The sequence below is a fragment of the Polypterus senegalus genome, chromosome 11 (genome assembly GCF_016835505.1).
Source record: "Polypterus senegalus isolate Bchr_013 chromosome 11, ASM1683550v1, whole genome shotgun sequence".
In the NCBI taxonomy this organism is placed as follows: Eukaryota; Metazoa; Chordata; class Cladistia; order Polypteriformes; family Polypteridae; genus Polypterus; species Polypterus senegalus.
In genome coordinates, this window is record NC_053164.1 from 146,380,001 (window position 1) to 146,600,126 (window position 220,126).

A 220,126-nucleotide genomic window follows, 5' to 3' on the forward strand; every position below is an offset into this window, starting at 1 on the left:
GGTCGACAACGTCCGCCATGTTGAACTTTCTTATTTATGGCCCCATCTTCACGAAGTTTGGTAGGCGGCTTCCCTGTGCTAACCGAAACCAATGTATGTACATATTTCGATGGTATGACGCCACTGTCGGCCGCCATATTGAACTTTCCAACGTCACTAATTTTCCAACTTCCCATGTAGGTAGAAGGTTGACCCCCATCTTCACGAAATTTAGTAGGTGGCTTCCCTGCACTAACTAAAACCGATGTACGTACTTATTTCGGTGGTATGACACCACTGTCAGCCGCCATATTGAATTTTCCAAACGTCACTAATTCTCTAACTTCCCGTGTAGGTAGAAGGCTGAAATTTCGCAGGCTCATTCCCTACAGCTTACTTACAAAAGTTAAGCAGGTTTCATTTCGAAATTCTACGCATAACGGTCATAACAGTCAACAACGTCCGCCATGTTGAACTTTTTTATTTATGGCCCCATCTTCACGAAATTTGGTAGGCGGCTTCCCTGCGCTAACCGAAACCAATATACATACTTATTTCGGTGGTGTGACGCCACTGTCAGCCGCCATATTGAACTTTCCAACGTCACTAATTCTCCAACTTTCCGTGTAGGTAGAAGGCTGAAATTTGGAAGGCTCTTTCCTTACAGCTTACTTACAAAAGTTAAGCAGGTTTAATTTCGAAATTCTACACATAATGGTCAACAACGTCCGCCATGTTGAACTTTCTTGTTTATGGCTCCATCTTCATGAAATTTGGTAGGCGGCTTCCCTGCACTAACCGACACCGATACTTATTTCGGTGGTATGACACCACTGTCAGCCGCCATATTGAACTTTCCAACGTCACTAATTCTCCAAATTCACGTGTAGGTAGAAGGCTGAAATTTGGTACTTATTTCGGTGGTATGATGCCACTGTCGGCCGCCATATTGAACTTTTCAACAGTCTTTGTTACTTATGGGCCCATCTTCAAGAAATTTGGTACGCGGGTTCCCAACACTAACTGAATCCTACTTACGTACATATATACGTCCATAGCCTGCAGCTCAGTCACCGTGTGAGGCGGCATTGGGTCCCCCATCCCAATGCCTCCCACGTCGCTGGCTGCCTTCCTATATAAGGCCGTCCATCGCTCCAGTCTCTTCATTCCCCTTCCTTGTTTCGCCATAGGATTCACATCTCTCTTCTGATAACTACAGACATTTTATTTAAACCACGGCTTCTCCGCTGTTTTATTGTTCATTTATTACAATTATAGTTATTGTGTAGGTATTTTAGACTTACTTTACATTGTTCAGGTACCCATTTCCTTTATCATTCCAACCGTACCCACATTAACATGTCTATCAAGGTGATCACCATCGATCAAAGAACTGTCACTTACTGAGTGGTTTCCTTGCCCGGAGATGGCACCTATCTTTTCCATTCTCTGTGTTACATATTGCATGGCCATATCAGGCTCACTCTTGATATCTGGAGAAACATCGTGTCTTATGTATTGAATGACTGGATGATTGGGACAGGTTCAAGGTGTGGACTGATGACGGTACAGGAGATAATTATACTACACAGGAGCACTATAAGAGTGAAATGCTTAAGCCCTTCACCTATGGTTCTGCATGTGAGTTGATGGCTGCCGCTGAATTGTTCGGTTGTCGCTTTCAAGTGTACCGAAATGGGCAAATATTTTACACCTTTGGACAACCGCCAATGCTTCTTAAACATCTTAGATTCACAGGTGACGATTTCAGTAGTGGATGTTTATGAATGTTTAAACTCTCAAAAGCTGAATGTGAAGTTATCGATGAAACTGGTTGTATACTTACAACGCTTGACAGATGCCGAATGTCACTTCAACACAAGTCCTACAAATACTGTCGTAATTGAAACAAACCATGAAACTCAAACCGATTATGACAACAGCAATCCAAGCTGTGAGATTTGAAACAAGATTACTGTTCACATGGCCAACTGTACGTTGCATGCTTAAGAGTAAGCTCAGTGCACAGCTTGGTCATATTACAACCGGAGGGCCGAACTCACAATGTGGCATACAAAGAGATCCTTAACAAATAATTATTGGTATACTTTCTCTCAGTTAAAAAAGGTTTAATTTTCTTCTTAATAAAACTTTTAAGGCAGTACTTCACCAGCTCAGGTTGGTATTTTGATATATATATATATATATATATATATATATATATATATATATATATATATAGATATAGATATAATGTGTGTGTGTGTATGTATATATATATATATATAGATATATAGATATAATGTGTGTGTGTATATATGTGTATATATATATATATATATATATTTATATATATCTATACTAATAAAAGGCAAAGCCCTCACTCACTCACTCACTCACTCACTGACTCACTGACTCACTCACTCACTGACTCATCACTAATTCTCCAACTTCCCGTGTGGGTGGAAGGCTGAAATTTGGCAGGTTCATTCCTTACAGCTTCCTTACAAAAGTTGGGCAGGTTTTATATCGAAATTCTACGCGTAATGGTCATAACTGGAAGCAGTTTTCTCCATTTACTGTAATGGAGATGAGCTTCAACGCCATGGGGCGGAGTTTCGTGTGACATCATCACGCCTCCCACGTAATCACGCAGTACATAGAAAACCAGGAAGACCTCAAAAAAGCGCTCAAGAAAACATGCATTATATAATTGAGAAGGCAGCGAAACAATAAGAAGCGGCGAGTGACATATACAACCATATTCATGAGTTCTGCTACTGAAACAAAGCACGATGTAAACCTACACTTTAAATTAAGTTCATAGACAGGCTGCGCTGGCGTTTGTAATTTAGTGCCTGCCCATATAAGGCCGTCCGTCAGCGGCAATCCAATAGCAAACTGCCACGGGTAAATATTCACGGGTGAAGGACTGTGCTTATGGAGAGGAAGATGAGATGGTCAGGGTGGTGTTTGACACAAACTCAGCGAAACTGCGAGAGAAAGTTTTAAGTGCCAGGACTAAGGTAACATTAAATACAGCCATGGACATAGCAGGAGATGGCACCAGCACAGCTGGGAACCTTCGATGCATGTACACCGAGTGGCTCACGTGAACTGGCGCAGTGCACAGATAAAAGGCAACAGTTCCAAAGAGCTGAACAAAACCGAATTACACAATTGAAAAGGCAGCAAAAAATATGAAGCGTCTCATACATACAAGCATATTCATAAATCCAACTACTGCGGAAACAAAGCACACGTTGGAAAAAGTCAATGTCCCGCTAAAGGAAGACAGTGTAAAAAAAACCCGTGCATGCACTGTGTCAGGTCTCAGATAAAGAAGAAGACGAGCTGTTTATTGATGCAGTAAGAAACGATTCGATGAATGAAACCTGTCATCTTTACAACGATTGACAAACACGGAATGTAACTTGAACACAACACATCCTACAAATACGAACCTGATTGAAAGAAATAATGATAATCAAATCCTTGATGACAGCAACACTCAGTAACACTCACAAAACAAATACTGTATATTGACAGTCATGTTACGTTATTTTTAAAATGTTCCCTTTTCTTTTCTAGCTTTTTAACACACTACTTCTCACTGCGTACGCGGGTATATATATGTATATATATATAACCCGATCTACATACCCGAATAATGGATACTTTATTCGCCATCAATGATTGTTTTGGTAAAGCCATACTCAGTGTATTCATTAGATGAACGGTAAAAAAGTAAGGGCAATGGGAGGATGACTAAGTGAGGCATGCAGGCTGTAGTGCGCGTCAACTCTATCTGAATTGCGCGATCACATTTGAAAAATGTATCTTTTCAAGTTCTATTTAGTCCATATGTGTCAAACTCAAGGGCGCGGGCCACATCCGCCCGAGATCATTTTATATACTGTATTATTGTTATTAAAGCCCGGTATATGAAGCGCTGGTAACACAATAAACTACAGATCCCATAATGCAACGCTAGCTCACACGATGCTGAAGAGAAAAGTTGATTCTGAAAATAGAGCCTTTAAAACTGATGGGAGGCTGAGTATATGTTTACTGAACCCGTGTGTCTCATTTGTGGAGCTAATGTGGCTGTAATTACAGAATTTAATCTAAGACGGCACTATAAAACAAAACATCAGGGTAACCTGAAAGACCTGAATGCAATGCAGAAGATACAGAAAGCAGAAGAATTAAATAAGAATCTGACACTTCAGCGGACGTTTTACCCGTGCACAATCACAAAGTGATTTCAATTGAGGCTGCTTTTATGGGAGACACAACCACTTGCCCCACTTTCCCTGTTACCAAGTAATGTTAAACCAAGTCGTCACTACGGTGTTCCCAAATACGCACTTTGCTGATAAACTGAGCGCACTGAGTTTGCACGGCGCTTTAGTGACTTTGAAGAACAAAAAAAGTCCATCTACATGCGGCTCGAACCTTGTGCATGTTTGGTAGCACATATCTGTGTGAGAAGCTCTTCTCAGTGATAAAGACTAACAAAACAGCACACAGGAGTCGCCTCACTGATGAGCACCTGCAATCCATCCTGAGAATCTCCACAACACAGAACCTCACAGCAAACAGAAACGAACTTGTTGCCAAAAAGATGCCAGGCATCCAGCTCTAAAATGACATATGAGCAAAGACAACTGAATGATTTGATTTGTTATTGCTGAAAGGAACACATTTTATTTATATTTCCAGGTTTTGTTATGCAGCATGTTCATATTTGAATTTGTATAATTTTGACAGGATATATTTTTATGGAGAGCAAAATCTTTTGGGATATTTAAAATCTAAGTTTATTTTTTATAAAATATAAAATTACATAAGAGTAAAGAAATTTGAATGTTTGTTCTTTTAATGTTTACTTTATTTCTAACTTTTTATGGAGAGCAAAATATTATAAGTTGTTTAAGGTTTGAGTTGATTTATTCAGGAATAATATTCCTGTCTGTTTTTACCATTCCTACCAAAGATATTTCTGTCGACTAAATAAAAATTCCTTCTATTTAAAATTTAAATAGAACTTGAACAAATACGATAGTTCATAATATCCACGCAGACTTGCACGTAAGAGCGGGAGTTATCCGTTTTAACAAGCAGCGTATTGCACTGATACGAAATAGCTGTGTGTGTATATATGTAGATATGTATGTATATGTACAGTGGTGTGAAAAACTATTTGCCCCCTTCCTGATTTCTTATTCTTTTGCATGTTTGTCACACAAAATGTTTCTGATCATCAAACACATTTCACCATTAGTCAAATATAACACAAGTAAACACAAAATGCAGTTTTTAAATGATGGTTTTTATTATTTAGGGAGAAAAAATCCAAACCTTCATGGCCCTGTGTGAAAAAGTAATTGCCCCCTTGTTAAAAAATAACCTAACTGTGGTGTATCACACCTGAGTTCAATTTCCGTAGCCACTCCCAGGCCTGATTACTGCCACACCTGTTTCAATCAAGAAATCACTTAAATAGGAGCTGCCTGACACAGAGAAGTAGACCAAAAGCACCTCAAAAGCTAGACATCATGCCAAGATCCAAAGGAATTCAGGAACAAATGAGAACAGAAGTAATTGAGATCTTTCAGTCTGGTAAAGGTTATAAAGCCATTTCTAAAGCTTTGGGACACCAGCGAACCACAGTGAGAGCCATTATCCACAAATGGCAAAAACATGGAACAGTGGTGAATCTTCCCAGGAGTGGCGGCCGACCAAAATTACCCCAAGAGCACAGAGACGACGATCCGAGAGGTCACAAAAGACCCCAGGACAATGTCTAAAGAACTGCAGGCCTCACTTGCCTCGATTAAGGTCAGTGTTCACGACTCCACCATAAGAAAGAGACTGGGCAAAACGGCCTGCATGGCAGATTTCCAAGACGCAAACCACTGTTAAGCAAAAGAACATTAGGTTCGTCTCAATTTTGCTAAGAAACATCTCATGATTGCCAAGACTTTTGGGAAAATACCTTGTGGACTGATGAGACAAAAGTTGAACTTTTGGAAGGCAAATGTCCCGCTTACATCTGGCGAAAAGGAACACAGCATTTCAGAAAAGAACATCATACCAACAGTAAAATATGGTGGTGGTAGTGTGATGGTCTGGGGTTGTTTTGCTGCTTCAGGACCTGGAAGGCTTGCTGTGATAGATGGAACCATGAATTCTACTGTCTACCAAAAAATCCTGAAGGAGAATGTCCGCCATCTGTTCGTCAACTCAAGCTGAAGCGATCTTGGGTGCTGCAACAGGACAATGACCCAAAACACACCAGCAAATCCACCTCTGAATGGCTGAAGAAAAACAAAATGAAGACTTTGGAGTGGCCTAGTCAAAGTCCTGACCTGAATCCAATTGAGATGCTATGGCATGACCTGAAAAGGCGGTTCATGCTAGAAAACCCTCAAATAAAGCTGAATTACAACAATTCTGCAAAGATGAGTGTCCCAAAATTCCTCCAGAGCGCTGTAAAAGACTCATTGCAAGTTATCGCAAACGCTTTATTGCAGTTATTGCTGCTAAGGGTGGCCCAACCAGTTATTAGGTTCAGGGGGCAATTACTTTTTCACACAGGGCCATGTAGGTTTGGATTTTTTCTCCCTAAATAATAAAACCATCATTTAAAAACTGCATTTTGTGTTTACTTGTGTTATATTTGACTAATGGTTAAATGTGTTTGATGATCAGAAACATTTTGTGTGACAAACATGCAAAAGAATAAGAAATCAGGAAGGGGGCAAATAGTTTTTCACACCACTGTATATATATGTTTATATATGTGTGTGTGTATGTATATATATATATATATGTATTTCTGTGTATATATGTGTGTGTATATATATGTGTATATGTATAGATATGTATATATATGTTTGTGTGTGTGTGTAAATATATATATATTTTTATATATATATATATATATATATATATATATGACAGCAACACTCATCACTCACAACAGTGACAAAACAATTACATTGACAATCATGTTACGTTATTTTCAAAATGTTTCCTTTTCTTTTCATTGCTTCTTTAACACACTACTTCTCCACAAGGCTGGTATTTTGCTAGTATATATATATATATATATATATATATATATATATATATATATATATATATATATATATATATATATATATATATATATATATTGTGGCAGTAGAGGGCAGTAGTGCACCCTTGAACCCTCAGGTACAACTCCAGACACCAGGTTAAAGTCCACGACCATTTTATTTTCTTTTAACACAGTGCACCAAGCACCCTCCACACTACTCATTCAATAAATCAATAAACTAATACAATAGCCACTCCTCCTCGCCCAGACACTTTGCTCCTCTACCTCCCAGCACAGCTCAGCGTCTGGACTGAGGCACTGTCCTTTTATAGCCCCTGACCCGGAGGTGTTCCTGTCCCAACAGTCCACAGTTCCTTATTTCTTCCGGGTCAGGGCAACACAGTCCTTTTCTTCAACCCGAGCACGTCGTTCCTTCCTATCACGTGACCATGACGCACTCCCGGTCATAGGGCACAAAGAGCCCATAAGCCCCCACAGCGACTCCTGGTGGCCCCCAAGGTATCCAGCAGGGCTGTGTATAAACACTACAAGGTCCATAAGGCTCTGCTGGACCTCGGGGCATGATCCTGCTGTCGGGAGAGCTCCTCCTGGCGGCCTGGGGGTGTGGACCGGCATGGAAAGCCGGCAATCCTCCACAATATATATATATATAGATATACAGATAGATAGATACATATAGATATATATAATGTGTGTGTGTGTATGTATGTACAGTATGTATGTGTATATATATAGAGAGAGAGATATAGATATATATATATATATATAGATATAGATATACACTGTGTGCACAATTATTAGGCAAGTGAGTATTTTGACCATATCATCATTTTTAATGCGTATATTCCAACTCCAAGCTGTTTTAACTTGAATGCTTATTGGATTTAAGCACGTCAGGTGATGTGTATTTGTGTAATGAGGGAGGGTGTGGCCTAAGGAGATCAACACCCTATATCAAGGTGTGCAGAATTATTAGGCAGCTAGTTTTCCTCAGGCAAAATGGGCCAAAAAAGTGATTTAACTGACTCTGAAAAGTCAAAAATTGTAAAAGTCTTTCAGAGGGATGCAGCACTTTTGGAATTGCTAAGATATTGGTGTGTGATCACAGAACCATCAAACATTTTGTTGCAAATAGTCAACAGGGTCGCAAGAAGCGTGTTGAGAACAAAAGACGCAAATTAGCTGCCAAAGATTTGAGAAGAATCAAACGTGAAGCTACCAGGAACCCATTATCCTCCAGTACTTTCATATTCCAGAACCTACCTGGAGTGCCCAGAAGTACAAGGTGTTCAGTGCTCAAAGACATGGCCAAGGTAAGGAGGGCTGAAACCCAACCACCACTGAACAAGAAACATAAGTTGAAACGTCAAAACTGGGCCAAGAAATATCTGAAGACAGATTTTTTCAAAGGTTTTATGGACCGATGAGATGAGAGTGACTCTTGATGGACCAGATGGATGGACCTGTGGATCAGTAATGGGCACAGAGCTCCACTCCAACGTGGAGGTGGGGTACTGGTATGAGCTGGTATTTTTAAAGATGAGCTAGTTGGACCTTTTTGCATTGAAGATGAACTCAAAATCAACTCCCAAACCTACTGCCAGTTTTTCAAGACACTTTCTTCAAACAGTGATACAGGAAAAAGACCATGATTTTTATGCAGGCCAATGCTCCATCACTTGCATCGAAGTTCTCCACTGCGTGGCCAGCCAGTAAAGGCCTTAAAGATGAAGGAATAATGACATGGCCCCCTTCCTCATCTGACCTAAACCCTATCGAGAACTTGTGGGCACTTCTTAAACGCTAGATTTACGGGGGAGAAAAACAATACACCTCTCTGAAGAGTGTCTGGGAGGCTGTAGTCACTGCTCCACAAAAAGCTGATCGTCAACAGATCAAGAAACTGACAGACTCCATGAATGGAAAGGCTTATGACTGTTATTGGAAAGAAGGGTGGCTATATTGGTCATTGATTGATTGATTTATTTTTTTGAAATGTCAGAGATGTTTATTTGTAAATTTTGAGGTGTTTGTTTATTATTCTCACTATAACAGATGAAAATAAACAAGTGAGATGGGAAAATTTTCATTTTTCCTTTAGTTGCATAATAAATCTGCACACTAATAGTTGCCTAATAATTGTGCGCACATATGTATTCCCCTGATGATGTTCACACTCACATTTCCGTTGTGAAACATTCAGGTTTCAGGTTTATTAACATTTTGGATTGACTGATAGCACTGTGTTTGTTCCATATTAAAATTAATCCTCAAAAATACAACTTGCCTAATAATTCTGCACTCCCTGTATATACTGTATATATAATGTGTGTATGTATGTATGTGTATATATATATATATATATATATATGACAGCAACACTCATAACAGTGACAACACAATTACATTGACAATTATGTTACGTTATTTTCAAAATGTTTCCTTTAATTTTTCATTACTTCTTTAACACACTACTTCTCCGCGGGTATTTTGCTAGTATATATACTGTATATATATACAGTAATCCCTCGCTATATCGCGCTTCGACTTTCGCGGCTTCACTCTATTGCGGATTTTATATTAAAGCATAATTAAATATATAACGCAGATTTTTCACTGCTTCGCGGGTTCTACAGACAAAGTGTCTTTTTACTTCCTGTACATGCTTCCTCAGTTGGTTTGCCCATTTGATTTCATACAAAGGACGCTATTGGCGGATGACTGAGAAGCTAACCAATCAGAGCACGCAGTTAAGTTCCTGCGTGCTGAATGCAGTGTTAACCAGGAAGTCTCGTCTCGATCATTCAGCATCAACGTGTTTCGCTGTGTAAAGAGTTGTGCTCTTTTGTGTTTATCTTTGTGAATAGTCAAGCCCTTCATTATGGCTCCAAAACGATCTGCTACTGCTTCAGGGGCCGTGCCCAAGCACAAACAGAAGATGTTAATGATTGCCGAAAAGGTAAACGTTTTGGATTTGTTGAAGGCTACGATTCTTTTTATTTAAAAAGTAGGAAAGGAATATAAGATCTACAGCCTCAGTGTCCTTTTAACCAGGGTGCAAAACGAGTTGTAAGTGGATGTAATAAGGCAGTAGTCTGGATGGAATCTGCTTTAGGGATTTGGATTGAAGACTGCCAGAAAAGGAACAACGGCAGTGCTACACAATTGCCTGAAGTGGCTCCTTTGGAAGAGCTGTAACTCTCTCCTTTGTTGTGCAGTAAAATTAAACTCATTGTTATCGGACAAGTCATCGTGTCATTGTTGGTGAGTAACCATAATTAATTTTCTACTTACAGAACTTAGTACATGTACATACATTTAGTGTCACTGTACACACATTTACTGTATACTATTTTTCTTGCATTGTACGTATTTATTGCTGGTGGCCTGTCTATCGTAATGGCTGTAACATATGTGATATCGGAGACACTCAATATCTTTAAAATATTTGGGTTTTACTGTATATAAACAGTGTGGTTTTATACATAATTTCAATGAATCTTACCTAATATCTAAGAGAATACAAGGGGATTATGCTGTATAACTCTGCGGGGAATATTTATAAACAGTGTGGGAGAGTTTATAAGGGCTTAAAATATATAAAAATAACCATAGAAACATATGGTTTCTACTTCATGATTTTTCACCTATCGCGGGGGGGTCTGGAACGCAACCCCCGCGATCGAGGAGGGATTACTGTATACATACATACATACATACATGTCTACATATATATATACACACACACACACATATACATACACATATATCTATATCTATCTATATCTATCTATCTATCTATCTATCTATCTATCTATATATATATATATATCTCCTTTGGGGTGCGAGCAGCTGTTGCTGGGGATGCCAGAATCCATCGAGGAAGAAAAATTAAAAACATTATTTGTACAAATCTTAATTTATCTATCCATTCCTAAATAATTAAATGGGCAGGCTATTTTGTATCAGTGCAATACGCTGTTTGTTAAAACGTATGACTCCCGCTCTTAAGTGCAAGTCTGCGTGGATATTATGAACTATCGTATCTGTTCAAGTTCTATTTAAATTTTAAATAGAAGGAATTTTTATTTAGTCGACAGAAATATCTTTGGTAGGAATGTAAGTTAAATGTAGGCATCATTGCATAAATTTTTCTTCACCATACAAATGTAAAGAGTAAATTCGTCTTACATTCCAAACAAAGATATTTGTGTCAACTAAATCAGGGGTTTTAAACTCAATTGCACAGGGGGCCAAAATCCAAAACACACTTTAGGTCGCGGGCCGAACAGGATAAACATTTATTGAACACACTAAAACTAAACTTTTAAAACTTTAAAACTTTTAAAACTTAACATTTTTGAACATAAATATGAATAAAAACAGACAGGAATATTATTCCGGAATAAATCAACTCAAACCTTAAATAACTTATAATATTTTGCTCTCCATAAAAATATATCCTGTCTAAATTATACAAATTCAAATATGAACATGCTGCATAACAAAACCTGGAAATATAAATAAAATTTGTTCTTTTCAGCAATAACAAATCAAATCATTCAGTTGTCTTTGCTCTTATGTCATTTTATCAGATTTGGACGCCTGGCATCTTTTTTTGGCCACAGGTTCGTTTCTGTTTGCTGTGAGGTTCTGTGTTGTGGAGATTCTCAGGATGGACTGCAGGTGCTCATCAGTGAGGCGACTCCTGTGTGCTGTTTTGTTAGTCTTCATGACTGAGAAGAGCTTCTCACACAGATATGTGCTACCAAACATGCACAAGGTTCGAGCCGAATGTAGACGGAGCTGGAGCATTTCTGCGGGAATGAAGTGAATAAACTGTGCTGGCCCTGCAGTATCGTACTTTGGCTTCAGTGTGCCATTACACTGCAGCTCAATCACCTCCATCTGAATCTGCACAGGTGCAGTTTCCACATCGACGGCAAATGGGTTGTGAAACAACTCAAAATTCTTTTTTTGTTCTTCAAAGTCACCAAAGCGGCGTGCAAACTCAGTGCGCAGTGCACTCAGTTTATCAGCAAAGTGCATATTTGGGAACACCGTTGTGCCGACTTGGTTCAACATTACTTGGCAACAGGGAAAGTGGGGCAAGTTGCACTGGTGCATTTGCGTCTCCCATAAAAGCAGCTTCACTTGAAATCACTTTGTGATTTTGCACGGGTAAAAACGTCTGCTGAAGTTTCAGATTCTTCTTTAACTCTTCTGCTTTCTGTATCTTCTGCATTGCATTCAGGTCTTTCAGGTTATCCTGATGTTTTGTCTCATAGTGCCATCTTAGATTAAATTCTGTAATTACAGCCACATTAGCTCCACAAATGAGACACACGGGTTTACCGGCAATGTCAGTAAACATATACTCAGCCTCCCATCGGTTTTTAAAGGCTCTATTTTCAGAATCAACTTTTCTCTTCGGCATCGTGTGGGCTAGCTTCACAAAAACTTGCAGCATCATAAGCTAGACTTGATTAACACAGTAAGTGTTCGGCAAGGCAGCTGAAGTACTGCATTATGGGATCTGTAGTTTACTGTGTTACCAGCGCTTCATATCCCCGGGCCATTAATAACAATAATACAGTATATAAAATGATCTCGCGGATGTGGCCCGTGGGCCTTGAGTTTGACACATATGGACTAAATAGAACTTGAAAAGATATATTTTTTCGAATGTGATCAAGCTATTCAGATCGAGTTGACGCGCACTACAGTACAGTACATTTGTTACTATTGTGGTTTTGCCTGCGTGCCTCAATAAGTCACCCTTCCCTCGCTCTTACTTTTTTACCGTTCATCTAATGAGTACACTGAGTATGGCTTTACCAAAACAATCATTGATGGCGAATAAAGTATCCATCATTTATAAAGCTTCAATTGGTGATCTGTTTTTCTACGTTAACCGCATATTTTTTCATACGTCTCAAACCAAGAGGATGCGAAGGTAAAATGAATCAGGAAGTGCGTGTACATACTCAGTGCACCCCCTCTTGGGAATCAAACCTCAGTCGTCGGCGTTAGAGGCGAAGGCTCTACCATTGCGCCACAGCGTGTGGTTTATCTATTTGAGCGTATGTAGATCGGGGTATATATATACCCGCTTCGCAACGGAGAAGTAGTGTGTTAAAGAAGTTATGAAAAAGAAAAGGGAACATTTTAAAAACAACGTAACATGAGTGTCATGTGGACACTTTTTCTATAGTGTCGTTTCTTGTGACTAAAGACAGAGAGATATAATTAAAGTTAGTAAAAATCTTTTATTGATACACACCAGGCAAAGGTAAAATGACAGAGAAGCACAGTCCTAGGACACCTGTCCTTCGTCTGCCCTGAGGGGTCGGTGTCCCAAATTTTTATAGGGCTTTTGTCTTATGACTTTAGTTACACAAGTATTTCAAAATATTAGCCTGAATCAGCACTAACAGAAATCTACAGGTGGAATACATCTGTTAGTTTCCTTAGTTTGGGGCTCAATGAGTCCACACTTGTGGTTTTTTGTGTAGTAACCTTAAAACACGAAGTAGCAGTTAGGACGCATACTTTGGGCAAGGTCCACATGACCCTTTGTCACGTTTGCCATGGGCAAGCAGGGTCTGCATGGCTCTTGTCACATACACCAGATTGATCAAGCTGTTTTGTATTTTTCCACAGTCAATATACAGTAATTGTTTTGTGAGTTTTAGGAGTGTTGCTGTCATCAAGGATTTGATTATCATTATTTCTTTCAATCAGGTTCGTATTTGTAGGATGTGTTCAAGTTACATTCTGTGTTTGTCAATCGTTGTAAAGATAAACAGCTCGTCTTCCTCTTTATCTGAGATGTGACACACTGCATGCACGGGTTTTTTTTTACACTGTGTTCCTTTAGTGGGACATTGACTTTTTCCACCGTGTGCTTTGTTTCCGCAGTAGCTGCACTTAACGAATATGAATATGCTTGTATGTATCACACGCTTCATATTTTTTTGCTGCCTTTTCAATTGTGTAATTCGGGTTTTGTTCAGCACTCTTTGGAACTGTTGCTTTTTGTCTGTGCACTGCATCATTTCACGTGAGCCGCTCAGTGTACATGCATTGAAGGTTTCCAGCTGTGCTGGTGCCATCTCGTGCGATATCTACGGCTGTATTTAATGTTAGCTAAGACCCGGCACTTAAAACTTTCTCTCGCAGTTTCGCCGAGTTTGTGCCAAACACCACCCTGACCATCTCATCTTCCTCTGCATAAGCACAGCCCTTCACCCGTGAATATTTAGCGGCAGTGTTTCTATTGGATTGCCACTGACAGACGGCCTTATATGGGCAGGCACTAAATTATGTGGGAGGTGTAACTCCGCCTCCCACGGGCATCGAGCAGAAGTCTATTATAGTATATGGATGAAAAAATAGGTTCCAGTTATGACCATTACGTGTAGAATTTCGAAATGAAACCTTCCCAACTTTTAAGTAAGCGGTAAGGAATGAGCCTGCCAAATTTCAGCCTTTAGAATTAGTGATGAGTCAGTCAGTGAGTGAGTGAGTGAGTGAGTTAGTGAAGGCTTTGCCTTTTATTAGTATAGATATATTGTATTGAGGCCTGGACTTTTGGGGGAGTTTTGGGGTTGTGTGCACCTTGTAAATAGTATATAGTGTAAAAAAAAGTGTGTGTGGTGCTTAAAACCATGTCTGCCTGTCTGTGTCCCAGCCGTACTCCATAATGGCATCCCAGATGGGACTCTCTGCCTGCTACAAGGCGGGGACCTGTCAATATAAATAATTTTGTGGACAGCCCGGCACATCAGGGGCGCCCACACATGCGCTGCGGGAGCGGAACGCACACAACCCTGCAAGAGAAACTTGCCCCGTGGACCACCACAGGAACGCAGAAAGGCCGTTTTCCCCTAGTGCAGAAGGAAGGCAACGGGCGTTCCAGGAGTGCTGCGGGCTCCTACGGGCGTGCCATTGCTGTTGGCACACGGGATGGCATTGCGTCTAGCGAGGCCACGCTGAGGATGTATCTTCGGACAGATGGGACCTGGGAGGTAAGTTCCCTGCTCACCGGCAGCTGGCCCCGTAAATAATAAGGTAGACACCACCGAAAAGACCCATGATGTAAATGATCAGAATCAAGTAGAGGGGCTCCAATAGTGGACGCGAGCCGAGCGAGAGGACAGGCGGGACACAGGCTGATGAGTGCCGCAAGTCCTAGGCCCTATGCCCCAAGCCAGCTTCAGTCTCATGCCAATCCACAGGGATGCAGACGGGACAGGGTCTATACCTTTCCCATAGGGTGACCCAAACTGTCACGGCATCCCAGAGAAAGAGGAGGAATCGAGGGAAGAGAACCAGTTCCTCTGATAAGGGCGGACGTGAAGCAGGATGCTAACGTCCAGAGAAGGACCGCTCTCTGTGGAGGCAGAGGGAAACCCCAAAACCGGCTGAGGTGACGGGGGAGCGAGGGGTCCTGTCGGATGTCCCAACTAGGGGGACACAGAACCCTCAGAGGGGGTGCTGAACAGGCAAATCTCGGGGTGCCAGTCAAAGGGGGGAGCACTGCCTATGTGAGACACAAAAGGACGCCAGGTGGTGGTGTCCAGGCAGCATCTCTGCCCCTGTTTCTACTAGTTGTATTGCAGGACCGGACCCTGGATACATAGTGGGACCTGCTTCGTGGGAAATCTACCCTCACAGGATGGGCTGTTCCGCCCAATGGGACTTCGCTGGCGAAGGGGCACTGTGGCGAGTGTCTTGGGGTGGTACCCAGCTGGGACTCCCAGGAGGACCGGAGGAGGGCTTATGCCTCCTCCAGACCACAAGGAGGGGACCGCCCTGGTGGCTTTGGGGACCACAGGAACTGAGCTTGGAAGCTCAACCCTATAGGGGCCCGTGGTTAACGAAAGGGGGTGCCCCAATGCCTGAGGAGCCCTGGCCCTCAGCACTTCCGCCACACCTGGAAGTGCTGAGGGGAAGAAGACCAGGGACACCCAGATTCTGGGTTCACAGCCAGTATGTCAGCCACATCGGGGAGTGCCGGCAGTCACTAATTGGGAGGCACCTGGAGCACGTCCGGGTGGATATTAGTGGCTGCCTCCCTCCATTCGATGGCTGGAGTCGGGTGGAAGAGGACGGAGCTCGGGAGGAGAGGAGTGGAGGCAGACCTGAGGAAGGTAGTGTGAAGGGAGGCCTAGACTTTGGGGAAGTACTGGGGTATGTGTGTCATCTTTGTAAATAATAGAATGTATAATAAACGTATGTTGGGTGAACTATCGGTATCCACCTGTCTGTGTCTGAGTCATGCTCCACAATATATCTATACTAATAAAAAGCAAAGCCCTCACTGACTGACTGACTGACTGACTGTAGGTAGAAGGCTGAAATTTGGCAGGCTCATTCCTTACAGGTTACTTACAAAAGTTAAGCAGGTTTCATTTTGAAATTCTACATGTAACGGTCATAACTGAATCCTACTTATGTACATATATATTGTACATCCATAGCCTGCAGCTCAGTCGCCGTGTGAGGCAGAGTTGCGTCCCCCATTGCCACGCCTCACATGTAGTTGACTGCCTGCCTATATTGTGTCCCCCATCCCCAAGCCTCACATGTAATTGACTGCCTGCCCATTTCAGGCCGTCCGTCAGCAGCAATCCAAGCTGTGAGAAAACAGTAAAAAGGAGGCGTGTCAGACATCATGGTACATTTTCTGATGCAGCTAGATGGAAACAACTTTGTGATGCTGCCACCAAATACTTGCAGAAAAATCCACAACTTAATAGACATACTGTCACTAAATACTCGCAGGCAAATCCACAAGTTCATAGAGGCTCTGTCCCTAAATACTCGCAGGCAATTCCACAAATTCATAGACACACTGCCGCTAAATATTCGCAGGCAAATACACAAGTTAATACTGGGAATGCCTGTTAAACATCTTAGATTCACGAGAAGTGATTTGGGTGGTGAGATGTCTATCTAGGTGATCACCATCGATCAAAGAACTGTTACTTACCAAGTGATTTCCATGCCCGGAGATGCCGCCTGCCTTTTATATTCTCTGTGTTACATATTGCACGGCCATATCAGACTCAACCTTGATATCCGGAGGAACATTGTGTCTTATGCATTGAATGACTTCGACAGGTTCAAGTTGTGGGCTGATGACGGTACAGGACATAATTATACTACACAGGGGCACTATAAGAGTGAAATGCTTAAGCCCTTCACCCATGCTTCTGCATGTGAGTTGATGGCTGCTGCTAAATTGTTCGGTTGTCGCTTTCAAGTGTACAAAAATGGCCAAATATTTTATACCTTTGGACAGCCGCAAATGCCTCCTAAATATCTTAGATTCACAGGTGACGATTTCAGTAGTGGACACTTTCATGTTTATGAATGTTTAAACTCTCAAAAGCTGGATGCGAAGTTATCGATGAAGCCGGTTGTATGCTTACAACGCTTGACAGATGTCGAATGTCACTTCAACACAAGTCCTTCAAATACTAACGTAATTGAAACAAACCATGAAACTCAAACCGATTATGACAGCAGTAATCCAAGCTGTGAGAAAACAGTAAAAAGGAGGTGTGTCAGATGTCGTGGTACATTTTCTGATGCAGCTAGACGAAAACAACTTTGTGAAGCTGCCGCCAAATACTCGTGGAAAAATACACAAGTTAATAGACATGCTGTCGCTAAATACTCGCAGGCAATTCCACAACTTAATAGAGACGCTGTCGCTAAATACTCGCAGACAAATCCACAACTTAATACTGGAAATGCCTGGTAAACATCTTAGATTCACGAGTATCGATTTGGGTAGTGAAAACTTTGATGAATGAAACCTGTTATTTTTACAACAGTTGACAAACACGGAATGTAACTTGAACACAAGCACGTCCTCCAAATACAAACCTGATTGAAAGAAATAATGATAATCAAATCCTTGATGACAGCAACACTCATAACAGTGACAAAACAATTACATTGACAATCATGTTACATTATTTTTAAAATGTTTCCTTTTCTTTTTCATAACTTTAACACACTACTTCTTTGCTGCTAAGCGCGGGTATTTTGCTAGTATATATATATATGCCGCAGCCAAGTATTAAATGGGCACCCCTTGGCTTGGTCCAGCTGCATGGGTCCTCAACAATGAGGATCCTGGTTTTTTGGTCTCGTCCCTTGCGAGAGATGGACGTCTGAAGTGGAGCTCCGCTAGCAGCGGTGTTATTTTTCATATTATTTGCTTATTATCCTGAGATATCTTGTATTTATTCAACCTGAGAGGGACTGCTACAGTATATGTAAGCACATATAAACATGGCCAACAAGAAAGGGGTCCGAAAGAATCGAAGACTAAAGCTACAACCAAGCTATGATCAGCAAGCCCTAGCTCAAGATACGGTCTCTCAGAGACAGACTTGGATCAGATGGGCGAAAGTACAGACTCCTCGGGACCACGGTCCGCTACATCGTCGCCGGCTGAGAGCGAAAAGGGGAGCAAGGGTACAATCGTGAGTGCAGATCTGGATAGCTCGCCGATCGGAGAAGATCACCTGAAGCTGGAAAGGGCCTTGAAGTCCGCGGCTTCAATTACGCAACACGCAAGCCGGAGCAGCAGGGACACCGGCTTCAGCAGAGCCTGCTGCTTCATCTTCGGTACAAAAAAGCACAATTGAACTATCTGAACTGAAGGTGCTGCTCGCTGAGCTTACGCAAGATATAAAGAAAAGCGAGAAGGCTAATGAGAAAGCAACGGCAAAGGCACTTGAGAGACTGAAACAGGATTTTAAACAGGAGATGGAAAGGCTGAGTCATGATGTGCAACTTGAGCGACAGGTGCTGGGTAAAATTGAAGAGCGCATTCAGGTCAAACTGAGCACGCTTACTGATCAATTGGAGGATCTCAAGGAGACATTCACGTATCGGATTGAAATGGCCGAAAAGGCAGCTGCCAGTGCCGAGGAAAAAGCAGTTAATGTCAGCTCCGAATGCAAAAACTCGGAGACAGACTGGCTGCTTTGGAAGATGGGAGTAGAAGGTATAATGTCAGAATTGAAGGTCTGCCTGAGAATCGAGAAAGTTCAAACCCTGTGAAATTCGCAGCTGAACTTTTTTCCAAAATAATCGGGGAGGACTTTAAAGCAGAATCTGAGATAGCAGCGGCTTACCGCGTACGCGGATCAAACACCGTTAGACCCCGACCAAGATCTTTTATAGTTCGTTTTGAACGATTAGCATTTAAGCTAGAGGTGATGGCACTCCTCAGAAAAAAGGAAGATATTACATATGAAAATAACCACATTCGTATCTTCCCTGACTTCTCTCCAGCAACAGCTACTAAACGCGCAGCCTTCTATAACATTAAACAGCGGTTACGGCAAGCCAGCGTCAAATACAGCCTCTTGTATCCGGCAAAACTGAAAGTGGAATGGCAGGGTCAATTCTATGTCTTCGCTAGCAAGGAAGAAGCAGAGAAAGAATTAAGAAAGCTGATCCCTGGACTATTCTGATACATAATAGTGAGTCATGGCCGTTAATGATATAGCAATGATTAACAATCTACTGTCTGATCTGTTTGTTTTAAAATACGGGTTTTTATCAGAATATATTCTCATTATTACTTATAATTACTCATTATTACTAGTATTACTAGGGCACTATCTGTTTATGTTTTATTGTGCTTAATTAATCTTTTTTTTTTTTTTTTCTTTTCTAATTATTTTATCTTTACCCTAAACGAGACTGTTCAATATCATACCCTTGGTTTATTGTTATTGCTATTACTGCATTAAGACATGTTATGCTTATTCTGGACACATTTTTAACACCATCCCCCGGGTTTATTATCTGGGTGTATTATCTTAATGCACTAAAATTGCTGAAGACTATATATATATTTTAAGTGCAAAATTCTTTTTTTTTTTTTAAAGACTATATTGGTAACAGATATCTCTATCTTTTAACCCTAAAGCGCCGCTGCATTGGGGCTTGTTTTGCTTTGGACGTACTCTATCTCTGGGTATGTCAGAGGACTGGGACTATGTGAAGTGGGTTTTAGCCTCACTTGGGGAGGCAAAGAGGAGGGTGGGGGTTAAGGGGGGGAGAGAAAGAGAGCAGGCCTGATCTATACCTAATTTATCCTCTCAATCTTTATAATTATAACTGTCAACGTAATAATAAGCTGCATGGCAACAACTCTTGGGGAAATAGGAAATTAACAATGAGGATCCTGTGAGCCATCCCATCCTTGGGGAATCATGCCACATGGCCGTAGTGCCATAACTGATGCTTCCTCACAATGCAAGCAATGTGCCTCATTCAGGACTCAAACCAGCAGTACCCAAGAATTCTCCAAAGAGACACAGTACTGAAGGAGTCCAGACTTCATGTTAGGTCACTGGATAGTGTCTATGTCTCACAACCATATAGCAAAACAGGAAGCAACAGGATTCTAATGACTTGAACCTTTGTCCATTTGCAAAGATATCGGGAGCACCACACACCCCTTTCTAGTGACCTTATGACTCCTCATGCTTTCCCAATCCATCTACTGACTTCATAGGAAGAGTCACCAGAGACATGAATGTCACTGCCAAGACAAGTAAACCTCTCGACACGGTTGACACTCTCTCTGCAGACAGACACTGTTGATAGCTGTGCGAAGAGGTCATTAAAGGCCTAGATCTTGGCTTTTATCCGCTCACAAGCCCAGACACTCAGACTCCTTACTCAGTATCTCGAGAGCCCTGATCAGAGCCTCCATTGACTCAGCGAAGATCACAGTAGCATCTGCAAAGTCAAGATCAGTGAATCTTTTCTCACCAACAAATGCCCCACAGCTGCTGCACCCCATGACCCTACCCAACACCCATTCCATGCAAGCACTAAACAGAGGAGGAGCAAGAACACAACCCTGACAAACCCCAGAATCAAATGGGAAAACTCTGAGGCTCTGCTTCCACTATGCACAGCAGTCACAGTACCAGTGTACAGGTTGGCCATAATATCTAGCAACTATGGGGAGATCCCGCAAAGTCTCAGGATGTCACACAGGGAAGGTCGATGAACTGAGTCAAACACTTTACGAAAATCGCCAAAGGCTGCAAAGGAACTCTGCCAATATTTGCATTTGCACTCCATGAGAAACCTCAGTGCCAGGATGTGGTCGATGGTAGACTTCTTAAGCATGAAACCTGACTGCTCTGGTCGCTGGTAGGTTAGCAAGTGATCACAGATCCTACTGAGAATGACCCTAACAAGGACCTTACCTGGCACAGAGAGTAGTGTCATCCTCTTGTAGTTGCCTCAATTCAGGCGATCACCCTTCCCTTTCCAGATAGGGACGACATGTCCCGTTTTCCAGTCAATTGGGATGACACATATCTCCCAAATGGAGGCAAAGATTGCTTGCAATGCAAGGAGTAGAGCGTTGCTAACAGCTTGAAGAAGTTCACCTCGGATATCACAGATCTGCAGCCTTCCCTACCTTCAGCTGGTTCACCACCTGTGCAATCTCAGTGACACTGGGTGGTTCACAGCTAATTGGAGGATCAGCCTCAAGAACCATGGACCCAATGATGTCCCACTTACTATCTAGAGGATCAGCTTTAAACAGCTGCTCAAAGAAGGCAGCCCAGCAGGCCACAATTGCAGCATCATCCGTAAGGACCATCCCATCACCTGCCCTGACTGCGACTCTCCAAGGAACAGATTCTGATGTGCATAATGCTTTGTTTCCTCTGTAAGTAGGATGTGGGTCACTAGACCATGGATTATGTGTCACTTACTCATAGATTCCTAAAACAAATGCCTCATTACCTGCCCTCAGAGCCATAAAAACTGACCTAGTCAATTCCCGGTACAGACCAGAGTTTCCATCAAGCAAAGCACTGCAACTCCTCTCTATGATATCCATGGTGCTCTGTGAAATGAAACACCTCCTTCTGGGTGCAGTGGTAACACAAACACAACCCTCAGCAACCTTTAGTGTCTTGTCATGGAAGGTCTCCCACATTATCTTAAGATTGGCAGACACACCCAAGTCCATAAGTTCCTCACACAAACTGTGCGAGAAACAGCCTAATCTTGGAGTCTGGCAAGCTCCAGCCTCATTCCCCAAATAGGTGGTAGCCTACTGGACCTAAGCTGGATCTTCAGAGTAGCAACAACAAGTCTGTGGTTATAATTCAAAACTGGCCACTTTTGTAGATCCTGCAGTTTTGTAAGAGCCTCCTGTATCTGCCCACAAGGATGTGATTGATCTCCTTCACCACACCACCAACCAGTATTGGAGTACAAAGTCCAACGATGTGGCTCAGGGCACTGGAACCAGCATCCAGCAATCTGCAACCCCTGACCTTTTGCAATGTCAAACAACATGGAGCCACTTTCAGCACTGTTGTCAGACACATGGGGACAGACACAATCCTTAAAGTCAGCCCCGTCAGTGCCAGTAGTTGCACTGAAGTTATTAATGACCAGAGGAGTGTCACCTCATCGGCACCCATCAACCACAGAGTGTAGTTGTGAATAAAATGTCTCCCTCACTGAGACATCATTCACCACAATCAGAGCATACACTGAGACAACAGACAAGGACACAGAGAGTGCCTTAATGTGAATCTCATAATATGTTTTTTGAAATGAGTGATATCAGACACCATCAGAAGGAGCCAATCCACCACAGCAACAGCTACTCCCTGAGTATGACAGCCATCAGAGTGACCAGACCAATAAAAGGTGTACCCACTTACAGAGATCTGGCCAGTCCCGGCTCTGCGCACCCCAAAGAGTGCCATCACTGAAATGTGGAATTTATGAAGCTGCTCCAACAGCAGATGAAGAAGATCGTCATGCAGGAGAGACAAGATATTCTATGCACCTACCCAGATGGGCCACCTCAAATTAGAGACCGAGTGCTGCCGTGGAGTGGGCGACCCCTTTGTACCACACCAATTCCAATCTCCAGCAGGACTGACCCCATTAGTTCTCCGGCAGTTTTGTCTCTTCCAGGGGTGAGGCTCCCAAGGGCTATCCCTCTATTCAATTCATAATGCAAGCAGCTTTTCTATGTGTTGCTGCAGCAGAGCTATTCCCATGGACAGCAGAAAGGAGTTCTGTTTGTCATTTCGGAGCTGCGTGAAATTTTTACGGTGGATGGGGTGCCAATCCTGCCACCAACCTACAAGTTGTAGGACAGTTTGTAGGTTGGATGCAGTTTAACATCTTACCCAGGGCAAGTTAAAACACAATATAATTTAAAAAATATTTATCAATAATGACATGCAAAAGACGCTATTGGGCAATAAGTACACTTTTTTTTTGTCAATGCATTAATTTTTAACAGAACTGACATTCTTTTTTCATTTGACCAGAATGTGAGCATATGTTGAGGGATCATTTTAATGATTCTGATGTGAGTCAATAGAGAAAAATGTAGGTTTTTGGCAGTTTAAATACAAAGAAGTACAGAAGAAAGCAGTTCACTCGGTTCCCACAAATGCTTAATAAAGAGGTTTAGGTCATATGTGCATTGTTTCTGACTTCAAAGAAAAAGCACTCATAAATAAGAACAAAGTTAGCTGTGTGCCAATAACAACGACTTTGCATGGTATTAAAGCTAGAGGATCAATTCTTGCAGATAGTTAACATAATAAATAGCCATTTGATTGACTTAAAAATAACACTCAAATTTGGATTTCACTTATTCCAATATAAAGTACATCTTGTTATAATACTAACAACAACAGTTAAAGGTTACTGTAGATTTTTACTGACGGCTTTTGCTGTAATATTTTCTCTCTCAAATTACTTCTAGTCATCTAAATGGAGGCATCATATTGCATTTGAAATTATTAATATGACTGAGATACTGAACTCAGTGGCAATAATAAATTATTGAAAGAAATGAACAGACATCTCTTCACCCTTCCTCTAGTGTCTTGTTAAAGGTCACACCTTTACAAATATTTCATTTTGTTGCCCTCTTCCGTATATAACACAAAAACATGAATAATAATAATAAGAAATCCTTCAATCTGGCTAATTCAATGCTTTGAAGAACTATGCTCACCCGGTTTACTAAAATTCTTTTTTTTTCTCATTTACATCCACAGTATATTGTGAAATATATAGAAAAAAAATATATTTTTTTTTCTGTTGCCTTCCCCGACTGATTCCTTTACTTTATCACTCAAGAGAAACTCACCATTTATGCGCAAGCCCATCAGTGAACAAAAAGCAAACTTTGCTAAATTTGGGAAGACTAAAGCTTCTGACATCATTGTTAAAGGAAACTCCAGTACTTAGATACATCTCTGGATGCGCTGGGACACATCATCAGTGATGTTTCCTAAGATCATCGAGTGTTTCGGGTCTCACAACATCAGACACCCTCTCTCAGGTGACCCAGCTGGGGTTGATCACGCCCCAACTTGTGTCCCAGCAGCACTGGCCCATTTTGCGGACCTCTTGATCCAAATCCACCTCGAGGCTCTTTCTGCGGCTTCTGCGATGGACTTAATGGTTCTCCTCTTTGCCGCTCCTGTGATTCCAAGCCTGGCAAAGACCTTATACAGGGATCGAGCGGCAAAGCCTCTGCACCCTAAGTCTATAGTTTCACAGCAAGCCTTCCAGCCCTTCCTTCGGCAGTCCTCAATGAGCTCCTGGTACTTGAGCCGCTTATGCTCATTTGCCTCTTCCATGCGGTCCTCCCATGGGACTGACAGTTCCAACAAAAGGATTTGCTTGGACGATGCAGATGTTAAAACTATATCATTGTTAAAGGAAACTCCAGACTATAACCTAATAGAAATGTTCTTGGAAGACAAAAGGAAAATTGCAGGAGCTGAAGCAGATGTGAAAATGCATTTAATAAGCAGAGGAAAAAATAGGTTGCCCAAAAAGCTACTAAAGGATATGGTCTGACCTATTTAATTTAAAAAGGTTTACTTATTCAATTACATCTTTTCTTACACAGAATACATGTAATTTGTGCATTCAAATTCTTTACTTTTGAAAAGTATAGATTAGTTTTGATCAGGCTAGGATTTCATAAAAAAATTTAACATTTAAAGAACTGCAGTAAGGCTTCTGAAGCGCACCCTTAGACATACCATTTCTATGCAATTATGCTGGTACTGAAAGCCTGAAAGTGAGTGTCTCGCAGCCAACAAGCTAAACCCCAGAACGAGAAGGGCATTTTTGGAGTTGTTTGCAGGATAAACTGATAATGATGAACTCAACATTAAATGGGCCCTTGACAGGTAGAGAAAAGATCAAACTTACGTTTATATGTTTTGCTTGTATGTATGTATGTACTCCTTAGGTTTTTTTGCTGAGAGTACAGATATCTTCCCCTGACAATTATGTATAGTTAATTTAGAGTGAGTGGGAAAAATATGCACTTTGAAGGACATTGTTAGGAACTTAATAGCCATTCGGCAAACTGAAAATTTAATTTACTTGATTTGTTTACACAATTTGGACATTTATGATTCATCTTCATTCTCTTTCAGCAGCATCAATTTGGCCATGGGTTGAATGGGCAACAGTGAGACTAAGAAATCAAAATTGAATCCATTGGAAACAAAGTCACCAATTCAGATCCAGAAACAATGCTCAGTTCTCAGCAGCATGTCTGTTAGGGCTGAGAACATTACAGAAAGGACTCATATTTGGCATTTCCATAGTTAGCAAATCTAACATTCTGCATTATAGCAACCCAATAGTTAAAGTAAAATGCCGCCCACAAGCAAAGCTATCCAACATTAAAGTTAAACTGAACTTGGTTGACAAAGTATTCACCTTAAACTGAATTTGGTTGACAAAGTATTCACCTTATGTTGGCAGTAAGCAAAGTCTCTTTGCAGAAATCTGCGGCACTAGAAAAGAACTTCTCTTTGTGCAGCAAAACGAAACACCTTAATGGTGACTGGCCCTTTACCAAGATTCTATAGAGAGGATGTGGTCTATAGCAAATTATGTTCCCTTCACTGCTGGTTTGACATAAAACCATACCATCTGTTAATAACTAGGGTGGATTTTCAGAAATTTCTTTATTTTTCAAGAGAGATGGGTTTCAATCTTACTTGAGGAAATCTATTATTTTATTTCAAAATATGTCAGCAAAATTATTGCAGTCTTGTGATCTTAAATCACAAACTGTGTTTTTATCCCACTTCTACTGTTCTGTTGCTGCTACCCCAAATCCCTCTTGTGGGAATCTTATAAATTTAATCAGAAACAAAATCTAAATCAATTAATAACTATAATAACACTTAAAGTTAAAAATCAGATCCTCCCCTAGGGTTGCCTGTATTAGTAGGATAATTCAAATTAAAGTAAAATGTACAATACCAGCTTAACAGAATCTGCAGTTTAAATTGTTATTTGCATAACATTTATTTTCTCGGGGAAAAAAAAAACTGCTTTAGTAAATAATATTAAGTACAAAATGTGATTTGTGTCATTCTGCTGAAACTTGGTTTATAAGTCTGAAACATATCTTTAGCTGAGGCAGCACTAAATGGTTTTACATTTCTTCATAAATCGTCTTATATAATACGCTACCGTGCCCATCCAGGATTTTCAGTCACCTGTAGCTCGTAAACCGTTTGACCTATTGACCTGAAATTTGGTACACATATACTACGCTTTAAGGGTGATGAGTTTTATTACTCTTTTTATTTTTACTTTATTTTATTGTACAATCAACTCTCAGCAGCGAGCAGAAGGGCGGCCGTGTCTCACATGCGTACGGATGCCGTTCTCATCCCTACCACCTTTGCCGTCACTTCCTCTACCTTTTCATACCTTAAATCATTCTTGAGAAAGATTGAACACTTAAGTGCCAGCTTAGTTAAAAATTAAGAAAAAAACTGCCAAAAATCTAGCTGCCAGTGCTGAAGAAAAAGCAGCAACTGTCAGCTCCAAATGCAAAAAACTCGGAGACAGACTTGCTCCTTTGGAAGATGCAAGCAGAAGGAGTAATATAAGAACTGAAGGTCTGCCTGAGAATCGAGAAAAGTCCAAATCCAGTGAAATTGGCAGCCGAACTATTATCTAAAATAATTTGAGAGGACTTTAAAGCAGATTCTGAGATAGCAGCGGCTTATTGAGTACGCGGATCAAATACTGCTAGACCTAGATCTTTTATTATTCGCTTTGAGAGATTATTATTTAAACTAGAGGTGATGACACTCCTCAGACACAAGCAAGAGATTATATATAAAAATAACCACATTCGTGTCTTCCCTGATTTCTCTCCAGCAACAGCTACTAAACATGCAGCCTTTTACAATATTAAACAGTGGTTACGGCAAGCCAATATCAAATACAGCCTCTTGTATCCGGCCAAACTGAAAGTGGAATTTCATGGTCAATTCTATGTCTTCGCTAGCAAAGAAGAAGCAGAAAAGGAATTAAGAAAGCTGATCCTGGCACTATTCTGAAACATAATAGTGAGTCATAGCCGTTCTTAATATGGCAAGGATAAATAATCTACTGTCTGATCTATTTGTTAAGATACAGGTTTTTATCATTATATATCCTCATTATTACTCATTTGTACTTGGACACTATCTGTTTATGTTTAAATTATAGTTATAGACATTTGTGCTTAATTCCTTTTTCTTTTTTTTTTATCTAATTATTTTTTCTCTACCCTAAACAAGACTGTTCAACATCATACCCTTGGTTTATTGTTATTGCTATTATTGTATTAAGACTTATTATGCTTTTTCTGGACCACTTTCTAACACCATTCCCCGGGTTTATTATCCGGGTGTATTATCTTAATACATTAAGATTGTTAAAGATTATATACATTTTACATTCATAGCTTGTTAATGATTACATTTTAGGCATATATTATTTAAACTGTATTGGTAATCGATATATCTATTTTTTAATCCTAAAATGCTGCTGCTTGGGGGCTTGTTTTGCTTTCGACGTGCTCTGTCTCTGGGTATGTCAGAGGACCAGGACTGTGTGAAGTGGGGTCTAGCCTCACGTGGGGAGGCAAAATGGGAGGGTGGGGGGTTAAGGGGTGGAGAGAAAGAGAGCAGGCTATATTTATATCTAATCTATCCTTTTAATCTTTATAATTATAACTACCAACGTAATAATAGGCTGCATGGTAATAACTCATGGGGAAATAGGCAGTTAAGGCTGAAGCTGTCTCACTTCCAGTTAAGATTATAAAATTAAATCAAAAATTTAGAATCAATGTCTCCATGATGGGACAGTTAACTTCGTGAGCTGGAATGTTAAAGGCCTGAATCACGAATTAAAGAGAAAGAAAGTACTCTCTCACCTAACAGGTTTAAACGCTAAAATAATATTTTTACAGGAGACCCTCTTACTAAGCAAGGATCAGTTCCGGCTGCAAAAGGACTGGACTGGCCAAATGTTCCATTCTAGCTTTACAAAGAAAACTAGAGGTGTGGGAATTCTCATACATAGAACAGTCTCATTTGTAGCATCACATGTAGTATTAGATCTCGAAGGGAGATATGTGATGGTCATGGGAGACTTATCTAACTGTAAAATGATTATGATTAACTAGCCAACCCGCGGCATACCATACGCCGCATAATCAGGCCGGTTTTTTAATGATTTTTAAGCACAGGGAGAAAATTAACATTTGAAAATTCAGTAATGTAATAAATCAGCAAGAAAAGCAACATTGTAACAATGCACGGAACGAATCAACACACAATCGTCCGTGACTGAAAACTGGCGGACCGCCATCGAGCCTTCTCCTGCCAGACGGAGGGATGGGGGTGCACGGCACTCAGTCACGGAGTGTGGAACGGGAGGAGAGAAGGACGTCCATTCAGCTCCCTCCGTCATGCTAGTCTGCTGATTTTTCGTTCAGTATGCACTGCCTGCTCATGTGCCCACCTCCAACTCGTCACTTGAGTCATTGTCGTCTTTACACAGTCTAGATGTACTTGTGACTCACGTAGACTTTTCATTGCTCTGTGCGGTTTTGGCTGCTTTTCTATATATAATCCACCAAGGCACCTGACCACAGTAGTAGCGAGGTGGGAGGGGGTGTGTACAAAGGGTAGGGACGTAATCAGTGGGAGCGCATGAGTCGCACTTAGTGGGAATTCCATGGTTTGCAGCCTGAATGGGGTTCAACGGCTTACGTTGCGCCGGGTAGACACACACTCAATCTCATGGATAATTATTTATTGAATGCTAAACACTTCTGGAAAGACACGGTTGTCTAAAATGGGTTGGTGTGAGAATACAACAGTAAGTGAAGGAGAAGATGGAACTCTGGATAGAGCAACATATAATTGCCCGTGAGTGAAGAAGATGCATGTTTGTCACGGATGCGCATTACTGTATGTAGCATGTAAAACAGTTTGCTATGGTGCATGAGGTCGTGCGTCGTAACCGAAAATTCGTTTTTTAAAGACTGCTGACTTCTTTGTGTTTTAACCTCAGTTGTAAAAGATTGTTTTAAGGATCCCATGGGATACCCCTCGCAAACCATTTTACACGCAGCATATGGTGAGAAACATGCCTCTATGAACAGTCAAGGTGGCTCAGAGGTACATGAGGCCTCTACGACAGACGAATATAAATGACGCCGTTCTTTCTGTGTCGTCACGTCCGAAGTGGCTCTGCGAGTTGTCGTCGTATCCAATGGTCGTGGAGTTAGTGGGCGTGGCTCCTCCCTGCGCCATAGGTATCTTACTTGTCGGCGGCTTAGTGAATCCACACCCCTTCTGGTGTGTTTTCCATGGGTGTCTTGCCTTAGTGAATTATATATATATAGATGCTTATACACCTAATGTTGATGATAAGAAATTTATACAAAATTTATTTGCCTCCATTCCCAATTTGAACACTTATAAAATTATAATGGCTGGGAACTTTAATTGTGTTTTAAATCCACTCCTAAATAGGACTGCTACCACAGGGGGGACGACATCTAACACAGCAAAGATAATTACAAAGTTTATAACTGATCACAACTTATCAGTCTCCTGGAGGTTTTTAAACCCAAACGCAAGAACATATTCTTTCTACTCACCAGTACATCATTGCTACTCAAGGATTGATTATTTCTTTATAGATAATAATTTCTTGCCTATGATTAAATCTTGCAAATACGATGCTATTGTTATTTCTGACCATGCACCTCTGATCTTGGAGCTAAAGTTACTAAGCCCCACACACTCACCTCGCAGATGGCGTCTCAACCCACTTCTATTAGCAGACGAGAATTGTACAAAATTTATATCCAAACAAATCAGTTTCTTCCTAGAGACAAATACATCCTCAGAGATTTCTGCAGGAATACTCTGGGAAACTCTTAAGGCCTTCTTAAGAGGACAGATTATCTCATATCTTTCCCACAGAAATAAATTAGAAACCAAGAAAGTAGCAGAGCTAAAAAGCGAAATTACTAGAATAGATGAAGAACATGCCAGGCTTCCAAGCGAGGCTCTACATAGGAAAAGGCAGGCTCTGCATTCAGAACTAAACCTCTTGACAACTAAAGAAACTGAACAACTAATTTATAAATCCAGACATCATTACTATGAAAATGGAAAGCTAATAAGCTTTTAGCTCAACAAATTCACAAGCAAGAAGTCCAACGCAATCCCAGTAATCACCAACACGAACGGAGACAAAATCATCACACAAAAATATAATGCACACTTTCAGAGACTACTATAAATCCTTATATTCTACTGAGTTTAAAGAAGACAATACACAATCTAATGCATTTCTGGATACATTACAGATACCACAAATAGACACTTTTAGTGTGGAGGAACTTGATAAACCTCTGGCATTATCAGAATTACTAGATGCTATAAAGTCACTTCAAGGTGGGAAAGCAGCAGGCCCTGATAGCTACCCTGCAGAATTTTATAAGAAATTCTCCGCTCAGCTAGCTCCCCTCCTATTAGCAACATTTACAGAAGCCAGAGACAATCAAACTCTTCCTCAAACTTTTCACCAAGCATTAATCACTGTTTTCCAAAACAAAATAAGGACTTATTACAATGTGCATCATACAGACCAATTTCACTTTGAATAATGACGTTAAAATACTCTCAAAATCATAGCTAGAAGGATGGAGAAAGTGCTCCCTCGGTAATATCACAAGATCAAACTGGATTTATCAGGGGCGACACTTATCTTCAAATCTTCAGCCTGTTTAATGTAATATACTCACCAACTAAATCAAACACCCCAGAAATATTATTATCATTGGATGCAGAAAAAGCATTTGACATGATTGAATGGAAATACCTTTTTACTACATTGGAGAAATTTGGGTTTGTCCCAAAACATTTGTGCATGGATCAAATTACTGTATACCAATCCAGAAGCTTCAGTTTGTATCAACAACATTTTTGTTCAGACTACTTTAAACTAGAGCGTGGTACCAGACAAGGATGCCCTTGTCACCACTGCTGTTTGCAATTGCCATTGAACCACTGGCAATACATTGTCGAAATACTGATCAGATAAAGGGATTATCAGAGAAGGACTGGAACAGAAAATTTCTTATATGCAGATGATATGGTACTGTATATATCAGACCCACAAAATTCTGTGCCTGCAGTCTTAACAGCACTCACAGAATTTCAAAAGATCTCTGGTCTCAGAATTAATCTGAATAAAAGTGTACTCTTTCCAGTGAATTCTCAAGCATATAATATTAGATTAGACACCCTACCTTTTATCATTGCAGAACAGTTTAAATACCTAGGGGTAAACATCACAAGTAAACATAAAGCTCTTTATCAACAAAATTAATCTGTCTGCATGGAACAAATTAAGCAAGACTTGCATAGATGGTCAACCCTTCATCTCACTCTAGCTGGAAGAATTAACACTGTTAAGATGAATATTCTTCCTAAGCTCCTTTTTATTTCAAAACATCCAATATACATCAATAAATCATTTTTAAGCAATTAGATTCAACAATAACCTCATTTATTTGGAATTCAAAACATCCACATCAAAGAGCGACCCTACAAAGACAAAAGGCAGAAGGTGGCATGGCTCTACCTAGTTTTATTACTGGGCAGCAAATATATAAGCTATAAAAACCTGGACACAAATAGAAGAACATACACAGGCTTGGTCCGCAATAGAAGTAAAATCCTGTAGTACTTCTTTATATTCCTGCTCTGTGCCCAATAACTACAAGTTATCGGCAATATACTAATAACCCAATTGTGCTTCACTCACTTAGAATATGGAACCAATGTAGAAAGCATTTTAAGATGGAGAAGCTTTTATCTGTGGCACTTCTGCAAGAGAACCACCTCTTTCAACCTTCAAAACATATGCAGTTTTAATATCTGGAAAAAAATTTGGATTAACTTGCTTAGAGATCTTTATATAGACAACGTCTTTGCATCCTATGAACAATTACATTCCAAATTTAACATTCCAGCTACACATTTCTTTCACTATCTTCAAATTAGGAACTTTGTTAAACAGAACCTTCACGATTTTCCTCATCTTGCACCCTCATCCATGCTGGAAAAATATTGCTCAATTTCAAGGACTCAGACACCATCTCTGCAATATATAAAATCATTTTACAGTCCCTCCTTTCAAAGATCCAAGAGGACACTGGGAAAAGATCTCTCAATTAATATATCAGAAAAGGAGTGGAAAGTAGCAATGCAGAGAATTCACTCAGCTCCATATGCAAAGCATACAATTATTCAACTCAAAATTATATATCGAGCACATCTGTCTCACTAAAACTCTCCAAAATGTTTCCAGGGCATGATCCAACCTGCGAACGCTGCAATCAAGTCCCAGCCTCACTGGGTCACATGTTCTGGGCCTGCACCAAATTAACATCATTCTGGACCAAAATTTTTAATTACCTTTCAGACAGCCTTGGTCTCACAATCCCTCCTAACCCATTAACAGCTGTGTTTGGGGTTCTTCCAGAGGGTCTTAAAGTGGAGAAAGACAAACTAATTGTGATTGCATTCACTACACTTTTGGCACACAGACTTATTCTGCTAAACTGGAAGAATCCAAACTCTCCTCTTTTAAGTCAGTGGGAAACCATGTTTTATACTATTTGAAATTGGAAAAAATGAAATACTCAGTTAGGGGATCTGTACAGATTTTTTTCAAAACATGGCAGGATCTAATCAGTAATATTTTAAAATAAGCTTTTAAAGCACAGAGGAAGCAATTATTTCTGTATTTCTTTTTCTTCTCCATTCATCTCTGTTGGCTTATCAAACTTATCAATTTAGGTATGTTTACAAGCCTTAAGTTTCACTCTGTTGGCCTTGCTCTCTCTCTCAGGGGTGGGGGTCGACTTGTTCTCAATTCTACTTTTTGTAAAAAATGATTGATTTGTATGGAATGATTGCAATAAAATTAATAAAGTTTCAAAAAAAAAAAAAATTAAGAAAAATGTACTAAGTAATTGCAACACAAAGTTTTAACACGAAAAGATACCAATGGAAGAAGAGAAAAAGCGGGCTGCTAGAGTGGAGAAAACGAGCTGCTCACGAAGCAGCAAGCGCATCAACCTCTGAGCAAATGAATGCTAAACGTACAGAGAAAGAGGATGAAAACTATAAGTCAAATGTATTCACTGCACGTTATTGTGCAGTCCGCCATTAGTGGTCAAGAGATAATGCAGAGGAAGTGGAGTTAGGATAATTCTTTGTGATGTTTGAACTGTAAACTGCTTATATAAAATTTAGATGAATTTAAATCCTTTGTGATGCACCAAAAGTGAAAGTGGCATACCCAGAAGAACAGCAGTATAAAGGACTGGGACAAAAATGGGAGCCCAGAAACCATATATCATATCATATCATATCAAAAGTCAACAAAGCTTAGCATCAAAACCAAAACGAAATCCTCACTTGTAGTCAAATATCAAAAGTAGTAATCAAAGACTAAATAATACACACATAGATTTTGGTTTTTTTTTCTTATAACTTGGAGTTCTAAGGGAATGAATTTTATTACCACTAACCTGTGACATAATATGTAGCATGATCCTGAATGTCACTCCTTAGCAACTTTTTAGAAATCCACAAACAAAATAGCGATGCATATAGAATTTGAAGATGGCATTGCGGGAACACACAAATATTTTAACAACCTTAAAATGAAAAAATTCAAAACAATTAACAGCATAAATTAATTATGTTACCCCAACACCCTTAACAGAGTTAGAAAAAGGAGTTGACTTGCAAGATTAGTATAACACAAAGAAAAAGAAAGCAAATCAGAAAACCTGAGGCAGTTACACTTATTAAAACAAATTCAAGCTCATTTATAGTACTAGTCTGTAGATTATCAGGGCCATATTCATTGATCATGACTGAATTTTGCAGGCCTGTATCTGATTAACCTAAAAATAACAATCATGTAATGTTAATTGGGGATTTTGATATCCACATAGAGGACACATTTAGAAAATGCTTTACTCAATGTTAAATAAAGTTGACTTTTCCCAGATTGTAAATCTGTCATATTCAATCAACTTGTCATAATCACAAATTATATTTACTGTGCATATTACTTACAGATTGGAGATTCAAAATTTAAATACTACTCCATTAAAGAAGCTATCTCTCATTGATACTTAATTAGGTTTGATTTGTTTTTCCCCTTAAGAGTACAATCATAGATTTAAATAAGGACAGCACAGTATATGTATTGTAACTCTTCAACAAAATATGCAGATATTTTGAGGAACCCAAGCATAATTGTGGAAAGCAATTTTGATGAGCTGACATCTGATTACAATTTAACTTTGAAAGAAGCCTTGGATACAGAAACTATTCTTAAAACAAAAGTGATTAATGCACATAGTAACTCATCCTGGTTTAGTGAGAGCACAGAAAATTGCAATGTAGGTGGAGAGCAACAAAATTATAGTTCATCTGACAGGATGGATGGACAGTGCTAAAAAGTATAAAAAACCTTTCTTGATGGCCTGCTCTGGCTACTTTTCTAGAATAACAGATGACAACAGAAATAATCCTCATGTACTGTTTACGACAGTTGCTAATCTAACAAATGGAAATTTTGGTCTGCAATGCAAAGTACCTACACACATTAGGAATGTAGATGTTATTAACTTTTCAATGATAAAATGAACAATATAACATCCTGATATCAATGTTAACTCTAAAAATAATTATTGCAGTGTTAATCCCTATTTCTCCTTCTACATAATATTTCAGAAATTTGAACTTGATAACATGAAATCATAACTTTAATTTCTAAAATTAAGCCTATAGTACTGCATGTTCCTTAAACCCCCTCCAGACAAAGCTAGACAAAAGCTAAATGGCTGTTCCGGCAGTACACATTCTTAGCATTATCAGTTGTTCAATACTGACTGGCACAGTTCCTAATACACTGAAAGTGTCACTTATCAAACTATTACTGAAAAATTCAGAGTTGGATCCCCCGCTTAACAATTATACACCGGTTTCAAATGAATACTTGGAAAAAGTAGTCACAACACAACTTCAATCTCACCTGCAAAAATGTATATGCAACAACCAGACAAAAAAAATAAAATAAATGGGAGTTGATTTGCTTGCATTTAGCAAAAAATCTACCAAAAGGATAAGCAAAATTTACTTGACAAGATTTTTTTAAAGTAAGCTAAATAATTGTAAATACTAGTTTTTTGATAAGTGAATAATTCTTACAATATGAAAAACTAGACTTGATGTCATGATTTAGATACTTTTCACTTAGCTCAAAATTCATTTTTTACAGTGTACACATCACAATTTATCTGGGAGATTCCAGTCTGGCTTTTACACTGTTCACAATAAAGAAATGACATTAATCCATTTTGCAAACAACATTCTAATACTCTATGATGAACAGTTTTTCCCTGACTCAATTGGACATTTGAAAGTTTAAAACCTGAGCTCCATTTTTGGACCTGGGTAAGCCTGAAAGTATGCCTTTTGAGTTTGGGGCTAGGCAGCTTGGGCGTGAGGTCCTGTCTAGATTTTCGGGAATGTCTGGACCTTTTAGTATTGCTTTTTGAGACCCTCCCCCATATTTTTACTTTTCAGTTGTGGATATCATTATGATAACCTGGTAAATTACATTTGGCTCCCAGCTACCAGATTTATGCAGTTTAGTTCATATTTATCAAACTGGTTTCATTAAGTACAGAAGTCTGTTGAAAATACTTAAGTATACAGAGAAGTTAAAGGAATACAGTCATATGCCAATTTATGGCTGACTGATTTGAGGTCATTCAAACATAACACTGAGGGGAATAGGAAAAGAATAGGGTAATAATGTTTTAGAAATTGCTAAAACCAATACTATAGGCCACAAAGGTCATATGTCTTTTATTTACTACATACTTCCACCAGCTGTGCCAGCCATAGAATAATACACTCTGCATAGAAGCAATTAAAGAATCAGCGGTGCAGTGGTGGAGCTGCAGAGGTCTTGGCTGTCTACTCTTCTGTATTGATGCTGTAACTAATACAGTAAATGGTTACAAACTAGCACATATCTACCATCAAAACATTCTAAGTGTGCGTCCAGGAGCCCCTGATAACAAGTGACCTTTTTATCTTGTCACCCCCTCTCCTCTCAATCGTGTATGGAAACAACTGTTTGTCCATACACTGAAATATTCCCTCTCCCTTGTGAAAATGATCATGTGTCCACATGCCAAAATCACCTATCACCCAACATTGTGGACAAGATTGTTTGCCCAGGCACCAAAATCATCAAGTTCAACTTTCAGTTTAGGAACTTATTTGATTAAGTCATCCAGGGATCTGTGAGGTCTTAATCTAGCCTTGATGCCACACAGAATTTTTTAAAGTCACTCTTTAGGCAGCTATCTCAGCTGTGCAGATGGTTCACACTTTTTTCTTCCATCAAGAAGGTAGAAATGCCATGTAACTAGTGATAAATCTATTGTTTAAATGATTAATATTTTCTGACCTTTGGTGGGCCTTTCAAGGTTTATTTTGATCTGGGCTACTGCACGTAGCTAATTCTTATGCATTTGGCTAGCCCTGTCTCCCTTTATATGAACAAGGTGTGGGGCTGTCAAGACTTGAAGATTGATTGATTTGTATTACTCTGTATCAGCAGTTAACATATGTGTGCCAGTGACTCACAATAGATGGTGTCCAAACTTTTTTCACTGAGGGCCACATACAGAAAAATATACGAAGGGCTGGGCCACACACTAGAGGCGAGGTATATTGCCTCACTTCCAGTGTATTAAGCTAGCAAAATCAATCAAATATAGGTAAATTATGCTTCATAATTGAATATGTTTAAAGAAAAAAGAGCATCACAGCTCTCCATTAATGGGTTTTCGTTTATTGTATTGCGAAAAGGTAAGTTATGTGGTTGAAATGCGAAGGACATCACAGAGATGGCTGTCAGTCATTTTGGTTCTCAATCTGCTGTTATTCATATTTTAACAGAGAAAATGTTTGCTCATATACAGTATGTATTTTGAGCTGAGCAGACTAATCTTTCTTTTTGTATACAAATGATATACAAATTAACAATTAACACTGAAATGCTGGGTGGAATATAAAAATTGGCCTCTTAGGTAGAAAAATGTGTCTGCTGATAGAGCAGTCCAGGAGCTTGAAGTGGTGGAGTTCAGTGAAGAGTCATGTGGTGGTTGATTAAATAAGTTAACATATGCTTGAGCACAGTTTTTACTGCATTGTTTTCATTTTAGTATATATATAAAAAGATTTCCCTGAATTTTTATAATTTTGGGCACATATTTAGGCCACAGTGTACATTCTGTGAATTTCCTGTTAATTTGAGAGCTTAAATGTTCTCTGGGATGTAAAGGCAGCCTATTCAAAGTTAGCATCTGCCTTGCATACTATCCTGTTTGTTATGCTACTTGTGTAATTCTGTCCAAGGCTAATTACAGCTTCTCCATTTCTGTCTGTGGATGTGATTACCACAGCCACTCAATAGTTAGTCAGTCAGTCATTATCCAACCCGCTATATCCAAACACAGGGTCACGGGGGTCTGCTGGAGCCAATCCCAGCCAACACAGGGCACAAGGCAGGAAACAAATCTCCAGGCAGGGTGCCAGCCCACCACAACCACTCAGTAGTGTACATTGAAAATGAATAAATATGTAGGTCTTAAAGGAAGGGAAGACAGTTTTGTTCTGAATAGCTGATTATTGAAAACTAACACCATCCTTTTTATAACCTGCTTATGTAGCTGAGTGTCTGAAGGAAGAAGTGTCTGTCTCAGCACAATTGGATGCAAAGCAGGAACCAATCCTAGACAAGGCAAGAGCATTGAAAGGTACACACCAATACTCATTGGATATGTGAGGCAGCAGCACTAACTGCTGTGTCGCCTTGCTGTGTAGAACTAACCTTATCTTAAAAGGCATGGGTATTTGCCATGGTAGTCCATCTTACATCTCCTTAGAGACAAATGCAGAAAACACATGAACAAGATTCGCAATTGTTTATTAAATTGGATTTGAGACCTTAAAAAGTGGTGTAAATACTTATATATAACAGTGGAGACAAGTAATCTATACTGCTAGTCTTATAATAGGATGCATTCTTACTGTAAAACTGGCAAGGCCAGAGTTAAAAGAGAGAATGATTTTGCCTTAGAACAGTGTTGAGCTTGACTTTTAATTCTTATCAAACCTTATGACATAACTGAGCTGTAAGTGAAAAATCTTGGTATCCAACCATTATATATATAAAATCATATTGTATTGGTTTTAATATGAATAATTTACCAATTAATTTTTTAGCACATGATTATATACCTAACATACTATGTTTCCATTTGAATGTGGAAAAGATGGCCCTGGTCTTAAATCAACAAAATTAAATCTCTAGATGTCTAGTCTTTCCATTCATTCATTCATTCATTCATCTTCATTATGTTTTTATTTCTATAATGTATTTGACATTACTTCAATGTTGTTGCTTTTTTTGTGTTTTCCTTCATGATTATAGAGTAATGATTCTAGGGATTTCCCTCTTTTATATCCAGAAAAAGGTTATTCTTCTGAGCTCAGTGCAAATGTACCAATGCCACTTTCCATATGGAAATCTAATCTTGTTTACTTTAGACCGTAACCCTCTGTAGTTTACCACTTGATTAAGTTTAATAAGAATTCTAATTCCACTTTAGATTTGTACATTGTTACTGCATCTCTGTTAAAAAGGCCATGAGTAGTTTATCAAATGACCTCTATACCAAAGCTCAGGGTTGCCATAGGGACAGCATGACATAACATCCCTGTTTCCAGGGTTTTAATTTCTCATCAGCTAAATGACTATTTTACAGACCAATCTTACTAATGAATAGGTTTTGGCTGAGGAGGTGCATCTTTCTTTATCCAAAACAGAAGTAGCCAACCTCTCTCCTTAATATTTTTATTGGCTGCAGGTTTTCATTGCAATATGTTTCTTAATGTTTTTTTAAAGTGATTTAAAGGTTCATGCGGACAGAAACTGCCCCTGATTCTAATGGTAAGGTGCTGTTTGGCAGAATGGAAGAAGGAGAATTGACACAGTTCAGGGTGGCTGGGGTCTGAAATAGTGCTGTTTATTGCTTGTATCCTGAAGGCAGAAGTACTGATGGTACTTGGTGGTCTGACTGTCCGAGGTTCAGGTAGCAGGCAGTAAGCCTCTTTTACAAGAGTGTATCAGTGATCCAGACTGTTAGCACCCCGTGTAGAGCAGGTGACATCTGATGATATTTAGCTTAAATATTCCTAAAATGTGCATTCCTAAAGTTCCTAGCACCAATAAGCAATCCCTCATGATGTAAACATAATGTGTACAACATAATGATGATGTTGGGTTGCAGAGAGATGTTGACAGCAACCAAACACTGTAGAACTCTCTCATCGGGGTTTTCATAATAAATCTATTAATTTATTTCATGAAGAAGTACACAAATAAACAAGAATAGTTGTAACTATATGTAGGGCAAGGTACACAACAATTTTCTCTGAAAGTCCAAAGTCCTTACATTCGTCTGGCAACACTGCTGAAATACTACTCATAGGATCCTCTTTGCCAGTGTATACACAAAATCTATAAATGTAACCTGAATCTCATCTAAGCAAAACATCTTGATACCAAACCGCGCCCTTTTCAATGGTAGATACTGTCTAAACTGTAAGCGGCCCATCCACAACAATAAACTTTCATCAACTGCAACTGACGGGCCAGGTACATAGGGCAACTGAAATGTTTCAAATAAATGGTCAATCAAAGGACGTAGTTTGAACAAGCAGTCACAGTTTGAATCTTTTTTATCTGGCTCATTGTTGTCATTCAAATGAAAGAATTTCAGCAGCAAAGAGAATCGATTACGTTTCATGATAGCTACAAAAATAGGTGTTGCATACATAGGATCTGTAGACCAGTACATCTCAATATCTGGTTTTCTGATTATTCCCATTAACATTAAAATCCCAATGAATTTTTTCATTTCGTTTTCATCAGTGTCTACCCAAGCATGAACATAGGAATGTGGAGGTAAATTGGGATTTTTCTCAATAAACTGTGCTGCATTCAGATTTGTTTGATGAAGAAAATGTCTGATCAAGTCAGGTTACACAAACAGCTCATAAAACTGCTCAGCAGTGTAATTGTTTACTTGAACAGTAAATCGTTGCCTCAAACGGATGCAGAAATGGTAGTTCACCACGGGCAGCAGTCCAGTTGAGATGTTGGGGATACACCCACTCATCTCCATCATCCGATGCATCGTCATTCACAGAATCATGCAGCCCACGTTGCTGATCATCATTGTTGCTAAAATCTTCTTCAGAACTGCTAAAATCGTGATCAGAATTATTGTCCAAAATCGCCTGCAAAACCTCACTTGAAGTCAGTTTACGTTTCGCCATATTCACAACTTTCACTTCCAAATCACAAAGTAAACAATGGTTATCACGTGACCAGCAAAGAAAAATTTTCTGGCAAATACAACCACAGAGTTGTCGAAATACAATGTAGTAATAATACCCACGCCAAACCTTCAGTTATACTACGCGCCAGGCATTCACATAACCATAGGCAAATGTGCCGGATAATTCCGGCGGTATGGCGTCAGGAATAATGCTATGATGCCGGATATTTCCGGCACAGGGTGGTTAAGAGGTTAAAAAACACAAACAATGAAAAGATATACCGTATAAAGAAAGAAAAGATATGTATAAAAACATGTGTTATGATTTTGTTACACTTTTATTTTTTGGGCCATAGTGTGAAAACCATAATGTGGACTAAACACAGCTGCTTTCGCTGTGATCAACTGGGACATATGGCTTTGGAGTTTCACCTCCCACCTGCACAAACAATGGCTATCATTGAAGCCTGCCTCAGGTATGAGGCTCGCAAGTTTCCCCCATGATGTTAAAAGAGGACAATTTTAAGGTCTGTATTACATTGGCCGGACAGGAATTCTTGGCACTGTTGGACTCTGATAGCGACCTCCGTATAGTCCACCGTGACTTGTTCCAGTAGACCTGTTACAAGACCACAGACAACGTAAACATCTGCTGCGTCCATTGGGACATTAAACCATACAAAACTTTATTACTCCCTCTGAAATTTAAAGGGAAGAACTTTAAGGTTTGGACTGCCATATCAGACACCTTACCCTAGCCACTCCTAAAAAAGGCAAAAGGAATGCCCTCTTCCCATGGGTCTTGGCCACCTGCAGAGTGTCTACCCCCTTAGTGGATAGAGAGGGGCTCGCTGAAGACAATGTGAGTAAAGGAAACGGGTTTGAAATTGAACCAGAGTTGTCCTGCGAGCTGGGGAACGAATCAACAAGTGAAGACCTGGGACAACTTGCAAACTTTTTCGCACTATCCCACGCACCAACAGCCTCCACAAATCAAACACTCAATATGGACCCAGACGAAAATGAAATAACAGTGGGAGGTGAGTGCGATGCTGCATTGGACACGGTAGCAGCGGGAGGTGATTGCGATTCTGCATCAAACACAGAGGAAACAGAGACTGCCATCCTGACGGACTTTGCTAACCTACAACAAGCCGATAACAACTTGGATTTTGCATTCAGAAGAGCCCACTTCAGAAATTACTCTTACTATCTGGGGAGAGAATTTTAAAACACCACATTTTTTACATAAGGATGGTTTTCTGTATTGGGTTATTTCTGATTGCATGGGTGATAGATGTATCGAGCAGTTGGCAGTACCAAGTGAGCATAGGGAGAAGGTTTTAACAATGGCTCATAGTCACGTTTTGAGGGGTCACCTCAACGGGGAAAAGACACATTTCGAAATGCTTTTATTGGGTGAAAATGAGCCGCAATGTAGAGCAATTTTGTAAGGCCTGTCCCAGCTGTCAAATAGTTTCCGTTCACAGACCTGCCAGGGCACCCCTTGTACTGATGCCTATTTTAGACGTCCCCTTTGAGAGAGTGGGATTAGATATTGTTGGCCTGCTGCCCAGGAGTAAAAATGTCTTTCAGTATATGCTCGTTTTAATCAATTATGCCACAGGATACTCAGAAGAAGCAGTGCTGCAATGGGTGCACACCCAAACTATTGCAAAAGCACTCTCGGATATGTTCACACGTATTGGTATCCCTTGTGAGATTCTCACTGATACGGGCACACCCTTTATGACTTGTATCATGAAGCAGCTAAGCGAAAGTTTTGGAATTAAGCAGTTACACTCCAAAGTTTATCATCCGCAGAGGAATGGCCTGACTACACAATTTAATAAAGGAGTGGCACGACCATCACAAAGTCCTGGTCACGGCTGCAGCGGTTCCCCAGACTGAGGTCACTATTGGAGATGATATAATTGACACTGAGAAAGCGGAATTGCTATCACTGATCGAGGGGAACTTGGACATCTTTTAGGCAATGCCTTGCCAGGTGACAGTTGCAGAAAACAAGATTGCCGTTCCACATAGGAGACGAGAAGGTAACAGAGGAGACAATGAGGTAACAGAGGAGATGAGGAGGTGATGGGTATGGTGTCATGAAGAGGAATGAAGAAGGTCAGAGGATAGTGGATTTTGCCAAAAGGATGGACATGGCTGTGGTGAATAAGTATTTTAAGAAGAGGGAGGAACATAGGATTACGTACAAGTGTGGAGGACGATGCACACAGGTAGATTACATACTATGCAGAAGAGTCAATCTGAAGGAGATTGTAGACTGGAAAGTGCAGTTAAGCAGCATAGGATGGTGGTCTGTAGGATGACATCGGAGATCAAGAAGAGGAAGAGAGTGAGGGCAGAGCCAAGGATCAAATGATGGAAGTTGAAAAAGGAAGAATGCAAGGTTGAGTTTAGGGATAAGGTGAGACAGGCACTGGGTGGCAGTGAAGAGTTACCAGACAGTTGGGAAACTACAGCAGATGTAGTAAGGGTGACAGCAAGAAGGGTGCTTGGTGTAACATCTGGACAGAGGAAGGAGGAAAAGGAAACCTGGTGGTGGAATGGGGAAGTACAGGAGAGTATACAGAGGAAGAGGATGGAAAAGAAGAAGTGAGAAGTCAGAGAGATGCAGAAAATAGACAAGAGTACAAGGAGATAAGGCACAAGGTGAAAAGAGAGGTGGCGAATGCGTATGATGAGATGTATGAGAGGTTGGACACTAAGGAGGGAGAAAAGGACCTGTACCGATTGGCTAGACAGAGGGAGCGAGCTGAGAAAGATATGCAGCAGGTTAGGATGATAAAGGATAAAGATGGAAAGGTACTCACAAGCGAGGAGATGGAAAGAGTACTTTGAGTAAGAGGAGGTTGGATGATGTGGAGATAGTGAATCAGGAAGTGCAGCGGATTAGCAAGGAGGAAGTGAGGACAGTTATGAAGAGGATGAAGAATGGAAAAGTTGTTGGTCCAGATGACTTACCTGTGGAAGCATGGAGGTGTTTAGGAGAGATGGCAGTGGAGTTTTTAACCAGATTGTTTAATGGAATCTTAGAAAGTGAGTGGATGCCTGAAGAGTGGAGAAGAAGTGCACTGGTGCCGATATTTAAGAATAAGGGGGATGTGCAGGACTGTAGTAACTACAGGGGGATAAAAATGATGAGCCACAGCATGAAGTAATGGGAAAGAATAGTGGAAGCTAGGTTAGGAAGTGAGGTGATGATTAGTGAGCAGTAGTATGGTGTCAGGTCAAGAAAAATCCCCACAGATGCGATGTTTGCTCTGAGTGTGTTGATTGTGAAGTAAAGAGGAGGTCAGAAGGTGTTGCATTGCATCTTTGTGGACCTGGAGAAAGTATATGACAGGGTGCCTCGAGAGGAGTTGTGGTATTGTATGAGGTAGTCAGGAGTGGCAGAGAAGTATGTAAGAGTTGTACAGGATATGTACGAGGGAAGTGTGACCGTGATGAGGTCTGCGGTAGGAGTGATGGATGCATTCAAGGTGGAAGTGGGATTACATCAGGGATTGGCTCTGAGCCCTTTCTTATTTGAAATGGTGATAAACAGATTGACAGACGAGATTAGACAGGAGTCCCCTTGGCCTATGATGTTTGCTGATGACATTGTGATCTATAGCGATATTAGGGTACAGGTTGAGGAGACCCTGGAGAGGTGGAGATATGCTCTGGAGAAGAGAGGAATGAAGGTCAGTAGGAACAAGACAGAAAACGTGTGTAAATGAGAAGGAGGTCAATGGAATCGTAGGATGCAAGGAGTAGAGTTGGAGAAGAAGGATAAGTTTAAATAATTGTGATCAACAGTACAGAGTAATGGGGATTGTGGAAGAGAGGTGAAAAAGAGAGTGCAAGCAGGGTGGAATGGGCGGAGAAGAGTGTCAGGAGTGATTTATGACAGACGAATATCAGCAAGAGTGAAATGGAAAGTTTACAGGACGGTAGTGAAACCAGTTATGTTATATGAGTTGGAGACAGTGGCACTGACCAGAAAGCAGGAGACAGAGCTGGAGGTGGCAGAGTTAAAGATGCTAAGATTTGCACTGGGTGTGATGAGGATGGATAGGATTAGAAATGAGTACATTAGAGGGTCAGCTCAAGTTGGACGGTTGGGAGAAAGTCAGTATATATATATATATATATATATATATATATATATATATATATATATATATATATATATATATATATATATATATATATATATATATATATATATATACAGTGGTACCTCGGTATACGTCTGCTTTGGAATAAGTCCAACTTGGTATACGTCCTGTTTAGAGGCGAAATATTTTGCTTGGTATACAACCTTTGTTTGAAATACGACGTGTGGTATAGTGGGCTTGCGCCTTCAAAAAAAAAAAGTTTTAACCTGTACAGTAATCCCTCACTATATCGCGCTTCGACTTTCGCAGCTTCACTCTATCGTGGATTTTATATGAAAGCATAACTAAATATATAACGCGATTTTTCGCTGCTTCGCGGGTTCTGTGGACAATGTGTCTTTTTACTTCCTGTACATGCTTCCTCAGTTGGTTTGCCCAGTTGATTTCATACAAGGGACGCTGTTGGCGGATGACTGAGAAGCTAACCAATCAGAGCACGCAGTTAAGTTCTCCTGACTGAGAAGCTAACCAATCAGAGCACGCAGTTAAGTTCCTGCGTGCTGAATGCAGTGTTAACCAGAAAGTTAGCATCAACGTGTTTCGCTGTGTAAAGAGTTAACTTTTGTGCTCTTTTGTGTTTATCTTTGTGCATAGTCAAGCCCTTCATTATGGCTCCAAAACGATCTGCTACTGCTTCAGGGGCCATGCCCAAGTGCAAACGGAAGATGTTAATGATTGCTGAAAAGGTAAACGTTTTGGATTTGTTGAAGGCTACAATTCTTTTTATTTAAAAAGTAGGAAAGGAATATAAGATCTACGGCCGCAGTGTCCTTTTAACCAGGGTGCAAAACGAGTTGTAAGTGGATGTAATAAGGCAGTAGTCTGGATGGAATCTGCTTTAGGGATTTGGATTGAAGACTGCCAGAAGAAGAACAACGGCAGTGCTTCACATTTGACTGAAGAGGCTCCTTTGGAAGAGCTGTAACGCTCTCCTTTGTTGTGCAGTAAAATTAAACTCATTGTTATCGAACAAGTCATTTTCATTTATTTCATCTAATTGCTTTTGCATTTATGTATTTTAGTATTAAGCAGTGTTTAAATTATTTTATACAACAATGTATAATATGCCAATAACAATAGGATTTTTTTTTCATGGGAACGAATTAATCATTTTCCCATTATTTCTTATGGGAAAAATTCGTTTTAGTATAAGTCCTGTTTGGTATAAGTCCAAGGATCTGGAACGGATTAAGGACGTATACCAAGGTACCACTGTATATATATATTGTCACACACGTGCGCATGGGAGGCAGCTAAAGGGCTTGAGTAAGGGCAGTTCCGAAGCATGCCGGGATGTGGCAGAGTGCACTGACTCTTTTTCTCCCTTTTCAGTAGACCATTCACGGGAGATCCCACCTGGCTCTTTTGACGTCACTTCCGGGACAAAGCCTATGAAAGAAGACCTTGCCGGCCCTGGCCCCTGTGATTTCACGTCCGGACCTAAACCAATGGCTGAAGACCATGAGCCCGATCCATATGATCTCACTTCCTGTCTTCCCCTTTAAAAACCTGTTTTGTGCACATCAGTGCTGTATTTGTTAAAATATTACTTTTGCAGCCAGGATACCAGATTATACGGGTGGCTGACCCAAACCTTTAAATGACTCTGTCTCGTATTTATGACAATATATATGTATACATATATAGTGGAAAACCAACCCGAACACGAACAGGCAGACACCAACAGTTCCCAAAACACACATGTTTATTTACAATATTTACATTGTAAATAAATGTACAATAAATGTACAGTCCTGCACACAACCCAGTGTCCTTACACTACACACCCCCAATTTTGGGCCTCTCAATGGTCCTGCCTTCACTGCCTCCACTCCTCTCCTCTGAGTTTCGTCCTCTTCCTCCTGAAAATGGCTGACAACTGGAGGGAGGCAGCCTCTTTTATTCCCACCTGGACGTGCTCCTGGTGCCCTCTGATGAACTTTCTGCAGCACTTCCTGGTGTGGTGGAAGTACCGCATGAGCACGCGGAAGCACTCTGGTGCTGGCGTCCAGGGCTCCTTAATTGTACAGGCGCTGACGGGGGACCATGGGCCCCTATAGGGTTGAGCTTCCATGCTCAATTCCCATGGCCCCCATACTAACCAAGGCGGCTGCCTTGTCATGGTCCAGGGAAGGCAGAGTCCCTCCTCTGGTCCTTCCAGGCATTGTGGCTGGGCACAGCCTCCAGCCGACCACCACAATATACTGTATATACAGTTGTGCTTGAAAGTTTGAAAGTGAACCCTTTAGAATTTTCTATATTTCTGCATAAATATGACCTAAAACATCATCAGATTTTCACTCAAGTCCTAAAAGTAGATAAAGAAAAAACAGTTAAACAAATGAGATAAAAATATTATACTTGGTCATTTATTTATTGAGGAAAACGATTAATATTACATATTTGTGAATGGCAAAAGTATGTGAACCTCTAGGATTAGCAGTTAGTTTGAAGGTGAAATTAGAGTCAGGTGTTTTCAATCAATGGGATGATAATCAGGTGTGAGTGGGCACCCTGTGTTATTTAAAGAACAGGGATCTATCAAAGTCTGCTCTTCACAACACACATGTTTGTGGCAGTGCATCATGGCATGAACAAAGGAGATTTCTGAGGAGCTCAGAAAAACAGTTGTTGATGCTCATCAGGCTGGAAAAGGTTACAAAACCATCTCTAAAGAGTTTGGACTCCACAAATCCACAGTTAGACAGATTGTGTACAAATGGAGGAAATTCAAGACCATTGTTACCCTCCCCAGGAGTGGTCGACCAACAAAGATCACTCCAAGAGCAAGGCGTGTAATAGTTGGCGAGGTCACAAAAGACCCCAGGGTAACTTCTAAGTAACTGGAGGCCTCTCTCACATTGGCTAATGTTCATGTTCATGAGTCCACCATCAGGAGAACACTGAACAACAATGGTGTGCATGGAAGGGTTGCAAGGAGAAAGCCACTGCTCTCCAAAAAACAATGCTGTCTGTCTACAGTTTGCTAAAGATCACATGGACAAACCAGAAGGCTATTGGAAGAATGTTTTGTGGATGGATGAGATCAAAATAGAACTTTTTGGTTTAAATGAAAAGCGTTATGTTTGGAGAAAGGAAAACACTGCATTCCAGCATAAGAACCTTATCCCATCTGTGAAACATGGTGGTGGTAGTATCATGGTTTGGACCTATTTTGCTGCATCTGGGCCAGGGCGGCTTGCCTTCATTGATGGAACAATGAATTCTGAATTATATCAGAGAATTCTAAAGGAAAATGTCAGGACATCTGTCCATGAACTGAATCTCAAGAGAAGGTGGGTCATGCAGCAAGACAATGACCCTAAGCACTCAAGTCGTTCTACCAAAGAATGGTTAAAGAAGAATAAAGTTAATGTCAAAGTCCTGACCTTAATCCATTTAAAATGTTGTGGAAGGACCTGAAGCGAGCAGTTAATGTGAGGAAACCCACCAACATCCCAGAGTTGAAGCTGTTCTGTGCGGAGGAATGGGTACAATTCCTCCAAGCCATTGTGCAGGAATGATCAAAAGTTACCAGAAACGTTTAGTTGCAGTTATTGCTGCAAAGAGGGGTCACACCAGATACTGAAACCAAAGGTTCACATACTTTTGCCACTCATAAATATGTAATATTCGATCATTTTCTTTAATAAATAAATGACCAAGTATAATATTTTTGTCTCATTTGTTTAACTGGTTTCTCTTTATCTACTTTTAGGACTTGAGTGAAAATCCGATGATGTTTTAGGTAATATCTATGCAGAAATATAGAAAATTCTAAAGGGTTCACAAACTTTCAAGCACAACTGTAGTCTAACCTGCCAAATCCCCTTTTTATCTGACTTAATGTTTACAGAGGGGCACAATGAATATCCAAGATGGCATCATACTTCTTCTGGAATGGGAAAAATTCTGAAGTGCTGTGAATATGTGGTGTTTGTCAAGATAAGCTTATTTTCTCCAATTACTTGTTTTGATAACTGAATTTAGCAATTTTCTAAATGGACATTGGAGGTTTATGATGCACCAGTCCACACAAGAAACAAAAGACTGAACACTTAATGAACATGTTCACTTCCAAGAAGCACAGCTCCTAGTTTAACAAAACATATCTTTTGTGTTCAGAGGTAGTTTATAGCAACAAAATTAACTTAGAAGGAATTTGTTTTATTGCAGGTTTTTGGCACAGTGTTTTCTGAGGGAAGAATACTGCTTCTCTATTCACTATGAAGAACAAGGGTGGCATTTTAATGGGAATGATAAACTATGTGGTATAGTGGCTAAGGCAATGGACTTTAAACCATAAGGTTGTTAATTTAGTTCTTACCTCCTGCCGAATCTGTGACCCTGAGAAAGTCACACCCCTCTACTTCAATTGCAAAAACTGTATGTAAACAACTTTTCTGAATCTTTGTACTGTAGGTTGCTTTAAATAATAAAGTCTGTAGTAGCAAATCATGTACAGTATGATCCAAAAATAAAATATATGTCTGTTTGTATTTGCCACAAACTAGCTATAGAACTAACATGGTTTCTTAATATTCATTCCAATGGGTCTGAAAATAATAAAGAAATTGTTGAACAAAATAAAATATATTTAAGTATTTTAAAATATTTTAAATATTATCCTATGTTTGAAATATAATAAATATGACTTATGTCTCTCTATTATAAAAAAAAATCTTGGGGAGGTAGACTAGGGTGATGAGACATGATCTTCTTGGAAGACAATTTGAAGTCCAGCGAGAGACACTTTAACTTGTTCGCCAGCAGATGATTCGACCTCTTCTCCTTGCGTGCATTCAGCCACCCTAACACCCCTATTCACAACGCGAGCGGCAGAGACACAAAGTGGCAATAAGGACACCGGCTGTACAGGCTTTAAAATGATCAACGGGCAGTGCAACAGCAGCAGCAGCAACAGAAAGACAGCAGATGATCCGACGGCATCTCCTTAGCGTGCGATTAGCCGCACCCCCTTCACAACGCAACCAGCGTTATACATCCTGTGGAAATAAAGGACAAGTATTGTTTTTACAAAAGTTTTAAAGTAAAAGTGAAAATAATGCATGTGTAACAATTCCCATGAAAATAACAATCTCTTTAAATAATATATCTGGTAAACCAAACACAGGGGTGGGCGAAGCGAGTAGGGGGCAGACCCCCTAGTTTACAAAAAATACCTAATTTAAGATATTTGTTACAGATTAACGAAAAGATGTCTCTCAAGTCTCTCACTTCTTAGCACCCAAGCCAAACTTACCCAACACCAATTCCATAGTATGTCTGAGAGCATGTTAACATTGCTGATAATCTACCAGTTTCATTCATTTACAGTTGTTAAAATTGGGGAAATTGATAGCATGTGGCGATTTTTGTGTTGCTGTGGTTTTAAAAGTTGTTCTATCATAACCATTTTCACCTCAAAATATTGATAAAAACCCTTCTGCTTCAAGGCTCAGAAAAGAAAACCTCTGTGGGTAGTGGTGTAGACATCTTCAGTGAAGACTTATTCAACATGACTAGATCAATTTGGGTACTCTAATAATGAATCAAAATCATTGCATACTGAAATTCACATATCTTGATATTTGTTTAGCTTGGTGGTCACAGAAAAGCATTTTTAAAATAGGTAATGGAACTAATAAGTTGCATCAGCCAGGGATGAGTCACCCAGGTATGAGCTAGCATTATATCACCAGTGGCAGGGGTCCCTATATAAAGCTTTTTCAAACTAGTGCGACAAAAGGCAAGCAGTCTTTTAAGGATACCAAACCACCTCAAAGAGCCATGTAAAGAGCAGAGAAACCATCCACTGCAGTGCTCTGTGCCGTTTCTACCTCTGTGTCAAGAGCCAGAAGAAAAGACCTACAGTCCGACTTAGCAGAGTGCCTTGGAGACCTAAAATGGACCTGCTTTCCTCTTCAAAGGAGTTTCTGGAGAGTCTCAAGACTCAAATACATAATCTGGAGTGCATTTTGCCGCAGCAGTACAGGAGGGGTGACAGGTGAGAGACTGCCACCTCTGCAGCTCCACCGCTGCTTCCCCATTTGCTAAGATCCATTAGCCTGGGTGTGCGGATACTGACAAAGCTTCATGCTCATGGAGCCGGGGGAAAGTGTGACAGATTGATTTCCCACTGACCCTAAGTGAGCGGTGAAAAACAAGGTCAGTAGTAAAAATGTGCAGGCAAGCAGCGACTTCAGTGGAAGGGCTATATAATTTAATTTGTGAATTACCTTTGGGATTGATAAAGTATCTATCTATCTATCTATCTATCTATCTATCTATCTATCTATCTATCTATCTATCTATCTATCTATCTGAGCTGGCCTTTTAAGCATAGCAAGCCACTTCAACAGCCATGTTAAGAACAGAGATACCCTCCATTGCTGTGCTCGACACCAACACTACAATAGGAAGAATTTATGATATATTGATACTTAAGTAAAAAATCACCAAAATGTCTTAATTCCTCTACTATCTGCAATCAAACGCCTTTCTTTATAATGATCAATGCTGTTGATGCTGTACTGTCAGGGTGTACACACATAGGTGTGCATTTAAGTTATAATTGCCCACACATCCACTTTATAAGAAGAATTCTTGTCAGAATACAACTGAGAATGCCTGCAAGTCATTTCAATCCTAAGATGGCTTTATGTCAATTTATTATTGTACACTCACTGGCTGTTTTATTACATATAGTACAAGTAGCCAGTACAAAGTTGGTAATTATGTGCTCATCTTTTTTGCTGTTAACTAACAGGAGTGGAACCCAGCATGGTCTTGGTTTTATTGCTACTGCAGACCAAACACCTCATGATATGATGCATTATGCATTCAGGGATGACATTCTGCACAAGATGTTTTTTCAGTATTTCTCTTAGCATGAATAAGTCTGTCCATCTCCTCTGACTTCCCCCATTAACAAGGTGTTTTTGTCCACAGAACTGCTGCTAAGTGGACATTTTAGTTTATTCCACCTTTTGCTGAAAACCCTAGAGACTGTAGTTCACGACCTAGTCCAGAATAAAAGCAGTTTCTGAGAGGTTGGAACCAGCAAGTCTTGTGCCAGCAATCATACTACAGTCCAAGTAACAAAGATCATGCCTCATGCTTATTGTAGTGTTTGGTCAAATTGCTAAACTTATTGATCATGTTATAATGAGTTGCAGCCACATAATAGATTGTTTGGAGATATATAGAACTAATTAAAGAGAATCTAGAATGCCCAAGTACATGCATAACCAGCAAGAATGCTGCTTAAAGTTTTTTAATTATTATTTTGCATTATAAATCTGGGTTTATGTGCGTGGTTTAGCTAATTTTGGCTTTTCACTTTTTCTTCAGCAACAAACTCAGTCTGCTCACCAGCTTGTGCCCAAAATATTTTTTTTCATACCAATGTCTAAGTCCATCTGTCTGGCTGTGCGGTACTATAGTAAAAGGTTTTCCATTAGACATGATGCTTTACTCTCAAAACATAAGTAACAAGAAAACCTTCAGGAGTACATGAGAATATATAGTATATAGTTTTGAGGCTCCTACTGTTGAATAGGCTACTTGAATTTAAATCAGTCCCTCCACCTCTCCCTACACCTAATCCTTGGAGTTTACTGACAATGCCCAGTACAAAATGGGATCATCTTTAGAAAAACATTACACAACTTTGGAGTATGCACTCAAATGTTTACTTGCTATCTTGTTTCTCTGTCTGTTATTCCTGTAAAATTGCAAGAAAACCAAAGTGGCAAAGTATCAAATGTAACTGGCCAGTAATCAATCATCACAAATTACTTCCAAAAGTACTATAGTCTTTGGAAATTTTACAGTTCTGGGCCATGATTTCTGACTACTTCCTTTTTATATGACATATTATGGTTGAAATGATCTGCAGCATGGGTAGCATGCTGCAACCATACACTTAAAGGAGTAACAACAGAAGAGGTTCTGCTTTTCAGAATACTTTCATTTGATTCAGTTTTCTAATCTCTTGTTCATCATTTAATTTACATCACATAAACGCATACTTCCCACTCCATAGTCCTGTTTTCGGGTCTTGTTGTACTACTTTGTATCATGCACTACAATATTCCACTCACTTGAATTTTAGTATTTGATGTCAACAATGACTAATGTAACACCACAAACAAACATTTTTGACCACATCTGAGCATCAAGGACTGGTATGCTTCAGAAAATCTGGGAACATAATTTGTATTTTTTCAGTGTAAATATTTCTGGAATGATTATGCAGTATGAAAGATTTATAGGATTTGTGTGTGGCATTTGAAGCCTGTGACCAACATCACTTCATTCAACATCTTTTAACCCTATTGAAATTACCAGGTCAAGCTTGATTTTTACTTCTCTTCTTAAATGCAACATTCTACAATCACTCTTCTATTAGACTTACTGTTCTCATCTTGGTGATCCAAAAAATAATGTAAATATCTCACTGCAATGCCAATAAAAAGATCATCCACTGTTTTTGACAAAACTCCCACTCCATACCCGTTCTGCATTGAAAGTAGCCTGTTGTACCCACTCAATGATGAAATCTTTGGCTGCTGTGAATGTGGAAAGTTCTGCTATAGTCCCAGTGCACACAGCTGGAACATCACATTAAGTTTTCCTTAGCTCCATTCCCATAATTAGAACCCAACCAGGGCTTGTTAGTGTTAGTCATTTGTCAGGAGAAGGAAAGTCAACATCTGGAACCCTTTACTCTTGCCTCCTTTCGATAGGCAGTATGAAAAGACAAACATGCTGCCACAGAGTCTTAGCCTTAGCATACTACACTGGGCCTGTGCTTTAGGTGCTATACTGTATATTTTCATCTTTAGTTGCACTTGTGTTCCTGTAAATGACACTATGATCAAACTTCAACCACCTTGGTCCTCTGTGTGAGCCCACATTTAGAATCATTATTTGTCAACAACATGGCTTCTCCCTGCAACACTGAAACTAAGTGGGTTACCTGTTTCTCTGGGCCCATCCATGAGAAAGTGCAATAACTTTAAAGTAGGCATAAGTAACCTTCTTAGTATGTGGTGTTGTCAGACTGTCTCGCCTTTCACCAGACTTTTTTTCTACAAATATATCTGGTGATGCTACTCTTCTCAAAGATGACCACATATTATTGCAAAAGGTTCTCCACCCACTAACTATTGCCCACTATTGTGTCAGGTCTTGTTCTTCACACTGAGGGCCACCAATTAACCTATTTATGCACACCCTATAGTATATTTGTTGGCCTTATGCTCCCCACTTTACAACAAGCGCATTAAAAATTCAATAGTTGGCTTCATCTCTACACAATTAAAATTCCAAGAGTCCTTTTTTTACAAACTATAGATAGCAAGCAGGCCACACAGACAAACCATCATCCACCTTTGTCATACTGAAATCCAAAACTCTCCTGTACTCTCCTATACCTCTTACCACAGGATGTCTCACTTTCCTGTTGAGTGCCTATTTCCCACCAAATCTCATGTCCTGTCATCACGTTGACTAACACTAAAATAAAGAATAAAAAGTGAGGAATGTGACATGTTGTAAATAGTTGTAATCCAATTTTTGTTTTAACCCTATTGTTCTAACCTGTCTGTTTAAATTTCCTGCTATGTGGGCCACAAACTTCAAAACAAAAAACAGGTCACCCACTCAGTACTATTTTTCTAGTTCAATTTATATGTTCTTCTTCTCTTAGGTTTCCTTGAATCCCATACAAGACCAAGAGCACCTTCTGAAGTTGCCTGTGGACATCAGACATTCAGGAACCCTTAGTATAACTGCGTGTTGGAACTTCTTTAACATTCATTCACTCATGCATAATACATACATTATATACTATATAAAAATTATATATATATATATATATATATATATATATATATATATATATATATATATATATATATAGACACATTTGCTAATGTGAGTGTACATTTCTTGCAATTCTCAACTCAATTCATTTCTATTAGCTTCATTCCTGAACATACTTCTAGCCTTAGTAAACGTGCCTTGTCCACAGTGCTGTTTGGTAAAGACTGTGTTTCCAGCTTGATGCCATTGGATTAAACATGTTCTGAAAATTAATCAATGGATGGATGGGTTTTAAAATGTGGTATAGTGGTGCTATGTTAGCAATGCTGCTTGACGCCTTCAAATAGAAAGATTTGCTGCCCTTTGTGGAATTTGCTTGCATTGATAAATATGAGCATGACTGTGTGCATGACTAAGGCTTGTGACATACCCTCCATGTTACCTTGCTCCTGTGATGGCTTCCACATTTCAGCAACCCAATGACAGAGTAAACATATGAGGAAATCATGTTGATAGAAGGATGATGTTAAACTAGGCTAATCAGATAGCTACAGAGAAATGAAATGCTTTACTTTAGACAATTTCATTAACAAATTATTCACTAAACTGGATTCAGCTCACATAATTAAATGGTGAAACTGGAAATTGTTTTTTAGTGTGTTGGGTATGTTATAAGTAAATCAATTACTGTGCAAAATGACTATAAGTTGTGGTGAATTTTACCTTGCCTGATGAAGGGGCCTTAGCTGCCTCGAAAGCTTGCATTTGTAATCTATTTAGTTAGCCAATAAAAGGTGTAATTTCACCATACTTTCTCCTGTATCAGGCTGAATAAAACAAAGACAAATACAGAAATGAAAAAGCAGAAGAAGCTATGCAGCACCCTAGCACCTTTGCATTAAACATTCCTAGATTTGTCTTGAACCTGTAAGATAGAGGATGTTATATATTATAGAAGGATGGAAGTAGAAAAAATCCTTTTTTGACATGTTTAAAGTACAAATGATATCTAGGCTCTTAAGAAAAATGGCAGATGATGGTTTTAATCAACAGGGAAAAGTTACAATTTCTAAATTGTGTGAACAGATGGTTCAGTAAACGTGAGATGAGAGCTGTAGTAATAAAAAGACTTTAATTATAACCATGTAATCATATGCAGTATTTATTTTAATTCATTCAAAAAAGCAAGAAGAAATAAAGTCTTTAAACACACAAAAGTCAATAAAATGTAGAGATTAGAAGTACCCAAACTGCTTGTTGTTCTGGTGTGATTATTCCAATGAATTAAATGAAAAAGAAATTAAATGCGATCAACCACATTAGCAATTCATTATTATTTGCAAACTAGTATCAATCTCATAAGAGCAAAGTGAAAACACTGAGTAGGCAGCCTAATTGGAGTTAAAAAGCACAGTTTTGTTTTTGTACGATAAAATTTATTTGCATTAAACATGGCCTAGCTTACAGAATTCTGCTTGTCATCTAGACTTATGACAATATATTGGCTACACTTTTATGGTGAAACTGAGTTAACTGAGGAGTGTTTCTATAATCACAGAATGTAAGCCCAAATGACAAAGTGCTACTTTGAAAATATGTGCACTTATCTAATGAATATAAAATGTAGAAGCAAATCTGGGAGTTATATTCTTAATGGCTTGTAAGTAAGTATTATCAGTATCCTCTGCAAAGTAATACGCTTAGATATACTATTGTTACTTTTAACATAAAAAAGATTTCATTATGAGTTGAGGAATATTGTATTTATCCTTTACTACTTCAGTGTTTAGGACAAGAATACAGTATTATATTCTGTACTCTCTAAGCAGGAGCAGGGGTGACCTCCTGCAAAAAAGACCACACAAGTTGTCCACTGAGACAACAAATGAGTACTGTTTTAACTGCACAGGCTAACGTAAAGGAACATTTAAAAATTGTTTAGTAGGACTTCTTTGCTGTTTTGCCTGTTTTACATGGGACTTTTATTTTGTCAATAAAATGGTTGTTCATTTCAGTTGCATAGCTGACCTTGGTTAATATGATTAATTATTATATTAACTAATATTTCTCTATCTGCAATCAATGCTGTGGTGTGTAAAAGTTCCTTGTTTTAAATTTCTACAGATTTTATTTTTTCTCCAGCCGTCTGGAGTTTTTTTGTTTTTTCTGTCCCCCCTGGCCATTGAACCTTACTCTTATTCGATGTTAATTAATGTTGATTTATTTTGTTTTCTTATTGTGTCTTTTATTTTTCTATTCTTTATTATGTAAAGCACTTTGAGCTACTGTTTGTATGAAAATGTGCTATATAAATAAATGTTGTTGTTGTTGTTGTTGTTAAATCACATACAGTTTCATGTTGATTTCCCTACTGCTATAATGCAGGATACTCATTGATTACCCTTGACAAATATAGTAAGATGTCCTTCGTTTGCTTTTTACAAACTGCAGTAGTTTTGTTAGGGTCGAATATTTTGGGTTTTTAGTACCTCAAGCTGTTTACGTGTATGATCTTCTATTTTAAATGACAAAAAGATGCATTGGTGCATTCTCCACAGGTTCTGAAAGCAGCAATACAGGAGAACCTGGGAATAAAAATGTCCTGTCCATGATGAGCTAATTGAGATGATTTTGTAGGGAGATAAACAAAGTATTGCCCACAGGCTGGACCCTAGATGCAACTGAGAGGTAATATGTTTCAACTTGACCTGAAAGCACCTGGGAATTCCTGAGGAGGTGCTGGAAGAGGTTTCAGAGAAATGGGCCAGTCTGATTAGTCCAGTTACCCTTGCATCTGTCATTAGAATAAGCAGAGTGAAAATGAAGATTATGATGATGGTAAAGGTAGATGTTGGGATGGTACATTGGTTAGTGTTGATGCTTGGTTTCAAACCCCGTGATTGATCTATGTCTATGTGGGATTTTCTTATTCTATCCAAAATACTTTCACATTATGTTAACTGACTATTTTTAATTATTAATAATAATTATACATATTAATAATTAAGGCAGTTGATTCTAGCGTTATGTCTAATGCTGTATGGTTACATTTCAGCCCCTTATGATTATGTAGTCAGGATATTAAAGTTAAGAAAGCTGGATCTAAAATGGATGGAAGAATGTATCTGGAAATATAATTTGTGTTTTCTTTAATTATAATGACATATGTCCATATTTGAGACAGCACTGTGGTGTAATGATTAGCACTGCTGCCTCACAGCTTCAGAGTCCCGCATTCCAATCTCAGTCTGGGCACTTTCTGAGTGGTGAAGTTTATTTGCTCCTCCAGTGCTTAAATGGGTATTTTCTCTGAGTACTGTTCTCATGTTTGTTAATTGGAAATGTTGTATTGATTATGTTGTGTGAGTGTGTCCTGTGAGAGTTGGTTGCTGAAATAATGTTTGATGTTGCTTGAAAAGGCTTTCAATGTCCTCCTGAATTGGAATGGTGTGTTCATTAAAGGAAATCGATATTCATTTTTCTGTAATTCTTGAGATACCAGTTGCACTTCACTGTTCTAAACATTTAAACAGTGAAGTAAGACTTAAGTGCATGTTTCCACTCCGGAAACAAATGCTACTCTCTCCTGAGATGGAGGTGTTCTCAGAAAATCAGTTGTGCACAACAGATATTTTAGTAGACATTAGAGCCAAATGCTGATGGCTTCCTTTGAACTTTAGGTTTCCATTGTTACTTTTGAGATGAGGAAACTTGACATGTATGGTTTATACAGTGTGACAGATAGGGGGCAGTAGCACTCCCTTGAACCCTTGTCCAAGTCGCCAGACACCAGATAAAAGTCCAAATGTTGACTTTATTAACAATGCACAATGCACAAAGCACCCTCCTATCAACAATACTCATAAATTCACCAATACAATAACAATAATACAATCCTCCACTCTCAGACGCGTTACCACCCTTTCACCTAGATCAGCTCGCCGTCTGGGAGCTGCCATAGTCCTTTTATAGTCCGTGACCTGGAAGTGCTTCTGAACCCTCAGTCCATGTGACTTCTTAGCACTTCCGGGTCAGATCAAAGCTCTTCTTTTTCTTCACCCCAGAAGCACGTCATTCCCATTGTCCATGTGACTTGGACGTATTTCTGGGGTGTAGGGCAAATAATATCCTTTGCTCCTCCCTGCAGCTCCATCTAGTGGCCCCTGGGGTATCCAGCAGGGCTGTGGATGAAAACTCAATTGACCAGGATTCCCTACTTTTCTTCAGGGCACCTCCATGCTGCAGGGAGGGCTCCATCTGGCGGCCTGGGGGTATTGGCCGGGATGACAAGCTGGCCATAGACCACAACAGTTTACAACAAATTTAGACAAAAAGGTATAGATATATACACATAGATGCTGCACCAGATGCTCTTCTTGGTGGCAACATGCCATTTGGGAGAAGTCATGATCCATTTGTAAATATATACACATGTATTGAGGCAGACTGATTTCTTATATTAAAATCAACAGGTAAAATCTTGTTTCCTAATCAATTTCCACAAAATTAGTTTTGTTTTAATTGTTAATCATATCTGCATATTTATAGCCTATTTTCCAGTTGATGTGGTGTATTGATTTTTGAAAAAGTTTTATTGCTATAAACAAATTATGAATGTACAGTATACGGGGTGAAGCACATTAAGGGATCTGTGGCAGTGTGAGTTTTTAGTTAAAAACAGAGTGGCTCAGCTTGAGTTTGTTTTTATGGGAGTGCTCCGTTGTGAAGCTATGTGGCTGTGGGATGTTGAATGGAGAGGTAAACATATTGCTTGTTATGTGCATGTACGATCATCTAAGTTGTTCTTCACTGAGATTGGGTTATCAGGAGGAACATTTGTGTCCACAAAAGGAGAATGGGAGATGAAAGAGGGAAAAAAGAAAGAGTGAGAAGGCAAAAAAGATTGCCAGAGTTAAAATCAAAGCATGGAGAAAAAAAAATGAAATACAGAACCATGGCAGAGCTGGTGCAGCAGAAGGGAGGCAAGGCAGTTGGGAAAGAAGCCACATGTGGAGCAGTGGTGCTCCAGGGGTGGGGTTGTTCTTACTAAGCAAACAAGGAGCAGGAGCGGCCAACAGCTCAGACATCAAGAAATGGCAATGTGAGAAGGGAGCAGGGCTTGTGGTGTTCATGATTGTTTTATGGACTAATACTGACTGTGTTTTAACTCTTGATTTTAACCTATTTACTGGAGTATTTATTGATGACTGATTTTAACCTCCACAAACAAAGTTTTAATCATGATTTATTTATTTATTGAGGACTTTAATCATTGTTTGGAGACCATTTTATAAATAAAATGCACCAAGCACATTTTGTACCTGCTGTTGTTATGTATCATCATTTGCACTAGTCCATCTCAGTTCATGACTCTCAATGACCTGGGTTCAAGAATGTTATGCCAGCTGTGGGCAACCTGGGCATCTGTATATGACATTACCAAAATAATTCTCCCTTATTATGAAATTGTCAAAATACTAGTCCACAACAGCATACATCCATCCATCCATTATCCAACCTGCTATATCCTAACTACAGGGTCACGGGGGTCTGCTGGAGCCAATCCCAGCCAACACAGGGCGCAAGGCAGGAAACAAACCCCAGGCAGGGCGCCAGCCCACCACAGGGCACACACCCAGCACAATTTAGGATTGCCAATGCACCTAACCCACATGTCTTTGGACTATGGGAGGAAACAGGAGCACCCAGAGGGAACCCACACAGACACGGGGAGAACATGCAAACTCCACGCAGCGAGGACCGGGAAGTGAACCCGGGTCTCCTAACTGCGAGGCAGCAGCGCTACCCACTGTGCCAACGTGCCACCCACAACAGCATACAGCATAATACAGTCATGATTTTTGTGTTTTGTAGACTTCTGATTTGAAACAACTTTCATTTATTTATTTATTCTGTGGTTTCCTACTAACTTTGTATTATGTTTTTTTTTCTTTAAGGTTTAACTGATATTAGAGGTTATTTTACTATTCATGTTGTATCTTCCATTTGTTATGTAAAACTGGATATTCATTTAGAATGGTTAACTGACTGAATCTAACACATCTTAAATTTCATAAAACAGTGTCTAATGCATAACTTATAAATGTTCTATATCTAAAAAATAAATAAATACAAATTAAACATCCATCCATCCTACAGAGTCACGGGGGTTTGCTGGAGCCAATCCCAGCCAACAGAGGGCGCAAGGCAGGAAACAAGCAGGGTGCCAGCCCACCACAAAATGAAACACTAAAATATAAAAATAATATATTTTCAAAAATTGTGTCAATTTTATTTTATTGGAAACTCAGGTATTAAACTAGGTTCTCTTTTTGAAATAAAGTTAGGAGTAGTAGCCAGTTTTTTTTAGGGTGTGAATATTGTATCCATGATGACAGAGCCCCAAAGTGACAACTGGTACTAGGTCAAGGGACCCAGGTCAATATGAGGGATGTAGGCTTTTAGAAAGAAGGGCATCTTTATTGTTTAGCTTACACAGAAATTAGAAGACAGGAGATATGGAGCTGCAGCAAATCTTCACATGAGCACTAATGATAAATAATGCACTTGTCTTTGAAAGCTTGGACAATCATATAATAGAACTGATATCTAAAATGTATTTTCAAAGCAGTGATCAAAATGTGACGTTTTATGTTTAAATTAACATTGCGGCAGTAATTATTGAATTAAATAACAATAACTGATATGACAATTCATTCCAAACTTTTTTCAAAGAGAGTAAACACTTCTTGCAAGCTCATAAATATTCATATTCTTGAAACAATATTTTTATGCATAGTATTTTCCTTAAACTGCCAGATTGCACTTGTAGGAAATGTACTTTGGAAATGTTTTATTTCCTTAAACTGTCAAAGATGCCGAACACTAAGGTGATGAGGAAAAATATTGAGTTTCATTAATATGTTTACTAAGAATAAGGACATCCTTTTTTCCTGTTAGAATTCACTACTCAGCTGATGAAAGACATGCTACATTGATGTACAGCTGATAAAAAGTTGCTGGTCTGTGAAATACAATGTTTTGCAGACCAGTAAAGACATCATCAGGTCCATGGCCGTCTTAACAGCATCATAGGCCCCTGGGCAAAGTATATTTCATATTTCAGGATGAATCAAATTCAAGCATACATATCAGCTTATTTACCATTAACAATGTTTCTCAATATTAATATTAATTCAAAATGTTTCTAAAGATAAATGATCAAGTGGAAAGTAATGTAATGTAACATCAAATGACTGAATTCTCCTACACCACCAAAGATGTAGCACTTCTACCATTCATCCAAAATATACTTTTAGTCCTCTAAATCTGGAATTATGGATAAGGCTTGTCAACTTGGTCAAAATGTGTAAGGTTTCAGATCCAGCAGACAAGCAATAGAATAAATTGGAGATGTGGAAGAACAATAGAGTGAAATTAATAAACAGATAGTTAGAAGAAAGGCATGTCATCAGTGTTTAGCAATTAAATGTCACATGCATAAGAAGTTGCAATTCAAGAGAAAAACAAATATTAACCCTTTAAACTCAGCTACATTGTTTTGGACTCACTGGTGGCACTGAACAATAATACAAGATTTAATAAAATAACAAACAAACAAAAAAATGATATACTTACTGCTATAATTAAACTACAGTGTTTTGCTGTTATGCAGTACTGCATACCCTAATGCCACAGAGCAATATTTTTCTTTATTCCCTCCAAGATGGCTGAATTGCTGCACCATGGCACAGAAAACCCCTCTTGCATTCTTAAACATCCTGATTTAATTACATGCAACTCAACAGACACATTATTATCTACTAAATGAGAACAGTTTTTCAGCTTTCAAATTACATGACATCCCACTTTCTATGTTTCTTACTTTCTATATTTCAGATTTTTTTTTTTGGAAAGATGTTTTTGAATCTTGAAGTTATTAATGTTGTAATTTGCATGTACAGTATAATTTCTTTACAAACTATGTATATTCTGGCAGAGTAAAATCTTCCCTTCAAAATGATTCAAAATGGCCTTGGGTTTTCAATAATGGATAGGTATGCTATGGATATCTATTTGAAAACGTTAAAAGCAGAGAAAAAGAACAGTAAAATTAGACATTACTTATAGATATTTCATAACAATTTTTCTCTGACACATTCACTGACAGTTTTATTGTGTTTGTTCGCTTATTCCAATACCCGTGGAAATAGGAATGACATTCAAAGTGCAACTTTTACCAAAATGTGTTGGTAAAAATTTTACTAAATTTTAAAACATTTTCTGTGGTAACATATGTATACAACACAACTAATTATTCTGCTGTGAACATTCCTAAAGAACATGAATACTGTGTGATGGATGATGAGGTTATAACCAGTTGAATCAAATTAGCAGAATATGGCCAAAAGTGAGGCTGGATTTAAAGGGTTATGATACAGTAACTAAGAGAACAAGAAAAGACAGGTACTAAACAGTTGGCTGGTTATTTACTGATCCTGTTCATCCAGTTTAAAGGTCAGGAGCAGGTGCCCTCATGCACAAAGTAGGAACCAACTGTGGACACAGCACGAGTTTATCACAGAGCACACACTGACACACTCTACCACTTTAGATTTGGGAATTAACCTGACATGCTTGTCTTCGAGATGAGACAGAAATAATACTAATGTTGTGAGCAATTTTTGATGTTCCCTTTTTTTAAACGCAGTCAAATATAATATAGTGTGCAACGCATAGGCCTAGTAACACATAGAGATGCAGCAAGAAAATGGATTAAACCATAATGAAATGGGAACACACACAAAAAAGCAAAGTAGCAATAACACTATGTCTACTAAATTTTGACAAGGAAGATGTGTAGACTCTAAACAAACAATAAGCAGACTTCAATTTGACTAGTGTTCTGGAAATGTGAGGCACAAGAATTAACCACTGTGGCACAATATTTGAGCCCCATTTACACATTATGCTTAAGTAATGTAATATAAGTATAAGTGTATATACAGTATATAAGTATAGGAGCTAAGATTAAGGGGTTATGACAATTATGGAATTCAATCATATACAAAAAGAACACATTTTCCATTCATGAGAGCAGAGAAATTGACAGAGAGGTAGTGTTGATGGGACGTTAGCATTTCAGACATTAATGACAAGAGTATCAGCTCTTACAAAGCATATAAATATTTACTTCCTTACCTTAACCCATTATACAAATATATTTGGGCCTCACCTAGTACTTCAGTAAGTATACCATATTTTTTAGAGATGGGTTTGTATAACAGTATAAATATAATCAAACAATTTTCTTAGCTCATATCAATTCATTTCTTTTTTTTATGTGGTTCTCCTCAGTGGGTTGTTTCAGAGTACTACAGGATGCTTAAATACAAAAAAATAAATTAGAGAAGACTATATGTATATCAGTAAAGATACATTGAGTGTAAAATACCTGACAGTGACAGTCAAAGGTAAACAAAATCTAAGCTAAGAGACACTTGGAGAAAAAGATAAAAGTTTGATAATTTAAGGCCAGAAGGCCACAAAAATGCTTACTAGACATTCTAAAATTAAACAATAAGGAAAATGTACAGTAGTAATAAGTAAATTATAAATTCTGAGAGGGTGTATTGTGAAGAGATCCAGATGGAATAGTCCCACATCTTTAAACAAATTTTGAGCATTAGGAGAAAGTTTGAATGTAATTAATCCCATATTGCTTTAGCATACAGGAGCTTTAAGTGATGTTCTCTCAATTCCCATCTCTCTAGTTCAGATCTTGGTGGCAACACATAGAGTTGGCTTGTTTAGACCATCCTGTTCCACATAATAATTGGGTGATTTATCTCTTCAGTGTGATTCTGGGCTGCCTCAGGTCTTTTCTCCCTGGGAATTGCTTGAAACATCTCTTTGCTGTGACAGTGCCATCGACCTCTCTTTGTGTAAAGAACTTTACAGGAATTGCATATTTTAATTTATTTTTAATCACAAATCTTTTTTTTTTTGCTGCATTTAATTTATTTTCTTCTTTTGTTTTCTGAAATGTATGTTTTTTTGTTTATAGACTATTTTTATTGCATGTTCTACCGTTATCAGCACTTGGAAAGTTTCTTGATTGGGCTCTGCCATTTTGTTTATAGAGACTGTGATGTTGCCAATCATGTAAAACATTACCTATGATGTCATCATCCTTCCCCTACGAAAGATGGTGGCGCACTTAACCTGGCATCACAGTTTTGGATATTTCTTAAAAGAAGCAACCATTTCTAGAGATTAATTACAGTCCTTTACCTTTGAGGAAGAGTGTTTGCATGGAAGTTCTATTTCTAGGCAACAATTTCTGCCTGCTTCTTTAATTTTACATCTACTGTTCATCAACTTTGCTTTGGCCTTCTGATCTTGTATGCCATCTAGAACAACTTACTGCATTCTTAATTTTAGGTTGTTTAATGGTTAATGTTATTTTTGCTCTTTTGGCTTACTACTCCAGCTTTTGGGAATTTAGGATTTAGTGTTAATGAAGTATTTAGCTTAATGATTTCCTGGCAAGACCTTTATTTCTCTCTACAAGATTTCATTTTTGGGATTATGTTTTCAGCCTTGATAATTAACAGTTTTTCTTATATCCTTATTTTCTAAATGATTACTATCTCTTGTTTCTTCCTTACTTTATTAATAGAATTGTTATTATTTCATCAATTAATATAGTTTTAAACATTTATTGGAAATCTGTCTTTGGGAATGGATTTTATGGTTTTGGCCTTTTCATTAAGAAAAAAATCACACACACACACACAAGGTCAGACGTGCCCTCTTGACAGGTCTGGGCCCACTGTATAGGCCTATCTGAAACTCAAGTAACAGGCTTCCTGTCTGCACTGGCCCAAAAATGAAGAAAAGAATTTTAAATATCAAAATGATCACATAGGATGAGAGGGAAAATCTGGAGCCAAGACAACAAAAACAAAGTTTCTTTAAAATTAAAGATTTATTTATTCAAAAAGGAGAACAAAAGTTAAGGCAGAAAAAGGCAAAAACTAAGGAAAACAAATCCAGTAAACAGCAAGTCATAAACAGTGCCTTTAAACAGATGCAGGGATCAAAAGCCAAATCCAATTAGGCACAAAAAGTAAAAATCAAAAACAGGATTCAAAGAACACAAACATAATGTCAAAGCTGCTAATTCATTTTCAACTTTGGCTTAAGTACTGCTGGGGACAGTACCCCAGCACCCAATTAAGTGGCCCTGTCTCCATAGGCTCAAGAAACAGAAGGCAGAGCAGACAACAAAAAACACTAGATATATTCTTAACACACACACACACATTGTGTTTTAACACAAAAAAATTAATAAAAAAAAAACTATATAAATAAAAATGATAACATAGCATAAATACAACAAACCCAAAAACAGAAATAATAATGTGTAAAATAATCTGAAAAACAACAAAAAGAAAAAACAAATAAAGAACATCCTTGAGCCATGGAAAAGACCCTGGCTAAAATATAACATATATGTTGTGGCAGGCGACCGGGTCCCATGTCTGGCTGGGATGCCTCTTCTGCATATGTTCCGGGGGACCAGCCGTGGGCTCCCCAGTACCTCCCCTGGGACACTTGGTGGCAGCCTCCCTGGGTGACGTTGGTGCCTCAGTTTCTCTCAGGGCTCCATGGGAGATGGACTTCTCCACAACCCTGTGAGGATCTAGGATTACCGCCAGGGGGTGCTGCATGGATCCCGGAGCCTTTATGGACACCCCTACAGCCCCGCCCGAAAGTGCAATTAGCCACAGGTGATCAAGCACCTGGAACACTTCCGGGTGGGCTATAAAAAGGGCCAGCATCCACCACTCATTAGCCAGAATCGGGAGGAAGAAGGCGAGGTTGCCTGAGAGGAGTGGTGGTGGCAGAGGAAGGACTGCTGTAGTGGTATTTGGTGTTTTGGGACTGTGTTGGGCCTGTGGAACACGGGGAAGATGTGCCCCATGGCTGAAGAGAAAAATAAAAAACTTATTATTTCCACAAGTGCCTCAGTGTGAATATATGCTGGGTCGGGTGCCTATATAGCACCTTATGCACAACGTATATAGCAATTTTGTACATGAAAGTGTTTACAGCATTTGTGTAAAAGTTATTACATATAAATTTCCACTGTTCACTTTTCAATTCAATTTTGTAAAGTAACTACTAATATTATTTACTGCCTTTGTTTGATATTCTTAAATGAACTTGTTATTCTCCATTAGTCTTCTTATGTCCGCTGCTGTGCAGTTGTAGAAGAAAAACCGGTAAGTAGTTCATTTCAAGCCCTTTGGATAATTTTTGCAGCCTTTGTTTGTCTCACTTGCTTCTCCCTCTTTCTCCAGGTAATCCCTGACAGCCTTGATGATGCTGAAATCATTGCTTTGTGGAGGCTATTCTTTGTGTAGCAGAACTCCTTGTTCTTCTTTCTGCTGACAACAATTCTTTATAACCTTGGCTGTTTTTTTAGAGGTACTATCTGGCTATGACCAATCAGGGGCTAATCAGACACTTCCCTGATATTTCCTTCCAGTACGCCTTATTTTTGATGGTTACATTAATTCTAACCAGATCACCAACTCCATTTACAGAAATGCAGCCCCAAACCTACAGGGAATCTCAGCAGTGCTTTAGTGCTGGCTGCAAACATTCCTTCATGTAGTACTATCCAGCTCTTCTATAGCCTCCAATTTGAGCCAAAAATGTTCAGCTTTTGATAGACAGATAGACAGATAGTACTTTATTTATTTCCAAGAGGGAAATTAAATAAAATTAAATAAATAATATGTGCATACACACATGCACACCCACACACCCACCCACACACTGTGGTCTAAACACTGTAGCCAAATGTTTGAAGTGAGCCTCTGTGATCTGTGAAGTTTATTCCAAACCCATTATTATGTTAAAAATGGATAATTGAGGTCATAAATAAATACAGCCCGAAACCACACAAATCAGCTGACAGAGAGAACCTGATAGGGAGATGGGAAGAAACAAGTGGAAGATGACTTAGGCAGGCTGTTTAAAAGGGCTGATGTACCCTGTTTGGTGAGGATCAATATATGGCCAGGGGCCACTTTCTGCTATTTAGTGTTTTCCCTGTGAACAATTCCATTTTTTGCAAATGCATCTTCTTATTTAGACCCTGAAAAGTATAAAGCTTGGGCAACTGCACTGAACATTAGAGCTTACTTATGGAAGGATGGAAGACATCACTCCTGCCCGTACCTAGGATAATATTCCTTCAACTCTTAATCTCTCAAAGTGAACAGAGACGTCTGCAGGAACCTTCAACTGCATCACACTTTTGCCAGTAGTTCTCCTTTGAATATTGTATTATTGTGAGTGTTAAGCCAATACTAAACAGAAGCTAAGTATATTCTTCCTTTAACATTAATGTTTCTTCCTTTTAGAATCATCGCCACAGTCTGTCCTCAAGGTGGAAGGACAGGGGGAGACAGCTTACACAGTGCTTTTTCTCTCCCAGGGTGCTAAATGGCAGTGTACCCTGGCTCGGATTACCTCATGGGTGCCCACAAGGCTGCCAGGGGGAACTGTAGGATTTGGGAGTCCCTACTCCGTTGGGCTTCAACCTTACCCGGATGTGCTTCAGAGCTGCAGTGTTGTATCACTGGAAGAACTTCTGGGGATTTGATAAAAGGAGCTGCCTGCCTCACACCAGAGAGCCAGACTTGGGAGTAAAAAAGATAAAGCTTGCATGGAGGAGTAAAGGAGGCAAAGGAAGACAGAAAAAGACACAGAAAGACAAAGAATTATTGTGTGCTATACAGTGCTTGTTGTATTTGAAGCTGTTGTGGTGAGGAACGCTTAAAAAGAAGATTTTTCCCACAAGTAAAGACTCTTTGGGCTTTTAACTTTTGTCCATGCCTGGTTGTGATGGGAGTTTGGGGAGCTGGAACACCCCCCTGGTCTCCACTGTTTATTAATGTACTAGCAAAATACCCGCACTTCGCAGCGGCGAAGTACTGCTTTTAAATTTTTATTAAGAAGAAAAGTAAACCTTTTTAAACTGAGGGAAGATATACCAATAATTATTTGTTAAGGATATCTTTGTATACCACGTTGTCAGTTCAGCACTCCAATTGTAATATGACCAAGCTGTGCGAGCTTACTCTTGAGCATGCAACGTATAGTTGGCCATGTGAAAAGCAATCTTGCCTCAAATCAATGGCAACCTTTTGTAGGGTGTGTCCCTGAGACTTATTAATTGTCATCGCGAAGCAGAGCCTTACTGGAAATTGGAGGCATTTGAATTGAAATGGGAGATCAGAGGGTATAATGGGGATGCGAGGAATAAAAACTCTCTCCCCTGAGCAACTGCCAGTAAAAATAGTTGCCTCAATTAGGTTCTTTTGCAGACACATGACCTGAAGTCTTGTGCCGTTACAAAGTTTCAGTGGCTGTAAATTTTTCAGTAACATTATTGGTGTCCCAACCTTAAAAATTAGATTATGTTCAGGAGTGCGTGGAGGATTCAGAATGTGGAGAAACTCTAGCGACAGAGTGGCTAATAACTTGTGGACTTATCTGTGAGTATTTGGTGGCAGCGTCACGAAGTTGTTTCCACAAGACTGGGTTAGCTACGGAGCTCAGCTCGGAGCGAAATGAAGTGAATGAAATGAGGTGAATGGGAGGGGAGGGGAGATGATCACGTGACTCCCCCACCTGCCTTAACTCTCAATCCCTCCACAAACACACAAACACAGTCTCTTGGATCTCAACTCTCCTTTATATAAATCAGTAAAGGAGAGAGAACTAAACACTAAGGAAAAAGAATGGCAAGACCGCGTCAGCTGCGGAACTCAGCTCGGAGCGAAATGAAGTGAATGAAATGACGTAAATGGGAGGGAGATGATGACGTGACTCCCCCACCCGCCTTAACTCTTCATCCCTCCACAAACACAGTCTCTTGGCATGGCAAATGCCAGTGGCAGCGTGTCTATGAACTTAATTTAATTTTCCTATTGATATGTCCTCAAAGGCTTGTTCAGCGTCATAGGGTTGTTCCTCTCTTACTACATCAATAAATAGCTTGTCTTCCTCTTTATCTGAGACATCACACACTGCATGCACGGGTTTGCCTTTCCCAGTCCTGCAAACTATAGCAAATTGGTTCAATTTACCACATATTTTACACTGTCTTCTTTTAGCTGGACATTGACTTTTTCCACGGTGTGCTTTGTTTCCCCAGTTGCTGCACTTATAGATATGCTTGTATACATCACTCGCTTCATATTCTTTTGCTGTCTTCTCAATTGTGTAATGCTTTTTTTGTTCAGCACTCTTTGGAGCTCTTGCTTGTCCTCTGCGTACTGCGTTTACAGTCAGTTCACGTGAGCCGTTCGGAGTACATGCATTTAAGGTTCTCAACTGTGCTTGTGCTATCTTGTGCGATCTTGCGATGTCCACGGCTTTATTTAATGTTAGCTAAGACCCGGCACTTAAAAGTTTCTCTCGCACTTTCACTGAGTTTGTGCCAAACACTAGTCTATCCCTGACCATCTTTGTTTGCATAAGCACAGTCCTTCACCCGCGAATATTTAGCGGCAGCGTGTCTATTGGATTGCTACTGATGGTCAGCCTTATATGGGCAGGCACTCAATTACGTGGGAGGCGTGATGATGCGGGACGCAACTCCGCCTCACATGGCGACCGAGCTGCAGGCTATGGCCGTACATATGTACGTAAGAAGTTTCCAGTTATGACCGTTACATGTAGAATTTCGAAATGAAACCTGCCCAACCTTTGTAAGTAAGCTGTAAGGAATGAGCCTGCCAAATTTCAACCTACTACCTACACGGGAAGTTGGAGAATTAGTGATGAGTCAGTCAGTCAGTCAGTCAGTGAGGGCTTTGCCTTTTATTAGTATAGATCAAAGTGTGTCAGAGAGAGGAAGTGCAGCATTATTTGTAACGGTTTGTTTTATTTCTCTTTTTTGCCACTACCTTCAGGGTGTCCAGAGTATGTCCCATAACTGAGACTGCCCTTTTAATTAGTTTGTTGATTCAGTTAGACTCTGTTGAAGTAATGCTGCTGGCACAGCACACCACAATGTGTGAAAATCATGCTGGCCATCACAGAGTTGCAGACTATGTGATGGATATCAATACCCACATTAAAAGAACATAGTCTCATGTGTTAAGAGACTAGTTCAATATGTCAGGTCACTCCTGAGTACCTGTAGGCATAGACCATCTCTAAATACACTCTCTTAATAGTGACCAAGTTATGGGTTCTTTAGTGAGGTGAAAGTCAATAACCATCTCCTTGGTTTTGCTGATGTTATGTTGCAGACAATTTTATTTGCACCAAGAAACAAACTTCTCACTTGAATTTTATACTAGGTCTCATCTCCCTTATGATTACACCCCACAAATTTAGAATCATCTGAAAATTACAGTAAGCGGCATGACCTGGGACCTCATGTATAAACGGTGCGTACGCACAGAAATGTTGCGTAAGAACTTTTCCACGTTCAAATCACGATGTATAAAACCTACACTTGGCGTAAAGCCACGCACTTTTCAACAGTACTTCATACCTTGTCGTACGGAAGTTCTCCACTCGGTTTTGCAGACTGCCGGCACCCAGCGTCAAAGCAGTGCTACTGTTCCTTTGTGGTTACACCTTATTTTCCTGACGCGGCTTTATAAATACACTGAAACTTACCTTATATTGTTTATTATTGTAACGCATCTGATTGTAATTAACTTGTAACAATATAATGGTCCAGGGAACAGCCATAGTATTCCAAATACCATAACTGCTTTAGCGTTGTTACTCTCACTTCTCCTTCTTCTTCTTCTTCTTTCAGCTCCTCCCGTTAGGAGTTGCCACAGTGGATCATCTTTTTCCATATTACTCTCACTGCACCACTCGGAGTATTTATATCACTGTATCTGAGTGTGAATCCCAGCAGCAGCTGATCGGAAAGAGAATTATCGGTATACAGCTTCAAGGACACACTGTCTCAGCCACTGCAAAATGTTTTAAAGCCTATCCTGTACAAACCTCGCGGTTAAGAAACAGTTTTATCCCAAGAACTTTAAATGCACTCAATCAATTGCATCTTGTAGAACTGTTTGTACTTATAAGTACAATCACCCCACTGTAAACTTGCACTATAGTTATAATATCGCACAACCTGAGGCACTTTATAAAGCGCGTATTTACATATGATGACGATATAATTTTTAAGGTAAAATGCAGCAAAATATGTTTATTAAATTATACAGATAAAACTTTAACTTCATTTAAATAATCTATATTCTTCACTGGGAGTGTCGTGAAGGATAGAATAATTAAACATGTACTACGAAGATATTTCAATATTCCTTAAACGTTTTAAAGAATCAGCGCTAAGTTACAGATGGCTTAACTTCTATTACAGAGCTGATTGTGTGGCGATCGGTTACTTGGGGAAAGAAAAGCAAGGACTGCAGTGGCGGCTACGCCAATATATATTGAATATAAAACAGAAAAAGAAAATAACAACACAGCTAAAAACGCAGCGACAAATTTCGTCAAAAGTTATATGCTTGTGTCATGAGAACGAGGCGGCTATGCAGTGTCTGCAACGGACGTGGCCATCCACCGTGCATAAGCTACCTTACTGACATTGGCGGGCGAAGAGGCCACCGATTCTTCCTCTGCCCAGTGCCACCACAAGCCTAGAGCCACCCCTGAGTACTGCTGCAATAAATTATTTCATTGAAGTAAAACACATGTTTAATAACGTGCTTTAACTCCTATCATCATAAAAATGATATCACGTATACATCTCAGTATTTTAGTTATTCAGAGAGCTGTAATATCACGAATGTAATGGATTCTGTGTCCAGTTGGAGGAAGAGAACCGGTTTAAGAAGCAAGTAGTGATTCACACACATAGAGCACATAGAAGATCAAATACAAAACAAAGCATTTAACGTGCTACTTTAATTACGATGTGATTTGAGAAACTGGTTAATTAAACGATTTTAAGATGAAGTTTATGATGTTCTACTTTAATGACAAAATAAACTACGTGATTAAAGTGGAAATGTCGAGATTGAAGTTGACATTTCGTGCTTTTCCCCACTGTGTGCCTTTTTTTCTCTGTACCCTAATAAGCTTTCATATGACACTCAGACAGTGGGCTACAACTCACCTTTTCACAGCGACTTTGATATGTGACTTCTTTTTTATTTCCGGCACTATGCAATTTTGTGAACTTGGGCTTTCAAGTTTCTCCAACACGCTATGTCACTCGATCAACTTTCTTTTGTTGATTATACCACGGTTTATTTGAACAAATAGTATGTTTTTCCTTTGCCTCCACTTGGTATTCGCTGAAATTGTCCTTTTCATTCTTTTTAAATGCACATGTAGCTCAAGCACAAACATTATTCATGGGAAAATAAAAAACATATAATAAATTAACAAAACAAAGCTCCTCAAAATAAAATCTTGTGTAACATCCCTGTGCAGATACCTAAATTTCTTAAACGATCTTGAGGTGTATTTTGTTTTTGTTTTCCTCTTTCCCACACAAGTTTTACATCTCTTTCTTTATTTACATCCACAATACTCCTGCAATGACCAATGTTATGTTGTTCGTTGAATCTTTATTTGAGATTTGGTCTGGCAGAAATGGACTTTTTATTTCTTAATGGGATCATTAGATAAGCCCCTTATTTTAAAGTAGTTTAGAGACCCCACACATTTGCTAGTAAATTATAAAGGTATTCTAAGCTTAATGAGGCACACTTGTAGGAATCCTTCAAGCACTCTTTTGTAGGCTCTCTGGCCATTCTCAGAAGGAAAAAGCAGAGTGGCACTGCTTCAAACTGTGCCATATGCAGTATTAAGACAAGGCTATCTGTGATTTGCTTAGCCTTGTGTTAAAGACAATAGGCCTGAATCTTTCAGGTACTTTTTAAGTACATACCTAATGATGGTAGATACTGCCTTGTTGAAATCATTATGGATTTTATAGATTTTAGTGGGATACTGATTTTCAGTTGCTGCAAAACAATTTAAAAACTACTAATTTATTGAGTTCAGTCTACAATGTATTTTTATCTGTATTGATTTGTTTTGCATGGCAGCTAAACACATCTAACAAAAAACCTTTAATACCCACTATCAAAAAAAGTCTTTTTGCAGAAAAACAGTGAAACGTACACAATATTTAGCTATTCAATTTATACATTTTTTATAAGAACCAAGTTCCACTTTACATGCAAACAAGCATAGGAGATAAACATGTGAATTTGTTACCAAGGAATTTTTGTACTCTTCTCACTATTTAGGAAGAATGTGCAAACAAATTTTACAGAGGCCAGGTCATTGGTTTTTGTGTACCCAAATTGATGGTCCAACATACAATAAAATATGGTAGTTGTACAGTTGTGTAAGCAGAATAAAAGTTCCAAAAACACTCACACATTCTTTTAAGGATAGTAATATCACTGAGCGACCAATGGATCATGCATTTAACATCAATACTTTAGGATGCTTCTTTTAAAAATATCAAAGAACACATCTGTTTGAGAGTCTGTGACTGTAATTATCTTTGTCAATGTGTAGGAAACAAGCAGCACCCTTGTGGTTGATGCCCACTAGATTTCTACATTTGAATGACAGTGAAAATTATTCAACCCAAATAACATTCTGAAAACACACAACCAGAATAGACATGCAAAGATTTTTGTCCAAAATGTTGTTAATTTGGGGCAAGCCCAGAACATGTGGCCTAGTGAGGCTGGAGCTAGATGGCAACATTCACATGTTAAATCTTGCCCTGGAAACATTTTGGACAATTTTAAACAAGATAAATTTGCTCAATAATAAAATGTGAGAGATTCTAGAACTTATGGGGATTTAGGCAACACAGCACATATACAACAATAAACAAACCTCTTTGGGCCTATTTAAACTTGGTCTTGAACTTTGAGTATGTTGTGCGTTACCGCCTTTCTTGTCACTCACTTTTGTTATGCCAGGCAAAACTTCATGAAGCAACTCAGCTGGACTGCAGCACAGACGCTCTCTGTCTGCTTTTCAATTTCCAGCTATCAACTTCAAACAGCCTTCTCAAAAATATGAAAGAGCAACTGCTAGATGTTATTATCAACAGACCAGTATATGTGTACTAAAACAAATACATTACTTAAATATAATATAGATTAGAAGAAGACTAAAAATCAAATTGAGTTGGTGGAAAGCTATGAGTCACTAAAATCAGAACCTAAAATATTAACATTTTTTCACAGTTTAAATGCATAATCTCAGACAAAGGACTAGTGGTGCTATGCTGGAATTTACAGAATAAGCAACTATTCATGACATGAATCATTGCTCGTACAAGCGACAGACCCTAGCAACCACACAATGTTTCTCATCGACCCAATAAAATACTAAAATGGTGGTTTAATAAATATAAACCTAAAAAAACTTTTTCAATCAAAGATATTAATTAAAAATGTATATACGGAAATGAAGCTTGAACATACACATTTCAAAATTGTAAAGTTCCATAAGCAGAAACAAAATATGTCTAAGTTAAAAAAAAATTACTAATGAGATCATGGAGATTTTACATATTTCTTCTACATTTCTGCCTCATTTTTAAGGTTAATGCTGCATACTTGCACTGAACAACATTTCTTTTTTCAGTTTATATAGGTTCCCTTTTTAGTGAACTGGTCGACAGGTCAAGAATATCTCAACCAAGCTTCACTCTATCACGCCTGCTGGCCCGGAAGCCATTAACCGACCAGCGAAGTGCTACATACAGTTTTTGTATGGTGTGGGTATACTAAAAAATACATAACATGTTTTTCCCCAACATAAAAGGCAATCTGCAATGCCTTTCCCTAATACCCATAACACAGAGACAGGCAATGCAGAGATCAGACAAATACTCATGCATGGAAGTGGCGGGATTGCGATTAATCACAAGGGAGGCTGCACTACCTGTCAATGAAGTTCTGCACCATTGTGATTGCATACGTATGAGGTTGCTTATTGTCCATGTATGATTGATTCAATGCAGCAACCAGGTGGGGTTTATGCAAATGTACAAGATGACTGTAATTTATAAAGGTAAATTTCTTATAAATGTGTGTAGCCAGATTTTATAAATCTGTGCTTTTTTGGTGTACGCATTTTTCTGTTTTTTGGCATTTGCATATCTGCTTGCTCAAATCCACTCAAAGTTCAATAAATGGGACCCCTGTTGTATTTGCCTATACTTCCAGATACCACAGATCACTGAGTGCAAAAGATAGATAGATAGATAGATAGATAGATAGATAGATAGATAGATAGATAGATAGATAGATAGATAGATAGATATTCACAATCCCAAGGGGAAATTCACAAACGATGGCCTCCTTGATATTGAAAACCCTGCAACCAAACTTTTACCAACTGTTATTATCCTTGTGGCTTTTAAAATGTGGAACTTACTCCCTTCATTTAACATTGAGGCTCCATTAGTCATAATATTCAAACTGTGTCGAGACATATACTTTTTCACTCTGTCACTCTCAAATTTGAGTTCAGCTGTATGTATGATGGCACGATGGTACAATAGGTAGCACTTTTGATTCACAGCTCGGACACTGAAAGACTGGGCACTGTGCAGAATTTGCACATTCTTTCAATGTCTGTGTTAGGTTTTCTTTGAGTACTGCAATTTGCATCCCATAGAGGTTACATGTTAGGTATGTTAATTGGCAGCTCTAATTCAGCCCCATATGAGTGAGTGTGACTGGCTGCATGAGTGTACCTGGCATTGTAAGTGAATGCTACTGAAATTGACTCCAGCTCTCTTAAAATCTATAGCTGGATAGAAAGTCTGCATCTCAGGCTTTAAAAAATTACTGTACTGTACCAGCCATACTAACATTGATGTTGTTTTGCTTTTCAGTCTTACTATGAATCAACTTCTAGTTAAACTGAATTCTTTCTTTTTGTATTCTGCTATAATTTTGATTCATCTTGAATTATTTTTTCTTAGGAGACAGCATTTCTTTGATGTGGTCAGTGACATCATTTGTATATGTTATAGCTCTGCGATCGCCAGCACGATATTCTACGCCCACCGAATCAACATTAATTATGGTCAAAAAGGCAGGCTCAGTTAAGGGACGCACACTTAATTCACTGTGGATAGTGGGAAAGGAGAGAAATAGGGGAAACCTGACTGCCATTATAAACTGCTATCCTTTCTCTGACACGCCAGCACCGAGTACTTTCAGCCAATGAGAAATTAACACACCGGGGACCCCGTTAAACCTACATCTATATGACTCTATAATTCCTCATTGTGACTGCTCTTTTTAACTTTTGGCCAATTCAGACGTTTTCTTTTTCATTTTTGGTTTATTATAGGGAAGTTCCTATTGTTAATTGTTGTATTTACGTATTATATTCATAATTGCGACAAAATCTATCTATCTATCTATCTATCTATCTATCTATCTATCTATCTATCTATCTATCTATCTATCTATCTGTCTATCTATCTATCTATCTATCTATTAGTTTAGGGTTGTGTGGAATTACAGTGTATTTAGGTAGCACTGCGTAGAAGGTGGGAAACCTCCAAATTCTCGGTTCCGGTCCACTGCAAGGCACTCTGAAATGCTGACATTCTTGGTATGAAAAATACCCTAAAAAATACGGTAGTTGATAAATCGAGCACTGATTATTATTTTCTTCTTGTTCAATGTGCCTCTTGGGGAAATTCTGTCATTTAAATAATGCCTAGTTGTTCATATAAGAACTGCACAACAGAGGTAATTAAATTCTGCTTAAGGCAACGTTCCTCAATAGAAAGCTGATAAGCACACTAAGTACTTGTAAGTTTTGTATGAATTTGTGCAGCGGTAGTGCCTTGTTGCTTACGTGGTTACCTCGTGCCCAGCTTGGATTAAAGCTTTTTGAGAGCAGCGTTCCCACCAGTCACCGTTTCTCGTTTCTATAACACATGACGCACGCAGTTCTACGCAAACAAGCAACAGCAGCTAACAAAACTCGGCTTTCTTTTCTCCAAATAAAAAGCTGCAGCCGGGGGGTCTACTCAACAGAAAAATCTCCCCCACCTGATTCTTAAGGAGTACTGCGTTTTGTTTCTGTTTTCCTAATTTTTCTTTGTTTGCATCTCTCCGTCCACATCATTTGTTTAGGAGCAGCGCATAAGAAACAAAAGCACGTGTCTGCGTCAAGCCTTTCAAGTGGAATACGAATTTTTACAGTTCTTTTAACCCCCTACTTCTGACTCTCCAGCTGCCGTGTTAAAACAAGGAGACTGACGTCAAGCGAAACGTGAATAAACCGGGGGCAAAGCGCTAGAGGATGACAGCCGGCAACTGACCCTACTCCGCGTTGTCACCGATTCAGCCAGCTGTTGTAAACCCGCGCACCTTTCACCTCCTTTGCCGTCCTTCCCGGATCGTGGGGAGTGAAGAAACAGCTATAAAGCGACGCGGGGACCACTTTACGTGAGTAATTACACGACATCAGCCCGTCACTGTCCTTGTCAGCCTTGCCAGTTCACGGTGATTCCAAGACCGTGGCGAGACGGTCCATATGAAACTGTTGAGGAGTTCAGGGCAAGTTGTCACATAAAATGCACGGGTTCGGCCCCTGTTAGTCTGCTTTATATATCATTTTCACTATTAAAAAGTAAAATATATAACAGGAAGAAATACCATGATTGGTAAGATACAATATACAATACAGTGCCTTAATGTGTGTACTGACTTTTTACTTCGATGTTAAAGCTTGATGCCGACTCATTGTTTCCTCAGTTTCTTAGTTTATTCCTGTTTATATTTGTGATTTTGGCAAACATAATAGCTCCTGATTCATTTATGATTTTTGTTTACTATAAAATTATCGATTTTATTCAGGCAATAATTTAAATTGTTGACATTCTTGAAACAGTATTAATTCGTTTACTGTTTAGATTATAGCTACCTTTAATTCACTTGTGAGAAATCATTTCGACCGTTTAGAAATGAATACTACTGAATTAATTTACCACGTTTGATGAGGGATACCGCCTAAAATACTAAAATACTATTTTGAAGCTCTTTAACACTTTGAAACTTATTTCCATTCTTTTAATATAAATGTTATTTACTGCCATGGCTGAATTTTTATTCTTTCCTGGTGTAATACAGCAAATCCAATGGTGTTAAAAGTTGAGTGAAATTTTTAATAAGCATTTTTTGATTAACAAGTTTTAGAAACTCACATTTGCAATCTTCTGTAATAATCTAGGATATAGTTTAGCTAGCAGATTCATGAAAGTGATATCTGAAGCATTCTTTTCATCCAGATCTTATAAAGATCAACTGTCTTAAAATTTTTTCTAATAATGTGCTAATAGTGTTTATGTAAATAAAAATAAGAAAGAATCTATTTATCTATAGTTATCAGTCTCTCTACCACGGTTCATTTCTGTAAAGATTTATATAAATACACTAAGACACTCTGTATAAATATAGTTATTATTTGTGTTGTCCTCCAGTTTTTTTGCTTTTTTGAAAAATGCTAAAAATATAAGCATATTAAGTTTTTTTTACTGTTTTATTATTATTTGCCCTGATGATTTTAATTTCTTTGATGTAGAAAACATAAAATTACAAAATCTTCTCTGTTTTGCTTTCTGTTGTTATATAGATCTATCAATATTGTTATTAGTGCATACATTTGGTTAAAAACCAAATATATATATATTTGTAATTAAAATGAAATATCACAGCATTGATGAGAACAAATTTAATTGCCTTTAAAAAAAATGTTCTAAAGCCATGATTGACAAAAAATAAATGATTAGATAGCTAAACTGTAATCTTGCCGATAATCTTATAAACATGTCTATAAGCATGACAGCATGGCTGTTAAGTGTATTAATGATCTATGTCTAATTTAAGATATGATGGCGTACCTAAGTACATACTGGAAGGCTGCTATTACATCTTCAATATAATACTAAAACAGTAGTAGTTTACTGTGTTGCTTCCAAGTTTAACGTTGTTGAAATTCACAATTATTTGTTTACATTTAGCACATAAATAAAAAATATAACATGCATTTTTTTGCTCATTAAATTCATAAGTAAATAAATTAATTGCATTATACTATCTGCAGATTGATATATATTACTTAGATAAACACTAATGTTCCACACACCTAATTCATTATTTTTTTTGTCATTTACTGTATATGTTAAGAAGCATAGGGAAGTTTTGTCTTTTTGGAAACATTATTTCCGTAGTGCTGTACGTTAATCTGCATAAATTGTATATCTATAAAGTAAAACATTTTTTCTGTAGATGTAAAATTGAAATTATTGCTCTTAAATGTCTATTTTGCCAAAAATTCATATAAAATGATGTGGCAATTTGTATGGTACACATTAAAAAGTAGGGTACAAATTCTTTAACAGATTGGGCTTTCCAAAACATATTTCTGAAGTTTAGGGTTTTACTGCAGACACTTGCATATTTCTGAAAACATGAGCTCTAGAGTAATATTGTCAGCTTCATGGAAATAGAACTTTTTTTTAATGTCTTAAGACAAAATAGTATGAAATTTAATACTGTAGAATTGTAAGTTACATGAAGGAGTCAAGTTTTGCATAAAACACAATTAATGCATTGCATGGTCAGAAGTACAGACTGCATTTTATGTAAAATTAAATAGCTTCCTAAAACCCCAGCCTTCATTTAAGCCTGACTGTTCTTTTATTTTGTGAAATTACCCAGCTTAAAGCCATTAAGTTAAGTGTTGTACTCTCAGCTGCAATATTCTTGGCTCAATTGTTTGTCGGTTTTGTTGTGTATGTGTAATACCAATTGTGTTTTATCCTGTAAAACACTTAGCATATATAATGTATGTATGTATGTATGTATGTTTGTTGTGAAAGAACGAGACTCAACACACTGAAAAAGGTTTGGGGCAGCCACCTGTATATTGTTCCTGGCTGCAAAAGATTTAAATTCAACAAAATTATGTTGCTTGCTTGAGTTCCCAGAATGAACTGACTTAGTTGGGCAAGATGGAGGATTTTATAGTTTGTAACCCGGAAGTGACGTCAGCCTGGGTGCCGGAAGTGGAAGTGACATCAGATCAGGCAGGCTTTGCCGTATTTGATCTGCAGAAATAACAGAAATAGGTTTAGAGCACCCTGCCACCTCCTGGCCTGGCGGGTAATCACCTCCACTTGGTCCATTCAGCTCACTCCTAGTCACACGTGTGTGGCACGCCCCCCCCCTCAGCCCAGACCCATCGGTTCGGGTGTACCTGCGTACCTGAGGTCATGAAACCGGGAAAGAGCATCAGCATTGGCCTGCAGCAGACCTCGACGATAAACGACCGAAAACTTATAAGGCTGTAGGTCCAAAAACCACTCGTGACTTGTGGATTCGAATCCTTGTGTAACCCTGTCAGTCACCGTGGTGAATTCCCAACCCAGGAGGTAGTACCTCAGCTGTTTAATCACCCATTTAATCGCCAAAGCCTCCGGCTCCACTGCTGCATACCTGGTCTCTCGGTCCAACAGTTTCAAGCTTAGGTACATAACGGGGTGTTCCACTCCATTGATACTTTGGCTCAGCACGGCACCAAGACCTGTGTCTGAAGCATCCGTCTGGAGAATGAAAGGCAAAATAAAATCAGGAGCTTTCAAAATAGGAGCTGACGTAAAGGCCTGCTTAAGGTCACTAAATGCAGTGTCTGTATCATCATCCCAAACCACGTGGTTAAGTTTCCCCTTCTTTGTCAGGTTTGTCAAAGGCGTTGCTCTCTCGGAAAACTGGGGTACAAACCGGCTATAGTAACCCGCTAAGCTGAGAAATGCTTGTACCTGCCGTTTGGTTATCGAGCTGGGCCAACTCACTATGGCATCTATTTTGGAGCATTGTGGTTTGACCATACCCTGGCCCGCTAGGTAACCTAAATGTTTGGCTTCGACCAATCAAAAATAGCATTTCTTTGGATTAATACAAAATCCAGCATTCGCTAGTGTCCGTAATACAGCATCAACCTGCAGTAGGTGTCCCTTCCAACTGCTGGCATAGATGACATTGTCATCCAGGTAGGCAGCACTGTACGAATTATGGGGTTGGAGCTTTTTGTCCACCAGACGTTGGAAGGTAGCGGGTGCCTCATGTAATCTGAATGGAAGTACACAATACTGCCAATGTCCGTTAGGAGTGCTAAAACCAGTCTTTTTCTTTGCAGAGTCCGTTAAGGGAACCTGCCAGTTCCCCTTTGTCAAATCAAGATTAGTCAAAAATTTGGCATGTCCTAGTCGCTCGAGAAGGTCATCCACTCGCGGCATCATATAGGCATCGAATTGGGAGACTAGGTTAAGCCGACAGAAGTCATTGCAAAACCTCCAATCTCCGTCTGGCTTTTTGACCAGCACAGTGGGACTGGACCAGGCACTAAAACTTTCCTCTGTCACACCTAGATCCAGCATTTGTATGATCTCCAACTCCACTTCTGCCTTTTTTCTTCGGGAATCCGATATGGGCGTTCTCTGACTATAACCCCTGGTTTTGTCACTATGTCATGCGCAACCATGGTTCGTCCAGGATTTTCGCTCACTACCTCTGGGACAGACAGGATAACTGCTTCAAGCTCCTGTCGCTGTTGGTGAGTCAAATCATCACCGATGTTAAGGTGTAATTTATGAGCGAAGAGTGAGCAGGGCTGTCCGGAGGAGGGATCAGGATCTCTTTCCTTTGAAGGTTTCAGCAAATTGACGTGATAAATCCACTCTTTAGGTCGATGATTAGGTTGGATAATTAAATAATCGACCAGACCCTTCTTCTCCTTAACTTCATATGGGCCTTGCTAATGAGCCAGTAATTTGGAATGTGTGGTAGGAACCAATACCATGACTCGATTCCCTGGGCGGAACTCCCGAAGAGATGTGCCACGGTTATAACAATGAGCCTGGGCTGCTTGCGCCTTCTCCATGTGAGAATGTTGGATAGGTCTAATTTTTGCAAATCTATCGCGTAATTGCGCGATATATTCAAGTATATTTACAAAGGGAAGGACTTCCTCTTCCCAGCCTTCTTTTAATATATCCAATAAACCCTGGGGTTGTCGTCCTTACAATAATTCAAAGGATGAGAACCCTGTGGAGGCTTGTGGGACTTGCCGGTATGCTAAAAGGACGAGGGGGAGCAGCTGATCCCAGTTCCTTCTGTCCTCATTGACTACCTTGTGTAGCATCTGTTTGAGAGTTTGTCTAAACCTCTCGACTAGACCATCTGTTTAAGGATGATATACAGAGGTCTTTAAATGCTTTATTTTCAGTAACTTAGCTGTCTCCCTGAACGTCTCCAAGGTAAATGGAATCCCTTGATCCATCAGGATTTCTTTAGGGATTCCAACTCGCGCAAATACTCCTACCAACTCCCATGCAATACTTTTGGAAGTGGCTGAGTGTAATGGAACAGCTTCAGGATATCAGGTGGCATAATCCACCAGGACCATTATATATTTATGCCCTCTGGCTGAAGGCTTTAGGAGTCCCACCAGGTCGACCACGATACGTTTAAATGGGACATCAATTAGGGGTAAAGGGATTAGAGGAGCACGGTCCCTTCTAGGAATCAGCTGTAATTGACATTCCGGACAGGACATGCAAAAGCAGTGGACCTCCTCATTAATCCCAGGCCAAAAAAATCGGAGGTTGATTTGCTCTAAAGTTTTCACGGGAACCAGATGGGCTCCCAGGAGGTGGGTATGAGCTATTTCACAGACTTGTTGCCGGTAAGTCCATGGAACTAAGAGCAGTGACCTCACCCCTCCTTCATGATCTGCCACCCGATATTAAAGGTCATTATTTAATACAAAGTGGGGACCTTGTGGCATTGGATGTGTTGTGCGCTGGCCATCTACTAAGACCACTTCATTTTTCGCACATTTAAGAAATTCATCATTCCATTGCTCCCTTTTAAATGAAGCCGATGTCTGCCTAAACTGAAACTGCAGACGACTGAGGGGATTAGACTCGACCTCAAGGGGCGTGGTTTCAGACCGGGCCGGTGCAGCGCTTGGAGATGATGTATCGCTCTGTGACGGTCCATCATTCTCTAAGGTCGCATTCTGTTCTACCAGCTGCGTACATGGCGTGGAGGTAGCTGAGGACGTAGAATCAGCGTCCATAACAAGACCTAGTGTTTTTCTAGGGATAGCGAGTGTTATGCCGCCGTTTCTGTCTGACCAATCTCTACCCAGTATCAAGGGGAATGGAGGATTGTCATGCACCGCCACCGTTAATTTTCTTCATAACACCGTTTTGGCAGATGTAACAGCGGGCGGACTCGTCCCCATTAATACAGGTTAGACGGGTCTTTATTTTTAACCTTTGTCGCGGCAACACTAAATGGCGAGCAACAATGGTAATGTTACTGCCAGAGTCAAATAAAGATGATACTTTAAAGCAATTGACCAGCGCTTCTCCCATATGAGAAGGCCAGAGGATTAGCACGAGCACTCTGCCCCCTGTTCTGCGTTTATTTGCAGACCCTCGTGTCACCTCGCAAAGCCCTCCGCTGTGCATCAGAGTTTTCCAAAGCATGTTCCGCAGTGTAAGAGTAAGACTCTAAATTAGTGGCACAACTCCCTCTGGGTTCACAGGGATTCCGTTCTGGTTCTCCCAAGTAGGTTTCCTCCCGTAAGGTGTTAATGATCCCCACAAGGGTGACCACGTTATTATATGAATGTCCCCAGGTCAGCTGGGCAAGTTTAGTGGGAAGGCCATTTATTATTATTGCACAGGCCACCTTTTCTACAATCTTTCGGGCATTGTTATTATATGGCCGTAGCCAACACCTGACTTTATGCCATAGTGTCATGGCCTGTTCTCGGAGGGATTCCTCTGGGTTGTATTCCCAATTCATTATCTCCCTCACCTGCCAACCCAGGGAAACCCCACCTTTCTCAAAGATGTTTTTCTTTGTGGGTTTCTTTGGATCAGTCCCCATCCTCGGGAACCCATAATAGGTTTCCACTGTGTTCCTTTCAGAACCTGGCCCTCGTCTGTAGGTCTTCTGCCTATGCTCCCAGGTTCTCTTTAAGGAGAACTGGGTCGGAACATACTGCAGATCCCCCGACACACACCGTCAGACTCCAGCTTGGCAACACAAGAACGGTACTCTCCAACCTGATAGGTCTTTAGTGATCCAGCACGATGGTGTGTTGAGACATAATGTTGGTTTGGCTTCCGATTCCGCGAGGAGGCCATCCTGCTAACTACGCCACTGTGAAAGAACGAGTCTCAACACACTGAAAAAGGTTTGGGGCAGTCACCCGTATATTGTTCCTGACTGCAAAAGATTTAAATTCAACACAATGATGTTGTTTGCTTGAGTTCCTAGAATGAACTGACTTAGTTAGGCAAGATGGAGGATTTTATAGTCTGTAACCCGGAACTGACTTCAGTCTGGGTGCCGGAACCGGAAGTGGCGTCAGATCAGGCAGGTTTTCCCGTATTTGATCTACGGAAATAACAGAAATAGGTTTAGAGCACCCTGTCACCCCCTGGCCTGACAGGTAATCACCCCCGCTTGGTCCATTCAGTTTGCTCCTAGTCGCACGTGTGTGACAATGTATGTATTTATGTATGTATGTGTTAGAATATATTTGTGTGTGTGTGTGTGTACATACATGCACTTTGTAAGATTAGGTTTGAGCAGTGATGTTTTCATTCACAAGCATTTAAGTGTGACTACAAGTGAAGGTAAGATCTCTCTATCAAATTTAAAAGTCATTTATCAAATGAAGTTGCCTTATCACTTTGCTTGTAAACCAGTATAACACATCTCACTGAAGGTAGATAATGTGCGTGTGTACCTTTTGTGGAGTTAACATAAAAACAAAAAGCTCTGAAGAAACCTCTAACTTCAAAACTGTCAGCACAATAATTTACAATGAAAGATAGTAAAGAGTCAATTAAAGTTATGGAAAAATAACCTTTTTGTTTTAATCATCATTAACAAATTATAATAGAGAAAACATGTTTTCACTTACTGTTTTCTGTAGCATGGCAGTTAGAAGTAAAGCAGTGGCCTAACAATTACTACACATGCCACATTTTACATTTATAAGATTAACACAATAAGACATGACTGTTCTCCTCCAGGATGCATCCTCATAGAAAAGAAAAAAAAAGACAAAGACGGGTTAAAAACAGATTAAAAGTTAAATTTTTGAAAACAACAGAAATCATCACAACATTTAAAAACAACTTTCAAAAATCTAACCAATGTTTGAAAACAGGGTCTCTATTGTGGCCTAATGGATAGCTCTGCTACCTCTTACCTGCAAAGTCTCAGATTCAAAACCCTGTCTGGGTCTCTGTACTCCAGTTTTTTCTGTATTATTCCAAAGATGTGGCACTCATAACTAGATCCTGATCCGTACATTTAGTATTTTAATAGCACAGATATGGTGTATTTTTAACCATCTAAAGTTATATATAAACAAATATAACTGATATAAACAGTATATGTTGGTACCACATTTTTAAGTATATAAAAAATACTTTTTAGATCTGTAACAATTATGAGAACAAACTCACCAAAATGAGTGCATTAAGAAGTAATCTTGTCTATTAATATAGGCAAATATTTTTTCACAGCTTTAAAACATTGAAGGAGGAAGTAGAAAAAAAGTAGTCACTTTTTAATGGAATCTGTCTGTCCAAATTTGCCCTGCTGCTGTTTTCAATAGCTGATTAGATTACTACTGTCCATTCTTCTATGAGGCAAGCTCAGAATGGCACCCTAATGAAAGACATATAAATAACTTTTGTTTGAATCTAAGATATATACAATATCTGCTTGAAAAGTAAAAAGACAGAAGCTATAGTGCAAAGGTCATTGTGTATTTTTCCTTAAATGTTATTTCCCCTTTTTTGTGATTTTATTTTTGTTCATATTTAATATTATGGTTGTTGCAGAGGTTGTTGTAGGATAATTACATTTTGATTTTACTTAGTTTTAACTCCCTTTATGCCTTATACCTCACCCATGGAAGTGTTTAAATGTTAGTTGAGGAAAATCTTGTATAATCATGCCCTTAATAATGAATGAGAAACTGTATGCAGAAATTATTACTCTTCCATTTTAAATAGAGTAAAATGAGGAAAAATACTATAACAATTTGTAGATTTCCTTTGAAGTTGTGCTTACAACTGTGTTAAAGTACAATATAATTAGTGTTTTAAAACCAGCACTCGTGTTTATTATAATTCAGCAACAGCACATTCATACTGACACGAAAGGATAAGTTAAAAAAAAAAAAAAGTTAAAAAAATGTATTTTTTTGTTAAAAAATTAAGTAGCGAGAGGGACAATGAGAGAACTAAAGTATCACAAAAATAAATCTCAAAGTAGAATCTTCCTTCCCATAATATCTTTTATATAACAGACTGTAAATTCTAAAACTTTATTCATCTTTACCTCATTTTTTTCTTTTTCCTTTTTTCTCTACCTTTCTTCTGTCTCATCTACTGTTCAGTTCTTTAACTTTCCCACTTTCCAGTCAGAGTTCTTTAACCAATCTCACTTCTGGATTTCAGATTAAATATCCTTGGGCAGGAAGAATTGTTTTCATCTCCAGCTTGTGGTGACTTCTAAAAATCATTTCGGTACTTAGTGACTCCAGTAGTTCAGTATGATCCTTAGTGGACCTTGGCAGATCTGCATTTTTGTGCTCTGCATGGCTGACAAGAACAAAAAGCCATTTTGATTTTTAAATTGTCTGCCTTTATATAAATTTAGGTGGAGTAACTGATTTGACTTTGGGGTCATTGTAATACTAAGTTTTGTCCTGGAGGAATACGGCTTGACTCTCATCTACTTTGTCATGATCACTGTCTAATTCTTCTGTCTCCACAGACTTTTTTTTCAGGGGCAACCTTTACTTAACATAGTACCCTCATGATACCTCATTTCAGCTGTACAGGTTACCTGTCCAGGTTTTTACTATTCACTGACATTCATGTTTCTCTTAACATCTTGTTTGCCTGGCTAAATGTAATTATAACTCAGTTAAAACAAAACTTGGGAAACAGAGTAAAATGTGAATAAAAACAGAATGTAATTATTTGCAAATCATTTAAACTAAAATTTAATTGAAAATAGAAAAAAGACAACATATCAAATGTTGAAACTAGGAAATTGTATTGTTTTATGAAAAATACATGCTTATTTTGAATTTGCTGCTAGCAACATGTTTTAAAAAAAAGTTGGGATGGGCCAAAGAAAGACTGTAAAGACTGCCAGACTGGAAGAGAGGCAGAGGCTGTCAGAAATAAACATGGGAATGGGTTGACCATTCACCAATAGTGCACATGGTAAGATAGTTTGCACATTTTGGAAGGCACCATTAATGCTGAATGATATATAAAGGTTTTGGAGCAGCATATGTTGTCATCCAGATAACGTCTTTTTAAGGGAAAGGCCTTGCTTATTTCAGCAAGATAATACCAAACTACATTCTGCATGTATTGCAACAGCATGGCTTCATAGTAAAAGAGTTTAGGTGCTAAAGTGACCTGCCAGCAATCCAGACCTATCACCCGCTTAAAACATTTGGCTCATTATGAAACAAATGTTTGACAAACGAGACCCCGAACTATTTAGCAGCTGAAATCCTGTATCAGTTAAAAATTGGACATTTCATTTTCAAAACTATTGGACTTGTTTTCCTAAGTTCCCACATGTTTATAGGGTGTTTTTAAAAAAGTGTTAAGCAGCACAGTGCTAAACATGCCCCAGTTTCAACTTTTTTGAAACGTGTTGCTGGCATCAGATTTAAAATGAGCACATATTTTTCTAAAAAGAATAAAATTTCTCAGTTTCAGCATTTGATATGTTGTCATTATACTATTTTCATTTATGTGTAGGGTTAAATAATTTGCAAATCATCACATTCTGTTTTTATTTACATTTTACACAGTGTCCCGATTTTTTTGGAAACTATATAATCACATAGCACATAGTTGAAGGAATCTCTTATTTTCTTAGTTTTAAATCAGTTTGTTTTTACATGTCAGTCACTGAAAGTTTTACATTGAAGTTTTATCTGGTTGATTTTGCTGTAGGCTATAAAGTTATCATTAAAGGTTAGAATGAAAATGTATGAAAGTTTAAATATAAGGATTTTCTTTAAGCAAAGCATTGTTTTATCAGAATGTAAAAAAATGTCTGTTATTACCAGTAAGAAGGAGCAAATAACCTTTCTTATGGTTAATATACTAATGAAAAATACTTGTGATAGATTGCACTGTATAGGCCTTGAATTTGACCTTAATTGAGATAAGAATGTTTTGAATATGGAGGATGAAAAACTAGTGAAAATGGATATGTACTCAAAGTCCTTGAACAGTCTTATGATGTAAAGGATACCATATGTTATTTATTTATTTACTTTATTCAGTTTTATTTTCTGTGTTTCCAATGGACTAATTAAAACAAGTATATTTTTAATTCAAATGGCTTTAGTAAAATGAGCAACGGTGGTAGCTAAAAATTCTAAATAGCACCACTAGTTTACAAAAAAATCTTTACTTTTTTAAATTATTAAAATGTAGTGTGTTTATGATAAGTTCAGTTTGAAGGGCAGAAAGTTAAGCACTATGTGTCTATTCCATTTATCTGATGCAGATCTTCTAACACACATACTCCCTTTGTTCCTCTTAATGTGTTCTTTTAACGTTTTCCTGGAAGTCATCCTTATGTTTTAACAAAAATGCAAAGCAGATATATTTTTCAGGCATTAAAGCCACTAAAGCATGAGGCAGCTGTTACAGATTTCATTATTCATGCTTCTAGTCAAGCGTATTTGTAATTAAATGCAACATTGGTGATTATTCTAAAAGTCAAAGAATCATTCCCTGAAGCTTTATAAGACTTACTTAACTATATGTTTCATGTGACTAAAACAGCTTTAAACAAATGGAGGAGCAAAGCACATACAGAGCTATTCTTTGTTCATTAATCTGTTTACTGTGTTGTACATTATAATGAAAGAACACACAAGTAAAAGAATAATGCATAGAAAAACACAGTGTTTATTTGATAAAATTACCACTTTTGGTATAATATTAAATAATATTAGGAATATTCTTTAATTTTCTAACAATCAAATTTTAGGGTTGTATTGAGTACACAAACTGCACCCTTAGAAATAAGTTTACCTGACATGTATGCTTTTGGAATACGAGAGAAAAACTGACAGAAACATGAAGATAGCATTTATAGTTGACACAATGAGTAAAACAAGATTCTAATTCAGTCTTCTGGTGCTTTGTGACAGCAGTATTAGCCACAGAGCAAGTGTGCCATTCTAAAATGAAGATGTGGATTGTGAAAAACTAAAAGTAGTAATACAGTATGCGCTTTATGAGTCTGTCTCTAGTTTGTCCTTAAACTTTAAAGGGTATCATGACCCAGCAGTCCTGATATGGGGCCATATGCTGTTCGTTCTCCCTCACTTTCTTTGTAAGTAGAGAGTCAGGCATGTTTGGCATCTACTCGGTTGTCTGCCCTCTAGCTATCTAAATGAATCTTTTCAGGTCCCTTCCAGAGATCCACATTCTCTCTGTCATTTGCAATGATGTCCTTATAGTTCCAGTTCCATTTGTGGGATGTCAAACAAGCTAGTACCTACAGCACCCTTCACTTTTGCTTTCTTGGTGGTATCTTAGCAAATTCTTTCTAGCCCTGTACCCTTTTATAATACACACATGCAGACACACACACACACACACCCCTAGACATACAAATACATATACAGTATGTGCTGCAATCTTGTATCCTTTGTCTTGGCCTGCAGTGGTTGCTGGCATGCATACTACTTCTTCTTCTTCTTCTTCTTTCGGCTGCTTCCATTAGGGTTTGCCACAGCGGATCATCTTATTCTATATCTTTCTGTCCTCTGCATATTGGTCTGTTACACCCACCATCTGTTATGGATGTGCTGAGTGTTCTCTCAGCACATCCATAAACCTCCTCTTAGTCCTGCCTCTTTTCCTTTTTCCTGGCAGCTCTATCCTTAACACTAGAATTACCATAGCCTACGAAAAAACTTGTAGATCCATTCCACCTTAAATCGCATCTCACCTCTCCATCAGCGACTTTTGTCCTTTAAATGTGTTGATAAGTAGCAAGCAACAAGCAGTCTGCTATCACATCCCCCACCGGCGCACAGTTTTCTCAGCTCAAGTCTGTTTACCTGTGTGTCAGTTGCTTGGAGTTGTATAGAGTGAGAAGTCAAGCAAAATCACACCTTTTATGAATACTATATCGTTATTTGGAACACATGCATTTCATGTGTGTTTCGTGTGTACGATCTATGTCAGGGGTGCCCACACTTTTTCGGGATGCGAGCTACTTTTAAAATGACCAGGTCAAAATGATACTGGAGTATGTGAATTTCCCCTTGAGATCAATAAAGTATCTATCTATCTATCTATCTATCTATCTATCTATCTATCTATCTATCTATCTATCTATCTAATTGACAAAATGTAGACATGAAGTTTATAATGTGTGAATGAAGTTCATAATGTGTGAATGACGCAATGAAAGGCGTGTGTGCAACTTGACAGCATATGCTACAAAGCAGATTGAAAATTGTCTGTCAGACTTTATCTAATGGAAAAAACGATTTGAGTGTTGCCCAATGTAGCAGAGTAAGAGTAGCGTTTCTTCTTCACAAATGTACTCAAGTAAAAGTAAAAAGTATGATGCAGTAAAACTACTCTTAGAAGTACAATTTTTTTAAAAAGTTACTCAAGTAAATGTAATGGAGTAAATGTAACTCGTTACTACCCACCTCTGATACTCAGTATATATATATATATATATTTATATATATATATATATATATATATATATATATATATATATATATATATATATACTAGCAAAATACCAAGCCAAGTGGAGAACTAATGTGTTAAAGAAGTTACGAAAAAGACAAGGAAACATTTTAAAAATAATGTAACATGATTGTCAATGTAATTGTTTTGTCACTGTTATGAGTGTTGCTGTCATATATATATATACACATATAAACATATCTGCACATACACATATCTATATATATATACATATACACATCTACATATATATATATATATATATGTAAACATTGTGAACACTGGCCCGGACACAGACAGACGGACAACATAGTTCACCCAACACACTGTTTATTTACAATATATACAAATTTACCATGCACTCCAATCCCCAGTGCCTCCAGCACCGATCCCCCAAAGTCCAGGCCTTACAGTCAAACAATGCCTTTCTGGCCGCCTCCAGTCTTCTCTCCAGCTCCGTCCTTCTTCCACCCGACTTCCGCCTTGACTGGAGGGAGGCGGCCCCTTTTATGGGAACCCGGATGGGCTCCAGCTGCTTCCCGGCAATCAGTCCTAGCCACACCCCAGTGTGGCGGAAGTGCCGGCTGCGCACCGGAAGCCGTCCGGGTGTCCCCTGTCGTCTTTCCCCCAGCACTTCCTGGTGTGGCGAGAGTGCTGGGCTCCAGGGTTCCTCAGGCATCGGGGCGCCGCCTGGCGGTGGCCACGAGTCCCTACAGGGCTGGGCTTCCAAGCGCTGTACCCAGGCCCCAGCATAACCAGGACGGACGCCTCCTCGCGGTCTGGAGGAGGCACAAGCCCTCCTCTGGTCCTCCTGGACGTCCCGGCCGGGCTCCTGCCCTGGCCGGGGCCACAACATATCAACATACATACACACACACACATATATATATACTAGCAGAATACCCGTGCTTCGCAGCGGAGAAGTAGTGTGTTGAAGAAGTTATGAAAAAGAAAAGGAAAAATGTTAAAAATAACATAACATGATTGTTAATGTAATTGTTTAGTCATTGATATGAGTGTTGTTCTCATATCTATGTATATATATATCTGTATCTATATATCTATATCTATATATATCTATATCTATATCTATATATATATATATATATATATATATATAGCAAAATACCCGCGCTTGGCAGCAGAGAAGTAAAAAGAAAAGGAAACATTTTAATAATAATGTAACATGATTGACAATGTAATTGTTTTGTCATTGTCATGAGTGTTGCTGGCATATATATACATACATACTATGGGGTGCCAAACAGGCAAATACATTGATTTTATGAATATATAAAGTCGGCGTGAGAATATATAAAGTCAAAACTTGAATATATAAAGTCACTGCTGGAATATATAAAGTGAAAACTTGAATATATAAAGTCAGCGTCGGAATATATAAAGTCAGCGCTGGAATATATAAAGTCAAAACCTGAATATATAAAGTCAGCGTCGGAATTTATAAAGTCATTCCTAATTATATAAAGTCAACATCGGAGTATATAAACTCACTCCTGAATATATACTGTAAAGTGAAAGTCAAAATCTATTGATTGAAACGACTCTGAACTGATTAATTAATTGATTAACTGATTAATTAAACTGGTTAATGTTTTGAAAATGATGCATGTGCCCTGCCCAGGATTGGTTCCTTGCGCCCAGTGTTGGCTGGGATTGGCTCCAGCAGATCCCCGTGACCCTGTGGTCGGATTCAACGGGTTAGGAAACGGATGGATATTCCAGCGCTGACTTTGTATATTCCGACACTGACTTTATATATTGAAGTTTTGACTTTATATATTCCAGAGCTGACTTTATATATTCAGAAATATTCCAACGCCGTCTTTATATACTCAGGTTTTGACTTTATATATTTGGGAATGACTTTATATATTCAAGTTTTGACTTTATATATTCAGAAACAAGTTTTGACTTTATATATACCGACGCTGACTTTATATATTCAAGTTTTGACTTTATTTATTCCGACAGTGACTTTATATAATCAAGTTTTGACTTTATATATTCGGGAATTACTTTATATATAAAAGTTTTGACTTTATATAGTTGAATTTAGTCATCATTGCATAACTTTTTCTTTACCATAGAAATTTAAAGACTAAATTCAACTTCCATTCCTAACAAAGATATTTCTGGCGACTAAATAGAACCTACTTATATCCAAATTCGAGCTATTGAGCTGTCGCCTGCCTGCCTGAATAAGTCACACTCGCTTCGCTCTTACTTTTTTACCGTTCATGTAATCATGGCTAGTGGCGGAAAAATTATAAAATGGAAGGAGGATTACACTGAGTATGGCTTTACCAAAACAATTATTGATGGCGAATCGATTATTCATAAAGCTTCAATTGGTGATCTGTTTTTCTGTGTTAACCTCATATTTTTTCATACTTCTTCTCAAACCAAGGGGGTGCGAGGGTAAAATGAATCGGGAAGTGCTGATCAATGTAATCGATGTACCAGGAAACCATGCATTGACAGAAGTTCCCCTTTGTTTATAATGCAAAGTGTGATTAAATGCGTGATTTTTTAACGCGTTTTGGAGCACATGCATCAAAGCTTCTCAGCTGTGCTTGTGCTAAGAAAAGGAAACATTTTAAAAATAACGTAACACGATTGTCAATGAAACCTTTTGTAATTAGTGCCTGGAGGATTCAGTGTGGAGAAACTGTAGAGACAGCGTGTGTACAGTGATCCCTCGCTATATCGCGCTTCAACTTTCGCGGCTTCACTCCAACGCGGATTTTAAATGTAAGCATATCTAAATATATATCACAGATTTTTCGTTGGTTCGCGGATTTCTCCGGACAATGGGTCTTTTAATTTAAAATACATGCTTCCTCAATTTGTTTGCCCAGTTGATTTCATACAAGGGACGCTATTGGCGGATGGCTTAGAAGCTACCCAATCAGAGCATGTATTACATATTAACTAAAACTCCTCAATGATATACGATGTGCTTCCCCGAGCGGATTGTTTGCTTTTCTTGGTCTTTCTCTGACATTCTCTGCACCTGACGGATGGAGTGTGAGCAGAGGGGCTGTTTGCCTAGAAGATATGGACGCTCCTCTAAGAAATGCCGCTTTATCGCGGTGGCCCAAAAGCACGTATTGATTTTTTGATTGTTTGCTTTAATCTTGTGCGCTCTCTCTCTGACGTTCTCTGCTCCTGACAGAGGGGGTGTGAGCAGAGGGGCTGTTTGCACAGAGGCTGTTTGCTTAGAAGATATGGAGGCTACTCTAAAAAATGCTGAAAGACTACCTTCACATTGCTCCCTTCTTTGTGGCTGCTTTATCGCGGTGCTCATACTTAAAAGCCCAACAGCACGTATTGATTTTTTGATTGTTTGTTTTTCTGTCACGCTCTCTCTATCTCTCTGACATTCTCTGCTCCTGACAGCGCTCGTTTGAAGAGAAGATACGTTTGCATTCTTTTAATTTTGAGAAAGAACTGTCATCTCTGTCTTGTAATGGAGCACAGTTTAAACATTTGACTAAAGGGTGTTATTTCATGTCTAGAGGGCTCTAATAATGTTAACAATGTGGGAGAGTTTATAAGGACTTAAAATATATAAAAATAACCATACAAACATATGGTTTCTACTTCACGGATTTTCACCTATCGCGGGGGGTTCTGGAACGCAACCCCCGCGATCGAGGAGGGATTACTGTATTAACTGGTGGATTTTTATGTGAGTATTTGGTGGCAACATCACAAACTCGCTTCCGTATTACACTGCATTAGCTGCGGAGCTCAGCTCAGAGCGAAATGAGGTGAATGGGAGGGGAAATGATGACGTGACTCCCCCACCCGCCTTAATCCCCCACAAACACAGTCTCTCGGAATTTGCATAAGCACAGCTCCTCACCTGCAATTTTAACTTAGTTACAAAGTGATCAAAACTCTCATTTATATCCTGCGTCCTCTCATTAAACTTGTATCCCGCATTACCCGTGGGCATGACAAACGCCAGTGGCAGCCTGTCAATGAACTTAATTTAAACTTTAGGTTTACACCGTGCTTTGTTTCCAAAGTAGCAGCACTCATGAATATGGTTGTATATGTCACTTGCTCGCTTCTTATTGTTTCGCTGCCTTCTCAATTATATAATATATATATTATATATATATATATAATAATTTTCTTCAGCGCTTTTTGGAGCTCTTCCTGGTTTTCTACGTACTGCATTGACAGTCAATTCACATGATTATGTGGGAGGCGTGATGATATCACAGGAAACTCCGCCCCCCACGGCTTTCGAGCTCAACTCCTTTACAGTAAATGGAGAAAAATAGCTTCCAGTTATGACCATTACGCGTAGAATTTCGAAATGAAACCTGGCCAACTTTTGTAAGTAAGCTGTAAGGAATGAGCCTGCCAAATTTCAGCCTTCTACCTACACGGGAACTTGGAGAATTAGTGATGAGTCAGTGAGTGAGTCAGTCAGTGAGTCAGTCAGTCAGTGAGGGCTTTGCCTTTTATTAGTATAGATATATATACATATACACAGACACATATATACATATATATACAGATCTACATATATATACACATCTACATATATACACACACATATATATATATATATATATACTAGCAAAATACCCAGCGCTTCGCAGCGGAGTAGTGTGTTAAAGAAGCAATGAAAAGAAAAGGAAACATTTTGAAAATAAGGTAACCTGATTGTCAATGTAATTGTTTTGTCACTGTTGTGAGTGATGAGTGTTGTTGTCATATATATATATATTTACACACACACATAAACATATATATATATATATATATATATATATATATATACATACATACACACACACATATATAAACATATATATACATATACATACATATCTAAATATATATACACACAGCTATTTCGTATCAGTGCAATACGCTGTTTGTTAAAACGGTTGACTCCCGCTCTTACGTGCAATAACAAATCAAATCATTTAGTTGTCTTTGCTCATATGTCATTTTAGAGCTGGACGCCTGGCATCTTTTTTTGGCCACAAGTTTGTTTCTGTTTGGTGTGAGGTTCTGTGTTGTGGAGATTCTCAGGATGGATTACAGGGGCTCATCAGTGAGGCGACTCCTGTGTGCTGTTTTGTTAGTCTTTATCACTGAGAAGAGCTTCTCACACAGATATGTGCTACCAAACACGCACAAGGTTCGAGCCGCATGTAGACGGACTTTTTTTGTTCATCAAAGTCACCAAAGCGCCGTGCAAACTCAGTGCGCAGTGCGCTCAGTTTATCAGCAAAGTGCGATTTGGGAACACCGTAGTGACGACTTGGTTTAACAGTACTTGGCAACAGGGAAAGTGGGGCAAGGTGAACTGGTGCATTTGTGTCTCCCATAAAAGCAGCTTCACTTGAAATCACTTTGTGATTGTGCACGGGTTAAAACGTCCGCTGAAGTGTCAGATTCTTATTTAATTATGCTGTTTTCTGTATCTTCTGAATTGCATTCAGGTTACCCTGATGCAAGGCAGCTGAAGCGCTGCATTATGGGATCTGTAGTTTATTGTGTTACCAGCGCTTCATATACCTGGGCTTTAATAACAATAATACAGTATATAAAATGATCTCGCGGGCGGATATAATTACACGCCGGGCCGGATGTGGCCCGCGGCCCTTGAGTTTGACACATAAATAGAACTTGAAAAGATATATTTTTTCAAATGTGATCGCGCAATTCAGATAGAGTTGACGCGCACTACAGCCTGCATGCCTCAATGAGTCATCCTCCCTCGCTCTTACTTTTTACCGCTCATCTAATGAATACACTGAGTATGGCTTTACCAAAACAATCATTGATGGCTAATAAAGTATCCATTATTCGAGTATGTAGAGCGGGATATATATATATACATATATATATATACCCGCGTATCGCAGCGGAGAAGTAGTGTGTTAAAAAAGCTAGAAAAGAAAAGGGAACATTTTAAAAATAACGTAACATGACTGTCAATATACAGTATTTGTTTTGTGAGTGTTACTGAGTGTTGCTGTCATCAAGGATTTGATTATCATTATTTCTTTCAATCAGGTTCGTATTTGTAGGATGTGTTGTGTTCAAGTTACATTCCGTGTTTGTCAATCGCTGTAAAGATGACAGGTTTCATTCATCGATTCGTTTCTTACTGCATCAATAAACAGCTCGCCTTCTTCTTTATCTGAGACCTGACACACTGCATGCACGGGTTTTTTTTACACTGTCTTCCTTTAGCGGGACATTGACTTTTTCCACCATGTGCTTTGTTTCCGCAGTAGCTGGATTTATAAATATGCTTATCAGACGCTTCATATTTTTTGCTGCCTTTTCAATTGTGTAATTCGGTTTTTGTTCAGCTTTTGGAACTGTTGCCTTTTATCTGTGCACTGCGCCAGTTCACGTGAGCCACTCGTGTACATGCATCGAAGGTTCCCAGCTGTGCTGGTGCCATCTCGTGCTATGTCCGTGGCTGTATTTAATGTTAACTTAGTCCTGGCACTTAAAACTTTCTCTCGCAGTTTCGCTGAGTTTGTGTCAAACACCACCCTGACCATCTCATCTTCCTCTCCATAAGCACAGTCCTTCACCCGTGAATATTTACCTGTGGCAGTTTGCTATTGGATTGCCGCTGACGGACGGCCTTATATGGGCAGGCACTAAATTACAAACGCCAGCGGCAGCCTGTCTATGAACTTAATTTAAAGTGTAGGTTTACATCGTGCTTTGTTTCCGAAGTAGCAGAACTCATGAATATGGTTGTATATGTCACTCGCTCGCTTCTTATTGTTTCGCTGCCTTCTCAATTATATAATGCATGTTTTCTTAAGCGCTTTTTTGAGCTCTTCCTGGTTTTCTATGTACTGCGTGATTACGTGGAAGGCGTGATGATGTCACACGAAACTCCTCCCCCACGGCGTTGAAGCTCATCTCCATTACAGTAAATGGAGAAAAACTGCTTCCAGTTATGACCATTACGCGTAGAATTTCGATATAAAACCTGCCCAACTTTTGTAAGGAAGCTGTAAGGAATGAACCTGCCAAATTTCAGCCTTCCACCCACACGGGAAGTTGGAGAATTAGTGATGAGTCAGTGAGTGAGTCAGTGAGTGAGTCAGTGAATGAGTGAGGGCTTTGCCTTTTATTAGTATAGATATACATATCCACATATATATACACTGTGTGCACAATTATTAGGCAAGTTGTATTTTTGAGGATTAATTTTAATATGGAACAAACACAGTGCTATCAGTCAATCCAAAATGTTAATAAACCTGAAACCTGAATGTTTCACAACGGAAATGTGAGTGTGAACATCATCAGGGGAATACATATGTGCGCACAATTATTAGGCAACTATTAGTGTGCAGATTTATTATGCAACTAAAGGAAAATGAAAATTTTCCCATCTCACTTGTTTATTTTCATCTGTTATAGTGAGAATAATAAACAAACACCTCAAAATTTACAAATAAACATCTCTGACATTTCAAAAAAAATAAATCAATCAATCAATGATCAATATAGCCACCCTTCTTTCCAATAACAGTCATAAGCCTTTCCATTCATGTAGTCTGTCAGTTTCTTGATCTGTTGACGATCAGCTTTTTGTGGAGCAGTGACTACAGCCTCCCAGACACTCTTCAGAGAGGTGTATTGTTTTTCTCCCCCGTAAATCTAGCATTTAAGAAGTGCCCACAAGTTCTCGATAGGGTTTAGGTCAGATGAGGAAGGGGGGCCATGTCATTATTCCTTCATCTTTAAGGCCTTTACTGGCTGGCCACGCAGTGGAGAACTTCGATGCAAGTGATGGAGCATTGGCCTGCATAAAAATCATGGTCTTTTTCCTGTATCACTGTTTGAAGAAAGTGTCTTCGAAAAACTGGCAGTAGGTTTGGGAGTTAATTTTGAGTTCATCTTCAATGCAAAAAGGTCCAACTAGCTCATCTTTAAAAATACCAGCTCATACCAGTACCCCACCTCAACGTTGGAGTGGAGCTCTGTGCCCATTACTGATCCACAGGTCCATCCATCTGGTCCATCAAGAGTCACTCTCATCTCATCGGTCCATAAAACCTTTGAAAAATCTGTCTTCAGATATTTCTTGGCCCAGTTTTGACGTTTCAACTTATGTTTCTTGTTCAGTGGTGGTTGGGTTTCAGCCCTCCTTACCTTGGCCATGTCTTTGAGCACTGAACACCTTGTACTTCTGGGCACCCAGGTAGGTTGCAGCTCTGGAATATGAAAGTACTGGAGGATAATGGGTTCCTGGTAGCTTCACATTTGATTCTTCTCAAATCTTTGGCAGCTAATTTGCATCTTTTGTTCTCAACACGTTTCTTGCGACCCTGTTGACTATTTGCAACAAAATGTTTGATGGTTCTGTGATCATTCACCAATATCTTAGCAATTCCAAAAGTGCTGCATCCCTCTGAAAGACTTTTTACAATTTTTGACTTTTCAGAGTCAGTTAAATCTCTTTTTTGGCCCGTTTTGCCAGAGGAAAACTAGCTGCCTAATAATTCTGCACACCTTGATATAGGGTGTTGATCTCCTTAGGCCACACCCTCCCTCATTACACAAATACACATCACCTGACGTGCTTAAATCCAATAAGCATTCAAGTTAATACAGCTTGGAGTTGGAATATACGCATAAAAATGATGATATGGTCAAAATACTCACTTGCCTAATAATTGTGCACACAGTGTATACTCATATATACTCAGCAAAAAAAGACTCCTCTGACTTTCAACTGTTTTTACTTTCAGTAAACTAAATTTGTAAGTATTTGTATGAACACTAAAAGAGTCAACACCATAAGACATAAACTAAAAATGTTTCACAATGTGTCCCTGAATAAAGGGAGGTAAAACATTGTTTAAACCCTTTACAATGAAGATCTGTAAAGTTATTTGGATTTTTAAAACATTATTGTTGAAATACAAAGTCCTGGAAAAAGGAACGTTTCTTTTTTTGCTGAGTATATATACATATCTACATATATATATATATATTTATATATATATATATATATATATATATATATATATATATATATATATATATATATACACATACCACATACTGTACATACATATATATATATACATACATACATATATATCTACATATATATATATACTGTATATAGCAAAATCCCCACGCTTCGCAGCAACAAAGAACTGCTTTTAAATTTTTGTTAAGAAGAAAACAAACCTTTTTAAACTGAGGGAAAATATACCAATAACTATCTGTTAAGGATCTCTTTGTATACCACGCTGTCAGTTCAGCAGTCCGGTTGTAATATGACCAAGCTGTGCACTGAGATTACTTTTGAGAATGCAACGTACAGTTTTGTCCAGGAGGAAAGCAATGTTGCCTCAAATCAATGGCAACCTTTTGTAGGGTGTGTCCCTGAGACTTATTGTCATCGCAAAACAGAGCCTTACTGGAAATTTGAGGTATTTCAATTGAAATTGGAGATCAGAGGGTATAACGGTGATGCCAGGAATACATTCAGAGTGTTGCGCTCTGCTGTTTCTTTGTGTAGCTTCTCCACTGCTTTGTAAACGAACGCCATATAAGGCCATCGTTTCTCCTTGCTTCGCGGTTCTGTACTGTTTTATTGTTCGTTTATTAAGATTCTTATAGTTATTGTGTAGCTATTCGAGACTTACTTTACTGTTCAGGTACCCATTTCCTTTATTTAATCCACGGCTTGTACATTATTTTTTGCTCATTTATTATGATTATAGATATTTATTGATTCCCTTCTTTAGCTGACTTCCTGCTCATATAAGACGCTTCGCTGGTTTTTTGTGAAACAGCCTTTACACAGCTTCTCCGCTGTTTTATAAACGAACGACATATAAAGCCATCACCATGTCAATTGTGTAATGCGTTTTTGAACAGGTTTTATGCATGGAAGTGATCACTCGTACTGCGTTCAGTCAGTTCACGTGAGCTGCTCTCTTGTGTGATGTTGTGATGTCCACGGCTTTATTTAATGTTAGCTAAGACCCAGCACTTAAAAGTTTCTGGTTGCACTCCGGTTGTAATATGACGAAGCTGTGCGAGCTCACTCTTGAGAATGCAACGTATAGTTGTCCAGGAGAAAAGCAATCTTGCCTGAAATCAATGGCATCGTTTTGTAGGGTCTGTCCTTGAGACTTATTACTTGTCATCGTGCAGCAGAGCCTTACTGGAAATTGGAGGCATCTGAATTGAAATGGGAGATCAGAGGATATAAAGGGGATGCGAGGAATACATTTGAGTTTGGAGAAACTCTAGAGACAGCGTTTGTATTAACTTGTGGATTATTCTGAGAGTATTTGGTGGCAGCGTGATGAAGTTGCTTCCGCAAGACCGCGTTAGCTGTGGAGCTCAACTCGGAGCATATTCTTTTCCTACCTTGTCAATTGTGTAATGCGTTTTTTGAACAGGTTTGATGCATGGAAGTGATCACTCGATTATGCTCAGTCAGTTCACATGAGCTGCTCTCTTGTGTGATGTTGCGATGTCCACGGCTTTATGTAATGTTAGCTAAGACCCGGCACTTAAAAGTTTCTCGCTACAGCAATTTTAACTCCGTTACAAAGTGATCCAAAGTCTCGTTTATACCTCGTGTCTTCTCATTAAACTTGTATCTCGCAAATAAAGTATTCTGCGTTTTTCTTCAGCGCTCTTTGGGAGCTCTTCCTTCTTTTCTACGTACTGTGGTCACAGTCAGTTCACGTGATTACGTGGGAGGCGTGATGATGTCACACGCAGCTCCGTCCCCCACGGCCGTGGAGCTAACGTCCATTACAGTATATGGAGAAAAATAGGTTCCAGTTATGACCATTAGGTGTAGAATTTCGAAATGAAACCTGGCCAACTTTTGTAAGTAAGCTGTAAAGAATGAGCCTGCCAAATTTCAGCCTTCTACCTACACGGGAACTTGGAGAATTAGTGATGAGTCAGTGAGTGAGTGAGTCAGTGAGTCAGTCAGTCATTGAGGGCTTTGCCTTTTATTAGTTTTTCTACCTACCTATTTCTACCTACACGGGAAGTTGGAGAATTAGAGATGAGTGAGTGAGTGAGTGAGTGAGGGCTTTGCCTTTTATTAGTGTGTGTATATATATATATATATATATATATATATATATATATATATATATATATATATATATATATATATATATATAAATATATATGTAATTTTTAATGTAGGTAGATCATTTTGACTTGGTCATTTTAAGAGAGTTTGGGCACCCCTGACATGGATTGTTGTAGACACGGAACACACATGAAGTGCATGCGTTCCAAATAATGATATAGTATTTATAAAAGGTGTGATTTTGCTTGACTTCTTACTCTATACAACTCCAAGCAACTGACACGCAGGTAAACAGACTTGAGCTGAGAAAACTGTGCGCCGGTGGGGGATGTGATAGCAAACTGCTTGTTGCTTATCAATACATTTAAAGGACAAAAGACACTGACGGAGAGGAAGAAGCGATTTAAGGTGGGATGGATCTACGACTTTTTTCATAGGCTCTGGTAATTCTAGTGTTAACACCCTTCTCCCAATATACTCATCATCTCTCATCTGCACATGTTCAAATCAACGCAGTCTTGCCTCTCTGACTTTATCTCCCAACCATCCCACCTGAGCTGACACTCTAATGTACTTATTTCTAATCCATTCCATCTTCATCACACTCAGTGCAGATCTTAGCATCTTTAACTCTACCACTTCCAGCTCTGTCTCCTGCTTTCTGGTTAGTGCCATTGTCTCCAACCCATATAACATAGCTGGTCTCACTACCATCCTGTAGACCTTCCCTTTCACTTTTGCTGATACATATCTGTCACAAATTACTCCTGACACTCTTCTTCACCTATTCCACCCTGCCTGCACTCTCTTTTTCACCACTCTTCCACAATCCCCATTACTCTGTACTGTTGATCCCAAGTATTTAAACTCATCCACCTTCGCCAATTCTGTTCCTTGCATCCTCACTTTTCTACTGACTTCTCTCTAATTTACACACATGTATTCTGTCTTGTTCCTACTGACCTTCATTCCTCTCCTCTCCAGAGCATATCTCCACCTCCCCAGGGTCTCCTCAACCTGCTCCCTACTCTCGCTACAGATCACAATGTCATCAGCAAACATCATAGTCCATGGGGACTCCTGTCTAATCTTGTCTATCAACCTGTCCGCCATTGCAAATAAGAAAGGGCTCAGCGCCAGTCCCCGATGCAATCCCTTATCCACGTTGAATGCATCCGTCACTCCTAATGCACACCTCACCACTGTCACACTTTCCTCGTACATACTGTATCTTGTACAACTCTTACGTACTTCTCTGCCATTCCCAACTTCCTCATACAGTACCACAGCTCCTCTCAAGGCACCCTGTCATATGTTTTTTTCAGGTCCACAAAGACTCAATGCAACTCCTTCTGGCCTTCTCTATACTTCTCCATGAACATCCTCAGAGCAAACACCACACCTGTGGTGCTGTTTCTTGGCATGAAACCATTCTGCTGCTCACTGATCAGCACCTCCCTTCTTAACCTAGTTTCCACTACTCTTTCTCATAACTTCATGCTGTGGCTCATCAGTTTTATCCCACTGTAGTTACTCCAGTTCTTTACAGCCCCCTTATTTTTAAATTTCGGCACCAGTACGTTTCTTCTCCAGTCCTTAGGCATCCTCTCACTTTCCAAAATTCCATTAAACAACCTAGTTAAAAACTCCACTGCCATCTCTCCTAAACACCTTTATGCTTCCACAGGTATGTCATCTGGACCAGTGGCCTTTCCATTCTTCATCCTTTTCATAGCTGTCCTTAATTCCTCCTTGCTAATCCGGTGCACTTCCTGATTCACTATCTCCACATGATCCAACCTTCTCTCTCTCATTCTCTTCATTCATCAGCCTCTCAAAGTACTCTTTACATCTGTTCAACACACTCTCCTCGCTTGTGAGTATGTTTCCATCTTTATCCTTTAATACCTTATCTCCTTATACTCTTGTCTACTTTCTGCATCTCTCCAACTATCCCACTTCTTTTTCGCCATCCTCTTCCTTTGTATACTCTCCTGTACTTCCCCATTCCACCACCAGGTTTCCTTTTCCTCCTTCCTCTGTCCAGATGTCACGCCAAGCACCCTTCTTGCTGTCACCCTTACTACATCTGCAGTAGTTGCCCAACTGTCTGGTAATTCTTCACTGCCACCCAGTGCCTGTCTAACCTCCTCCCTAGCTCAACCTTGCAGTCTTCCTTTTTCAACTTCCACCATTTTGTCCTTGGTTCTGGCCTCACTCTCTTCCTCTTTTTGATCTTCAATATCATCCTACAGACCACCATCCTATACTGCTTAACTACACTTTACCCTGCCACCATTTGCAGTCTTCAGTCTCCTTCAGATAGGATCTTTATAATCTACCTGTGTGCGTCTTCCTCCACTCTTGTAAGTCACCCTATGTTCCTCCCTCTTCTTAAAATGTGCATTCAATACAGCCATGTGCATCCACTATAATCTCACCTTTCTAATTTCTCTACTTGACACCATACCTACCCATCATCTCCTTGTTTCCTCTGTTCCCTTTACCAACATGTCCATTGAAATCCACTCCAATCACCACTTTCTGTCCCTTGGGTACACTGTCCAACACTTCATCCAACTCACTCCAGAAATCTTTTTTCTCAACCATCACACAACCAACTTGTGGGGCATATGCACTAACAACATTCATCATCACATCTCCAATTTCCAGCTTCATAATCATTATCTGTCTTGCACTCTTTTCACCTCCAAAACACTCTTGGCATACTCTTCCTTTAGAGTAACCCCTACCCCAGTTTTCCTCCCACCCACACCATGATAGAACAATTGGAATCAACCTCCGATCCACCTGGCATTACTCGCTTTCCATTTAGTCTCTTGCACACACAATTTATCAACCTTCCTTCTGTTCATTATATCTGCTAACTCTCTCCTCTTACCAGTCATACTGCCAACATTCAAAGTTCCTATCCTCAGTTCCACTCTCTTTACCTTCCTCCTGCCTCCCCCTTCTTCTTCTCTTTCTTCGGCCAACAGTAGCCCATTTTCCACCAGCACCCTGTTGGCTAACAGTACTGGTGGCGATCATTTGTAACCCAGAGATCGTCTGTTCCAGTATGGAAATTTGCATTGCTGTCCGCATATTGATTTGGCAAAATTTTATACCGGAGGCACTTCCTGATGTAACCCTCCCCATTTTTCTGGGTTTGGGACAGGCATGAAGAAACAAACTGGTTTATGCATCCCCTGTGGCTGGGTTGGCATGCATACTACTAAGATAACTATTTAAAGGAATAAACACCCCAAAATTAATACTTTTTATATGTTACTTACCCTGTGTGATTTGTGGTGATGGCTGAGAAAAATTGTAGTCAAATTTTTTTTATGGAGAACAGAGATAACAAACATTCTGATAGAGTGGGTATCAATGAAGACCAATGCGGGACTGCAACAAACAATATAGGCATCTATGGATCATATCGCGTATACTGTGCGACTTTGAATGTCAGTGCTCATGACTCCACATTCGTAAAGGCACTAAGCAAAAATAGGCTTCAATAGAGAGTAGCACAGGAGAAACCACTGCTAACCAAGTAGTACATAAATGCACATCTGTTCTAAAGATGGATGAGAGAATAGCTTGGCATTCATCAAGGTGGACCATTTTAGATGCAGCATTCGAAAGTAAGAACATTATACTACTACTACTACTAATAATAATAATAATACATTATATATATAGGGCTCCTTTCCCATGCTTAAGATGCTTATTTGTCAATCATAGTGGTGGTAGTATGATGGCAGGACCTGGATAACGTATATAGTTGACGGAACCTTGAATATTCTTGTATCAGAAAATTCATAAAAAGAATGTCCAGTTATCTGTCTGTGTGTGGAAGCTTAAGTATAGTTAAAAAATCAGAATGACAATAATTCAAAACACAAAAGCAATGCCACATCAGAATGTTGAAAAAAAAGCAAAATTACAATTTTTGAACTGGCCTAATCAAAGTCCACATACAGTATATACCCAATGATGATGCTTTGGCTGGATCTGAAGCAAGTGGTCAATACTCAGAAACTTACCATTGCTTATGAATTAAATCAACTGGATAGGAAAGAGTGGGCTAAAATACCTCCAGAACAATGTGGAAAAACCTACAGTGAATTTATTTCTTTGTCACATGCAGCAACTGGAACTCTCTTGAAAAGTCGCTTGTCATTGTATTGTTAAAGATGGGACTTTTTGGTTGCTATTTTTCCAGGGTTCCTCTATGTTTGTTTCAGATTAAAGTCTGCTGCTTCAAGATGTTCTGCAAGGCCAAGCAATGGTTTTCTTGGTTAGCCAAATTGGTGGGGCCTTGAAAATGTCATTTTGGACAGTCAGTTTTCATTATTTTGTAATACTCATGGAGTAACAGTTGTTTGCACCTGAAACGAGGAGGAATGATATTATTGAGGGCAGGAAACCACTCAATAGTTATTGAGCACACAGTGCTTGTGAAGGTTCTCATTGCGGTGTTCAGTATCCTTGATATATTGGCTCTTGAACCATAAAAGGGCACATTATTCTGCTGCTGAGTACACTAAGGTCAAGGTTGATGCAAGAAATGCAAACCAAATTGTGAATCACATTATTTTTAGTTTTTAGTTTTGCCAATCCCTTGCTGTTCTGAGCCTTGTGTGTCAGTGATCAACTGAGTTTCAGTATTGCACCATTTATCTACTCTTTCAGTTGTCTGTTGGCCAGGTGACTGTTAAGGTGAAAGCAGGAAATTTTGGTCTTTGTAATGCTTGGCTTAAGGCTGCACTTTTTGCAGTAAAAGAAGATATATTGGTCATCATTCACCATTCTAAATGATGAAAGGCCATAGCATTGGTATAGTTAAACTTGCGTGATGTTGTTGAACTGGGTCATGGATGTAAAGATGAAACAATGATGCAGTGACCGAGCCCTGTTGTAGGTCATTGTTAAATATTCATGTTGTGCTACTGTTGTCACTTAGGTGTACGTTAAAATAACTATCACTGAGCATGTTGATGATTAGGTCACAAATTTTGACTCACCAGATTACTTCAGTGAACTTGTGGAGCAATCCTTCTTCTAGATGGTGTTATATGCTGCTGTAGCATCAATCAAAGCCACAACTGGTTTTTGGCGCTCTTGAAATCTGTCTTTGATGAAATTAGTAAGAACAAGTATTGCCTTGGTGCGTCTGTGAGCCCTACAGAAGGCAGCATGTTCAATAGAAATTACTCTCTGGTTAGTTTGACTGATTCTGATATACAGCAGTCTCTCAAGTAGTTTAAGACAAATGGAAAATAACAAAACTGGGCAGTAGCTTTCAGATACATCATCATATTGGCCTCTCTTGACTAGTGTGATGATCTTTGCTCTTTTAAATGTTAATAGGACTTTGTTAGAGTTAAGGATGTTGGAGTACAGATAAAGATGATTTTTGGATACATTCAATCCATTCGTCCCAACCGCGTATGGATTCTTTGTGGTTCCCCTCGGGGGGCACTTTTTTTGACTTGTGGCAACGTGCTTTATCAGTGCATGTTCCATGCTGCTTACCTCTTGCACTCTATATGTCATAGGTGAAAGTTTTTGTATACTGGGTGGTTTTCTTTTTCCCTTAGGCAAAAAACATGTAAATAGTAAATGTAAGCTCCAACAGATGAAGGGGCAATAGGCACCCTTTGCTTGAGACTTGGATGATAAACGAAAAGGCTAATTTCCTGAATAATTCTGTTACAGGTTTTTGTTGATGACTGTCTACAGGATGTAGATAACTACCTGTCTTGCAAAAGAGTCACCTGCTTTGATTGGTATCTCATCAACATACAATATTGTGATACAGAATGCCTGCTTTCTTTGAAAATTAACATATTCTGGGGACATTCGTTTCTAATCAGCATACAGTGGTATACTGTATGTGCTTCTTGAAAGCAGGCAACAATAGTGTTGTTCAACCAATGAAAATGTGTTTACAGTAATCCCTCCTCGATCGCGGGGGTTGCGCTCCAGACCCCCACGATAGGTGAAAATCCGCGAAGTACAAATCATATATTTGTATGGTTAATTTTATATATTTTAAGTCCTTAGAAACTCTCCCACACTGTTTATAAATATTCTCTGCACAGTTATACAGTAAACCCTTATTTATCGCGGTTAATCTGCTCCAGACAGATAAATGAATTTCCACGAAGTAGAATTCTTTATTTATAAATCTTTATTTATAAATATTTTCGCAGATAGAGCATAGAAAACCTGTTTACGACTTTCTAAGTACGATTTTAACATTATTATAGACCCCTAGAGATAAAATAACACCCTTTAGTCAAAAATTTAAACTGTGCTCCATGACAAGACAGAGATGACAGTTCTTTCTCACAATTAAAAGAATGCAAACATATCTTCTCTTCGCGCCGTCAGGAGCAGAGAATATCAAAGAGAGAGAAAAGTAAACAAAAATCAATAGGGCCATTGTGCTTTTAAGTAAACGAAGCACCGCGATAAAGCCGCCGCAGTGTAGGGATCAATGTGAAGGTAGTCTTTTCAGCATTTTTTAGAGGAGCGTCCGTATCTTCTAAGCAAACAGCCTCTGTGCAAACAGCCCCTCTGGTCACACCCCCTCCGTCAGGCACAGAGAAAAGCAAACAATCAAAAATCAATACGGCTGTTAGAGCTTTGAAATGTGCGAATGTATATCATTGAGGAGTTTTATTTAATATGTAATACGTGCTCTGATTGGGTAGCTTCTCAGCCATCCGCCAATAGCCCCTTGTATGAAATCAACTGGGCAAACAAACTGAGGAAGCGTGTACCATAAATTAAAAGACCCATTGTCCGCAGAAATCCGCGAACCAGCGAAAAATCCGTGATATATATTTAGACATGCTTACATTTAAAATCCGCGATAGAGTGAAGCCGTGAAAGTCGAAGCGCGATATAGCGAGGGATCACTGTACACTATTGTTAAGCAAAGGAAATTGGTATGTACTATAGTTTAATCGATCATCATATTGATCCAGGCAGAGACTGAAGCAGTTATATACAGTACTTCTGGGTGGTGTGTGTGTGACGATGTGGGTTCTGGCTCCACACTCCCATTGCTGTTGGAAGCACTTGAACCCAACACCGTCGATAATGTAACCGAGTGAGCTAGTCAATGGAGGCAAATTACTGAGCAAGGGGAAGGTAGAAAGTGCAACAGTGCTTTTATTAAAAACCAACAAAAACAGTGTTCCATAAATAGTGCAGTTTTTCAATAAATAAATCCATAAAATGAAAAAAAACGTGGAGGTTAAAACAACAATAAGAAAAAACAATCCTTTAAAACGAGAGGTTAAAATGATCAGGAAGCAGTCTTAAAACGACAACAACTCTGGTGCTTCTTTTCTGTATGCGTCTTACCTGCTTATCCCGTTAGGGCTTCGCAACAGGCAAGACGCTCTGCAGCTGCCCTCCTACAACACACGCGAGACTGGAGACCTCCCGATCCCTGGCTTCGGTCTGGCACTCATCCCAGTCCCCGAGACTTGATTACCCCAATAGCCAGGACGCACATATTGGGGACTCCACCACCAAGCCTCCCGACTTCCGCTGCCTTTCCACGGCCTTCAGCGGCTCGTTGCTTTCCTCTAGGCACTCCCGCTACCTGGTCACTCAGCGGGAGCAACCTCAACTCAAACGCCTGGGTGTCGGCCTAACACCCAGCTTCCTCACAGCTGCCCACGAGCGCTCGATTCACGCGCTCTCCACACGCACGCACCGCCTGCTTCCTCGCTCCCTGTAACCTCTGTCCTCTTTCCTCATCTCCTTTTTCCTCTCTCCATTTTTTTTTTCACCTCCCACACAACCGACTCGCGCTTCTTTTTAAAACCGTGAGGGGCCATCACAGCTGTAGCATTAGCCACGGGAGCAATCACGAATATGGGCAGTTCCTCACCTGTGCACACGGTGAGAAACGCCCACATCGACGACTGCCCGCTGCTCGCTACAACAACGCCTCACGAAGCCGCCTCGGGTGCGGTGATTATTTAAAATGAATGGCCTTTGCTCAACGAGCTGTGGACCCATAACACCACAGTGTGGTGTTCAACAACAACAACAACAACATTTATTTATATAGCACATTTTCATACAAAAAAATGTAGCTCAAAGTGCTTTACAAAATGAAGAATAGAAAAATAGAAGACACAATAAAAATAAAAATAAGTCAACATTAATTAACATAGAATAAGTAAGGTCCGATGGCCAGGGTGGACAGAAAAACAAAAAAACTCCAGACGGCTGGAGAAAAAATAAAATCTGTAGGGTTCCAGACCAAGACCCCCAGTCCCCTCTGGGCAATCTACCTAACATAAATGAAACAGTCCTCTTTGTATTTAGGGTTCTCATGGAAGGACTTGATGATGATGGTCACGTAGACTTCTGGCTTTCAGTCCATCATTGTTGGAGCATCATGATGCTTTGAGTAGGTGGTGGTGGCGCAGGCCGCCACCACAAAGAAACCGGAAAAAGAAACAGAAGAGAGAGTAGGGGTCAGTACGGATTTTAGAGCCACCATGAATAGTTATTATGATGAATTGAACATACAGAGTATCAGGATTAAGTTAAAGTGAAGTTATAAAAGGCCATGTTAAAGTAATGTGTTTTCAGCAGTGTTTTAAAGTGCTCTACTGTATTTGCCTGGCGAATTCCTATTGGCAGGCTATTCCAGATTTTAGGTGCATAACAGCAGAAGGCCGCCTCACCACTTCTTTTAAGTTTAGCTTTTGGAATTCTAAGGAGACACTCATTTGAGGATCTAAGGTTACGATTTGGAATATAGGGTGTCAGACATTCCGATATATAAGATGGAGCAGATTATTTAAGGCTTTATAAACCATAAGCAGAATTTTAAAGTCAATCCTGAATGACACAGGTAACCAGTGTAGTGACATCAAAACTGGAGAAATGTGTTCGGATTTTCTTTTCCTAGTTAGGATTCTAGCAGCTGCATTCTGCACTCGTTGCAAATGATTTATGTCTTTTTTGGGTAGTCCTGAGAGGAGTGCGTTACAGTAATCTAGTCTACTGAAAACAAAAGCGTGAATTAATTTCTCAGCATCTTTCAATGATATAAGAGGTCTAACTTTTGCTATGTTTCTTAAGTGAAAAATGCTGTCCTAGTGGTCTGATGAATATGCGATTTAAAATTCAGATTACAGTCAACAGTTACCCCTAAGTTTTTACTTCCTTAACTTTTAATCCTAATGCATCAAGTTTATTTCTGATAACCTCATTGAATCCATTATTGCCAATTACTAAAATTTCAGTTTTCTCTTTATTTAGTTTGAGAAAATTACTATTCATCCATTCAGAAATACCAGTAAGACATTGTGTTAGTGAATCGAGAGAGTCGGAGTCATCAGGTGCTATTGATAAGTACAGCTGTGTGTCATCAGCATAGCTGTGGTAGCTCACGTTGTAACCTGAGATAATCTGACCTAACGGAAGCATGTAGATTGAGAAGAGCAGCGGACCCAGGATAGAGCCTTGTGGAACACCATATGATATCATGTGTCTTTGAGATGTGATTACCACAACTCACAAAGAATTTTCTCCCTGCCAGGTAGGATTCAAACCAATTTAAGACACTGCCAGAGAGGCCCACCCATTGACTAAGGCGATTTCTAAGAATATTGTGATCAATGGTGTCAAATGCAGCACTCAGATCTAAGAGGATGAGAACAGATAAATGGCCTCTGTCTGCATTTACCCACAAGTCATTTACTACTTTAACGAGTGCAGTTTCTGTGCTGTGATTTGTTCTGAAACCTGACTGAAATTTATCAAGAATAGCATGTTTATTGAGGTGGTCATTTACCTGCATAATGACTGCCTTCTCTAGAATTTTACTTAAGAAGGGCAGGTTAGAGATGGGTCTAAAATTTTGAAAGCAGAGGGGTCAAGATTATTTTTCTTGAGCAGGGGTTTAACTACAGCAGTCTTAAGACAGTCTGGGAAGACCCCCGTATCTAATGACGAATTTACTATGTCAGAATATTGTCAATTAGCACGCCTGATACTTCTTTGAAAAACCTTGTTGGTATTGGGTCAAGGACGCAGGTGGAGGGTTTCAGTTGAGAGATTATACTATGTAATTCAGGTAAATCTATCCTGGTGAAAGCATTTAATTTGTTTATAATGGAGTACCGGGGCTTTGGAGGTTCTGCAGTGTTGGGGAGATATACTATGTTATCTCTAATATCATTAATTTTTTGATTGAAAAATACAGCAATGTTCTCACAGGTTTCACTGGAAGTATTCTGGGGCATTCCTTTGTGTTACCTGGGTTTAACAGACGATCAATTGTAGAAAATAAGACTCTGGGATTACTAGCATTGTTATTTATAATCTTAGAGAAATAGCAGCCTCTCAAGACGGACTGTGTTATTGTATTCTGTTATTTTAACCTTAATATCTCATAATGGATAGTTAGTTTAGTTTTCCTCCATTTACGCTCAGCTCTACGACATGTTCTTTTAAATCAGACACTCTTTGGGTCTTCCATGGAATAATAATGCTAGAAGATTTTTAACTGTCTTTTCAGGTGCAACTATGTCAACAGCAGCTCTTACTTTAGAATTAAAGTTTTCCACTTTACTATTTACATTATCCTCGCTATTATAGTTGGCACTATAAACGGACTGATTGCTTAGAATGTTTGTAAGTTTTAAAGCTGCTGATGAGTCAAAGAAGCGTTTTTTAACAATATGCTTCTCATGAATGTTTTCTATCATTATTTCTATATTAAGTAGTAGAAGGAAATGGTCTGATAGACCAATATCAATGACCTGCTTTATATCAACTTTAGTCCTTTAGTAATCACTAAGTCTAACGTATGACCTGCTTTATGTGTAGGCTGATTAATGAGCTGTCTCAAATCAAAAGAGTCCAGGAGGTTCATGAATTCTTTTACTTTTTGGTCACACTGATTGTCGATATGAAAGTTAAAGTCGCCAACTATTAAGAGTGTGTCATAGTTTGTAATTAAAATTGACATTAAGTCAGAGAATTCCTCAAAGAAAGATGCGTTATATTTAGGAGGTCTATACACGGATAATACTAGAACGTGAGAATCTCCATGAATAACAACGGAGAGATACTCAAAGGACTTAAATTTACCAAAACTAACATCTTTACATTTTAACCGGCTCGAGTAAATGTTTGCCAAGCCCCCCTTTTTCCCTGGCGGTCTGCACGAGTAAAACTGTAATCCGGAGGTGCAGATTCGATTAAAACAGCCGTGCCGTCTGAGTTAAGCCACGTTTCACTTAGTGCAATAAAATCAATGTTTCTATCACTAATAAGATCGTTTATAAAAAATGTCTTGTTAGTTAAAGCTCTAATATTTAATAATGCCATATTTAATGTTTCGGAGGGGCAGAGCTGAATTCTATGCGCGTAATTGGTATTTGGAACAAAAGTTATTTTTGTTAACGCCACTCTGTGTGTATTTTTTATGTAATCTATAATCTGTTTTTATAGTTTTAATGCATTGTTGATCTACAGTAGTAATTGCAATTAAATTATTGGTGTTTATGCCACACTGCCTAGATTTTTTACGTGCATTAAGATTGGTTATTAGATTATTAATGTTGTGCACTTTAACGGAAGACTGTGTTAAGCCATTATGTCCTATCAAAGCAGTAGCATTATGTAAGGGGTTTAAAGTAGAAATAGACAGTCAAGATAGACGAATTACCTTAGCGATGTTTTCGGAGAGGACCCGGGCGCCAAATCTATTCAGATGCAGTCCATCCCGCTTGAAGAAGCGCTGCCTTTCCCAAAAAGGTCCCAGTTGTCAATAAACCCAATGTCTTTAGTCTCGCAGAAGCCTCTCAGCCAGTTGTTTAAACCCAGCAGACGACTGTAGTATTCATTTGATCGTCTGATGAGAGGTAGTGGACCCGAGATGAAAATTTTTTGTCGATGGGGTCCTCTACTTCGTGTCTTTAACTAGGGCTGCGAAGTCAGCCTTGAGAACCTAAAACTGTCGGTGCCTTATGTCGTTTACGCCGGCGTGTAAAAACTGTGGACTGTGTGAAGAGAGCGCATAAGCAGAAAGGGTGGAGCAAGGCCAGCAGACAGTGTAAAACAAGAGAGATCGGGCGCATGGGCAGATGGTATAGAGAGCAGGGACTCATGGGCAGATGAGGGTACGTGGCTGACAAGATGTGAGATATGCAGACAGTGAGACCTACCTCGAGGGAGGAAGAGACAGTTTCACCAGAGTGATGGCAGTTGTGGTCCCAGCAAGTGAGGGAAGACTTGCAAGAGGACCGGGTGTAGCCGGCAAATGAGAAGAGAGTTGTGTCTCAGTCGTCGTGGCAGCATGTGGTACCCAGAAATGAAAGAGGACGCTAACTGCATAAAGGAGAGACACTGACAAAGACTCAGCAAATTAGCAAGATTTCTTTTGGGAAACAAGTGTTCAACACACGTAGTGTTTTAGTGGGACACCTAGAAAACTAATCATTGTGGTAACACAGCGTTCAGCTTGGGCTTTGCATCACCAAAGGATGTATCTTCTACTGTTATGTTTAACAGACTTTTGAGTGTGGACTGTGTGCTCCTTTTTTAGGTTTTCATTCCTGATATTTTTAGATTCTTATCTACTTTTATTTTCTATATAAATATCTTTCTATCTTTCTTTTATATTGTCTGGTGCAATAGAAGTTACTGTTGTTTTTCTTAAAATTGCTGCCATGTCTCTCATTGCGTGTTTACTCACCGCCCAAAATAAAGAAACCTGTGTTCTATTATCTTTAAATTATAGGGGTTCTTAATGTTAAGATCTAGTTTAATAATTTTATTATTTAACTTTTTAGCTTTTTAAAAATAATTTCAAGAGTTCCAAGACTATTAATACAACTGCATGGTTTAGTCAGATGTATTAACTGTGTTTAGGTTAGTGTGATCTAGACACCCATCACATATATGATAAGTTGGAAGAAACGGTCACACATAAAGTGTGTCAGAGGGAGGAAATTAATGGCATCGCATAGCTTTTTAGTGAACTTTGTATAGTTTGCCTTCTTGAAATTCCATTGCAGCATGGGGTGTGAGTGGAACAATTGAATGTTAATGCGAGCATCTAGAATGATGGGCAGATATTGGCTATTTGGAAATATGGGTAGTATGGTTCTTGACAAAATCAGAGGACCATCATCCTCAGCACTGTCGAAGCACAAATCTAAATAGTGGAATGGAATATGCCTCAATCTGTATTGTTGAATGTAAGATTGTAACTATTGTTCTCAGCCCATACAACCATTCACCATTAATATAATCCTCTTGACACTTCCATTGTCTCTGATTTCTATTAAAATTGCCGCATAATAATATGGGTTGTGAGAGTGATTGTAATACGTCATCAGGCCACTCAACAATCAGAGGCTTGTAAATATTGACGGCATTAATATCACTGACAAGGATGGTAATGGTGAAGAGGTTGTTGGAGGTTTCAGTACATTTATATTGTTGATTTCTATTGTACGTGGCAACTCCATGTGATGATGTGGGTTCGGCTCCACGTTCCCATCACTGTTTGGAAGCCCTTGAACCCAACACCGTCGATAATGTCACCGAGATGAGCTAGACAGTTGAGGCAATAAACAATTGAGCAAGGGGATGGTATAAATATGCAAAGTGCTTTGATTTAAAACCCAACAAATCAAAAACAGTGTTCAATAAATAGTGCTGTGCAGTTCAAAGTCTTATAAATAAATAATCCAATAAAAGAAACGTGGAGGTTTAAAAAAACAATAGAAAAAAAACAATCCTTTAAAAAAGCGAGGTTAAAATGTTCATACAGGAAGCAGTTTTTAAAATCAACAACAATGCCAAGCTCGGTGCTTCTCACCTCCTTATCCCACTTGGGCTTAGCAGCAGGCGAAATGTACTCTGCAGCTGCCCGTTTCTCCTACATCTATTCACACGAGACTGGAGACCTCCCGATCCCTGGCTTCGGTCTGGCACTCATCCCACTCCCGAGACTTGGTTTACATCCAATGGCCAGGACGCTCACGTTGGGTAATCCACAACCAAGCCTCCCGACTGCCGCGGCCAGTCGCCTTTCCCTGTTTGCTCAGGGGGAGCAACTTCCAACTTCAACTCCTGGGTGTAGGCCCAACACCCAGGCTTCCTCGCAGCTGCCCGCGAGCGCTCGTTCGCTCGCTCGCCCACACGCTCTGTGTGTGTGTCTCTCTCTCTCTCTCTCTCTTGCACCGCCTTGCTTGCTCGCTTCCTGTAACCTCTGTCCTTTCTCTCGTTTTTTTTCCTTTTCATCCTCTCCCAACCGACTCACGCTTCTTTATATTGCGAGGGGCCATAGCAGCTGCAGCACATTAGCCACGGGAACAATCACGGATGTGGGCAGTCCCTCACCTGTGCACTCGGTGGGAAACGCCCACACCGCAGATCGCCCCGTGGCTTGCTATGGCCACTACGCCCCCTCACTAAGCCGCCGCGAGTGCGGTGATTATTTATTTAAAAAATGGCCTTTGCTGAACGAGCTGTGGACCCATAACACCACACTCCATAAATGAAAAGATTGTTTACTTCCACTAGCTTATAACAAATAGGCTAACTATTGCTATAAGTTCTTCCTACATAGAGGCATGTGTCTCCTGGAGCACAGCCACATAAATCGTTTCTTGTGCCAACAATTGTGACATGTAGTCAGCCTTGAATCTACTTTTAGCTTCTACATTGAGTTGACAAATATGAAGTCATTGTCTGATAGTCTTTGATTGGGGCAGCAATATGCCTAGTAGTGTTGATCAGTGAATTTCGCCAAAGCATTATTTGCAGCAAATTTGATGTTTTCGCATTTGCCCTGTAAATCGAATTATTTACTGATAATTAGGCCAGTTTATGAGAACTTTTTTTTCCACTGCCTAATGGAGCAGGGTACCAGGGGTCAAGCAACACTACTGGGATATTTTACTGGGGACCAGTGGAAGCATAAGCTGCAGCTCTGCAAGGTGCAGGCTCCTTTTGAGGAGACGACTAAGTTTGTCAGCTGGGAGAACGATGGCTCCCATTAGTGTTCCTGCTGTGTTCAGTCCAGTATAGCTGAGAGATGCTTCCTTAGCCCTTTAGAACACTTAAAAAACACAAATAAATTGGATTAAAAACATTTTCTCTTTGGTGATCGTTTTTTTGAATTTCCTGGTTTTAAAGATCTCGTTAACTTTAGACTCTGATTCTGCATTTTCTCTTTGTTTTGATGAAACATACGATTGCTTTCTGATTAAGAAGCTAGTACATCTATCAAAATCTTCCTTCTTCTTTGATCTCATGGAAGCACAGTACCGCAGTGGTTGGCACAATGAAGAGCACACAATCCTGCTCACAGTATCACTAGTCTACTGCCTGACACACTTCACATTTGAACACTGGGAGAAACACAGAGATATCAGAGCAAACTCATGCAGATATAAACAGAACAGTTTGTTCAATAAATTGCATATATAAGGATGAGTTACTTATTCATTTAGATATCCTTTATCTAGTAATATATTTTGGCTGAAGACCTGAAAGCACTCAATTTTTTAAAATTTACAATGTTCCAGGAAATCAGGAAGTGTAAAAGTAGTTATTGAAAACGGTATACGATAACAGGCTGTCTGTTGTACTGTACATTTAAAACGACAACAACAACATTTATTTATATAGCACATTTTCATACAAAAAGTAGCTCAAAGTGCTAAAAGTCACAAGCTGATTAATATTAAATGTGATGGAGCATGCATCCTGTTTGGTCATGCCTTTCTGGCTTTTGGGATTATGTTACACTAAAGTCAATTGAGATTTAAGAAAAAATATGTAAAATATAATTGCAAAATTAAAGATAATTCTGTATCAATGGTTTTTTCGTAAAGTTAGATTTTATAGAGTACCATGTTAAACTGTTTTCTTTAACAGCTTTAAGATACTGCTCACCGTGAAGACTGTTTAATAAAATGTTGCATTGCTAATTTTCTGCTGTGTCTACTACATTGTTAGTAGTAAAATGATTTCATGCTATGATTATTAAATCATGGTTTAATTTAAAACTTAATAAACAGGATTTATTTTTAGCAGTCAGCATCATGCTAATGTCTACAATTCCATGTATATATATATATATGTGTATTTATTTCAGGGTTATCTGAACAATGCCAAGGGATTGCATTATGGAGACTTCATCTAAAGAAAATGGTTTTTCTTCTTGGGCTGTTCACCTGCCAGTCAAACAGAAATCTATATCATTTTTCCACAGACCTCAACTTTGTTTTTCTCAGCTTAAGGTAATTTTTTCTCACCACTTTGATTTCTTATAATTTACATATTCAGCGTCAAATTTTCTTAATCCATTCACAACCATAGATTCTTCCACCTCAGCAGTGTATGCAAGGCAAGAGCTGGTGCTGGATCATTTATTACTCCAGAGATGCTGGAGTAGAACTTTGAGTACTGAATATCTAGTAAAGAGTAACCTGTAAAGAATTCCAGAGGTTATCTTTTACATCCAATTATAATTTCATCTTTAAGCATCAAAGTTGTACTCTGCTTCACAAGAGAAAGTTTCTATCATTATCGCCTTGTCTGATTAAACATAAATAATGAATTTTATCAATCTGTTTTCTTAACCTTTCCTAATTCCAGTCCTTAACAATAGAATTACCAGAGCCTACGAAAAAACTTGTGAGTCCATCCCACCTTAAATCGCTTCTTAAAACCGTTTTTACCTCTCCTCAAGCTTCTTTTGTTAATCTAAATGTGCTGATAAAAGAAAAGCTGCAAGTAGCTGGCTATTCCATCCCCCCACCGACTTAGAACGTTTACAAACTTCTCCCAGCTCATGCCTTGATTGATTTTCTGGGAGTGAAGTGGAGTTTTAGAGTGGAAATAATAGATCGTTGTTTGGAACACACACATTTCATGTCTGTTCCGTTTCTACAGTAATCTGTGTAAACACATTGTTAAAACAGAAATGTTTTTATATTCTACTAGTAGATGACAAAAACGTAGGCATAAACTACATAATGTATGAAGCCTGAAGTATCACACAAATACTTTCAGAAAAGCTACAAATCTAACACAGCAATTGCGCTTTTATTCAAAAATATAACTGCAGAAACAAAAAGCCGCCTTAACATGCGACATTGACACGTGTTCATTATGACTACCTCCGTGGTGCAATGGACTCAGCTTCCGACTGGATCATTTTATGACACTATTTACCTTTATTTATTTACTTACTTCCTAAAGCCTAAAGTCACAAGTAGTGTGCAGAGGGCATGCTCAAAACTGTGTGTAATGCCACGAAAAGTGCCTGCTGACACTTTAGTATGCAAGCAAGGTATGTGCATTCTTGCTCCGATGTAGAAGGGAGCTGAGTTTACCTCTGTTACAGCGCGTCTATGTGAAAACAGCAGTATCAGATGCGGGGGTGGGGTGTGTTTGGGCTCGTGAACGCGGCCGAGATAATAAAACTGACAAAAAAAAACAAAGCTAACCTTTACAAGTTTCATAAATTACACTGGCTGTTACAGACTGAAATCAAATGTATGTTTTTATTCTAAAACAGTAAGGCTAAGAGCAGTTTACTTCTCAAAACGCAGTGGTGCAGGATCAAACTCACGATCTTCTGATTCCCAGTCGGAAGCTGAGTCCATTGCACAACGGAGGCATTCATGATAAACATGTGTCAATGTTGCATGTTAAGGCGGCTTTTTGTTTCTGCAGTTATATTTTTGAATAAAAGCACAGGGATTAAAGTTCTCCGTCGTTACGACGGATTTCCATTAATTGTAGCGAGTCATCGACGGATTTCCGTCAATTACACTGTTCCGCCTGTCCTTAATGTTTTAAATTCACTTTTCATAATTTTAATGCTGTATATATAGACTTACATTTCTCAAATAGTGCAATAAATGTCTTAATTTTAGTTTAAATAGGTCTTAAATTAAGGAAAGACAAAGTGTATTCAGCCTGCTGAGGAGGATGTGATCAAAGCCTGGAGTGGAGCGAATGCACGTTCCTCTCTCCACTCTAAGCGTGTTGTTATCACTCCGGTATGGATCCACTCCTTGTTTTGGTTTAGTTCTGAAGAAGTACATGTCAGGCTACGGCTGAGATATAACTATATTTAAGATAGCATGGACACACTTATAATGCAGGAAGGCTCCGATGTTTCGGAGATTGATAAAAGTGTAAAAAATAAATGGAGATGGGCTTGGCTTAGCGAAATTGGGAAGAATGGCAAGCCTTTTAGTTCGTGGGCTAAAAAAATCAAACAACCAGGTACGTGTCTTTGCACAGTATGCCACAGGAAACTTCAATATGGCAATAATGGCAAAAAAGTGCTAGCTCGCCATCAATCAGAAGCTAGTCACAATGCTGCCGTTCGTGCTCTACAGTACACATGCTCCCTGCCTGGTGCGACAAGTACCACAACGGAGATTCATGCATCTATGGCCGACCGTGTGTGTGATGTAAAAGTGCGCATATGTTCTTTCATAGCGGAGCATGACCTGTCGTTCACAGTCTCACAACCGCTAGTTAATTTAGTGCAATCAGTTGTCAAAGACAAGAGTGCACTTTCAAGATTGTCTATGAAATGCCTCCTACTTGTGCACACATGGCATTGCTGCTTATTGGAAATCCGAATTGTCATCTAAGCTGAAAACAAAGATGTTTTCTTTAAAGACAACAGATGGAAACATGTACAGGATTCTGAATGTTCTTGTTCGGTACTATGATGAAGATGTGGGAAAAGTGGTAACCCAGCATCTAGCCTCGAGGAAACTGAATATTGCAGATGCCTTAACAATCACAAAAACATTGACAGATATTCTCCAGTCATATAGCCTGAACTGGAATCAGGTTGTTGGTAATGGTTTCACAGCCAAAAAGCAGAAAAAGTGAAAAGCACTCTAGAGACATTTGCACAAGAAAAGCACTTTTTGGAATTTAATGGTGGTGCTGTTACTTTTTTTTCCTGTTCATTTTTAAGAATTTCACAAAACATTGTTTGGTGTTATAAGATAAATAAAAACATGCACTGAAAATATGTGTGGTAGATGGTTGATTATTTGTCAAGGTATATTTTTTTTCAAAGATTACAAATAGCTTTTAAAATATGCAAACTGGCAATATTAAAGTGGTTTAATCTCCCCTTAAAACGCTATTGGTCTCGACTATTTAAATAAAGTGTTTGTTAAAGGAATATGGCTTGGCCTGAAAAAGGTTCAGTCAGAAGATTTTTTTTCACTTTAATCCCTGAAAGCACAATTGCTGTCTTAGATTTGTAGCTTTTCTGAAAGTATTTGTGTGATACTTCAGGCTTCATACATTATATAGTTTATGCCTACATTTTGTCATCTACTAATAGAATATAAAAAACATTTCTGTTTTAACAATGTGTTTACACAGATTACTATAGAAACGGAACAGACATGAAATGCGTGTGTTCCAAACAACGATCTATTATTTCCACTCTAAAACTCCACTTCACTCTCAGATAATCAATCAAGGCATGAGCTGGGAGAAGTTTGTGCACGTTCTAAGTCAGGTGGGGGGATGGAATAGCCGGCTGCTTTGCAGCCTGATTGTTATCAGCACATTTAGATGACAAAATACGCTGGTGGAGAGCTGTGAACGATTTTAAGAAGCGATTTAAGGTGGGACGGATTTACGAGTTTTTTCGTAGGCTATGGTAATTCTAGTGTTAAAAGACTCTGGTACAAAATAAGAATCAAACTCAGTTCGGCCAGCAATTTTTCAAAGAGTACAGCCACTAACATAAGAACAATTTCACCTTCTGTCTACTATAGAACATGGTGACTGTTTTAGATATCTGTGGTTTTCAGTGTGAAGAAAACATTCTTACATTTGTGCAAAATGTATTCTCAGATCATCTTTCTTTTATGCCTCCATGTTCTACTTGAAGTGTTTATTTTAATGCAAGAAATTGCATCTACTGTATTAATTCCCTTCCGAATTTTTAGCATTCAAGTCATTGAAATGGTCATAAAACCATCTCAGTTTACTTGTGTTGCATAATTTAAAGTCTTTCACGTGCGAGGGCATTTACAAGAAATGGTTCGTTTTAGGAGTATTTTAGGCACAGAACATGCGTTTGTGATGTCTTGCACATACCATACATTTGGATTATGCAAACCAAGTAATCTGAGATTTTTCATGCATGTTTTGATATTGTCTCCTGTTGTTCAACTTGGGTTGCCATTAAAGCCCATTGTATCAGGACTTTTATGATTCACTTTCTCCATGAAAACATGAGATTAAAAGTATTTGCCAGCTATCACTACAAGCAACAAATAAGTAACAGATGCAAAAATTCTAGGTTTTAGTGTAGGCTGTAGAGGAAGACAAATGGGGTAGTTGACAATGTGAAGTGCACATCCTATCACATGATGGAATCTCATAACAATGGTTTGCTTTTTTGCTTTTTTTCTTTCGTAAAACAACTTGGAAATGTTGTTTGGCAATATATGTTATGAAGGAACACATGTATGGGTGGGTGTCCTGACTGGGATTAGTACAGTTCCCTTAACTGGTGAGGCCAAGAGGCCAATATGACTGAAAAATGCAAGGAGGCACAGTTTTGGAAATATATGCCTCCCCAAACCGCTAGATCGCAGCATCCCTAAGCTTCAGGACCCATTTCTATAATGTAAGGCATCATGGGACTTTCTAAATTGGCCCTAGTGTGTGCTTGGTGTGTGGGTGTGTTTGTGTGTGTGCTGTGGTGGGTTGGCACCCTGCCCGGGATTGGTTTCTGCCTTGTGCCCTGTGTTGGCTGGGATTGGCTCCAGCAGACCCCCGTGACCCTGTGTTTAGATTCAGCGGGTTGGAAAATGGATGGATGGATGTATCATGGGACTTGTAGTGCTGTAAGGCAATGTAGCTGGCGTCCATGGGTGCCTCCTGAGGGCACTACAGGAAATTATGTTCCCTGCTTTAGGGAACTTCCGACTGACCTGGAAAAGTCCTTCCATCGGTCTATGCCCTGCCACCGGAAGTACTCCCAGGTCCAAGATAAAAGGAGTCACTCAACCTCACCCAAGTTAAGTTGGAGTCAAGAGGAAGAGGGCAGCACTTGTGGGAGGAAGAGGAGTCTGTAAAGGAGTCTAAAGGAGAAGATACTTGTCATTGTCCTTGTGTGATACTTTTCTTGTGTTCGTGTCAGTTATGTCTGAGGTTTGGGGCTCAGTAGCACTCCCTAGCATCCACACTGTAATCGAAAGATGGGGTTTGATACTCTATAACATTTTGGATTGAAAGATGAATATTTTCAGTACGTTTTAAGGCTTTTCTTTATAATGGGACCCTGTTGCAGAATGCAGAATGTTATCTTTTAATTCAGTTTTCAGACTATCAAAAAGTATTTGATTACTAAAAAAAAGCTGTGTCAAAAAAACTAAAATGTGTGATTGTGCTAAAAAGCTCATCTTAAAATATACCATATGAATCCCACAATAAAGTTGTAATAAAAAAAGACACTGTGTTGTTAACAGTAACATAATGGAAAACTAATGACTTAAGAAAAAAGTCATTAATAGGATGCTCTATTGAGCACATTCAATGTTCCCTATCCATGACAAGACAGGGTACAATTACAAACAGAAGAGAGTACAAGAAAATAATTCAATTATGTAATAGCCGTTTACTTTTTTTTACTAATGTATTTTTATCTGAATTTCACTATCCGCCTAAAACGCCACCCCACTGAAACAGCCCAGCTTAAATTGTAAACTTCGTTAAAAAATTTTTGGTCTGTTCTTGTCATCCTTTGTGATTGCACTCCGGCAGTGGAAATGGAAATCTTGGATATTGAAGCATTTATCCTATGTTAAAAAATGGTGTTAGGGTTATTGTACCCAATTGTCTATACATTTTTGGTACTCTTTATCAAAAACACAAAATTTTGTGTTCCGAAAAGCAACTGAACACATCACAGTGCTTTTGCGGTTAGCAACACTCTTCTATTAGCATGTCGCTTTGCTGCCATTGTTATAATTTAATACTTTTATCTGAAAAACAGTGTAAAACACTGAGAACAAATGGAGACATGGAAACTTGTTAACACAACAGAAGCTTGCAGCATCCCTTTTTTCTACTGTGCATGGTGGTGAATTAACACAAGTAGACCATAGATGTTTTGAAATGGTTTACGGTTTTATACAGATGGATAAGAGAATCCATAGCAACAAAATCTGTGGATAGCAAGGATTTATGGTATTTGCATATCATAATAAATAATGATGTGGTATTTTTGAGTGGGGCAGATTGATTTCAATGGTAATGCATTTTGAGGTGATGTATACTGCAAAGCCACTACATGCTTTGTTTTTCATCAGTATTACATATTTCACATGGTGAATGTATTCAGATCTTCAGTCAAAGCCTTGTTTTAGATAAAATGAATTCTGTCTAACCAAGTTAAGATGTAAGTCCCTAAAATAATTGGTTATGCCAACTTTAACATTAATATTGAAAACAGATGTTTCCTGTTGTTACAGATTTGCCACAAGCCTATTACTTGTTGAACTGCTTCAGTTCCGGTTACTACATCTCAGTGAGGTTTATGTGTTGACAAAGAGTATGGAATTCTAAAACTCTACATTTTTTTTTATTATCATTCTGATGTTGACTTGTGTATGTGCTTTATATCATTGTCTCTGAAGTTGTGCTTTAACTTCAGTTAATATATGGAAACTTCATCTGAAGCTTTCTTAAATAATCCCTTTCTCCAGTGATAGCAGGGCTCTTGTCAGTTAACAGCTTAATTTTTCATTAATCGCTTGGAAGAACATCCTAAAATTATTGAAAATCAACATGGGGCATTTCAACAAATTTCAAATGAGGACTCAAGTTCTTATTAGTGAGCAGTGGTTTTTGCCTTATTATTCTGTCACTGATTACTTTCTTTCTAATTGAGAAGTCTTAAAGAGTGACCTTAGCTGAATGAAGAAAGAAATTGAATTCATTATATAGTTCTTTGTGACTTTTGTTTTACCCCTCACTGTTGGAAAGATTTTGGAAGATTGTCAATTTCTCTGAATATTGACTTCTGTATCAGATTTAGACAGTATGGCTCAAACTGTGATTTAATGGAGGTTTAAGGCAATAGAAAATGCTTTGTCAACCATTTTAGTCTTCCAAAGTTTTAAAGCAATTTCTAGTGATCGAGGCATGATGTTGACTGTAGAAAAACAAATGTGATAGGAGGACGGAAACTTTTCACATAGATCGATGGCTTGATTACTTTGCACTCCATATGAATGATTAGGCAATAAACTCTAGTGTCATTTTTTACACTCTGTTTTGTATACTACTTAAACTTACAAAAAGATCTGACAAAATTCACTGTGAAAAATACAGACTCATTTTTTTTTTACCTCTGACAAGGATAGGTTTAAGTATATTTAATTATACAAACCTTTATTAGAGGTTGGCACTATCACAGGGCCTTTGTATCATATCTTCTGTTTACTTCAGTGTTGGCTTGAGTTTGGATTGCCCAATATATGGGATTTATGTTTTCTCATGAGGTTCACAGTGTTCCTTATCTCTTTTTCCCAGTTTACCAACATTTTGATGGGCTGATTGTTTTCTTTAAATATCCCAGCCGATCTGGCTGGCTGTGTTTTATTGTGCCTTTGCCTGAACTCATCTGTTCTTGGTTCCAACCTTATGCACATTACTGGCTGAATAGGCCTTACTGAACAATGCATGTGTAAGTCATAACTAATGGAAAATTTTCTATCCAGTAGACTACTTTGCCATGCAACAGGAAATTGTAAAAATGTACAATCAAAACATGTTCAGTCAAATACATGGGTTATATATAGAAAAGAATTATATTTATGTTCTCCTGTTTCTGAAAGCTCATTTTACTTGGAAATATATTCAATATACACAGCTTTCATTACATAGGTAAGCTAATGTACCTGAATTGTTCTGTTCTCTCCAGATGTTTCTCATGGCACTGTCATTTGCATATTTTGCTAAGGCTTTATCTGGAAGTTATATGAAAAGTACAATAACCCAGTTGGAGCGACGCTTTGATATTCCTAGTTATTTGATAGGAGTTGTTGATGGAAGCTTTGAAATTGGTAAGTGGTACTTATAAAAAATTAAATGCCTACTCTTATTCATAAATGTTAAACTTTCTAACATATGATATTTAAAACTATGTGCAGGAAATGAAAAGTATAAATAATAAGAAATTACTTAAATAAATTATATGTATACCCAATTGTGAGTTTTAGGCAGGGGTAATATTGATGACTATAGTAATTATAATACTGGCCTTTGTGTTTTATTTGATGTAATTCATTCTGAATTTTTTCCAGTTATAAATGTTGTTACGTTTTATCATTTTTCTACTTTTACTTGTTAAAATGTTTTGGACTTTTTAAAAATAGAAATTACAAAGTCAAATTTACAGATAGTAAGTTACGAATGAAAACCCCAAAATATGAAGGTATACCTCATTCCCACCCAGATAATATGAGAAAGACAGCCAGTGCCCTTAACTACATCCACATCCTACAAAAATATTTGGCTGCTGGGAAATATACCGGAATCCTTAGAAGACGTCAACATACTGAACGACTATTGCCAATCCGACAATCTGGTGAGAAGTAGTGGAGTTGGAGTGGGGCACTTAAGAAAAAAAGTGAAACAAGAAACACATGAAAAATCACTTTAAAATTAGTATGAAGGTGATATAATAAATATGATCCCATCTGCTTCTGCTCCAGGAAATTTTATAACCTCAGGTGAAGTGGTCTAGTGCAGTGCTCCGCAACCGGTGTTCCACGGCACACTGGTGTGCCCTGAGCCGATAAAGGTGTGACGCGGTCAAATAAGACAATTTTCTAACTAAATAATATTTCAACGGTCCTCCTTAGAAACACAATAATGAGAATACGTGCAATGAAATATTCGCATAGATAGCCTTTTAAAGGTTTCATAATTTTATGTGTATTTTTCAGAAATAATAAATCCCATCGCCTGGCGCCTGTCGTCTACAACGTAGGCCCTACGTAGTCGCTAGACAACTGCGTAGTATGCTGTGATAGGCAGAGCGCTCTGTGCCCTCACCTAGATTCAATTCAAGTCGACGTATTAGTCATGCTCCGTCGCATTCACTTGTCTTGCGACAGTAGTTATCATTCTTTACTATTAGTTGTGTTGCTGAATTGTGTATGGTTAACATTCTTCGTTTGATTCATATTTAGTTTTATACCCCTTTAAATATGGATACATTTTTACGTGGAAAAGATTCGTCTTCACGTACAGATGAAGAACCCAGCACAAGTGCTGCAAAAAAAACAAAGAAGATTGTGAAAAGGAAGTACAACGAAGACTATATTCGATATGGATTCTCATGGTATGGCGACGAAACGGCTCCAAAGCCACAATGCATCATTTGCAGCGATCAGCTATCATACGAGGCAATGGTACCCAGTAAACTAAATCGCCATCTAAATTCAAACCATCCCAGTTACGCCAAAAAATACAAACAATATTTTCAGAGGTGCTTAGAACAAAATCAAAAACAGAAGCAATTTATGAAATCGGCCGTTACAGTTTCTGAAAAGGCCTTAGAAGCTAGCTACCATGTTGCAAAATTAATTGCACGTCAGAAAAGACCACATACTATTGGCAAAACACTTATTAAACCAGCATGCATGGAAATTGTTCGACTTATGCTTGGGCCCAATGAAGCTAAGGAAGTGAATAAAGTTTCGTTGTCTGCCGATACTGTTAAAAGACGTATTCACGACATGTCAAGCGATATTTTAGGAACACTGATTAGAAAACTGATATTGGCTGAAAAATTTGTGCTTCAAATCAACGAATCAACCGATATTAAAAATAAAGCACAACTGATAGCTATTGTATGTTTCGTTGACGTGGACTTTATTAAAGAACATTATTTATTTTGTAAGGAGGTTCCAGAGCAAACTACCGGTGAAGAAATTTTCCGAGTAACCAATGATTTCTTCAAAATATATAATATTCAATGGAGCAATTGCATTGCTATTTGCACGGATGGCACTGCGGCAATGACAAGTAGTAAAAAAGGTTTTGTCTCTTGTGTAAAACAAAAAAATCCGATAATACAAATTACACACTGCTGCATACATCGAGAAGCATTGATGGTCAAGAATTTGCCAGAGGAACTTTTGAACACGATGAATGAATGCATTAAAATCATAAACATAATTAAATCGAGAGCCCTAAATTCACGAATCATTGGAATATTCTTTCTTTTGTGCAGAAATGGGAGCCGAATATGAATCCTTATTGTTTTATACCGAAGTTTGTTGGCTATCCCGAGGCAAAGTTTTGGCTAGATTGTTTGAGCTTCGCTACAAAGTGCGTGAGTTTCTTTTAGATCAAAATATGCCCGAACTATACCAGCACCTCAATGATGATTACTGGATAGCCAAACTTGCATACATGGCTGATATATTCGAGCATCTGAATGAACTTAATAAAAAAATGCAAGGACGGAATGAGAATATATTGACGTACTCTAATAAATTACAGGGGTTCAAAAAAAAACTCGAACTTTGGCAGGAAGAGTTGCAAAAAGGATGTTTAGAAATGTACCAAAGGACCAACCATAGTACGATTGAAAACAAGCAATTAATTGTGGATTTGGTCCAACAACATTTACGTATGCTTCAGCAGAAATTTGATCACTATTTTTATTCTATTAATACGGAACAATACGATTGGATTCGAAATCCTTTTGCAACCAATGCAATAAATTCTACGGAAGCACTGTCACTGCAAATTCGAGAGGAATTTATAGAATTAAGTAATGACGGGACGTTAAAACTTAATTTCGCCGAAGTTCCATTAGATGTTTTCTGGATTTCCATTAAGAAAGAATATCCTCGCATTTCCGACAAGGCCATCCTAACACTACTTCCATTTTCGACGACATATTCATGTGAGCAAAGTTTTTCAACTCGTGTTAATTAAAAATCATGCTTAAAAGATCTTGACCAAGAACTTCGGGTTGCGCTGTCAAATATTGAGCCGAATATAAAACTTTTGTGTTCATTGAAACAAGCGCAGGTATCACATTAATCAGTCATTATGTTATAATATTAAGATTGCATAAAAGTAAATATAGTATAGTTTTTATGTATGTATACTTATAATAAATGTATACTTATAATAAAAAATAAAAATTTATTGTAAAATTTGTGTATTAAATTAATATCTATATATCAGTGGCGTAGCTGGAGATCATGTTGCCCGGGCGGTGAAAAATTTGACGCCCCAAAACTGAAACAGCCCTTGGAGCGGACCGCCAACCCCCAAAACCCCCCCAACACCCCCGAGTCCTAGCTACGCCACTGCTATATATTTTAGCTTTTGACGTGCAGCGGAATTCTAGGAAGAACTTTGGTGTGTCGTAGGTGCGAAAAGGTTGCGGAGCACTGGTCTAGTGAATAATGAATGACCAGAGTAGCATCATCCCCAATGCTGTATAGTGGTAGATGAGTATTTTTTTTTTTTGTTCTAGTGGGCTCTTAGTAAATCAAGTTACAGAATGAAGTTTGCCAAATATGGACTATTACTGTGTTTGTTTTTATGCAAGGTGGGTTTTGAATTGAATGGGTAATTAGGAGTTCCTTTTCATTCTAAAATGCATGTTTATAGATTTGAGATGGAAACTGGCGCACCAAGTATAGAAAAACAAACTTGGATGGAAAATGTACAACCTCCACAAAGAAAGTGGCTGCAGCAGGATTTCACCTAATCATTGTGCCACCTTAACTTATCAAAATGTATTTTTTTCTATGTGCAATAATAATAATAAGTTGCTAATCAGCCCCGTATGTTTCTATTGTTCCCATTTCACAAAAGTTAAAGTTTAAATATAGTTTTATAATGATGAATAAACATAAAGAGTAAAAAGAGTGCAAATTCTTTTTTTGCTTCAGTTAGCATCAAACTATTTTTTTGAATATTAAATAACATTTTTTGTGTTTACATTACAAATTGTATTTTAAATAATTATATAAAAATGATTAAAAGAATCAATTATTATGTCTCACTAGGTAATTTACTGGTGATTGCTTTTGTAAGTTATTTCGGGGCAAAGATGCATAGACCAAAAATTATTGGAGCTGGTTGTCTTCTAATGGCCCTTGGAACATTTTTAATTGCAATGCCCCATTTTTTAATTGGCCGGTAAGTATGATTTAATTTATTGTATAATTAATTGAAGAAAATAACAAGTAGTGTAATTTTTTAATCAGACACTCTGAAAAGGCAAGGGAAACATAGGAGAAATAGACCATTTGGACATTTTTCACTTTCACAGTGTTGGCCATGTTTTATTCTGATCTGTTAATGTGTGCTGTACCTGTTATAACAATGAAGAAGAGTAATTCATTTAATGTAAAGAAACAATACTGCTAGTTCTAGGCTGTTAGCTGCACTTGGTATGTGTATAAAATAAATACTAGGCAGGTCTTACTTCACTCTCACAGCCCTTTGTAGTTATTTCTCTGATGTTCCCAGCCTTACAGTGGCTCATAATTCTTTTAACATGTCCATGGTTTAACAAAAATGTTCCTCCTACTTTGTATGAACTATCATTAAGTAGATTTTTGATCTCTACAGTATTGTACCACTATTTTGAAAAATAATTGTGCTAGAATAAATGCCTTTAATTACTCATTTTTGATAAATTAGATTATTATCTTTAAGGTTTATTTCTTTCAATTTTTTTCCTATAACTTGTGGGAAAAATATTTTTGTCCACTATATATAGTAAAATCTGTTTAATTCAGGTCAGGTCTGTTCTATTGGCTATATGAAAAACATGCAATCATAGTATTAATTATTATAGTTCGAGAGCAGAGATGCTTAGCTCCTGAATGAGGCATGAGATCCTCTGACAGAATGATTTTTAGGTTTCTATAAAATCTTACAAATGATTTTTAGGTTTCTATAAAATCTTACAAAGTAACATTTTTAACTATAGTGATAAAAAAATTAAGTTAAAAAGTCTGTTTTTTTTGGTGTAGACTACATTTCTGTTTCAGATATGTGATGAAAGTGTTGACTATCAAGGCAACGGAAGCATTGGCCCTATCAAAACTAGACTCTTCAATTTTTTAATTTGAAAATTAAATAGCAAATCTTGGTCAGGTTTTGATAAATTGTTATAAATTTCAAACCTAACTGTATTTTTTTCTTGTGGCTTCCATCCCTGCCCATAAATCCAGGCTCAATTTTAGTTACAAGAAATTTAAGATGAATGTAAAACAAATGACAACATATTCTGTAAAAGAAAATTCCACTTTTCTGAAGAAGAGCGTGTTAGATGAAAATTCTTTTAGATGAAAATTGAGAAGCCTTTTTAATAATGAAGAAAGACACTATGCGTCTATGCTGCTGGCGTTGTGAAGAGGGGGGCTGAATGCACCCCAAGGAGACACGGTCGCACCTCTAAAACACCCTCTTAAACGGTGATACAGTGGGAAACAAATACAGTTTTTTTTTTACCTCCTTTTTGCTCAATCAGCTGCTGGCTTGCTGCTGCCGTGCTGCGCGATCTGCATCTTGTGTGGTGCTTCAAACATTTAAAAGCCTGTACAGCAGCTGTCCTACTCTTTGATTTTTATTTCTGGTCTCGGCGTGGTTAAATCTCTTGGCACAAAGTCTCATCTCGTGGGATGTGAGTTCTTGATATTTTTTAGTTTATAATTTAAAAATGGAATAAAAATCTGAAAATCTAACAACATCACATTAAAGTTTGATAAATTCTGAAAAGAATGATACCAAACATATATACGTAGGTTTTAAAATAAGCCCGATTTAAAGCGTGACAAAAACCATCACATAAAATCATTGCACAAAATAGTTGCACTTTTAGGCGTAGGAATATTATATATATATAAAGTAGATTTATCTAATCTGCAGTTTTTCTACAGTCCTTAAATTACGTAAATTAATTTAATTATGTATTATTGAAAATTCCCTCACTTCTTCAGATAGTACAAATTGCACTTATTACTTAAATATATAGGGAATAACTCAAATCCAATGAAGTGCAAAAATATTTTACTTAGAAAACAGTGTACAAAACAAAAATAATTATGTAGAAAAGCTAGTGTTAGTGCTCTGCCTAGATTCCACTCCAGCCTGATATACACCATTTGACATAAGATTAAGAAGTTTTGCATTTCTAACGTCCATTACCCCTTACTCTTCTTTAATAGCATTGTTGTGCAGCATTACGCATATAGCTATAATGGTGAAGCAAGATTAAGGTGAAATTTGGATTCCACCTGAGGATATGTGAAAACAGTTGGAGCACATTTTCAGTATAGCTTGACATATGCATAGCGTTTCAACATGTTAGTGGTTTGTTGACTTGCTATGTTGTATTATTTTTTAGTCACCATCTTATTTAGTTAGAGATGTCAACAGATATGCATGAGGAGGATAAATATTATCCAGTTGTTGACCACCAACAAACTTGTGATTTCTTGCCAGTTAACCGACAGATGAAGACATACTAGGTTCTCCTAGACTAGTGTGATTGTCAGGAAGGTGGTTCTCCCTTGGTGGACTGAACACAATTTTGGGGTGGTGGTCATTCTTGGGAATTTTAGTAAGATCGTCCAAGCAACAAGCCACTTTGTTAACCACTATCATTATAGACAATCGCATTTCGTGACCCAGTGGTTGAGAAACACTGTCTAAGGAACCTTTCCCACAGTATCTGTTACAAAACCTTAGTGATTGCAGATTGCAGATCACCTGTATGTTCAATACAGCATACCATTAGAGCAGTTGTGACTGGGTGCTATGAGGTGCAGGGTATGAAAGGATATTAACTACAGCCTAATAATTTAACTTAACTTAATGTGTAAGTGTTGGGCTCATAAGGTGGTGATTAGAGATACAAACTTACAATTGAATGGATAGTCTTATGAGTATGTTTTCTTTATTGCAACCATACTGTCTCTCACCAAACATAACAAATCTTATTCTTCATAACCAATTCCAATACATAAAATGTCTCCAGGAATGTAAAATAACCACAGAACACAGATTCTTCATAACATTTCAAGAACATAGAATTATAATTAGCTTCTAAATTTTGCAATTATTAATAGTACACATAATTTACATTTAATTCAAAGTATATTAAATATTCTCATACAAATATATTAATGCAATTAATCATGAAAAATTATATAATGTTCAGTAGAAATCTTCATATTCTAAATGTTCAGATAACTGTTCTGATGTGAATTTCATGTTCTCTGTCTGGCAACTGCCATCTTGCTAAAGCTGTTAATTTACTGTATCCAAAGCCTCCATATTTTACAATTAGCAGCCTTAGCTCCTCTCTTGTGCTCATGGGTTTTTATGGGCAGATATGTCAGTGATAATTGTACTCAAAGCAACAGCTATGATTTTTTTTATTATGTGTCTTTCTTCCTTGCCATTAAGAGCTGATAATTTCAAAGACATCCTGCACTCAAAACAACATTAAGGAGTACAGCAGCCAGCCTTCTATTGGTTTTCAATTTGGTCTATTAGGTCACATCAGTCTGACAGAAACTCCATTCATTTTTACTTTTCCTTTTCACTTTCAGGCAGATTGAAAGAACTGTACACATACACACTAATTTCAGATTTAAAACATTTCATTTATAGAATTAATTTGAACATACAAGAAATTGTATATGAACCTGAAATTCAGACATTAGCATTACAGTGGTTTGTTAGAGTTGCATATTATTAACACGTATTGTTTTGTTTTAATACGTCTGGTTGAAACTAGGTCATCAAGTATGTAAATCTGTGTTATACTGCATGCATGACCTCTTATATGGTGTTTTTTTCTGAACTTCTTATCCATGTGGAGTGTATATGTGTCTAATGGTAAACAGACTAATCAGAGCTATTTATACACAGGCAGCCTAATTTATGTAGCCTATGTCCAGTGGGCTCCCATAGTACTTACATTACCTGTAATACAAATGTTCCGATCTGTCCCTTCCCAAATCAGTCATGGGTGAGCTCTCTCAAGTGCAAAGGCATATTGTGTACTGTGTATTAGGCTAATGTGTGTGTGTGTGTGTGTGTGTGTGCAAAAGGGATGACTGTGATAGTAATTAGTTATTTATCCAGATTTAGGTTTTTGCCCTAATAAGTTCCAGAACTCCTAAACCTGAAACAAGACTAATTGGTATCAATAATGGTTAAATGGATTAGCTTTATACTGACAAAATCACTGGATTTAACATCAATCACAGAGAACTAAAAAGATTACAGGAATAAATCACCAAATGTCAAGTTGCCATGTTAGGTATTTAATATCCCTGTGGCACAAGTTCTAAATAATGTGTTGTTTGTTTTGATAGTATAGTATGTTTGAACAGTGATCACAAAATTATTAACTTTTTTTGTGTGATTTAATTTGTTTTGTCCTATATTTCTAATTTAATTTACAGTCGGCACTAAAATATTCTTCCGTTTATGTTTGTAACATATCTTGACAGCAGCTTCCTCTTGTATATGATTCATAACTTGAATAGGCTTTACTTTTATTCAGTCTTTCCTCAGATGTATCTCATTATGTATCTCAACTTTGGGCTTTCTGTCAGGAAAACCACTGAACAGACTAATTCTGTTGCTTTTCACCTTGAATGTCCTCATCATTTAACGGTTGCATAAATTCTGCTTCTATACCTTTTATTTTTGTTTATATTCTTAAGCTATGCATAAAGCACATTGCTATTTTAAGATTCTAATTTATGGTATAAACACATTTTCTTTACTTCTTTTTGAACAGTGCACATCTTTTTTCTAGTATTTTTGGTTCAGTGACAATGCATTTTTTATGTCAAGAAGAAATAAATTCTGGTTTATATTCTGTACTATTCTTAGGACTTTTTAAACCATGAATGTCATTTGATATTACTCTTGACATATTGTTTGTCACATCTTTCCCTGAAGTCATATGTTTACCTTGCAAAGTGATAGATTCTCATCACTGATTTGACAAACCATAGAAAACACTTCATAATATTAAAAAATATATACTGTATATAAACTTATACAATTACATTTTCATTTCCAACAATGTCCAATTTTTTATTTATGTAATGAATGTATGCACATATACGTCCAGTTGTATTATTTTGAAACGCAAGATTTTGCTATTTCATTAGGGATTGAAATATTTTTGTATGAGATTTTGAGAATATTTACATTTTGACTATTTTATTCCTGAAATAAACTCTGACATTGACTGCAAAGCCTTTATCAGTTTGTTAGGTGCCCTCCCATGTATCAGGGCAGAATTAAAAAAGGGGATTCTCTTTCAAACATATGAGGTCAAAATACATCCCTTGGGATGCAATACACTTGCGTCAATGCTTCTTCCATTCCTGAAAACATTTCCTGTACTTGTCTTTTGTTGTTTTGTTTAGTTCCTTTGGCGTTTATTTTTCTGAATTACTTCCCCAGTTGTAAATTGCCTTCCATTCAGTAATGGACTTAATTTTATGGAAAAAAAAGATCTCAGAGAGTGACATATGGAGAATTTAGGAGTGCAAAACAACAACTACATTGTTTTGGTCAAAAACTGACTGACGATGCAATTTGCGCTGGTGCACTATCATGGTGCAGTGTATACGCAGGAGTGCTGCCATGGTGCAAATTGGAGTTTTGCATGCCCCACTATTTTTTTCCTGATGCTTTCCTACAGATGCCTCACAGTTCAGTGAAATGTTGCTGATTAAAAGTCTGTTTACTGGGAAATTCTTTATTAACAAGTTCATTAATGTCAAAAAAATGATGATCATTGTTTTGATGTTCTTTAAGACTTGATATACTTTTATTTTGGCTTGAAGAAAAAAAAAACCGCAGAAGTCATGCACATAACTGTAGAATGGGTGGGGTGAACTGAATTTAATTTGTTAAGTTTGACTTGTTTGTATGGTTTTAATAAATTTAATAAAAAAAGAATAAATGAAAGAAATAAGCTTTCAATTATCTCATCACAATGCCTCACGGTAAACTGATTAACAAGACTGCAGGCATACAATACCTAGCGGTATAGTTGATAACTACACCCTTACTCCGGTGCTATTGACCGATTCTGGGAATGTTTGGTTCCCCCCCCCACCTTGTACAGTATAAGAATCTGTAAGGGAAGCATGACAATTTTCTGCTCAGATATACAGTAGGTGGAACTTAAAAAGCCTCTATGTATAGTGTAAAATCTCCAGTATATTTATCAAGAGATATTTTTCAACAAGGGTGGCATGCTAATGAATTTTTTAGCGTTGTTGCTTCACAAAGCAATTGTTCTGGGATAGAATCATTTTAGATTAGATTTTTAGATTAGATTCAACTTTATTGTCATTACACATGTACAAGTACAAGGCAACGAAATGCAGTTTAGGTCTAACCAGAAGTGCAATTAGCAGAAAGTGCTAAAGGTATAAGTTCTAAATGCACCTAAAAGGGATATGTGCAGGGAGCGCAGTCCATATTAAATAGTGTAGTGGTAATGGGAAGAGTATAGGGGTGTGTAAGGTATGGGCAGGTGTCAGTGGGGGGCACAGTTCAATAAGGAGACAGCTCTGGGAAAGAAGCTGTTCCTCAGTCTGCTAGTTCTTGACCTTGGACACCTGAAGCGCCTACCAGAAGGCAGGAGAGAAAACAGTTTGTGAGCAGCGTGAGAGTAATCCTTAAGAATATTGTGTGCTCGACGCACACAGTGTTTCTTTTGAATGTCCTCAATGGCTGGAAGTGGAGTCCCTATAATACGCTGGACAGTTTTCACCACCCGCTGCAGTGCCTTACGCTCAGCAACAGAGCAGCTTCCGTACCAAACTGTGACACAGTTGGTTAGAATGCTTTCTATTGTGCAGCGATAGAAGTTCACCAGAGTAGTTGAAGACAGCTGATTCTTCTTAAGTGTTCTCAAGAAGAATAGGCGCTGGTGAGCCTTCTTGACCAGGCTAGAGGTGTTGGTGGACCAGGATAGGTTCTCCGAAATGTGGATCCCCAGGAACTTAAAGGATGAAACAGGCTCAACAAACATTCAGTTGATGTGAATCGGTTCATGTGAACATCTTCTTCCTTTCCTGAAGTCCACAATGAGCTCCTTGGTCTTTTTGGTGTTAAGGAGCAGATTGTTGTCCGTGCACCAAGTGGCCAGGTGCTTGATCTCCTCCCTGTAGGCAGCCTCGTCGTTGTTGCTGATGAGGCCGATCACCGTAGTATCGTCTGCAAACTTGATGATGTTGTTAGATCCATACACAGGCCTGCAATCGTGGGGGAAGAGGGAGTAAAGGAAGGGGCTCAGCACACAGCCCTGTGGTACTCCAGTGTTAAGCATGACGGTAGTGGAGCAGATGTGGCCTGACCTAACATGCTGGGGTCTGTTGGTCAAAAAGTCCATAATCCATTTACAAAGTGATGTGTTAATATCCAGATCTCTAAGTTTGGTAATTAACTTAGAGGGTAAAACAGTATTAAATGCTGAGCTAAAATCAACAAACAACAGTCTTGCATAGGTGTTTGTATTGTCCAAGTGTGTGAGTACAGAGTGCAGCGCTATGGAGACTGCATCATCTGTGCTCCTGTTGGCACGGTAAGCAAACTGGTGTGGATTTAGTAAAGGATTGAAAAGATTCCTTTAGGTGTGTCAGGACCAACTGCTCAAAGCACTTTATAATGATGGGTGTGAGTGCTACGGGGCGGTAGTCATTCAGGCACGTTGGGCTTGAGTGTTTCGGCACTGGCACAATTGAGGTAGATTTAAAGCAGGCTGGTACAGCTGCTTGGGCAAGGGACATATTAAAAATGTCCCTTGGTGAATACCCCAGCGAGCTGCTCTGCACATGACCTCAGTACGCGCCCAGGGATACCGTCTGGTCCAGCAGCCTTGTGCACGTTGATCCAGCTCAGTACGTTGTAGACGTCAGATGAGGTAAGTGTGATGGGTGAGTGGTCGGGTGAGGAGGCGATCTTGGTGACATTTTCTTTATTGTCTTTCTCAAAGTGAGCATAAAAGTCATTAAGCTCATTCAGAAAGAAGACATTAGTAGCTATAGGGGTGGGGTGACTAGGTTTGTAGTTGCTGATGGCCTAGATGCCCTGCCACATGCGCCGAGGGTCAGAGTTTGAAAAGTGCTCCTCTAGCTTTAGTTTGTAGCAGTGTTTGGCCTTTTTGATGCCCCTCTTCAGATTAGCCCTGGAAGTGCTGTAGGCCTGTGCATCACCTGATCTGAAGGCAGTGTAGTGTGCCTTCAGTAGGAGACGCACCTCCTTGTTCATCCATTTGCCCAGTTGTCATTGGCTGTGTTGAGTTTGTACAGTGAATACTTTCCCTGTTTTGTGTAGGTTTTGCTCCCGGTATTCTGATTTTCTTCACACATCCCCCAAAACATGATTACATTAATTGAAAACTCTGAATTAGACCAGTATGGATGATTTAAGTCCTACAACAGACTAGTGATCTGGTCTGAATTTGATGCTACCTGGATAGGGTTTGGGGTTGGTTCCCTGCATTCCTGAATTGTATTGTGTTTTTTCTACTCACTTTATGATATTATTGGTTGAATATTTTAGGAAAGGAAAAAGAGACATACATTCTGAAGGCCAGGCATGCAATACTGGTATCTTTCTTAGAACTGGATACATTTTGAAGTATGCATTTTAACTGGGCATCATGAAAGGCTAGAATTATTTTCAGTCATAAAATAGCTCAGTTACTGTAACAACCAGAGGACCTCTGATTAAATTTCATAAATGAATGGAAAAAAACAAATGAAATAATTTGGGGCAAAAGCATATAATTGACGTAGCTCATCTAAAGGGTCACTAGGTGTTTTATTGTTTTATCATGTATATGTTTTTTGGGACACCTCTCCTTAAAACATGAATCTCATTTCAAACGTGTGGATTCTTTTTAATATGGATTGAACAGTATAATGTTTAATTATCTGTCACTACTAGCCTATTCTAATACTTATCAAACTTCTGGGATATACAACAGTTGCAATACACTGGCACTCAGGATTCTAGTTCACCTTGCTGTCAGTAGTTCCTTTTGACTATTCCTATGTATGGTGTTCATTGTAGCCTTCCTGTTGGGATAGTTCTCTCTCCTTCACCCTTGATTCACCTAGATGAGGAAGGAGCTTGCTTCCAGCCTTCAGTGGTAAAATGGAGCAAATGTGCAGGCAGAAAAACAGGCTTTAATAAGGTTTAATCTTCAAGCATTTTTAAAATTGATAGTTCCATAAACAAAGGCAAAACAAACATGGGGATGTTTACCATGTGACGTGATACTGCTTGATGTTTAGTTTCTCCAGACAGCTCATATCTTCTGTTGACTGATGTGTCAGCAGTAATTCGTGGCATTCTTGGTTTGTCTTTTTTTCATTTCTGTTTCTTAGTAGCACTTTTACTGATCTTATAAAGCTCATTGCCATTATCTAAGGTTCATAAAATGAAATCATATTTTCAAAATCAGCAGCTTTGGCACACACTTCTGACATCATAAATGGGAGCCAATAGCATACAGCAACATGTTTGTATAACTTAGAAACAGCTCATAAAAAATAGGTACATTATGGCATTTAATGTAAAATGTAGGGTATTTTAAATACTGTGTATAGATAGTAGTAGTAATTGCACACTTCAAGGTTTTTCTCGTGGGATGGCCAACACAGTTATCATTATAGTACATACAGGAGCAAAGAAGTTTATAGAATACTAATAACTTTCTTATAAATTGGAGTGATAATTTAAACTCAGAAAATGTCCAATGTTTTCCTATTTCATATATCATAGTTTATTTTAATGGTTATCATCACTCTTTTTAATATAACAGTTCTATTCTCATAGGTTTTATTGAACATGAGCTTTAAATTGCATGGGATCCATTTTCAGTATTGGTGTTTAATTTTTGAAGGATTTCAAAGTCATATACAGTAATCCCTCCTCGATCGCGGGGGTTGCGTTCCAGATGCGATAGGTGAAAATCTGCGAAGTAGAAATCATATGTTTGTATGGTTATTTTTATATATTTTAAGCCCTTATATACTCTCCCAAACTGTTTATAAATATTCCCTGCACAGTTATACAGCATAATCCCTTTGTATTCTCTTAGATATTAGGTAAGATTCATTGAAGTTATGTATGTAAACACACTGTTCATATACAGAAAACCTAAATATTATTTTAAAGATATCGAGTGTCTCGATATCACATATGTTACAGCCATTACAATAGACAGGCCTCCAGCAATAAATACGTACAATGCAAGAAAAATTGTATACAGTAAATGGGTGTACAGTGACACTAAACGTACGTACATGTACTAAGTACTGCAAGTAGAAAATTAATTATGGTTACTCACCAACAATGACACGATGACTTGTCCGATAACGATGAGTTTAATTTTACTGCACAACAAAGGAGAGCGTTACAGCTCTTCTAAAGGAGCCACTTTAGGCAACTGTGTAGCACCGCCGTTATTCTTCTTCAATCCAAATCCCTAAAGCAGATTCCATCCAGACTACTGCCTTATTACATCCACTTAAAACTTATTTTGCACCCTAGTTAAAAGGACACTGCGGCTGTAAATCTTATATTCCTTTCATACTTTTTAAATAAAAAGAATCTTAGCCTCATTGATGCTGTAATGGCGTCCTACAGCGGTGTAGCTTTTCCCTTCCTTCAACAAATCCAAAACATTTACCTTTTCGGCAAACGTTAACATCTTCCATTGACGCTCGGGCACAGACCCTGAAGCAGTAGCAGGAGCAGATCGTTTTGAAGCCTTAATGAAACGCCTGACTATGCACAAAGATAAACACAAAAGAGCACAAAAGTTAACTCTTTACACAGCGAAACACGTTGATGCTGAATGAGCAAGACAAGATTTCCTGGTTAACACCGCATTCAGCACACAGGAATTTAACTGCGTGCTCTGATTGGTTAGCTTCGTAGCCATCCGCCAATAGCGTTCCTTGTATGAAATCAACTGGTTAAACCAACTGAGGAAGCATGTACAGGAAGTAAAAAGACCCATTGTCCGCAGAACCTGCGAAGCAGCGAAAAATCCGCATTATATATTTAGTTATGCTTACATATAAAATCCACAATAGAGTGAAGCCGTGAAAGTCAAAGTGCGATATAGCGAGGGATTACTATACTTCTTTGTTTTCTGACAAGGGCATAGAACTAATTTTCCAAGCACGAGGTGAATTAGAGGGTGATGTAAGCAAACAAATCTGTTCTCTTACAAAACCCACAAGTTCTACTGAGATGTAGTACTGCCAAAGACAGTACATCAGCATCAGAAGTTTTTTTGAAAACAGTTTATTACTTGTTATGTAGAATATAGGGACTTTTGGGGTTAAAAGCTACATCAAAAACTTAATTACCTGAATGTATTTAATAACATATATAAAAATCTTTTAAGCTTTTAGGTTCTGTATTTATCATTGTCATCTTGGTAAAACAATAAATTCTTGGAATACCTACTTACCTAGTCTAACTTTTATGGAAATTGTTGTATTGTTTTTCCTTTCTAATATAAATTTTGGGTAATGTTTTCCAAATCTGAACATAATTAGAAATCTGCAAGAGAATCACAAGGTTATTCAACAGCTTGTTAACTAAACAGAGGCTGATATTGTAATAATTTTAATTATACCTAAGGACTTATTGAAATAACATTACCTAACAAAATCCTGAAGGTAAGACAGTATGCAACGCAAAAGACACCCTGAGAAGGTCTGTAGTCCATTATAGTACCCACACATGCACAGTCCCAAACTCACACTCACACAGATCCAATAAGGAGTCACAACAGGGTGAATACTACATGACCCTACCCAACACCCATTCTATGCAAACACTGAGCAGAGTAGGAGCAAGAACACACCCGTCGTCACTGCACTCACAGTACCAGTGTACAGGTCAGCCATGTAATTCAGCAACTTTGAGGGGATCCTGCAAAGCCTCAGGATGTCCCATAGGGCATCACAATCAACTGAGTTGAACGTTTTATGAAAATTGACAAAGGCTGCAAAGAATCTCTGCCGACATTCGCATTTGTGCTGTATGAGAACCCTCAGTGCCAGGATGTGGGAGATGGTCGACGTCTTTGGTGTAAAACCAGACTGCCCTGGTCTTTGGTAGGTGAGCAAGTGATCACGGATACTATTGAAGATGACCCTAGCAAGGACCTTACCCGACACCGAGAGCAGTGTTATCCCCCTGCAGTTACCGCAATCCAGGCGATCACCCTTCCCTTTCCAGGTAGGGACAACAAGTGTTCCAGTCAGGTGAGATGACACCTGTCTCCCAAATGGAAGCAAACATTGCCTGCAATGCCAGGAGAACAGCCTTACCTTCTGCCTGGAAAAGTTCACCCCGGATACCACAGATCCCTGCAGCCTTCCATACCCTCAGTTGACTCACCACCAGTGCAATCTCAGTGAGATTGAGTGGTACACAGCTAATTGGAGGATCAGCCTCAAGAACAATGGATATTTGAACAAAAAAAATTATTAAAGTACTGCCTGTCATGAAAAGGTGTTAGAATCATAACAAGAAGGGGGTATAAGGCTTTCAAAAGTCTTCACTATCCAGACCAGGGGCCTCATGCATAAATGGTGCATATGCACAGAAATGTTGTGTAAGAACGTTTCCACGTTCAAATCGCGATGTATAAAAACTACACTTGGCGTAAAGCCACGCACATTTCCATGGTACCTCATACCCTGTCGTACGCAAGTTCTCCGCTCAGTTTTGCAGACTGGCGGCACCCAGTGTCAAAGCAGTTCCACTGTTCCACTGTTCCTGTGTGGTTACTCTTTATTTTCCTGACGCGGCTTTATAAATACACTGAAACTAACCGCATATTGTTTATTAGTATAATGCATCTGATTGTAATTAACTTGTAACAATATAATGGTCCAGGGAATAGCCATAGTATTCCAAATATCATAGCTGCTTTAGCGTTGTTACTTTCACTGCACCTTTTTTTTCTTCTTTCCGCTGCTCCTGTTAGGTTTTGCCACAGCGGATCATCTTTTTCCATATTACTCTCACTGCACCATTTGGAATATTTATATCACTGTATCCGAGTGGGGAATCACAGCAGCAGCTGATCGGAAAGAGAATTATCGGTGTACAGCATCAAGCACATGCTGCCTCAGCCACGGCAAAACGCTTCAGAGACTTTCCTGTACGGACCTCACGGTTCAGAAACAGTTTCATCCCAGGAACTTTAAACAATCAATCAGTCCATCAAGTGCTCCTTGTAGAACTGTTTTTAATTATAAGTACAATCACCTCACTGCAAACTTGCGCTACAGTTATAATATTGCACAACCTGCACCACTTTATAAAGTGCGTATATACATATGATGACAATATCATCTGTAAGATGAAATGCAGCAAAATATGTTGATTATATTATATAGATAAAACTTTAACTTCATTTAAATAATCTGTATAGTTAATAATTAAACATGTGAGGACACAGTTCCGCAGCGCTAGCTAGTTCACGGATTGATCCTACCTTGTGCTGTATTCTTTCTGGGGCTGACGCGACACTGGAAGGATAGATGGATAGAATAATTAAACATGTACTACAAAGATATTTCAATGTTCCTTAAAAGTTTTGAAGAATCATCATTGTAAGCTTACAGATGGCTTAATGTCTATTACAGAGCTGATTGTGTGGTGATTAGGTATTTGGAGAAAGAAAAGTAAGGACAGGAATTGGAGATTAGTACGTTTGAAAGAAACAGTACTTTAACGGCCGACTCCTTACCCGGCCAGCAGCCACACCTCCAAGACCTGTGGCCTGGATAAATTACTGAGTTTGAATCTAATTATCAAGCCGTACCTTTAACAAATTAAACTTTTCCCCACAATCAACGGTGTAAATAAGCACAAAAGAAAAACAGATATGTAAACTTAAACTGATAAATTGTATTAAATGAAACAGAAAAAAAAAAAAAAATAGCAAAATATATATATATCCCTCCACCAAAGCAACAACGTGACAACAACCTATATAAATATATCAAACCCTCCCTTGCCCTTGTAACATATGACAAACAACACGAAAAACAACAATGAATGAGATACGGAAATGAACGGTCGTGAACTTGAGTCCGAGTAACAATTGTCCTGAATGCAGATGACTGGTTAACCGATATATGGAGTGTTTGTAATTCCCGGAACAAAATGGAACAGCCTCACCGTGTATCCTCGGCGCGTGGTGGATGATGATCCGACCCGGGGTCTCTCGTGATGAGGGTATTGGAGTAAGTCCGGCGGAATAAAAATTAACCTGGATGGAAATGCGTGGTGTGGAATACAGCACGTACAGGTGGTTCGTGGTCGTGAAATGAAAATCTCCTTCTCTCTCCTTTCTCCTCTTTGTTCCCTCTTGATTGTTTTTTATAGTCCTGTGACGGATGTAATTGATTAATTGTAAACCGGTGTTTTCCAGGTTTGGGGCTGCGGTGTCCTTCCATCATCCATCCCTCTTTACGGGGACGGCATTTACTGACACATACAAACAGCAAACAGGACGATGGAAACAAGATGCACATGGTATGAACACAGACAACACTATTACTACTATATAGCCCCGTTATAGTACTGCTACAATAATTACATCGAAGGTCGCACACAATCACTCACCGTGTTCCCCTGTTTAATGACATGCTTTAACTCCTATCATCATGAAAAAGATATCATGTATACATCTCAGTATTTTAATTATTCAGAGAGCTGTAATATCACGAATGTAATGGATTCTGTTTCCAGTCAGAGAAAGAGAAAGCGGAAGCACGTAGTGATTCAAACACATAGAGCAAAAGATCAAATACAAAAAAAGGCATTTAACGTGCTACTTTAGTTACAATGGGATTTGAGAAACTAGTAAATTAAACGATTTTAAGATGAAGTTTATGATGTTCTACTTTAATGACAAAATAAACTAATTAAATTGGAAATTTCGAGATCGAAGTTAACATTTTGTGCTTTTTTCCTACTGTGTGCCTTTTTTTTCTCTGTACCCTAATAAGCTTTCATATGACACTCAGATGGTGGGCTACCTCTCGCCTTTTCACGGTGACTTTGATATGTGACAAGTTCTTTTTTATGTCGGGCAGTGTACGACTTTGTGAACATGAGCTTTAAAGTTTCTCCAACACGCTATGTCACTCAATCAACTTCCTTTTGTTGATTATACCACTGTTTAAACCAACAAATAGTACGTTTTTCTTTGCCTCCACTTGGTATTTGCTGAAATTCTTATATTTTCCCTCTTGCTTTTGCCATTGCCTTTGAACAGAACGCTGAGCTTAAGGGCTATTTATATTGATTTACATATTCAAAGAGGCATAATTCTGGGAGGAGACGGGGTGGGACAGAAGGCATGTGCATGTGTGTTACTTTTCACACTGATCGGGATTTATGGAGCGTAAGAACGCGGAAGTGGGCGAACGCACAGATTTATGCATCTGGATTTTTCTGTGCATAAGCACATTTCGGCTTTTGTGCTTACGTCATCTTATACTCCGAATTCTACATACGGCGTTATGCATGAGGCCCCAAGTCTCCTTTGCCTGCTTGGAAAAGGTCTCACGCTAACAAATCTAATCCCAGCTTCCCTGGCCAGCTTCAGGCTTCACAGGCCCAAAAGGGAATTATGCTTCAAAACTAAAATTAATGGTCCCAAAATAGTACCTCTAACAGAAAGGAAACTATAAAAAACTTTGGTTGAAGAGACCAACTAAACAAGGAATCTTTACAAATACTGTAAAGTACTTATAATATATATACTTTATTCATAAGTATGTATTTGAAAGTAAAACTACCACAAAGGCTTGAAAAGAAGCAAAAAGAAAAAAAACAAGTCCCAGAACACAATCTGTAAAAATAATCCAATAACAGAGCAAAAAATAATCAAGAATTCAGAAAAACCAACAAAGAAATACGATACTTATTGAAACTCCTTCACAGCTACAGTGTACCACAACTGATATCTCCCAGCTTTGACCTAAATGTTTAGATGCAGCTGAGAAGTGGTGATGTCATGGTGGCCCTGTCTATTGGCATACCACCATCAATATGCAAGAGAAATAAGAGAGCATCTGTTCACACACACACAAATGTAATATTTATACATTAAATAATTAAAGTAAGATCAAAAAACAACACTTTTTTTTTAAAAGGAAAGCATTAATCTAATGAAATGTGAACTTAAATAACAATGAAAACAATTAATACATAAGAAATTCACATTAACCAGGGCAGTAAGCTTGGCTCAACCATAATACTGTCGCTGGAAAGGGGTGGTCTTAAGCATCCATATCTGACAACCAGCAAGACTATGCCTCCTCTCTATCTCAGTAACCCAAAAATGCTGAAAGTTACAATATGGAAATAAAATCATCAAAATTGTTTGGTAGCACTTAGGCTGTAGCTTGCAAACTCAAGCTTTCTCTGCAAAGTGGCCCTATAATATCAGCTTGATAAAGGAGTCTGGTAAGTACAAATGGACCAGTATTGCTCACAAACAGATGTGATACACAAATCAATCAACTGTGCTCACTGTAGTTATGGTAATTGCTGTAGACACCCTTTCCACTACTCCAACACATTATTTAGCTATTCTGTGTCCTTTGCTTGGAAATTAATTTATTACATTTAAAAAAAAGACATTTTTATTGTGAAACATAGCCCTTTCCCTTTATCATATTTTCCTGCCCGATGTTCAGGTTTGTTAATTGTACATCTGTATCTGATGTTGTGTTTTTTGTACAATATATGGTTTTGCTTTCTGGTTTTCTTACAAAACATACTTTGGTTCATATTTTTCACCTAATACAGGCAGGATATGCTTCAAAACTGTGCAATACTAAACTTATAAGCTTAGCAATTGGACTATTTCATAACAGGACATCATCTTACTCTGCTTTGTTTTTATTTGCCATGCCCTATGCTTCACTCTACTTACATTATTACATTACATTAACAAACTGTCTTAAAAGAATTGATTTGTTTGTGCAAATTGGCTTTTTTTAAACTAATTGTAATCAATCAACATTAAAAAGTAATCCAGCTAAGTGTTATTAGTTTTATAGGTCTTATATCTCTGTTTTTACCAAGGGATGTTGAAGGGGGATATTTTGATGTTTAGCAACTGAATATTATTTTTTAAACAACTGAATTATGAGGAAACTAATGCCTCATGCTGGATACAACAGCTAAATACATAATGTATTTTAATAGAGTTTGCATACTTTATGTTCAGATCTATGTTCACAGATCATTAAGAGGAACATGGAACACAAAAAAGTGTAATATTTATACATTAAATAATTAAAGAAAGTTAGATCAAAAAACATTTTTTATTAATGGAAACCACAAATGTAAATAAAGAAATTCTCTTATATTTTGTAAATGTTTTTCAAGAAGGAGCTTTTTGTTGTCATTTGAATATAATTTTATTTCTAATTAGATTTTTTTAGTATTCATATAAAAGTAAAGTTTCTTTTTGTAATTTATTTGTTAATTAGTATAGCTATTAATCCACTTTATGCATTTGCTCTTATTTTACTGTAAATTTTTAAAGTGCTTTTTTTGACATTTCCTATGAAAAAGCGCAATGAAGAAACTTGTAAATGAGACATCAACATTTTAGATTTTTAAAGCTGTATCTGTAGACAAACTTTCCTCAGAATTTAAAATAACTTGTAGAAATTGAGATCTAATCATATTTACATTCTAATACATAAAGATAAATGTAATAATATTAACTGAAAGTGCTTTATATAGATAGTGGGGGGCCACTTCAACTACCACCAATGTGCAGCATCTACTTGGATGATTTGACAGTAGACATTATTGCAGCAGTACGCAAACCACACATTAACTAATAGGTGGTAAAGTAGTGAGAGAGAGAAGGCCAATTAGGATGTACTCACACTAGGCACATTTCTTCCATACCGTGCCCAAGTGCAATTGCTCCCCCCCACTCCCCTGCTGGGCTGCACTCACACTGCACTTAATGTTCTGGGCCTGGGTACACTTTTGTCATCACCGTGTGACTTTTTGTAAACCCAAAAAAAGATCTGAACATGGAGTGACAGCATGCACGTCGAAATTATTTTACTTATGTTGTGGTTGTTTAGGAGTCATGTAGGGAAGAATAATGTTCTCCCCTCTTACTGATTTACTGAGTGTGTGCAGAGCAGTGTTTTGCTATTAATCATGCTGCATGTATGTGAAGATTTTTATGCAGACAAATGATGTTAAGGGTGGAATTTGCAGCTTTTCTTGCCAACTACAATTCATGTTCATGTGTAAGGTGAGAATAAAAACCTGTTTTTAACTGAAATGGTATTGAATGAAATGAGACTATCTGACTTGTCGCATCATTGATAACATTTAGAGATCACACTGTTCCTTAATCCTACTCCCGGGTCGACCTCTTCCAGGTGGGCCAGAGCACAGAACGGTTGGCCTGGTACAGAGTGATCACATTAGTCAAGTGAACTAGATGTTGGTGGGTTACATGCAGACAAATGTACTTTGGCATAGAACAAATCACTAATGTGAATACACCCTTAGAGACAGGGGGTAATTGGGGTCTGAGTGGACAAGGCCATGATACACAATTTAGCCAGGACATCATGTAACAATTAATCTTTCTGAAAGTTGCCCAGAGATACCACAGACAGTCAGGACTTGGCTTTATATCTCTTCCAAAGGATGGCACCATTTTTCCAGCACAGTGTTCCAGTCACTGCACTGGGGCATTGGGATCCATATGCAGACCACAAAGTAAGCACCCCCTGTTGCTTCACCATAACACCACCTTCAGCAGCAACCCACTCCTTCCTAGTTGGTCTCCACAGATATATTTAGGTTCAGTTGGATTCCCTGTTCTTAAGTGCAAATAATATGGTGGTATGGCATGAGGTAATATCATACTGTTAATTTGTTTATAGGTATAAATTTGAATCAGCAATTGGATCCTCACTGAATTCATCCAATACTTTTTCTCCTTGTTCATTACATCATGGAGAGGATGCATCTGGTCATATAAATGATCAGTCTTCTGTCATCCAAAATTCTGGTAAGTACATTCTAGGTTCAGTTAAATGAATCAGTAATATTTTTTATTAAGTCGCCTAAATAATTTGAATGAGAAACATCCTGTTCTTGTAATCTGAAATCATATCTTGAACCAACTACACTATTAGATACTTGCAACAGTGAACATTTAGTTGAATCACTAGGAGATAATAACTAGTGGCAAATTCATGGAAACATGGTAAACAAAATATTTTCTTGATGTTTGAGTATTCTTCTGTATTTGATTCCTATAGAAGTACAACATCATTGGGAAGGGGGAAATCGAAGTCTAAGTGATCTAAGCCATGTGGATGCCCAGCTCCTACATAGTTAGTGATGAGCAGGACATAATGATAATAAGGGCACCAGCAAATGTATTTAAAACTTATTTGAAAATTTCCCCAGCAGCTATAATAGATGTACACTATGATAAAATAGCAATTAAATTAAAGGTTGAAAACAAATGAACTGAAAAGACTGATACAACATTTCTACTTCCACATTTTAGGGTCCTTGTGGCAATTGACTGTTATGATAATTTTACTTAATGGATTGTTAATAAGGCTGATAACTCATGACTGCAGTGTATAAATGTAGGCATTAACATGCTCTGTAGAAGTGTGTTAAAGTGACTTCCAAACTTGACTAACAGTCAATTTACAGATTTGGGAACTGAGATTATGTTATTGTACTTTTTAGTTCTAGCAACAATCCTTGCAGTTGTAGTATTAATTTACTGCAACTGAAGCAATCCATTCTGCTTGATACAAATAAATTAACCAGCCCTACTAGGCCATGAATATTAAGAATCTCCCTTAATTAGGCAGTGTAGCTAAGGCCCAAGAAAGCAAACCTTAGATCAAGGCTCCTCAATTATATCCCAGTGGGCCACAGTGGCTGCAGGTTTTTGCTTTAACCATTTTGTTAATTAGAACTCATTTATTTACTACTAAAGCATTATGGTTTTTGTCCTAGTTTTAGTTAGCTTGCTTGTTATGGTTTGAGCCCCTAATTGCCTATTTTAGTTTTAAACACCTGCATTAGGATTTAAATTGTTGCCTGTTTTCTTAACAAGGCATCAGATAATAATGACAGGCAAATGACAAAGGACCACCACATCTCCAACTAACGTATTTGTACCTAAACCTATGTATACTAAAGTACAGTATCTGTGTTAGCAAAATGCTGTATGAATAAATGAGAGAAAAGAGAAGGACCAAGCAGCACAAATCTGTTCGGGACTACAAAAATATGGATAATGTTCTCAGAAAATTAACAATCGACAATGTGATAAAGATTTGTCTTGGAAGAATGAAAAAACTAATAAGCCATATAATTAAATACCAAGTTTCATTGTCTAATTACAAAACTCCGTGGAACAAAAACCTGTAGCCACTGAAGCCATCCAGAACTGTAACTGAGAAACTTTATCTTAGATAACATTGAAAGATGACAGATAAATGCGTTTCAACAATACTATGAAAATTGTCTGTGGACTAGGGTGGCACGGTGGCGCAGTGGTAGCGCTGCTGCGTCGCAGTAAGGAGACCTGGGTTTGCTTCCCGGGTCCTCACTGCGTGGAGTTTGCATGTTCTCCCCGTGTCTGCGTGGGTTTCCTCCCACAGTCCAAAGACATGCAGGTTAGGTGCATTGGCGATCCTAAATTGTCGCCGTGTGTGTGAGTTTGCCCTGCGGTGGGCTGGCGCCCTGCCCGGGATTTGTTCGTGCCCTGTACTGGCTGGGATTGGCTCCAGCAGACCCTTGTGTTAGGATATAGCAGGTTGGATACTGACTGTCTGTGGATTTAGGCAAACTGCATTTTCACAATTTTAAAAAGTACAAATGAGTATTATTATCATATGAATACCAATTAATATGTTTCAAAATGAATTAAATAAGTACTTTGGTTTAAAATTTAAATTTCAATATGATAACATTCAAAGAGAAAATACTGTATAATGGGTTTGATCATTAAAGGCCCAGGGTCTATATAATCATTTTATAATAAATCAATTTTTGTATCAGTATACTGCTGCTGCATTATGTGAATTTCCCCTTGGGATAAATAAAGTATCTATCTATCTATCTATCTATCTATCTATCTATCTAGTCTGTAAAATTATTATAAGTTTCTACAGTTCTGCCCATGTCATTTCCTCTCTTTTTTTTATTGGCATCTTAGCACACAAGTGAAACATATTGCCCTGCTGCTGCATTACACACTTTCTCTCTCTTTCACTCTTTGTATTAGAGGTCTTATATTAAACTTTCGCTAACTTACATTACTTGGGTGGTGCACTGAGCTCTTGGCAAGCGGAGCAACTCCTTACACTACTGCAAATTAAACAAGGTAGTTTGCTGCATTGTGCTAGGAAATCTGATTGCTGGCATGGCATATGGAATGCTGCTTACAATGCTTCAAATGCTGAGAAGAAGTTTTCTGGCATGGACTCTGATTTGTAAGGCTCATTCTTACAAATTACAAGGACTGAGCACAAAATGCTTTTTTAACACTTTGATTTCCAAATTCCTGTCTGTGTTCCCCACATGGGACTGGTGTCTTGTTCAGGGATGGTTCCTATCTTGTGCTTAATGCTGGCAAGATAGACTCTGCCCCTTGTAATCCTGTAACTGGTATAAACACCTTTGAGGATAACCAAATTCATTTCTATAAAGCATGTTTTTGTTTTCCCCAATGTTAAGATTAAAAGGCATCGCTATATATAATCTTCATTTGGATCTTGATCTTTGTTTGTCCGCAAATGAATTAGAAGAAGAAGCACTAGATGGCAGTAGAGAGACAGCTAAAACATAGACATTGCATAGGAATCTCCTCCAGGCTTATACTACTGAAGACTGTAGTACTCCAGTCACACCTCAAAACGCAGACATTCAAACTAAACAAATTGTTGTGCTTTAAATTAACTAATCTTTATATATAATCTTCATTTAGATCTTGATCTTTGTTTGTCTGCGAATTCCACGCATTCCACGCATGCGTAGACCACCTTCCAGTTTAGTACGTTGTTGTTACTCATGGATGTCAACAATGTGCCGGAATAACGAAAGGGGTTACGCTGGTTAGCTCCTGAGGCCTGGTTAGAGAATGAGATTGCCGAAGATAAAAGGTACGTGCCTACGTAACATATGAATGAAAGAAAGACAGTGGGTAAAATGAATAACAACGTAACAGCACGTTCCGGAAATTATTATTGTTACGTTGTAGCCAGCGAGTGCTGCGTGTCTCACACACATGTCAGTGAAGTGATCCCTTTTTATGCTTTAAAGAGTCTGGATACCTATGTGTCCCCCTTTTATAACCATTGCTCTGTGTATATTGCCTTACTCTTTGGATTGCCACAAAGCAACCTGCGAGATTGGAGAAAGGTTGAGAAGAGATCGTGAGAGGAAACGACAGCTTCATGAAAACGAAATGGACTGTGAACAGATAGAAGCAGAAATGCTCCTACACCACCACATAATTACTATTCGGACAGTGATTCCGAGTAGGCCGTTCCTATCGAATCAATGTCCAAGGGTTTTCTTTTGTAATTTTGTTTCCCTTATAAAAAAATCATAATGCTGTGCGACGAACGGCCCAGTTCACGACTGGCAGTCACGTTTAAACAGGGAGCCCTTCACAGACAACTTTAACACGTGCAACATAGTTGGGCGCACATGGCTAGTTATTAATAATGTATAAATTCTACTATCAAATTTTAAGCACATGGTGTTCAGTCTTAAAAAAATACTCCACATAAAAATATTTGTTTATGTCCTTTATCTCATATAGTATGTAGTGATGACACCGAAAAAAAATGTAATCTCATGTTTTTATGCAGAACGGAGTTTTTTGATAGGAAAGGTGTCTATGATGACTAATACTGGACAACAGCAAACAGTGTTAAAAATGTTCATGGAAAAAATCTCATGTTACTTGTGTTCCATAATCCACATATCAAGTCATCCAATTGTATGCTCATAATATCAAAACACATGTTTTTACTAAGGTATTGTTAAATAAACCACCTTTGGAAAATACGAGGGATGTTCAAAAAGTTTCCACACTTTTTTAAAACTCAATTTATCAAGAATTTCAAAAAGAAATTACAAGCCCTTTTCTACATAGTCACCTTCCTTTGCAATTCAATTTTCCCAGCGTCTTACCAACTTTTTAATGTCCAATTACTACTCCTCCTGCTTTCACCACTTCCTCTGAAAAAATAAAAGTGCAGAAACTTTTTGAATGTTCCCCATATAACTGGATGACTTAAAATGTGGATTATTTAACATGGGTGACATGAGATTGTTTTCATGGACTTTTTGATATTGTTTGCTCCAGTGTTTGTTACCATACATGCCACCTTTTTTTCAAGAAAGTGTAGGATTAAAATATTTAGTGGTCATCAGTACAAGCTACATGCGGCAAGTAACATAAAGATATCATTTTTGGGTATTGTATTCCTTTTACCTTTTGTGAAGCACACCTAACAATTGTTTCTAACTGTGCACATCCCTTTACATCCACAGATTAATCTTTTTCAAATTGATATCTCTAGGCAGATAATGCACCATGTCACAAAACACACATTATCTTGATCTGGTTCCACAAACATGAAAATGACTTCAGTTTATAGCAGTGGTATAAACAATAAATAATAATAATTAAAAAAAAATGTTTTTTGTTAACTTACCACAAACCAAGAAAACAGATCTGTCAAAAGAAATGCAGAAATTAAAGCAACAAAGAAAGCACAAAAAAGAGAACAGATTATTATTAAGGTTATTTTAGTTACATTTTATTAAGTTTGTTTTATTTTAATACTGGTTTTACCTGGTGTTTCATTCCCAGTTTAGTTAAGTTCAGTTTGATGATCAGTTTTATTTGGTGAATTAATCATTTTAGCTTTAAGAGATGGCTGATTGATGAAGATTAATAAATCTTTATTAACACTGTGCCTACACAACAAGGTAATTTACACAGTGTTCTAGACATTCCATTGATTTATGTGCCACCACACTTTCTTTCTTAATACAAGTATTCAATAAACTGAGTGACCAGACAGCAGCTTTCTACAGTCTGTTGAGCAATGTAACTTGTCCTTCTACCTTTTTGGCAGGATTTTTTTTATTCTGTCGCTGTCCTCCATCTCTTTGTATACACCTCTAAGAAAGCAGTTTAAGAATATTTAAAAATTCATCAGGATCTGTCCTCTTAATTGTGATTCATTACCTGACTGCTGCATCTACAATTACACACTTTTCTCTTATTACTCTCAGCCTCATACTCAAAGTACTCCCAGACAGTACTTTTCCATTTATGACCAGTTCTTTGCATATTCTGTTTAGGTAGCTAACAGCTGTCTAGCTTGTTAGGCTACATAACCAAATGGTGTATAGTTGTTTAATAAAATAGAGTGACAGTTTATTTCATTATTACTACTACAAATCAGAGTGAGCAAAAGTATTTAGTTATATTTCTGTTATGGAACTGTTCAGTAACTTTGCCAAACTCCGCAATATGCATTGAAGCCAAAGACAAACTGGGAAACTAGTTTTGACTGGATTATAGTGGTACAGTGATCTTTTAAGTGTCCTTGAGGGCTAAAGAAACATTTATTAACTATGCTGGATGATTATTATAGACAAAAATGTGATATGAGTCAACAAGTAAAATAAAAATAAATAATTGAAAAAATAAATGTGAGTTTAATGTAGCAGTAGTTAGTACATTAGGACTTTGGACATCTCTGGGTCCATGGTTCCTGACGTTGATCCTCCAATTAGCTGTGAACCACCCAATCTTACCGAGGTTGCACAAGTAGTGAACCAGCTAAGGATAGGGAAGGCTGCAGGGATCTGTGGTATCCAGGGTGAACTTCTTCAGGATGGTGGTAAGGCTGTCCTTCTGGCATTGAAAGCAATCTTTGCTTCCATTTGGGAGATGGGTGTCATACCAACTGACTGGAAAACAGGACTTGTCCTCCCTATCTAGAAAGGGAAGAGTGATCGCCTGGATTGTGGTAGCTACAGGTGGATAGCACCACTATTGATGCTGGATAGGGTCCTTGTTGGGTCATCCTCAATAGGATCGGTTATCACTTGCTCACCTACCAGCGACCGGAGCAGTCTGGTCTTACGCCTAAGAAGTCTACCATTGACCACATCCTGGCACTGAGGGTTCTCATTGAGTGCAAACGTGAACATCGGAAGAGTTTCTTTGTTGATTTTCATAAATCATTTGATTGAGCTGCCCTGTGGAACATCCTGAGAGTTTGCGGGATCCCCCCAAAGTTGCTGGATATCATGGCTGGCCTTTGCACTGGTACTGTGCAGAGTGGAGGCAGAACATCTGCGTTTTTCCCAGTTGAATCTAGGGTTTGTTAGGGGTGTGTTCTTGCTCCCGGTCTAGTCAGTGCTTGCATGGACTGGGTGTTGGGCAGGGTCATGGGGTCCAGCGGCTCTGGGACATCTGTTGGTGAAGAGAGATTCACTAATCTTGACTTTGCTGATAATGTTTTGATCTTTGCAGTGTCAATGAAGGCTCTGATTGGGGCTTTCGAGAGACTGAGTGAGTAGTCTGAGTGTCTGGGCTTGCAAGTGTCCTGGATTAAAGCCAAGATCCAGGCCTTTAATGACCTTTTGGCCACAGCCATCAGGAGTATGTCTTTCTGCGGAGGGAATGTTGACCTCATCGAGGGGTTTACTTACCTTTGCATCGACATTCATGCCTCTGGTGACTCTTCCTGTGAAGTCAGTACACGGATTGGGAGAGCATGGGAGGTCATGAGGCCGCCAGAAAGAGGCATGTCACGCTCCCAATATCTTTACAAGGTCCCGAGTTGGTTTGTTGTGTGGTGGGTGTGGCAATGCGCTGTACAAGTGCATGCTCCCCAGCCGGACCTGACCTGACCTGTATTTAGTAATAACTATTCATTCATTCATTCATTTATCAGTCTAAACCGATATGGTGAATGTTGATCATGACCAGAATTAAAACAAAATTGCCCTGGCAGCTTAACCACATACTTTTTTAATAGCTTATTACATACAACTAGATTATAAAACAAAAAATTCAAACGGTTTAAAATTGCCATAAATCGTAACTCTGAATCTAAAAGTATAATTAAATTATGAAGTTGGCAAAAATGACCACTAGCCAGGTCATTTTGTTTTTATATCGTAACAAATTACAAAATGCCTATTTAGTTGTATTATTTAGTTTTCATTAATGATAATAACCTTTGTCCTTAGTTTTTAAAATTCAGTTTCGTGTGTAAGGTTAGAGAATCATCTGAATCCGTAATGATTCAAATGTGCCAAGTAGAAACCGGCACATTCAACATTTAAGCTAAATCCAGTAAATTATTTTCAGAAAAAGTATACAGGGAAAACAGCTTTATTTAAAACTGCAACTACCACATCTGGAAAAGCATTTTATGCATGTTGTGACTAACTGGATGGTGTACCTGTAGCACCCCAAACACCTGACACAAATGCACAGACATAAGTCTCTATATAAATAATAGGTTTAATTGTGGGAATTAACAAGTCTCCAAAGGGTACAACTAAACACAAAACAGTCCAGTTTTTTTTTTCCACGCCTCCGTACCTCCAGGCAAGCTTTGCTTGCTTCCCCCCAACTCAGGCTCCCTGTACTGGAGCAGGGCTGCTTTTTTTATATTGAACCCAGGAGTACTTCCAGTGTCATGAAATTGTTCCTCGGAAGCACTTACATGTAAGGCTGAAGCCCCATAAAGCAGGGATTAGTGATTCCCACAGCTCCCCCAGACGGATCCCAACACACCCAACCGGGCTGCGCCCTGAGACTACAGCACCCAGCCTGCCCTGCATGGTGTCCATTTGGGAATCCTAGCCTTGATGTGTTTCACTCAGTGTCTTGGAGAAAAAAACAACCCAAATAAGCTGTCTTTCCTTCTCCTTCCATTACATGCGCCTGTGTCACACAGTATTTTTTTAAGTCGTACTACACAGAGCTGACACCTATTTTTTGTTTTTTAATCTATCTGTGCAAATGCTCTGTACTTTTTTCTTCAATCAAGAAGATAGAAATGCCTTCCATATGTTAATTTTATTGTTATTATTTTATAGCATCTCATGTGTTTTCTAATTCTGGGAGGTGTAGAGGTTAGACCCTTTTAAGGTTTGTTTCCAGCATGCATAGTTAGCTGCACAGCATTCCAGAGAGTGAGTGAGCACACAGGGATCCGTGTTTTATACTAGACAGCAGTGCTTGATTTGCATGGGTACTCTGTGATCCAGGTCATTATTTGAGCTTCGAAGTACCAGCAGTCAATGTATGCATACTGTGGTGTATATCGAGACACCCACAAAATCTACAGTTTATTATCTGAATGATTAGTTTCAGACTGCATCCTGTGCATTGGATTAGAGTTTGTTATGTGATACTTAGGTGTAGTTTCTGCATCGCAAGTTTATTGTAACATTCATTGTTTGTCCACTTGTTTACTTGTATTTATGAGTTCATTTATTTCTATATATATATTATTTTTATAACTAGCTAGGTTGTTGTTCTTGTTTTGTTTATTGGTTTATTGTCAGCATTAGTAGAAGTTAAGAAAAGTGTAGTGCTGAATTTCTTCATTTAGCAAATAAATTATCGCTCCTCATATAATTATAACAGTTCTTACAAGTGATTTATAGGTTAATGTTATTGTTAGCAAGTTCCTATGCAAATTCTGATAACAGCAGAAGAAGGAGTAATTTTTTTATTTTTTATCATTAAAGGAGATAAGCCTGTGGATTTGAGCTACTGGATAACAGCAATTGCCTGCACAGTTTCCAGGTTATAATCCAATACTGCACCTTTATGATGAAATGGAACAGTAGGTTCCAAGCAAATATGTGGCAAGACACATGCCTAACCCATGGGATGCTTTTCAATCCGCATGGGCCACAATCCTCTAGAAATCTTTCCAACAAAGCAAGTTGAATGCTAAATTCCTTTGGGCTGAGTCTTTACGAGTGTCATTATAGCAGTGTCATTACCATTTTCATCACTTCATCACTCTGTTTCTTGACAGGTTGTGAAAAAGAGGCAGGGCTGTCCACATGGATCTATGTTTTCCTTGGAAACATGCTGAGAGGCATCGGGGAGACTCCAATACAACCATTAGGAATTTCTTATGTAGATGATTTTGCACTTGAAGAAAATGCAGCTTTTTATATTGGTAACTAAAAAATCATTTTAAATTATTTTGGTGACTTTTTTATGGCCTAACGTTTGTAACTTTTCTGTTTTTCTAGGTTGTGTTCAAACCATCTCAATTATAGGTCCAGTGTTTGGATTCTTACTAGGATCATTGTGTGCGGGGATATTTGTTGATGTTGGCTTTGTGGAAATGGGTAAGTTTAAAATATGAACACTAACTAAAGAGGGAAAACTACATTTGCAGGCTGTCTAAGAATATCTGTTTGCAAGTAGTTTTATTTCTGCATTATCAAAGAACTTATCTAGGGAGAAATTTTGAAGAGGATGTAACCATTACCAAGTTAGAGAAGAACACATACCTGAATAGTTAGAATCAGTGTTTGAAAAGGAATAACTAATTTTGTGCAAATGCAGAAAGCAAACATTATAAACAAGGAACATTTCAATCTGTTGTAAAAATATAGAAAGCAATATACTAACGTTTCTTTAATATATATAAGCATGCTTATGTATTTACACAAGAAATAAGAGGCTAACAAAAAATCTGATCAATTAGAATTTGAGGAGAGGAAAGAAAAAAAGTTCCATGTTAACAACTTCCAGCAGAAAATAAATTAATATGGTCAGTTTACTATGTTACTTTTTCTAGACAGTGTTACAATAACTCCTGCAGACTCACGGTGGGTTGGTGCCTGGTGGCTTGGATATTTGATTGCTGGAGTTATTTCTTTGTTGTCTGCGGTTCCATTCTGGTTCCTTCCAAAGTCTCTGCCAGACCCCAGAAAAAGAAGAAATTCAAAATCATCTCCTGAAAAATCCAGATTTATTAAACAATCTGCAGCTGCTCATAAGTACATCGTGGAAGAGCCTGTAAGTTTCACTGAAATGGCAAAAGGTAAATTACTTATGCACACATTTTTGATTTTTAGCTTTTCTCTTTTCCAATATTTCTATTCAGGACTGCAGTTTCATAAAAGGAGACGAGAGTATGATGACATTCTTGAATAATATTTAAGGAAAGAATTTGAGTAAGAACTTTAGTAATCTTTATGGTAACTTCAATTTTATAAGAAAAGGGTGGCACTTGCTAATTTGATGTGTAAGTAATTATTGAGAAGAAGAGAATGAGAAATCCAGTGAATGCAGTCATAGCAGAAGATGGAAGGAATACAAGGAGAACAATGTATATTGACTTTTATATCAGTAAAGTTATTTATTATATCAAAATAAGTGTTATCCCATTTGGATAATGTGGCCCAGTTTGGATAGTTGGGCCCAATTTGCTACCAGCGCTTTTACATTTTAAGAACATATAAATCCAAAGAAGAATACAGAGATAATACATCTTTTTGTATGTGAGAAAAAACGCATTTCTGAAAAGCACATAATGAGAAAATAACCAGTTTTCATAACTAAGGTACAGAGGTTTCAAAGGGATCCCACCTTACCCAGAATATATTTAAATGCTAAATCTAATTTTTGCACATGTATTATTACTCTATTAAAGAAAGAATATTACAATTAGAGTAAAATGCTGTTGTGACAGGGGATTTATGAATGACTTAAAATTGTTTAGATGCTTAATCTTGGAAGCAAGAATCCTAAAATATTTTTGAATAACAGATGTAATGAAAGTAAACGAGTGAATGTTAAATAAAAGTAATTAGGAATCAAGATTGAGAAATTAAAATGATCACTTCATGCTACAACAGAAGAGAATCATAAGAAAACATAAATGAAGGCAGCTGGTAAGCCACACACAAATAAATCTATATACTGTATATAAAAGGCAAATCACCAGTTATCATGAAATCTCCTGAACCATGAGGACTTGGGACTTAAAATTTGGAATGTGGGTTCCCCTTGGCCCATAGGTGCTTGCTAAGAAACGGTTTTAAAAATTTTGTGGTCCAAGCGCGTTCTGTCTGTATGTTTGTCCACTTTTCACGAGAGAATTACTTAACGGATTTAGATCTGGCTGTTTTCTATAATTTGCTTGAACTTTCCGGTTGATTTCGCTCATCACGCTAAGTACCATAGTTCGCTTGCGGTTCCAATGTATTTATGCAAATCCAAGAGAGTGGCTGTGGGCCGAGAGCAGAGAGGCGGGGCCTTAATCATTCACTCGTCAGCCTCTCTTCGAGTTGGTTTACATCTCGCCACGTGTTGGAGTGCACCTTACCTCAGCTTAGCTGGCAATACCTGTTTGTTCAACACACATTATCATCTGTAGATTGTTAAGGGGTAATTTCTGACGATTTTGAGAGAGAGATCAGAGTTCCTTGTGTTTTACTGTAGATGGTAGCTGCTGATTGCATTATCATGGCCATGTGCTTTTCTCCCCACACAGGAAACGCTCTCCCGTCAGAGCTGAACACGATCAGATATAGTGCCAACGTCTATTGATTTTTAAAGTTGTCCTCTTTCATTACTATGTGGGTGCAGCCACGGGGTACAGCTAGTGTATTCATAACTATAAGTTTCAGGAATACATTAGGAGAAGAAATGCTAGCAAACATGAAAGTGTCAGTGACTCCAAAATGATAATCAAACAGAGCTTTATAATGTGAATGTAGAGAAATCCAGATGTGTGAATTCATGATCTGAATCAATTATATGACTAATGTTTTTGACCAGCAAATGTAAGACTGACTCTGGTGAATATATTCTCCATTGCAGTACTCTAATCTAAGGTATTATATGACATTTCCAACTGAGCTCTACATTTTTACTTTAGCTATCTTCTGTATACTTTTGTTATTGTATGTCACCGAAACATTTTCCTGCTTTCAAAACCAAATTTTAAATGCATCATTTTTCAGCTTTATTTATAGTTTTATGTATATAGTAATTTTCTGTTTCTAGACTGTCCACGACACACTTGTTACATCTCTTTCTACTTGTTTCTGAAAAGTGGAACTAAAAGGCTCACATTCAGGCAATGCTACCAATTGAAAGCAAGTAACACATTTACAAAGTAATATGTTCAAAAATAAAAAATAGTTGTAGTATTAACAATTATTATAATACATTGTGGGAAAACACTTTTTTCCTGTAAAGGCATAATCAGCAAAATAGTTGAAATTTCTGAAGGGCAAGAAAAACCTTGCATATCTTTATTTTTGGATGTAATAACTTCTTTATATCATTTCTTCTGCATGATGCAGAGTAAAAAAAACAAACAACAGCTGTTTCACATAAGACCTAACTGTTTACCTGTGTGTACAACTGGAGTAGAAACAAGTTCAGCATTTCTTTGTCACAAAGTTAAGTAATAATAGCAACTGGATATGGAAATTGTTTTAGAAATCTTTAGCTTGTACTATATAAAAACTAAAATTTTCAAATACTTTATAAACCTTAAGGCAAAACTCTATTTTTGTCGTGCTGTTGGAATTTAACTCATTTTATTTTGTTACATTAAGGTCTTTTAATGTACACAATTAATATTTCCTTGCTATTGGAATTTTTCCAAATTAATCTGTATCAGGGCTGTCAAAGTTAGCATGCTAATGCATTTGGATAATTTTCAAAGATATAATGAGTTAGTTTTCCTTATTTGCATTTAACAAATACATTGTTTGACACCCCTTCCTACCTTAGCCAGTGGTCTTCAGATTGGGGGTCATGGCTCAGAGAAGGTTAACATTATTTAAAAAAATAATTTGAAATTTAAAGATTGTCTTTAAATTGATTAGTTTTTAAATAAACCAGTGTTTGAAATGAGTTGGTATGTACATGGCTAATGTATGCATACTAGTGTTTACCAACATTTCTTAAAATGTACACACCATTTTTTTTTTGAGCTTGCTCACATTAGTGCATGGGGCCCCAACTCCCAAATCCCCTAGTGTCCAAAATTATTTCTGTATATCAGCACACTCATTTCACAATGGGAAACAAACATCTCAAGTGCGTGCCCTCTTTCTCACCATCTCTACCTGCATGAGCAAGCTGCACAGCATGTCTCCTTCTCTCTCTCTCTCTCTCTCTCTCTCTCTCTCTCATTCTCTCAGGTGTGGTTCACCAACTTTGCAAGATGTAAAATTTTGGTGAACTTGCTTTTTGTACCATTATTTTTAGAAATGTTTTAGAAATTGCCAGACTAAAGCAGAGTAAAATACAATGAAATGTAACAATTATTGATAATAAAATATATGTATCTAACATATAATTTTGGTATTAATAATGATAATCATAAATAATTATTCTTTACATTTATATAAGAAATCTATTGTTTTGGACAGAGTTGCCGGTGTTCTATAAGCTTCATTTTTCCTTTAAAAATAATTTATAGTGATAGGCTGAAATTAGAAGCAGAACTATGCTGAAAGTTATCAAAACTGGAACCACACATTGACAATATTGAGTATATAAAACATGAAGGTAACATTTTCCTCTTTTTTGAACCTGTAGTTATATTTTGACAAGTTATTTTTCTGGTTCCTTTAATCTGGATTCCTATTTAACTGTATAATTTTTATAATTTAAAAATATGGAAATTTTAGGTCAATGTTTATTCCTTATCAAATAAAGTTCTTACATTAAAAAATAATTAATTAAAAAAAAAACATCTGATATGCATATGAAAAACTAAAAGACATACACAAGCACAAAACATATCTCTCTAATCACTTCTTAAAATTACCAAATGAAGTACTAGATGCAGAGGTGAGAGTTATGAAATCTCACTTTTAATTGTGACTAGTAAGATTTCAGTACTTAACAATTTAAGACTCTAAGAAAATCAGTATACTTCAAAATATTTCAAATCCTAGAGATCCTTTTCAAGAAAAAAGATTGAAAACCCCTGGCCTAGAGATATTTCATATATAATCACATATGTGTCAGTAGCCTGATATAGTTAAGTTTTTGCTTTAATTAACAGGTTTGCTTTTAATAGAACTGTTAAGTAGCAAAATCTGTGGCAGACTACAATCTATGAATGTACAGTTTTACTTGTATTTATGAGGGCTAGGGGTATGGGTATTCTATTGTAGTTGGTAAAAGTAATCCCAAAATAAAAAATGCATACATACTGTACATACAGTATTTTTGATTGAAATTTGATGGAGTTACACAAAAAAGAAAATTGGCAGACGTATGTTTTTTTTATTTGTCAATAATAATACTGTAGCAAATAGTCTATTATAACAAATGGCTGAGCACTGAAAAGGAATTGTAAAGGGGAATGACAATTTATGCAATTGAAGTGAAAAGAGTAAAGTTCAGTGAAGGTCAAAGAAGATGAGCTATAAAGCTCAAGAGTGTGCCTTGCTCTATTGTTGCCTGTATAGGTGTTGCATGACTAGAAGCAAAAATGGAGGGAGATAAAAGTAGAACATGAAGTTGCCTCCATGGGTACATGCAGTACTCCCTATTTTGTGAGATTCTTTGGTGTATTTGTCCCTCTTGGATTGTCAAGCATGCTTATTTATATATAGAGTCATGCACAGAGCTCCATTTGGGGCAGGCCATTTGGCTATATGTCAAATTAACTGTATAACTCTTTGCCACTCCTGGACAATAATACTATATGTCACCAGGCTTTTGGTGGTGTAATTGAGTCAGATAGCAGGTCAGACCTGAACCGTCTTTGGACCCCTTCCTGTAATATTGATAGATTAAAAAAATATAATTTACATAATATTAACAAATTGACAGAGAGAAACAGACAGAGCAGAAATAGCAGTATTAAATGAATCTGATAAAACTGCTCAAACATAAAAGGCAGCGACTGGATCCATAAATGCACTCACCACATACACCAACATATACAGTACGCAAATAACATAAAACAAACCTTTGATGCACACACCCTACAAAGTCCAAGCAGTGCTGACACTTCTGATAATGATTCTGATAGTGATTCTATATAATACAAAGTTAAACAAGATAAAATGGAAAAGTCTAGAAATTAACAGAAAAGTATAACTAAATATAGTGTTTAGAGTAAACATAAACTACAGAATGTTTAAAAACAACAAGGAAAATTAGTATTAAGAAAGAATGAAACAGAAGATCTAATATTTCTTAAAAAGATATGGCATAGTGTTAAGGTGAAAGGAAAACGAAAACTACAAAAAACCTTGTTTGTAGGTTAAATATTTTAGTTTTGACATAGGCATGGCTCTTTTTTGGTGTACTTTATTGTTTATTTAAATATCTTGTATATAGAAGAAGTATCAGTTTTGACACTGGAAAGGAAATTGAACATTGTTTAGTATGTAGTTTATGTAACCTTTGTCAATCAAAATAGTTACTGTATAATATCAGAATGCTGCTTTTATTTTCCAGCAGGCTAGATCATGACACTAAAATATTTTTATCACCACCATATTTAATGGTATGGATGACATTCCTAGAACTCTGTGGGTTTGTTTAGTTTGGTTAGGATATGCCTAGGATTTAGAAAATAAATTAATTCTTTCAAGTCCAAATAAATATCCTCATTCTGCTAGACTATAATTCACTCAGAGTCACCATAGGTGATGGAATGGACTTGCTGGCTAGTGTGATGACCAGTTTGTGAGGGTGTTGTGCCCAGTACAGACTACCACTTGTTCTCTATTTTTGCTGTTACTTCTGCTTTGGGGAATTTCCAATTACAGTACTTGGAAAGTTCCTAAAATCTTCATCTGGCTTTTAGATTATAATTGAATGTTACAAAGATTATCCTGGTGTAATTTAATTTTAACTACAAAATGTATCAATGTTGTAATTTTTCCAGACTCACATTATGTATACTGTATGAACAAAGTAATGTAAAATGCCTCAGCTGCACATAGGTTGATTCCATTCTGCAAATCACAGAACATTTATACTTTTGTTCATATTGTAACACAATACAGTGTTGAAATGCCCAAGGGTGTAAATTGTTTTTAGTTACTATGTTTCCATTTCTTTCAAGAAATGCTTTTTGTGACTATCAAAGACTTTTAGTAGCCACCAGTATTTTGTGGCATTTAAAACTGTGCTTTGAAGAAGAAGGGTGAAGTGGTGGTGCTGAGTCTAGGGATCTGCTCTGGCAATCGGAAGGTTGCTGGTTCAAACCCTGTAAATGTCAGAAGACACTCTTCTCCACTGGGCCATTGAGCAAAGCCCTTAACCTGCAATCCTGGGTATGACATTAACCTGCATCCAGTCCAGCAAGAAGGTCTTCCAACTTGCAGGGAAAACTTGGAGGTTGATGTTAGAATTGGCACTCCAGCCACTGTAAAAAAAACCTCACAAAGTTCCAGTGTGGTGCTGAGGTATCACCCGGTGCACGGCTGCACTTGGGTCCCAATTTGGGTGGCCCGTTGCAAACTCCTCCTTTGATGAAGACTATTTATATATTGAGAGTAGCCATACATGGGAGGTTTAACTGTGATTAATTGGAAAAGAATTTTACACAAAACAAAATTAACGCCATGAAAGTCATTATTGTCACACAATAATTGGTAGCATGCCTAAGTAGTTTAAGTGCAATTACTAAAACGTGCTAATTTCTACTTTTAGTTAATGTAAGCTAAGCACCTGTATAACCTTATGTTGCACAAAATTTAGTTTGGAATTGTTTCATGCGTTTTTTTAATTATCATTCATTTTTGAAAATATTTGTATTTTGCAGTCACATTGGTAATGGAAACCTACAGTAACTTCCACTGTATAAGTCAATCTGATTTATTATGCCATGGAATTTAGAGAGTCAAAACTCAATATTTTTAGCACTAAGTGTGTAAGTACTTTTACTGTATTGTATCTAAAGTTGGTGTTGGACTTTTTTTTTCTCCAGATTTCATTCCCTCACTGAAAGGACTCCTTGGAAACCCCATATATTTCTTGTACCTCTGTATAACAATTGTACAGTTTAACTCTCTGATTGGCATGGTAACATATAAGCCTAAATACATTGAACAGCACTATGGCCAGTCTGCCTCCAAGGCCAACTTCATTATTGGTATGTGTGTAATGCATGTTTGAAATATCGTTATTGTTTTGCACAATTAAATAATCTAGTAATAATGATCTAGTTCAGAGTCATTCACATTAAATATGATTTGATTAGCCCATTTTACATGCAGCGTGTAACCATGAAAATTGACAGGTCATCCTTCTCAGTAATATACATACTTTGATTTGCTTGCTCACACGTATAAACGAAACCAAGCAGTTTCCTGGGTCAACAACAGTCACACATAAAATGCTGAGGGCAGGGGAAGTGGAATTCTGAAAGTGTCTTGTCTAAAAGAGAATATGTCAGTGACCAGAAATGGGTCAGTGTTAATTCTGTTATTTTAAAATATTATTTTGCACTATGCCCTCAAGTTACAAAGACACACTGGAGAAAGGCATTTCTGACTAGGTTCAAACTTTATCTGGATTTAATAGGAACAAAATTCCAGTAGTATTGAATCTGGATGTGTATAAAAAGAATAAACAGAAAAAATCCACATATCAGGTATAGGTTCAGGCTAAAGGGCTAATAAGTCTTTAGTAAGATGCCACACCAGAGACCTACTTGGAAGCAGGGACAATTCCATTTTTAAGAAAAGTTAAAAATATGCTATATTTGTTTCCAACAATTCTCAGCAAGGGTCCTTCAGTTAAATTCTGCAACGATGGAAAGGATGAGCTGAAAATAGTTTATATTTAAATTTTGAAAAGAGTTTATTGAAGTTCTGTTGAATATTGTACAAACAGGTTTGAACGGGCAAAGATTTTTTAACTGCCATGGAAGTATCTCACTTTGACCTTATGCATACTAAACTGAGCCTTGTCTGGCCTGAATTTTTTACAGTTTGCTTTTTTGCTGGAATAACATCACATTGACCTCACTGTAGTGTTACTAGGTTTGTGTAAGTTCAACATCCTTAGCATGAACCAGCAATACAGAGTTGATTCTCAGTTGATTCCAGAAAGAGTCAGGGAAAAATGTAGTGGGAACCAAAAAAGAACCGGACCCTTTTCTGTTTAGTTCCTGATTGCTAGTAGAAAAATGTCATTAGAAAGCAGTGATTTCAGTTGGACCTGCTGTTTTATAACAGTGTGTAATTAGCTATGCATAGAAGGTGCATGTGAGCAACTATAAAGAAATGAAAGCAGCAGTCTCGTGTTAACTAAATGTTTAGAAAATAAAGTGTGCATATACAAAGAAAAATATCAAAATATTCACTTATCTGAAGAAATGCATACGATTACTAAATAACAAAATGGTAGTTTTTTTGAATCCTGTACTTATTCTATACTTCTATAATCAGTTTATGGATCTTCTGTACTCCTAATAAACTCCCTGTTTGTCAGAGAGTACATTTTTAAGTTCTCTTAAGAGTATTCTTTTATCAAAGGGTGGACTCAGATTAATAAGAGTGCTGGAGAACATTTAGACATAGTTAAACTGAAAAGAGTAGGAGGTAATATAAAATTATGGTTAAGCAAATAATTTAAACTTAAATTGAGAAAAAACACCAGCAAAATCACAGGAAATGACAGAAAAATAAAAACAAACTATAAAAACAGGAAATACTGTAGCATGTAACAGACTCAAAGTACAATCGTCAAACTCAATGACCATTTACTGTAGTTAGATCTAGAGAATATAAGTAAATATTGCTTCTGATAATGGTAATCATTTGCATTTTACAGGCTGTGTGTGAGGTTTGGCAAAATCCAGAAAGCAAGTAGTAGCAGTGCAGGACTAAGCAGTGCATCTTTTTTTTAGTTGAGCCATTTTGAGGGGGTGGTGCAGAAGTAAGAACTGCTATTTTATTACGTAAACTCAACAAACTAATTCAGTAATGCCTAGAAGTGCAGTCAATTGTATTACCTTTTAACATTGTGCAAAATTTGGAGAATTGAGGCTTTCCTCATACCATGTGAATAATTTAGCAGTGAATATGGCCTTCTGTATGTTTAGTATTATATTATTGCATTTCATATTTTAGTAGACATAGGAGGAGATTAAAGAGGTATAGATCCACACAAAGGTTACATTTTTGTTAAATATTTTACATAAAACACAGCAAAGCTTGAACTGTTTCATTGTTCCTGAAACCAATAATAAACATCTAGAAAAGTTTACGAAATGCTTAAGCTTCTGAGAATTGGTTACATTTCATTTTTTCAATTAGAGCACAGTCTTGTGAAGTGGCTTACTCATAGTCATATAGTGCCAGTAGCAGGATTTTAACCCACAGCCTCATGGTCTGAAGTCCTACATTTAAAACCTTAACTTCTTCACCATACTGCCTGTCAGTAATACTAGTACACTGTAAAAACAATCTACAAACATGGTACAGAAAAGCACTTGGCTAGTTGTATAGTTCTTCTGAGATACCAGATTAACCGATGGTACTATAACTGAGGCCCATTGTCTTATTAAATTTCTTGGTGAAGCCAGATAACACAGCTAGTACAGTATATTTCTTATGCTAAATGGGTGCTCTAATTAAATTAATACCATAACCATTCAATTTTTTAAAATCACATGAATATTTATTAATTTCCTGTGGTACTGCTAGAAATATAAGGCTTCTTAAACAATAATAAAGCATATAGAGCAGCTGAATGTCCATTTTCTTTTAAAAGCTGTATTTTAGTTTCTTCTCTTTGTAGACGTAGTCCCACTTGAGGCATATAAATCACCCTGAAAAGGGTGCCTTTGGCTGCTGCCAGATACCAAGTACCTAAATTCTTCTGGAAGTTACTTTTGTATGTCACTTCTGGGTCATGTTGGCAGAACTGCTGGTCCAAGAACGATCTTCTACAGACATCATGGGTTGTCTTTCCGCCAAATGTTACCTTTAGTTACTTGGCCCTGGCCTAATCACACTGAATTTTTGTCTTTCCTAAGGAAAAGAGATCTCACACTGTGAGGCATGTGGAGCTCCTCATTCCAGCCCATGGTCCTTGTTTGTGCCCCACACCAGACATCACTGTAACAGTATATATTAAAATTCACAATACAGTTATTATTCAGAATTGAGGATACTTAGAATAAATTTGGAATCATTAAAAGTATTTTTTTTATTTTGCAGTTGTGTGAAATCTGGAAAAATAAAAAAATAAACATTTTACTGTAAATTATTATTTGGAAAGTGTATTTGCATTGAGGTAAATTTTCACTTTTTAAATGTCATTTTTAAAACTTTTTTTCTACTTAATTTTCAGGAGCTATTAATATTCCTGCTGTTGCCTTGGGAATATTCTCAGGTGGGGTTGTAATGAAAAAACTGAAATTAAATGTGATAGGAGCCGCAAGATTTGCACTTGGTACCTCTGTGCTGGGTTTTGTCATATCACTTACCTTTTTTGCAATGGGATGTGAAAACTCCAAAGTGGCAGGATTAACCGTTTCATATGAAGGGTATGCAATTTATACTGTGCAATTACAGTATTTACAAAATGAGATGGCTTTTTATCTGTGCTGAATCATAGTAATGAAGGGCATTCCCTCATTTTAATGTTTAAGGGAAATACAGCCAGTTCATATAATATGTATGATTGCTGGATTGCAGGCAAAACAATAGACTAAAATTTAGTCATATACCTATACTACTAAAATAACATGATCTGCTTAAGCTCCTGATATTGAAAAACAGAAGAGGAGCAGTTACAACACTGGGAGACTATGGGCAATTTCTTTAGAGATATCCTATTTTTGTGTTGTTTAAAGTGAAATGCTGTTATTTTTTTTTTAAACATTATCTACTATTATTGCTTCTATAACGGACTTAGACACCATTGAGGCACAATAGATGTTGTGTTTGTAGCCCTCTCATGAGGATGGCTAAATGTTTTAAACATGTAGCCTATAGCATGTTTTGTGCCTTGCTGACCTTGCATAGTGTTAGAAGCATAGCAGTTGTCAATTGAATTTGAACTTGGGCTCTTCCCCTACCACTTCCTTTTACCTGAAATGCCCTATCCCCTTCTATCTGTATCTGTTACTGAACAACACAAATGGAATTGCAGTCACATGATGGAAGCGAAATAAAAAGAGAACTGGGCTTTAGCACTTAACTGAGGTATTGTGCATTGAGCCCTTTTCATAAACCTTTAGTTGAATTCACTTGGTGTCTAATGATTTTGTGTTTTTTAACTTTTTTATCCATCTTTAAGATACTCTTCTTGATTAATCTTCCTAGATACCCTTGCCTGGTTATGTTGCCAGACATTTTCTTTGACCACCTGCCTATTTTTGGATTATGGCATAAAATGAAGTATATATTTGTACTCCTTATCTCCTTGTCATGACTCCTCTCCTGCTTTGGCTTTTAGAGGATAACCTGGCCTTGCTCTGCTGTGTACTTTCATGGCTTGGTTATCTCTCTATGGGAAGTAATATAGGGAGAATGTAAGAAGCATTGTTGTGAAGAAAGATTTATATGGCGTAATGCAAGTTTATTTATACCACCCTGACCTCATAAAGGTTCAGATTGAAAAAAAAAAACATTATAATTGCAAGATATAAATTTCTACCTAGATACCAAATTCACATATTTATGTATGTCATTGCAGCATCAAGCATATCTCCTATTTTGAAAAAACATTGTCAGCAGGTTGCAATTCTGACTGCTTCTGTTCTGTGAAACGCTGGGATCCAGTTTGTGGAAGTAATGGAATAACTTATATTTCACCATGTCTTGCTGGGTGCAAAACATCAAGAGGTTCTGGAAAAAGCACTGTAAGAGCATTTTGTATTTGTTCTGGATTTTAAATAAGTAGACAATTTCTGTACAAGTACAGCAGGTTAATACACAATTTTTCCTTGCATGTTGAAGATGCATGTGTATATATGTAAATAAAGCTCCAAGCATTCCATCAATTCACGTAACTATAGGATTATAGATACAGCCTTTTTTTTGATAGATAGGACTTATCAAACTATTCACAGGAAACACCATGCTAAAACACTAAACAAGGTACATGATTTAAGATGACATAAAATTAAACACAACTTTGCATTTAACATAGCGTCTAGCTTGATGCAGCACATAAGCGTACCCTAACACATTTTCAATTATAATGATCCATCAGCCATTCTTTGTTTTATTTTGCTTTATAATAAATAGTATTACTGCAGAGTTCTTTACTTAAAAAATCATTATTTATATATTCTTCTAAAGTCGTGAACTTCGGGTTAATAAAGATTTGTCAGGCCTATAATTTTTTCTCTTTTCCTTCACCTACAGTATGCCTCTTTCAAAATACTCTTATTCTCAAAACGTAGTATGCCAGTTGTAACTCTTTCATAATGTAATTCAGTGGTCCCAGGTTAGCAAAGTCACAGCTACATTAATGCATTCAGTGTTACCTTTGATAATGTACAATATATATTTTTAAATTTATTCTCATTTAAGAAATTAAGTTACATTTTTGGAGCAAACTACTGTATTTTCATGTTATTTTGTATGAAAATGGTATTGATTCATAGTTAAAATGGTTAGAATTTGCAACTTCAGAGTGAACTTGCTGTCAAAAAGAACAGCTAAACAAAAAATAAATATCTTCAGAAAGTTTTCTGAAGACACGGTGGTGCAGTGGGTAGTGCTGCTGCCTCGCAGCTAGGATACCCGGGTTCGCTTCGTTTGTTCTCCCCATATCTGCGTGGGTTTCCTCTGGGTACTCTGGCTTCCTCCCACAATCCAAAGACATGCAGGTTAGGTGGTTAGGTGCATTGGCGAATCTAAATTGTCCCTAGTGTGTTCTTGGTGTGTGTGTGCGCCATGCAGTAGGCTGGTGCCCTGCACGGGATTTGTTTCCTGCCTTGCACCCTGTGTTGGCTAGGATTGGCTCAAGCAGACCCCCGTGACCCTGTAGTAAGGATATAGCGGGTTGGATGATGGATGGATGTTTTCTGAAGAGCACATAACTTGATTTAAAAAATGTGCTTTATTCAAAACTCTCAAAATGCTTCCTGTTTGGTGTTAAATTTTGACAGCATACTGTATTATTACAGTTTAGCATAGAACTGTTAAATCTCACATGGAAGATAAACTATGAAACTGTGTATATTTTTTGTGGAGGACGTCCTTGTGTCTACTGCATTAACTACAGTAGTATTAGGACTACAGAAACATAAAAGATAAAAGATCTTGGTTTAATATATATCTTCCAAAGTAATTGGGACAATAACCATCCATCTTTTTCCATGTTATATATTACAGGGTCATGTGGAGTTGGAGGTTATCCTGTGACCATTAGGTGCAAGGGATGAACTGGGATAAATGGATCCCATTTGTAAATGGGAATTGTAATAGGTTTATTTGCAGGCAAAACAATTTGGCGTCTAGGATAAAGAAATAAGCATACACAGACACAGACATGTTTCAGGAAGAAAGAAAATGGTGATTTGGAATGAATGTACAGTAATCCCTCCTCGATCGCGGGGGTTGCATTCCAGAACCGTGATAGGTGAAATTACGCAAAGTAGAAACCATATGTTTGTATGGTTATTTTTATATATTTTAAGCCCTTATAAACTCTCCCACACTGTTTATAAATATTCCCTGCACAGTTATACAGCATAATCCCTTTGTATTCTCTTAGATATTAGGTAAGATTCATTGAAATTATGTATGTAAACACACTGTTTATATACAGTAAAACCTAAATATTATTTTAAGGATATCGAGTGTCTCCGATATCAAATATGTTACAGCCATTACGATAGATACAGGCCACCAGCAATAAATACATACAATGCAAGAAAAATTGTATACAGTAAATGTGTGTACAGTGACACTAAAAGTACGTACATGTACTAAGTACTGTAAGTAGAAAATTAATTATAGTTACTCACCAACAATGACACAATGACTTGTCCAATAACGAGTTTAATTTTACTGCACAACAAAGGAGAGTGTTACAGCCCTTCTAAAGGAGCCACTTCAGGTGACTGTGTAGCACCGCCGTTGTTGTTCTTCCGGCAGTCTTCAATGCAAATCCCTAAAGCAGATTTCATCCAGACTACTGCCTTATTACATCCACTTACAACTCATTTTGCACCCTGGTTAAAAGGACACTGCGGCCGTAGATCTTATATTCCTTTCCTACTTTTTAAATAAGAATCGTAGCCTCATTGATGCTGTAATGGCGTCCTACAGCGGTGTAGCTTTTCCCTTCCTTCATCAAATCCAAAACGTTTACCTTTTCGGCAATCGTTAACATCCTCCATTGGCGCTTGGGCACAGCCCCTGAAGCAGTAGCAGTAGCAGATCATTTTGGAGCCATAATGAAGGGCTTGACTATGCACAAAGAAACACTAAAGAGCACAAGAGTTAACTCTTTACACAGTGAAACACGTTGATGCTGAATGAGCGAGACAAGACTTCCTGGTTAACACCGCATTCAGCACACAGGAACTTAACTGCATGCTCTGATTGGTTAGCTTTTCAGCCATCCGCCAATAGTGTCCCTTGTATGAAATAAACTGGGAAAACCAACTGAGGAAGCATGTACAGGAAGTAAAAAGACCCATTGTCCGCAGGACCCGCGAAGCAGCGAAAAATCCGTGTTATATATTTAGTTATGCTTACATATAAAATCCGCGATAGAGTGAAGCCGTGAAAGTCGAAGCGCGATATAGCGAGGGATAACTGTAATTACTTCCCTAGGTGCTAGAGTGTGCCCAGTGTCCTGCCGAGCTGATGAGAAAAAATGATAAGAGACTTCCTGATCAGAGTTCTTGCTGTTCCTATCAGGAAACCGTCTCTGTCCCAGACTGAGATGTTAGTAACTGGGATGAAGCTTTAAGAGGGCAGTCATTGAGATGTAACTGTTATATATTAACTGAAGTTAGGGGGTACCTTTCTTGTTTTTACTTGGTAACTTAGGGGAAGCTAAATGGTGCTTCCATAAAGATTTAATGTTAGGATTTTTTGTTTCTTACTTGATTCTTTTTTTATTTCTGTGTCTCTCATTCATGCCTGAGCGCCATTTACAATATGTCTGTTTTTTTTATTTTTGCTTCCATCTCCTGGTCACTTTTTGTTTTAAATAAACTGGTTGTTCTCAGCCAATGATAACACCAGAGCCCATGAGAGGAATCTTTCGCTTGATATCTCTCCAGATAAAGCATGGTCATCTTTGAACTTGGAAGTGATTCAATGAGTTTGCTTTACAGTAACCTTGAGACTTCGTTTTAAAGTACCCTAACAGTGAACACTCACTGAGTCTAGAGAAAGGGGTGTGAATGCAGAGCTGCCAGACACTTCCTTTGCACACTTTTAATGAAAAAAGCATGAAAATGTTGAAATAAATGAGTTTAATTATAATTTATAAAATCACAACCTGTGAGTGCTGCTGCAAGTTACAGAATTATCTGAGCAGCCGCTATTATTAAAAAGCATTCTAAGGACTTTTGGATAAAAGTAACTCAGAGAAACTGCTGCACTGCCATTTTGAATTAACAAACTGATTATGTTGAATATTTGGCCTTCTTGGCATAATTTTGAGTTGAACATGTGCTGTGAATGCATCCCATTTTTATGATGAAAATTATTGTGTTGTTTTGCAGTAATGTTGGTTACATTAGTATAATGTAAAATGTCACTCTAATGACCCAAGTTTCCCTTCTTTCCAGGTGTTTGATAACTGCCAATGCTTGGAACTAGATGGCTTTTCAGGTGGAAATATATCAGCAGTACTCGGAGAGTGTCAGAAGAGAGAGGACTGTGATAAAATATTTCCTTATTTCCTGGCGTTATCAGTCATCAGTTCTTTCGTCATATCTTTAGGTGGCACACCAGGATACATACTGCTTATTAGGTAATAACACCAATTCTGTTTCACCTTTTAAGAAATACAATAATACACATTAAACCATAATGCATATTTGAACTATAATTAAGCAGTAAGCTGTGAAGGACTAATTATGATAAATTAAGAATTTAAATATTGGCTAATGTTTCACTGTTTTAAATATACATATATCTAATATTCACTTTTCAGATGTATCAAACCGGAATTGAAATCTCTGGCTCTAGGTTTTCACACATTAATCACAAGAACACTAGGTGAGTTCTCTGATATTACTTCCAATATTACTGGTGTAGGGGTTGGTACTGCAAATGTTTCCACAAAAAGTGTTAGCAAAACTGCAGGCTAATTGCACTAAGCTGTTTTAAAGTCTCTTTTGTAAAATGGTAATTTAACAGAGACCTTACTTAACACTAGAATTACCAACGCCTACGAAAAATCTTGTAAATCCGTCCCACCTTAAATCCCTTCGCACCTCTCCATCAGTGTCTTTTGTCTTTTAAATGTGTGGATAAGCAGCAAGCAGCCTACTACCACATCCCCCCACTGCCGCACAAAGTTTTCTCAGCTCAAGTCTGTTTACCTGCGTGTCAGTTGCTTAGAGTTGCATAGACTAGAGTAAATGCTGTATTTGGAACACAAGAATTTCATATGTGTTCTGTGTCTACAAAAATCTATGTAAACACATCGTTAATAAAGAAATGTTTTTCATGTTTTAGTAATAATTGACAAAATGTAGACATGAAGCATATAATGTGTGAAGCTTGAAGTCCAAATATCAAATTAACACTTTCACAAAAGGTACAAGTATAACAAAACAAGTGCGCTTTTATTCAAGAATATAACTACAGAAAAAGAACCTGCGTTAGGTGGCGACATTGACACATCTTTAACGTGCACGACTGCTTTGGTGGTGTAACAGTAAGAATTGCTGACTGGTAATGAAACAGTCAGAAGTTTGATCCCACACAACTCCGTTTTGAGAAGTGAGCTGCTCTTATTCTTACTATTTTAGAATAAAAACATACATTTGATTTGAGTCTGTAAATGTGTGGTACTTTTCAGTTTCAGTTTTCAGTTTTATTCTCCTAGTTTCATTTACACTCCCCCTGATCTGACACTGCTGTTTTTACATAAAGACACTCTATAACAGAGGTGAGTTTAGAAGATGACGAGGGTTCTACATCAGAGAAAGAATGCATGTCACACTTTTGCCTGTACTTTGTATATAAAAGCCAGAACAAATGTTATTTACCTTGATTTCTTTATTTACTACAGCGTAAAGTCACAAATAGACTGCAGAGCTTCCTGTGTTTAATCGACATGGGCATGCTCAAAACGTACATGTGTAATGCCACAAAAAGTGTATGCTGACACTTCAGTCTACGAGCAATGGTGCGAGAATGCAGTCAGACATCTTTTTTGAGCACATACACCGTCGAAATCTAAACACTAGAGTGGAGAATCGCTCATGTACTGAACAGTCTATAGCTGCAGGTGGAAGGTGCCGTCGCTGTACTTTGTATATAAAAGCCAGATCAAATGTTATTTACCCATTTATCTTGATTTATTTACTTACAGTGTAAAGTCACAAGTAGACTGCAGAGCTTCCCGTGTACATTTATAATGTACAACAACGGCAAAAGTGCGACATGCATTCTTTCTCTGATGTAGAACTCTCGTAATCATCTGAATTCACCTCTGCTATAGCACGTCTTTATGTGAAAACAGCAGTGTCAGATCGAGGGGAGTGTGAACGTGGGAGATTAAAACTGAATAAAAAAAACAACACTAACCTTTACAAGTACCATACATTTACAACGGCTGTTACAGATTCAAATCAAATGTATATTTTTATTCTAAAATAGTAAAAATAAGAGCAGTTCACTGCTTAAAATGGAGTCGATTGGAGTCAAACTTGTGATCCTTTGATTAGTAATCGGCAGTTCTTACCATTACACCACCAAATCAATCATAGGGAGGGCGTGTCAATGTCGCACCCTAACGCGGGTTCTTTTTCTGCAGTTATATTCTTGAATAAAAGCGCACTTGTTTTGTTATACTTGTACCTTTGGTGAAAGTGTCTATTTGATATTTGGACTTCAGGCATCACACATTATTTGCTTCATGTCTACATTTTGTCGATTATTACTAAAACGTTAAAAATGTTTCTGTTTAACAATGTGTTTACAATGATTGTTGTAGACACGGAATACACATGAAATGCATGTGTTCCAAATAATGATATAGTATTTAGTCTAGTCTATACAACTCTAAGCAACTGACACGCAGGTAAACAGACTTGAGCTGAGAAGACTTTGTGCAGCAGTGGGGGGATGTGATAGTAGGATGCTTGCTACTTATTGACACATTTAAAAGACAAAAGACACTGACGGAGAGGTGCGAAGGGATTTTAGGTGGGATGGATTTACGAGATTTTTTGTAGGCTTTGGTAATTCTAGTGTTAATCAGTCTTATCTTCTGTTCGGTCTTTCAATGTGATTTGTAAAATCAAAGTAAACTTGACTTCAGTAAAAAATGTTCCTTCCCTGTCACTATATTTTTAAAAATGTTTGTAAGCTACTGCTACTGTACTGTACATTACTGTTAGCAAACAGGGTGCTGGGGGAAACTGGGAGAATTGTGACAGTTGTAAGGTCCGCAGTAGAAGTGACAGATGCTTTCAAGGTGGAAGTGGGATTACATTGGGGATCGGCTTTGAGCCCTTTCTTATTAGCAATGGTAACTGACAGGTTGACAGACAAGATTAGACAGCAGTCCCTTTGGACTATGATGTTTGCTGATAACATTGTGATCTGTAGCAAGAGTAGGGAGCAGGTTGAGGAGACCCTGGAGCGGTGGAGATATGCTCTGAAGAGGAGAGGAATGAAGGACCAAGACAGAATACATGTATATGAATGACAGGGAGTGTCAGAGTAATGGTGAGGATGCAGGGAATAGATTTGGTGAAGGTGGATGAGTTTAAATTCTTGGGATCAACAGTACAGAGTAACAGGGAAGTTCCCTGTCTGCTCCAAATACACCAATTCCTACAGAAAACAACGAGAGAACAAACTCAAATATTTTGAGTATGGTAGATCGTTACACTTCTTTGAATAGCTTCTGCTTAAGAAAGGAAAGTAATTTATGTTACATTTGGTCTTGCTCTTGAGTTAACAGACAGCCTATGTCAGAAGTCAGATTATGCCTCATGTATAAGTTTAAGACAATTGCTGTGTCCGTTTTATATGATCATCTAATTTAAAGTATAGTCAGGTAAAATTACTAACACAAGCTAAACAGCATAACATTTAACAGTTGTAGTTGTAGTAGCAGAATGCAATCTTTCCCCATAATCAGTTTTGCAGACCCCAGTACATTTTAAATATAAAATCTCAAGAACACACCCATTGGAGTGCTTAGCCACATAATTAAAATGGTACATTCGTTCCAATTTGGTGTCCAAATATTGAGACACAAGACAAAATACATTTGGTAAATTAGTAGAATAGATTTTCCTTGAAGTGACAGTCAGTAAAAGTAATAGAGAAATTACAAATATTTCGTGAGCCAAGCCATACCCTAACTCCTTTTAGGAAGCTATGCTAAAAGAAAGGCACAGTGAACCCTGTACTGATGAGGAAGAGTATGTGCGTCTTCACTCCAAACACACTAGGAGGGAGAAAATTAGCAGTTACACAGGTATTTCTGTCTAAATATGCCTAGCCTGTACCTGTTTATTTTGTTAATATTATTATCCCAGCTTCACGGCATCCCTCATCAATGCCTTTGTGTGCAGATGATAAAATACATTGTATGGACTGTTTAAAAAATCACGACCAAAAAATTGTGAAGGAATTGTACATTAACATGACATGACATGTATATTTAATCCATTTCATTACTAATTATTTTAAATGTTTTGCCTAATTCCTAGTGATGTCTTAGACCAGTGGATGGTGTGTGGTTTGATATTAACAGTGTAATCCTTTATATGTTCAGAATAATAATTTTGTTCCTTATCTCATGTGCTCCTTAACTGTAACAAGTTTAACTACTCCCTTCTTTTTTGTGCATTTTCTGTTATGTTGTGTTGTGTTCTGTTTCTGTTTATCTTATTTAGGTGTTGTAGAGGAAATTGCCTCAGGGATTCCAAGATCTGTGATTTTTGGAGGTTTATATACCTGGTCAGGTTATCCTTATCAAAAGTATTCCAAAGAAATGACTACACAAGTAATAAACTACACTTTCAGAATAGTTACACCAAAGACTGTGAGGACTTCACTTGGTTGGTTAGGTGGTGGTAGTGGTGGAGATGGGTTGGTAAGATCGTCAAGAAGATGGTCAGCCTCAGCCCATAGAAGCAGGGAAAATCTTGTGAGTTTGTACCCTGCAAGGCAAGAGATACTATCCAGGTGCGATGACTCTAAGATGCAAGGCATATGTGAGTAATGTTCTGCTGTAATATCCCATTTTTGTGGGAGCGGCTTTTGTAGTCCTAATTGACTAGTAGACAGCTATGCAGAGCTTGTGTTAAAGTTTGGAAAGTGCTACCTAGAAATAGCACTTCTAGAAGGCTTTTTCTTCTCTTCTGTTTTAACAGCCTTTTTCAAAGTTCACCCAGGTTGGCCCATTGCCCTGACTCAACTCAGTGACTCAAAACACTGACTCTGGTACAAGACTTATTGCTCTGGAACTTCTATTCAGAAGACACTGTCTAGGCAGTTTAGGCAGCTGAAGGTTTTGTAGGTACCTGAGTGGAATGTCTTAGTGAAGCTTTAGATTGGAAATACTGTAGATGCAAATACCTACAGACCTTGTAGTTCTATTGGGTTCCATGTGGGATGTAATGCATTTGCGAGAAGTAGTGTAACAGAGGACAATAACTTGTATGTAATTACTTGTTTATGGATTTCATGCTAGTTATGGATTATCAAAAGCATATACCATGTCTAAACACAGTTTTGTACACACACATATATATATATATACAAATATATATATATATATACAGCCAACCCTTGATATACGACCGGCCTAACATGCGAACAACTTGATTTACGACCAAAATTTTTGTTTTGATTTAGGACCAACATCTTGCGTTACGACCCGAATGCGGTCACGTGTATCCGCTTGTGCGATTGTAAACAAACAGCTGAGAGTGTTCGTAAGCATCTGTTGGAGCCCAGATACATGTGTTTGTGGACGTAAATTCAGTGCAGTGATTTATCTATATATAATTCACTAAGACCATGGCAAGGATGGAAGAGAAGGTAACAAAGGTAAAGAAAGCGATTGTTAAGGAATGTTAGCTAGCAGGCTGGCGCGGCACATGATGATGTCATCAGGCTGAGTCAGCACCGGCTTGCTTTGGAGTGTATTATTACAGCAGTTCACAACACGACCAGCTTTGAACTGAGTACTCGACTACTGTCATTATTAACTTGAGAAACAGCGATCACAATCGAAATGAAGAAGGAAATTGTGTGGAAATATGAGAGTGGTGTTTGTGTGACCGATCTCGCTAATATGTACAACATGTCGAAATCCACCATCTGGACAATTTTACAAAGAAAAGATTTGCATAAGGAGGCTCCTTCTAAACAATAATCACCTTCCGTTTCATTATCCTCCTCCTCCCTTCCTTCAGCCCAAAGATGTCAAATTAAATGGTGAGTATAGTATGAAATTGTTGTTTCTGGTAGGCTAGGCACTTTTTATAACTTTTTGGTTAGTACATTAGAAAAAATATTGGTGTTTTGGTAAATTATACACATTATACAACCCTTTTTTATTATGAAAAGGTTAAGTAAGTGTTGCTGTGAAAAGTAATGGGTATTTCCATTATTTCTTATGGGAAAAATAGTCTTGACTTACAACCAACTTGAGTTACAACCAGACCTCGCGAATGAATTGAGTTCGTAAGTTAAGGGTCCATTGTATATATAGCTGTATTAGTTTAGTGTAGTGGTGCTACATGAAGGGGGGACAACTAAATGTGTTTTTGTGCCAAGTTGCGTCTTTTGTAGCGTTGTCTCGTTTATGTAGTCTTTGGTGTGTCTGTGTAAATGTCACACAAACTCTTGCAGTGTTAGTTTTCTCTGTTGTTCAAGGTTTTCTCAGTGTTATTTAATGTTTTTACATTTAGTTTACTATTACGCTGTGCATTCTATGGTATAATTAACTATATTTGTGCTTAAAAATCTTAAAAAAATATATATTTATATACAGTTTGTATGGTCTGGAACGGATTAGTTGTAAATGTCGTTCCCTGGAACCAAAGGGGAAGGAGAATGCTACAGGACCGTGACCCCTCAAGATAATTTTCCTGTCCCCCAATCAAGTCCGTCCAGGTTATTCCCTACTTAAACGTAAGGAGGGAGAGAAGAAAGGGAGATAGAGGGGAAAAGGAGGAAAACCAGAACACTACAAGAGACAGAGAAATGCTGATCTGGGTAGTCACGTACCTTTCCATAGCTTGCTGTTTCAGTGCCTTTAACAATATCACCATTCTCACAAAACCCTTGGGTTCAGAAATATCAGGACATGCCAAGGACAATATTGTGAGACCGTTTCTTCTTTAATTTCAAGTAAACGGTAGATATCATAATAACCGGTTAGAAACTGTCCAGCTGTAATTGTAATATGGAAGCACTTGATTGTTTGTTCCATTTGCGAAATTAATTATATTTGTACCTTCTGTGAAAGTGTTTCTTTGATATTTGGACTTCAGGCTTCACACATTATAAACTTCATGCCTACATTTTGTCAATTATTACTAAAACATGAACACGTTTCTTTTTTAACAATGTGTTTACATAGATCGTTGTAAACAGAACACACATGAAATGCAAGTGTTCCAAATAAAGATATAGTATTTATAAAAGGTGTGATTTTGCTTGACTTCTCACTCTATACAACTCCAAGCAACTGACACGCAGGTAAACAGACTTGAGCTGAGAAAACTGTGAGCCGGTGGGGGATTTGATAGCAGACTGCTTGCTGCTTATCAACACATTTAAAGGACAAAAGACGCTGACGGAGAGGTGACAAGTGATTTAAGGTGGGACGGATCTACAGGTTTTTTCGTAGGCTCTGGTAATTCTAGTGTTAATTGGTTAAGGAAATGTGCGGTACTGTCATCTGGCGTTATAAGAAAAAGGAAAAGAAAGAAATGGTATCAGTGTAATTTTTCATTTTAAATCTTTCTAGTGTTTGTAGAGAAAGCAATACATGTACAGTAAATATGTAGTTCTTAATTGTCAATGCTGTCATTAAAGTGAAAGCAAAAATGTTGGGTATTTAGGGGTATTGGTTGAAACTTTGTTTTTCTATAACTGTGTACCTAATTCTGTTGTGATTTTTAAGAATATTTTGTTTTTTTGATATTTTGGTGTTATATTTTTATTTTTTAATAAAATAATTATTCCCAATCACCATTTTAAAAAAAAGTCACGGATGCTGCCAGTGGTTAGAGTTTCTAGGAGCAGTTGCTGACCTTGTGATGGGAAAGTTAAATGACAGTATATGTCATTTTGTTCCTCCAATAAAAGATGGCAGTACACATTATTTGATGTTTTTGAATTGCTTAATTACAAATGAAGTTTGTCCTTTCCTTATAGCTTTTATTTTTTGAAGTTGTTGGTTTTACGTTTTTGCTCTGATTTTGTTAACCACAATTATTTACACTCATTGCTTTTGGCATAGTTAAATGATCTGTTCTTTTATCTATCCCTCACTTTTTATCTCCTGGCCCTTCTTCATTTTGTCAGGACAAGCCTAATGTTTCATCTAGGCACAATAAATATCTTGGACCAAAATTGTTTACAATACAGGATAGAAATTTTGATCATAGAGATGATCAATTTAATCAAAAAAAAGAAAAGAAAAAAGAAAGAAAAACAGATCAGGGCATTAACCTCAGCAGTACTACATTCTTTTGAGAAGGTTGTTGCTTTGGCTTTAGAGTTTCAATATTAATTAAGTATTTCCTGCCTCAAAAATCAACTTGGTTAAACTGAACGTAGAGTAGGAAACATTTACGGAAATATATATGTTTTTATTGTGGCTGTTCTAGACATTTGTATTTCATTTATGTATGATTACATGTGTTGAATCTCTATAAATGTGTTTTTTTTTAATTCTTTAAAAGAAGAGTCATGACACTTATTTGGATGAAGTTTATATTTTAATAAGAACATTCTGGGAGCCTTTAGTACAGTGGCATAATGTACTATTCAGCCTGATTTAAATTGCCTTTCCAAAAAAATACTTCTAACACAGAGAAGTATTTTGACTAGATAAACAGGAGATAATCTACCCTTGTATATCAAGGAGTTAAAATGATACATCTGTTACACTCCTGAAGTTGTGACATAGTTTACTGTATTTAAATCAATAAAAAGGTTGTTAAACAAAGGCACATCCTAACAGATACAGTAATTTACTTATATCAAACATTGTTGTATTCCTTTTGCTCTACCTAAAATGTGTTGTGTTTGTTAGGGGTCCTCAATTCACTTCCCATTTTTTAGAGATATTTTGTTTTAAGATGGGTATTCATTTGAGTTTAACATCAGTGTACCACCTGGAATGCAACTGTCAAACTAAATTCATGAACTTTTAGAAGTATTTGCAATATACTGTTAATTCCATTCAATCAGATTGGTCCAATGGTTAATATTCACTTGGATGAGAGAGGCCCCATCTGAGTGTCTTGTAAGCCAAAACAGTTCGAATTTTACACCTACTGCATTCACAGTACAAAGTATGTCAACTAGTTTAAAGAACCATAAAGATAAGTGGTCAAAATATTATCTGATCACAAGATTTTTTAATTGAGCAGAAAATCTGCCTAACGATTCCATCCTGTAAGTCAGGGCCAGTATTTCATAGTACCTTACACAGGTTGAAGATGGCTGGACAAATATCCTATAAACCATTACCCAAACATTTCCAAATAAATCCAACTTTTTATGTGTCTTGCTTAAAAACTGTTCGCTTATGTCACCTTTCAAAATTGTGTCACGTCCTCCCTTTATTAGATTAATGGAGATTAAGAATATAGAATTCTTCATAGTTTTGACACTAGATAGTGAGGTCCACAAGTCCTTTATTTTGTGCTATGTCGTGGTTCCAGCACAGAAGACAGACCTTCGGTTCCTATCTCTGATCTTAATGTTCTTTGCATTATTAAAATTTCACTAACAGTGCTCAGTTATGGTTCTTAATAATTTCTTTGTTTCATTTTTGTATTTCAAATTATTTTATAATGTTACTATTTCTGGTGTCAAAATTTTTAAAGTGGCATGGACACTGCCATTTATTTACTGTTTTTAGGGAGCAGTTGCTAATCACATGATATGAAAGTCACATGCTCTTACTCTGCCTAAAAAAAAGCAGCATACATTGTAATATGTTTAAATTTTTGGATTCTTTAATTATGTACAATCCTCTTCTTTTGACTTTGATACTATAATTGTTTTAACCATCCTGGTTTTGTCTTACATAGTAATTTTTGTTACTTTTCTTTTACCTATCACTTACTTTTATATCTCCTGGCCTTTTCTTGCTTTGTCTATTTCAAGCCAAAACTTTTCACCAAATCTCAATATGCACACCTTTGTATAAACTGTTGCATGAAGAATTCTTTAGTGCACTTCTTTAGTACACTCAGTAACTGAAGCTAGTAAATCAGAAGAGTAAACCACTATTTCTGACATTAATAAAAAAAAATTCTGATTCTTTTCGGTTATGCATCTTTTAACTTTGTGAACTATATAGTAATGCCAGTTAATTATGCATGCCACTTTCTACCTATTTTCTTTACTCTGTAGAAATTAATTTTAATGTTTCTTAAAGTGTTTGCTAGAGACACTAACCTGTTCACATCCAAGTAAGAGTCACCAGCCACCAGAGCGACAATGTATATCACTATTCACTTGGTTAGGAAGGAGAGCAAATGGACCAAAGTTAAAAATAATATTCTAAAGATGCAACAAGTACTGTGATAATGAGTCCTGAAACCACAGTTTGTTTAAACAGGTCAGGCTGACACACTCTTAATGATTGCTAAACTTGAGAAGCTTTGTCTTATTTTAAAAGAGTAGAAATCAACAATAAGTGAAATCAGTGAATGCCAGTGGATGAACAGGTGCATGGCGGCTACATTTACTTGATCACAATTGTATTAATTCTGTGAAAATCCTCAGAGTACTACATATCCAAAAATCCAGTCCCACACTCTTCTTAAACATTAATTACCCTCATAATGCACTTTTTATTAAAGTTGTCAAAAATGTGTTTCTATGTTATAGTCAACTATAATTGACCATCTTTTGTGGTTTCTTTTGTAGCTGGAATTCCAGCACCAATATATTTTGGAGCACTTATAGATGCCACCTGCTTGAAGTGGGGCAGCAAAAAATGTGGAGGCCGTGGTGCATGCCGCATATATGATACCAATGCCTATAGGTAACATTTGCCATTTTTATAATTTGTTACAATATTTAACTGTATTAACAAAATTATTTGCATTGCATTACTGTCTTTCCCCCTGAATTTCTTTTACTTTGTAGGTTTGTAATCACTTTAAGCATGGTATAACAAAAAAGAATCTTTTGTTGTTAGATTTTGTAAATATAGTACAATTCAGATTTATAGTTAAAGATCAGAATGCTGTATGCACATTTTCAAAAATTTGTAAATTATACTTTCGTCCTCCTAACACACAGACAAACATAAAGTATGATTAGGTAAATGGACCTGTTTTGAACAAGCTGACATTTAACACTTTTTCAATTTATTGTACTGGAAGTGACATTCACGATTCTTAATACTGTAATGGTGCTCACAAGCTGCATCAGCCCAGGATGAGTTACCCATTGTATAAGCTAGTATAACATCACAAAAGGCAAAGGTGTCACAGCAAGCGGTCCTTTTAAAGACGGTGTGACACCAAAAAGATCCATGTAAAGTGCAAAGTTTCCATTCTGGCACTCGCCGCCAGTGCTACATTGGTGTCAGGAGCAGAATGAAATGAAAACCTATCATCCAATTTAGCAAAGTGGAAAATGCAGTGATGCTCAATAACAGACTTATTTGGCTCTTCAGAGGAGTTGCTTGAGAGTGTGTGCCTGAGACCTGAGCTCTTTAGTGCCATTTGCTGCATTGGGTAGTGATGGTGTGGGTTTAGGCATTGCATTAGACAGCTGAGAGACTGCAGGTACTTTGGGCTCATGGAGCTTGGGAAAATCGGCAGGTCAAGTTGCCACTGAACCCAGGCAAAGGGTGAGCCAGATCACATCAGCGCTCTGAGGCAGCTATTTTGGGAGAGTCTCAAAAAGCTGAGACCCTGACATGGGGCCTCATTTATAACATTAGCATATGCACAAAAGAGGCCTTAAATGTGTGTACATATCTTCCAATGCAAACATCAGGATTTATGCAAAAAAACTTGACAGGGAAGCATGCGTTTACTTATGGCAACTCTGACCCATGTGTATGCATCATTTCAGAAAAACTTGATCAAGCAGGGAACTGAAGCCAAACCAGTTAAATGATGAGCCGTACACATAATAATTCATATCACTGAGCAGTTATTATAATGTGCGTTGACATTTTTCTGACATTCATTTACAGTGTCTTTTTTATTTAGAGACCATTACAAAAGCTTGAACCAATAAAGATGTTTGATCTTAAGATGAAACAAGCCCAACTGCACATTGTAATTCTGGGACTCCCTTGGCTATAATCATAAACCAAGTTTGAATTAGGTTAACTGAGAAAATCTTGGAAGCCTATAAGTTAAACTTGTAGTATTCAGGATTGTCCTATGTACATGGTATTTTGCAGTACTAAAGAACTTCTTTCCACCCACTATCATAATTTTTTGATTTGTTTAATAAACAATGGTCTAAACATTTACAACAACGATCTTGTGATTGTTCATTCAGTTTACTGCCAGGTGTCCAGTCACCTAATGGAATGGAAAATTATATTAGTGAAAAATTTGAAAATGGTTTTATTAGGCTGTTCTGCAGTTCCATTGGCATGGAGTTTCTTATTTGTTAAAGAAAGGGGTATCATTCTGAGTCCTTGCATCAATTACAGGAAATAAAATGTACAATCACAAATAGGCATACACTTCCCTTTGTATCTTTGTTACTTGATTAAATCCCATGTGCCACTGTTTTTGCCAAATTAGATTTAAGTAGTATATATATAATCTTATAAGGAATGACAATTACTTATAAACTAAATATTTGTAATAACCTGTTGTTGAGTTAATGTCTTATGGTTTGGCCAATTCTCCTGCAGTTTTTTAGACATTCGTGAGTGATATCTTTACAGATCTCCTTGGAGTGTACATTTTAGTATATATGGACAGCAATCTTTCCAAAGACCAAGAAACCCATCTTTGCTAAGTTTAAAGTTAAGTTATGTCACAGGATGTATAAAAAACTAAAAAAGTGTAAATTTTACCAAAATACTGTTTTGATTTTTGATTGAGATCTTGCTGTTGGGCTTAAAGGGTTTGCTCTTGACTGGTTCAGGGTCAGGGTCTTCAGTGTCTTTCAATTCCTCTTTCTTGTCTACTGCTCCTGTTAAATGTGGTGTTCCTCAGGTATCTCTTGTGGGTCCTATTTTATTTACTATATACAGTATCTTCATCCTATAGGAGTTATTTGCAGGAAATGTAATATTCCTTTTCACTGTTTTGCTGATGATACACAGGTTTATATTCCTGTGTGTAACTCTGCAATTAATCGTCAGCACAATTGTCTTTTTGAACTAAGATCCTGGATAACTGACAATTTTCTTGATCTCAATCAAAATAAAACAGAAGTGCTGATAGCTGGTCCTTCAGCCAAAGCTCAAATTGGTGTTGAACTTCTTGGCTCTTTTGCTGACTTTTGCAAACCTGTAATCTTGATGTCATTTTTGACAGTAACTTCTTTTTTGAGAAACAGATTAAATCTGTAGTCAAGAGTTGCTTTTTCTAGCTTCATCTTTTAACTAAGGTCAAACCTTTTGTATCTTCTGGGGATCTTGAGAAAGCTACTTATGTTTTTATTTTTTCTCGGCTTGATTACTTCAATTCATTGTATTCTGGAATCAGCAAACCAGTTGTCTCATATGATCCCTTGCATTAAGTGTAAAACTAAGGGTGACAGGGCTTTTCCAGCTGCCGTGCCTCATTTAACTCATTACAGTAACACTAGAATTACCACAGCCTACGAGAAAGCTCGTAAATCCGGCCCACCTTAAATTCATTCTCACCTCTCTGTCAGAGTCTTTTGTCCTGTAAATGTGTTGATTAGCAAGCAGCCTGGTATCCCATCCCCCAGCCCACCGCTGCAGTTCATTTCGCAAAGAAGTTTCTCAGTGTTCAGTGTTTATCTTCGAGTGAAGTGTTGGAGCTTTATAGGGTAAAATAGTACATCATCATTTAGAATACATACATTTCATGTGTGTTCTGTGTCAACAACAATCTATGTAAAACGTAGTTAACACAGAAACATTTTTCATGTTTTAGTAATAATTGAAAAAATGTAGACATGAAATGTATAATGTGTGAAACCTGAAATACAAATATGAAATAAACACTTTCACAAAAGTATAACAAAACAAGTGCACTTTTATTCAAGATTTTAACCGAAAAAAAAAGAAAGCAGGTTACGGTAGGCGGTTGATACGACAGCTTGCGTGGTGCAATGCTAAGAACTGCTGATTCCCAATCAAGAGCTTCTGGAATGGATGCTGGCAGCTTCTCAATTTTACCGTTTTGAGTAGAGAGCTGCTCTTATTGTTAATATTATACAACAAAAACATACATTTTATTTGTGTCTGTAACAGCCGCTGTAAATGTATAGTACTTGTCAAAGTTAGCGTCTTTTTTTTAGTTTTATTCTCACTCATGTTCACGCTCCCACAACACCTCCCTGCCCCCCCAACCCCCAATCTGACACTGTTTTACAGGGAATTCTCAAATGTCATATATACCTAAGTCTCTCTTTTTTGTCAGTACGGCTTTGACATCATGGATCAGAAGGCGCATGCTAATTCAGCGTGAGCAGGAACACTCAAGAATAAAACTGAATAAAAAAAATTAACATGCACAGTCATTCTCAGTCATGCACAACACTCGCATTAACGTCCACAGTTTTCCCAGTCTCGTTCGTGCACAAGATCTGACACGGTTTTCAAATAAAGAGGGGGTGTAACACAACAAGTTTGTACCACGTCTTTAACTGAAAATGGCGTCAGATCAGAAAGGGGGGGGGGGCGGCACTGAATAAGCTCCAGTTTTATTCTCTCAATCACGATCACGCTCTAACACCCAACTCCCCCCCACCTGACTCTCCTGATCTGACTCTAAGTAACAGCACCAGCGTAAATTCACACCCGATCTGACGCTGTTCATTTTCAAATAACATTGCATTAGTGCAATGATGTTTTCTGATTAATTTTATACTCAATGTCCCATATTTTTGTCTCTTTCTTTTTTTTCTCTGTGCTGCGTCGACATCGTGCACCAGAAGGCATGAGCTTATTCAGTGCAGCAAGAACTCTTAATAAAACTGAATAAAAAATAATAAAGTGATGGTGAGATACGAAAAAGGCAGATTCACCAGCGTTTGTGTGTCAGCTTTTATCCCTCCAGATCAGAGAATGTCCAGGGGGGTATTCCAGAAAGCAGGTTATGTGACATACCCGGGTAAGTTTAAGGGTAAGTTAGTGGATAACCTCAACTTTCGGTTCCAAAAACAGAGGTAACTTTCTGGGTATGTATGTAACCATAGCAGCTTACTCTCTGAAGATAACCTGCCACCGAGCAGGTTATGTTCCAGGGTAAGTTTGTTTCAGAAGGTTACTGAGCATGGCGTGCCCTTTTGATGACGATCCTGTGGACGTGGAAGCACAAATTATCTGAGGTTTTTCCGCCGGGAGAGAGTAATAAGACAGCGTATTGATGTCTTTTCATTTCCAAGTGATTTTTTAAAAGAGCGTTTTTGGTTTTCAAAAGAATCGTTAATTTACTTGACCCATCTCTTGGCACCGCATATTGCACATGTCACAAACCGCGGGTCTGCGCTTAGCACAGAAAACATTCTGTGCATAGCACTTCGGTTTTTGCCTCAGGGCATTTTTTGTGTGGGCGATGCAGAGCATGTTGGAATGGCAACTGTGTGTAGAGCCGTTCGCACAGTATGTCTGGCACTGAAACACTTCTTACACACGTTTGTACAGTTCCCTGGCCATAAACCTCTAATTAACCTCTAACCTGTAATTAAAGAGGAATTCCACAGAGTGGCAGGTTTGTCCTTTGTAGTAAAATTCATGACGCATATTTAATATGTAGTCATACTATTTATATCTATAGATGTATTCATCCTGCACACACACTTGATACTTCCCTATATGACTTTCTATTTCAGGGTTTCCAAATGTAATTGGGTGCATTGACGGCACCCACATTCCTATTAAAGCTCCTTCAATGAATGAGGGAGACTATGTTAATAGGAAATCTATTCATAGTATCAATGTGCAGGTAAGAACTGGATTTTGTGTTCAATAAAGTTCAATAAAGTCAGCCTGCATAAAAACATTAAGCATGTTGAAGAAGCCTTTAAGTGACAGAGATAGTAATTTATTAAGTCATATAATGAAAACAAATCATAGTGGTAAACTTACATTTCACCATGCTACATGACAGACAGAATATACTAAATCGTGTTTAATCAATAGTTCAGTGATCGTGTAATCAACTATTACCTTTTTGCAGTATGTTTTTATGTTTCATTTTGACTTGGCTCAAAGTTCTTCTGCATCCAGACGGATTACACCTTATTAAATAAGAAACCATATATTCCTAGTCAATACACATTGTTATTTTAACCTAAAGAAATGAATGGCAGGAAAAGTGAATGCATTCAAAGTGAATGAACAGTGAAAAGGGTGCGGAAGGGGTGTTTCATTATTTTACAGTATAATAAAAGGGAGGCGATGTCAATTTTGCAATTTAATACACTCACGCATTTACTCTGTCCGTTATTTTTTGCCAAGCCAACTCTCTTTCTTTAGCCGATGCAGCCGTATTACTTTTTTTCATTATGATAGGCTTGAATTCTTCAAACGCCTGCATTAACACCTCCAACTCCACCTCTGTGAAATATGCCGCCGCTTTTTCTCCTTGATCTTCCGTTTTGACTCGTGAAATCGGCGATCCATTGAAAACGTCTTTATGTATGCACGGTGCACGCGCATTAACTCTGGGTAACCAGTAGGAGGTTGATTGAACTTACTCTTCTCAGGTGTTTTGGAACCGACATACTCATGGTATGCGGGTTTGGGGTAAATCAACCCAGAGGTTATGGTTTACCAAATGGTAAGTTAACCAAGCTTTCTGGAATACCCCCCAGTTCTATTGACTCTAAACACTACTCGCATCTATAGTTATTCCCAGTTTCAAATGAAAACTAAAAGCATCAGATCCCTAGGGCGGTGTATGTGTGGTGATCGTGACTGAGAGAATAAAAGTGAGAAAAAAAAAAAGGTAACTTTTACAAGTACAGTACTATAAATGTACACGGTCTATTAGAGACGCAAACCAAATGTATGTGTGTACTGTATAATATTAACAATAAGAGAGTAACAGCGATGAAAGGTAAACATAATAGAATTATATGTGAAGCATAACTGTCTCTCTGCAACTCATGGATGGATGTTGTTCTACTATCAGGGTGATCTGGGTGCATGACATGGTATAAACTGGATTTTAGGATGTTGATATCGCCCCTAAGAAAATATTCCTGTCCCCGCTTCTCCACTCTGCACCCTTAACTGCAGACTGGATGGTCAGTGTCACTTCAGATTTCATCTGCTGTCACCGACTGACCTGTAGATTATGCCCTAGAAATTTCACTCCTACCTAAAAGTTGCTTTGTTGCAGCTACAGTCTCAATAGTACTACAATATTTCTGCTTCAGCAGTACTTCATGCTCTTCCACAGAATACACATGCATGGTTACTTGTACCTTATATCACCGCTCCTCCATCCAATGTACAAGTGACTGCTGGCTTAAATTTCTGATGGAAACCACCTCCTGACTTAATTTATTTTTATCTGTGATGTTCATAGAGTGTAAATATAAGCGTGTCACACTGTGTGACCTGTGGAGGAAGTCTCAATCAGGTAATGGTATGAATCACTTTCTCAAATGTAGATAAAACAAAAAAAAAGTGAATACTTTCCATTAGTTATGCACACAGGTTTTCCTAATAATTAAATAACTAAATTAATCCACAGTCACCAAAGCGAATAAAATACCAAGTAATTCCATTGCAGCAAAAACTTCACAGCTGACGTTAACACGCACTATATAATACATAGTCAGAGAGGCTTTATTTCAGATCTGGTGTGCACTTGCACTCGTGGCCTTTAAAGACGCTCAAAGTGAATAGCATTTACAATAACGACAGCATCAGTCATGTCAATAATGCAGGTTAATGATTGCAATTATTTTTATTTTTACATCAGGACATACTTTTTCCCTGTGCTTTGTCCCTTTAATTTGAGAGGAATGTGTAGCTGCAAGTCTTTAATTTAGAAAGGGCAAGACATTAATTGCAGGGGTTCTGCCATTAACAGACAATCAACAACAACATTTATTTGTATAGCACATTTTCATACAAATGATGTGGTTTAAAATTTAACAGTAAGAGTAGCTGCCTAATATGTTAAACTTAACATTAATCTTGTTCCGCTGTTCACTGCAACAGCAATTAGACCTAAGGATCATTTCCTCTTTCTACCATACTACATAGTCTGGTGTTGAGCTGCATGCAGCTAGTACGGTCCTATCCCAGGTGTACTGCAACTGAGCGCATACGTCTATTTCCATGGGTACTTCTCCTGTCAGCCCACCATAAAGTACTTCTGTGTTACATCTGTTCTCAAACAGAATCTTTAAAATTCAGTAGTTCCCAGGAGCCTCAGCAGAAACTTAAATCCACTAGCAGCCTGGGAAATTATTGCTCTCATAGACCTCAGTCTTAGCCAAGATTCTATCGTTGTGGCATGTGGTCGGATTAGGGACATCCCATCTAAGAAATGAATCTCTTTCCTCTTGCTTTTGCGTAAAGCACACTAGGTATAAAAATGAGAGGCTCCAACCCCACAGCAGTAATGTACTGTAAAAAAAAGGCCACATTAATGCTTTTAACTGAGTTTTATGATTATGTCCTCATTTCTGTCTTTTTAGAGTCCTGTGTTTTATGGTTTGGATAATGGATGGATGGTTTCATATATTTTTACATATTTCCATGTTTTTAATAAAAAAATGTCAGAGAAACTTAAACTTAGAATTTCTTTGTATTCAGTATTGTCAAGTTCTGTGTTTTTCTGACTCTTTCAGAATTGTCTACCTGGGATTAACATTAGGTTTGCGAACATTTTCTTATTTCTTCTGTGTCATCGTATATAACTTGTTGAAAAAACAGTGCCGAGAGGAAAGCCAAAGTTCATTAGCTAAAGGTGGATCAGAAGCTGAATCTCTGAGGAAAGACGACGGTGCATCTTTTACCAGCGACAATTTAATTTATGAAACTGATTGTTACCCAGAAAAGGAAACATGTTTATAAAATGAACTTGTCTATATATTTGTCTCAGATAATTTGCCTCTGAAAGTTTAATTTATACTGAACATTTGTATGAGTTTTATAGATTATGTGAAATAAAGCCTTTTTTAAAATAAATTAACAGAACTGTGTTTATGATGGGTTTCTGTGGGATTATGTATGAACTGCTTGAGTTTTTATCAGACCATTGAATAAGTGATTAATTCTTAGTTCTTTAATTCTGGCAAACTCCAATAAACATCTCTTTGGATTTTACCTGTTCCCTATGAAGAATGTCATGTTGACTCATCCACATTCTTCTCAACTCCATTCCATTCAGGTCTTCAAACATTACATGGTCGTGGCCATTAATAATTGTTTTGAAGTTTTTGTCTTCGGTCAGCTGGGCCAGCTATATTCTGCTATGTCACAGCCGTAGCAGAGTGAGACACATTACAAAATGTATGTTCCTGTTCCATATGTTGCTTTGGACACCAGTCCATCATATGGTCAGTTTGAAACCATCCATTAACTGTATACACACCCTTATATTTGGAAAATGTGAGAGGAAATGCCAAGTGCATAGAGAAAAACACAAACGTGGAAAGAACATCCACATTCCAAATGGACCACAAGTGGATATTGCATTTAAACCCAGGACAACAGAGCCATGAGGTGGTAGCACTGTCTACTGGGCTACTGTGCCACTAGTAGAAATATATCTCTTCTATTCATTTTTTAAAAGGTGAGATTGTGTAAATAGTATTCATTAAGCCTGATACTACTTAATTGACTAAATCAATACAGAATTAATTTTGGAACCAAGAATACCAAACAACAGCATTCACCTCCAGATTCCTCAATGACACATTGTAGTAAGCCTACATAACACTACAAGCGGGTTGGCTTTCTGGACTGACCGTTACTGTATTATATGGCCTGGAGGTTGTCTAAGAAAGATCCCTTCAGGCGTGATTGTGAACAACCAAGTTCTGGTAGGACCCCACCCAGTAAGGATTCCAGCTATCTAGTGCAGGCGTCATGTTGCTATGTCATCTAAGCAAGAAATGGATGTTTCCGCGGGAAACTTTTCTATTTAAAGGGAATTGCTGTGGTGTAGTGGGTCCACAGCTCAAGTCAAAAAGGCCACTTTTTAAATAAATAGTCACCACACTTGTGGCTTAGAGAGGGGGCATGGTAGTGGTAGTGGTAGTGGTAGTGGCAGGTTCCCGGGTGAATTTGTGATGTGGGCGGTCCTCGCTTAAGTGCACAGGTGAGGAGTTGTCTGCATCTGTATTTGATGCCGGGAGCTGCTGATTGCCACACCTGATCCGTCCCCTGGATAAATAATATAAGCGCAAGGAGGCTAGGGGGTAAGAGAGAAAGAATGGAATGAACGGAGGTTAGAAGAAGAAGAAGGCAGGAAGCAGGGAGGAGAAAGCTGGTGTGTGAGTGAGTGAATGTGCTCTCAGTTGAGAGAGAAAGGCAGCTAGACAGTGTGCCCTTGTGGGGTGTTTGGCCGGCACCCCGGGAGCAGTTGGTAGTTGTCACTCCCACTTAGCATTAGTAAGGAGCGGGAGTGACCGGAAGGAGGATGGCTCACTGCATAAGGCCGAGAAGGCAGCAGGAGTCAGGACTTAGGATGTGAAAGCCCCAGCATGAGCGCCCTGGTCACTGGGGAGCCAAAGTCACAGTATGGTGAAGCCTACCAGAGCCAGGGATCAGAAAGGCGAACAGACCAGCAGCAGGAGGCAGAGAGAAGGTCAGCTGCAAGTAGGGTGGCTCCCCTGGTGCATAGCCTGGATGGGAGAAGCAGGGGAGTCACCAGTAGAAAGGCACCAGGATCTGTTTTAAAAGGACTGCTTCCAGCCATTTTTTTAACTTCATTGTTTTTAAAGGATTTTTTTCTATTGTGTTTTTAACCTTCACCAGTTCACTCATTTTTATTGGAATATTTATGTATTTATAGAAACATTTTTGAAGCACTGCACTTTGGACACTGTTTGGTTTTTGTTTGTTGATTTTAATAAAAGCACTTTGCACTTTTTGCACCATCCCCTTGCTTCATTGTTGTGCCTCACTGTCCAGCTCATCGGTGACATTACCAATGGTGTTGGGTTCGAGAGCTCCCAGAAGGAAGATGGGAGCATGGAGCGGAACCCACATTGTCACAATGGCAGACCGAGGAAAGGAGGGAAAAGAAGAGGAAGGTAAGGAGCTCAGCTATCTATGCTTAAGAATATTTCATGAACAGACTTCACCCAGGGATGTCTGCTATTTGTGGGTGGCCACCCCAAAGTTGAAACAGTGAGGCAAATCCCTGAGAAGAGGCAATGGGTTGTGGTATGTGGACCTAAGGTTCTCCGGGTGCTCCTGTTGGTGAGTCGGACTTGTGTTTTCAAATTCTTCAGGATAGCAAGACAGGAAGCCGTATTCATCTGAGGACCTTTTTTTTCCCTCCATCATGCTGTAAGAAGTGTACTACAGGATTCTTCACTATTTCATGGATTACAGTACATTTAATCTTTCTCTTTTTGATATCCTTTTTCCATTATGTGTGGTTCAAACTGGGGATTAAGATTTGAACTCTAGGGGTAGGGAGACTAGGGAGGGCATCCAGGGAAAAAGGGATCACTAATGAGCACTCAGTCACCTGGCATGTAAATGTATCAACCTTGGCTTACAATACACTTGCTAATTTAACCAGTACAACTACCATCTGGTTTCTTTTGAGTATTGGTGGGTGCGTAAAGAGGAGAAGAGGGGCAGAGGACTGAATGCTTTAATGCTATTATATCCTTCGAACATTGTCCACTTCCCTTTTGGGTGGTGAATTTTCGTGATCGCGACCCGTATCAGGCAATTGTTATAACAGAACTCTAGGATCCAATTTACTTCTTTTCAAATGGGAGCTTTTTGAATTTCATGGATTCTTTAGGGATACATTTGATTTTGAATTTGGGTCAGTGATTATTTTATGGTCAATCAGAGCTGTTTTCTCTGAGCAGCTAGAGATGAAGTAGTTTCATCCACCTATAAATCTAGTGTTTATGGATCTGAACACCTTTTTTTCTGCACCATCTTCTGTAACGGTGCATACAAGATATGCTATGATTAAGCAGTTCAACCTCAATTATCCATGGTAATGTGGACTAGTGCAACCTTGGTCATTTGAAATCTGTGATAAAATGGATCGTTGAGGTTCTGCCCGGTTTGATAGTTTTCAGTTTCACTTGTAAGGGTACCACTTATTGTGATATTCAAGATGAAGACTTAATGAATTACATAAATGTATAAACACAAAAATCCTAAGTGAAAGAAACAGAGCATGTACACGGTCAATGCTGGCGGCATATTGAAAATAGTTGAGGGGTGCATTTAGAGAGGGGAGAGTGAGTCACAACCACATTCTAACAGTCATCAACTCCTTGACAACTCACTAGGTACTATCAAGGTTAAAAGCACAGTATTTATGCACTCGGTAAAGTATTCATGGCAAAGTTTTTATGAATTATAATGCAGAACCTTAGTTAATTGAGGTGTAAATAATTGAGGTCCGCTGCTATTTATGGAACTGTTGGCTAAATGTTTTTTTCTGCTGTTTTCCATTCTCATTACATTGATCTTTGCCACCTGGTGAAATTTCCTGGACAGATGTTGTTTCATGCCTCTTCACCTTAAATCATGAAAATCATTATTCTTGCCCATTCCCCCCTCAAATTGCACATATACATGCAATTTATTACTATGTGTCTTCCTGTTTTGAAAACATTACCTACACATATAATCCTACAGAGGGTTCTTCTGCCGCCTGACACAGACGCAGGACACAAGTTCTGCACACACATTTTTATATTCTTTGTGGGAAATGCCTTCCCCAGTTTCTCACCAGCACAGCACAGTTCAAACCACCAAACACAGCACATGACACACTTCTTTCTTTTTCTTTCTCTTCCTCTCTCTCTCGGTCCCACTCTACTCCTCCTGGCAAGCTTTGTCTTCTGCCTCCTGACTCTGGCTCCCGGAGCAGTGGCAGCTGGCTCCTTTTATTGAGCACCTGGAAGTGCTTCAGGTCTTCTATGACCTTCTTCCAGTAGCACTTCCAGGTGTGGAGGAACTGCTGCAACAATGGTCTCAGCAGTACCTGCAGCACCCCCTGGCATCGCCCATGGAATCCAAGGGGCTGCTCCAAACTCCAACTCCCATGGTGCCCTATGAGAGCCCGAGACACCGCTACAACCCGGGGTGGCTGCCATGTAGCACTCTGCGGGAGGTAATGCCCAGAATATTCTCTCTCCCCAGGTCCTTCCACTATACAGGTGTCCATCTGCCACAGTGGTAACTGACTGAACAGTCAATTATGAGGGAAAGGCATTATTTTTGGTAAGAATAATTCCTTAAAAGTGTTTTTAATTTTATCCATATTTATGTTGTCAGCTGTTTCCCTTAATTATATCTGCATAATAACTTTAGAGCTACACTTAATGTTTGGTTACAACAGTAGACAAGGAAACTTTGCCCTAGTAGCACACTAAGCAAAGTTTAAACTGATAAAAGACTGGTCACCGTTATCTAAAAGCAACAACACTGCAGCATTGATAGGACTGCTGTGGAAATCCTACATTTCTTAAAAGATAAATGAAGCTGTTGTTATGTTCACTTTCATAATTTTGAACTGGACACTAGTGTAAGAAATGTAACCTGTTACAGAAACTTTCCTGAACAATATTGTTGATCTACCACAAGTAATATATAAACTCTAACCTACTGTATGCAAGTAATACTACATGCTAATTGGGCTGTCTTAAGCTTTCACAAATGGGAACCTTCACTTTTATGACATAACTAAACATTATGTTCTCAAAGCTACTTGATCCAGTTCCAGAGCCTTTGTCATTTTTCACCCTCTGATAGAGGTCCAAAGAGGGATAGATCCCCAGTTAAGGATCAAAAAAAGCATCATATTTATAACCACTAACTATTTAACAGTCTAAAATAATACCTCTATGTGATAGATGGCCAGCCGTTCATCCCGGCCAATACCCCCACGCCGCCAGGTAGAGCCCTCCCTGCAGCATGGAGGTGTTCTGAATGCCAGCAGAGAATTATGGACGTTGGAGTTTTCCTTTACAGCCCTGCTGGATACCATGGGGGCCACTAGAAGGTGCTGCAGGGAAGAGTAGTGACTATTTTCCCTACGCCCCGGAAGTACATATGGACAAAGGGAATGACTTGCTTCCGGGGAAAAGAAAAAGGATTTTTATCTGACCTGGAAGTGTTCCTAGTCACGTGGACAGAGAGGGCAAAACACTTCAGGGACAAGGACTATAAAAGACTGAGAGAGACACCAGAGTGTTGAGCTGAGCTGTGTAGTAGGAGGGCAACGCGTCTGGGAGTGGTGGAGAGTTTATTGTATCTTGAATTTGAGTAATTCAATAAGAATTGTGGAGGAGAGGGTGCTTTGTGCACTATACTGTGTTAATAAAGTCAACATCTGGACTTTTACTTGGTGTCTGGAGTCTTGGACAGGGGTTCAAGGAAGCGATAGTGCCCCCTATCTGTCACACTCTACAGGGTCATGCTTAATGTTTGTCATTTTTAACCTTCTAGAAGTAGCTCCTAGAAGGCTAGAACCACCTTTCCAAGCAACTTTGAAAAAGCAGAAAATGACACTCCACATGACATTTAGTTTTATGAAAAGAAGTAAATTTGAGCCCTTGTACCCCGATATGGGTTAAATCTTGAGGTTGGTTGAAGTGGCAGGCACAACACTAAGTCATTCTAATACTTTTTGCTGAAGACACCTAATAGTGTACTTTTTATTATATGAGGGTACTTTCCTGCAAAAATATGGCCCAAAAATAGCATAAAAATGAGGGTTTAACGCCAAAAAGCTCAACTTCTGCATAATTAGTGTGATGGAAGGCACATGTGGGTGTGTGCCCTCGCCAATATGTTCCTTACCTGAACGGAAGGCATCCATTTGGAAGCAAGAAAAGAAAGGCGAGGATTGTCCTGCATTAGCTAGGAGACAGACACAAGATACCAATACATAAGTGGGAATACTGGCATCCCAGCCAGAGGCCAGTGTGATGCAAGGACAAGAAGAGACAACCTGTCAGGACTACACGCTCCCCCTGTATACTCTAGGTGGCAGCAATCCTGACTGACACTCCCTGTATGGACACCCGCAAGGCATGCTGGCAACTGTAGTCCTATGGGGTAGTCTTGTTGGGTTCCATGGGTGCTGCCACTGGGTTTTGCAGGAATCAGTGATCCCTACTTTGTGGGGCTTTCATTTGACCTATGCCACCTATCACCAGAAGTACTCCTGGCTCCAAGATAAGAGGAGCCACTTGACCTCATCTAGGCATGTTGGAGTTGGGTGGAAGAAGGCAAAGCTCACCTGGGAGTATTGGAGGAAAACAAGAGAGAAATGGAATTTTGATTGTGTTTATTACAAAACCTTTTTAAAGGTAATTATTATTAATGAACCTTGTCTTTGCACCCGGGATTTGTGTCTGTGAAGTTGTGTCTGGGGTGCTGAAACACCTCCTAGTCATCATGGTAGATATCAAGATGAATTGGATGGTATATCATATGTGGGGGTTTTCTTTTAAAGATGAGTCAGGGGGCACTGGACAAAAAAAAAACTGATGTGATTTATAAGTGTAAGAGTAATTCTTATAAGCACAGTAATAACTCAAACATAACAAAAACAAATACAAGCCAGGGTAAAAAAATACTACCTGCAACACAACATGTTTTTCTTTTATGTAGAAGATAAATTTCATTCCTCTGCCATCAGATACTTTAAATGAGTGCTAATATTCCAAAGCTTGAAACACTTCCTACTCCCCAAAACAACTGGAATACTTTTAGGCCAGATTCAGTTTCTATGATAAGAAAATAAATCTACATTACTTAACAACAGCATTCTTAAACTCACTTACCTGCCTTTGTTCTGAATGTGTTCAGAAATTTACCTTAATTGTGTTATACATAAAACTAAAAATCAGTTTATGAATATGTTGTGTCTTTTCATAAATTCTATAACTATTATAAACTTATTTTTCCTTCTTGAGAATTTATTTCATTATTATTTATCTTACATACAGTAAAATTAAGTTTATGATGGGTAGGCACATGGTCAATTGAAAAGAAACATAAATTTGATTTCATAAGTAGCATCCAATGTATAGTTATGGATTCTTGTAAGGTGATTGCCTAAAATAAAGACTGTAAATGTACTAGCGAACCCAGATGAGGTAGATGATATTACCAGTGTAATGGATGAGCAGTCAGAGACCACTGGAAGGAGCTCATGGGGACAACTTCCCTGCCCTCATACTCCTGACTTAGATCAGAAGTGCTTCTGGTGTATACTTCAGACATGCTGGAAGTATTCCTGAGTCTCATTTTAAAAGAAGTTGGTGCTTCTTGGTCATGTGATTTACAGTCAGGTGCTGAGAACGGACAAAGCACAACTGGAGTAGAATAGGAGAAGAAGTAGAAGCAATATGAGAGAAAATAGCTTGTTTTGAGACATACAAGACAAAGAGGTACAGCATTTTTTTTCCTGCTTACAGTGCTGTAAAAGGTATCTGACCCTGTGAAGTTTTTTTTTCATTATTCAATATGTTTTACAGCGAATATGATCAGTTCTTTTGCTTTTTTAAAAAAATATATAGTGGTACACCTTACAGACAAAAATACACAACCCTTTGATGCTTTTTTTTCATTAGTTTGGTATGCAAGTTAATTCAACATGTAATACATCAGTAAGGAAAGGTTTTTACTCCCCTTGTATGAAGAGATAATTAGGGTCAGCCATTTGACTGCTTTGGTTAACAGTCAGGACTTATTCACTCCAACCCAATGCAATGTACATTTTATACATCCTGTTATATTTTTTAGTATCATTGTGAAATTGTTAACACTCATGCTCCAAAGGCACATTAACCCAAGATTGAAAGAAATTCCTGAAAATCTCTATAAAATGTAGTTTAGGTCTGTCAGTCAAGAAGTAGTTACAAAACCTTTAATAAGTCTCCTCTGAAAACCAGCCAAATCACAGTCATAGCCATATTATCCAAAGCAGTCCAAGCAGTCCCATGATGCTTTGTAAAGGGGAGTGCTTTCAGGAATTATTTGCCTGATAGCTACAGTGTTCCCACAATTTGGGTCTGAACCTAAAACAAAATTATAGGAGAACAAACAGTTACCAGCAGCCTTATTTAAAATGGATTGCCAAATACCTGGAGGAAACAAGTCTCTGGTCATAAATGAGCAGAGACAAACAAGAAGTTGAAACTAAGAACAAAAAACATAAAAATATCAGCAACCTAGAGATCACACAAGGATGTCAGACTGGGAGCTTTATGAAAAAAAAAGAATAAAACGTATAGCACAATATTATGAAGGGAGCAGTGATAGAAAAGAGTTAGCAACTGTCCCTAATAACTGTGGATTTCATAGCTTAAACAAATACGCAACTGACAATTTCAATAATCATAACTGTGATAATAGTTACAGTAATAATCAGCAGCTCCAGTAGGAATACACTAGAATAAAGTAGTGAGTCTTCAGCCTGAATTTAAATACCTGAGTGATGTCCATTACACATGCAGGCAGATCATTCTACTATTAGGTGCCATGCAGCTAAAGTCTCAACCTCATGCACTGTAATTTATCACTTTCATTTTTAGAAACTTGGCATCCTGCAAATATAGGATGCATACATTTGATATATTATGTTTAGTAAATCTTTATAGGTTATGCAGTGGGTTTTGACATTGGCCATAAAAATACTATAAATGGTAGCCAATGTAGGGATGAAAGAACAGAAATGATACATTTGCACTTTGTAAACCCAAAAATAAAACATTTATTGCAATCATTATTACTGAACTGTTGAGGTAGTTATTATTACAGTTCCACAAATTGTTCCTTGCTGCAACATTACTTATATTTCTAATCTTTTAGAAAGGTAAGTTATTTGAAATAGCTATTTTTTTATGTACTTCGTTAATCACAGAGGGAAAGATGTCTTTTCGCATGACCTTTGGAGTTCATCACAGGATCAGCCATTGTACAGCGCTTCTCGCACAATCTTTAGGTTAATTTACTAATTTATATGGGTCTAGACCGGATTTCTTCAATAAAATGTAACAATATTAATTTTAAATTAATAACTCATATTTTTATTCGGCAATGGATTGACACCCTAAGCACATTGTTCCTGACTTGTGCCCTATGCTAGCTGGGATAGGCTCCAATTCCCTTTGACTATGGTCTGGATTAATTGGATGAGAAAATTACATGACATGACATACTTTTATTATTCCACACAATTATTATAGCACACTATGTTGTATTCTTGCCTTACTAAGTCTCAAAAAAAGAAACACTCTTTTCTTTTCCTTCCGTCCCTTATTTTTAAAAAGAGTAAGCATCACACCCACTGTGAAACAAGTTCAAAGTTGGCAGGCATTGGCAACAGACAGCTTGTGGACTGCTTTGAAATGGAGTATACTGAGAGACTTTTTTCACTTAAATGTCAGATTCTGTATCAAATAGATTTTCTACCAGTAATATCTGGTGTCATGCATGTGAGTCAGAGGGTCTATTTCCAGGCTCGTCAGTGGTAAACACATTAAAAAGACCACATCCTACAGTAATTCTGCAAAACTTTGAAATTATTTCTACAATAGCCCAGCCTTTGCTTATAAGCTAATAATCAACCAAACTAATAAATTAATGGCACTACATAATTAAGTTAGCAATAGGTCAATAGTGTGCCTGCTCAGAAGGGATGGTACTTTCTTTTTGTCTATCTTATATCTTATAGTTTTTTATATATTGTGAAATAGGCGCTATACAGCGCTCGACCCGACACAGACTTGACACTGAGGCACGTGTAAAACTCAACAAAAGACTTTTATTTCTTTCTTCAGCTGGAGGGCACATCTTCTCCGTGAACCCTCCAGCCACAACACAGTCCCAAGCACAGCAACACAAACCACAACCCTTCTCTCTTTCATCACCACTCCTGCACAGCTTTGTCCTCCTTTCACCTGACTCTGGCTGCCGAGTGCTGGTCGCTGGCTCCCTTTTATCAGGCACCTGGAAGTGCTCCAGGTGTTTGATTGTCAATATTCGGCTGCACTTCCAGGTAAGGCGAAACCAGTGCCAAAAAGGGTCTAGCCACTCCTGTTGCAGCACCCCCTGGTGATGCCTGCGGAACCCCACAGAGCTGCACAGAACTCCAACCCCCATGAAGCCCTGGGGTAGAGCAAGGCACCGCTGCAACCCAGGGAGGCTGCCAGCTAGCGTCCAGGGGGAGATACTGGGCTTCCCACCCTTGTGCCCCTGGCAGATGTGGTAAAGAGGCATCCTGGCCATCTGTCACTATATATATACATATATATATATATATATATATATATATATATATATATATATATATATATATATATATATATATATATATATAGTCCCAAATTCCACAAAGAGACATAGCAAGGTTTGGGGCAGCCACCCGTATATCTGGTTTCCTGGCTACAAATTCATGCTTAGTGAGAGGAAAACAGGAAGTGAGGTCAAAGGGGTTGGGCTTGTGAGGGTCTTCAACCATAGGCTCAAGCCCGGACGTGACATCACAGGGGCCGGAGCCGGCAATGTCTTCTTCCATAGGCTCTGACCCGGAAGTGATGTCCAGAGGGTGGAACTGCCCTTACTCAAGCCCTTTAACTGCCTCCCATGTGCACATGTGTGAACCCGAGAAAGAGCATCAGCGTTAGTATGAAGAGAGCCCCGATGATGAATGAGCGAAAACTTTTATGGCTAGAAGTCAAGAAACCACCGGGCGACCCACGGATTTGACTCCTTGTGCAAGGTCATCCACTATAAAGGTGGATGGTCCGTAACAAGGGTGAATTCCCGGCCCAACATTTAGTACCTCAGCTGAGTAATTGCCCATCTAATCACCAAAACCTCCCTCTCCACTGCCGCATACCTGGTCTCCCGGTCCATCAGTTTCCGGCTCAGGAACATGATGGGTCCACACCATCGACACTTTGGCTCTGCACGACCCCCTGGCATGTGTACGATGTGTCCGTCTGGAGGAGGAAAGGTAAAGAAAAGTTAGGTGCTTTCAAAATGGGTGCGGACGTAAGGGCCTACTTCAAGTCATTAAATGCAGCGCCTGTCTCTTCTTTGTCAAACCAGTCAAGGGCGGTGCTCTCTCTGAGCACTGCGGCACAAACCGGTGGTAGTACCCCGCTAACCCAAGAAAGGCTTGGACCTGCCGCTTGGTTTAAGGACGGGGCCATTTCAAAATGGCATCAACTTTGGAGCACTTTTTTCTTCAGGGTACCCAGACCCACCAGGTAACCTAAATACTTGGCTTCGCTCAATCCAAAGAAGCATCTCTTGGGATTAATCCGAAGGCCGGCCTCACCAAGTGCCCACAATATACCGCTTTTACCTGCTGTAGGTGTTCCATCCATGTGCTGGAATAGATGACCACGTCATCCAGATATGCAGCACTGTATGAGTTATGAGGCCAGAGCACTTTGTCCACCAGACACTGGAAGGTTGCCGGAGCCCCATGTAACCCAAATGGAAGGACACGATACTGCCAGGGTCCACTAGGGGTGCTAAACATGGTCTTAACCTTTGTGGAGTCCATTAAAGGAACCTGCCAATACCCCTTTGTCATGTCCAGCGTGTTAAAATACTGAGCTTGTCCAAGCCTCTCGAGGAGGTCGTCCACTAGTGGCATTGGATAAGCATCAAACTGGGAGACTTGATTAACTCTTTTAGGGCAGATGTCGACTTTTGTTGACAGGAGGGATTGAGGGTGCATATCGACAAAAGTCAACATCCGGGGTAGATTGCAACAATCAGCTGTTAATAGCAACAAAACTCACTGTTACGTCACAGGCATTCCCTCTCTGCTTGGAGGAATGTTAGACTCATTGACTCGGCATCTAATCCTCGAGTGTGCATGAGTTATGAAATGTAAACAAATGTAAACAGAGGCAAGATGGCATCGACATCTCACGAGGGAGCAAAGCGAGTGCAGAAAAGAAAATACTCAGCAGACGATGTTTTGCGCATTATCGCTGTCTGATTTTTTAGAATCTGATTTTGTTGACAGTGATCAGGAGATCGAGCAAGAGAGTGGGGAACTGGCATCAGCTGATTGGACACCAGCTGAGCGCATTCACACAGCCAAACGCACCTACGGCAAGGTTTGTGTGGGAGGAATACCCAGACATTGATCCGTGGGAGCCAAACTGGCTACCGGACTTCACAAGACAGCATGGCTTGCTGTTGGACACAACATATTACCAGCCGCTGGACTACTTCAGGCTGCTCTCTCCTGATGCTGCTTTTCAGCTACTGTCAGACAAGACAAAGGTATGCAGAGCAATTTTTTGAATCGCAGGCTGCGCTTGCACCACATTCTTGTTTTTCAAAGTGGAAACCCACAACAAAAGACGAGACGAAGGACTTTGTGACATTACAAATAGAGATGGCACTAGACTGGTGATATAACTTCAGGGAGCATTGGCCCAAACGTGCTTTGTCCCCTGGTGGCTTTGGACAGGTTATGCAGCATGGTGATAGGTATGTGCTGCTGCAAAGTTTTATTCACTTCTGTGATAACCAGAAGCAAATCAGAAGGGCTGAGCCTGGCTATAACCCCATGTATAAAGTTCAGTACCTGCTTGACATTGTGGAACCAACATATAAACAATTTTATCAGCCTGGCCGTGATTTGTCTGTGCATGAATCTATGATAAGATAAAAATTTTTGTCTCCCAATATATGTCAGACAAGCTCACAAAGTATGTCATTAAGGATTTTGTACTGGCAGAAGCAAACACTGGTTTCTGCCTGAAAGTAATTACATATACAGGAAAGTATTTCTTTCAAAGAGAGAACTGTCCCTTGACAAGTCAGGTTGTGCTGGTGCTGCTTCAGGGCTATGAACATTTAAGTCATGTTGTGTACATAGACAATTTTTATATATCACCAGAATTGTTCATGGAGCTACATAGCAGGGGAAATGGAGCTTGTGGCACAGTGAGGGTGAACAGGAGTCACATGCCTTCACAGTTGAAGCCAGACAGGCTGAAGATGAAAAGAGGTGACGATATGTTTTTTATGTGGGCGGAAAACTTGGTGGCAGTGGCATGGCACGATGTCAAATGGGTGACTTGTCTCTCAACAGTACACACTAACAATATATGTTAGAAAGTGCAGCAACAGACAATTGAAAAGGAAACACCTGTGCAACACATATTGTAAGCAGTGCAATGTGACAATGTATGCAATTGGCTGCTTTGAGTGATATCATACTTTAAAGGACTTTGCTGAGTAACATGTATGTGAAATCATAGTATGTGAAATCAAATAGTATGCAGGCTCATACAACGTGTAAGACAGTAACATTTGTCAAAAGTAAATATTTTTTGCTGATTTGATATGTTAAACAATTGCTTTGTGTTCTTTTTTTAAAAAAAGTTAGTTTTTGGAAAAATATTCAGCCCTGGGAGAAAAGAAACAAAAAACAGTCCTATAAGAGTTAATTCGATGGAAGTCGTTGCAAAACCTCCGACTCCCGTTAGGCTTAGCGACCAATACAATGGGACTGCAGCAGGGACTATGACTTTCCTCGATTACTCCTAGTTCCAGCATATGCTTGATCTCAAGCTCCACTTTAGCTCTTTTTGCCTCGGGAAGACGATACAGACATTCTCGGACTATAACCCCGGACTCTGTCACAATGTCGTGCTCAATCAGAAAGGTCCTTCCGGGATTTTCACTGACTACCGCCAGGACAGACAGCTCATCCCCGTCTACAACTAAGCCTAAGTTAAACCCAGGAGTGATATGTGTTTTATTTTAGACCAGTCCCGCCCCAGTATCACCGGATGTGGTGGATTCGGGAGGACGACCACGGTTAATTTCCGTACCGATCCTCCATAACTGAAGATATAAGTGGCGGATCTATACCAGCGGATTTCACCGTAGACACAGGTTATACAGGTCTTAATCTTTAACCACTGTTGCAGCACAAACCGTCTGGCAACAATTGTAATGTTTCTGCCGGAATCTAACAAGGATGTGGTCTTGTACCCGTTTACAATCACCACGCTGGTGTGTAGGACCGCCAGCGGGTTAGTCAGAGCACACCAACCACTCCACCCCATCCACCTGCATTCCTCCTTGCTCCCAAGCAGTTTGCACACCCACGACTCCATGGGGGGTTTGGCTAGGTTTTGGGACGTACTCCGGCTGAGTTTGACTAAAGGGCAGTTCTGCGCCCTCAGATTGTGAGGCCATCCTATGAGTCTCTAGGAGCTCTATGAGCTCTGCCATGTTCTTAAAGTGTTTACCCCAGACTGGCTGGGTGAAGCCACGGGGAAGAGCTTTCAGTAGAAGGTAGCAGGCCACCTGCTCTATTACTTGGTATGGCTTGTTCTCCTGTGGCTGTAGCCACTGCCCTACCCTTGCCCATAAGGACCATGATTGTTGAGGAGTTGGCTGCTCTGGGTTGAACCTCCAGTTTCTCATTTTAGTCACCTGCCAGTCTAGGGCACCCCTAGGTGGAAATCGGGGCTCTGGCTTCACAGGGAGGCAGGCACCCTCCTCTGAGAGAGCATAATAAGCCACTTTTGCCAACCCCCCGGAACAGCCCAATTCTGTGAGCCCCTCTCGCACACTCCCTGGCCTGCCTAGGTTGCCTAGTGAAGCGTGTCGGGGAGCAGAGCTCTCTCCCAACCATGGGACAACCTCCCCACATGAAAACTCAGCCCCGGTACGCTCCCACCTGGGTACATTACAGGTCCTGTCCCCTTCTCTTCTGGGACCGTTCCATTCTGCTGACTACGCCACTGTCACAAACTCCACAAAGAGCGATAGCAAGGTTTGGGGCAGCCACCCGTATATTTGATTTCCTGGCTGCAAATTGATGCTTAGTGATAGCACTGCTGTGCACAAAAACAAGTCCAAAACAGAACTGAGGAAATAGGGAAAAGGTGGAGGCTTTTAAAGGGAAAGACAGGAAGTGAGATCAAAGGGGGCAGGCTCATGAGGGTCTTCAACCATAGGCTCTAGCCTGGACGTGACATCACATGGGCTAGAGCCGGCAAGGTCTTCTTCTATAGGTTTGGACAACCCGGAAATGACATCAAGAGGGCCAGGTGGAATCTCCCGTGAATGGTCTGTCACATCCTGTTCTGATTCAGAATTGCCCTTACTCAAGCCCTTTAGCTGCCTCCCATGCCATGAGTATTTGAGCATTGTGCAAAAACTACGGCATCTATTTCTACAAAACCTTGCACTTGCTTCCGGTGTAGTCTCAAACTAAATATGAGTTATTCAAATTTTAGATTTTATATGTAAATACAGTATATATAGAAAAAAACAGACAATCTTATTAAAAGTTACTATTTTAGCTGAATTTTTACCTTGTGCCATTTATCGTCAATATTTCCAGAACACAACATGATACTGATGTGATTTTTACTTCAAAACAAAGAGAAATGATTGCATAACAAAAGAATCCCTATTTTAGTTGTATATGTTGACTACAATAATTACATAATTAATTAATAATTAATTAAATTAAAATATTTAAGTGTGTTGAAAAAGAATAAGATTTTTATTTTTGCTGCTAAATGGGTGAGGTTGGGGTATTAAATATCAATGACTTTTAAAGAAGTAAAGAATTTCGAGATTGGAGTCTTCAGCTCTTTTGTTATCTATGCTAGCATTGAGCTTGAAGAAAACTAACAAAAACAGAACCTAATAGAAATAAATAAGTTTCACATGGTCACATATTTAAAAAATATGAGCACATGAGGTAGTTTATTTTTATGATAACACTAGCTGAAATACACAGCGTTGCCTGGGAAGAAAATAAAGTGTTTTTTTTTTAATTGTTTGAGAAAAATATAATTAAAGCACAACTTTAAAAATAAAAATAAATTAACAAACAATGCAGACTTACTAATGTGCTCGTCTTGTGGTCTTGTATGTATGTTATCATCCAGGGGCGCGGTGGTACTCAAACATAAAGAATGCTGCCAGTCACCTCTAGTTTGTCCTCTGGTGGTCGTTGTGAGTGTCATCTGGATGATAACATGCAAGATAGACTGCAAGATCACCCCCCACCTTACCCAGAAGGGGATGGGTTAGGGTTGATTTCGTCCTAAAGTATTTTTAGTCAATTAAGTTTCATGAAAATCACTCCAGCTGTTCGGACGTGATGTTGGAATATACATACATACATACACACACCATACATTGATTTATATATATATAGACTAGCAGAATACCCGCGCTTCGCAGCGGAGAAGTAGTGTTTTAAAGAAGGTACGAAAAAGAAAAGGAAAAATTTTAAAAATAACGTAACATGATTGTTAATGTAATTGTTTTGTCATTGATATGAGTGTTGTTCTCATATCTATCTATCTATCTATCTATCTATCTATCTATCTATCTATCTATCTATCTATCTATCTATGTTGTTCTCATATCTATCTATATATATATATATCTATCTATCTATATATATATCTCTATCTATCTATATATATCTCTATCTATCTATATATATATAGCAGAATACCCGCGCTTCACAGCGGAGAAGTAGTGTGTTAAAGAAGGTACGAAAAAGAAAAGGAAAAATTTTAAAACTAACGTAACATGATTGTTAATGTAATTGTTTTGTCATTGATATGAGTGTTGTTCTCATATCTATCTATATATATATTTCTCTATCTATCTATATATATATATACCCGCGCTTGGCAGCGGAGAAGTTGTGTATTAAAGAAGGAAAGAGAAAGAAAAGGAAACATTTTAAAAATAATGTAACATGATTGTCAAAGTAATTGTTTTGTGTATTTGGCGGCAGCGTCACAAAGTTGTTTTCGTAGCTGCATCAGAAAATGTACCACGCGTCTGACACGCGTCCTTTTACTGTTTTCTCACAGCTTGATTGCTGCTGTCATATATATACACACACACACACACACACACACACACATACATACATACATACACACACACAAATTATATACATGTGTGTATGTATGTATGTATGTATGTATGTGTGTGTGTGTGTGTGTGTGTGTGTGTGTATATATATACACATACATATACTTGTGTATATGTTTGTATGTGTCTATATGTGTGTGTATAGGTTTGGTCACTGAGTGCAAGGGAAAAATAATAAATTATAGTCTATAAGTTATTAAACAGTAAAACATTAACGTTTTAAGAAGTACAGGTACATTGAAATTACATTTTCTATGTGAACATTCAAATTTGTGCCTCTGGTAATGTGCCTTACCGGCATTTAAAGAAAATTAGTTTTGTGTCCTCTGCAGTGTTAAGAGAGAAAGGCTTTGGTTTGGGATAAAAGGAAAAAAGGTGTAAAGAAAGGAAAGTTGCCTTTTTCTTTTATATAGTATAGCAAAATACCCGCGCTTCGCAGTGGAGAAGTAGTGTGTTAAAGAAGCAATGAAAAGAAAAGGAAACATTTTGAAAATAACGTAACCTGATTGTCAATGTAATTGTTTTGTCACTGTTGTGAGTGTTGAGTGTTGTTGTCATATATATATATATATATATATTTACACACACACACATAAACATATATATATATACATATCTATACATATACACATATATACATACATATACATATCTACATATATACACACACAGCTATTTCAGATCAGTGCAATACGCTGTTTGTTAAAACGGTTGACTCCCGCTCTTACGTGCAATAACAAATCAAATCATTCAGTTGTCTTTGCTCATATGTCATTTTAGAGCTGGACGCCTGGCATCTTTTTTTGGCCACAAGTTCGTTTCTGTTTGCTGTGAGGTTCTGTGTTGTGGAGATTCTCAGGATGGATTGCAGGTGCTCATCAGTGAGGCGACTCCTGTGTGCTGTTTTCTTAGTCTTTATCACTGAGAAGAGCTTCTCACACAGATATGTGCTACCAAACATGCACAAGGTTCGAGCCGCATGTAGACAGACTTTTTTTGTTCTTCAAAGTCACCAAAGCGCCGTGCAAACTCAGTGCGCAATAACTCTAGTAAGCGGTAATTGTTCGGCAAGGCAGCTGAAGCGCTGCATTATGGGATCTGTAGTTTATTGTGTTACCAGCGCTTCATATACCCGGGCTTTAATAACAATAATACAGTATATAAAATGATCTCGGGCGGATATAATTACGCCGGGCGGATGTGGCCCCGCCCTTGAGTTTGACACATATGGACTAAATAGAACTTGAAAAGATATATTTTTCAAATGTGATCGCAATTCAGATAGAGTTGACGCGACTACAGCCTGCATGCCTCAATGAGTCATCCTCCCCTCGCTCTTACTTTTTACAGTTCATCTAATGAATACACTGAGTATGGCTTTACCAAAACAATCATTGATGGCGAATAAAGTATCCATTATTCGAGTATGTAGAGCGGGATATATATATATACATATATATATACCCGCGTATCGCAGCGGAGAAGTAGTGTGTTAAAAAGGTAGAAAAGAAAAGGGAACATTTTAAAAATAACGTAACATGACTTTCAATATACAGTATTTGTTTTGTGAGTGTTACTGAGTGTTGCTGTCATCAAGGATTTGATTATCATTATTTCTTTCAATCAGGTTCGTATTTGTAGGATGTGTTGTGTTCAAGTTACATTCCGTGTTTGTCAATCGTTGTAAAGATGACAGGTTTCATTCATCGATTTGTTTCTTACTGCATCAATAAACAGCTCGTCTTCTTCTTTATCTGAGACCTGACACACTGCATGCACAGGTTTTTTTTACACTGTCTTCCTTTAGCGGGACATTGACTTTTTCCACCGTGTGCTTTGTTTCCACAGTAGCTGCATTTATGAATATGCTTATCAGACGCTTCATATTTTTGCTGCCTTTTCAATTGTGTAATTCGGTTTTGTTCAGCTCTTTGGAACTGTTCCTTATATCTGTGCACTCGCGCCAGTTCACGTGAGCCACTCGGTGTACTTGCATCGAAGGTTCCCAGCTGTGCTGGTGCCATCTCGTGCTATGTCCATAGCTTTATTTAATGTTACCTTAGTCCTGGCACTTAAAACTTTCTCTCGCAGTTTCGCTGAGTTTGTGCCAAACACCACGCTGACCATCTCATCTTCCTCTGCATAAGCACAGTCCTTAACCCGTGAATATTTAGTGGGAGTTTGCTATTGGATTGCCGCTGACGGACGGCCTTATATGGGCAGGCACTAAATTACAAACGCCAGCGGCAGCCTGTCTATGAACTTAATTTAAAGTGTAGGTTTACATCGTGCTTTGTTTCCGAAGTAGCAGAACTCATCAATATGGTTGTATATGTCACTCACTCGCTTCTTATTGTTTCGCTGCCTTCTCAATTATATGTTTTCTTCAGCGCTTTTTTGAGGTCTTCCTGATTTTCTATGTGCTGCGTGATTACGTGGGAGGCGTGATGATGTCACACGAAACTCCGCTCCCACGGCGTTGAAGCTCATCTCCATTACAGTAAATGGAGAAAAACTGCTTCCAGTTATGACCATTACGCGTAGAATTTCGATATAAAACCTGCCCAACTTTTGTAAGGAAGCTGTAAGGAATGAACCTGCCAAATTTCAGCCTTCCACCCACACGGGAAGTTGGAGAATTAGTGATGAGTCAGTGAGTCAGTGAGTGAGTGAGTGAGTGAGTGAGGGCTTTGCCTTTTATTAGTATAGATTCACAATATCCATTCATTGATTTTCTAAACCCCTCACAAAAAAACTTTTAAAAAGATAACTGAGGATGTTACATTGGTTAGGTTTGTGTGAGCAAGGGTGTCCTGTAATTGAATGGCATCCTATACTAAGTTTCTTCATGCACTGCACACATTGTTAATGTCTCCAGAGTTATGTAACATTTTTGTCCAAAAATTAATAAGGAATACATGGATGACTACAAGCAAGCACAGAAAAACAAATGAAAGAATAATATCCTTAGTGAATCAGGAACTCTTCTTTAGCTAGTCCAGCAAACATTCACACTGATATAAGGTTAACTGGCATTCCTTTGTTCACATTGCTATGCATGCTGCTTATAGTGATTTTTTTTTTGTTTTATTAATTACATTTACTAATCATCATAATCTAAAGCAGAGGTTATCAAGTAAAAGAAATGCTGTATTTACACTATAGGAAACTTCTGTTTTTCATGCTGTTTATTGTTGTTTTGCCTCTTTATTTCTAGCATCGCTGTTCAGCTTGACTCTTCATATTTACCTTTTTTTTTAAATATCCATAGTCTTACTAATTTTTTTTTTAATCTTTTACAGGCCTTGCGCACTCCCTTGTGTTCACAATTTATTTTTACAGTTTGATATTTACTCTTTTTGAAAATCGGGTAACCCCGTAAAGAGTTAAATCTATACTTCTTTTTTCTTTAGAAACATTATATGCCACTTTATCAATTCAAAATATTAATAACTTGTTTTATTCTGCACATCTTCCAAAAAAAAGGTTTTGTTTACCAGATCAGTTCTAGTACGTAAATGCAAAAACTGTAATTCTCATTCTGGTCCTTAATATGGAACTAACAAACTGGCAACTAGATTAAATGAACACTGCCTAACAGAAATGTTTTTTTTTATATAGTACTATTCCATTTTTTCTACTTTGAACTCAATGCAAAGATTTATAGAATCTATATAAATATCTATCTATATATAGAATTTATATATTTATATAAAGCAGCGGTTAATTCAGCACTGTGTCATTAGTATTAAGTCATACCCATAGTAATGTATAAACATGTCACCTTCCTATTTGAAACTTCATCAGTGGATTTCATTATTCATAATTGCACATCTCTGTCAACAAGTTTTTCTTAATTATTAGTGATTTAAAAAAAGAGTATTATAAGATAGCATGTGCGCCGTGTAATGCCTACGACTACACACAAGGCACAGAGGCAGCCCTGCTGTTTTATGCAAGTTGTTTAGCTTTTGATCAATAAAGAAGGCTATTACTTAAGCACAGTAGTCTTGTGACTAAAATATTTCTAGTTTCTTAATTTAAGTTGCATAAAATGGCCATATAAAATTTAAAGAAAAGCGTCAATAGGGTCCCATTTTACTAAAGTTATAATACTACAGTAAAGTGATATTTTGTGCCACATCAGTACCATAAAAAATGAAAATTTGGGCATATTCTTATTTACCATCACTTTTCCCCCCTCCAATTTATTATTTATACTTTCAAACTGTTATACATTTTCCTTAAAAGAAATTGTAAACAGGGCATTATATCCAACATTATATTTTCATTATTAATGAAGAACTGGCCTCTAATATGAATTATTTCTTGGTGAAAATCCATACTTCTACCTTTCTTCAAAATGCACAAATCTGAAAAACGTGGATGACTTAATCCTTCTTCATGTAACTATTCTACAGTCTTTATTTCAGCTTATGGAGAACATTTATAGAGGATGTCCTTTCATTCTTAAAACATAATATTTATGCTCCATTTAATTATAGGTCATTCATTTTTTCAAGTTATCTACCCAACCATTATCAGTAATGATCATGAGATACTCTAGTCTGTCCTATTAGTGGTGAGTGAAAGGCGGGGACCAACCCTGTGTGAGATTCCAGTCTATCATGGGACATTAATCACTCACACAATCACACTCATTCACACATGGCCAGGTCAGAATAACCAAATAAAGTAGCCTGCATGCCTCTGGGATATAAGAGAAAGCTGATGTGGCTGGAGAAAATCCATGTACTGTAGGATGTAGAAATTTGACAAACAGAATGACCTGGCTCAAAATTAGACAAAAGGCCTTTGAGTAGTGAAGTATCACTGGTAGTCATTATGTCACCACCCTTAAGCTGCACCCACACTAATACATTTTCTTTTAAAAAAGTAGATATTAGTGTCCATTTTCAACCTTTCACCAACACTATCTTGGTATTTTTTTACCCCCAAAAGCTGAGATCTTTGAAAACACTATCCAGAGCCGTATACTTGTGAAACTTGGGATCTTGTTTTGCAAAGTATATAAATATGGACTCTAAACATGCAGTGATTTGTTAGTGCTTATTACATTTCTCGTTCTGCTCATTACAATGTCTTATTCCCTGATTGGCCACCCTTCACGGAAGAAAATCATACTGTACACAGAAAAAGATTTGAAGAGTTTTTTTTCCTTTGTGCTTGTTGCATTGTTTACCTGTATGCATCTAAATTGTGTTTTGTACAGTTTAAATACTGTAATGTTCTATCTATAAAGTTCTATCTACATGCACAAATGGCAAATAATTTAATGTTTGGTTCAGTTTCGTGATACATTCCCTGACCAGCAGTGTTACCTTTCCTCCAAGGATTTATCCACCAATGAAACATGCTTAGTGTTGGTGAGTGTCTATGTCATATACGTTTTGGTCAAAAGACAAAGATACTTTCATAAACAATGTGAAAAATATGCTAGTTTGAATGGAGATTCTGTCAGATTTAAAACAACACATTTTAAAGGAAAATGTAGTAGTGTGAACATGACCATAGTTCATGTCACTTTATTTTGGAATAGCACACTTACCACTGACGATTTTAGAGTACTCTGTATATTTACAAGTATAGTCAAAGCAAAAAAAGAAACAACAAAAAAATACGGATTCAGTAATAAACAAAAATGCTGGGTAGTAAAAACATACCAACTTTCATACACATTATGTGTGCACTTTATTATAAACACCAATCAGCCACAACATTAAAACCACTGACAGATGAAGTGAATAACATTATCTCGTTACAATGGCACCTGTCAAAGGGTAAAATGTATTAATGGAACATGAAGCAATGAAAAAAAAGGCCTAGTCTAAGCAATCACGTTTACTTTTCGATCATTTGGATGGCCAGATGCATTTGCGTCGTTTATTTGGGGATGAGATAGCAACAGGATGTACTATAGGAAGAAGTGCAAGACTGCAGAGGAAGTGTGATGCTCTGAGCAATGTTCTGCTGGGAAACCATGGGTCATGGCCTTCATGTTAATGTTACTTTGACATGCACCACATACATAAAAACTTTTGCAGACCATGTACACCCCTTCATGGCAACGTATTCCTTGAAGGCAGTGGGCTCTTTCAGCAGGATAATGCACCCTGCCACACACAATTGCTCAGGAATGGTTTAGAAACAAGACAAAGGGTTTAAGGTGTTGACTTGGCCTCCAAATACCTCAAATCTCAATCTGATCAAGCATGTGTGGAATGTGCAGGAAAAACAAGTCCAATCCATGGAGACCCTACCTTGCAATTTTACAAGACGCAAAAAATCTGCTACTAATGTCTTGATGCTAATGTCAGATATCACTGGACACATTCAGAGGTCTTGTGGTGTCCATGCCTCGACAGGTTAGAGTTGTTTTGGCAGCATAAGACAGATCTACACAATATAATACAGGTTGTTTTAATGTTGTGGCTGATCAGTGTAGACAACTTTTTTCTATTTACATTTTCAGGATTCTTTAGAATTATTTTAAGTTGAAGCCAGCTGGTAATGAAGGAAAGAAATACAAAACTCCAATCCATACATGATCCAAATAACACAGACCACCAGAACACATGGCAAGACAATATCTCTGTAACCTAATCCAAATGACCCCCTAATCCATTCTTCTATGTTCGTAAAACCCAGGAGTTTTACTTGTGTACTTTTTATTTGCTGATTGTGTAACAGATCCTGAGCAAAGTTCAAGTACTAAATGTTACCATAAAAATGTTTTCATCATTAACAGTTGTTTAATCTTTACATTTGTACAAAGTTAATGTGGGTACTTGGATGACATATTATGCATCTTTGTTAGTTGGATGGTTTACTTCCTCTTATCTAGGCCTGTTGTCTGACTCAAATAAGCACCGCCTCAGTGACTGTGTATTTAAGAATGTGTTGGTGCTGCCTTCTCCTTCAGAAGTGAGATAAAGGAATTTACTAACCAGCTTCTCAATGTACATTGATCTGTCAGTTTCTGTGAACCAGCTTAATCTAATTCTGAAGTTTGTGACAAACAGAGCCCAAGGCTGGAGCCACCATAAGAGAGGGCATGTCTACTACAGGTCACACCCACATAAACCCTAACACTCACTGACATGATTCCATGTTAGGTTAGAGTTGCCAGTCAACTTAACTATTACTAAAAGAGCTGAACCTTTGTACCTAGGGAAAAATCCAAAAAAGAAAAGAACATGCAAATCCCATTCATGCAGTGACTGGATTCAAACCATGTTTCCTAGAGCTAAACCACAGCACCACCTCTGTTTACTCCCTATGATTTAAAAAAGTGTTTTCAAAATAACAAATTAAGATTATCTTTTCAATTGATTTTTGTAATCCATGTGCAATAAAAACTCTCTTCCTTTTTCACAGTTCTTCAGAATTTTGTCACACCGTTGGTAAAATTCCTTACTTCCTCAAGCAGCACTTAGAATACAAGGCTTTTTACTCCCAAAGAGAACATTGTCTACACGTTTGTAACAGATCCCTGTTAGACAGATAAGATTCAGTTCCGGTAATAGCAACACTAGAATATAAAGCAGTACCCCATTTATTACCCTCCTGCCAATGTTGAACTGTGTCATCATTTGGAGACTAAAAAACAACTCTTATATATTACCGAATGATCCATCCACAAGAAATGTTTTTACTAAATCCACCCTTTAACTGTTGTGAGTAAACACCTCACCATCCTAATCTTCCTCCACAGTCTAAAGCTACCTTCTTAGCTGGCACTTTCTATTACAGCAGGAGAAAGTATCAAGTATTCAAAAAATAAATAAAATAACTCTATAGATATTTTTGTGAGCATGTCAGAACTATAAGGCCTCTCTAAGGTCCCTTCCACACTGGTACATTTTCATTTGAAATAGCTGACTTTTTGTCTTTTGTCCACATTACTCCAGCGTTTTCTGACAATGAAAACAAAAACATATAAAAACATTCGCCATAGCCAGACACTTTTGAAAATGCATTTCAGTATGGACAGGCAAAAATGAGAATTTCTGAAAACACAGACTCCATTGCACTCTGGTTGGTTTGTGCCTCTTCCCAGAACGGACTCTGCTCATAACAATATCTCATTACCTGACTGATCACCCTACATGGAAGAAAAACATACCCTAACATAGC

The 220,126-nt window shown here is 38.3% G+C and overlaps 1 protein-coding gene across 3 annotated transcripts; it reads left to right on the plus strand.

Annotated features, from left to right (window-relative positions):
* Positions 1-78,035: 78,035 nt before the first annotated feature.
* Positions 78,036-196,671, plus strand: LOC120539570 (solute carrier organic anion transporter family member 1C1-like). Of its 3 annotated transcripts, XM_039769766.1 has the most exons (15): positions 78,036-78,561; positions 119,264-119,408; positions 127,103-127,244; positions 131,223-131,355; positions 150,207-150,334; positions 159,399-159,545; positions 159,622-159,720; positions 160,176-160,421; positions 167,304-167,468; positions 170,678-170,873; positions 172,028-172,193; positions 176,094-176,278; positions 176,462-176,526; positions 186,625-186,742; positions 194,689-196,671. In XM_039769766.1, the coding sequence occupies exons 2-15, from the start codon at positions 119,277-119,279 to the stop codon at positions 194,912-194,914; spliced, it is 2,148 nt and encodes a 715-aa protein (XP_039625700.1). In that variant the 5' UTR covers positions 78,036-78,561; positions 119,264-119,276; the 3' UTR covers positions 194,915-196,671. The 3 variants fall into 3 exon arrangements, with proteins under 3 accessions (XP_039625700.1, XP_039625701.1, XP_039625702.1); XM_039769767.1 differs by lacking the exon at positions 167,304-167,468; XM_039769768.1 differs by lacking the exon at positions 186,625-186,742 and having other exon boundaries at positions 194,689-194,797.
* The last annotated feature ends 23,455 nt before the right edge of the window (positions 196,672-220,126 follow it).

What these genes read in the sequence shown, in the direction of transcription:
- LOC120539570 (XM_039769766.1), top strand. Translation starts at nt 119,277, where the DNA reads ATGCCAAGGGATTGCATTATGGAGACTTCATCTAAAGAAAATGGTTTT. An exon ending in CCCCATTTTTTAATTGGCCG is followed by an intron (nt 131,356 to 150,206) that starts GTAAGTATGATT and finishes ATTTGTTTATAG; the next exon opens with GTATAAATTTGAATCAGCAA. An exon ending in GGATACATACTGCTTATTAG is followed by an intron (nt 176,279 to 176,461) that starts GTAATAACACCA and finishes TTCACTTTTCAG; the next exon opens with ATGTATCAAACCGGAATTGA.